This window comes from Miniopterus schreibersii (genome assembly GCF_964146895.1).
Source record: "Miniopterus schreibersii genome assembly, chromosome: 1".
Lineage (NCBI taxonomy): Eukaryota > Metazoa > Chordata > Mammalia > Chiroptera > Miniopteridae > Miniopterus > Miniopterus schreibersii.
Genome location: NC_138101.1, coordinates 128015829 through 128304186, shown reverse-complemented (window position 1 = coordinate 128304186; position 288358 = coordinate 128015829). Strand labels below are relative to the sequence as shown.

Genomic DNA, 288358 nt, shown 5'->3' with positions numbered 1-288358 from the left:
CCATAGCAGAGGGACTCAGAGGAATATTGCATGTGACAGGTTCAAGGAGAAAAATTTGAAGGAGATGCCGAGGGCAGAAGAAATAAATCACAATTACATACTACAGTATTGCAAGAGGGTCTAACACAGCTCTGCCTTCTCTGTCTGATGAAACTTCACATGTGGAATCAGCGAAATGGTGTTCAGGGCAAAAGCCGTATACGTTTCAGGTCGTAACTGATAAACCCTTGCAGCAACACTGTTATTTTTGAATTTTTACACTGAGAATATGGTACAATAGCCATTAAACGGGACAGAGGAAATTTAAAATAGGCAATAGTCAGAAGTCCTTAAGGCTGGGAAAAGAGGTTAGCATGTGCTATTTTAAAAGAGAAACGATTGAAAATATATATTTTAGAGAAAGGAAGAACCTGAAAAATTTAGTCAGACTTTTGTTTACAAACTGTTTGTTATGCCTTGTCGTCCCATGGTGCAGCACAAGAAAAATAAATAATGTATCGCATTTGAAAAACCAGACACCACGGTCGGGAGCAGTAATGCACGAGGCAGAACATGGACGTCTTCCCAAGAGCCCTGCCGAATTTAAATGCCTTTTGATTGGCCAATCATTTTCATTCCCAGCCGAAATGATTGGAAACAAGCTTCCTCCAACACCCACCCCCCCCCACCCCCCACCCCCGCTTTAGTTGTTAACTGAGCCAATCAGAAAAATGACTAGTTATGAACCTACAGAGTAAATAGGTTTCTACATTTCAAACACCATGGCTCTCTAGCTGCCCTTTGTTAGATTAAAGAAGAAATGGCTTCTTTCACTCCTCAAAGAAAAGTTATTTGTTTTGCTTTCAGAAACATAAAATGAGCTACAAACAGCTTTACAATAAATTAAAGTGTCCTGAAAATCATCCCAATAGTGAGAGAGATTTTTATTCATTAACCAGGGGGCTAGTCATTCTGTGATGGAATTGATCAATGTTAGGTTAAAAAGCGTTGTTCAGAAAGGAGCTTCAGGATTCTGGCCTTCTTTTGCTCCGTGTGTTGCATAGAATGAGAGCTTGAAATCACCTGGAAGAAATTTTTTAAAAATTCAAACAGGGCCCCTGATATCAATTTTCTCCTCACATTTATATTAAGAAGCTAATAAAATATAGATTAAATAAAGCTGAAGGATCCATATAAGCCTTCCTTGTTATGTAAGAGACCAGAACCTTATGTAATAGGCATTTTTCTTACTAATTCTTCAAATTTTGAATGCTTTGTGTGATACCAAGGAATACTGAATAATGGGCTTTTAAATGTTTTTAAAAGCTGTTCGAATTTGCAGAGCATTTGAGCTACTTTTACCAGTAGTTTGGTGACATCTAGTGGAAATAGTGATTTGCAGTTTAAAATACTGAATTAAGCTTAAATCCTATACCAACAGGGAGTTGTAAGAACATGGATAAACAACCCAAGATTCCCCTACCTTCTGTCTCTAAGTAACAAGAGTGAGCAAGTTTAGGCGACCCTTCTGAAGAAAACAAAAATTATCCGTAATCCTTCTACCCACCAATAAACACAGTTGATATTGTATGTCTTTTCTCCCAGGCTTATATATTTTTGTTGATGCTGTTTTGTACTAAATTTGGATATTCTAAATATGCAATTTCATATCCTAATTTTTTAAGTCCTGTGAGCATTTTTGCATATCAGATATAAGAATAATTTTAACTATGAGAAGCAGAGAACTATAACATTACTTATTTTCAGAGTAGGATACTATAATCTTGTGAATTACACATGAGGAACCAAGAATGATATAGACCCTGAGACCTATATAATTTTATTAACCAATGTCACCCCAATAAATTCAATTTTAAAAAAAGAATAATACAGAAACATGATTAGCACAGTTTTTAAAAAGACAATGCTATTCATGGAAATGTTAAATGTGTTTTATATCAACAAAATTTTATTAAGGACTTTTTATATTCCCAGGCCCTAAGGGTAACAAAAATAAATGAGATCCAGACTTCACCTGTGAGACACAAGTAGTCTAACAGGGAAAATGAAGTATTTTTTAAGTAATAGTATTGTGATCAATATATGTAAAACTATAACAAAGGAGGAGTTATGATCTTTAGGGGAAAAGAAAATGGGAAAATTCTCAAAGAAGACATGACAGCTGTGCAGGACTCTGAAGAATAGATGAGGGTGAAGGGTGTTTCATACAGAAAAAAGCTGGGCAAAGGCAAGAAGCACAGAAAGGCCTAGTGTAGGTCGGTTTCCCTGGAGAGATCATAACAGTGGAAGATGTGACTCAAGAGGCTAGATGGCCAAGGATATTTATTATGGAGGTTAAGGAAACCCACTGCAAGTTCTTTCTCAAGGACAGTAACATGATTACATTAGCATTTTACAAAATCATGCTGACTAAAGTGTGGAAAATGAATAGGAGAGGAAGGGACCAGCCAGTAGATCTGTCACAGAAATTCAAGAGGGAGACAGGAGGCCTGAACTACGAAAAAGCAGTGACTTTAGAAGGCTGTTTAAGAGGGGACAAACCCCAAATTTAAATATGTTGGGTGATGGTGTCGTAGGTGCCAAGAATGACCCCAAGTTTCACCTTATGTGACTGATATCTAAAACAGCATTCAGACAATTGTTAACGAGGGGGAAATGTTTGTGATTTTTAGATGGTGCACTGCAACATAGTTTAGGATTGGACAAATCCTAATTATCTTAACATTATATGATACATAGCAGCTTATGACCCCTTATAAGACTGGTTCTGGTTATTGAATAGGTTTTCTTTGGCTTATAGGTCGCTGAAAAAGACAACGTGTTCACCACCCCAGTGATTTTTTTAAATGCCTCCACTCTACGCACAGAGTGGCTAACATCTCTAATTGGCCTCAGCACAGCGCACTCTCCCTCTCAGGACCGTGCCTGGGCCTTTCCCATCCTACCCCTCTCCCCCCTCCCCCCTCCACCCTTCACCCCCCACCACGTTACTTTTACCGTTCTCTCTCCTAAGCTCCAAGGGTCCCTTCTTTAGCCTCTGTAACTTGCTTCCTCAGCCCATTTCTCCTGCAGTTCACTTGTTCTACCTCTGTGACTTTCTAAATAAACTTTCTCTTATAGTTTGAAAAAGTAACAATAATAATAGGCCTCAGCACAGGGCCAAGACTCAGGGTAAGAGGAGTGCTAAAGAGGTTAGAGACATAATCAAGGAGAGTCAAAAGAAAACTAAGTTCAGCTGTCTCAGAGATTTGTCAATATAGAGTGTCACTAGAAAGAGTAAGTGACTTGCTGAGTTCTTTGGTTTTGAGAAGATATTTTTAAAATGTAGAGATCAAAATTATATCATTCAAAGACTGTGTCTGTGTGCCTCTCTGCATATGCCTCCATACATACAAAGTAAATAGGAGAGAGAGCTTGTAGATTATGTGATTTGGAGACCTGGGTTCTCTGAAGAGTGGTCTACTAGTGATCTAATTCACTAAGTCAACAAGAGCCATGTGTTGTGCCCTTGCTATGTACTCAATTCACCTTCTGCCAGGGAGTAGACATTTTCAGCTATCACTGGTGGAATGCTCACCTGGGCTAAGTGCTTTACAATCATTATCCAGTTTAATCCTTTCAGCAGCCTATGAGTTTAACCCTGTGATGCTTAGGGAGGTTAAGCCATCTGCCCAGGGTCGTTCATCCAGTAAGTGGAGAAGCTCAGATTCAGACTCCAGTGTCTTGCAACGCCAGAGCTGAGCCTTTCACTATTAGGCTATAAGAAGTCAGCATTATTTATTCATTTTTTTTAAAATCAAATTCTCACCCTGGTCAGCTAGTCCAGTTGGTTAGAGCATCATCCCCATATGCCAAGGTTGCAGGTTCGATCCCCAGTCAGAATACATATAAGAACCAAACAACGAATGCATAACTAAGTGGAACAGCAAATAGATCTCCCTCTCTCTCTTCCTCTCTCTTTCTCTCTCTCTCTCCCTTCCTCTCTCTCTAAAATCAATAAAAAATTTTAAGTGAATCAACCACTTTCTTCTTTAAAAAAAAATCAAATTCTCTTAAGTGTTATTATTATTCAATGCTTTGGGAAATGATGAACCACACATGCCAGTAGCATAGTTTCATTCCTACTTCAGATTTGTGGCCTCACAGTTGACTTTGCATTGTGCTCCTATTTGGTTTCAAAGCATACAGAGCTGGTGTGTGAGAGACAGGTGGCGACCAGTTGCTATGGCGATTGCCTGTCATTAATGATAAAGGATATTACAGCAGCATATATCTGTTTAGCTTAAAATCTGACTTGCCCCCTTCCCTATAAGGTATATAACAACATGTTATATACCTTCTGTAGTCACAACGGCCTATCACCTTGTGCTGGCTCTGCCTGGACCACTGTGCTTTGCTGTAAAGACCTAAGTCTGACTTCTTAAAGATTTAAATCACAGAAAGAAAAACAGCTCAGAAAAATACACATCTCCCTCCTATACAGAGAGTCTAAACTTGTTTACCCTTAATTAAAATGTGAAGGAAATAACCCCAAATATTGCACATTCATGGACCAAGGTCAATGGCTGTTTGAATGTCCACGTGTGGTTAATTATTAGATGCTAAAACTGTAAGAACAAATAATATTTTTAAACTGACTTAGAGAAGAACTACAAAAAAGATGATGTCCCAGAGAAAGTGATTCTGACAAATTATGTACTCAGTATTATTTACAAATCTTTCCAAGTCAGCTAACAGTCTTTTTGATGAAGAACTATGGTTAGGCCCTAGCCAGTTAGGCTCGTGGTTAGAGAGTCGGCCAGCAGACTAAAGGGTCCTGGGTTCAATTCCTGCCAAGGGCATGTACCTCGGTTGCAAGCTCGATCCCCGGCCCCCGTGGTCAGAGTGCGGGCAGAAGGCAACCAATCGATGTGTTTTCTCACATCAATGTTTCTCTCTCTTTCCCTTTTACTCTGTCTGAAAAGCAATGGAAAAAAATCCTCAGGTGAGGATTAAAAAAATTAAAATAATAAATAATAAGTAAATTTTTAAAAAGAACTGTGTTTAGCTTGGCTGGGTGTGGCTCAGCAGTTGAGCATTGGCGTAGGATCCAGGAGATCCGGTCAGGGCACATGCCCGGGTTGCGGGCTTGATCCCCAGTCAGGGGCCTGCAGGAGGCTGCCGATCAATGACTCTCTCATCATTGATGTTGGTTTCTCTCTCTCTTCCTCACTCTGAAATCAATAAAAAGATATATTAAAAAAAGAAAAGGAAAAGAGAACTGTGTTTAGTATGTTAGGGACAATGTGAAGCAAAAAACTTCATCCGGTCTCTTTTAACTCAAGTGTTCTACATGAGTTTTAAAGGGTCAATTTCTATCCATAGTACATTACAGACTGTGGTGTGTAAATATTGTCATAAAAATAGATGCCAAAGTGAAAAGCCCGTAAACTGGGAATCAACATAAAATCAAACACCTATTTAGTCTCTTATTTCTTCCTACCCCTATACCTGGGGTCCAAATACCTCTCCCTTTGAAATACAGCCCATAACTGCTGGACACACCAATGATGAATCCACAGGAACTGTTCTCACAAACAAGCAGTCTAGTGGTGACACTCTAGGCTAAGGCCTATTTCATAATTACCTGTTTCTTTTTTAATCCAGTTCTCACAATTAATACCTAGCCTATAGACAAGTGAACAAACTTTTGATCCAAAATAATGGACCACTCTGCACAAGAATATATGCTATTCTTTGGAGACCAATGTCTGGAATCCTAGCCCCAGAGTTTGGCCTCTTAACTAGGGTTATTTCACTCTAACGCTTTCTTATGTGGCCGTAGAGTAGATGGAGCAGAGGGAGTTGGGGAAACAACCCAAGGGCTGGGTCACCCATACAGGCTGTGCAACACAGGTGGGAATGGGGGAGGGTTCGCCAGCAGTTGTAATCCTCAAAACTGAGGCTGTGTGCATCACAGAGATTCAAGCCCCCTGGAACCTATAGCATAATGACCAGGCTCTTAACCCAAGAGCAAACATCTTTTTCGATACAGACAGGATAACTCTTTTTCATTTTGAGAGCCTACAACCGACAAAAGAAGATTGAGAGTTACATAGAGAAAGTCATATTCAACTCACCTTTTGCTTTTCTGTTCCGTGGTATGGCAAATTAAGGGCAGGAGATCTGGGGGAGAAAGGAAATTGAGAGCAGAACGGATGTGAGAGAGGAAAAGGGAGTCAATCAGGTTGAGGCACAGGAGCCTGTTTTATAGCTTCCTTGTTCAACCAGGCTGCTCCTGCCTTAACAAAATTGACTAGCTGATTTCTGGGAGGAAGGAGAGTTTGCCTGTTTTGTTCCCTGATGTATCCCAAACCTCCTGAACAGTGCCTGGCACATGGTTAACTCTCAGTGAACATTTGTTCAATATATGAATAAAGCCATTGAACTTCATTTTCTGCCATTTTAATCCTTAAATCTTTCCATCTTTGTTTAAATTATAATAACCAGCAGAGCCATCAGGATATAAATTAGTACCCAGACCATAGCAGTAGTATAAGTAAGCAAATCCAAATAAAATCCCCCTAAAAATATGGCCCTGATTTCCTTACCTGCTTACAAAAGGGACTTAAGAATGACACCAGCGATTTCCCTCCTGCAATTCACTTTGCTGATTGGGACAAAAGGCACAGGTCTTATTCGACAGGCCTTTCCCTAACAGGGAAAGCTCTCTGGGACCGAGGGAGGTAGACTCAGGAGGCCCCCATCAATTGTAAGAAAATTAGTGGGAGGATCAGAGCTACAAAACATCCTCTCTCTGAACTCTGCAATTGCAGACCTCTAGAGAGGCCCCAGGAACTTAGGACAAACTGGACACAATAATTGCTTTTTGACCTTACTCCTCCCCTCCCCTCAGCTCATTGACGGAAGGCTGGCTTTGTCCTATGCAGATAATCCTGTTTCCTAACACACTTCCTCTCCCTCAATCTGGAGTAAATTCTTCTCTACCCCCCAGGAAGCATTTGGCAATGTCTGGAGGTGTTTTGGGGTTGTAAGGACTGAAGGAGGCAGGGGATGCTTCTAGCATCTAGCGGATAGAGGCCAGGCATGTTACTAAATATTATACAGTGCACCGGACAGCCCCCCACCACAAAGAATTATCTGACCCAAAATGTCAACTGTACTGACATTGAGAAACAATGAATCTCTGAACTGGATCTTATTCTTTTACTTTTACAGAGGAAGACAATAGAGGCTTATAGAGTTTAAGTAGCTTGTGCCAAGGTGACACAGACCCATGAGTGGCAAAGCCTGTCTCCACGCCCAGGGCTACTGACTCGGAAAGAACTCGCTGCTGCCTTTCATCGGCTCCACCAAGATGACTTCAAATGCCCAGCCTTCCCCGAACAGATATTACCCTAGCCATAGACACTACTCACTCCCAGAAAGTAGCTCCAACCAGGGCACGCTTAGATACTTTCATTCACATTTTAAAAGCAGTAGCCCATGTAATAAAAACGGGCACCTAGCCCTTGCTTTGCACCAGGCCCTGTTCTAAGGGCTTTGCTTCATAGGTAATAACACACTGAATCCTCCCATCACATGAGGTAGGTACTAGTATTATCCTTATACAGATGGGGAAACCAGTGTTCAGAGAGCTGAGCACACAGCCAACAAGGTACAGAGGTGCAATATGGTTGCAAGAAGTCTGATTGTACTTTCTGCAATCCTTAAGCATTATTCCCTTTTGTCTGGTACACCTACAAAACTGGAGAAGTGGCACATAAGCCACTCAGTGGACTGTAAGCCTGACCCTTGCACAGCCTGTCCCTTGAGCACCTCAGCAGGAACTAATCTTTGATTCCCCTTGCTGTTCTTTGTAGAGCTGCCAAGACCTCAGTAAATCACGATACTGAACGTAGGAAGATGACTCTCCAGTTTACGAGGCCCTAAAGGCAAACCAGCGCAGCCCTCACTTACTGCTTTGAAATTCTCCTTTATTGTTTGCATAAAATTTCCTTTTATTACGTGTGGGATTCAAAAAGGTTTTCAAATAATTACTAGAGTTAGTCTAAATGTAAAAAAGCTAAAAGGAAAACTGTTTGCAATTAGGATTTGCATAATTTCTCTAAGGCTGCCTAAGTTGTCTACATTTGCAACTAAAAGTAGGCGAGTATTTCGGATGAAACAAAATGAAGTCCATTTGCCAAGCCAATCCTGACCTTCGATATTTCTTTTAAGCACCTCAACTTGTTATGGAAACCCAAGTAATTAGATACTTAAGCACTTTTTTAGAGAACAATTTTTTTATATTCTTGGTTATTATGTCTTAAGTGAACTTTATAAATGCAGGAAGGTTAGTGTATGAGCTCTCAAACGAGTCAGTAGATCTTGTGAATAAATTTTCCTCATAAATGGTCCTTATAATCTCACAAATTCCATCAGAAAAACATTCAATTCTTCTCACTTTAAGAGATGCATGTTTTGCCCTGGCTGGTGTGATTCAGTTGGTTGGGCATGGCCCCATGCACCGAAAGGTGGTGCAGGTTCCAGTCCAGGTCAGGTACATGCCTGGGTTGTGGGATCCATCCCCAGAAGGGGGCATGCAGGAGGCAGCAAATGGATGTTTCCCTCTTTCTCCCTCTCCCTTCCTCTCTCTCTAAAAAAAAAAAAAAAAAATCAATAAAAAAAATTTTTTAAATAAAGCAACCTAGAGACTTCCTTCTTTAAAAAAATGCATGTTTTATAGGTATCTATATATAACTTTAACATAACATAAATATATACATTGCCTACTGCCAATTAGCATGCATTTATAAGTAGTGTCCAATAACCTTGATGATAAGTGAAAGTACATCAGTAATGAGACATCCCCGGAAAATCAATGGGGATCTCAGCAAGTATTTAACTTAAAAGTAGGTGGAGGAGACTCATTACTGACCTGGCTTGTTGCCTTGTTCTGTTTGAAATCTTGATTAAAGAAATAACAAACATGGAATGCTAATTAAACGGTTTGACCAATTTCAGTAAATAAGCAGGTCTAATTTAGGGAATGAAGAGAGGAGATAAAACACTAGCGCTATTCATTTTCCTACATCAGTTCTCTGGTTCCTGCTATAAAATGTCACGTCCCCAAAGGCCTCCAGATAAGCAGGGTAGCTGATTCCAGGGTAAAGAGAGAGGAAAACTTGTAAACTTGGTGAAGCTTGCTACAAGTGATTGCTTGCAGACCTCCCTGAGATCACAACCCATGACTGCAGCCTGTCCTCCTCGCTGACCTTCACCTAGTAGGCCTTGTTTTAAGTCATGAAGAACGTGTTTAACTATAAATAGTCTTGCCTGGCTTGCACAAGCAAAGCTGTTTCTTTAGTTCAGTGCGCACACAGCTTGGAGGCCAGTGTCCTGAGTGTACCAGTTGAATCTCCACATAAAATGAATGTAGGCAATACTCTGGTATATAATATTGTCTATTAGACAGTGCATAAAGCCTGCACTGTGTGTACATATCGTAGCCACACAGAAAACATTACCAAATGAGCCTGCTTTTAGCCCACTGCCTCATACAGTGGTAATTAAGGAGAACTGCTTTTTGATTTGCAACTATTTGCTGTTCTGCAGGAAAAACAGAGCTTAGACCATCTTGTTCCATTTGTTGTTGCCATGCTTAATCTCCTGATTCATGAGGAATTATTACACCCAGCACCTATGGGGAATTTAATTGTTTGGCTCCTACTCCTCTGGCAAGTGTAATTATGGAGGAGGTGGATCTATAGATTAGCATTTTTTAAAAGCTTCGTCCAAGAAAAAATAAATAAAAGGAGGTGGAATTTTCTGTAAAACCCTGTATTGAATAACACCCAGGATTGGAACAATTCCAGAACTGAGCTTGAGGAAACGTCAATGCCTAAATGGAAGGTCAAACCAGGGCCACACAGCCCAGAAGTGTGATCGCATCTCCATTAGCTTGGAGATCAGCGCACTCCATCTATCCCTTGGACATTTGTAGATAATTAGGATACATTCTGTATGTGTGGAATGCTTTTGAATGAACTGGGATAGGAATGCTTTAGGTCTGTTTCCATTGCTCTTTAATGATAAAGTCCTAGTTTTCTGCAATTATAGATGAGTAAGAGAGCTGTATTCCCCCAATAATTTGAAAGGCAGGAAAGATGTGACATCTCATATTGTGTCAATAAGCATGGAAAACTTTGGGTGCTGCTAAGTGTTAGTGTGCAGACACGAATGGGGGCTGTGGCAGACGCTGTGAGGGTCCCACCCGTATTCTTAGGAGCCTCGCATTTCAGCAGCAGACTTCTAGCTGCCAGTATCAGCCCCTCTGCTGTATACCTGAGGACTTCCTGGAGCTGTAAAAAGCCATGCTGCTTATGGTGGTAGGCCAAGGACCAGGAGTTGGTGAATAACTACCCCAGCTCCCTCGCCCCTCAGATAGGATAATTTGCAACATGTACTTATACCCTTTTCCAGAGTTTTACCACAGGATTAAGCTCCAGTTACCACAGTGGTAGCTGGCTTAACACCACATCCTTTATTGGCTGCCTTTCCTCCCTTGAATCACTTCCTACTCCTCTACCTCTGGACTCCTCATGTCAGCATCTGCTTCAGGTATTCTCTGCCTCTGGACTCCTCATGTCAGCATCTACTTCTGGAGAATCCAAATAAAGACAAAGCCCCTGCCTTCAAAGAGCACACAGTCTGATGGAGAAATGAGATTAGAAGAAAACAGGATGGGAATAGAGAGGAGAAGAGAAGAGAGAAGGGGAGGGAAGGGGAGGATAAATGTAAGTATGTGAGTCAGAGATACCTATTAGCTAAAAAATGGGGTGTTTTGTTTCTTTGTTTATGATATCTTGTTCCTAGACAAGCCATATAATTTATTCATGCCATAAATTTCTAAGAGTTTTGGAGGTTAGAAGTCCAAGATCAGGTTGCTGTCAAGGCTGGTTTCTGGTGAAGCTTCTCTTCTAGGCTTGTAGATGGCCACCTGCTCTCTGTGTCCTCACATGGCCTGTTCTCTGTGAACATGGAGAGAAAGAGCTCTGGTGCCTCTTCCTCTTCCTGCAAGGACACCAGTCCTATAGGATTAGGACCCCATTCTTAATACTTCATTTAACCTGTATTATCTTCAGATAGGCCTATCTCCAAATAAAGCCATATTAAGGTTTAGGGCATCAATACATGGATTTGGTGGAATACACAATTCAGTCCATAACACAAGGTAAAAGGGTGGATAGTAACCATGAAATTGAGCTTATACTTTTCAAACCAGTGAGGAATATAGTCCTAAATTTTATTAGGTATTGCCATGGAACAAGTATGGCAGTGTAGTAGTTGACTACTATCATCATCGTGGATTTTAATATAAAATTTATGATGAAGACTCCAAAATAATGTAGACTATATTGTACCCATATAGACTAAAAATGCTTTCTCCCCACTTATCTCTATGATTTGTCTTTACCATGATGCAGCTATGGTCTATAAAAAATAAAGTTATGTTATACAAAGTTTTCAGTTGACATCAAAAGAAGACAATTTTAAGTCTTTAAAGACGTGTTCTTAAACAGAAGGAATAAGTGAAACCATGGTGTGGAAACCCCAGGCCAACCCACAGGAGAGCAAGGGGATTTCAGAGCTGCCATACCATGTCCTGATGGGGTTCAGGGAACGCTGATCTTTCAGAAGAGGAAAAATTCCCATTTTAGCTGCTGAGCTGTTTCCAAAGGCTGCTTGCTCTCTCTAGAACATGCTTGACTCTCCTTCAAACACTGTTCAACTTGACTAAAACAGACCACACATACAAAAAATAAAATAAATAAAATTAAAAAGACAGTCATCTTCAGTATAATTATATAGTACAAATAATAGATTTTTTTGTTAACTACCAGCTCTTTTTGCAAAGCCTATCAAATATCAGAGTAGGTATAATTTATAATTGCATCTATGAACCCGTGTAACATTTAGGCAATGAATTCCAAAGGTCAAGGTACAGAATACATATCCAATATATTTCTCTGGTGAGCCTAAGAAGTGTAATATGATGTAAAAGGAATCTGAGAACAGAACATGTTTCTCTGTAAGAGATATTAACTACTTTAGCTATTATCAAATGCCAAAATATTGTTTATTTTGAAAGAGTCTTGTATTGATTGCTTATTTACAATTTTACTTATTGAGATTACAAAAGGATTTGATTCAACATGTTTGTTTACTTTCAGTCACTAATAGTTGGTTCAAAAATCCCAACTATGTTTTTACTATGATACTAAGATCAAACCTCAGTTGATCCTAATCAAACACAGATTGCTTGGTCATATCAAGAAATGTTCTCTTTAATGTTGGAGGGCCTCAGGGATCAAACCTTAGCCCTCTATTTGCAATTTGTCATCCAGTCTCTTGGCTTGAAATCCCATCTGTAGTCCAATGAATCTCAAATTTATGTCTTTAACAGCCCTCACTACTGAACTTAGGACTCGTATACCCAATTGCCAGTTGGAATCTTCACTTGGAAGTCTAACAGCCATCTCAAGATCAACAACTTCAAAACTGAGCTCCTGATTTTAGCCCACCAAACCTGAACAGCTCCAAAAGTTACCTCCTGATTTTAGCCCACCACCCAAGTTGATAACTTCATCTTTCCAGTGGTCCAAACCAAAAATCCATAAGTCATACTTCTTTTTTTGCTCACCACATTCAGTCTTCTAGAAAACCATATTGGTTCTACCTTCAAAAGATATCCAGAACCCAATTTTTTCTTACCTTCTCCACTATTACCACCATGGTCAAAACCACTAAAATCTCTCTCCTGGATTATTTCAATAGCTTTTCCATTGGTTTTCCTGTTTCTACTTTTGAACCACTTCCCTAAGTCTATTTTTACCACCACAGCCAAAGGGGTCCTTTCAAATATGGCAGATCATGTCAATCACCTGCTCATCTCACTCTGAATAAAATACAAACGCTAACATAGGGTGCAAGGTCCTAAGTGACAAGGCTTCTAACCTCCTCTCTGACTAACTCCATTCGGATCAAATTGGCCTCTTTGCTCTTCTTCAAACATCCCTAGCAAACTCCCTTCTTAGGGCTTTGGCACTGTTGTGTCTTCTGCCAAAAATGCTCTTGCCCCAGACCCCTACATGGCTGACTCTCTCATCTTCTTCAAGCCTTCACTCAAATATCACCTTTCAGTGAGGCCTAACCTAATCAACCTGTTTAAGATCACAACTCGCAACACCTCTCCTTATAACCCTGATACCCAAACTCAGCTTTGTTTTCTCTTTTATCACATCCTAAATACCATATAATATCATATACTTTAATAATTTTTTATGTTTATTGTTCTTTTCCATCTTATCCAGATAGACTATAAGGCCCGTGAAGACAGATTTCTCTGTTTTGTTTATTGCTGTATCCAAAAACCTAGAACAAGGCTCAAAATAATAAATATTTATTGAATTGATGCAATGTCTTTCTTAATTTCTTTGCCCAAGACCTATCACTTGTATTTAATCATAAGAAAAATGAATCATGGAAAGGGAGGGACCACCCATGCTGACTGCAAAACAGTAATGATACATCATCATAATAAAGTTAACCAAATGAATTTTGAATTTTAAAATGCCAACTGTTTTATTTAATATGTTTGTGGGGGGAAATGTCTAAAACTTGGAAATAAGCAAAAGAGGTAGGTGTTCTTTCAGTGCAAGACTAGGATTATCTTTATTTTGATTATTTGGGGGATTACATAAATTAAACCATTTATTATAGGCTAGCAATGTTTCAAATTGTGGAACTTCCAATGGCCTTTCAATTCCTTGTCTTCGAATGGCAGACTTTACTGTGAGGGCAGAAGTGGTGTTGTAGGTCCAGGAACTGCGGTGCCAGATCCCACAGCTCGTCTCTTCATCTTGGTTTTGCCACAGAAGGAGCAAGTGTACTTGGTGTGCTGGCTAATTTCCATTTTCTTCACCATTTTCCTGAGGGAGTCACCTTAACAGGTCCCATATTTACTGACCCGACCTTCCTGGTGCATTTTGCCATAACACTGTTAGGTCAGAACACATAGAGCTAGGTTCGACTTTAAATCACCTGGGTTAGCCCAGCCAGTGTGGTTCAGTTGGGTGAGTGTCTGCCCATGCACTAAGAGGTTGCCGGTTCGATTCCCAGCCAGGGCAGGAGGCAGAGGATGTTTCTATCACTCTCTAACCCTCCCTTCCTCTCTCTGAAATCAATTTTTTAAAAAAACATATTCAATTGCCTGGATTATTTTCAATTTTGTAGGGACAGAGGTTAACATGTAGGTATTTTGTTCAGCAAAAATGCAAATAATGTCTGTCTAGTGGAAGAGATGACCACAAAGGTTTATGGTCCTTTTGGACATTAATCTTGTATTTAACCTAACAATCTATTAAATTTCTTCTAGCTTCTCAAAACTCTTTGGACTAATGTAGCATCTTACTGATTTTCTCATTAACTTATGAGATGAATAAAATCTTTGATATGTCCTCATTCTATATATCCATGAGAGTCTTTAATAAGCCTTTTTGAAATTTCTGTTTTAACATGTTCAATGATATTTGTCTTTTTCAGTATTTAGAAACTACAGTGAAATGTCTCAAGATCTTGGAAAAGAGAAATAAGATCATCAGCTAGAATATAAAAGAAAACTATATCATGTTCATTAACACAAAGATTCAATATAATATAGTTGTCATTCTTCATAAGTTAATTTATAAATTTATCATAATCCTAACAAAGCACCAACAAGTTTTTTTCCTGTTTGTTTATTTGTTGTTTGTTTGAATTTTAAAATACTGCTAAAGTTTATTTGGAAAAAATTAACATAAATAGTCAGGAAACCAATGAAAGGGAAGAGCTATAAAGATTAGCCTTACCAAACATTAAAACATATTATAAAGCCACAACAAACCAATACCGGCACCTGAATAAGTAGATATATCAATGAGATTAATAAAAATACACCCAGATAGATAAGGGGATAAATACATAATTTAAAATATAACAAAAGTAGCACCTCCGAACTGTGGGTAAAAGATGGTTCATCCAATAAATGAAGTTGGTGTAAAGCAGGGGTGTGGGAGGTGTAGGTTATGTTGGATATATACCTCACATTCTAAACCAAATGGCTTCAAGATTTCACTGTAAAAGATGAAATCATATGTACTAAAAGAAAATTTAGGAGAATTTCTTTATATCTTTGAAGTAGGGAAAACCTTTCTAACTATGACTTAAAATCCAGAAGCCCTTCCTAAAATAATCAGTAAATTTAAAGCTCTTTTAAATGTGTATACTGTGTGTGTGTATAATTTTCTCCCACATGCAAAACACTCTACACAAAGTAAAAAGATAACCAAGAAACTTGGCAAAGTATCCACAACTCATCATAGACAAAGGGGCTAATCTCATATAGCATATTAGGGATATTCTAGCAGGTTATTTAATCCCCTGGCCCTGTTGCCAATGGAAATGGGATCCTTACATGGAGCTGCAAGAAAAGCATTTTCAGGGACCCACACATGGAAGGATAAGGTATAGGGTAAGATTTATTGGGATTGAAATAAATGACTGACCCCAGGCTCTCGATGTCTCATCTCAGTCGGTCCCACTGTGGAAGAAGTCCAGCCTCGTCTTCATTAAGCCCAGAAGTAGGGTCAGGCTCCAGAAATTCTGTGCCATTGGTTGAGTGCATGCCAAAGCTTAGTCTAGTTCAGTCTCTAGCCCGGTCCAACTAGCTTAATCTGTCCCCAGCTGCACTCTAACCGGCACTGCGTTACTCTACCTGGGTTCATGCTTGGAGCCCACGTGGCTGCAAGGCCCTCATGACTGCTGTGCAGAGAGAATGCAGGAGCACACGAACTCGCTCGTGTTACCCAGAGAGAGAGAGATGAAGAGCTCGCCTCTGTAAGGCTCTGATTCTATTATCTCAGGCTTGAGAAGGACCAGGCACTGTTCCAAAGCAACCAATCACTTTCCCAATCCTTTCTAAGCTTGTGCTAGGCCCTCCCCCTAACCAATCTAACCCTTTCCCAAGCTAGACACCTCCCTTTGTGGTCACCATCTTGGCTCCTACTGCACATGCCACAAAGTAGAACGACCTCCCCCTGTGCCATCTTGGCTTCTACTGGGCATGTGTCCAGCAGAGGAATTTCTCCCACTTGATAATTATTTCCCCCCTTTGGTAATTCTAGCTAATGACTAGTAACACCCTTCCTGACCTTGGGGGTTAGGTCCCGAGGGAGGAGGGTGCAGCAGTCCCCTGGACAGCCTATGAATGCTGCGACTTCCTATCGAAGCAGGCTTATTGTCCCACTCAGCCCCCTAGTTTATTATATATAATGTCTAATTCCCTTTGCTCCCTTCCTTTATTAATATCTAGCTACCTATTCTAGAAGTCTTACCTGGTTGCTTAATCACCGAGTGATAAAAAGGTAGAATTTTTATATTGCCAGAATTTACTCTTATATTCACCTGATTCTTTCTTAATAAAACCAAATTAATAGCACTTTCTCTCATCTTCAAGTGCAGTTCACAGGAGTCTAAAGTGTGCAACAAAATAATTATTACTGAAATACTCTATTTTCTCAGTACCATAAGTATAATAATATGGTCCAACTTTGAAAGTCCTGCTACTTTCTGTAAGGGATGTGGTTTAGGATCGGTGAGAACAGGGGAAATCACCCACATAACCCAATGAAAGAGGAGTGAAGACACCGTTCTTATAAAAACAAACAATACAGAGAAATACTTTGTCATCATTTGCTGCCCTTCCCTCCCTTTAGGTCATTTGAAGCTGTAGTTAGAAACATATGTGATTTTGAACCAGACCTTGAGATTTTTTCAGACCCAGAAGAGAAATTTGTTTAGCTGAACTGCTTGCTCAGTGTACAATGAAGAACTGATGTTCACAGTATAGCTGCTAGTGGAAATGAAATAATCTGTATTGACACATTTGGAAGTTTCACATCTTTTTCCACTTAACATGTTAACTTGATAATTGCCAGAGTGATGATTTTTCCAGTGACACATCTCCCTTTGTCAATATTTAGACCGGAGTGTAGAAAGCTTATCTAACACACCTGGCTAATTTTCACTTCATTTAAAAATAAATGAAACATGTTTAGCTTGCTGGGTTAGAACAACAATAAAAAAAAAAAAAAAAAGAGGTTCATAAGTAATTTTCTCAAAACACCTTTAATGATAATAGGAAAATAAATGTAAAGAAGTAATTTTCTTCATTAACTGTATTTGATCAGATTTAAAATCTTAGTTGGAGTATATATTAAGATCATCTTATGGACTTTGAGACTTTCTTCTTTTTTTTCAAGAAAATTCTTTGGGAACTCAAAAAAAATCATTGGGAATATTTAGTCACCTCCGATTTGGACTTTGCAGCCTTGGAAGGCCCTGCCAGCATTTGGTTTTTTTGTTATTGTTTTGGGCTGCCCCACTTGTAATCCATCTCGCTGGTGCATCATGATGACCGTACTCAGAAGGATCTTGGTCTTAATTTAGTGCCTTGGAAGGGAAGCTCCCCTAGGATAAAGTCAATGTGACCCACCCCCTCTGAAATGCCAGGTGAGTCACCTAAGAGAATGGCATAAAAGCAACTTAAACTATACTGTTTCCTGCCGAGATAGGTGGTCCACAGTTTACTTCTTTTTAGCATCTGAAGTGGAGGGTGCTTAGGACTTGAAAGTGCTTATTTTTAAAAAGCTGAGGTGAATAGGAATCTTAAGCTGTTTTCTGATTGGTGTGTTATCCCCTCTTGCTCTTGGGGATTTTGGTGTTCCTCTCTCCCTTTTCATAAAACATAATTGCTGTTTAAAAACGTTAGCCTGCCTTTCTTTTGAAAGTAAAATTGCACTGACAGTAACGGGGTTAACTGTATTGCTAGATTTTTCTGGCTTCCAAAGAATGCTTCAAGAATGTGGAAATAGAGCTCTTTTTCTTTTTCATGGCTAACAACTTCCCAGCCTTCTAATTTGCTGTCCTGTTGCATTGGAGTTCATTATCTTTGTATTACAGCTTAGTCATTCTGTTTGAGTTTCCATCCTTTCATTCTCTCCTGAATTCTTGCTGAAAATGGCAATAAAGTAGCACAGCTGAGGCTTGCACACAAACTGAAGACACAATGAGAGCAGTACTTTCAGAGGAATCTGCCCTACATCACAAGTTTCCTTTCAAACATTCAGAATGAAAAGCATACCCAAAGTCCATTGAGCTCTTTCCCCTCTCTTCTCTCACCTTCTCTCCTTCCAAATTCAGTTATACAATAAAGCACATCATCTTTACCTTCACTTGGCTTTAGAGGAAACAAGGTCATGTAAAGCCTCTGAAGAATTGGGGTAATGGCTCAAGGTAGCATTGAATAGGATCATTTTTGTTGCACCAAAGAGAAATATGTTGCAATGCCAATGTTTTAAGTTATAGAATGAAGCTGGAATTGTAAGCTAAAGCTGAGTGTCTAGACTTCTAGACTTTAGTCGTTATTCTGGACAATCAACTAGAAAAATGAGCGTTAATTTTGTATTTGCAAGCAGATGCAATAGCTAGCTACGGGCAGCCCGTAGAATGATGAAGAGCTTATAATAAATATCTCATGAGAAGAGTCCTTTAAAATAGTGACCTCATGGCAATAATACCAGGTAATTAAAAATAAGGTACACTTTAAAGCAATGGTTCCAATACCCAGTTAACTGTGTGAGCTCATAATCCTTAATAGAAATAGAAGTCCCTGGCACTTCTAATTAAAAAAGACCTCAGCCCAGCCGGGCGTGGCTCAGCGGTTGAGCATTGACCTAGGATCCAGGTGATCGGGGTTCGATTCCCGGTCAGGGCACATGCCCGGGTTGCGGGCTGCAGCCGATCAATGACTCTCTCATCATTGATGTTTCTATCTCTCTCTCTTCCTCTCCTTTCCTCTCTCTGAAATCAATAAAGATATATTAAAAAAAAAACAAAAACTAAAAAAGACCTCATTTTTTATTGACTATTTTGGCAAAATAAGGTTGGCAATAAAACTATAAATAGAAACTTTCTAGAGCTGATTTTTTATTGAAACATCACAGGTAAGGTAATTAGAGAAGAATGAAAATAAAATAAATACAAGCATTTCTAGAAATGGACAGTAAATAAAAAGAATGGCATGGTTTAAATAAACTAAATTATGTGTCAAATACTCCATTTTTCATACTTTTACAGAATATAATAAAGTTCTTTAGAAATTATCAATGTCTTCCTATAGGGAGAACCATGTGAGAACCCAAGTTACAAAGTTGCCTGGTGGGATAACTATCAAATGGAAATGGAATGAGGGAATTTAATGTTTCATGGCAGCAGGAAGACATCCTGACCATTCTTCTCATGGGAGAGTTGTATTTATCAGTGGGACCAGAATATCTGAAGTCTTTGATTATTGTTACCTGTCCTTAAAAAAAATATATATATATATTTAAATATAAAATATAAATATATAAATATATATTTATATTCTAATATATATATTAGAAAAGCTGTGCCTGGCTGCTTAATCCTGCTTTCTAGCGTTTTTTGTTTCCCAATCTAAATGTTCTAATCTTCTTTATTTAGATGAGTGGCATTATTTAATGGACATGAAAGTATCATGGCCACTCTTGTTCCTTTACACATTTATAGTTTGGTCCAGGTCCTGCTCATCTTACAGTTTAATCCTCTAGTCCCTTAACTATGTATTACAGTACCATGTGGGAACCTTTAAATGCAGATTCCTAGATCCCCAACAGATATACCTTTCCAGTGGATTAGGGGTAGGTCCAGGACAGATGACTCTGTAGCAGGAGATACTGGAATAACACTTCAATAAACATTGCTAGAGACTATTTTGAATTTAATTTTTGAATATATAATCAGTCTATATGGTTCAAAAATAACAATTCTCCAAATCTGCTTCATTCTCCCAGGTAACTATTCTCAAAAGGTAACTATGGTCCAGTAAGAAGCAAACAGCAAAATAGATTAGATGTGCAGGTCTGATATCTGTGGAAGGAAAGAGAAGGAAAGGGGATTGAGTGGGAGGAGCTTCAGACTGCAGCACAGTTCAACATTGGCTAGGCCTATGGGAGAGTTTCTTGTAAAAGGAGCCCCCTAGTTTACTGGAAGGGGCTTGCCTTAGTAAGCTAATATTTCTCTGGTCATTGTCAGTGTGTGACAAGCCAGCCTAGGTACAAACATGGTGATAGATCCAGAGGGACCACAGTCAGGGCCATATATCAATTAGGTACCGTGCAGCAGCAGGTCTCAGTGACACAGTTAATGGCTGCTACACATTGTTATTATTTACTGTGAATCCTTTCAAAGTATGTTTTTGCACATGTAACTTAATATTAAGATAGTCTTCTTTCTACACAAAAGTTAGGATTTTTAAAATTTTTTGTCACTTTTTTACTTGCTTTTTTTCATTTAAATCTTGGAGCTCTTTCTATATTAGTACATTCAGAGTGTCCTAATTTCTCTTTTACAGATGCCAAGTGTTCTATTCAATGATTATCCCATAGATTTTTCACATATTTTTTATGTACAGGGTGAGGTAAAAGTAGTTTTATAGTTGTTTGTATGGAAAATAATACAATAATTAATAAGTAATAATACAAGAATTGGGGTGGGGCAAAAGTAGGTTTACAGTTGTTCATTTAAAAAATATAATAATTAATAAATAATAATACAAAAATAAACTCTGTGTTTTGTGTATTCATAGCAGTAAGCCTACTTTTGCTCCCCCATCCCTTTTTCTATTTCTTTTCTTTTCTTTTTTTTTTACCCACATCTTTTTTCTTTCTGTGCACTCAGTGGGATTTCTATTTACTACCCACTGGTCCATTTCTTGCTTACTATTTATTTGGACCTCACCTTGCTGCTAACCACAGTCCTCTCTAGCTTCAGCAAACTCCCAGATATCAGCTTTTCAAACTCTAGAAATGGAGAGTTAGTGCTCTCTGTCCAGGAGTGGAGCATTTGGACTCCCATTGAGTTTTCAGGATTGCACTTTTTTCTCCATATTATTTTCTGAATTTCCATGTATTTTAAGTTCATATTTGGTTATGAAGACCTAATGGTTTTCACTTCGTAACCATTTGCTTGCTTCTTAAACTGTGTAATCTTGCCTCTGCCCTCCCACTATGCTGAAATTTCTTCCTTAAGTCACCAATTACCTCCCATCACAGAATCTAATGACATTGGATGGAATTCATCTTCTCTGCAGGATTGGACCATGTTGGCTCCTTTTTGACCCTTTCTCTTCCTTTCTGCACTGTGACACTGTACCTTACTGGCCACTCTAGTTTTCTGTTTCTCCCAATTCCAGAAGGTAAGAATCTCCACAATTCCATTCTTGGCTTGAGTCTTTGAGTTCCACTGCAGCCTCAATCATTTCCACAGCCTTAAACTTACTGCTATCATTATAGCTTTAGAACTTACATTTCTGACCCCAAACTCTCACAGAGAAGGAGCCACATTTCCAAATGTTTGCTGAGAATCTCTAAGTGTCTTTCTAGTGTCTCAAATTCAGTTATGTACAAAATAAAGCCATCATCAACCTACCTCTCCAAATCACATTCTACAACAACCGCTATTAATAGGACCACCAAACATCCAGGTCTGAATTTTGCCATCTTGGTGTACCAGCGTCATCCTCCATGTCCTATAAATCACTGAGACCTGTGGATTCTTCCATTCTGTTATCTTTCTATCCTATTGCCACCATTCTAGTTCAAGTGTTTATTTCCTTTGCCTGGACCAGTGGTCCTCAAAGTGAACCAGCAGCATCAGAATCACCTGGAAACTTGTTAGAAATAAAAATTTTCAGGCCCCATCCCAAATCTATTTAATCTGAAACTCTGATAGTGAGGCCAGGAATCTGTGTTTTAACAAGATCTATAGGTAATTCTGAGACGTGCTGAAATTCAAGAACCTTTCACCTGGATTATTGCAGATGACTTTTAATTGGCCTTCCTATCTCCAGTCTTTCTTTCTATTGCCCTCCCACACATTATTACTCTAAGAATTACCTTTCTAAAGAATAAATTTGATCATGCTGTAATGGGAAATGCAGGTTCAGCAGCCTGGCAAAATGAAAACCAAACTCGTGAGACAGGTACTGGTGCAAAAGGAAAGATGTTTGCCCTGACCGGGTGGCTAAGTTAGTTAGAGCATCAACCCATACACCAAAAGATTGTGGGTTCGATTCCCAGTCAGGGCACATACCTAGGTTGCAGGTTCAATCTCAGTCAGAGCTCCTACAGGAGGCAACCAAAGATGTGTCTCTCTCACATCTGTGTTTCGCTCTCATGCTCTCTTCCTTCCTCTCTCTCTGAAAACAAACAAACAAACAAACAATAAAAACATATCCTCAGATGAGGATTTAAACAAAGGAAAGAGGTTTATTCAGGTGCCCTGCAACCTGGGAAAATGGTAGACTTGGGTCTCAAAGACCATACCCCCTTCCTGCTCAAGTCTGCGGTTCTATAGGAATAGGGAGGAGAGGGATTTGTTTTTCTATCCAATTATCTTGCTAGCTTTCAGGGGTCGGGCCCTGTCCATTCATCTTTCGAGCTTTCCTGGTCCTCAGTCTTGTCCATTCATCTTTTGGCCCTGAGGTATAAGAACCTCCGCCTGTGCCATCTTGGCCAATGGAGGAGATTCCCTGGTGTTCCTTGACTATTGTATCAGGGCCAGTGAGGAGAAGGGGACTGCAGAACCCATCATCAGAAAACCTAGAGATGCCACAGCCTTCAACCCACTCCCCACACTGGACACAGTGCCTGTACATCACATCGGGGGAGTGGGTTAGAGTCCAAGGGGCACCCCTGGATCTTGGTGAACCCCTGTCCTCTGCACAGCCCCAGTGTGGCCCACCCCTCCAAAGTGCCAGCCAGGCCCACTCCTCTCGACTGGCAGCTGCCTAGGGTAACAATGCCACTTTCTTGATAAAAGACATTTGATTCTGTGGTGTCATCAAATACAGTGGTACCTCGGTTTTTGAAGGTTTCTGTTGATGAACATTTCAGTTTACCAATGCCGTAAACCCGGAAGTAAATGCTTAGGATTTGGAAGGTTCATCCGAGGTCAAACATGCCACAGGGCTTCCACTGGGCAAGATCCTGAGGCCTAGCTATTGGCTGTTGATACCTCTGTTTTGAAACGTTTCAGAACTCGAATGGTCTTCTGGAACGGATTACATTCAAAAACTGAGGTACCACTGTAAAAGCCAAATTCCTCATCATGATAATCTGAAGACTTCCAAGGTATTTAAAGGAGGTATAATCAAACCAAAATGAAGTAAACAATATGAAGTACCCATCTTAAATAGGTTCTAAAGTCAAACCTATGATGTTTCTCTACTCTTCTTTTCCACTCTTAGAATCTGCCTACCACCTGCAATGTCTTCTTTGTTAAAAAGAACAACTGAGTAAAATAAGTGGGTTGAAGGGAACAAAAACCCACCAAAATAATGTAAAAGTGAAAACATCTGAGCTACAGTAGATGCAAAAGAAATCTATCTGAACCTCCCTTATCTGCCAAAAAAAAAAAAAAGCTTTGTAGAGGTTTACAAGAGTCAGCTACCACAAACTGCCTCCCCACCTTCAGAGAGGTCTCCAGTCAGGGAGACAACTGACCTTGGGCACCAGGACATTCCCCCTCAAAATTATGTAAACAAAATTATGTAAAAAATGATGGAACCTTCCATTATTTGAAGCCCTAACTCCCATCTCCCCTTCTTGAGCTGGTATATAAACCTTTAACCCTAACTATTTAGAGAACTATTCTCTTTATAGAGTATTCCTGCATGTGTAATAAAGTTTTCTTTCACTAATCTGTCTGTTTTCAATTAATTTGTAGGCCTCAAACACTAGAACCTAAGTTGATAGAGGAAAAGTTTCTCTTCCAACAGAGTATTCATCTCATTCATTGATTTTGGTCATGAGGGAGTATTCTTATTATGGTTAGCTAATCTTAGAGCCAAGAATTTCAAAGTGATTTTTTTAAAATCTTTGTGAAAAAATTGTAGTGCTCATGAGAAGGGTTTTATAATGTCTTAAGTAACCAGGAATATGTTCACAAAATAAGTTTTAAAAATTTAAGCAAACTGTTAAAAAAGATGAGACATACAAGCCCTCATGTTCAATGCAATGGAGACTTCAGAAGTTGTTCTGAATATTCAATAACATGAGTCAGAGAATCAGAAGCACATGCCTCATTTACTCCTCATTCCACTCATATACAAATATTCATCATTGTTCAAAACATGCCAAACCTATCAAAAACACATAATGGAACTTACAACTACGGAGGAGTGAAGAGGTCAGCAAATCCTCTCCCTAGAGCAGCTATTAAACTGGACAACATCATCAGAAACAATCATTTCAGGACTTGGAAATTGTCCAAAGACTATGTGTATAATATATATATATATATATATATATATATATATATATAATATAATATATATATATATATATATGTTGAACTTTGTAAGAACCATGGGAGACAGCGGTGTTCATGCCTGAGGCTTCTTGAATCCCCTCCACCATCTTTAGCTCTGCCAATGAGGAGGTAGTTCTACCAAGGGAGGCTAGTGGTAAAAAAGCTACTTCACTACTGGCATGGGGGTGAGGGGAAAAGGTTGATTTATTTAATTTGGAACCAAGAGTGGAAGATTAATTCGCTACTGAAGCTCAAGCTCTCTTGGCCCCGGGTTGCTGCCTGGAAGGCTGCATGCATGGACAGTGGAAACCTGAGAGGGCCCATTACAAAGTAAAATCTGGGGCAGACTTGATAACCTCTTGGACACTGCCAATGCACTACCCAAACCAAACACAGATCCACAAGTAGGAGGTTGAAGCTGTAATGTCAACCAAACATTAGTTGACAACTGAGTTGTGCAGGCACAGAGGCAAACCTAGGAAACCGAACTAAAAAAATAAAAAGAATTTTTTTTGAAACTGAGTGAATATATGCCTCAGCCAGTTTGGCTCAGTGGTTAGAATGTCAGCCCTTGGACTGAAGGGTCCCGGCTTTGATTCCAGCCAAGGGCATGTACCTCAGTTGCAGGTTCGATCCCTGGCCCAGGTGAGGGCTGTGTGGGAGGCAACCAATTGATGTGTCTCTCTCACACTGATGTTTCTCTCTCTCTCTCTCTCTCTCTCTCTCTCTCTCCTTCCACTGTCTCTGAAAAGTAATGGAAAAAAATATCCTCAGGTGAGGATTAAAAAGAAAAAAAAAAAAATCTGAGTAAATATCAGCAGCCACACACCAAAGGGATGGCACATTCCACAGATAAAGTCCAGGCACAAAACAGAACAAGATCAACATTAACAAAATGCTCAGAGGAAAAATTAAAATTCAGAGTCCCTACAATTCATTTTTTTATTAAATTTATTGGGGTGACATTGGTTAATAAGATTATATAGGTTTCAAGTGTACATTTCTATGATACATGATCTGTGTATTGCATTGTGTGCTCACCACCCGAAGTCAAATAATTTCCTGTCACCATGTAGTTGGCCCCTTTACTCTCCTACCTCCCCACCCACCTTCCCTCTGGTAACCACCATACTGTTGTCTGTGTCTATGAGTTTTTGTTTGTTTTTCCTATTTATTTATTGTTGCTTTCAGTTTTCTATCCCACATATGAATGGAATCATATGGTCCTTAACTTTTTCTACCTGACTTATTTCATTTAGCATGATATTCTCAAGGTCCATCCAAGTTGTCACAGATGGCAGTATTTCATCTTTTGCAGCTGAGAGTGTTCCATTGTATACATGCGCCATATCTTCTTTATCCAATCATCAATTGAAGGACACTGGTTTTTTCCATGTCCGGGTCACCATGAATAATGCTGCAGTGAACACAGGGTTACACTTAGCTTTGCGAATAAATGTTTTCAAATTTTTGGAGCTAGATAGCCAGAAGAGGGCTTACTGAGTCATATGGTAGCTCTTCATTTTTTGAGGAACCTCCATACTGTTTCCCACAGTAGCTGTACCAATTTCCATTCCCACCAGCAGTGAATGAGGGTTCCTTTTTCTCCACAACCTCTCTAACACTTGTTACTTGTCTTGTTAAGAATAGCCATTCTAACAGGTGTAGGGTTTTTTTTCCACTTAGTTCTGATCTTTATTTGTATTTTTCTAAAAACATTAAAATCCTCATTTCTTCCTTCCAGATCTTATTTTCTTTTTTTTTAATTGATCTTTATTGTTAAAAGTATTACAGATCCTCCCCCCCTTGATCCCCTTCACCTGACATCCACCCCTCCCCCTCCCAGGCCTTCTCCACACTATTGTCTCTGTCCATAGGTCAGGCACATATGCATGTAAGTTCTGTGAGTACTCCTCCCCACCCCTCCCGCCTTCCCTCTGAAATTCGTTTTACTGTTCCATGGTTCTTTATCTCTGTATTTATTTTGTTCATCGGTTTATTTTGTTTATTAGATTCCACATATGAGTGAGATCAAGTGATACTTGTCTTTCTCTGGCTGGCTTATCTTATAGTAGTTTTGTTTTGCATTTCCCTAATAGCTAGTGAAGCTGAGCTTCTTTTCATGTATCTGTGGGTCATTTGTATGTGTTCTTGGGAGAAGTGTCTGTTCAGGTCCTCTGCCCATTTTTTTTTCCTGCAATAAATCAGTATCTTTATTTTTTTTAAAAACAAATCAGTGAAGGAAAGGACAAAATCCTTTGGTTTACTTATGCATTTGTGAATGGAAAAAAATTATAATGCAAATTCACTGATTAAAAAACTTAGGTACATAATAAACTGATGAACAGAATAGATTCAATGACATGGAAGCATAGATGAGACTGACTAATGTCAGAGGGATGGAGGAGGGCTGGTGGGTGGAGGGGGAGAGATTAACCAAAGAATTTATATGCATATATGCACAACCCAAGGACAAGGACAATGGTGGGGAAAGGGACTGGGGAGGGGGGTGGGATGAGGTGGAATGGGTCATTGGGGAGAAAAAGGAACATTTGTATAATTTTAAACAAAAAAACTTAGGTACAAATTACAACATTACAGATAGCCCTTTTTTGTTTCACATGGAAACTTCAGAGACTCGATTCATTTCAAGAAACCTAAATAAAAGTACTCCAAGAAAATATTACACAAATTGGAAGCATCCTGGATTTTTTAAAGTATATTTTAATACATAAATTTGAATGCATTCTTTAAACTAGTTATAGTTCAAGAATGAGAGGGTCTAAACAAAATGTATGACCAGCACCAGCATTTAAGTTTCTGATTTTAATATTAGCCTAACATAGCATTAGTAACCATGCTGCACTGAAACATGTAATGGCACCATTGAATCATGATTTGTTGAATATTATACCCCACAACCCCAGAACAGTTAAGCTGGTCATAAAATTTACATTGTGTAAGTAAGTATATAAGCATAATCAGTTACGGACAGCCTCTTGTATAAATTGCTGTTTAGCAATACACACACTGCCTCAAAGATTTATGCTTACAGGTAGACATTAAATTATACCAACAAAACAGCATGTCCTGAAAATACAGGCACATTTTAAGACAATTTTGTTAACCATTAATAGTCCCACAGTATGACTGAATAATAATAAGAACTACTTTAAAAGCAAAAAATTTTAATCAGTATAGTGCATGATTGATTCACCATAGTTCCCAGGGGACAGACCAGTGACTCAATTGCAGGCTCCTTCATACCAGCCATCATCATTCTTCAATCCATAAATGACTGCACCCTCCATAGATGATAGCTCAGCTTGTCTTTTGTGTAATCATATATTGCCACAACTGTCTCAATATAATTCTTGAAGGCCCAAGCAGGATCCCCATCTGCATATGGATCATTACACCAAACACCTTCGGCCTCCTCATCTTCATAATCTACTGGAGGTAGCAGTAGTGGAAGCAAAGAGGCATCAAACCTGGGAGTATCATCTGGTGGAGTCGGACTATCAGCAATGTTTTCCCATACCCTGGCCACGAAGCCTGTCCTTTGCCCATTTTTTAAATTTGATTGTTTGTTTGTTTGGTGTTGAGCTACAATATATTATCTAAAGGACCCAGTTTGAAAAAATACAAAACATTTAAAAAAATGTGGCCTATGTTTGGGAAAGGAGAGTGGGAAGCATCAAATGGAAACTCTATCTTTGATGAGACTAAGAGATTAGATTTAGCAGACAAAGACTATGATGAAGCTATTTTCAATATGTTCAAAGAACTGAAGTAAACTACATTTACAGGTCTTCACTTTAAAACACGAAAGGTCTTCACGAAAACACTTCGGCCTCCTCATCTTCATAATCAGTAGGTTTTATCTAGTGTAGTCAGGCAAGAGAAAGACAATTGCTCAACAAAGAGGGAATCTCAAGAAAGAAGTGGGATCCATTAACAAGAACCAAATGGAAATTCTAACGTTGAAAAGTACAATTAAAAAAGTGAAAAATTCCTAGATGGGCTTGACAGCAGTTATGAGATAACAGAAGTAATAATCAGTGAACTTAAAGATAAATCAATATAATCTGAAAAATAGAGGAAAACTATTAAAAATTGTCAAAGTCTGAGAGATTTGTGCACAACATAAATTGTACTAAAGCCAGACAATGACATCAAAAAAAGAAAACTACCAAGATATTATTAAACCAAATTTAGTAAAATATAAAATGGATTATACACCATGACCAACTGTATAATATAAAATGGATTATACACCATGACCATTTTATCCCAGGAATGCAAGTTTAGTTTAATATCCAAAAACCAATTAATGAATACATAATATTAATAAAGAACAAAAAGCACATGATGATCTCAATAAATGCTGGAAGAGTATTTGACAACCCAACACCCATTTACAATAAAAACTCTCAACAAGTTAGAAATAGAAAGAAACATTCTCATCTTGACAAAGGGCATCTATGAGAAATTCACAACATCATACTTAATGGTAAAAGACTGAATGCTTCTCCCCTAAGAACTGGACAAGATATCCATTCTCGCCACTTCCATATAACATCGTACAGTAGGTTTTATCTAGTGTAGTCAGGCAAGAGAAAGCAATTAGAGGAATACAGATTGAAAAGAAAAGTAAAATTGCCCTTATTCACAGATGACATAATATTATGGAATCTATAAAAAAAGAGAGAAACTGTTAGAACTAATGAATTAATTTCAACTGTACCACACTATCAATATGAAGACTAGAGATCAAATGGTGTAAAATTTATTTATAAGGAAAACCTAAACTTTTAATTATGTAAAATACATTTTGCATTATTGTGAGATCAATGAAATGATCAGGAGGGCCTACTGCCTACCCAGCCAACCAGAAGTTCCTAGAAATCTGACTGTGTATTCAAATCTACCCTGGTACTAGATGTATTTTGTCACCAATGGGTTGTGTTTTTCTGCTCCATTTTAAATTTCAGTGGAGACAATTTTGAGCTCTGTGGTAGTGATTCTAGGAATAACCTGATTGATTGTCACCCATCTCATCAGCTTGATCTAAAGAAATTAAGTAGAAAGAATACTGAGAAAATAGGGATTTACTTTTTGTCTCCACTTTCCAAGAAGAAATGTCTAGATATCTCTACCTAATCTCGCCCTTCACTGCATCTTCATCACTTCCTTCCTCCTCACAAGATAAGAATTTAACACACTCAACTTGAGAATGGGGGCTCTGGGGAGGAAAGAAGCCAATTGACAATTGTGTTATATCTAAATTCACATTATCATCAAGTATGTAATTACAGAGTTTTACCAAATCTAGCAATCAAAAGAGAATTTTTAATTCAGTACAGAAAAGTTACAGAATTTCTAATTCAAAGTTAGACAAAAAAGCATTTTCCTAAGGTGGTCATTGTGGTTGGCTTAGCAAGATGGTATGTCTAAGTCAAACATGATAACCCATTTCTCATTTTAGTTATTGATTTGGAATGGGCACATGATCGAATCCAGCTGTTAAAATATGAGAGAAGTATATTTGAAGGTTACAAAAAAGCATTCCTCATACATAAAAATAAGTCTCAATAATGAGACAGTTCCTCACTTCCCCTGGAGGTTACGAGGTCTCTATAGGAAACTTGGAATTATTGAAACCATCAGGAGACAGTAACAAAGATTATTTCTTTGACCAAATGTTAATCAGTCTCTTCTGGGCTCTCTGTTGGACAAGGCCCAACTTTGGCCTTCCATTTCCATCCTTAAAAAGACCAGTTTCAGCAAGAATCCTGCTATGTTAGTTTAACCAGAATCCACCACCCTCCATATCTCATCACCCTTGATATCTGACCAAATCCCTCTTCGCCCAGGTCATACCTAATCCCTTAGCCTGCCTTCAGCGAGAATACTATTAAGTCCGTTTAGCAAAGAATTACTCTATCCTCTTAATTTTCCACCAACTCATCCCCCAAATCTTGCCCCTTGGCTATAAATTTCTACTTTTCCGTGTTGCATTCAAAACTGATCCCAATTCTATACTGAGGTCTCTTGTTTCCTATTGCAATAGCTCTTTATTAAAATATGATTTTATTGCTTTACTCTCCAGCTCTGAGTTTCTTTGACACAAGCCCCCTCAGGAAGCCAGTGGTAAGGTCAGCAGAGTAGGGAAATAAAAGGAACTTGAGTCATAAATGAACTTTGTGAGCTGCTGGTCACACAGTAACTGAAATCAGGTTTTTTGTTTCTGGTGGTTTGGGTTTTGTTGTTGTTGTGTTGGTTTGGGTTTGGTTTAATTTAGTTTCTGTAACTTCCTGCTAGAAGTATCTTAATGTAGTGCTATTCTGTGGTTATTAAACCTGAGCATTCCATCATAGACTACGACCATTTTTATAGGTTTGATTTAATACAAGAAATAACATCTTAAAAGAAGGCGGTAGAAGGGAAGAAGAATGGGAAGAATGGTTCAAGATGGGATGATTTTTTACTTAATCATATGGCATCCTTTCTTCCCCACTTTTTTCTAGAATAAGAACTATATCGGCAGATGCTCTGAAATCAAGAGAAAACAAAGCAAAGAAATAATAAGTTAGCCTGTAGCTTTGGGGGTCTCAGGCTTCTATGGAGGCATGTGCATTTTCACATTACCTGGCCACCCCACCCAGCAATCTCTGTGGGAAGTTGCCACTGATCTTGACCCCAGCAAGGTGCCCAAGAAGACTCCCCTCCCACCTATTAGAACAGCTCAGAGCCCTTAAAGAATATGTTAAATGCCTTGCCTTTGTAGAACATTTTTAACTTGCTACCGTACTTTCAAATCCATTAGCTAATTGCAATCTTTAAAACAGTGCACTAAGGTAGACATTACCCCCATTTGACAAATGACAAGTGCAGAGTGCATGGAAAAGGTGAAAACATTTGCTTAAAATAACTCAACGAACTACGCTATGAATAGTCCATACCATACCTTGAGATTACTTGCTCAGAAAAGCAAATATTCTCTGACCCTGTTGTAAATAAGCTCGCAGGAATGTCCAAGGACCAGACGGGCTACAGTGTCTTGAGTATGCTGAGTATCCACTGAACATACATCACCTACCTTTAACCTCTGCTGCAGCCAGTTTGTATTTCAGCCTTAACCCTGTCCTATTGTTCTATCCTCTATTGCTTTTCATCCACTCACATGTCCAAATGATGCAGAAATTCTGTGTGGGGAATGTTTAACAAGGAAGCCAAAAAGGTACCTCCTGGGAAAAGTGAGGGGAAACAATGGGTCACAGATCAGCTACAATAGCAGAAAGTGCATCATTTGCATTGATCAAACCAAAGAAAAGTGATAATGACTACCTTCATTCAATTTTTAAATCGAGTTCAAAATAAGAGCAAACGTTAAAAACAAGACAACTGGCTCAGAATGGATTCATTTATGCTAAGCCCCATGCCACCAAACTGAGGCTTAATTACAGTTTTAGACTTAATTACAGTTTTGTCTTATCCAGAATGGAATCTTAAACCAGTCGATCAGGAATCACCTGATGAGCACTATTTAGGTCATCTGCCCCACAGACCCTGCCATCCCCTAAAGAAAGTAACCTTGCAGTAATGAACCTGCTTTTTTGCCTACTATAATTTCCTTTTTCCTGTTCCCTTCTGCCTATAAAAGTCATTTTGTACAGCTCCTCAGAGCTCCTTTCTATCTGCTAGATTGGATGCTGCCCAATTTATGAATCATTGAATAAAGCCAGTAAGATCTTTTAAAAGTACTCAGTTGAATTTTGTTTTTTAACAAAACCTTCATGAAAGGAAATGCACTGTTTTTCTCTACTACTCTATTCACTTATGCAATTGTAAATTTGGTTTTCCACACCAAGCAATTCTTCAATTTTCTGCAGATACCAACTGGGTGTCTTACAATTCAATTCAGTTCTGGTACTTTCAGCCTGAAGTCAGCATCAGATCCCACAAGTTAAGTGCTCAGTCCCCACTTCAGATGCCAGTCACAAGTCCCAGGTTGGTAGCTGCACTTCTGACTAGCTGATTATAAATAAGGGTTCCCACAACACCTTCCTTGGGCTTGATAATTTCCTAAAATGGTTCTCAAAACTCAGGAAAACAGTTTATTTACTAGATTACCAGTTTATTATAAAAGGATACAACTCAGGAACAGCCAGATGGAAGAGATGCACAGGGCAAGACATGTGGAAAGGGACATGGAGCTCCCAGGCCCTCCCCAGGCATGCCACCCTCCCAGTGCTTCCAAGTGTTCAGCAACCCAGAAACTCCAGAACCCCCATTCTTTAGGGACTGTCAATAAGATTTCTTCACATAGGCTTGATCAGTTATTAACTCAGTCTCTAGCCCCTTTCCCTTCCCTGAAGGATGGGAGGTGGGGCTGATCAAGGATTGGTCTTTCTGGCGAACAGTCCCCATCCAGGGGCTATCCAGGAGCCCACCAAAGTTCACCTCATTAGAAAAAAAGACATTCCTATCATCCACAAAATTCCAAGGGATTTAGGAGCTCTGTGTCAAAGACCAGGGTCAAAGACCAAATACCAGAACAAAAGATGGTCTTAACACCTTTATTGCTTAGGAAATTACAACGGTTTTAGGAACTCTGGCTAGGAACTAGGATAGAGACCTAAATATGTATTCATTATTATATCATTATATCTCACCTTAACATCACACATTTGCAAAGAAGCCAATTGTAGCCCCACAAAAATAACTAATGAAAGAAAAGGAAAATTGGTCTCTACTTTCTAGAAAGTTTAAAAATGAAGACCAAAGGACTAAATAGCCAGTGTCAAAATGTTTGTTGTTAAATTTAATTCTTTTAAAGGTGGATTCAAACTGTTAAGTTCAAGTGCTAGAAAAAAGAAAAAAAAAAAATGTGATTGCCACTACTCTAAATCTATTCTTTCTTTGATTACCATTATAGCACATACTATTTTAAAATACTTTTTGACACAGAATTTCACTGAACCAAAAAGAATAAAATTTGCACATTTTCCATATAGATTAGAGTATACTTTCCCCTTTTCGTGTGTGTAATATAAGCCACAATTAATCTGTTCATTCTTCAGAGGCAGGTATTTTTTATATTTAAAAGTACCTTTACAATATTTTATTAAAATGACTTCTATAAGAAATATTTCTTTTCATATTCAATTATATGAAGACTTATAACTGGTTTGCCCTGACCTTTTCATTAATATTATATAATGTGTTAGAAAGAGAGGTTGGCCAAGAAATTACTTTTGGAAATGAGAAAGTAAAGGAAGAACCAATTAAAATTCTCAGCACACACTTCGAACAGGAAACTTTAGAAAGAGACCTAGGAAATGAAGATTAAAAATAAAAATAAAAAACAACTTGATGGTGGGAAGAGAGCACCATGTGCAATTTACTAGAAAGCTGACTAAACAATGCAGCTTTTCTACTTCTGTAAGACTCCTGCCAAAGTGTAGAGTCCTATAAGCACTTTAAAAGTGTTATTTACATATATGGATTGTAGGAAATAAAGTAAAATGCATAATCACTGCCATTTAGTAACTTTCTTTATAAAGAAGTTTGTTGAAAACATTTCAGTAGTTAAATATTTTTCTGTAATAAGATAGAATATATGAAATGAAATCTCATAATTCTTTATTTTTAATCTTTAAAAAGCATGTTTGGAGATTTTCATGATAAAAAATGAATTTGAAGCAAATAGAGACAATGCACACAACATACAACCAAAGAAAACCTTCTGAAAATCATAGTGTTTTCAAATAAATAAGAGAAGATTGTATTCATGAAATTAGAAAGTCACAAAAAAGGGGAAATCAGAGAATAATCAGAAGGTTTCTCAGGGATCAATCCAAATTTAAAATTTTAATAGGAAGATAGGAAAATAAAATTGAGTGAATCTCCCAGAAGGTAACCCAGAGGGAACAGAGAAAACCCAGTGGAGGAGATTCTCAAAGATACAACACAAAAACCTTTTTCAGAACAGAAGAGCTTGAATCTTTGGAGAAAAGAGGCCCACATGATAGATGAAGGAAGACTCACCAAGGTTCCTCATTGTGAATTTGCAAAGCGCCAGGATAAAGGACATGGGTTCAGTAGCTGTACAAATGCTAGAGCTTAGTGCAGCTGTGCCTTCAAAATTCTTAGAGAATTATTTTCAACTAAAAATTGTATACTCAGTCGATCAATCACATGTAAGATTAAATTGAAGCCAATCAAACATGCAAGGTCTATTTATAAATGTTGCCTCCCCTTTCCTAGGAAGCCACAGAAGGATACCCTCTAGCAACATGAGGGAGAAAGAGGAAGACGTGGATTTCAGAAAGTAAGGGCTCTAACCCATGAGAACAACAAAGGGAAGTCCAGGCTGACGGCCTAGAAGGCAGATGGTCCAGAGGGAAACGAGGAAACGTGGCTTCAGGGGGGATGTCTCAGGGCAGGAGCCTCAACTGTTCTAATGTTTAGAACTGTGTTTTAATTTTTTTTAACTGATGAGCGTATGACCAAAAAAGAATATGATGACTACTTAGAAAATTAGAAAATGTTAAAGGAGAAAATTATTAACTCCAGGGAAAATGAAAAGTTGCACAAGAAAGGGATCTCCTTATTTCTGTAGTCAACAATTTTATGAAACCATGATTTTATAAATTTGATCACAAATTATAACATTGAATTAACTAAACAGTATCATATAATTATTTGGAGAGTATGAGGGAGAAGAAAAGGGATAGAGGAGAGTAAAATGATTTTGAGATATTATGTCCATTACCATTAAGACATCAGTAGATAACATCAAAGATTGAAAATTTGAGATTGGCAGGAGGTAGAGAAGGGTCAGAAACTGATAATTTTACTGTAAAATTTTGGTTCATTTTGGGGGTATTGGTGAGTGGGTAAATGCAGTATCTTAATGAAAACATAATTTAATTTTCCAAAAAGTGACTAAACCATGAAAATCCTCTAGTGTGGTGGTACAAATGGGAGACCAGAAACACAGATCTAATCCCAGCGCTGCCAACTCCAAAAGACTGTGGCCAAGTCTCTTTACTTTAGTTTCCTTATTTGAGGTCAGGGCTCCAAAAATTTCTCTTAATTTACACTTTCATGCTCAAATCTGCCCATCTTCAGTGAGACTATTTCCTGTCTCCCCCTTATAATGATTCATTGACTAATCAGAAAAAAATCCCAAGTGAACCTCTTCTTCACAAGGGTCTTAAATAGCCAAAAATAGACACATTCTTCTCTGACCCAGAGGCTCTTTATGTGCTACGAAATTACAAGAAATAAAGCATTACCAGGTAGTAAAAGGAATGCAGTGCTCTGACAAGATCTTAATTGACTCACTAAGCTATGGAGATTTAGGCAACAATTTACCCTGCTCTTAAATTTTAAAAGTAGTTGCCATAGCAACTCCTAGACACAGCATATGGTATGTCTGATACCTCCAAGATAACAGAGCAGATTCTTGATGAATTTTCCTTACAATATGTTGTGAACTTTTGTACTTTTTAGTGCTTCGTGGGCAGTGTTATAAGGTGCTAGTATTAACTGATAATATCTATCCATCTTAAAGCCAAGTTTGAAACATTCATTTGCAAAAAACAATGCTTCCCACATCCCCTAATATTTTTTCTTCATAAAAAATAATGACTACAGCCCGGCCGGGCGTGGCTCAGCGGTTGAGCGTCGACCTAGGATCCGGGCGATCGGGGTTCGATTCCTGGTCAGGGCACATGCCCGGGTTGCGGGCTCGATCAATGACTCTCTCATCATTGATGTTTCTGTCTCTCTCTCTCCCTCTCCTTTCCTCTCACTGAAATCAATAAAAGATATATTTAAAATAAAAAAAATAAATAATAAATAATGACTACAAACTAGGAGAAAAATAAGGAAATGAACAGGTGATCTTAAAAGAATAAGTGTAAATAGAGAATAAATCATATGGACAATGTTCTGTTTGCGGATAGGAGAAGGAAGGAAAATTAAAACTAGATGGTGTTTTTCTACTATCACATTTTCCACTATCCCAGGGAGAAGTTTCAGTTGGTTCCGCCGTTCTGGTAGGTAACTCGGGATTATAAATCCAAAGCCTTTAAGTTGTTCTTGCCATTTGACCCAAGAATTTCACTGTCACAGGTCTATCCTAAAAACTTGTATTTTTTAGAATACACAAAAATTTCTATGCAAAAAATTCTTTAGGAAGATTATTTATAATAGTTAAAAATCAGAAATAATCTTAATATGCAATAAGAGGAAACTTAAAATTAAAAGTTATGTAAGCATTCTTCTCTTGCTGGGCATATAGATCTGATGCAGTGTTTTTCTAGTATAAATTGTACTACTGTAAGTTATGATATATTTTATTATAAATTATAAATATTATATACTACATATGATTATATATGTACTATATATACATATAGTAAATTAAAAATAGGTTTTTAAAGAATATTGACCAAAAAAATCATTTTGCACCATACTTGTAATGTACTGTATGTATACAATCATAGAAAAAAGTACAGAAGGATATCCCCACAGAAAATAAAGTGGCTGTGGCAGAGACTAAATTGATTTCCAATGAGTCATGCTCTGTATAATCCCCTATCCTTGAGTGAGGACTTGCTTCTAACCAATAGAATATGGCAAAGGTGATGGATATAATGTCACTCCCACGATTATGTTACAAAGCAAGACATTTTAACACACTGAAGAGAGAAAGATTATCCTGCTAGCTTTATAAATTGAGGCTGCCATGTGGCAAGGAACTGCAGGCAGCCTTTAGGAACTACAGGCAACTTTTGGAATTTTAGGGCCTGAAGGAAGCCTCCAGCCAATAGTTAGTAAGAAGCCAGAGCCCTCAGTGAAACAGCTGCAAAGAAATGAATTCTACCAACAGCTTGGAAGCATATTTTCCCCTAGATAAACCTCCAGATGAAAACACACCCAGCCAATACTTTGATTGCAGCCTGGTGAGAACCTACAGCAGAGAACTCAGCTATACTGTGCGAGGACTTTTGACCTCAGAAACTGTGAGATATTAAATATGTACTGATTTTTAAGCTCTTCTGAGTTTGTGGCAATTTATCATACAGCATAGAAAACTAAATCAGTGACTGTCTCTAGAAAGTAGTATATTTGGTTCTTACAAATTTTTCTTTACAAATTTCCTTTCTTATTTGTACTTTTCTAAATTTTCTAAAATGTTATAATAAGAATTTCACTGTCTTTAAATCAAAGGATGTTATTTTCAACAATTCATCTGGAAGCAGAAAATAAGTATGCTCTGCAATTTTTTAAACTGATTTTGAATTTGGCAAACGAACATTTTTTAAAGTGTACAATGAAAATATAGCACCAAGATTACCCCAGAATTCTATTTTTTAAATGATCTTAACAAGATTTTATTTAAATCATTTGTACATAGACTGTTTCTGAAATTTTAAGCTTTCTATATTTAATAATCCCTGCTGAGAGATAAAAAAGAAATCATACTTTAAAATTTTCCTTTCCAATTTGACCATGATTTAAAATGGAAAAAGTTATGTTGATTGTGGTTAAACGTTCTCATTTTAGAGGCCATTATGCACTTTAAATTCTCTGTTGGCATTTTAAGTTCATTTTACAAAATAAATCCCAACTGACAACAGAATAAAGCAAATTCTAAGTCGACTAAGTGAAAAAGTGTCACCGCAAACAGAAAGAACTTTGCAAACTGATGCAACATTTCATATGGCTCCTGAACCTAAATTTCCAAAGTTTCAACAGGAAAAAAATGTGTGCATGTGTTGGGGGGTAAGTATTGACAAATGAAACCATCTCCGCAACTTGCTGTCTACATGATGTTACTATTCAACTGTGCGCATTAACATAAGTTTACTATTGTAGGAAGTTCTTGCCCAGGAAGATGAAAATTGCAATAAATATAGCTTGTCCCAGGAACTTGCCAAAATTCCACTAGACTACTCAACTTACTGTCATTAGAACAATACCCACTTCTCAAGACAAGGGATAGCTTAATTAAGCTCTGCAAATGACTGTTTACACCTCACAATTTGCTTTGAAACCCCTGTCTTTCTGTATCTACTAATTTGAAACTATTATATCATGAATTTTGCCCAATCCTAATAAAGCATTAAAAGATCTACCTTAAATCGAAACCATAAAACTTCATAAATATGCCACTGTTACTCTCCCCTCTCAGAGATGTTACTAAGAGTGTCAAAGTCGTGATCTTCCATACTGCAGCTAAACTCAGGTTTTGCTTAATCAACAAGCTATTTCAGTGGCATTGCAGGGAGCCAGTATCCAACCAACTTGGACGTTCCATCCAAACACAATAGAGATCTGCTTGTTGCAGTGGCCTAAGACCTTCCACAAGGAAACATAGTGCTCCTCAAAGACCCCTTGAGCCCCTTCCTCAGAAGCACTCATGACAATAGTGTAGAGGTGTTATACCCATGTTGGGTATAACATTTAATTTCTTGTTTCTTAAATTTCTTCAGATGGTGAGTTTATTTTGACTCCTTGAAATATGAACACAAATCCTAAAAGAAACTGAGTACAGGTGATCCCCAACTTAGGATTTTTCAACATTACTATGGTGCAAAAGCAATATGCATAATAAATTACATGACGTATTTAACACTTTATTGTTAAACAGGCTTTGTCTTAGATAATTTTGCCCAACTGTAGACTAATGTAAGTGTGCTGAGCATATTTAGGGTAGGCAAAGCTAAGACAAGATGTTCAGCAGATTAGGTGTCTTAAATGCCTTTTCTACTTACAATACAGGGTGGAGCAAAGTGGGTTTACAGTTGTGAGTACATGAAACAGAGTTTATTCTATTATTATTTATTAACTATCGTATTATTTTCCATATCTATAACTATAAACCTACTTTTGCCCCACCCTGTATTTTCAAACACAATACATTTATTAGGATGGAACCCCACTGTAAGTTGAGGAGCATCTGTCCTCTGTTGAAGGAGAAAAGTCAGGGGTTTTAAACACTAAGAAGAGAGGAAGGACAGATTACGATTGTTAAGCTAATTAAGGATTGAAGAGTCTTGGAATCTGTGTACAATTGGTTAAAACTAGCCCTATTGTTTATTAGTGAGGTCTAGTCATGGGGAGGAGGGTGACTTGATGCTCTTGGTGCTTTATTAGGATCAGCTGGTTAGAACCAGTTATGATGAAAGATAATAGTCAGCAATATTTCATAGACAACTGTTACATAAAAAGGAAATTTTCCTGTATAAAACTTTGAGTTCTGCCTCTGCCTCTCCTTTCCTTAATCAAGAGAATCCTTGTCTTCCCGATCAGTGCAGAAATTGGGAACAACAGCTCAGGCTGCCAGTGTCAGCAGAAAATATTATGGCAGTGTTAAAACACTTCTGGGAAGATGTTAATAAAAATAGGTGTGGGATTAAACATTGATTCCTCTTCCCCATTCCCTCCAGACCTTAGGGCTAGTGAAGGCCAGATTCTTCCTAAGAACACAAGATGCTTTCCTAACTCCAAGGATTTGCCAGGTGGTGAAACAGTATTAACGGTGGAAGTGGGGTTCTTGGGGTACTGCTAGAATAAGGATTTCCAGAGGCTCCCATGGGAGGATGAGAGATGGTAGAAAGTTTTATTTCCATGAAATTACACCCCTTTGTTTCCAATGTCCCATTTCCCTTAGTCTAGTCATAGAAGAAATGCAGCTGGGGTTTCAGTAGAGCTAAAAGCAAAGCCAGTGTCCAGAGTTTCCTTTCCACGTTGTAGCCTGGTCCAGTATATCAGGCTAACCACAGATCATTAGTCCATTGTGTGTGGGGTGCACATGGCCATGGGCCATGTGAGCAAATGCAAGGAAGCAGCAGCAGCAAAAGAGCCCTATAAGCCCAGAGTCACATGAGTCCCAAGAGAGCCAAGAGTGTAAGAGAGTGAGTTTCTTTGTTCAGGGAATTAAGTATCCCAAATCTTCACCCCCATGCAGTGGCTACACCCGTTCTAGCAAACCATCTCTGTCCCCAGGTGTGATTGACAGCAAACACCTTCCCTATGTGGTTCCCTCCTCCAGTTTTTCGCAGGGAACATGCCTATAATGTCTGACCTTCCTTTTGCTCATCTTCTGTTATTAATAACTATATAATTACAATGGTATCATTAGGAGATTTGACTTGGGGTGGTAAACACACAATACTATGTACAGATGATGTACTTTACAATTGTATACCGGAAACTTGTATAATTTTATTAACCAATATCACCCCAATAAATTCAATTTTTAAAAAAAGAAATGGTCAGCAAGGGGGCTATAGCACTGAGGGATTTCCACCATTAGGCTTAATCACCTCTCTCCCCAAAGTCTCCTGAAGGATTGCAGACTGACCTTTGACCCTTCTACAGGCAAAGTAGCCCAGTCCCCCACAAAGGCATATGAGTTCTGTATGGGAGAGAAAACAATTTTACCTCCACCCTTCTAGGTTCTTGGCTGAGGCCCACCTGTAATAAAAAGACACATTAACAGAATAAAAATATTTAAATTACATATGTACTTTTGGGAGCTCCACAAAGATATGAGACTCAAAAGGCAGTCAGGCAATTGAGCCATATATATAATATTTTATATATATATATATGTATATAATATATTATATACATATATATATTATACATATATATATATTATATATAATCTTAAGCTAAGGAAAGAGATAAGGGTCTGGGAATTTAAAAGGAAGGAAGCAATTCACAGGAAGGAGGGAAGAGGAAAGATATGATAAACAAAGATTGCTCTGCCAAGTAGATGAGTCAGACAAAAAAGTGATCTCTGATAAAGCTCTTTTCCTGTATCAGGCCCCCATTCTTATCTAAACTTCCTTACAAAAGGGTAACTTCTACTCTGTTTTCAGAGCTTCACCTGTGTCTGCAGTTTTTCAGAATAATCAGCTCAAAATGATCCATATGCCAAAGAGGAATATTTTGGAGTATTTGGCTCCTTTTCAGTGCAAAGGCTATATAGCTAGACACCTAAGGAGGTCAACAACTATAACAAAGTCAACAAAGTGGAAAGGTTGGAACACACATAAGAAGAATATAAAATAAATATAACAAATATACTTGAAGAGCTAAGGTGAAAAATAATATAAAACAACAAGAAGTTATTTTTAAAGAACTGTGCCAATACCTTAAAAGTGAACATTAGAGGTTTATAAAATATATGACCAACATTAGTTCCTTAGAGATCAATTCCATATTAAGGGGAATAACAGAGGTAAGCATGTTTTTTTACTTCTCACCTAATTACATTAGTTAAAATTTCGAAACATCTAGAATTGTGGTCCACAGAGAGCACTGAGAGATTTTAACTTTTCCCACTTCCAGTAGATATTTTTTTTTTAAAAGGTCAATCTAAAACCCTTGCTGATATCTATCTGGAAAAAAAAAAAATTCTAGAATCAAAACTTTTGTTTTTAATATTTTCTATATTGAAAGCATATTGCTTTAATAAGAAAAGAAACTTTATTTTTAGAAGAGAATCAGGGTTTCTTCTCCTCCCATGGAAATGAGAGAGACCACTTAGTTGTAACAGCCCATTGATCACAGATTTTATCTAAACCTGCTGCCGCGACAAATCAATGCTAAGTGAGCAATAGGTAATATTTCCCCATGTCCGTATTTGATTTCTACAATAACATTCACCAATGTAAGGAGAACCTTGCTTTTTTGTTTTGTTTTTGAATTGAACTCCCAATATGTGCTCCAGTCTGCATAAATGATCCATAGCAAAACCACACAACACCTTTATACATAGCTTCCTTTAAAATGGGATTTGAAATGACTGTAATTGCTATCAGTGGAAAATTCCAATAGGATTGCCTAAGGAAAATCTAGAAAGTATGTAACAAATCAAGAGTATTATGTAGGAAAAACTGTAGGTCTGATGACTCTGAAATATGATACACATACAAACATAATACTGTTCAGGATTCTTTCTTTAAAAAGCTTCTTATTCCCACACAAATAATTTGGATGATGATAAGCAAAAGCAATATTGAACTCCTAATCTTCTCTTTCTACCTTCCAATCTAGGCCTCTTTCAGGGTTTCCAACTTTAGTGACTAACACCACCATCCCTTCTGTGACTAATCCCCCTACCTCCATACCCAGTCCATTCCCATAGTCTATGGGTTTGCCTCCTGGATGTCTCTCAGATCTGCCCATTACTGTCTGTCTCCACTGCCATAATTCTAGATCACCTCTAGCATAGACTACTGCAATAATCTAACTTGTTTCCTGGAATCCACTAATTCATTCTTTAATCCATTATCCAAATTACAACCGAGAGGACTTTTTCTGATTCAGATCTGATGTGACCCATCCATTTCCCATATCTTTCTTTTAAAAAATAAAACATTTAAGCTAAAAATGGAAAGCTAAATATTTCCTAAACACATCAAGTAAAGAAATCCAATGGCGAGGTGGGAGTGGTGGGGAGGGGATCAGAAGTAGTAGAAAGGAAGAATTCCTGGTGTTCATACTAATTAAGCATTGAAAACTAGCACTCTGGATTGGATTAAATTACTCCATAGGTCTTTGCATAGCTGTTTAAAACAAGTGAGTCCCATTTATTGTTCATTAATCAGGAAAGACTCTTCAGTTAGATACAGTAAAGGTCTGATATCTTGAGAAGGAGGGGTGTCACTCAAGTTCATGGTCCTTTATGAGCTTCACCTGGTTAAGAACAGCTGTGATGAAACACAGAAGTCAGTTTTAATATCTCCCATGCAATTACTGGTATTTGAGAAAAATGTTTTTTTACATTACTCCTCATTCCCACTCCTAATATTGCAGGCTTCCCACTATTTATGACCTGATCCTTTTTACTTCTCCAGCCCTATCATGATCCTCTTTAAACCCTGCCCATACTGGCCTTATCTCTTCTCTGTTCCTTAGATACCTTGTACTTCCTCTTACTTCACTGGTAAATACTGCTTCAATCATCCCATTACCCCTTTAGCTTAGTTAAGTTGGAATTCTTAAGATCCCAGCTCAACTGTCATTTTCTTCAGAAGTTTTCCCTGGTCCTCCAGTACAGATAAGACTCTATTATTATTTACCTGCCAACAAAACTTGGGTTTTTTTCCTTCAGGTTTTTCCTTCACATACCTAGGTTGTGGGTTTGATCCCCTGTTGGGAGGCAACTGATCAATGTTTCTCTTTCAGATCAATGTTTCTCTCTCTTTCTCTCCCTTTCTCTCTCTCCTTCTTCTCTCTAAAATCAACTAAAAAAATAAAAACATATCCTCGGGTCAGGATTAAAAAAAATAGCCTGACCTCAAGACCCCAGGAATTCAGCTGATAAAAACCAGATGGCCAACTCAAGAATCCTGACCATGAAGATCCATATCAAGGCCTATGGAAAGACATCCTGCACATCCTACACAAAATCTTATACCAACCAACAAAATAATCTTCTTTATTAAATAACATATAATGGACAATACTCCTTCCCCAATCAGGAAATAGGATGTATGCCTTAAAGCAAAGGCCTAGTTAATCATGCCTGTCATAAATCGCTAACAGCCTTTTTTGAGCAGATTGCAGAAACTGGCTGTTCTGGATCCTATCTGGGCCTGGAGCAGCTGATGTGGATCACCCAACTGCAGAAATTTGGGTGATGCTGACCAATTTCAGTATGCTGACATTAAAGATCTATATAGGGACCAGCAAGAACACTGCCTGTGCATCCACAGCCCCCCTCCCCCCTGATTTCTTAGTTTTGCTTTCCCCCTCCTTCCTGATAAAAACCCCTGCCAGCACTGAGATGTGAAGATGGTTTGCAGGACAGGAGCCAGACATCTTAGGTGGCCGGCACTTGAGTAAGCCACTTTCCTTCTCACTAGCACCTGTCTCATGAGTTTGGCTTTCTTTGCTGCAGGCAGCCAAACTTGTGTTCAGTAACAGGAGGATAGCATGCAAAGACAAAGTTAACAGAAGAATTAGATGGGGGAAGGGGAATAAAATGGATGATGGTACTGATTTAGCAGACCAGAGAGCATAAAATTTAAGTATGGAGGAGGAAGCCCATAAGCAGCAAGTTGGTTCTCAGTTTCCTCTCAGAACTCCTGAAAAAGCTTGGGAATTAGAATCACGTGGAACTTTGGAAGTGGTACAGTATAAGGCTAAGAACTGGAGGATTATTAAAAGATAAATAGCAATGAGAGTCCCAGATCCCCTCCTCAAGGAGCAAAGTGAGTTCTCTCCCACCATGGTAGAAATTACTCTCTGGGGAAGTTAAACCTAATGGACTCTGGTCTTAGGTCAGCAGATACTGCTAAGAGCACAAATGTCATAATTAAAACAGAGAAATTAAAAGTCCGCATACAAAATGGTAAAACCCAGAAGTTCGTTGCCCCATTTGAATTCCAGAACATTCCCAGCCAAGTTTATAAACTCCCAGCCAAGTTTATGAGGCAAAAAAATAAAAGAAAGTGACCAGCTCAAAGAAAACATCTATAGATATTGTCACTTGAGGGCCCCTCAAAGAAAGGGTCAATGCACCCTTACCATCCTACACTAGTCAGTAAACACCAACCTCAAAATTTAGAACATCCCATCAGCATGAGAGTACATCATTCTTAAATGTGGACAACCAAGGAACACTTGTCAAAAGTCTAACCCTGTTTCAAAGCCCTTTTAAGTGTCACTTTCTCCATGAGACTTTTCCTGAGTAATCAATTTAATGTGGGATTTACTATAATTTACCTAGTCATATAGTTATTCTGTATGTTTTTTAACTTTTTATTGTTGAGAGTATTACATATATTCTCCCGTGCCCATTGGTCACCTCCACATGGATCTCACTCCTCCCCAGGCCTTCACCATCCTATTTATTGGTTGTGTCCATTGGTAATGCATGTATGCCTATAAGTTCTTTGGATAATCTTTTTCTGCCCCCTTTCCCTCTGAGATTTGTCAGTCTGTTCCATGTTTCCGTGCCTCTGGTTCTATTTTATTCATCAGTTTATTTTGTTCATTAGATTCCTTGTTCATTTATTTTGATTTCCAGATTCAATTGTTGATAGATATGTATCCATTGCCATTTCATTATTCATGTTTTTATCTTTATTTTTCTTCTTCTTCTTCTAAAAGAAGACCCTTTAACATTTCATGTAATACTGCTTTGGTGGTGATGGACTTCTTTAGCTTTTTCTTGTCTGGAAGCTCTTTATCTGACCTTCAATTCTAAATGATGCCCTAAATGATGCCTTTGCAGGGTAGAGTAATCTTAGTTGTAGGTCCTTGCTTTTCATCACTTTGAATATTTCTTGCCATTCCCTTCTGGCCTACAGTTTCTGTTGAGAAATCAGCTGACAGTCACATGGGTGCTCCCTTGTAGGTAAATAACCGCTTTTCCCTTGTTGCTTCTAAGATTCTCTCTTTGTCTTTAACATTTTAATTATGATGTGTCTTGCTGTGGGCCTCTTTGAGTTCCTCTTGTTTGGGACCCTCTGTGCTTCTCGGACTTGTAAAACTATTTTGTTCACCAGGTAAAGGCCGATTTCTGTCATTATTTTTTCAAATAGCTTTTTGAATTCCTTGCTCCCTCTCTTCTCCTTCTGTTACTACCATGATGCAAATATTGGTAACCTTGAAGGTGTCCCAGAGGCTTCGTACACTAACTTCATATTTTTGGATTCTTTTTTCTTTTTGCTGTTCTGATTGGGTGTTTTATGCTTCTTCATATTCCAGATCTCTAATATGATTCTCAGTGCCCTCTACTCTACTGCTGATTCCCTCAATTCAGTTATTCCTCAATTCAGTTAGTGTATCCTTCATTTCTGACTGGTTCTTTTTTATGTCATTGATGTTCTCACTAAGTTTCTTAAAGGTCTCACTGAGTTCCTTGAAGGTCTCATTAAGTTCCCTGAGCAACCTTAGAACCATTGTTTTGAACTCTGTATCTGGTAGTTTGCTTGCTTCCATTTTGTTTAGTTCTTTTTTTGGAGATTTCTTCTGTTCTTTCATTTACAACAAGTTTCTTTGTCTCCTCACTTTGGTTTCTTCCCTGTGTTTGTTTCTATGTACACTGGTACCTTGGTTTTCAAACATCTCAGCTGACAAACATTTTAGTTTATGAATGCTGTAAACCTGGAAGTAAATGCTACGGTTTTTTAACACGCCTCGGAAGTCGAACATGCCACATGGCTTCCGCTGAGTGCAAGATCCTAAAGCCTAGCTGTTGGTTGCTGATCCTTTTATTTTCTTTTTTGTTGTTGTTTTTATTTTCTTTTAATTTTTTAAATTTTATTTCTGTTTGAAATATTTCAGACATCCCTTTTTCTCCCCAATGACCCTTTCCACCCCATCCCATTCACCTCCCAGGCCCTCTCCCCACCATTGTCCGTGTCCTTGGGTTATGCATGTCTGCATATAAATTCTTTGGTTACTCTCTCCCCCTCCACCCACCCGCCCTCCTCCATCCTTCTAACATTCGTCAGTCTCATCTATGCTTCCATGTCATTGAATCTATTCTGTTCATCAGTTTATTAAGTTCTTTAGATTAGATGTATAAGCGAGATCATGTGATGTTTGTCTTTCGCTGCCTGGCTTATTTCACTTAGGATAATTTTCTCCAGCTCCAACCATACTGTCACAAAGGGTTTGAGATTCTTCTCCTTATAGCTGCATAGTATTTCATGCTGTAAAAGACCCACAGCTTTTTTATCCACTCATCTACTGATGGGCACGTGGGCTGTTTCCAGATCTTAACTATTGTAAACTGTCCTGCTATGAAGATCGGGGTACATATATTCTTTCCGATTAGTGTTTCAGGATTCTTAGGATACATTCCTAGAAGTGGAATTACTGGGTCAAATGGCAGCTCCATTTTTAATTTTTTGAGGAACATCCGTACTGTTTTCCATAGTGATTGTACCATTCTTCAATCCCACCAGCAGTGTACTAGGGTTCCTCTTTCTCCACATCCTCGCCAGCACATGTCGTTTGTTGATTTCTTGATGGTAGCCATTCTTACAGGTGTGAAGTGATACCTCATTGTGGTTTTAATTTGCATCTCTCTGATGATTAACTACGTTGAACATTTTCTCATATGTTTCTTGGCCACCTGTATGTCCTCTTTGGAGAAGTATCTATTCAAGTCCTTGCCCATTTCTTAATTGGGTTGTTTGTCTTCCTCTTGCTGAGTAATATGAGTTCTTTGTACACTTTGGAAATTAGCCCCTTATCATATACACCCGTGGCAAATATGTTTTCCCAGACTGTGGGGTTCCTTTGTATTTTGAGGCTGTTCTCTTTTGCTGTGCAGAAGCTTTTTAGTTTGATGTAGTCCCATATGTTTATTTTTTCTTTTGTTTCTCTTGCCCTAGGAGAGGTATCAGTGAAAAGTCCACTATGTGGGATGTCTGTGACTTTACTGCCTATGTTTTCTTCCAGGATTTTTATGGTTTCATGACTTATATTTAAGTCTTTTACCCATTCTGAGTTTATTTTTGTGTATGGTGAAAGTTGGTGGTCTAGTTTCATTCTTTTGCATGTATCTGTCCAATTTTCCCAGCACCATTTATTGAATAGACTGTCTTTACTCCATTGGATACTCTTGCCTCCTTTGTCAAATATTAACTGACCATAATGGTGTGGGTCTATTTCTGGGGACTCTGTTCTGTTCCATTGATCTATATGCCTGTTGTACCAATACCAGGCCGTTTTGATTACAGTGGCTTTGTAATACAGTTTGAAGTCTGGTAATGTGATCCCTCCCACTCTGTTCTTTTTTCTCAAGATGGCTGAAGCTATTCAGGGTCTTTTTTGGTTCCACATATATTTTTGAAATGTTTGTTCTAGATCTGTGAAATATGCTCTTGGTATTTTAATAGGAATTGCATTGAATTTATAAATTGCTTTGGGTAGTATGGACATTTTAATGATATTAATTCTTCCAATCCATGAGCATGGTATATTCTTCCACTTGTTTAAATCTTCTATTTCTTTTGTCAGCGTCATGTAGTTTTCTGAGTACAGGTCTTTTACATCCTTGGCTAAGTTTATTCCTAGGTATCTTATTTTTTTAGTTGTAATGATAAATGGTATTGCTTTTTTAGTTTCTCTCTCTGAAAGTTCATTGTTGGTGTATAAGAATGATACTGGTTTCTGGATGTTGCGTTTGTATCCAGCTACCTTGCTGAATTCGTTTATCAAATCTAGTAATACTTTGATGGAGTCTCTAGGGTTTTCTATGTACATTATCATGTGATCTGCAAATAATGACAGTTTTACTTCCTCCTTTCCAATTTGGATACCTTTTATGTTTTCTTCCTGTCTGATGGCTATGATGAAGACTTCCAGTACTATGTTGAATAAGAGTGGTGAAAATGGACATCCCTGTCTTATTCCTGTTTTTAATGGAAATGGTTTTAGTTTTTGCCCATTGAGTACGATGTTGGCCGTAGGTCTCTCATATATGGCCTTCATTATGTTCAGGTATGATCCCTCTATTCCCACTTTGCTGAAAGTTTTTATTAGAAATGGGTGCTGGATTTTGTCGAATGCTTTTTCTGTGTCTATTGATATGATCATATGATTGTTGTCCTTCATTTTGTTTATGTGATGTGTCACATTTATTGATTTGCAGATGTTGTACCAGCCTTGCATCCCCGGAATAAATCCCACTTGGTCATGATGTATGATCTTTTTAATGTATTGCTGGGTCCAGTTTGCTAGTATTTTAGTGAGGATTTTAGCATCTATGTTCATCAGGGATATTGGCCTGTAATTTTCTTTCTTTGTGGTATCTTTATCTGGTTTTGGGGTTAGGATAATGCTGGCCTCATAAAAAGAGTTGGGGAATTTTCCATCCTCTTGAATTTTCTGGAATAGTTTGAATAGAATAGCTGTTAATTCTTCTTTGAATGTTTGGTAAAACTCGCCTGTAAATCCATCTGGTCCAGGACTTTTGTTTGCTGGGAGTTTTTTTTATCACTGCTTCAGTTTCATTAGTTGTTATCAGCCTATTCAGGTTTTCTGCCTCTTCTTGATTCAGCTTTAGAAGATTGTATGCTTCTAGGAATTTGTCCACTTCACCCATGTTGTCCAATTTGTTGGCATATAGTTGCTCATAATGTTTTCTTACAGTCCTTTGTATTTCTGTTGGGTCAGTTGTTATATTGCCTCTTTCATTTCTGATTTTATTTATTTTGTTCCTCTCTCTTTGTTTCTTACTGAATCTGGCTAAAGGTGCATCAATCTTATTTACCTTTTCAAAGAACCACCTCTTGGTTTCATCGATTTTTTATATTGTTTTTTTAGTCTCTATGTCATTAATTTCTGCTCTGATTTTTATTATTTCCTTCCTTCTTCTTCCTTGGGGCTTTTCTTGCTGTTCTCGTTCTAGTTCTTTTAGTTGTTGTGTTAGATGGTTCATTAGATCTTTTTCTTGTTTCCTGAGATAGGCCTGTAATGCTATGAATTTTCCTCTCAGGACAGCTTTCGCTGTGTCGCATATATTTTCGGTTGTTGTCTGATCATTTTTGTTACTTTCCATGAAGTGTTTGATTTCTTCCTTGATCTCATTGGTATCCCATTCGTTGTTTAATAATATTGCTATTTAGCCTCCATGTGTTTCAATACTTTTGACTTTTTTTATAGTGGTTGATTTCTAGTTTCATGGCATTGTGATCCGAGAAGATGCTTGATATGATTTCAATCTTCTTATATTTGTAGAGACTTGCCTTGTGCCCTAACATGTGGTCTCTTTTTGATAATGTTCCATGTGCACTTGAGAAGAATGTGTATTCTGCTGCTTTGGGGTGAAATGTTCTATAAATGTCAATTAAATCCATTTGGTCTAGTGATTCATTTAAGGTCTGCGTTGCCCTGTTGATTTTTTTGTCTTGATGATCTGTCCAATGCTGACAGTGAGGTGTTAAAGTGCCCCACTATGATTGTGTTGCTGTCAATCTCCCCTTTAAAGTCCCCCAAGAATTTTTTAATATATTTAGGTGCTCCTATATTGGGTGCATAAATGTTTATAAGGGTTATTTCCTCCTGTTGGATTGATCCCTTTAGTAATATGTAGTAACCATCTTTGTCTCTTGTTATGGTCTTTATTTTGAAGTCTGTTTTGTCAGAAATACGAATTGCTACTCCAGCTTTCTTTTCCTTTCCATTTGCATGGAATATTTTTCTCTATCCCTTCACTTTTTGCCTGTCTCAGTCTTTTGGTCTCAGGTGGGGCTCTTGTAGACAGCATATATTAGGGTCCTGTTTTCCTAACCATTCAGTTACCCTTTGACTTTTGATTTGACCATTTATTCCATTTACATTTAAGGTTACTACTGATATCAACTTATTTAATGCCATTTTTCCCCTTTATGCTGATGTACCTTTCTCTCACTATTCCTTCTTTTTCTTAAAGCAGTCCTTTTAGCATTTCTTGCAATGCTGGTTTGAGGGTACTGAACTCCTTTAGCCTTTTTTTGTCTGGGAAGCTCTTTATTTCACCTCTAATTTTAAATGATACCCTTGCTGGATAAAGCAATCTTGGTTGCATGTTCTTGCTTTTCATTACTTGTAGAACTTCATGCCACTCCCTTCTGGTCTGAAGAGTTTCTGTTGAGAAATCAGCCGTCAGTCTTATGGGGGTTCCCTTGTAGGTCACTGCTTGTCTCTCTCTTGCAGCCCTTAATATTTTCTCTTTGTCCTTGACATTTGCCATTTTAATTATGATGTGTCTTGGAGTGGGTCTCTTTGGGTCCCTCTTGTTTGGAACCCTCTGTGCTTCCTGAACTTGTGTGGTTTTCTCCCTTGCCAGCCTAGGGAAGTTTTCTGTCATTATTTCCTCCCCCAAGTTCTCTATCCCTTGCTCTCTTTCCTCCCTCTCTGGCATTCCTATAATGTGAACGTTGTTTCGCTTCATGTTGTCCCAAAGCTCCCTTAGACTGTCCACATGCCTTTTAAGTGTTTTTTCTTTTTGCTGCTCTGATTGTGTGATTTTTTTCTACCTTGTCTTCTAAGTCACTTATTCTATCCTCTGCTTCACTGAGCCTGCTTTTAATTCCTTCCAGTGCATTCTTGATATAATATACAACATTCTTTATCTCTGTCTGAGTTTGTTTATGGTATGTATCTCTTTTTTCATGTTTTCACTAAGGTTCTCAATCTTATCATCTAGTGTCTTCTTAAGTTCTTTAACATCTTCATAATCAATACTCTGATCTCCATTTCTGATAACTTGCTTAACTCCATCTCATCAAAGTCTTTTTCTGGTGATTTTTCCTTTCCTTTAATTTGGAGGTTGTTTCTTTGTCTCCCCATTTTGGTAGGTCTTAGTGTTTGTATCTATATATTAGATATATTTGCTGTCTCCCAGTCTTGTGGGATGGGATTTTGTCTCGTGGGTCCAGTGGAGCCCAGAGGTGTGTTTTCCTTATACTTCTGAGCTCTTTGCTCTAGGCGTGTCCTTCTTGTGGGTGTCCCATTTGTGGTTTCTTTATGTTCTCCTTTTGTGTTTGGGTCTAGATTGTCTTTGATCAGTCCTTGGGAGGACCCTCTTCTCAGGTTGGCTAACTGTGTCTCAGCCCCAACCTCATGATGTAAGCTGTTGTACAGGTGCTGGCAAGGCAGGACAATACACAACTAAACTTCCAGGAAACGAGGTATCTTACAAAATATCTTGACAGTCACAATGAAAACAACCCATGTGAAAACAGAACTGGGGGAGTGAAGGGAGAACACACACACACACAAATACTTTTAAAAAAGAAAGAGAGAAAGAAAAGTAACGCTTAGAGAGAGAGTTGTATATGGTTGTTAATACTGGTGAAAATTTAGAAAATAATAATAAACTAAAATGTAAAAAATAGAGAAGCTACTGGGAGATAACAGAAGCAGAGAAAAGATTCTGAAAGAAGGGCCAGCACAAAATTAAGGGAGAGAATAAGAATAGGATAATAGTTGAAAATGAGGAAACAAAAATACAATGAAGAGAATAAGAGAAACTAACAATCAAACAAAACGACAGGAAGGCAGAAGGGAGGATTTCGAAAGAATGAAAGAAAAGTAGAAAAAGAAAGAAGAAAAAGAAAAAAAAGTTATGACAATGGATTGAGAGGAGAGAGAGAGATAAAGCCCAGGCAGGGAGGGAGTTGGTAAGAGATTTGGTGGAAACTATAGAGGAAAGCTGTAAACTTGGTTATAATGATAAAGTCCCAGTTGTTAAGCAGGGATATCAAGAAAGTCTTGATAGTAGAAGCAAGGATAACGCAAAATAAAGCAAATGACCAAAACAAAATTAAAAACAAGCTAAGCAAGACAAAATTATTTTATAAAAAAGAAAAAAATTTAGTTAAAAAAATGTTTAAAAAAAAATGGTTTTTTTTAATTATCAAATCTAAAAAAGAAGAAAAAACAAATTTTCTCCCCTTCCTCTTCCTAAGGAAAAAAGAAAATATAAACAAACACACAAACAAAAACCAAAAACAAACAAAGAAACAGAAGAAAAAAAGGTAGTCAATCAGAGGAGTTTCTTCTGGGCAACTTATGTTGTCTGAGGGTCGCTGTTTTGTATGCTGATTTTAGTTCTCCTGGGAGGTACTTGTGTATCAGCCAATGTGAGGAGCTGTCTAGATTTTGCTCTGGTGTCCTTAGGTAGATGGTTGATCTGAGGCTCACTGTGGACCACCTCCTCTTGTCAACTATTTTGCAACCTTGTAGTTCCTGGTCTTACTCCAGAGTCTTTTGTAGAGTCTTTAGGTTGCAGGGTGGCTAGTGTAGCTCAGGGTATCCCTCCTCTTAGAGGCTTCGCTGTCAGGCGCTCACTCTGCGGTAGTTAGTCTCTGTTCCACAGCCAGCTCCTCAGTCCCTACCCTGTCCTCTGATTCTAGTTCCCCAGGCTCTGACCTGCTGCAGTTTCAGATTGATTTCAGCCTGTTGCCTCTTCTGTATGGGCTGTTTCAGCAGCCTGGCCCAGTGCGTTTGATTAAAAAACATTCTGGTGGGTCCTTTGCCTGCCCAGCCCCCATCAGGGGTTTTCAGTGTTTCCTCCAGTCCCCAAACAACAGTCCTTGAGAGTCTTATTCTTGTAAATTCCTCCTGTGAGCTGCTCTCCCTTCCCCCTGGGGGGGGGTCTGGGGCCTCAGTGAGCAGGACCCGCCCCTTTCCTGCTGGGGGTGGTGCTCCCAGCAGCAGGAGAGGCCTGCAGACTCCACCCCTCCCTGCTCAGCTCTGGTTGGCTGGTCGCACCAGGCCTGCCCCTCAGACCGTCTACTGTGCAGCCCCCAATCCCAGCCTCGGCTGGTCTGTGGGCGCAGTGCATGCCGGGAAGGTGGCAGCCAGCTCCTCGATCAAACTCACAAACGCACAAAGCAACACACAGGCAGAGGGTCAGCCCTGCAATGTCCTGCCGCCCGCGCACCAAGGCCCCCAGTGGGAGGGGACCCAAAGTCAGCTCCATGCAGGTCCCCACACTGCTGGTCCCAGCAAAGCTGGGGCAGCTTCATGCGCCACCTCAGCACCCCTCAGGGCTGGTCACAGGTCCCAGCCTCTCGGCACCAGGAGCTCAGGGCGGGACGGCTCCTCCCCTCCCCCACGCCCCGCAGATTCAGCGCTTTCTGGGGCTCAACACAGTGCCCCACAGGGAGGCAGAAGGTCCCCGTGTGCAGCCGCTCAGCGCAGTCCTGTGGTCCCTTACCACTCGGGTGCCACAGCCTTTGGGACAGCCTTCCCTATGGTCGGCACCCAGAGCATTAGACGCTGGTTGCAGCTGCCACTAGCAGCTTTGTTTCCTAGGAAGGCGCCATCCGCCATCAGAGGCTTTGTTTCCCAGGAAGGAGCCGATCCCTCCAGGACTCACCGCTCCCCAGGGTCCCTTTGCTCTGTGCACGGGGCACTCCTTCCCTCTCGTTGCTCCGGGTGTGGGGTCCCCGCTTTTGGATGCCGTCCGCGCTCCCGAGGGGAGGGAGCTCTGCAGCCTCCAAGCCTCCAGGCCCAGAGCCCAGCACAGGCTTCAGGGGTCACTCCCCTTCCTGCGCCCCCTCTTACCGGACTCTGTGATGTTTCTTCTGCTCCCCACATGCACTCCGTCCACTCAGGTATGTGTCTCTGGTTTCCCAAGCTGGCTACATAGGATTTTAGGAGTAAATCGAGTCTGTGGCTGGGAGCGGGGGCGCTGCTGCTTCTCACAGCGCCGCCATCTTCCCTCTGTCGATCCCTTGGTTTTCAAACATTTCAGAACTTAAACAGTCTTCTGGAACAGATTACATTTGAAAACTGAGGTATCCCTGTATTAGGTAGGGCTGCTATGTCCCCTGGAATTGGTAGATTGGCCTTTTGTAGTAGGTGTCCTATAGGGCTCAGTGGCTCAGCCTCCCCAGTCACGGGAACTGGTCACTCTAGGTGCTCCCCTGTGTGGGCTGTGGTCCACTGTCCTGTTGTAGTTGAACCTTGATTGCTGTTGGCATCCCTGGGAGGGACTGACCCCCAGGCCAGTCAGCTGCAGGGCCCAGCTGCAAGTACAGAGGAAGAGCTGCTGTGCGGGAGCCGCCCCTCTGGTGCAGGACTTGCTCCAGTGGGGCTTTGGTGCTAGCTGGGTCTGCCCCTTGAGTGTGTCGTTCATGGGTGTGGTAGATTTGTGGTCTGAAGCTGACCACTGGTGCACTGTCTCTGGGGCCTCCCAGCAGATGCAAAGTCAGATACCGCCTGTTCCCTGCCTGGGGCCACCCAGCGTGGACTACAAAGCGATCTGCAGATGGCTGCTAGTTGTGTGGAGCTTGGAGGTGCCCAGCAGAGTCCAAGCTGTGAACCAAGGCAGGCTGCTGCTGGTGCCGAGCCTGGGACCACTTAGCCAGAGGCATGGGTCATACTGAAGCCAGCTCCTGCTTGAATGAGGAGAGATTTGGGGAAAGTCTGAAGCCTGACCTAAGACAGGCCATTCATATGTAAAAGCCACTGCAAACTATTTGGATAGGGCTGCAAATTGGGTGGGGCAGGGGATCTCAGGGAGTCAACAATGTGGGCCAAGTTGATGGAGACTCCGATATGTTGACTGCCTGTGGGCTCTGTGGCAGGGAGGTCTCAGCAAAGGCACAATGACCTCTGCCAGCACTTTTGTCTGGGAGAAAGCTTCCCCCCAGTTCTTGCTCTGATGCCAGACAATTTAGTTCCTCCCTCTATGTCCTTGGATCCTTTCAAGCTGCTGCCCCGCACTGGAGCTCAGAGGGAGTGAATCCAAGTGAGTCAGTGCACCAGCCCTTTAAGTGGAACTGCCTGGGACTCTAGCAGCCTCTTTGTCACTCAGCCACAATCCCTGCTGGTTATTTCAGCCTGAAGTTATGGGGACTTCTCTTCACAGCCCTAGAACCCTGAGTGGTCTGGTGTGGGGCTGGGACACTCTGCTCCTCATAGGGACCCTTTGTGGCCAAGGTATCCCTCCTGATTAAAAAAATTCCACAGGTGGTATCTGGCCAGCCTGTTCGAGCCTCCACCCCTCCTGCCAGTCTCAATGTGGCTTCTTCTTTAATTCTCTAGTCTCTAGTTGTAGGGCTTTCATTCAGCCAGATTTCAGGTGGTTCTGAATGATGGTTGTTCTGTGGTTTAGTTGTAATTTTGATCTGGTTGTGGGAACATGCCAGGACAGTGTTTACCTCTGTTCCACATGTTTTAACACCTGTTAGATGAGTACTCTCCTTGACAGCACATGTCCATATATCCAGTTACTTCCTAAACAGTCATTTAGTTATCTCTATTTCCCTTAAACTTACCATGTCCAAAACTGAACCCATCATCCTGTCTTCCAAACCTGTGTTCCCTGTCTCACCAAATGGCACTTCCATCTACCCAATTACCCTTGCTAGAAACCTAGCCTCTCCTCTACTTCTTCATATACAATCTTTCAGCAGATTCTGCTCAATCTACTTTCTAAAGTATCTAAAATACTTTCTAAGGTATCTAAAATACATTTCTCCACTCACCAAAAACACTTCAATGACTTCCCATCTCACTTACAATAAAATCGAAACTCCTTAAAAAGGCTGGTGATACCCTGCACAGTTTGACTTCTGCCTTCCTTTCTAGCCCTGAAGACACACTCTCTCTAGAAATGGAACCTCTGCTCTCTACTTGGAATGCGTTTCCTCCCACTCTTACTCCTAATGCCTATTCATCCCTTAGGTCTCATAGAGGACTCCCTCACCAAAATATACCAGGTACCCTTTTTAACCTTTTGCATGGCACCCCCTACTTTCCTTTCATAGCATTTGTATTTTGTACATTATAAATATATATATATATACACACATACTATAAAATAGTTTACTTAATATCTGCTTCATCTATGACCCTCTAAACTCCATGAAAGCAGGACTATGGATGTTTTGCTTGCTATTGTATACCCAGCACAGAACATAGTCTATAATAGGCATTCCAATATTTATTGAATAAGCAAGTGAATATTCTTTGACTGACTGAATGATTTTTAATTTGCTTGAAAGACCAGTGCCTAGTGGGTACAGGAATGCAAAAAAATAATTAGACAGGAGAGACATTATCAAAATAAAATCTTTAATACATGTCAACAGAATAGATGTGAAAGACAAAAGGAGTGAAAGATAGATCTTAAGTCTGCTGATAACTCTCATCTATGTGACTAGGAAAAGGACAGGGCCACTAAAATAAGTAGGGAAGTTAGAAAGGTGTTGTTTGGATTTAGACACATTGAATTAGAGGAGCCAATTTAATTTAGGTTGAAACCACAAACCTAATTAGGAATACAGGTCTAGAACTCTGAAACGACTCTGAGGTTAGAGATAAAGCCATTCTGGAGTCATTTTAGTGTTGTCAAATACTCCTTCTATGGATCTTTAAAGCAGATGTAAACTCTCATTGCATCCTGAACTTAACTTTTGTAAATCTTCTCACACTCATAATAACTGTTCAATTCCGCTCTTCTTCCCTGCCCCCCGTCAACTGTAAATTCCATGAAGACAGTATTGCTCTATCCCTAGGAAGGAAATCTCTTGACTCCCTCCAGTCTAGGGATTCTAGGAACAAGGTAGTCAGGAAAGCCAGACCTCATGTTGTTGGATGGAGAAATGTCGCTTTTCTCCATGGCAGTATCCACAGCCACACTAGAGAAAGTTCCATTGCACTGTGGCCCAGCACTCTTCCAACTCAATGAATAAATGATGCCAACTCACTTGGTTGACTAGTAGCACAGTTGTAATTAAAAGTTGTAGTTCTCAGTCCAACAGCTTCTCTCCCTGGTGTACAACTGCAACATACACTTCTACTAAATATCTATCTCAATCTACCTTAATGTGAAACAGATTATCCCGCTATTTCAAGTATATTATGAATGTAAAAGTGCTTTAAAGCTTTTGAGGTGTAATGTGATATTTAGAAGCCTAGAGAGGCTTAGACTCTGAAAATATTCACTCAAATAGAGGTCTACTGATATCTGCTCCCTTTATATTCATGCACAAAGGTTTATATGTTGTTAAGGTCATTGAAATTAGTTCTGAAGTTCAAGTTGTGGACTATTTGATTATGTTACATAGATAACAGCTCAAATAACTTCCCCAGAATTTCTAAACACCTGGAGCAACAGACAATCTTTATGATTATTACATAAAGATAATATGGTAACCTTTGACCTTATTTTCAAATAATTTAATGGAACATTATTAATGATTTTGCTCCTTGATTTCAATTAATTCACTAAAACATGTGCCTCAAGCATACAGGCACTTAACAAATATTTCCTAAAATGAACTGAGGAAATAAAGGAATATGGAGCTCACCTTTAAACAAAAATCCAAGATTTTTACCATTAACATTAATACAGTGCTGATCTACTTCTCATTCTGTTTTACATTTTGTGAATTGTGCTGTATTGTGACACGTAAAACTTAATGTTAAAATGCTAAATTACATGCCTACATTTATATAAATTATATAATTGTTCATATGGTGGATTATTACAGAATATTACCAATTCATTAGTTAGACAATAAACTTTTTTTCAAAGAGTTATATAAAACACACATGAAATTACTTTATTTTTAGTGCCCCCCCCCACCCACACACACAGTATAAATCACTTTTCTCTGCCTAAGATGTCACTATCTCTCCAGCAGGTTAATCCCAGGAGGTTTAGTAACTGCAATTACTACATTTAAATATTCCACATATCTGTCAAGACTTAAAAGAATTCTGTGGTGTCAGTTTAAATATAAATATATATAATTCTACTTAATCATCACTTAAGGTAGTTTTGAAAACCACATTACTCACTGCTGCAAATTTCAATGTTATATTGTGTATGTTGTGTAGTTTGCTATATTGCATCTCTCCCTATTGATTTATTGGTTAAGAAAATGTCCATACTGATTCTGCCAGGCATAAGTATTCCCTTTATACAGAAAATATGTAGTTTCTCACTGAGGTAAACTTGTCAAGATCATTTCATCTAATCGTTGAAGAGAAAAGAACCCCAGAAAAATCACTTGGTGCTTTACATAGAGCTCAGAGTGAGGTTGGAAATCTCATATAAATACAGTATTTCAAGAAAATCTCAGCAAAACATATTACCAGCTTTTTATTTGTTTCCTTTGCTTCTAAAGGAAACCTTTATATTTACCAGTGACCATACTAACGGTCAATAGCTTTCATTCTTCTTTTGCCTTTTAATGTAAGTGCAGATTTTGCGTGTTTTGTAATTTCATCTTATAAACGGCTTCAATAACCCTGCAATGAAAATCAGGCATTTTGATGGTATAGTAACTACAGCTACATAATTTTACACCCGGATGGGTCATAGGGTTGCTATATTTACCTTTAAGTTAGATTTGTTCATGTGTCCATATTTATTTATCCTACTTGAATAGCCCTTACAGCGAAGATAAAAGTGTAATTATTTTTACAACAATGAAAGATTCAGGGTGCCAGAACCTAATATCCTAGTGCCCAGCAACCATAACTAGCACCAGTGAATAGCTCTTCAAGGCTTTTAATCTCCATGACAACCTACCTTGCGTTCTTCAATAAAATACCACTTTGCATGCATACAAACATATTCTTTATGCACACAGTCTACTTGTTAATAAATATCACCTGCACTAAACACACACAAAAAAACCTTCCTTTTAAATAACTCTGAGTTCTCTCTAAAAAAGTAATTAATTGAACTGAGAAAGACCTTAATTTATATCTTTACATCTATAGCACACCTACACAGTAAGCCACCAAAAGCCTTTCTGAAATAGATGTTGAAACTGATACCTCCTTCTTCAAAAGGAAATGCTGTAAAGATACTACCCCCCGAGACTTCTTGGATGTTGTATCTATAATACTTTCTTGTGGTGAGTAGACAATTTCACTTTAGGCCTAGCTGTTGCGGATGTTCCATGGGGGAAAATACGCCACTTCAGGCTAAGGATTTTCTGTCAATTCTTTTAATTGTTAAAGACAGTTCTCTCATTTTTAGGGCAAGGCTGACTGGTCTGTTGACTGTTCTGGTTCCTGATATCTTTTTTGGGGACACGGCTTTTTTTCATTTTGTTTCATATTAGTTTTTACAGTCAAGAATAGATCAGAAAGAATTGGCAGAGAAACCCTGAAACTTTCAAGGGATGGTTTTTCCTGCCCATTTTAATAAAATATGCTGAGGTAGAAGATAAAAGTAGTATCTAAAGTGAAATTTGAGTGTCTGTTGCTTTGGTTTTCTGCATCTCATTTTTCAAGAGGAACAGAACTGGTTTACTGCATAGAACCATACTTTCTTTTTTAAGTTGTCAGTCTCAGATGGCCTCTGTATAGATCAGAGGGGAAGGTCTTAGAAATCAGAGAACCTGAGGCAATGTGCAGGCCATTGAAAGCTTCGACCAAGATAGATCACACTTTATTTTTAGATGATCCTTTGCTTTCTTATGAAAACGATTTCTTCTTTCATGTCCCTGGTTCCTTTTTTAAATGGTTTCTTTACTCTCTTGCCTACTTAGCAGACTAAGATGATGTTAATTACTGTGTGGATTACATAAAAGTCTTAGTAGGTCTGGAAAAATATTTTGAATATAATAACCTCTATCTAAAGAAAACAACTAAAAACAAAACAAAACAAAAATGACACTATAGTCTCATGCCCCCTAAACTAAACTAATGTGGAAGCAAAGCTCTTACCTTTACCTGCAGAGGATGGCCTGTCTATTTTGCTGTCTTCTCTGACACAGTGGCAGTATTTTCAGGACCCTGAGGTTCACTCTATTCATTTTGTCAAACAGCCAATACAGAATCAGAAAAGAAATTTGCAGATACTCTAACAAACATTTTATTAAAGTAAATCAATTCCTTGGTTTTATTTTCTTTATAATTTTTTATTTTTTCAATTACATTGGACGTACAATGTTGCATTAGTTTCAGGTGTACAACATAGTGATTGGACATTTATATCATTTACAAAGTGATCACCCCCCATAAGTCTAGTGGCCATCTGACACCGTACATAGTTATTACAATATTACTGACTATATTTCCCTATATTTTACATTGTTTTCTTTGAATTTTACAAAACAACCAATTTCAGTAACTTCTCTTTGTTGTTTAGTATAACTGGATGTTTTTCTTGAATTAACTGGTTATTTTGGCATATAAAAATACTTTCATGTGTAGTAATTATTACATGACAATGTCAGACAACCTGTTTTTTTCAGGGTTCTGAGAGTTTAGGCAAAAATAGGTATACTTTATAAAATATTAATCTAGTGTTTGGGGGTTTGGTAGGCCTTTAACAATGTTGGCTTTATTGTTTATATGACAGCCCCTCCAACTAGTCCGTGATCTCCTTAAGAGCCAACACTTTGTGTCTCCCTAATGTTCTCTGATTTCCAAAACAGTGACCATCACATAAAAAATGCCTCACAGATGTTCGTTTAATATAACCAAATTAAATTCCAAGTAAAATCACTTTCAAGCACAACATTCTAACCATTAGGATGTAGCACATTTCTTGCTTGGTATTGAATTAGAAGTCTTTTTGTTTAGAAGATTTAAAATTGGTTGCCTTAAGCAATTTCTAAATGCTTTGATTAGTGCATTAAAACTAACTATCAACATTTCTATTTTTGTGTCTTTAAATATTGCTATGAATAGTAATAATGCATCCTCAGCAGCAGTCTTTTTCCCTGACACTATCATGGTGAGAGAAGCACAATAGTAAGATTCAATAACTCTGATTGAGAAGAAAATAGCATTTCTTCCACTATTTTGAAGTGAATATAAATCTTATAAAAATATTTCCACCAAAATAAGTTTTTATAGGCACAAATGTCTGAAGGAAACCATGAAGATATCGAGTAATTTCTCTTCTGCCTTCAGGAAAAATAAAACCAAAACCCAAAACATCTGCATTCTTTTATCTGAAAAGTCACCAAAGAAGGAGACTTGAGGTGATTAACTTTGTTACACATGCTGGCAATTCACAACACTTATATAGTAGAACCAAACTGCAAATACAGCTAAAACATAAACTTCCCTTTTCTCCTTTAACCTTCAGTAAAGCTAACATTTGTTATGTAAAGAATAGAATAATTCTTTGGCCTTTTGTTTATGGTGAGCCAAAGAATTGAGAGCTGCAGTTGCTCTTCCCACACCAGAATTTGCTACCCAAACAACCAGTAGTTTAATGTTTTCATTTCCAGTGAGCCATTGACCAAGGTCGCCTGTGATTGGGATTTACCAAAGTGAGTGATGGGTAAGGGCAGCCCTACCCCAACTCTTGTATTTCTGTGGACTTCTTAGTTCTTTATAGAGTAAATTGACTACTCATTTAGCTTATATAGAGATACTAGTTGCCTGTGGTGTACTGGTAAGCACATTCTAAAACTAAAGCCCTGATTTGTAAAGCTGCCAATTTTCATGGTGTAAATGCTCCCACCATGGCAGATCTTGAGATACCAACATGAGATTAATGAACAGGGAGCTGGGAAGAGATGCACATAATCTGCTCCCCTGAGCCAATAACAGTCAGTTTCAGCGCACAGCTGGTTGCTCACTGTTTTAGGGACTTTTTGTTTCCGATTATAAAGGTAAATGGCATACAAACTGGAAATGATTAATAGTAAGAATACATGGAGAAAATAAGCTAGAGTTCTAAAAGCCAGAAATAGTCATTTTTAATATGGTATATGATACTCTTGCTTACCACCAGTAACCCTTATATGCAATTCTAGAATATCTGGGTTTATTTCACTATACCTTTCTGGAAACCATAGATATTCAATGTGTGTTCAAAGAGGAGTTACTCCTAATGGGAATATCAGAAAAAGAAGGGCTTAGAACTCAAAAGGAAAATAAAGAAGTTGGCTGAGTAGATGATTTAGCAATGAATCTTAGATAGCTAAAGCAGGAAGAAAATAACTCAAATTAAAACTATATTCCTATGTCCATGGTTTATGCATATATGCATATAAATTCTTAGGTTAATCTCTCCCCACCCACCTACCCAGCCACCTCCACCTTCCCTTTGAGATTCGTCAGTGTGGTGAAGGCCCGGGGTGGAGAGTGTGTGGGGGGTGGAAGGGGTTAATGGGGGAAAAAAGGGACATCTGTAATACTTTCAATAATAAAGATAAGTTTAAAAATAAACAAATTTTTGGAGGACTTTAAGGAAGAGATCAACTGCAATACAGTCATAGTTGGGGACTTTAACACCCCACTGACTTTACTGGGTAGATCTTCCAGGCAAAAAATCAACAAGGAAACAGTGACCCTAAATGACACACTAGGTCAGATGGATTTAACTGACATTTACAGAACATTGCACCCAAAAAAACAACAACTGTATTCCTACATCTGTTAAGCTCAAGGGAACGGAGGATGAAGGAGGAGATGAAGCCATGTGTTTGGCAAGTTATCATTAAGCCAGACATCAAGTAACCTTGTATATTGAGGAGGAGGTTTGAAAAATATGAGCCCTGTTAGGCTGAGTTAATTAAATAACGAGCACCCAAAGGTTTTTCCAACTTAGGCATCCAAATAACTGCGTATCTCTGGCAACAAAAACATAACCCTAAAAGTGGGAGTTGACAGCTCTGAGCCATATCACAAAGGCATTAAGCACAGAAAAGTGTAATGCTTTTATAAAAAATTTTCAGGGTGACATTGGTTAATAAATTTACATAGATTTCAGGTGTACGGTTCTCTAACACAGCTTCTGCATATTATATTGTGTGTTCACTATCCCAAGTCAAGTCTCCTTCTATCACCTTTTATTCCCCCTTTACCCTCTTCAACCGCGGCCCCCCCCCCCCCCCCCCCCCGCGCCTCTCTTTCCCTCTGGGAATCACCATACTGTTAACTGCGTCTATGAGTTTGTTTGTTTGTTTGGTGTTGGTTTTGCTTTGTTGTTTTGTTTTTGCTTAATCCCTTCACCTTTTTCACCCAGCACCCCAAACACCCTCCCCTCTGACAGCTGTCAGACTGTACCTGTCTCTATGAGTCTGGTTCTGTTTTGTTTGTTAGTTTACTTTGTTCATTAGATTCCACATGTAAGTGAAATCATGGGATTTCTCTTTCCCTGACTGGCTTACTTCACTTAGTGTAATATTCTCCATGCTGTTGCAAAGGGTAAGATGTTCTTTTATATCGTCGAGTAATGCTTTTTATTTTTTTAATTATATTTTATTTTTATTGTTGACATTATTACAGTGTCTCCCATTTCCCCTCACTTTGTCCCCCCTCCACCTGGACCCTCCCTTCCCCTCCCTCCGGCCCTCACCACATTGCTGTCTGTGTCCATGGGCTATGCATATATGTTCTTTGGCTATTCTCTTCACCTTCTTTCATCCTGTTCAGTTTTTTTTTAATATATCTTTATTGATTTCAGAGAGAGGAAAGAAGAGAGCGAGATAGAAACATCAATGATGAGAGTCATTGATCGGCACGCCCCTGACTGGGGATGGAGCCCGCAACCCTGGCATGTGCCCTGACAGGGAATCGAACCGCCATCTCCTGGATCCTAGGTCAGTGCTCAACCGCTGAGCCACTCCCTGCCCGGCTGGTTCACTTTTAATGTACATATGATCTGCAAAGGAGCAAACCAAATTTACAAGTATTTTGTAAAACAGTGCAAAAGGAAGGAGATCTTGAAGAGCAAGGATGGTAATAAAAACATTATTACTGGGATTCAACAGCCTGTCGCTTGCTCCCATGTCTCTGGGTCTATTTTGTTCATTAGATTCCAAATATAAGTGAGATCATGTGACATTTGTCTTTCTCTGATTGGTTTATTTTGCTTAGCATAATACTCTCCAGGTCTCTCCAAGTATCAAAGGTAAGAGATCCTTCTTTTTTATAGCTACGTAGTATTCCATTGTGTAAATGTACAACAGCTTTTTCATCCACTCGTCTGCTGATGAGCACTTGGGCTATTTCCAGGTCTTAGCTATTGTAAATTGCGCTGCTATGAACATAGGAGTGCATAGATTCTTTCTGATTAGTGTTTCAGGATTCTTAGGATATATTCCTAGAAGTGGGATCACTGGGTCAAATGGCAGGTTAATTTTTAATTTTTTGAGGAAACTCCACACTGTTTTCCATAGTGGCTGCCCCAGTCTGCATTCCCACCAGCAGTGTACTAGGGTCTCCTTTTCTCTGAGTCCTCACCAGCACTTGCTGTTTGTTTGGGAGGCGGGAAGAGATTAACCAAAGAATTTATGTGTATATATGTATAACCCAGGGACACAGATAATAACGTGGTGAAGGCCTGGGGAGGGGGTGGGACTGGAGAGGAGGGGATCAGTGGGATAAAAAAGGGGGAGGGGTGCATCTATAATACTTTCAACAACAAAGATAATAATAAAAACAGTATTACAAATTCAAGATATATAAAATGGCATTGATAATCTCCCTTTTAATGGTACTTTCTTTTCTTCTTTAATGAATTTCAGAAACATTTACAAAGGATTCTATACAGTCACCAATAATTGAGGTTCACTATCCATAGCTCTAATCTATGGAGATTTTCAAATACTAATTTTTTGTAGTTGAACATTGCTTTTATATATTTGCCTTAAAATATAATTTTTCTTTGCACTGATATGCTTTTATTAGAGAGATGACTCATTAATTGTGTAGTATCTTTCTAGATTTACAAAGCCTGATCCTAACCCATTTTTGTAAGTGAACATTTTCATTGAAGTATAACATGCATAGAAAAGGGTATACAAATCTTAACTGTCCAGTTTCATGAATTATCAAAATAAACACATTCATGTAAACAGATCAAGAAATAAGAATATTATTCAGCATTTCAAAGATTCCCTTGTGCTTTCATCCAGCCCTTACTCCCATACTCCTCCCCCAAGAGAGTCACTATGCTAACAACAAACACCATAGATTAGTTTTACTTTTTTGAACTTTACAATAATAAAACTAGTTTTCAATGTGCTTTTTTTTTTTTTTGTATGACTGACTGGCTTTTCACTCAATATTTTTTCACTTGGTATTTTCACTCATATTGTTGCATATAACAGTATTTTAATTTTCATTGTTGTATAGTATTCCATTGAACACTATTTCTGTAACTATTTTTATCCAATTGTTTGCATGGTATATATTTTTCCATCTTTTCCTTGTAATTTATTTTTGTCTCTTTTACTTCAAAAAAAGTGTATCTCTTGTAGACAGCCTGTAATTGGGTCATGCTTATTTTAACCAGTCTGACAATCTCTGCTTTTTAATTGGAGTTTAGCTCAATAATAATATTTAATGGTAGACCTAAATACAATCATATGTAGTGTAATTATTCATTGCTTGGATTTAGACCTGTTATTCTGCTATTTGTTTTCCAGCTATAACTCTTTATTTCTAATGATTGATCTAGAGATATGCATCTTTAACTTATCACATTTAACTTCAAGTCAGTATTTCACTATTTAATGTAAAATATGAGAATCTTATAATACAGTTCCATTTATCCCTCATCCTTTGTGCTACTGATGTTGTAAAAGGCACCAAAACAGAAATAATTTTTGCTTTTAATAATGTCTTTATAAAAAAAAGAAAATACTTATAGCATTTTATATTTACTCAAATATTTATTATTTCTAATGCTCTTCATCTGTTCCTATATATACAAGTTACAATTGTCATTTCCTTCAACCAAAGAACTTTCTTTAGCATTTCTTGTAGCAAATTCTCTGACTTTTGTTTATCTTGAAGTGTCTTTACCTTCATTTGTGATGGAGTTTCTTTAGTCTTAGAATTCTTGACTGAGGTGTTTTTATTTTTTCAGTACTTTTAAGATGTTGTTCCATTGTCAAGTGACTTCAGTTGTTACATGTCAGAGGTAATGGAATAAGAATGCTTATTGTTTGATGTAGTGGATTATATTAATTGATTTTTAGAAGTTAGGCCAACCTTGCAAACATGGAATAAATCCCACTTGGCCATGGTGTGTTAAAAAAAGAAAGAATGCTTATTCTTGTTTCTGTCTATGATGTAGTATATTGTTTTTCTCTGGTTACTTCGAGATTTTTTCATTAACTTTGGATTTTATCAGTTTGACTATGATGTGCCTTACTGTGGTTTTCTTTATAATAATTTTGGGGAGGGATGTTGTTCTTGATCTGCAAGACTATGTTTTTCTAAAGTTTGTAAGTTTTTAACCATCCTCTCTTCAAAGTGTTTTGTTTTGTTTTGCCCCATTGTTTCCCCTCGCCTCTGGAACTTCAATTACACATATATTAGAACTCTTGTCTCTGATACACTATTCTTTTTCCTTCAGTCTTTTTTTCCTGCCCTTCAAATCAATCATTTCTATTGCTCTATCCTCAAGTTTAACAACTCTTTTTTTCTGCCATCTCTAATCTGATTTTAATCTCATTCTGTGGATTTTTCATTTAGTTCATGTATTTTCCTATTATTTTTATTGACTTTTTTTTAGCTTCTAGTTCACTGCTACCATTTCCTATCTGTTCATTCATTTTATTTTAAACTTATAATAACAGCTTTAAAATCTTCATTTTTTTTAATTGTAACATCTGAATCATTATGGGACTAGATTTTAATAACTGTTTTTCTTCATAACTATGGATCACATTTTCCTGTATCTTTGCATATCTACTGTTTCTATCATATACTGGACAAAATGAAAGCAATATTGCAGACACTTGAATTCAGTTATATTTATCTGAAGGGTACTAATTTTTGTTCTAGAAAGTAGTTAAATTGGCTAGATTTAAAATCCAAACCATATCTCTCCTATAGTGGGCAGCAGCTAGAATTTCAGCTTAATTCTTTCATCTTCCAGCTGTTGTTTTTTCACCCGACCCTCTGGAGTCTCTCTGGGGCATGTACAGTTTAATGGTCATCAAGGGTCTGGATGGAATTTTGAGGTTCACTCTCTCTGCAGCTTCCATTCTTCCAGGATTTCCCCCCTGAATTTTCCATCTTCTATGCCAGCCTAAAACTCTGTCAATCTTTTACCTCATTCCAGTAAAATTGAAACTTTTGGTTACCAGAGCCTGATGCAGATTGCTATATCCTCAGGTTAAAAAAAAGGCTCATACTCAAATCTCATTAGTTGCAGTTCTCTCTCTCAAGGGTAGGCTCCCTCCTGTACCTGAGTGTTCTGTTCTCAGTACTTCCAAACAGTGGTGGTGGTGGGGGGGGGGGATTTAATGTACCTTGCTCATATGTATATTGTAATTGTTACCTGCAAGAAGGTTATTCTAGTTAAGTTACTCTGTTATTTGCAAAAAGTCTGAATCCAATATATATTTTCATATTCTGGGTGTTTTTTTTTCAGTTAATATTACATCATCTGGATTTTTTTGCATGCACACTTACTATGTGATGTGCTTTATGTGCTCTGACAGGTGTATTTATTGTGTCTGTTAGGTTATCCTAATTCAGAGCCTTTAATTTGATCTTCACATTTCTTTTGTGAAGGTCACACATTCAGCCCCTCAATTCCTAACATTATTCTGTGCAGTCAGCTCACTCTGTAAAACCTGGTAAAGCATTGTTAGAAGGTAAAAAATAAATTAAATAAAATAACAATCAGTCATTCTTTGTTATGAAGCCAAATTGAGTCTTTCAATGAATTCAAATTTTAATAACATAATTTAATTTAAACAATAGTATATTTATAGTCACAGTCCATATCAATACTGTTTCCTTGTTTTTCTCATTAAAAATTATTTTTTATTCCTCTAGTTAAAAAACTGATTTTTGTTCTTCTAGAACAAAATTTACGGAGAAGTGTTGTGTTTTTCACTTGATAGTCCTCTGCAAATTTTGGCATAAGAGCATTCAGTTGTGTTTTACAGTCTTTGTGGCAAAAAGTTCACTTTTCCATAGATCACACTGAACTTTATCCAAGGCTGTCATCTAAGGTTTCTTCATTGAATTACTCAGTAAATAGCTCGTGGGTATTTATTGCATACAAGGTGCTGTGCAAGACACAAGGGCTATAAGGATAAGTAAAACACCATCCAGGTCCTGCAAAGGCTCATAATCCATCAGGAAAGACAAAGAGGTGATTAAAAATGATAACAAATTAAAATGAGTGTTTGTATTGATAAGCATAAAAAATGTCAAATCCACAGGAAAGGTTTAATTTGATTGGAGAGACCTAGAAAGTCTATTTAAGGGTCAACAGTTATTCAAGACTTGAAAGGTAACTGTGTTTGCTAGAAGCAAGAAGTTGGGGAAAAACACTGTAAATCCAGGGCACTGAGTGTACTTTATCATAACGGAATACAGTAAGCAGGTGGAGAAGAAGCAGAAGTTGAGACTAGAAAACTAGGCAGGGACCAAAAAAATAATGACCTTGTGAATTATACTTGGTATACAAGTATTTGAAATTTATTCCATGGATTACGGGAAGTTGTTGCAGGATTGTAAGCAGGAGCAATGATCAGTCTTAAGTTTCTGAAGTATCACCCTGGCTGCAGAGTGGATATGGAATTATAACCAGAAGTTGGCAAACTTTGTTTAGGGAGAGTGAGATAGTGAATACTCTGAGCTTTGTGGGCCATGCAGTCTTTGTCACAACTACTCAGCCATAGACAGCAGGTAAATGAATAGGCATGGCTGTGTTCCAATAAAATTTTACTCTTTAAAAACAGGCAATAGGCTGGATTTGCCCCATGGTCTATATAGTTTGCCAATCCCTGAGTTAGAAGTTTTGTCCCAAAGCAACAAGATCCAAGTGAGTGCTAATGAGAACTTGAATTGGAGCAGTGGGCATGAAATTGCAGAGAAGACAGTTCCAGAAAAATTAAGAAGATAGAAAAAGCAGGACTTAGTAACCAATTGAAGGGGAAGAAACTTGAGAGGACTCCAAAGTTCATAGTTTAAGGCACTGGGGAGATCATGTTGCCACCAATAAAAATGAGAAAAAATAGAGTATCAGGAGGTCTGTGATACAAAGATTTCACCAGGTCATGAATTATAGTTTCTTTCAAGTGTTGCAATACATTAAGTATTTTTAAACACAGAGTATGTAACAAACACTTTTAATAGAAAACTGTATTTTTCCACTTAATCTAGTAACATATGTTTGTTATAGGAAATTAAATCTGTTCATGCAAGCTGTAAATGAACTAACTCACCAGTCCTGTATTTCTTAGGTTCCCTTGATAAGCAGAAAACTTTAAACTCTCAGTGTAGCTTTCCTTGAAGAGTGTTTGAAATAAAGAATACTTCTCGCAGTTTCAAATCTTCTGAACACAGTGTAAAAACACTCTCTCCCACACCTTGGAGGCCCTGTTTAAACAAAATGCTGAGTTGATGGACCATAAATCTCACCCAATATGGTAATTCCTGTTCCTAACTAACACACTTGGTCTCCAACACTTTAGTATAAACGAGTATCAGGCTATGTGAGAGCAGAGTGTGTATGGTGTAAAAACACAGAGGATGAAACTCAGAAAGAAGTAAGGCCCCAGAAAATTAATCGTTACACTATCTGTCCTACTTACAGTGATCGTAATTTATGGAAGTCAGTTGTCAGTAACTATTTATAAAGCCAATTGGTATCATCAATCCTCTCTTCTCTTGCCTTTTTTTCTGCTCTCTGCTAATTCCTTTCTTTTCTGATTTTTCTGCTGCCTTATCTTTCTTCTCCTTTTCAAATTCAACTATCCCTCTTGTCATCTTTTCCTCACTTTCCTTATTTCTAGTCTTATTTTTAGCTCCCTTCTTCATCCAAACACAGGTCTTTTTGAAGAACTATCATACTTTTTTAAAGTTAACTTTAATCAGCTAAGAGTTTCCTTTTAAATTGAAGAGAGGCAGAGAGAGAGAGACAGAGAGAGCAAAATTGTTTTCTGATTTTTAAACCTAAAGCATACTAGATCAGTATAACAGGAATATATAAAAGAACCTTACTTTAACTCATTTTATGATCAGTATATCAGGGATAGAGCCAGGTTTTGTGGTGCCTAAAGCTGAATAGTACAAAATTAAATATGAAAGCAAATATTTTTTCTTTTAATTTTTAAAAATTTCTTCATATATTGAATATAAATTATAAATTAAACACCCATTGATAACTTGTATATACCATTTCCTCTCATTCAAGAACTAAACAATGAATTTTGTACTTATCACTCCAATTTTTTTTAATTTATTTTTTTATTAAATTTATTGGGGTGACATTGGTTAATATGACCATATAGGTTTCAGGTGCCGGTTTCTATGTTACAAGAACTGTGTATTGCACTGTGTGCCCACCACTCAGTCATATCTTCTCCCATCATCATATATTAGGACCCCCTTCACCTCCTACCCCTTCCTTCTGGCAACCACCACACTGCTGTTTGTGTCCATGAGTTTCAGTTTTATATCCCACATATGAGTGAAATCATATGGTTCTTAGCTTTTTCTGACTGACTTATTTCACTTAGCAAAATATTCTCAAGGTCCATCCATGTTTGTTGCAAATGGCAGTGTTTCATCTCTTCTTATGGCTGAGTAGCATTCCGTAGTATACATGCACCACATCTTCTTTGTCCAGTCCTCTATTGCAGGACACTCTGGTTGTCTCCATGCCTTGGCCACCGTGAATAATGCTGCAATGAACATAGGAGTGCATGTATCTTTGCAAAAACATGTTTTTGAGTTTTTCGGGTATATACCCAGGAGAGGGATTGCTGGGTCCTATAGTAGCTCTATTCTTAATTTTTTGAAGAACTCCCAGATTGCTTTCCATAGTGGTTGCATCAGTCTACATTCCCAGCAGCAGTGAATGAGGGTTCCCTTTTCTCCACAGCCTCTCCAACACTTGTTATTACTTCTCTTGTTGATAATAGCCACTCTAACAGATGTTAGGTGGAACCTCATTGTAGTTTTGATTTGCATTTCCCTAATTGCTAGTGAGGTTGAACAAATATTTATTTTTAATGAGAGCAATCAAAGCAAACTGAAACAATTTAAAGACTGACAAATGCTATATATCTCTCTCAAATACCAGAAAAATAATAGAACATTTTTGCACATTAGCTGGCATATCTCTATAATACTTTATCCCTCACACTTTTTGGCTTCATACTCTGAATTTTTCCTCATATGGCAATGACTTCACAATATTCTCTATAGAAAAAAATAATGGTACTGGTACAAGTTTGTGCCCTACAAACAAGAACATGAAATATGTCCTATCTCATGCATTTCCTATTAATAAAAATGAGTGCTGCCTTTATAAGCATCTCTGCTCCACTATCAAATATATTCCTGACAGGAGAAAAATTTTATTTTCACTGGAATAAGAACCAGACCGTACAATTTTCCACGTATGATGACTGGAAGAATTTCCCACAGATTAGTTCTAGCTGATACATTTCCAGCATATTTCTCCACTTACCCACCCATGGCTGGTGGTAGCCTGCCATTACAATTCCTAACAGGAGGAACACCGCAGGCTTAAAGAGAAAGGGTGAGGAAAGACTCTGACCAGCGCTTACTCATCTAATTAACATTTCAAAGAAAACTGATAGCAAGAGATTGTATTGTCCCAATTATTTACAGAGAATGGCTTACTATGAGCAAACCATTTTCATTCTGATGAAGGTTTTGTTTGCAATGGTTTTTTTGATATCAGCAAAGTTGTGGAAAAACAACTACTCTTTGGAGATTCCAGGTAACAAATTTTGCCTATTCCTCCCCTTTCTTTTGAAAATCATGCTATCAGGTAACAATTAATGTACCCTGAACTCTAAATGATTGAGAAGAGCTTCTGTGTGTGTGTATGTGTGTATGTGTTGGGGGTGGAGGGGTAGGGAAACATCTATAGAACTAATAGTGTTCTATGGATCATGGTTTGGAGGAATTACTTCTCCCAAAAAAATCAAAACCAAAGCTAGAAGAATGACATTTCAGGCCTGGAATTTTAGGCATATGGAATAAGCATTCTCACAGCTGTTAAAATCGTAATGGTAGGTAGTCATTTGTTATTATTTGTTATAGAGACCCTGGTCAAGCCTATTGCTATGTCATTCATTCTAAAAGAATATGTCCAGTAATTCAGTCCATCTGATTTCTCAGGCTTTAGGAATATTTGCTTCAGTGTTGCACACAGAAAAGCTGTAGCAGATTGGGCATATTTTGAGCCACAGGCAAAATATTCTAAGTTCAAGTACCTACTGAATTTTATTTGCCAGTTTTCATGGCGTATATGATAACATTAGCTAAACAGTGATAGTCATTATGTTGCCAGAGAATCAAATTCCTCCCTCGCTCCTGGGAGTGGGGATGAGGTTCTTGGGTTACTGCTGAAATAAGAATTTTTAGAAGCCCCCACGGGAAGATGAGTTGAGGAAAAAGGCTTTACTTGAGTGGAGTTATATTCTTGGGGTGCAGCTGGGGTTCCAGCAGAGCCAGAAGCAAAGCCAGTGTCCAGGGTTCAGTTCCATATTGCAACCAGGTCTAGGTCAACATTCAAGCTAATTAAAGTCCATTAGTCCATTGTGTGTGTGCCCTGAATGGCCATGAGCCACGTCGGCACAGGGGTGCATGCCCCTGCAACAGGAGTCACAGGAGTGCAAGCAGGCAAGTAAGAGAAGAGAGCAAACTCCTCTGTCTAGAAGTTTAAATATTCAGGTTTTGTGCTCCTGCAGTGGCCACACCCATTCTGGCCACTAATTTGTTCCCAAATGAGACCAACCGACAGGCACCTTCTCAGGTCATTCAGACCTTACTGGCATGCTTCCAAACTGCCTTTGTCCAGCCCCTGCCTCCAGCGATCAGTAGGGAACAGACTTGGAGAGTGTTAAATTAGCAAAGCTATATAAATGGCATGCCTACATTACCTAGTCTTCCCTTTACTCCTTTCCTGTTAATAATAACCAGATTATGACAATGGTATCAATTAAATCCAACAATAGTGCACATTTTATATGAGAAAGGCACCAGTATATTGACAAAGATTCTCACCAAACCTTAGTCAGTCTCCTCTGAACTCTTCTCAGCTAGCCTCCACCTTTGGACTCTCGTTTATCTTCATATCACCTGATTTTAGCCAAAAACCCCATTTAGTCAGTTTAGCAAGACTCTCTACCCTCAATATCTGATCACTCTCGATATCTGATCAAATTCCTTATCCCCCACACTGATAGGTGATCACCCTGGCCTGCCTTCAGCAAGAAATCTATCAAGTCTGTTTAGCCAGAATTCCCCCCCTTACCCCTGATGTATCCTCTTAGCAACTTTCTAGCCCCTGACACCCATCCTGCTCCTTGGCTGTAAATCCACACTTGCCCATGCTGTATTTACAATTGAGCCCAGTTCTATATTGAGGTCTGTTTTCCCCTATTGCAATATTTCCTGAATAAAGTCTGTTTCTACTGCTTTAAATACTGTCTAGCTCTGTTTTTTCTTTAACAATATGGAAACTTGCAATCATTACTTTTCAGCAGGAAATAATGAACACTTGCATCAACTTGGGAAGGCCTTATGAAAAGTACTTGAGTATATTAAAAAATTAGACTGACAGCTTTGAGACACAAAGTCTTCTGTTTATCCCTAAAACATGTATATGATTGCCACCAGCAAGTCTAGGCTTCCCTTATGAGTGACCCTCTGTCCACCCCTCTAGAGAGTGAGAAGAGGGTTCAGACTGCAGGCTCATTCAGTTCTTGGCTCCTCCACTGAGACTGCCAATTAGAGCATTTTGTGATATGGACATCTGTCCCCTGGACTGAGACCAGCTCATCTCACAAAGCAGTTGTCAAATGGTAACAACTTTCGGTGACAACCTGTGTTGGATTCAGACCCATGCCTTGGAGGTGACGTGGCTTCCTCTCTTATCACTAAATCCTTTAAATACCCAGAAATTAGGTGCACTAATTTTCAAAGCAAATTAATTATAAAATCAGAAAGTCATCCTCATTTCCTTTAATTCATGGACATTTTACTGATGCTGGCTTTTATTATAGAAAAATGATCCACTAAACACATTTTTATTCTTGGAAAACTTGGCACGTTTTAAGTCATTGTAAAAAAAAAAAAAAAAAAAGTATATATTTAACATTGTTTCAATGAATGATTTCTGAGTACCTACTACCTGCTAGGCAATGTGAAGATGCTACCAGTTTCCTCCGCCCCCCCCCCCCGCCCCCCCGCCGAATATATTTGCTGAATAGCTGGAAAATTCATTTTGTCTCTTTACCGTAACTAGTTCTTTTTTTAAAAAATTCAGCATGTTCAGAGGAGCAGAAACTTTTATAAGGGGAAAGGTAATGTTTGAAGTTACATTAGTTTAAATGTAGTTTAGTTTCTCAACTATATATAATTACTTTGAAGAGGAAAAAAATCTTAAGAATAGCTTTATTGTTATATTTTTGCCAGTGGGTGTGTGAAGTGATTTAACTTACAGGTGATGATTATGTAATTGTATTGATACAGGGCATACAGCCTACCAACCTTAGTGAATCATGCAGACTGACAAGAGGAGGTGTAAAAATTCCGCCTGCTTCTCTGTTTCATAGCCCTGCCTTTACAAAGGAGAGAAGTCTTGCTCACAAGTTGGGGGGGGCAGTGCTAAGTGAGGCATCGAAGCTTCGAGATCACAAATATAAATGCATCAAGACAATGTGTCGGTTCCAGGTGGTATAATTTTAAAGTTAATTGTGTGATGGTGAAACTACCCTGCCCAAATGACTGTGCCATAAGAGATGCAATGAAATGGCTGTAAGAAGCTACCTACCATTCAGAAATGAAGCTCTAAACTTTACAAAGCTGAACTAGGATACAAATTAATCTTCTTCCAGGATGTTTGTCCCTGTTTTACCTCTTTTGGATATTTGTTGCATAAATCCAACCATTTATTTGGACAGGGAGGAACAACACAAAATATAAAGGTCTAGTGGTAGCACTGATATCCTGAGTAAATAAAATTTCCATTTTTGCAGCCATGGCACCTACAGCCATAGCTGATTAAAAGTACAAAATTTACATCTGGAGGATAATTGTGCCAAGGACAATGCTTGACCAAATGTAATTAGCCAAATTTAGATAAATTCTGAATCTGCTTTCTTTAACTTGAATAGAAAAATCACACACTTCATTGAACATGAATGGATTTGAAAATGAACATTTGAATTATATGTGAGGATACTTTTCCAAAATAATAGGCCCAAAATATTTCAATGTGCTAAGGAGAAGCTCTTTGTTGACCCAAAGACTATATCGGCCTTCTCTTTTCATTCTCTAATTTTATTTGCTGATTTTTGTTAATATTTATAATAACAGAAATAGCAGGTGAGGGAAAGCAAGAGAAGAACAGATCCATTTAAATCTTTACTCTTTGTTTTTTTAGTGCTTCTTGTTCTTTTTCTTAGGGATAATTAGAGATAAATGGTATGGTATTATATTTGCTCAGATAGCAATACAAAAATGCCTATTTCCATCATTTTCAGTAATAGACTTTCAAGCTATATTTTCCTCAAACTTGATCCTCATTATTTCAGTAATATTTAAGCTATTAATTTCTCCAGAGAGTGCTTTTTGAAAATGGTAAATTATAAGACAAATCCCAAAATTACATTTTCTTTAATTTACAGTATTGTTCAAGCTCTACTGTTCGCATAAATGAATAGTCTGAGCTGCAGTCTGGAAAAAAAAGCCTTGAGCATTAAACAGTTGGCTTGGAAACAGAAACATTAAGAATATGATTGAAATTTTTTACAGAAGATGAAATAACAGCATGTGCAAAAGCTCATTTATGATAATTCTAACATTTCTGCTAGTTATAGAAAAGTAACAACATTTACCAAAAAAAGGGGGGAGTGGGGGAGGGGAGAAAGAAAGGCGAAGGGTTTCACTTTCTAACCAATTGCAATGATATCTGCAATGAACGTGATTTTCACAGTTATATCGATTTCATTTTTTTCTAAGTTGCTAGTTTACCCTTTTGAAGGCACACAAAGGGATTTTCAAAACAAAAGTCAACTGAAGCAAAAGTTGTCATGTTTCACGTTTAAAATGAGTCATGTTATAAGCATGCAACAATAGCAATAAATAGTGAAGCAGCATGTTACTCTGAAAGACTTTGAAGTCTATAAAGGTTTAGAAACATCAGCACATTTATCATATTATAAAAAGACATTAATTACGCTAATGCGTGATGAAATCATATGAAATTTCTCTCGGAGTTTAAAGGTAAATTTTATATCACTTATTTAGCCAGTTTCATTTCACACTATTTATATCTGTTTGCTTTATTTCTGTTTTGTCTTTGTTAGGAATAGGGGTTTGAGGAAGATAGATAATACTTTTCATAAAATTATGAAGAACACTAGTCTTCTAAAAGATATTAATAATCTGATAAATTATCAATGATAACCATCTAAGGCCTAAGCAAGCATTTGTAATTCTTCAAATGAAAAACTTCAAATTCACTCACAGACTAAGAAAATCACTTCCTCCATCTAGTGGTAATTTATTGTAATTCTTCCAAATTCTAAAATAACATTTCAATTTGTTTAAAATGTCGTTTTTGTTTTTATATTTATGCTTGTGTCAGATAATTGTATTTATGTAAGAAATAAATACATTAAGCTATATTTTTTAAGTTTCTGAAAGAGTATACTACAGTCTAAAGAAATATGGCATTACTGTCTACAGTATTTCACCCTTGAGCCAAAATGAAAACAGTCTTTGTTTGCAATCTAGTCAGGGAGGCTTGACATATATGTACCAAAGGTGAACAGAGAACATGTTTTAATTATCAAATGAGTACTAAAGTCAGATACTACAAAAACTCTGAGGAAGGTGTAGTCTTTCACGGTCGCCACTGGCTTCAAGGACTACATGGAATTGAAATGGTTTTTAAAGAGATGGTAGGAATTACACAACCAGAGAAGACTGAGAAAGTTATTCCAGGAGGGAGCAACAGTTACGAACAAGACTGGAAAACAAGAATTCAAATGGCTCTGGCATTTTTGAAAGACAATGGGTAAATCCTTTCACTGCAAAAATGAGTCTATTTGTGTGGCCAGGAGGGGTGAGAGTAGGGTTATAGATCTACAAGTTATTATAGATGTGTTGTAGAGGATCTTGATGTCAATATTAAAACACTGAACTACATCTCATTAGGTTCAACCCCAGGAATTATGATGGTGGCATCCAAGGACTACAGATGGCTCATAATGGGCTTTTCATGTTCAAGAATTTCTTGAAATAGGAAGTTTTTCTGTTCATGAGCATATATGCATTTCTTTAGGAGAATATCCATAATTATCATCAGATTCTCAATGGGGTTTGTTGCTCTTTAATAGGCAAATATTAAAGACTTTGAAGAGCAAACTGGTATATTGAGCTTTGGGAAGATTCCTCTGGCATTGGTGTGCAGGATAGTTTGATATGGGCAGATAACTTATTATTCATATCTGGGCTGATATATTCCCCCAGCACAAGCAATACTGAAACATCTGTTGCCCTGATTATATGGTACTTTGTTCCTCCCCTCTCTGAGCACTTAATATTTCCTTATGAAATGTTCTAAATCTAGAATTAGTTCTATGATAATTTACAAACCCATATAAGTGATCCCTTCAAAAAATATCCATAAGCAGGCCTAAAATTTAAGTTTAGTGAGTGTATCTTTCTCAACACTGATGTCCATTCTGACTGCATTTATATTTGGGATTCAGACCTCATAATGATAGTAGTAATCATAAAATATTCCATCTTCTTAGCAGAGAAAGCCCCTTGTTCCCACATTTGCCCCAGTTGTAAAGAATGACTCACTGGTTTTCTGAACCGGACCTGCTGGTGGTGATGTGGCTTAAAAGACCTAATGTTATATAATACCCATGTGCTCATAATGCAGTCGAGAACTGCATTGCTGTTTACAGCTGAAGTCCACAGCAGAAGTCACCTGGAAAAAGAGATAGATCCAAAAACATGAAAGAGAGAAACATAAAAAAAAGCTTCATGATTTCAAACTGGAGAAATGAACATTTTTATAGTAGGGAAGCTAGAAGGAATTTATCATGGGAGTATTTTTATTTACTATTATCTGGTAATTTAATGAACAGTGCTTTGATTCTTGTTTGGTAGAAAATACAAAAAGAGCTAATGATGTCCTTAGCTGTAACAGACAGTCTTCCACCTTCCATAATTTATTTTGATACTTTATGTGTCCCACAGTATTTGCTGCTAACACTACATAATGAGAGGCAAGCTCAAAGTTACAATAAATTATGCATAATTGAGTCTCTTGGAAGGTCTATAAATACAGTGTGAAGTGTTCAGCTTGTTATTTGATACAACATCTGAAATCAGATTGCTTTGATGCAAATGTTTATCTCGATATTATAATTGTGGCATGAAGTCTTCTGAATTTATTTTGTTTGCAAAGAGCATTTCATTAATTAGTTACACCAGTCTCAAGGGTATTAGATTGTTTTAGAGACGTCAGTATCAAAACTTCTACAAATATAAAATAAATAATTTTTATTAAAAGATTTAAGCTTTATTAAATGATTTTTTAAAAATAGGATTTGGGGAGCATAAGCACTTCCAAGGGGCATATTTTCCAAATATTTCTCAGCATTGAAGAATTTGCTAATTTTATTAGTTATTGCTTCCCATTATCATCCCATGTTCTTTCTTTTGACAAAATCAGAGTGCAAGGGTCTTATCTTTGTGTTCGGTTGTTATAAACTAAAATATCTAAGAAAGTTTACCTTATGATATGCTAAAACTGTCTGTAATTCTTGCTTTCACTTTATTCATATGTGTTGTCAAACTATCGATTGTGATGAATCTTTGTATAGGACTATATTGCCTCCATTTTTCCCCATTTAGGGATATGACTTTTATTCTTGAAAGGCATATGGTTCATGTGTTTTGTGACTTTTTTTCATTGCAAACTCATGCTTATTGGAACTTTATGTATCAAACTTATTTGAGGACTGAATTCAAGGTGAGTTTCTTCATGAAGATTTGAATTCATATCTAAAAAGTGCCTATGGGAACTATCAACCTGAAACCACTTTTTTTTAAAAAAAATTTCACCTTGGATTTTGGGGAAAGGGGACACAGATAGTAGGAATTCCTGCTCCAAACCTACGTAAGGGCTAATTTGTGGTTAGTAATACTCAGGGAAATTTCTTTAAATCCCTTCACCTGTAGCTCAAGACTGAAACAAATTAATGTTATTGTCTCATTCTGCTCCTGGGGTTTTTGTTGTTGTTGTTTGTTTGCTTGTTTGTTTGTTTTTACTTAATTTACCCTTTTCTTGATGGTATCATCTTTAAGAGTCCCAGCTTTATGCAGAAGTCCATATCCAACATCTTGCCTTGCTCAGGTCCTAAGCTTTGTCTTCCATTCCCCACATATGTTGCCCAGTAAAACAAAGCCTTTAGGCCACCAAGGATTGGCATATGACCCCAGAGGTTTAACAGTTAGGGTTAATTTTTGGATTTATACTTTCATGTCATTTTTGGCCTTGAAGGAATGGCCTCATTTCCATATAAGCTCACCCATGCACCCAACAACAGATTCTCTTGAAGGATCTGAGAAACTCACCTCCATGGCCTCAACACAAGTGCCAAGGAGAGTATTTTCCTTATTTCATTGTGATGGTATCTCCTGAATTAGAATGGAAGAATCACCATGCCACCTCCAGAAATTTCATCATGATCATTGCCCCATTTTCATGGGAGCCTGAGGTCCCCATGAGGGATGTGAAAAATCAGGAGATGGAACAGGAAAAGGAGCTGTCTTTAAGTCAGTGCTCAGCCAGGGGGCCAATGCATGGTATCTACCGTAGCAGGGGGAGACAGGGAAAATGCAAGAGGGCAGAAAAGGTAGGTAATTAATACCACTTGCTAGGACACAGATCAGAAATGTCTATGAGTCTAACTAGTTCCAGCTAGTTAGATGAGATCCTACTTTAAGTCTCTTGTTTGAATATTATTTTATGACCCAGGTTATGGACCCTGGGAAAACTGGGGCTATACACATAGCTCTAATGCCAATCAGTCATCTCACTTGAGGACCTAGTATACAATACGCAGAACTGAACACATTATATCACACACCCACATAAAGCAAAACATACAAAAGGTATCCTGACCCCTATGTTTTCTGTTATTTGATGGCACAGTCATCATCTTAGTCACCCAGATAGAAAACTAAAAATATTCTCTCCTTCACTTCTACTCCCCATAGTTTAATCAAGTTAATGCATATCGGTTTCACCATCAACACTATCTCTTTTGGTCTGCTCTCTCTTCCCTATTTCTTTTTTCTTACTTGACTCGTACAGTAGCTTCCAAAACTGTTCTGACCTATCAGATTCAATATTTCCCCATCTCAATCCATTCTTCTGTTGTTGCAAGAGTTCTCTCTCTTAAGTACACCTCTAATTACAAGATTTTTCTATGTAAAAATATTATCTGGGTCCACATTGCATGTAGGATACATTCCAACATTCTTTATATGGCATGAAGAGTCACAACCCAACATAAACTTTATTTTTCTAGGCTGACCATCCAACATCCTTCCTTCCCTCATTTATTCAGCAAATGTATTTTAAGTGCCTACTCTGTGTCAAGGACATATTTAGCAAGTTTAGAGGCATCATCTGAACTTGCCAGGGTTCTCTTAATCAGTTATGTTTTTGTACATGTTGTTTCTGATGCCCATGACTTCACACTCAATCATTCAGGATCTAATTTAAATGCCACATCCCCTTCCAAGTCTTCCATGACCCCGTTATGATAGGTCTCTTCTTCCTTAAATATGTCTGTGCTTCCTTAAATATTTGCATATAATTTATACAACACTTATCACAACAGAATATTCAACTTAGCCTACATTTATTAAGTGTCTACTATGTTGCAGAAATAGTACTAGGCACTTAGGATACATGAGTGAGACATGGGTCCTTCTAATGAAGACCTCAGGACCTGTTTGTGTGTGTTTTCTTCTTCATTAGACTATGAGCTCCTCAAGGACTTGCATTGTTTTGGTTTATAAACATTCAGCTATTAGCTGTGGAAACAAATTATCAGGTTTGTTTCTGATACTCTTTTAAAATTGTGTATTTCCCATGTTTTTCTTCCAAAACTGTGTCGTGTTGAAACCAAACAAAGAAAGTTTGGCCTTTCAAGGCCTGAAGATATTACTAAGGCCACCGAGTCTGCCAATTAAATTTGCCTCATAGTGAGGTTTGACATTCTTTCTATCAAAAGGAGGCATCTAATCCTCCTCTTCTTAATTATGTGTCAGCCTTACATACCCCCTTCTAATAAATCATAGGCAGCAGGAAGGGTGCAGCCTAATTTCTGAGGTTAAATTAGAAATGGCGATATTGCTTCCACTTGGCTCACTCATGGAACCCAGCCACCATTGGGATGCTGGCACTTAGAACTAAGTCACCATGCTGTGAGGAAGCCATGGAGCAACGTGGAAAGGTCACGTGTAAATATTCTCACCTCAGCCACAGCCAAGGACCCAGCTGACAGCATCCACTGCCAGATGTGAGTGACCCAGCCCTTCAGATGATTCCAGTCCTCTCAGTGGATGCCAAGTGGAGCAGAGGGGAGCTGAACTGACGAGCCCTGCCAAAATGACAAATTTTAGGCCATTAGATTTTGGGAATATTTATTAGCTAACAACAGACAACTGGAACAACACTGAAATTAATTGCAACCCAAAACCAAAAGCTAAGAGCAATTCCTCAGAGAAGATGCCATATGGACACAAGGCCGTTTTACAGAGCTCTAAACCCAGAAAGCTCCAAAGTAGCATTGGTTCAGTTGCTCCTTAAATTTACACTTGGATAACATTATCAGCATAGAGTTGATCTAAAGCTTTTCTATGTCATGTTGTTTATCTTTGTAACAGGTCTCCCTGCTTCTCCCTTGACCCACATGAACTCTATTCTCAACACAGCAGCCAAAGTTATATACTTAAGACACCAGTCAGATAATGTCCCTTTCCTGCTCTCAATCCCTTCAGTAGCTTTCCACCCCACACAGAATAAAATCTGAATCATTATTGTTGCCTAAAGGTCTACATAATCTGGCTCTCAGCTACCTCATCTCCCCCAACTCTGTCTCATTCACTCTCTTTCAACCAGTTGACATCCTTCCTATTCCTAGAACATGCCAAGCACATTTCTGTCTCAAGGTCTCATTCCCTCACCTTATTCATACGTCTGTTTAAATAGCACTTTATCAGAGAAGACTTCAATGATCTCTCAATTTTAAATAAAACCCCCTGCCCAGGCCAGGAAGCTTAGTTGGTTAGAGTGTAGTCCCAATACGCCAAGGTTGAGGGTTTGATCACTCGTCAGGGCACATACAAGAATCAACCAATGAATGCACAAATAAGTGGAACAACAAATCCATGTTTCTCTCTGTCTCCCTCCTTTCCTCTCTCTCAAATCAATAAATAAAATAAAATAAACCTCCCTCCTCTCTGATACTTTGCTCAATTGTGTTTCTCTTCACAGCCCTTGCCGTCATCTGACATATTACCGATATATTTGTTTACTTGCTTATTTTGTGTCCTCCACTAGATTGTGGGCTCCATGAGAGTAGACACTTTGTTTACTGCTCTGCCCTCAGGACTTAAAACAGTACCTGGCACTCAATAATTATTGTTGATGAATTAATGAATATTGTTTAAAAGGAGAGCCAAGATATAAACATTTTAAACTGCGTATTATTGGATTTTGTTCAGTTGAATCCATATACTCATTCTGATTGTTACCAGGATATTAGTAAATGACATTAGCCATATGACTTATGTTTCTGTTTATAGAAACACAGGATTTATAATGTGATTTTATTAGGAAACATTAAGAATTGAATGTATGAGATGAAAAATATTATACACTTAAAAGATACAGCTTGAAAAAGCTGAGACACAGAAAAATTAATTGGCGATATTTCAGAAAATGTTTTTATTTTTATTTTTTATTATACATTTGTTCAAAGATATTTAAAACTTTATACTATAGTTAAAGGCTAGGGAGGCACAAGTAATGGACGATTCCTGGGATTAAGCCTTTATAATGCCGTGCTCATTCCTGACACTATTTTATCCAATTCTAGAAACCTTCACCTCTTTGCAAAGATCCAGATTTCCATCTAGTATCATGTATATAATCTTTCTCTCTGAAGAAGTTCCTTTAATATTTCTTATAGTGCAGGTCTGTTAGTAATGAAGATCTGAAGAAGTTTAGAAATACCTTTATTTTGCTTTTTTTATTTTTTAACTTTCATGGGTTATAGAACTCTGTTTTGGCAATTGTTTTTCTTTGAATACTTTAAAGATGTTGCTCCTCTAACTTATGGCTAGTGTGGTTTCTATGGAAAAGTAAAATGATAGAAATCGAATTATCATGCTTACGATAAACAAACAAGCAAGAGCTAAAATGGCCTTATTAATAACATATAGAGTAGACTTCAGAACAAAGGTTATCAGAGATATAGAAGGCCATTTCATAAAGATACAGGGCTCAGTCATAATGATGACATAACATTCCTAAATGTGTGCACCTAATCATAGAATTTCAAAATAAATGAAGGAAAAACTGATGGAATAGCTGGAGAAACAGATAAATTCACAATAACAGTCAGAGATTTCATATCCTAGTTTCAATATTTGATAGAAAATGTAGACAGAAAATTGGTAAAGCTATAGAAGACTTGAACAATAAATCAACTGACTTGACCTAATTGAATTTATAACAACACTACCAGAAAAACTGCAAAACACATACTCTTTAAAAGTACACATGGAACAATTACCAAGATATATCACATTCTGAGCCATGATACAAGTCTCAATAAATTTTAAATGATGCAAGTCAAACAGAGCATACCCTCTGACCAAAATGGAACTTAATTGGAAATAATAGAAAGATTTCTAGAAAATCCCCCAAAACTTGGACATTAGATAGCATAATTCCAAATAACTCATGGAAATTAAGTGGCATTACTCTAAATAACTCATTCTAAAAATTAGAAAATATTTTCAATTGAATAAAAAATGAAAACACAGCTTATCAAATTTTGTGGGAAGACTTTAAAGCAGTACATAGGAAGAAGGTTATAAAATTAACAACTATATTAGAAAAGAGGAAATGTGTCAAATAAATGGCCCAGTTTCTACCTTAAGAAACTAAAAAAAGAGATCAAAGAAACACAAAGTAAACAGAAGAAAGAAAATAATAAAGGAACTGAAATTAATGAAATAAACAGAAAAACAATAGAGAAAAACAATGAAACAAAAATAGCTTTTTAAGAAGATTAGTAAAACTAACAGATCTCTAGCAAGACTGACAAAGAAAGAAGACACATATTACCAATATCAGGATTATCTTTAGGTAACATCACTAAAGATACTACAGATATGTGAAGAAATATTATAAGCAACACTATGAAATATATTTGACAATTTAGACAAAATTCCTTAAAAAATTAAAACTACCAAAACTTATTCCAGAAGAGTTAAATAGCCCAAAATAGCCCTATATTTATTAAAGAACTTGAATTTCTTCTCAGAAGAAAATCTGAGTTGAAAATCTTCCCAGAAATAAAATTCAAAGCCCAGTTAGCATCACTGGTTAATTCTATTAAATGTTTATTGAAGGAAGGAGGGAAGCTGGCGGCCCTGTGACAAGCGGCAGAGCACTCCTGCTCCCAGCCCCGAACTCAATTTCCTCCTAAAATCCTACAGAGTCAGCTTGGAAAAACCAGAGAAACATGGAGTGTGAGTGAGTGGAGTGTGGATGGAGTGTGAGTGAGGAGCACTGAAGAAACATCACAGAGTCTGGTAAGGGGGGGCCGTAGAAAGGGGGATCCCCCTGAAGCCTGTGCTGGGCTCTGGGCCAGAGGCTTGGAGGCTGCAAAGCTCCCTCCCCTCGGGAGTGCGGACGGCATCCAAAAGCGGGGATCCCACACCCGGAGCAAAGAGACGGGAAGGAGCGCCCCATGCAGAGGGCAGAGGGACCCAGGGGAGCAGTGAGTCCCCAAGGAGGGGATGGCTTCTTCCTAGGAAACAAAGCTGCTAATGGCCGCCTCGACCATCGTCTAATGCTCAGGGTGCTGACCATAGGAAAAGCTGTCCCAAAGTGTGTGGCACCCAAAAACTATGGGACACAGTGAAAGCAGTCCTGAGAGGAAAGTTCATGGCAGTACAGGCCTACCCCAAGAAACAAGAAAAAGCTCCACTAATCCATCTAACACAACAGCTAAAAGAACTAGAACAAGAACAGTAAGAAAAGTCCCAAGGAAGTAGAAGGAAGGAAGTAAGAAAGATCAGAGCAGAAATTAATGACATAGAGACTAAAAAAAAAAATACAAAAAATCAATGAAACCAAGAGGTGGTTCTTTGAACAGATAAATAAGATTGATGCACCTTTAGGAAGACTCACCAAGAAAAAAAAAGAGACAGGACCCAAATAAGTAAAATCAGAAATGAAAGAAGCGATGTAACAACTGACCCAACAGAAATACAAAGGATCATAAGAAAATGCTATGAGCAACTATATGCGAACAAACTGGACAACATGGGTGAAATGGACAAATTCCTAGAAGCATTCAACCTTCCAAAGCTGAATCAAGAAGAGGCAGAAAAACTGAATAGGCTGATAACAACTAATGAAATTGAAGCAGTAATCAAAAAACTCACAGCAAACAATAGTATTGGACCAGATGGACTTACAGGTAACTTTTACCAAACATTCAAAGAAGAATTAACACCTATTCTACTCAAACTATTCCAAAAAATTCAAGAGGATGGAAAACTCCCAAACTCTTTTTATGAGGCCAGCATCATCCTAATCCCAAAACCAGATAAAGATACTACAAAGAAAGAAAATTATAGGCCAATATCCCCAATGAACATAAATGCTAAAATCCTCACTAAAACACTAGCAAACCAGATCCAGCAACACATTAAAAAGATTGTACACCATGACCAAGTGGGATTCATTCTGGAGATGCAAGGCTGGTATAACACCCGCAAATCAATAAATGTGATACATCACATAAACAAAATGAAGGACAAAAATCATATGATCATATCAATAGATGCAGAAAAAGCATTCAACAAAATCCAGCACCCATTTCTGATAAAAACTCTCAGCAAAGAGGGAATAGAGGGATCATACCTCAACATAATAAAGGCCATATATGACAGACCTACAGCCAACATCATACTCAATGGGCAAAAACTAAAACCATTTCCATTAAAAAACAGGAACAAGACAGGGGTGTCCACTTTCACCACTCTTATTCAACATAGTACTGGAAGTCCTCGCCATAGCCATCAGACAGGAAGAAAACATAAAAGGTATCCACATTCGAAAGGAGGAAGTAAAACTGTCATTATTTGCAGATGACATGATATTGTACATAGAAAACCCTAAAGACTCTATCAAAGTACTACTAGATTTGATAAACGAATTTGGCAAGGTAGCTGGATACAAACTCAACATCCAGAAATTGGTGGCATTCTTATACACCAACAATGAACTTTCAGAAAGAGAGACTAAAAAAAAATACCACTTACCATTGCAACTAAAAAATAAGATACCTAGGAATAAACTTAGCCTAGGATGTAAAAGACTGTACTCAAAAAATTACAGGACACTGAAAAGAGAAATAGAGGAAGATATAAACAAGTGGAAGAATATACCATGTTCATGGATGGGAAGAATATCATTAGAATGTTCATACTACCCAAAGCAATTTATAGATTCAATGCAATTCCTATTAAAATACCAACAGCATATTTCACAGATCTAGAACAAACATTTTGAAAATTTATGTGGAACCAAAAAAAACCCTGAATAGCTGCAGCCATCTTGAGATAAAAGAACAGAGTGGGAGGGATTACGTTACAGGATATCAAACTGTCCTACAAAGCCATTGTAATCAAAACAGCCTGGTATTGGTACAACAACACACATATAGACCAATGGAACAGAACAGAGACCCCAGAAATAGACCCAAACCATTATGGTCAGTTAATATTTGACAAAGGAGGCAAGAGCATACAATGGAGAAAAGACAAACTCTTCAATGAATGGTGCTGGGAAAACTGGACAGGTATATGCAAAAAAATGAAACTAGACCACCAACTTTCACCATACACAAAAATAAACTCAAAATGGATAAAAGACTTAAATGTAAGTCACGAAACTATAAAAATCCTGGAAGAAAGATAGGCAGTAAAGTCACAGACATCTCATGGGGTGAAATTTTCACTGATGCATCTCCTAGGGCAAGAGAAACAAAAGAAAAAATAAACATGTGGGACTACATCAAACTAAAAAGCTTCTGCACAGCAAAAGAAAACAGCCTCAAAATACAAAGAAATCCCACGGTCTGGGAGAACATATTTGCCAAGGATGTATCTGATAAGGGGCTAATTTCCAAAGTGTACAAAGAACTCATACTACTCAGCAAGAGGAAGACAAACAACCCAATTAAGAAATGGGCAAAGGACCTGAATAGACACTTCTCCAAAGAGGACATATACATGGCCAAGAGACATATGAGAAAATGCTCAACATCGCTAATCATTAGAGAGTTGAAAATTAAAACCACAATGAGGTATCACTTCATACCTGTGAGAATGGCTACTATCAACAAATCAACAAATGACAAGTGCTGGCAAGGATGTGGAGAAAGAGGAACCCTAGTACACTGCTGGTGGGAATGCAGACTGGTGCAGCCACTATGGAAAACAGTATGGAGGTTCCTCAAAAAATTAGAAATGGAGCTGCCTTTTGACTGGAAACAGCCCAAGCACCCATCAGTAGATAAAAAAGCTGTGGTACATTTACACCATGGAATACTACGCAGCTGTAAAGAAGAAGGACCTCATACCCTTTGGGACAGTATGGAAGGACCTGGAGAATATTATGCTGAGCGAAACAAGCCAGGCAGCGAAAGACAAACATCACATGATCTCACTCATATGTGGAATCTAAAGAACTGAATAAACTGATGAACACAAATGATTCAGTGGCATGGAAGCATGGATCAGACTGACAAATTTCAGAGGGATGGGGGGGGATGGGTGGGTGAAGAAGGAGAGAGTAACCAAAGAATTTATATGCATACATGCACAACCCAAGGACACGCACAATGATGTGGAGAGGGACTGGGGAGGGAGGTGGGACGGGGTAGAATGGGTCATTGGGTAGAAAAAGGAACATCTGTAATATTTTGAACAAAAGCTTGAAAAATTAAATAAATAAATAAAATAATTAAAACATTTACCTAAAAAAATGTTTATAAAAGAATTAATAACCAATTTTTCAAAAACATTTCCATAAAATTGAGAAAAAGGGAATATTCCAAAATCATTCTATAAGAGGCCAACATTACTCTGACACCAAAGTCTAACAAAGACATTGTATGAATAAAAACTATAGACCAATATCCCTCATTAACAGATGTAAAAATTCTAAATAAAACTTTAGTGAATCGAATTAAACAATAGATAAAAAAATTATACATCATTACCAAGTAAGTTTTTTTCCCCTAGGAATTCAAGTTTGCTTTAACATTAAAAAAAAATCAATCAATCTAATTCAGTATATTAATAAATTTAAAAAGAAAAATTATTTTGTCATCTAAAGTAATCATGAAAAGGCATTTGAGAAAATCAAACATCCATTCTTGATGAAAACCCTCAGTAAAAACACCTCCCAAAAAAAGTCATCTAACATTACATTTAATGGTGAAAGAATAAGTGCTTTACCCTTAAATTCAGGAATGGGACACTCACCACTTCTGTTCAACATGGTACTGGAAGTTTGATTCAGTGTATTAGGCAATAAATAGAAATAAAAGGCATCCCCATTGGAAGAGAGGAATAAAAACTGTCTTTATTCACATACAATATGATCATGTATATAGGGATATTAATGAAATATATACAAAAAGCTACTATAACTAATAAATGAGCTTAGTAAAGTTTGCAGTACACAAAATTGACACACAAAAAATAATTATATCTCGATACACTAAAATAAACAAACGAAAATTAAAATGCAAACAATGCCATTTATAGTAACACCAAAAAATATATATATAAGGTGAAAATATGCCAAGAGATGTTCAAAGTGTGTATACTGAAAACTATAAAACAGTTTTGAGGTATAGTAATGAAAATCTAACATACAGAGATATATACTCTGTTCTGTGTTCATCAACAGAAGACTCAATATTGTTAATGTTTCCTCTACCCAATTTGGTTTATAGATTCAATGCAATCCTTACCAAAATTCCAGCAAACTTTTCTGTAGTTATTAACAAGCTTAATCTAAAGTTCACATGGAAATGAAAGATCAAGAATAGCCAAAACAACTTTGTGAAAGAAGAACAACGTTGGAAGACCAATGCTGTCTGATTTCAAAAGTTGTTATAAAGTGAAGGTAATCAACAGAATGTGGTATTGACATTAAGACAAACACATAGATTAGTGAATGAAATAGAGAGTCCAGAATTAGACCCGCATGTGTATTAAAAACTGATTTTTGAAAAAGGTACAAAGGCAGTTCTGTGGAGAAAGGATAGCCCTTTCAGCAAAGGATGGAACAAGGGAATATCCATAGGCAAAAAAATGAACTTTAGTTCATATTTTCCTCCATATATAAAAAACTAAGTATGGATTTTGGGGGGAATATGTAAAACTTAAAAAAGTATAAAATTTCTATAAAAAATGTTAGCAACCTTGGGTTAAATAAAGATTACTTTGATACAATACCAAAATCATATTGTATTAATAATAGCACAATCTATTTTAAAAATTGATGAGGTGAACATCATCAAAATTTAAAATTCTGCTTTTCAAAAGACACACCTAAGAGAATTGAAAGACAAACTATAGACTGGGAGAAAATATATTAAAATTGTACATCTTATAAATATCTTAAGTCCAGGATATATAAAGAACTCTCAAAACTCAGTAATAAGAAAATAAACAACTCAGTAAAAATGGGTGAAAGATTTGAGCATACACTTCATCAAAGAGAGTACATACATGGAAAATGCTCAATATTATTAGTTCCTAGAGAAGTGTAATTAAAACCAAAATGAGATGCCACTCTATACCTATTAGAATGACTAAAATTTTATAAGACTTAAGTCCCTGAAACTTTTATTACTACAGACCTATTTCAATAGCTAATATTTTTTTTTTTTAATTTTTTTTAAAAATATATCTTTATTGATTTCAGAGAGAGGAAAGGAGAAGGAGAGATAGAAACATCAATGATGAGAGAGTCATTGATCAGCTAGCCCTGACCGGGAATAGAACCCTGATCGCCTGGATCCCAGGTCGATGCTCTACCACTGAGCCATGCCCAGCCAGGCTCAATAGCTAATATTTAAAAAGATTGATCATACCCAGTTTTGGCACGAATATGGGAGAACTTGCATGGCTCAGTGGTTTAGCATCAACCTAGGATCCAGGAGATCTCGGTTCGATTCCTGGTCAGGGCACATACCTGGGTTGCTGGCTCGATCCCCAGCAGGGGGCATGCAGGAGGCAGTCGATTAATGACAACTCTCTCATCATTGATGTTTCTGTCTCTCTCCCTCTTCCTTCCTCTCTCTGAAATCAATAAAGATATATTTAATAATTAAAAAAAAAAAAAGAATATGGGAAAACTAGAACCCTCATACATTGCTGATGGAATGTAAAAAGTTACAACCATTTTGGAAAACTTAATACACCTACAATATCTTATGTAGATATCCTACAGAAATGAAATCTTATGTTTATACTTATGACTTTCACATAAATGTTATAGCAGCTATATTTGTAATAGCCCTAAAGTAAAAACAATGCAAATGCCTATCAGTAAGCTAAGCAAATTAAATATCCAAACAGCAGAATTTGCAAACAAACAAACAAACAAAAAATAGATGCATCTCTAAATATTTATGCTGAGTGAAAGAAACTATACATAAAAAGAGTACATGTTCTGATTTCATTCTTATAAAATTCTTGAACATGTAAACAAATCTTCAGTAATAGGAAGCAGATCAGTGGTTGCTTCCAGATAGGTTAGGACAAAGGAACAGGGAGGAACAGAAGGGAGGGATTACAAAAGAGTATCAGAGGAAACTTTTGGGGATGATGTAAATGTTCATGCTATATTAATTTCTTGATTGTGGTAATGGTATCACAAGTATATATAATATGTACAGTTTATTATATGTTAATTAAACCTCAATAAAGCTGTTATAATAGCTTGGATAATTTGTTTTTCTTTGTTTTTATTGTTGACACTATTACTAGCTTGATAATTTTAAAAACTTTTTTTCCAGCTATATTGAACTATAATTGATATGTAATGCTTGGATATTATTTAAAGAAATATTCTTTTAGAGGCTTTTAAAGTGATTGAAGGTGGAATTTCTGAAATTAAGGTAATAAAATTCATTTTACAAAACAAAAAGATAAAAATGTAAATGATTATTATCTATTATGTTTTACTATTTATTTATTATGGAATTTATAATCATGTATTTTTTATTACATTGCCAGTCCATCTACAGAAAACCCAGTCAGGAACATTAGTAATTAAATTTCCATCTTTGATATTTTCCTTTCAGCCATATGAAAATCATAGCTTTACACATTTAAGAATTATTATTGTAATAAAGGTATATTTTTCAAGGCAGGAGGTTATAACATTTTATTTTACAGTTATCCCACAATCATAAAACATTTCAGTGGACCATATGCCAGAATCACTTGTGCTGTGTGATGTCAAGGGCCATGGCCTATATTAGTCACACCGACAAGGTAGAATGAGACTGAGAGATGGAAAGCGTCCAGGCCCCAAACACCCCACTCCTACGTCTGAGAGTTGCTTTGTGGTGTGGGAAACAGCAACCAGCCCTCTTCCACATACACACACACTGGAACTGGGTCCAGAACCATTAGGCCATGTCGGGCATCCTTTAAGTCTGCTCTTACATCCCCTTGGCTCACTTTTTGGTTCAAGAGCACTTGCCAAAACAAATTCTAGGAAGGTATAGCCTTCAGCACCATGTCTGAGCTGCAGCAAGGCTCTCAGGCTTTCTTCCTGACTTCTCTTCTTCACTACATGGGATGCTCGGCCATTCTGGTGCACCTAAAAGAACCCTTGATAAATGGGAGGACAGGAATTTGAGAATAAATAACCTCCTCTTCTATCTGTCCCACCAGTAATTCTAAGGCACATTCTACACAGTTCTTATCTGACCTGCTCCATGGGACAGAGAAAGAAAAATCTCATAGAAACTGAAGCTCAAGAAAAACTTAGGTGGAGTAAGGAATGAAGATGAGGGAGAGGAGAGAAGTCTGGCATTCTCTGTGTGCTATGCCAGCATTTTCTACATCTTCATATCCCTCTAATATTTAGCTGAGTGTAGTTATTCAATAATATTCAAAAAACAAATATATGGAATATAGTACGATAAAAATAAAGAAATCTTTTTCTGACCTGTATTTGACTATAAATTCTTATGGCAGATCTAATGTATTAGCTGTCTAGAAACATTGCTTTTAAAATCCATTTAAAATTGGGATCCTGGAAAAACACCACATGTAGTATTTGGCTTCTAATTAGATTTTTTATTGGAATAAGCCTATTATTTCTTCTACAATGAAAATTTTTATTTACGTCTCTCTGCAAACAAAATGTTAGCAAGGGCTGATTGGAGGCAAGAGAAGGATAGCAGGAGGAAACCTGAATAATGGCTGGCAAGGAACTCCCTCCTGCTGACATTACTATTTTCAAAAGGCAAATGAAGTATGGAATTTATTTAGTGGAATTTTTAATAGTTTTTAAAGAACTTAGTTTCAGTGTAAAAAAACAGGCAAGGGCTGTTGACATTAATTCGATTGACTAGATGGAAGCATAGTGAAACTTTTATTCCAGAATGTCATAAACAATAAATTTCATAAATATTTATTGCAAAATCTACCAAATTATAATTCTTTACAGTGCATTCTTCATCTAAAATTTCACTGTCAAAGTCATAGCACAGGCAGGGTCTGGAATGTCTGGTATAAATATTTACTAAATGAATTAGAATAAGAAGAGATTTTCCCACTATTCTGACTCCCTCCGATCCCACCAAGGCTTTCCTTTCTATTCTGCCACACCCAGAGATACTCTAGGAGATAATGGGTCTCATCCTCCAACGGAGGAAGGAGCTTACTAGTGTTCTGTTAATAAGAGGAAAGTGTACATATAGTGCATTAAACTGGATCCTGCATAAAGTCTTCGGACAGAAGTAGGTCTCCTGAGAAGGTGGTAAGGGCCCTCGAAAGGGATCAAGTATATCTGCAACTATTTTAGTCTCTTATCTTTGTCTTGGTACTAATTATGTGCTTTCCATCCTTTCAGGACCCTAGTATTTTATCATTTTTAAATTAAAGTTATTGGGGTGGCATTGGTTAATAAGATTATATAAGTTTCAAGTGAACAACATTATAATACATCATTTGTATATTGCATTGTGTGCTCATTACCCAAAGTTTAGTCTCCTTCCATCACCACATATTTGACCCCCTTTATGCTCTTCAACCTCCCCCTACCCCTTCTTCCCCTCATATGGCCACCGTACTGTAGTCTGTGTCAATGAGTTTTGGGTGGTTTCTGTTTGTTTTTTGTTTGTTTTGATCATTCATTTGTTGCTTCCTGTTTTATATCCCCCATATGAGTGAAATCATACAATTTTTCTCATTTTCCATCTGAATTATTTCACTTAGCGTGATACTCTCAAGATCCATCCATGTTGTTGCAAATGGCAACATTTCATCTTTTCTTATGGCCAAGTAGTATTCCATTGTGTACATGCACCTGTGTACATCTTCTTTATCCAGTCATCCCTTGAAAGACACTTGGGTTGTTTCCATGTCTTGACCACCATGAATAATGCTGCAATAAACATACGGGTACGTATATCTTCATGAATAATGTTCTCAAATTTTTCAGGTAGAAGAGGGATTGCTGAATCATATGGTAGCTCTATTCTTAATTTTTTGAGACAGCTCCATACTGTTTTTCATAGTGGCTGTACTAGTTTGCATCCCGCTAGCAGTGTATGAGGGTTCCTTTTTCTCCAGATTCTCTCCAACACTTATTTCTTATATTGTTGATAATAGTTATTTTAACAGACAAGGATGCCCACTCTCATAACTGTTATTCAACATAGTACTGGAAGTTCTATCCAAAACAATCAGGCAAGAGAAAGAAATAAAAGGCATCTAAATTGGAAATGAAAAAGTAAGGAAAGTGTCACTTTTTGCAGATGACATAATTCTATATATAAAGAAAACCCTAAAGATTGCACCAAAAAGCTATTAAAACCCATAAACAAATACAATAAAGCTGCAGGATACAAAATCAATGTATTAAAAACTATTGCATTCCAATATACTAACAATAAAATTTCAGAAAAAGAAATGGAAAAAAGAATTCCATTTGCATTGGCAACAAAAAGAACGAAACACTTAGGAATAAACAAGTATCTTCCTGACGTCACCCCACCTTTACTGAGCATGTGTCTATTCTCCTCCCAGTCCAGTCCCCTTCCCCATGACCTGTAGGGAATAGACCAGTGACTCCCTGGGGAGTGTAAAGCTGCAGCTTTCTGGCAAAGCTGCCCAAATGACATGCCTATAATTTCTGGCTTTCCCTTTGCTCCTTTCCAGTTATTAATAACTAGATTAATTACAATGGTATCAGAGCATTGTTCTGTACACCAAAAAAAGGTTGTGGGTTTGGTCCTCCATCGAGGTGTGTACTAGAGGCAACCCATCGATGTTTCTCTCTCACATTGATGTTTCTCTCTCTCTAAAACTGCTGGAGCCCGCCGGCAGTCGAACGGTCCTGAGGAAGGGGTGAGGATGGAGAAAAGACAGACACAAAAAAGATGGGATCGGGAGGACTGCAGCTCGTGACTGCCGCAGCTGCCAGCCCCGAGTTTATTTTCCCAGCTCAATATATACAGGCACTGTTGATTTTGCTGAATAGCACCCCTCCCCACATTCCTTCAAGACCGTTTGGATGCTCTTTCAGAGTAAACACCCTGCCACCTGCAGGAGCTCAGACCTTGGTAACTATCTTTATCTCGGCTTCTAATGGGAACTTTTGGGGAGGATTGAGTCCTTGGCTTGGTATGTGGCTTGACTGTCCCTTAACCCTTCAGGCCGGGGCCAGCTTCCTAATAAGCCTTTCTAGAATTTATGGCCACAAGCTAAATTAGTATCGCTGTGGTGCCTCAAGGTCTGGGTCAGGGAGCAGGAGAGCACTTCTGCAGCTCACCCAGGCAGCTCCTCTGTGCCTGGGGCCACAGCGGCTCCCCACATCAAACCAATTTTAAAAAAACATATCCTCAGGTTAGGATTAAATATATATATATATATACATATATATATTTTTTTGAAAATTGAAACCATATATACCACCATAAGTTACTGTCTACATAAATATGACTTCACTATTCTGCTGTTTCAACTAGCAAAACTTCATTACTCCTCCATTGTTATTGATGTGATTTATTAATTTTTTAAAAAATATGTTGTTTTTTATTGATTTCAGAGAGAGGAAGGGAGAGGGGGAGAGAGAGAAACATCAATGATGAGAGAGTCATTGATTGGGTGCCTCCTGCATGCCCTCCACTGGGAATCGAGCCTGCAACCTGGGCATGTGCCCTGACCGGGAATCGAACCCTGACCTCCTGGTTCATAGGTCGATGCTCAACAGCTAAGCAACACTGGCTGGGTGACATGATTTATTTTTCCAGGAAACTTTTATCCAAAAAGATAAAAGTTACAAACATTTTAAAGTAGCTTTATTGAGATATAATTCACATACTGTAAAATTCATCCATGCTAGATTTACAAGCAAATGGCAGTTATTATATTTATAGACTTGTACAAAGAATCACCATAATCTAATTTTAGGATATTTTGATACTCGAAAAAAGGAACCCTGTGCCCATTAGCAGTCAATCCTTATCTCCTCCTGCCAGCCTTAGCCAACCACTAATCACTTTCTGTCTCTACACATTAGCCTATTTTTGACATTTCACATAAATGGGATAATACAATATATGATCTTTTGTATCTTTTGCTTTTTTTAGAGAGGGGGGGGGGAAACCACATTGATTTGTTTTTCCACTTATTTATGCATTCATTGGTTCATTCTTATATGTGCCCTGCAACCTTGGTGTATTAGGACGATGCTCTAACCAACTGAGTTACCCGCGCAAGGCCTGTATCTTATTTCTTTTACTGAACATCATGTTTCTGAGACTCATCCATTTTGAAACATGTATGAGCATGTCATTCTTTTTACTTGCTAAATAGTATTCTTTGTGTGGATATATTTAATCTCGTTTATCCATTTACCAGTTGATAGACATTTGATTATAGTTTTTGGCTATTGTAAATAATACTGCAAAAGACATTTGTGTACCGTCTCTAATGTGAGAATATAACCTCATTTCTCTTATGGAAACTCCTAGGAATAGAATCACTGGGTCACCTTTTTACACTGTAAAAAACTGCCACACTGTTTTCCAAAAGGCTATATCATTTTTACATTCCCACCAGCAATGCATGAGGGTTCTGATTTTTCCACATCTTTACCAACATTCGGTTGTTGTTTTTTATTATTATCACTATTCTAGTGATTATATTTCTTTTGTGGTTTTAATTGACATTTCCCTGCTGTCTCATGATGTGGAGCATTCTTTCATGTGCTTATTGACCACTTGTGTATCTTCTTTGGAGGACTGTCGGTTCAAATCTTTTACCCATCTTTTAATTGAGTTGTCTTTTTGTTGTTGTTATAAATTCTTAATGTACTCTGAATACAAGTCCCTTACCAAATTTATGCTTTGCAAGTATTTTCTTCCACCTATGGGTTTGTCTCTTATATTTCTTAGTGGTATTCTTTGAAGTGCAAATGTTTTTTAGTAATAAGGAAGTCCAGCTCATCAAATTTTTCTTTTATCACTTGTGCTTTGGTGTTGAATCTAAGAAATCATTACCTAATTTTATAAATTGCAACTTCTAATTGTTTATTGCCAGTATACAAAAATACAATTATTCTTGTATATTGATCTTATATCCCCAAACCTTGTTAAATGTGCATATTACCTCTAGTTGCTTATTTGTAGATTCCTTCAGAATTTTGCACAGGCAATTATGTCATCTGCAAATAAAGTTTTATTTCTTCCTTTCCTATCTAAATGCCTTTTATTTATTTTTCTTTAAAGCCCTGTTCTTAATATTAGTTTTTTTGCTTTCAGTCACTTGGTATGAATCCAGCACCCAACTGCAATTTACTCATGAGTTGACTAAAACATACAATCTCACTGACTTTGGGGTTTGTATACATTTTTCTTTGAGAGACACTCAGCTTTCCTTGGCACCAGTTTCTTGTAATGAATTAGTTGGTTTCCTGGGTAATTGGACTCAATCATTAGGTGACTATTTAGATGGTAGGCCAGACAGCCGTAAATCTAAAATCCCCTATGATAGAAATGGGGTTTTCTATCTTTGCTGAAACAATAATTGAGGTGCTTTCATAAAAGCTAGCTTTTGTAACCAATTGTTTACAGAAAGAACTTCAAAGAGGTCTAGGGAGCAGATAGTGTTTACTTGGAGGCTGTCTACTGCCACAGATTTTACAAATAAAATGCACTACCTCTCTTTTGCTTTAGATTTATCTAAGCATCTCAGTACTTCAAACAGCATTGCCTGGTGCCAGACCATGAGTAATATCAAAATATTACCATACTATTTGACAACTCCTGGGGGTATTTTAGCAGAAAACAGATCAAGTGTCCTTCCATGACTGGCACTTGGTTTGTGGTACAAAAGCCTACTAGCTACTACCTGCATTTTGGGCAAGGACTGTACCTTGATAAAATGATGCCAGACATCAGTTGGGATTTTTGGGACATCAATGTCCCCTCTTGGAGAAAGAAAATTTTAGACAACTTAATTAAATGAGCAGGAAAAACTGGAGCATGATTTAAGATCCAAACCCTATCTATTCAAGGGACATTCTGGACTGCTTGCTTTTCTCCTCAATTGTCTTGAATATATGCTCTACAAAAGGCCCAGAAAGTTAGGAAGATTTTCCATGCTGTGGGTTAGTAAATAACAGAAGTGTTAGACAATGCCATCTGGGCTATTGATCTCCCTGCCTGAAAGGTTCATAAAATTGGACAGGCAATGCTTCAAAATAGAGCCACATAGATATGATGCTGGCCTCTCAAGGGAAAACACATGCTGTTTTACTGGGAAAATGTTGTGCTTACATACCTGCAGGTACGTCTGAAAGCTTTAATATTACTAAAATGATCCAGGAAGTAAACAAACACATCTGTGGTATCTTCACAGTGGGGATGAGATCTATTCTCTTGGATTAATTTTAGTATTTTTTTTTTTACACTGTTTTAAAAACTTTCTACTCCACCATTTTGACAGGAAACACCTACATGTATCCAGCTTACTGTCTACATTAATATGAGTTTATTATTCTGCCATCTTCACTAATAACTTAACTTTTCCACTGTCTTCTTCAACTTAACTTTACAATTACAGGAATCTTTAGTCCAAAAAGATAAATATTGCAAATGACTTCATTTCTGTTTCAGGAACTTACCAGAAAATCCATTAAAATGAAATCACACTCTTCAAATTTTCAATAGATAGTCTCAAATAACTATTAACTTTCCAAATCTCTTTGAAACTCTTGCTTCAAAATCTTTACCTTGTTTTGTCCATCAATCTTAAACTGTTATATTACAATCTTTACCCAGTCCTAACCAAGTCTTCCCACATCCATTGAATGACCTCCCTGTACCCAAACCCTAATACCCCTTGATCTCTCCCTTTGCAGATAGAATGAAGACTCAGTCAAGGCTGTGTTCTTTCTGACCATGGTAAGAATAATTGCAACTCTGTCTTATTAAGAAATTGTTTGGCATTATTTGGGGGAAGTCTTTCAACAGTTTGATTATAGTCTTTCTCTTCAACTATTATATATGCGCCATGAGAGCAGAGGCCTTGCCTACTTATCACTGAATCTTTGGTGCCTAGAATGGTTTCAGGAATGTGGGGAGCACACTACCATATACATTATTCATTTATACACTTAAATTACTGTAATGAGGATTTTTTAGAATAATGTTTACTACGCTTAATCTTAGCCTTCTGTGAATAAATTTAGAACCTAATTTCCTTGCAAAATGTGATTTCACCATATTGAATTTTCCCTAAAAGACAAGCATATCAAAGTATGGCCTCTTAATTAGTTTCTTTCTTTCCTTTTTGGTGGTAAAATATCTCATCTTTTGTGAAAGGGTTCTCCTGATAATGATGGAAGAGGAAGAAGTTTGGTTTTTTATTAAATCTTCTTGCTTAGTGTTATGGGTTGAATGTTGTGCCCCCCAAAAAGATACATTGGAGTCCTAAATTTCCATACCTCAGAATACAACCTTCTTTGGAACAAGGATATTTACAAAGGTAATCAAATTAAAATGAGGTCATTAGGGTGGGCTCAAATTCAACGTGGCAGGTGTCTTTATAAAAAGGGGACATTTGGACACAGGCACGCACACAGGGAGAATGCCATTGAAGATGAACGAACCAAGAAATGCCAAAGATTGCCACAGGAAGCTGAGGGAACTCACAAAACAGATTTCTCCTCACAGCCCTCAGAAGAAACCAACCCTGACAACACACTGGTTTCAGACTTCTTGCCACCAGAGCTGTGAGGCAATATTTCTGTTTTTTAAACCAGTCCTAAAAAACTAATACACTTAGCTAAACAAAGAGTGGTTGGTCTTCAATGGGGAGGACTTTCTGCTTTGTTTTTTTCTTGTGTTTACTGGCCCTTAAAAGTCAAAAGATTAGAAATCACTCTTTAGATATTATCTAATTCTGCAGTTCTAAAACTTTGCAGATTCCTTTATGCATTTACTTTATTAGAAATTAAAACTGACTGGTGTTGCTCGTTCAGTGGTTAGAGCACCAGCCCGAGCACCGAGGGGTCTCAGGTTTGAATCCCAGTCAAGGGCCATACCTGGGTTGCAGGTTCGATCCCCTGCCTTGATTGAGGTGCTTGCAGAAGGCAACCAATCAATGTGTCTCTCTCACATCAATGTTCCTCTCTCTCTCCCCGCTCCCTCCCTCCCTTTCACTTTCTCTAAAAAGCAATGGGAAAAAAATATCCTCAGGTGAGGATTAACAACAACAAAAACTAAGAAAATTTTAAAACGGATATTTAATTCATTTAAAAATAATAATGGCCCTGGCCTGTGTGACTCAGTTGGTTGGACGTCTTCCTGGGCATTGAAAGGTTGCAGGCTCCATCCCCAGTAGGGGGCATGCAGGAGGAAGCTAGTTGATGTTTCTCTCTCTCTCTTCCTCTCTCTAAAAAATCAATAAGAATAAAATCTTTAAAAAAAGCAAAACAATAATGAACCCATTACATGTTAATATACATATTTTTATTTTCCAAAACAAAAGTAATTTAGTGAGTAGCATGGCATTGTTTCACATTTATGCAAATTTCTTTAAGGTATCACTTTGAAAACAAGTAGGTTCTCGTATCAATTTCTACCTTCAGTCTGTTGCATTATCACTCCTCATGTAGCCTCCAGAAAATTCCACTGTACGCTTGTGAATGTAAGTAAAAAAAGCAAAGAATCTTACTATTATTTGCAAATGGTTTGACCTCATGGACCACATTTTAAGAAGTGCTAATCTAATTCAACATCCAACCTAGTACTAGAATCTCTGTACTAATATTAATAAAACCTCTACCTAAAACTACATGGTATCTAAGGTCCTTTATCAAATTAACATCCTAAACAGAGTTCCCATAAAAACCAAACTAAACTATTAGCTGACATTTTTAGGTTAATGTTAGGTTTCATATCTTTCATGGGGTGTGTGAATTAAAACATTGTGATGGAAAAAGAACAGGCTTTGTATCCAAATGAGTTGGAGTTAAAACCAGGTCTGCCTACTGTGGGCTTGAGAAAATTACTTAATTGTATTCAATCCTACTTTCATTACCTGTTTTATTAGTCAGAATTAAGTAAATCAACTTTTGAATAGTTTTTTCACACAGTGTTTGGACTATAGAAAGTATTGAATAAATGATAGTTCCCTTTATCTTTTCCAATCATATGTCTTTTGTTAGTTAATATCATGTATAGGAAATCTGATTACCCATAATGATCACTGTCCAGCCATTGAAGGTTAATATCTATTACAATGCAAATAACAAAAAAAGACATGAGCCACTTCTGAGATACCAGACTTGCAAACTCAAATAACTAAAGAAAGGGGAGGGAGAGTTTGATTGCAAACATAACAGCTGACCACCCCCAAATTCTCACTATCCATTTGAGCTACAGATATAGTTTGTTTGAAGCTAATTTATTAGCTCTTCATATTAACATGGATACATTTTTCAGATTAGCTGCCAAGGTGGAAAGTAGAGAGAAAGTCACTGAGGAATTTATCATAGGCTCTGACGGGGACAGGAAAAGAGCAAGAGGCTATGGTCCACCTGGGAGGGGAGTCCCAGGTCACTCTAAGCGGGCCACCAGCCTAAAGGAACTGGACATGGAAAATCACATGCCACTGTGAGGAAAAGGAAGGGGATGTTGACTGTTTTGTCCATTTTGCTAATCCTAGTTACCATTATAAATGTCCTCTTATTTATTTATTTATTTATTTATTTATTTATTTATTTATTCAAACTCTTGAGAGTATTGAAGATGTCCCCCTTTCCCCCCCTTTACCCCTCTCCACCCATCTCCCACCCCACCCCAGGCCCCTGCCTGTCCATTGTCTGTGACCATGGGCTGTTCATATATGCTTTTAAGTTCTCTGGTTAATCTCTTCCCACCATCCTTCCCGCCTTCCCTCTGAGATCTGTCAGTCTGTTCCATGCTTCCTTGTTTGTGGTCCTATCTTGGTTGTCAATCTATTCTGTTCCTTAGATTCCACATATGAGTGAGACCATGTGGTATTTGTCTTTCTCTGACTGGCTTATTTCACTTAGCATAATACTCTCCAGATCCATCCATGCTGTTCCAAAGGTAAGAGATACTTCTTTTTTACAGCTGCATAGTATTCCATGGCGTAAATGTGTCACAGCTTTTTTATCCACTCATGCACTGATGGGCGCTTGGGCTGTTTCCAGATCTTAGCAATTGTAAATAGTGCTTCTGCACAGCAAAAGAAAACATCCTCAAAATGCAAAGGGACACCACAGTATGGGAGAACATATTTGCCAAGGTTACATCTGATAAGGGGTTAATTTCCAAAATATACAAAGAACTCATACAACTCAACAAGAGGAAGACAATTCAATTTAAAAATGGGCTAAGGACCTCTTCTCCAAAGAGGACATGCAGATGGTCAGAAGACCATCTTGATGAAAAAAATGCTCAACATTGCTAATCATCAGAGAGATGCAAATTAAAACCACAATAAACTATCACCTCACACCTGTCAGAATGGCGGCCATCAGCAAATCAACAAATGACAAGTGCTGGCAAGGAGAAAGGGGAGCCCTAGTACACTGCTGGTGGGAATGCAGACTGGTGCAGCCACTATGGAAAACAGTATGGAGGTTCCTCAAAAAATTAAAAATGGAATTGCTATTTGACCCAGTGATCCCACTTCTAGGAATATATCCTAAGAAGCCTGAAACACCAATCAGAAAGAATATATGCACCCTTATGTTCAAATGTCCTCTCATTTAAATTTCACAACAAACCTGTGAGATAGTTATTATGATTTACATTTTATAAACCAATAGTAACCCTTAGAAAGTTGGGTTCATCATACAAAGCTTGTAACTTAGTGTTAGTATTTAATTTTCAGCCTTTCTAGATCTAAATTCCAGACTCTTTTTTTGGTCATGAATTGCTTACATAAATGAACCAGTTGGAAGAGCTTTCTTTTCCCCCCCACCCTCCCTCCATCTCCTTCCCCTTTGCAACCATCAGCTTGTTCTGTACATCTATGGGTTTATGTTTTGTTTTGTTTATTCATTTGTTTTGTTTTTTTAGACTCCACATGTAAGTGAAATCACACAGTAGCTGTCTTTCTCCATCTGACTTATTTCACTTAGTATAACAACCTCTAGGTCCATCCATGCTGTTGTAAATGGCAAGATTTAGTATATTTTTATTACTGAGTAATATGCCTCTGTGTGTGTGTGTGTGTGTGTGTGTGTGTGCGCGCGCGCACAATAGATGAATGGATAAAGGAGACGCGGTCTATATATCCATTCATCTATTGATGGACATCTAGGTTGTTTCCATATCTTGGCTATTACTAGAAATGCTTCAATGAACATAAGGGTGCATATGTCTTTTCAAATTAGTGTTTTTGTTTTCTTTGGATAAATAACCAGAGTGGAATTGCTGGGTTGTATAGCAGCTCTATTTTTAATTTTATAAGGAAACTTCATACTGTTTTTTATAGTGGCTGCGCCAATTTGCAACCTCACTAACAGTATACCACAGTTCCCTTTCTCCGCATCCTTGCCAGCACTTATTTGTTAATTGCTTGATGATAGCCATTCTGATAGGTGAAAGGTGATATCTCATTGTTGCTTGGATTTGCATTTTGCTAATAATTAGTGATGTTGAGCATCTTTTCATATGCCTGTTGGCCATCCGTATGTCTTCTTTAGAGAAATGTCTATGCAGGTCCTCTCTCCATTTTTAATTAGATTGTGTTTCTGGTGTTAAGTTGTATGAGCTCCTCACATATTTTGAATATTAACCCTTTATTGAATGTGAATATCTTCTCCCATTCAGCAGGTTATCTTTTTGTTTTGTTGATGTGCAACAAAACTTTTCTGTGTAAAAACTTTTTAGTTTAATGTAGTCTCATTTGTTTATTTTTTCTTGTGTTGCCCAAGGATACATCCAAAAAAGACATTGCTAAGACCAATGTCAAAGAGTTTTTGCCTCTGTTTTCTTCTAGCAGTTTTATGGTTTCAGGTCTTACATTTAAGCCTTTAATCCAGTTTGAATTTATTTTTGTATATGGTGTAAGAAGGTGGTCTAGTTTAATATTTTTTTGCATGTATCTGTAAAGTTTTCCCAACACCACATATTGAAAAGACTGTCTTTACCTCCATTGTATATCCTTATTTCCTTTGCCATAGATTAAGTGATCATATAAGTGAGGATCTATCTCTGGGTTCTCTACTGTATTCCATTGATCAATATATCTGCTTTTATGCCAGTACCATACTGTTTTTAACATTGTACTATTTGGTCTCCTTGAAGAATTTTCCCTTAAGAACAGTCATGAGGGTCTAAGCTAAGCTTTAAGCAAGTGCCTGCTTCCTTAACGGTAATTTTGTGCCCTGGACATTTGTGAGAATTTAAAGGTTTTTTTCAACCCCATCAAGACATGCAGGTGAGAATTGGCTTATTATAACTGAATTGCTTTCTCAACTCACTTGAGAAGTCATTGTCCTCGAGTATTCTGGAAGGGATTAAAAAAATAAAAATACACAAAATAAACTGAAAACAGTTTTGATTGCCAGCATTTGTATCCAAGATCTTTTAAGATTCAGTTTTGTTCAATTACCCGACTTATTCTGGGTTGCATTTCCAATGTGCATTCCTGAATTCGGAGTTACGTACTCTTAACCAGAAAGAGGCTCTGACTTCTATGTGAACACTTCCAGCCAAAAGATAGCAATTAAGAAAAGCAAACAAGACAATCTTTTGTTTGAAACACCAACCTGGAGAGGAGGAATGTTAGCATAAACATACCGTACCTCTGACCTATATTAAAACATCATGTCTCATGTTGGCTGAAAGCAAACTTTGAGCCTTTCTTGCTAAAATCATGCAGTTACCCAGTGGGAATGGTATGATTCCAAGTCACTTCTGCTGTTAAACCTACTTATTTTCCAGACAACCCTGAAACAAGAGACCTGAAATTACTGTTTTGGGTGGTGCTTCCTGCTGCCAGGAGGTGGTGTGTTTGACGAAAAAAAAAAAGAAAAGAAAAAAAAAACACTGAACCGCAGTTAGATTAACATTTTAGATCAAAACATTAAAGTCACTGAGACATCGAGAAAAATAATTCTTTTTGGTAGCAAACAACAACCACTTTTCCTGAAATGTATTTGGATTCAAGTTCAAAAACTGATGTAAAAGGACTGGTCAAGCAAACTAACGTAAGGGACATTTTAGTGTATAAGATATAAAGTTAGTTGGGAAAAAGATAGTTCTATTTTATGCCTTTAAATGTTTGTTATAATTAGTGAAATAGTATTTGGGGAATAGAATCCCATGGTAGCCTGTATTCTTAGGAGGTAACTGTGACATATTTTGAACTGTGTGCCCGGCCAATATGGTAACCACTAATCACCTGTGGCTAATGAACCCTTGAAATGTGGCTGGTACAAATTGAGATGTGCTGTAAGTGTAAAATATACATGTGTATATATATTTTAAAGACTTAGTACTGAAAAAAAGTCATTATTAATTTGATCACGTTAAAATAAAAATACTTCAGATATATTGGATTAAATAAAATATATCCTTTCAATTAATTTCATCTTTTTCTTTTGCTATTTTTTTAATGTGGCTATTAGAAAATTGAAAACTATGTATGGGGCTACCGCTTGTATTGGCAGAGCTGGTCTAAAGAATTGCTGAGGGGAGACTAAAAGGGACCTCTAGAGTTCCTGAAAGGAGAAGCATACACCTTGCCTACATTGTTTTTTCCCCTTTTAGCTGTTTTGGCACCATTGCACATAGTAGACTAGTGAGTGACAGAAGAAAAGTGGCATATAAAGGATAGGATAAGGGGTAGTAGGAGAGCCATTTGCTGCTCCTCTAGCATAACCGCCAAAAGAAGTACCTTTTTTGTAAGTCAGTGGGTTGACATTAAAGTTATGTCTATAATGATATAATTGAAGCAAGGTGTGAAAAGCAAGACTGGGAAACATAAAAATGACACTTCCCCATCTACTAACAGTCCCAGCCTCCTCCCTGCTCCCCCCTTCCCTCCTCCCCCCACCTCCTCCACCCAACACACAGACACACACACACTTATGCTCTGTTTCTAGGCCAGGAATCCTATTAGAAGAATCTGAGTTGACCTCTGATTAACCTTTTTGAATGGTCCCTTCTAGAAGTACACTTTTCATTGTATGACTGCTAGATTTCTAAATAGCATGGAACGATGTAATAAAAAGTTTTATTCCAAGATCTCAGGGATGGTCACTAATCAAAGGAGCAGATTGGTTGAGGTGATGTTGGGTACCAGGCAGAATACTGATAAGGATTGATGAGGAGTGCTTTAAGGGCAAAAACCTAGGAATTTATCTTCAAGGTAGACAGACATTCAGGGACCTATCTGGGTATAAGAGGAAGAGACCTAGACCTGCCAAAAGCATGGGTCAAGTATTTGATCAAGAAAACCTGACTCACCCAGGCCAGTGTGCTCTATGGTTAGAGCGTCGGCCTGTGCACCAAAGGGTCTTGGGTTGGATTCCTGGTCAAGCGCAAATACCTGGGATGCAGGTTCAATCCCCACCCTGGTCAGGGTGCATGAGTGAGGCAACCAATTGGTGTGTCTCTCTCGCATGGATGTTACTCCCTCCCTCCCTTCCTCCCTCCTCCCTCCCTCCCTCCCTCCCTCTCTAAAAATCAATGGAAAAAATATATTCTCCAGTGAGGATTAACCAAAAAGAAAGACAGAAAATATGACTCATGAAAGACAGAAAGAGTGACCAGAAATCCAATATGTCTAACCCAGGGAAGGAATGAGTTGCTGTAAAGGACAATTTAGTTCAACAGTGAGCACTGGTTCTAGGCGGGTGCTAATATAAGTGAGTGCTGTGCTGCAGGGCCAGGTTTATCAGCATTACTGTGTAACAGACTGTTGTTACTTCTCTAATTAAATAGTATCATTCTTAATTTTCATGTTTATTAATTTATGAATGAAACATCTTTTTCCTATTAAACTGAAATGCCACCTTTATAGTATATGAGTATTCCATGTAGTTGAGTTTTTCTGGATTCTCTATGTATTTGTCTTTTTTATGCTAAAAAACATTTTTCAGTATACTACTCTTTGATCATAGTAGCTTTGTGGTAAGTCTTGCTATCTAATAAGACAAATTATCTACTCCCAGCCTCTGATTGTCTTCTTTTTCTAAAATATCTGAATTCTTATATTTTAAAATATTGAAATCACTTATGTTCTCCAATTATACTTTTTTAACTATCAGGTCTTATATTTTCCTTAAAATTTATTTCTAGGCATTTTGTTATTGTCACTCATGTTGGTTGTGATAAGGACGTTCGTTTCAAAGGAGGTTCTAGGAGCTCTTCCGCGAAAGCACTCTGTATTGGCTCTTGTGTGTGAGCTGACAACCATTGGTTCCAAGAGAGGTTTAGATTTGTTTTCTGCTGCACATGGAGCGAATACAAGGGCAGCAGGTAAGGAGGTTATATGAGCTATAATTCAGATTTTCTATGGATTTAGTTCTCAGCTAATTCAGATTACAAAGGGATTATCAAAAACTAAAGAGCAGCACTCTTGGTCATTTTTTCTTCAGTTTTTCAGCTTTTATTAAGTGTGATACTTATCAATGTATTTCACTTAATTTTAAAATATGTATTAGCTATTAGAATGCCCAGTCTGATGACCAGATTTGTTAGGTTTAAATATGTCCTGGCCCGGCCGGGCGTGGCTCAGCGGTTGAGCGTCCACCTAGGATCCAGGCAATCGGGGTTCAATTCCCTGTCAGGGCACATGCCCGGGTTGCTGGCTTGATCAATGGCTCTCCCATCATTGATGTTTCTATCTCTCTCTCTCTCCCTCTCCTTTCCTCTCTGTGAAATCAATAAAGATATATTTAAAAATATATATATATGTCCTGTAGTGAATAATTTTAAAATTTCTTAAGTCTGTATTTACTCTGGCTTCTTGATATAGTCAGTGGGTATTTATCTTCTTTGCTCATGAAATGCTGTAGCATTCATTACTTGAATAATGGTTGTATTCAAATGCACCTATACTCACTCTGGGGGGGGGAAGAAACAACAGTTTAAATAGTGCAAGTAACCTGATATGCCACTCAATAAACAACAGCCTTAGGGAATGTATACACTTAAACCTAGCTAGTCATATGGAAAAAATATGTCAATGACTTTAAAAGGCTCTCCACTGCTGTTGAGAAATTAAGCTCATTGGTTTGACTGATGGCAGGGTTGCTGGCTGATAACTTTGCCAACATTTTGGTGGAAGAAAATAAAGAATTCACTAACGGTACTAAAGAACTACTGACTAAAGAAAAAACTCAGAGAACAAGTATTTTTTTTAAAAACTTGCCTATATCATTGCATAAAAAAGAAACAAAAATCACTATACAGGGTGGGGCAAAAGTAGGTTTACAGTAGTGAGTACATGAAACACAGGGTTTATTCTTGTATTATTATTATTTATTCATTATTGTATTATTGTCCATATGAACTACTAAACTTACTTTTGCCCCAATGCATATATGTAATAAAGGTGGAATTTCAGTTTAATAGGAAAAAGATGTTTCATTCATAAATTAATAAAAAATGGCAATAACTGGCTATATGAAAGATGCAAGCCTCTACCTTGCGCCATATGCCAAAATAAATTCTATAAGGATTATAGAATAAATATATACTATATGTAGTATTTTATTATTGTTTTGAGGGCTTATCAAGGGCAATTTGAGTGTATTTAACTTTTGCCTGCAGATTAACTTGAGAATTTAATTTCTGTGAAGAATGAAACTTAATGGTGGGCAGATGCCAAGAATTATGAAAGACATAGAAAAATATATGACAGTTTCTGCCTTCAAAAACCTTGAAGAAACAATATATTTAATAGGGCGATATTTAAAAAGTGTGACATTAAACAATGTAACATTTATGAATGACAAAATATGTGGTCAAACCATCACTATATAATTGTTGAATGAATAAATGGACACAGACTATTCAAACATTATACATTTACTAAACCTGATTTTGTATCTAGAGTATAATCAATTTCTAACAATCTTCCTTTAATAATAATTAAAATTGCAAGAGTAAAACATGCTATTATTTGAAAAATTCAACTGGTTATAATGCAAAAGGTAAAAAGTCATTCCCATTCTCATTTATCAACCTGACTCCTAGAGATAACTTTTTACAGTTTAGGTATCCATCCAGAAAGTTTGCATGCCATACACATATACATACTTTAAAAGAAGTATACTTTATATAGTCCCCCTAAAGCTGATTTTTTTTTCCATTTTTTCATTTGACTACCTACTGATCTACTTTATTATTTTTAGTGCCTGGACAGTATCAGCATATCAGATCCTAAAGTCAAAACTTATTTAATCATTTTCTTATTGATAGACATTCAGATTATTTCCTGTTTTCCACTGTTAAAAATAGTACATTAGTTAATAGCAGTATACCTCCTTGCGCCAGATTATCTCTAAAATAAATTCCCGGAAATCTAATGAATCTTTCAAACTACAGTTTGATGGAGGCAGAGTGTTCTATTGAGCACCTACAAAGTAAAAACCAAAACTAAATAGTACTGATGGATATCTCACTGGCTGGAGGATGAGGCAGTCCATTAAGCTGCTTTTTATATGATAATAGTAGATATTATAGGAGAAAATAATCCTATCCAAAAGAAAACATGGTATTCCCCAGAGGTCCGGTCCCATACTATGATTATTTGAATCTGTGGGCTTTGCAGCTTCCTCAGAATCACGAGTTCATTCTTTTTTTTTTTTTTAATCCTCACCTGAGGATATTTTTTCCATTGCTTTTCAGAGAGAGTAGAAGGGGAAGAAAGAGGGAGAGAGAAATTTATGTGAGCAGAGGGATAGAGCCTGCAACCAAGGTACATGCCCTTGGCCGGAATTGAACCTGGGACTCTTCAGTCTGTAGGCCGACCGACACTTTAACCACTGAGCCAAACGGTCCAGGGCACAAGTTTATTCTTAATTATAAGACAGCCAAACTTCAACCTTCTTACTTCTCAGTTGGACCTGCAACAAAGTCTTGAATCTCACAAATGGAGATGAATTATTTTTTAAAATGAATCTCTATAAGACCTTTTCCTCATAGGAAATCTGTCTACTCACCCTTCCTGTCAGTCATAAGTCTGTGCTCACAGCACAGAAGGACTGTGTTTACTCTGGAGATATTTAACAGGATACCCAGATGAGGGAACACGGCAGGAAATTAGTCCTAAATACTGCCCCATTCTGTTTATGCTCCCCAGCCCATCCTCCACACCGCCTCAGCAGCATCGCCTTTGGAGGCAGGGGTTGGTGTAAAGTTTGAACTTTGATGTTAAACAGACCTCATTTCAAACCCTGCCTTTGCCACTTAATTACGTAACCCTGAGCAAGTTACTTAGACTTTCTAAGCCTCTTTTCTTACCTCTATCATGAGGGTAGTAGTTGTCCACCTCAAAGAATTCTGAAAGAATCAAATGATATGTCCCATGAAATACTTAAAACAATTTCTGACACATGGCATGTGCTTTAAAATATGCTGGTCGTTATTGTCATTATTGATATTTTAAATGAAAATCTAATCCTGTTATTAGGATCTTATCTTTATAGTATATTGACGTCCAGCCCTCTGCTATTCAAACCTTTCTTATAACAAAGGCACACACGGAGACCACTGATGCCACCACCACCGATACCAGCAGCACCACCAGCGACCCCACAAGCATCATCACATTTGTGTCCACCTAATGACTCTGACAGATGGTACCCAGCTAGGCTGGCTGGGGATGCTGAGGAGCGGGGTCAGGTCAGAGGTCATAGAGCTGGCTGAGTCTCCATCTGGGCTCACAGCGATGAATCACCCAAGAAGGGTGACTTGAGCAACCGCCCCGCCCGTCTCCCCATCCCCGTGGAGTCACTCGCGCGTGTGTTTTCCTTCAAACAGTCTCACTGCCCATTCTCTCCTTTCACTCGGGTTTCTGCTCAACTGTCACCTCCACAGAGAAGTCTGCCCTGACTTACATAAAATACAAGTCAATAAAATATTCCCACCACTCTGTTTCCCCTTTCCCTAACCCTAATCCCTAAGCCTGGAGCGTCTGTGTGCAGGCTTATGGTCTTTCCAAGCACAACAAAATCTCCACGACGGCAGGGTTTTTATTTTTATTTTTGTCTTTGCTTGTTTGTTTACCATTAGGACACTATCTCACGTAGTATGTGTTCAATAAATAATTAAGTGAATGAATAAACCTAATTGCAAGCTAAAAAAAAAAATGTTTTGCGCAGTCCTTAGTAAAGGAAAATAACACCGTTGTCCCAAGAATCTCACAGGACAACTACGTAATTGTCTTGTAAAATGACCTCTTATGAGAAGAAAAAAAAAAGAAATGTCGCATACAAGGCAATGAGCACTTATCCTCAATTTTTTATTTGGGACCTGTACTGCTCCTACAACTTATTTGCAGCTTGTGGCTGAAGTAAGAGTGATGACTGCACTTGGCTTTCCTCAGACACGCGAGGGAAACAGGTTGGACGTCCTCCGTCTGCCGGGTTGGGACCCAGGGCCCAGCGACACCCCCGAGGAAGTCAGTTTGGGGACCGCTTGCCTTTTCTTCTCGCTGCTGCGGTTGTTCACGCGAGGGTAAGGGGCCGGGTGAAGACATCCGGGCTCCCTTGCTGCTTTTATTCTCCCGAACGGAACTTCAGCACGTGTCTGCCCGGCTCAGAAACAATAGGGTCCGCGGAAGAACTTCCGGGCAGAAACAGCGACCCCGCGCCGGCACCTCGCTGCGCACCCCAATCGGGAGCCAGACAAAAGACACTGCAGCGCCGTCGACGCCGGCTGGAGAGCGGCGCCGGGGTCCCGCCCTCAGGGGCGGGGCTGAGCGCCTCTTCCGGGTTGCGGGCGGAAGTGGAGATTTTGAATCTTGCAGGCCGTTGGGTGGGGATGTTGTCCTCGCTGCAGCGCGAGAACTGAAAAGTGGCGCAGCCCTTCTGGAGCTTCGGGCCCGCGCCTCCTTGGTGAGTGGCTGGGGAGCGGGAAGAAACGCTGTGTTCCAGGGAGAGAAGCGGTACCGTCGCGTGGGAGGCGGGACAGTGTAGCGGGGGCCTCGGACTGCCTTTGAGTTTTTTCGGGTGGCCGGGCCAGGTGTGGGGACTTCGAGATGTCGGGGCGCAGGGGAGCGTTTCCTGGGCCAGCGCTCCCGACGGTTGGCGCACACAAGGCCATTCTGATAGTATTGAGGATTCTGAGGCCCCCACAGCCCCGAGATTAAGCTTTGTTTCACCTCTGACATTCTAATCATTGCAGTTTAGCATTTCCGCCAATTCGATTCGAATCCCGAAGCTACCACAGTAGTTATATCTAACTGCGAAAGCGTTGCCGCAGGTCAAAGAATCTTCCTTTATCAAAGGTGGAAGGTTGGGACGGGTTTGGAATGAAGAAGTGCTCCACGTAGCTCCGAATTCCTTTTTCTATTATTCAGGACCGCAGGGAAGTGACAGTCTTTGAAATGCCTGGTAGGGATTTAAACTGAAATCTGAGTAGCCTTTGTATTTAAAACCCGGATGTTTTTCTTTCCTGCTTGACGTTTTTCAGGTACCGCAAAAATCCGAGACTTGCTTATTTAAACTGGTTATAGTAATAGCGGTGATTCACAAGGGTCTTACTAGTTTGCTAACAATAGGGATAAGATTTAGTTAGTGCCACAGATCTGCCTCTCACCCGCTTCATTCATTGGCCAGCTGGGTGACTGTAGAGTCATTTGGGAAATAGTCTACTCATAATTCCAGCATGAGTTTTTCTTTGTTTTGGTTTTTTGGTGTTTTTTTGTTTTGTTTTTTTGTTTGTTTTATTTGTGATGATGAGCTACCTAAAATATCACTCTAACCCCGTAGCAAAGGCTTGTCTTCTGGAATGGTTTAAATGTGTACCCTAAATGTAAATTATAAATGAGTGCTTTAAATGTATAGAAATTTTGTATCTTACCTTATTGAAAACTGTCAGGCTAATTTTGTCTTGCTTTATAGGAACAGATATTTTATGTTCCTTTTAAGATTTTAACACCAGGATATCATACCACGTAAGTGTATAAATATTCAGAATAGACATTCCTTCATCCAGTGCTGGCTACTCCCACTCTCCCATCCCTGCTAATATATTTTAGTTTCATCTTTAGCTTGGGGGGGGGGGGGGAGATAGGTTTAAATATTCAGTATTTACGAAAGTTGAAATTTAAACATTTTGTGTAACACTGTAGCGAAGACATTAGCTATACTTCCCTATGAGCTATTCTGATCATTTTGTGTAAGCTACCAGCAAATGGTAATTTTTTTAAACATTAGTGTCTACATTTTAATGTTTCTTTTCCTTACCTGAACTCTTTTCATTGAGTTTTTGCTCTGTTTACCTAAATCAGTGAGTTCAGTCCTTGCGGGTGTGGCTCAGTGGTTAGAGTGTCAGCCCGGCACTGGCACTGATGGCTCGTGGATTCGATTCCAGGTCCAGGGCAGTACCTGGGCACATACCTGCGTTGCGGGTTCCCTCCCTGCTGCCCGCGCCACTGCCACCGCCCCCACCCCCGTCGTGTGTGGGAGACAACCAATCGATGTGTCTCTCTCAGCTCTCAGGTCCATGTTTCTCTGTATCTCCCTCTCTCTTCTTCCCTGTCCCTTCCACTCTAGTTGAAGAGCAGTGGGGAAAATATCCTCTGGTGAGGATTAACAACAACGACAAAAAATCAGTGAGTTCCAAATTGTATTCTGTACACATTACCTTGAAGGGTTTATTAAATGTTGATTACTGTGCTTCAAATCTCAGAAGTAGGTCTGGAGGATGGGGTCAAGGAATCTGTATTTACTAATTATAAATTTAACTAGAAAGTTAGACAATTTGGCCAGAGTTTCAAAAACTCTGACTTGATCTTTCCTAAAGAGGCTTTAGAATATATTGATTAAGGGCATGGAACTGGAGCTAATTCCATCTCTACCACTTGGTAGCTTTGTGACCCTAAGAAAACTATTTAACCTTTCTGTGCTTCGATTTCCTCAACTGTGTAATGGGGATAATAACAGTATCTACCTCGTAGGAGTATTGTGAGAATCAAATGAACTAATGCATATACACATCTTAGAATAGTGTGTGGCACATAGTAAATGACACATGTATCTCCTGTTGAGTTACTAAGCATTTTGTACAAACCACATTACATACAATATCTCAGTCTTCGCAGACAACACTGCAATATGTACTGCTTTCAGATAAAACAAGCTAAGAGGGGTTCAGTAATTCTCACACAACTAATAAAATATTTGAACTGGGGTCAGAAATTAGATTTAATTAGAAAGTTTATGCCTTTTTTATTTTATTTTTTCCTTTTTATTGAATTTATTGGGGTGACACTGGTTTACAATTGTACAGGTTTCAGGGGCACAGTTCCCCAACACATCATCTGTACACTGTATAGTTTGTTTACTTGAGACTTCACCACCCCAAATCAAGTCTCCCTCTGTCACCATTTATCCCCCCATACTCTACCTTCCCTTCCCCCACCTCCCCTTGGCAATCATCACACTGTTGTATGTGTTCATGTGTATTTTTCCTTTTTTCCCCCCTCATTTTAAATTTTATTTTTTATAAAAGATCTAGGATAGTGTAAGAAATTACTGAGTTACATGTTAAAAAATCTGTCAAGTGCTACAGTAATGAAATAAGATTTTCAAAACTTCAATGTTTATAGATATACTTATCAAAAAATGGTTGAATTAAAAGACATTAAGTAATGCTGATACACACCAGGAAGGGACTGAGGCAAGGAAAGGCACATCATTTCACAAGAAATAAAGACCATAGTTGAAAGTTAACAACCATCCCGGTTGTGGTAGTTTTCCTAACTCCAGAGGGTCTTTATGGTGGAACGTTCTTTATGGTACTTAGTTAAAATAACTTTCAACCATAGTTGAAAGTTAACAACCATCCCGGTTGTGGTAGTTTTCCTAACTCCAGAGGGCCTTTATGGTGGAACGTTCTTTATGGTACTTAGTTAAAATAAAGAGATAGCAGTTGAAGAATTTTACCTTGTGACCCTGATGTAGTATTAAAAAGAAAGCAATCTTGTAATAAGCCTGGTGTGTTAAGAGGAAGGAGCAAAAATCCAAAATGGTTTGGTGGTACTGAAAATCCTACTGACATATTAAGGAGAGTTTTTTTAAAAAAAGTAAAATTAGGTTATCTTCTTGTTTGGCTGAATTGGAATTCTTGCAGTTCCAAAGTTAAGATTTCAAGTAAATACTATTATTTTTCACTTCCTTTCTTGTTGACAGACATGGTGTAGATAAACAGCCGTCATATTCCAGCCAATATTTAGGGAAAAGGTTCTTAGATAATTTCTTTACTTTATGTAGCTCAAGTTTTTGAAAATAGCACTAATACCTCTGGCTGACTGGCTAACTATAACAGCAAAGTGAACTTAAGTTTTGACAATGATGAGGTTTCCCAATGAAAATAAAATTTCCATTTCAGTGAATACAGTCACTTTACTGAAAAGTCTGACAGACATCAGCAGAACTTACTCTGGGTCACTTTCCCTCTATCACTTACCTTTCACAAATTTGTGCCAAGTATCTACCCATTTCCTTCTGTCTGGACTCTGACTCTAGATTAGTTTGTTTGAAATGAGGAATCCCTCAGAATAATGCATATAAATTTTAGTTGTATTAAAAAACAACTGTATGAATAAATAAAGCAGATTTTCAAGATAAAATAATATAGCCCCCCCAATATAGTTAAGTTAAAAACAATTGGAGGGGCAAGGGAAAATATTACTCTTTAAAAATAATAAAAATGGAAATTGTATAGCAGCTAACTTCCCACTCATGCCACACTATATGCCTTCATTAAGGTGTACTCTTTCTGGTTGGTGTGAGCTGCCCAGATGAAGAGAGCAGAAGCCATGAACTGTAAGGGAGCTGAGACACAAGCCAGGCAGAAGGGTCGTCCATTTTCACCAGACAAGTTCTCAGGCAGCTTTAGTTTTTGGTGGAGCAGTTCAATTCCAGCAGCGTAACGACTCACTGAGCCCAGTGTGCACACACCTGCAAGGAGATGGAGAATGCCAGTGGCATGGCGGGATATAAGCTTCAGCAGATGCGAGCACAAAGTCCAGTCAAAGTCCCAAAGCACATCAAACCTAGACTAACAGAAGGTAAAAGGAACCGGCAACGCCAAAGATAGGTCTGAAGCAGATCAATCCCAGTATTGTGGTTTCCAGGATCAATAAATTTCACCATGAGCCGCTCATTTAGGGTGAAACTCATGCATCTTGTAACCACATCAAATGATTTGCCCATTCTCCTGTTCCACCAGCTTCACCCTTCCATGAGTTTTTTTCTTTTTTTCTCAATCCCTCTACCTCCCCCACCTAGCCCCCCAACCCCCAGCTGTCAGCCTGCTTTCGGTCTGTCTCGGACTGTCTTTGCTTGTCAGTTCATTAGATTCCGCATATCAATGAAACCATATGGTGCTTGTCTTTCTTTGACTAGCTTATTTCACTTAGCATAATGTTCTCCACGTCCATCCATGCTGTCATGAAGGGTAAGATTTCTTTCTTTTTATTTATTTTGTTTGTTTATTAATCCTCATCCGAGGATGTTTTACCATTGATTTTTAGAGAGAAGGGGAGAAAGAGAGAGAGAGAGAGGAAACATCGATGTGAGAGAGGCACATCAATTGATTGCCTCCCCCTCACGCTCAGACCAGGGCCAGGACTTGAACCTGCAATCCAGGTATGTGCCCTTGACCAGGAATCAAACCTACAGTCCTTTAGTATGCAGGCCGATGCTCTAACCAATGAGCAACACCAGCCAGGGCACAAAGGGTAAGATTTCTCTCTTTCTTACATCCGAGTAGTATCCCATTATTTAAATGTACCACAGCTTTTTATTTTTAATATGATTTGGTGCTTTAAAACTTTTTTTAAATTGTATTTATTGATTTGTGAGAGAGAGACATTGATTTGTTGTTCCACTTATTTATGCATTCATTGGTTGCCTCTAGTATGTGCCCTGACCAGAGATCGAACCCGTAACCTTGGTGTATTAGGATAACACTCTAACCAACTGAGCTACCCAGCCAGGGCCCCACAGCTCTTTTACCCACTTATCTATTGATGAACATTTAGGCTACTTCCAAATCTTGGCTATTGTAAATAACAGTTTATGCCTTTTCCCCCCTTTATTTTATTTTTTAAATTTATCTTTATTATGGAGAAAGTATTACAAATGTCCCCTTTTCCCCCCCATTGATCCCCTCCATCCTGCACCCCTCCTCCCAGGCCTTCACCACACTAATGTCTATGTCCATGGGTTATATGTATAAGTTTTTAGGTTAATTTCTCCCCACCCACCCCTGCCTTCCCTCTGAGATTCATCAGTCTGTACTATACTTCTGTGTCTTTGGATCTATTTTGTTCATTAGTTTATTTTGTTCATTAGATTCCACATATGAGTAAGATCTTGTGATACTTGTCTTTCTCTGAATGGCTTATTGCTTAGCATAATACTCTCCAGGTCCCACCATGCTGTCCCAAAGGGGAAGGGAATCCTTCTTTTGTCACAGCTGCATAGTATACCTTGGTGTAAATGTCCGAGAAGATGCTTGATATGATTTCAGTCTTCTTGAACTTGTAGAGACTTGTTTTGTGTACTAAAGTGGTCTCTCTTTGAGAGTGTCCCATGTGTACTTGAGGAGAATGCATATTTTGCAGCTTTGGGATGAAATGTTCTGTAAATGTCAATTAAATCCATCTGCTTTAGTGTGTCATTTAGAGTCACTGTTTCCTTGTTGATTTTTTTGTCTGGAAGATGTATCCAGTAAAGTCAATGGGTGTAAAGTCCCCTTCTATGACTGTATTGCTGTTGATCTCTCCTTTAAAGTCCTCCAGAAGTTTTTTGTTTTTTGTGTTTTTTTCCAGCCTATGTGAGTCTTTTGTTCTGAGGTGGGTCTCTTGTAGACAGCAATATATTTTGGTCTTGTTTTCTTATCTACTTCTTATTACAGCAGTCCCTTTAACATTTCTTGCAATGCTAGTTTGGTGGTGATAAATTCCTTTAGCCTTTTTTTTGTCTGGGAAGCTCTTTATTTCACCATCTACTTTGAATGATAGCCTCACTGAATAGAGTAGTTTTGGTTTCAGATCCTTGTTTTGCATTACCTTGAGTACTTCATGCCATTCTTTTCTCGCCTGTGGAGTTTCTGATGAGAAGTCAGCTGACAGCCTTATGGGAGCTCTTTTGTAGGTAACAGATTGCTTTTCTCTTGCTGCCTTTAAGATTCTCTCTTTGTCTTGGATTTTTGGCATTTTAATTATGATGTGTTTGGGTGTGGGCCTCTTTGGGTTCTTCTTGCTTGGGACTCTCTGTGCTTCCTGAAGTTGTGTGACTTTTTCTTTGACCAGGTTAGGGAAGTTTTCTGCCGTTATTTCTTCAAACAGGTTCTCTAACCCTTGCTTACTTTTGACCTCTTCTGGCATTCCTATGATGTGAATATTGTTACATTTCATGTCCCACAGCTCCCTTAAACTCCTTTTTTTATTGTTTTTTCTTTTTGGATCTCTGATTGAGTAATTTTTTTCTACCCTGTCTTCTGATTTGCTGATGCGATCCTCAGCTTCCCCTAATTTGTTATTCATTCCTTCCGGTGTTTTGTTTTGTTTTTTTATGTCTACAGTCATTCTTAATTTCCTTCATAGTGTCTATATCTTTATTCATGCTGTTGAGCATCTTTACAATCAGTATTCCGAACTCTATATCTGATAGATTGCTTATCTTCATTTCATTTACCTCTTCTTCTGGAGAATTCTTTTGTTCTTCATTTGGGGCTTGTGTTTTTGTCTCCCCATTTTGGCTTCCTGTTTGGATTTGTTTTGATGTAGTAGGTACATCTGCTAGGACTCCCAGTCTTTTGAATGGTCTCTTGTGCAGATCATTGTCAGATGCTGTTTGTGACTGACCTTGAGTACCCTATTTGAAGTTTTCCACTCTTCACAGCTTCTGGTTTCCTCTGCTTGTGTTTGGACAGGACCAAGATGTGCACCAACGTCTGCTTTACCAAGCCCTGGGTCCAGAAGCAGATCAGGCAAAGACTCAAAACACCCAGAGGCTGTTACTCAGTCTCTTGATGAGCCTCAGGCCGTAGGAACTCCATGGGGTGGGGCCAGAGGTTTTCCAGCGGGGTTGGGGGGGGGGTACAATTGCTTCCCCTCCCAAGCTAAAGCTGCTTGGAAGGTAAATGTCTGCCTGAGAAAAATGTCCTTTGCTGTATGGGGGAATGACTCAGCACTAGGGTCCAGGTGGGTGCCCTCTGAGATCTATTCCCCTAGCTAGCCCCCCTGATTTCTCCTCATACTGCTCTGGTCCGCTCTGCCTTCCCTCCACCATACCCCGACGTGAGTGGCTGCACGCGGAACTTTGTGCGTTGAACCTTTAAGAGGGTGCATGCATTTCCAGCCGTCTCTCCCTGACAGAAACCCTGCTGCTTTTCATAGCCAGATGTTATGTGGGTACCTTTCTCAGTTCTGGTGCTCTAGGCTGGGGAGTCCAGCTTGGGGTTTTGACTCGAGTTCTCTGTAGGAACCCCCCACAGCTGAGGTATCCCTCCAGACCTTCAGCTGCTGCCTGTGGGAGCCCAGCCAGCCCTCTGACACCTCGGCATTTTTTACCAGTCTTTATGCAGTCTCCACTTTAGGTCCTTGGTTATGAGGGTGTCCTCCAGCTCATCTTCAGTTGCAGTCGATTATTCAGGATAGTGTTTTGTGTTTTTTTTTAAATATATCTTTATTGATTTCAGAGAGAAGAAAGGAGAGGAAGAGAGAGAGAGAGAGAGAGAAACATCAGTGATGAGAGAGTCATTGATTGGCTGCCTAGCCTGCAACCCAGGCATGTGCCCTGACCAGGAATCGAACCTTGATCAACTGGATCCTAGGTCGACGCTCAACCGTTGAGCCACGGTCGGCCAGGCAGGATAGTTTTCCTATATTTTAGTTGTAATTCCAGTTTATGAGTATCCCACAATTTGTTTTTTCCATTGTCTGGATGAGCATTTAGGTTTACAGTTTTTGGCTATTACAGATAAAGCAGCTTTGGACATTTGTGTTCAGTGGACATAAACCTTTGTTTTTCTTGGTTGCATCATATTTTATGTTTATATTTAACATTTTTATTAAAGTAAAGTTCATATTCATAAAATTAACCATTTTAAAGTGTACAATTCAGTGACAGTACACTCACAATGTTGAGTAACCATCACTTCTGTCTAGTTACGAATATTTTATCACCCCAAAAGGATATCTTACACCCACTAGGCAGTCACTCCACATTCCCCTGTTCCTAGAAACCACAAATCTGCTTTCTGTGTCTATGGATTTACCTATTCTGGATATTTCATATAAATGGGTTTAGGCAGTATGTAACCTTTTGTATCTGCTTCATTTCACTTAGCATGTTTTTGAGGTTCATCTATGTTGTGGCATAGATGTACTTCATTCCTTATTATAGCTGAATAATATTCCATTATATGAATATATCACATTTTTTAAACCTATTCATTAGTTGATAGGTGAGTTTTCTCCATTTTTTAGCTATTGTAAATAGTTGTGTTATGAACATATGTATATAAGTTTTTGATTACCTGTTCTCAATTCTTCTGGCTAAGTACTTAGTGTAATTGCTGAGTGATTTAGTAGTTCTGTGTTTGATGTATTGAGCAACTGCCAAACTATTTTCCACAGTAGCTGCACCATTTGACGTTTTCATTATTAGCACTGTATGAAGGTTCCAGTTTCTCCATATCCTTGTCAACTTGTTGTTTACCTTTTAAAAAAATTATAGTCATCTTAGTGGGCATCAGGTGGTATTCGTGGTTTTTGTTTGTGTATCCCTGATGACTAATAATGTTGAGCATTTTTTTGTATGCTCTTTTCCCATTTAATTATTTTCTTTGGAGAAATGTCTAGTCAGACTTTTGCCTGTTTTTAAATTGGATTGTCTTTTTTTTTGTTGACTTGTATGAATTTCTTATATATACTTGGTACTAGATCCTTATCCAGGTATATGATTTCCAAATATTTTTTCCCATTTTTGTGGATTGTCTTTTCACTGTCTTGATTGTGTAGTTAAATTTATTTTTTGTTTCTTTTTTTTTTGTTGCTTAAGATTTTTTTGTCATATATAAGAAATCATTGCCAAACCCAAGGTCGTGAAGATTTACATAACCCTAATTTTCTTCTATGATTTTTATAGTTTGAGCTCTTACATATCAAATCTTTGATCCATTTTGAGTTAATTTTTGTATATAGTGCAAGGCAGAGATGCTACTTCATTCTTTTGCATATGGTTACCCAGTTGTCCCAGCACTACTTGTTGAAAAGACTATTTTTTCCCCATTCAGTGGTCTTGGCACCCTTGTTAAAAATTAATTGATCATAGATATGTGAGTTTATTTCTGAACTCTTCTTTTCTGTTAATCTATATGTTTATATTTATGCCAGTACCATCCTGTTTTAATTAATATAGTTTTGTATTAAGTTTTCAAATCGAGAAGTATGAATACTTCACCTTTTCTTGTTTTGGATTGTTTTGGCTATTCAGCATCCTTTGCAATTCCATATAAATTTTAGGGTTAGGTTTTCAATTTCTACAAAAAATGGCCATTGGATTTTGACAGGGCTTGTATTGAATGTATAGTTTGCTTTGGGAAATATTTCCCTCTTAACAGTATTAAGTATTTCAGCCATGAACGTAGAATGTCTTTCCATATATTTGGGTTCTTTAGTTTCTTTTAGCAATTCTTAGTGGTTTTTAGTGCAGAAATCTTCCACCTCTTTGGTTACATTTATCCCTAAGTAGTTTGTTCTTTTGGTACTATTATAAATGGAATTGATTTCTTAATTTTCTCTATGGATTGTTCTTTGCTATTGTATGGAAATAAAAATGATTATGGGATGTTGATTTTATATCCTGCAAATGTTCTGAATTTATTTTTTAGATCTGTTTTTTTTAAATTAAATTTATTGGGGTAGCATTGATTAATAACATTATGTTTCAAGTATACCTTTCTATAATACATCATCTGTATATTGCATCCTGTGCTCACCACCCAAAGTCTAGTGTCTGTCTCACCACATATACTTGACTCCCTTTACCCTCTTTATCCTCCCTTTACCCTACCTTCCCCTCTGGTAACCACCCTTTTGTTGTCTGAGTCAATGAGTTTGTTGTTTTGTTTGTTCCCTTGTTGCTGTCTGTTTTATATCCCACATATGAGTGAAATCGTATGGTTCTGGTCTGACTTATTTTCCTTTGCGTGATACTCTCAAGATCCATCCATATTGTCACAAATGGCAGTATTTTATCCTTTCTTATGGCTGAGTAGTACCCATTGTATATACGTACTGTATCTTTATTCATTCATCCCTCAAATAACACTTAGGTTCTTTTCATGTCTCGGCTACTGTGAATAATGTTGCAATGAACACGGGTACATACATCTTTACCTATAAGTGTTTCCAAATTTTCAGGTAGATACCCAGAAGAGGTATTGCTGGATCATATGGTCTCTCTATTCCTAATTTTTTGAGGAACCTCCATACTGTTTTCCATATTGGGTGTACCAATTTACATTTCCTCCAGCACTGTATGAGTGTTTCTTTTTTTCCGCGTGCTCTCCGACACTTGTTAATTTCTTGTTTTACTAATAGTCATTCCTACAGGTATGAGATGGCATCTCATTATGGTTTTGATTTGCATTTCTCTTAAAGTTAGTGAAGTTGAGCTTGTTTTCATATATTTGTTGGTCATTTGTATGTCTTCTTGGGAAAAGTGTTCAGGTCCTCTGCCCATTTTTTAATCGATTAGACTGTTTTTGTTGTTATTGTTGAATTGTATAAGTTCTTTTTTTCTTTTAAAGACTCCTTAGCTTTTATTTTTTTCCCTTTTATCCTCACCTGAGGATATGTTTTTTATTGCTGGCATGTGTGTGTGTGGGGGGAGAGAGAGAGAGAAAGAGAGAGGGAGGGAGGGAGGGGAAAGTGCCCCGGCTGTGGATCGAACCTGTAACCTAGGTATGTGCCCTGACCAGGAATCAAACCCTCTACCTTTCAGTGTATAAGACAATGTACCAACCAACTGGGCCACCCAGCCAAGGCTGTATGAGTTCTTATGCTATATTTTGGATATTAACCCCTTCTTGAAGGTATTGCTTGCAAATATCTTCTGCCCCACAGAGATCCCTGGAAGCCCCAGTAGTACAGGTAACAGAAAATAAAAACTTGTGTTTCACTAGCACCTACTGAAAAACAAAAGAAAGACCTCTAGTATCAACTAGCTAAACAGTGAAGAGTCAAATACTTAAAATACTTCATGCCCTGGCAGGGTGGCTTAGTTGGGAGCGTCATCCCATACACCAAAAGGTTGGCAGGTTTGATTCCTGGTCAGGGCACATACCTAGGTTGCAGGTTCCATTCCCGGTCAGGGTGTGTGCAGGAGGTAGCTGATTAATGTTTCTCTTACATCAATTTCTGTCTCTCTCTCTCGCTCTCTCCCCCTCTAGCCCTTCCTCCTTCCTTCCATCCCTCTTTTCCTCCCTTTTTCTCTCTCTAAAAATCAATAAAACATAACCTCGGGTGAGGATTTAAAAATATATGTATATTTCATTCCCACAAGTGTCCAGAGATGAATCCGTCAATTGAAGGTAAGAAGGGAGTTCAGAAAGAAAAGGAAAAATCTCAAGGAGATGTGCATCCTCTTTATGACCTGGTCACCTCAGTCTCAGAGTAGCACTACCTCTGTGGTGGGAAGTGGCAGGCTATGGGGTCACCTGACCAGTGTGTTCCCTGTGCTGCCTTCCTGTAGCCAGAAGCACCTGCAGAGCCACTTTCTGTGTGAGTTGATCCAGCTGTCTCTACCATGTTCTACCTCAAGGGTTAGGGGAAAGGTAGAGGGTGGGAGGGGTTTACATATCTGCAGCTCTGTTCTTTCTAGTGGGTTTAGCTGCAATGAGAACAGACCGCTTATACTGGAAAGTTTTTTCTGCCTTTTCACGATCTTCCAAGTGAGAATTTTATTGCCAGGGGAGCCATTGAAGGATAGGATGGACAGCTCCCATGGCTGCAGATTCCTTTGTCCAGTAATGACAGGTTGTTGACTCCTGCCACCCTTTGCACTGCTTCTCTGCCACTGACCCTGGGCTCAGCCTTGATGTGTGCCAGCTTCACAGGCCTGATTGCTGTCTCTGCCCCTCTGGTTTACCCAGTGGGGGTTGCACCCCAACTGTTTACTGCTATTGCATCTTTTGGGGTAGCGGAGAACTCCAGACTGAGTCTATGGCTCTAGTCTCTGTCCTTTCCTCATCCTTTTGCCCCTGTTCACTTCCATATGCCCACCTTCAGAAGTCTCAATGCATGGGTTTCTCACACATGTTTGTGTGTTGAGCAGGAAATCCTTTATTAATTCAATAGCTGTCCAGCTTGTCGTAACTTCAAGGGGAGAGACTCGGTGGCCTTCTCATGCTGCCATGCTGCTGACATCTGTAATATCTAATAAGTATGTTTTGGGGTTTTTTTGCAAATTCATTAGGATATTTTACACATAATATCATGTGTTCTGCAAATAGAGCTATTCTTGCTTTCAATTTGGATGCCTTTTATTTCCTTCTTGCCTAATTGTTCTAGCTAGAACTTCTGGTACAAAGTTGAATAAAAGTGGTGAGAGTAGACATGGTTCTTTTGCTCCAGATTTTATGTGGAAAGCTTTCAGTCTTTCACCACTGAATATGATATTAACTATGGATTTTTCATAGATGCTGTTTATCCTGCTGAGGAAGTTCCCTTCTATTCCTAGATTGTTGAGGTTTTTTGTCATGCAAGTATGTTGGATTTTGTCAATTGTTTTTTCTGCATCAATCAAGATGAACATGTCACTTTTTTATTTTGTTAATGTGATATATCACATTGATTAATTTTCTTCATATGTTGAACTGCCCGCCCCCCCCCCCAAGCATTCCTGTGATAAACCCCACTTTATCCTGGTGTGTAGTTCTCTTAACAAAGATTCAGTTTGCAGGTGTTTGGGGTTTTTTTTGAGGATTTTTGCATTTGTATTCATAAGGGGTACTGATCTGTAGCTTTTCTGTGATGTGTCTAGCTTTGGTATCAAGGTAATGCTGCCTTTATAGATTGAATTAAGAACTTCTTCCTCCTCTTCTATTTTTTGGATCAGTCTGAAAAACAATGGTGCCAGTTCTTCTTAAATACTTGATAGAATTCACCAGTGAAGCCTTGTGGGCCTGCACTCGTCTGTGTTGGGAGAGTATTGATTTGTGAATTTTTCAGCATTCCTTCTTTCATTTGCTTGTTGGCCATGTTGAATTTCTTTTCTAAAGTCTGTGTTCAACTCCCTGATACCAAAACCAGGTAAGGACACTACAGGAAAACTACAGGCCAATATTCCTGATGAGTATGGATATAAAAATTCTCAATAAAATACTAACAAACCAAATTCAACCGCACATTAAAAGGATCATACAAGCCCTAGCCACTTTGGCTCAGTATTTAGTGTCAGCCCATGGAATGAAGGGTCCCGGGTTTGATTCTGGCCACAGGCTCGATCTCTAGCCCTGGTCAGGAGTATGCGGGGGGCAACCAATTGATATGTCTGTGTCTCTCTCACATCAATGTTTCTCTCCCTCGCCCTGCCCCCATTTTTTGAAAAGCAATGGAAAAAATATCCTTGGGTGAGGATTAAAATAAATAAATAAAATTAAAATAACAGGATCATACATCATGATCGAGTGGGATTTATCCCTGGATGCAAGGATGGTTCAACATGCAAATCAGTAAATGTGATAGAATAGAATGTGAAAGAAAAATCAGCCATCTCAATAGATTCAGGAAAAACATTTAACAAAAAACAACATCCTTTCATGATAAAAATTCTCAACAAATTGAGTGTAGAAGGAACATGCTTCAACAAAATAAAGGCCATCCATACATGACAAGCTATCATCATACTCACTGGTAAAGGTTGAAAGCTTTTCCTGTAAAATCAGGAAGAAGACAAGGGTATGCACTCTCACCACTCCTATTCAACATAGTACTGGAAGTCGTAGCAGGTCAGTCAGGCAAGAAAAACAAATAAAATGCATCCAAATCCAAAACGAATAAGTAAAATTGTGTTTGCAGATAACATAACCTAACTTGAAAATCCTAAAGATCCCATCAAAAAACTGTTAGAATAGCTACCCAGTGCAAAGAGAGGAAATTTGGCTTACTTTATTGTATTAGTTATCTATTGTTGTGTAACAAATCACCCCAAAACTTGGTGACTTGAAACAATAAACATTATCTGCCAGTTTCTTTGGGTCAGAAATTTGAAAGCAGCTTAGTGGTGTAATTCTGGCCTAGGGTTTCCCAGGAAGTTGCTCCCAGACTGTCAGCAAGTCTGCAGTCCTATGAAGGCTTGATTGGGGCTGAAGGATTCACTCCTAAAATGGCTCCCTCACAAGGCTGTGAGTAAATGCCTCAGTTCTTTGCCAAGTGGACCTCTTGAAAGAGCATCTTGAGAATCCTTTATGACATGGCAACTAGTGTAGCTTCCTCCAGTGCAGGTGACCTATGAAAGTCACAATGCCTTTTATGACATAGTCACACGTCATTTCTGCCAGGCGCTTTGGTGGAAACAAGCTCCTAAGCATAAGGAAAGGAAAATCAGGCTCCACCTGTTGAAGGGAGGAGACTCAAACTGAATATCACCAGCAGACCAAGTGGAGGTAAGCAGTGGAAGGGACAAGAATACGCCTAGACAGTGGCTTTCTGATTGCCTCATTAAGTTGTTAATGATGTTAAGTCTGTTGATAAGACTTGGGCTGTTATTGAGATACATACTTACATAACATTGTTTTCTCCCTGCTACTTAGGACATCTTAAAATTCATATACTGGAAGAAAACAAATGATAAAAATCCAACTGAAATATGTGAATAGTCCTTTTTTCCCCTGAAGTTTTGTTTTAAAAATGATTATTTGAAATAAAGCAATCATCTGTCAGTATTTAAAAACAAAGGTTTTATTTCAGATGCTGGGGATTGGAAAGAAGGCTAATTGAACTGGTCAAAAGTATGAATTATATAATGTCTTTAGAACATCCAGTTTGGGATTAACTTTTACTTTTTGATGGAATTTTAAACAGAAAAATGTTAAAAGAATAGTATAAGGAACTTTTATATACATTTTACCCAGATTAACCAGTTGTTTGTCTTGTGACATTTGCCTTATCATTCTTTTGTGCTAAATAAAATCACCAGTGATAGAGGTAATAAACCTATAGTGTGATGTGATAGTTAGGTTTTTTGACTCATTGCAATGAAAGAAATTACTGACCAGAGGAACCACAGGGCTTCTCACCAAAGGGTAAAATAGATTTCTTATAGGATTTTGGTGGCACTTAGGTGAAATTAAATGAAGTAGTATTTTCATAGGGTCAGAGCAAAGCCAGGGCTGTGTGTAAAGGGGTCAACATCAGGTCTGGACTGTGAAGTAGATGTAGAGGTGTTGTTTTCCTTGAAAACTACAAAATTGAGAAAGAGGAGGAATGTTGGGTTCAGAAAACCCTTATTTGTAGCTCTGGTATCTCTGTTGGCAATTCTTCTATCAAAGTTGCTTACTTATATCCTCCTAGCAAAAGTAGGATATTTCAGAAACTTTCCTTATATTGCTTTCCAGTCATTTCCCCACCTGAGAGACAAGCACTGTTTTGATATTTTTCATGATGGATTGATTGATCATTTTGCCTGTCCTAGAACTTTAGATGATTGGAATAATGTGTGTAGTTTCTTTCACTTACCATATCATCTGTGAGAGTCAGCTGTATTGTACAGCATTTTGCAGCACTTCTTACCTTTTCATTGCTAAGTAGTATTTGTATTTTATCAATATACTACAATTTGTTTATCCATTTTCTTGTGGATGGTTTTATGTGTTCTTTCAGTTTTGAAATATAAAGAAGAAGGCTGCTAATTAATATTTTTGTATAAAGTTTCCTGTCTTATGTTTTTATTTCTCTTGGATATATATCTAAATGAGAAATTTCTGTGTCAGAGGCTAGATGCATGGGTATATGTTTAACTTTTAAGAAACTGCCAAAACTTTTCAAAATGATTGTCCAATTTTACATTTCCATCAACAATTTATGGGAGTTCCCCAGTTGCCTCACCTCCTTTCTAATGTTTGGTGTTTGTAGTCTTTTTAGTCTTAGCCATTTTTGTGGATATCAAGTGGTCTTTCATAGTAGCTTTAATTTTATTCTAGTTTCCAGTGATGTTGAGCATCTTTTCATGTGTTTATTGGCCATTCATATATTCTCCTTTATGAAGTGTCTGTTCGTGTCTTTTGCCCCTCTCTCTGTTGGATTGTTGAGTTTTAAGAGTTCTTTGTTTTCTGAGTACAAGTCTTTCTTAGACACGTTTTTTGCAAATATTTTCTCCCAGTCTGTGGCATGCTTATCGCTTTCTTAATAGTCTTTTGATGAGTGGAAGCTTTTGATTTTGATGAAGTACAATGTATTTTAAAACTTTTATAGTTTTAGCTTTTACAGTTAGGCCTGTGATCCACTTGAAATTAATTTTTATTTATTGTGTGAAGTATGGATCCATGTTCATTTGTTTTCCATATGGATATTTAGTTTGTCCAGCACCATTTGTTGAAAAAACTTCTTTTTCCCATTGAATTGCTTCTGTACCTTTGTTGAAAATCAAATCACTGAAAAGTGTGAATCTATTTCTGGGCTTGTTCCATTGGTCCATGTGGAATAGTAGGTATTAATACACTTTGAAAAACTATATAAAATGCTTATTAGATATTAGCATACGTAGAAAAACCTTTCCATTCCTGTTTTGATGGCTTTGAAGATCTTTCTTATGAATAGCTTGTGACCAATGATATTTGGAGGCTTTTCAGCATGGTCCTTTTCCATTGTTTTATGGATTCTTTTAAGAAATACCAATCTTGATGGCACAGATGATTTTGTAAGGAAGAGCCAGAAAATATTGAAGGCTTGGAGTCAAAGTGATTCAAAAGACTTGGATTATGACTGTCTGTGAAAGCATGAAAGTGATATATGAGAAAACCAATGTTTAAACTCATTTCTTAAAATCAGTATGAAATATAAATTCTAAATTGTAGAAAGCACTGATGAAATTTGATAGTAATATTTGTGGGTTTTGTTCTTCCTTTTATATTAATATTTTGTTATTTATTATGCTCTTTCATTATTTTCATGTGAAGTAACACAGTTACTCAGTTATAGATTAGTCTATTGCCTCTTCCGAGCTGTGTGAACTCACTGAGCATTGATTTTTTGCAGCTATAAAATGAGATTATGTTTATCTAGTAGCATCATTATATTTATTCTTTTCCATTTAAATTCCAAGAGCCAGCACATTATATGTGAATCTCATAGCATTTCAGGTAGGCTGTTCATCTATCCTGGAAAAGTGAAACTTTGATGTTATTAAAATGTTCTTTCTCCATTTGATCTTTTGGCACTAGAGAATAGTGAGAAAAATTTTATTTAAGTAATATAAATAATTTTATTTTTTAACTAGTGGGGAGTGAGGAGAGAGATCAATGTCTTTGAGAACGTAAACAGTTGAGCACTGTACTATAATTGGAATGTGATGTGGCAGTCATATGCCTGCAGCTCTATATAGAACCCTTGGGAATATAACAGCCACAGATATGGCTTGATGAAGGATTGTTTTGTACGCTACTCAAATATAAATGGCATTGCTATTGATGATGTGATTTTTTTTCTCTCCTAAACAAAAAACAAATCTTGGTAAAGTTATGAACAAAAATAAAATGCAAATTTCCTTGATTTTACATAGGAGTTGTAGTTTGGAAATATTCATTTTGTCCTAAAACAGCAAGAAAAGAAAAAGATATTTATGCACAATGGAAATGCTCATTTTGTCCTAAAGTTGAAGGGGATAAAGACTATGTGTAAAATGGGCTTAGGTTCTGGCTTTTTTTGCTTGTTTTGTTTTAACATACTTGAATGTCCAGTTGAAATTTGAAAGTCTAGACTAGTGATTTTTCAACCAGTATGCTGTAGCACACCAGTGTGCCACAAGAATTTTAAAACATGCAATATTTGACTATGTAGTCAGTGCACTGACCTTTTCTCCCTTAGATTGTCAAATTAATAAATGACAACAGCCAAGACAACAATAGCTGTTGGTGTGAATGAATCAAAATTATACCTATTTTTTTGTCAGATTGACGAAAAATATATTGTTTTTTGGTGTGCCGCAGAATTTTAGTAATTAGCTTTATGTGCCATGAGATTAAAAAAGTTGAAAATCACTTGTCTAGGCTGTTCTTTGTTGTGTAGGACTGTTGGGTGCGTTGCCGGATGTCTTGAAATCCTGGCCTCTTTCCATTAAATACAAGTAGTTATCTTAATCTTCTGATGACTAAAAAACATTCCCTCCAATTTTAACAATGTCCCCAGACTTCACCTCATTAAGATCTATTGGTCTTAGTTGTATAAAAGGTGAGGAAGTCATGTGCTAGAATACAAAATAATATTCAACTTATTTGTAATTATGCATTGATTAAATTTAAAATGGGTAATTTGAGACCTTTGAAATTAAGATGGCTGTATCTTATGTTCTTATTTTTCCTAGAAAAATGAATGAAAATAAACCAGGTGACTCACAGAGTCTCGGTAAGTAACTGTACTTAAAATATTTTCAAATATAATTTAAATTATTAAGATATTTTATTTTTTTATTATAATAAGTCTATTTATAATGCTACTCAAACAGTAGAAATGAATTCCCTAATCCATGCTTGCTTCATAGATTCATACACTAAAGTACAATATTGGTTGTATTCATTTCAACAAAAACCTGCTTTAAGAACACAATTTGCCATATTTTATTTGTATTCTTTATATATATTTATCAGGTATAGTTTGTACATGAATAAAACAGTATTTATTTAATAAATAAATTTTTTCACATTTTCCTTAGAAAAGGAAAAATGTGAGCACAATTTAAACAATACATAAAAATTTAACAGGAAAAGGAAAAGTTACCTCTGAATGTTCACAACAGTGTCCTGAAATAGATGATCTTTGCTTTTAGTTGTTGTTTCCTTCATTTATATCTTGAACTTAAACGGTATTTATTGACTTCCTACCATGGAAAATGAGAAAATTAAACTTATTTTATACTCTTCTTCTACCACTCCTCCCCTTATCTACCCTTTTATAGATTTATTTTTTTATTCCCTCTCAACGTATTACACTTAAAACTCTGTGCCTTGCCTATCACTTATAGAGAGTATCTGTGGACTCTACATCATGTGGGATAAGGAAATTTGTGTTCTTAAACCTCCCTTTGCTTTCCTGATTTTATTTACAGACTTCTTTCAACTATGCTAATAGTTCTAAAACTTAGTAATTCATGGACTACCTTCATAAATTTGCCAAGTAGAAATACTACCTATTCTTTTACTACTTAATATTTTGCTAAGATTGTTTATATATATATATATATATATACACACACACATACACACACACATATGTATGTATATATATATATAAATGTGTTTGTTTCATTATTATAATGCAACCAGTATCATTTGCTATAGTAGAAGGTGATGTTAAGTATAATGAAGTCAGAACAATTTTACTGAATTTTAAACATTAAAATTAAAAAACAACAAAGTACAAATAAAAACAAATCTACTTATAAAACTACATGCTTAAAACCTAGCCTGTCCTGCATTCAGGGTCTTCATACTGGATGGAGGGAGGAGGGGAACAAGTGGAAAGCCACAGGCTCACAGTATATAGCAGATGCACCTCCATTCAAGCATACGTCATGAGGACTTCTTTTCTGTAGTCTAAGCTAATTCCTGTGTTTCTCTTTCTCTTGATAGCTGCATGCACACTTACAGTAGAAGTATAGGCACTGGGGATGAAGAAGTTAAGGTGGGAGCTGCCATTGTAAGATGTCCAATAAACAAATGGCAATTTGCTGGAGTTAATGTGGTCAGTTACTTTGTATGGGAAAGGCAGGGGAGCTAAACTCTTAAAAGATTGAAGGAAGGGGCTTTCAGTTGTGACTTATCTCATTAAACTGGCATGAGGAGGGTAAATATAGGGGAGGTATTTCACAATATTAAATTTTAGCTCATGCTGTTTGTTTCCATTTCCACAATCTATTTTGTGACTAGCCTGTTAACAAATATACAGCACCTTTTTGACATATAACAGCCATTCTTGATTAGTTAAGGTAAATAAGACTAGCTGCTGCTGTTATAGGTAAACCTTGAAGTCTTAATGGTTTAACACAGTAAAAGTTTATTAGGTGCTCATGTTACAGTCCAGTGTGGATTAGTTAGGGGAAGTGGGACAGACAGGGAGTTTCTGCTCCATGCAGTCACTTAGAGAGTCAGGCTCCTTCTATCTATTGATCTGCCACCTTAAGATCCTCAGAGTCTTTTCAGCTAGTGATTTTCTCATTGTTTTATTTGTATGTTATTAGAAATGTTCTGTACAAGTAAACATCATGAGATAGAAAAGATTGATAATTATAATACTAACATTTATTCAGTTCTATGTGCCACACCCTTTTAATTATATTACTATATACTATCTCATTTAATCCTCATTAAGACATAATTTGAGGTAGGTACTGTTGTCCTCATTTTTAAGAGGAGGAAACAGCCATAAAGTGTCTATGTTATCTGTGCAAGGTTACTCATTGAGAGTATAAATCTGAGTCTTAACTCACATCTCCCTGACTCTACAATTTGCCTTTAAAAAAAAATTTTTTTTAAACCAGTACTGTGCACTGGAAGGAATGTGGATAGTTACCTGGAGATCTTACACATTTCCTACCTTATAGTACTGAAAGTAAGTCATATACACACAATAAAGGCTAAAACCAAGCAAAACTATAAGAAATCTCATGGAGGAGAGTTTTGCTCTTAGAGTTGCTATGAATTCAAGGAGCAGTGTGAGATGTTTGGGTTAAGGTGATCTTAGAAGAATTTATCTTGAAAGTTGAAAGCCTAGGGAGGATCCAGAGACAGAAGAGAGGAAAGGGGAAGACTACTTATGCTGGGGCAGTGCCTGTTTCTTCCCACCACACCATCTTCCTCGCTAGATTTTCTCTGGTCCTACTCTTGGAGAAACATGGAAATGGCAGTGTGCATCTTTGTGTCCCAGTAATTGAGGGCTAGGGCGAATTTACACTTTGGTTATATTTGGTTATATTTCTTGTTCTGTTTTCAGTCTATTTAGGCTGAGATCTGTATTCAGAGGTAAAGGAAAGAGTTGTGCATATCTCTGACATCACTGTTGACTTATGTAAAATATTAACCTGACTTTGTAGGAAAGGAATGAAGTGGGTGAGGGACATGCTAATTGGTGAGTAAGAGGTAGAGACAGGATTTTAAGCTGGTGTGGATTCTTTCAGCCTTGGGAAAATGCAGCTGGGAGGCTCTCTGGACACTGTGGCAGTCTGTATTCTTGATGTGGGTGAATTGAAGAACCTGCAGCTTGTGTCAAGAGCTCCTCCTGAAAACAATTAGATTCACCATATGATTTCAATTCTTTGTGGACTATAAGAGACACTTCACCATTTTTTGAAAGGAATATGAGTAGGAATGTTGTTAGCTTATGCATTATTTAGAGCCTGCCATCTTGCCTCGGTCTCACGAAGGAGAATGACAGCATTGTCATGGTGGTTTCAACATATGTGATGGTGGAAATATAGATGTTGGATTTTGGACCCTCCCTGAATTGCTGAGGATATTAAACCCTCATTTTTTTCCCCCACCCATCATTGCAGATAGGTGTCTGGTATCTCATATTAAAAAGTTATATTGCATGTACATTTGAGAAATGCAGTATAATGATAACAAAATTATTAACTCTAGCTCATATTTTATCCAAAGTCATGCATATAAAAGATGACAGGACATCACATGGGCACAGATGATAGCTAGATTTGGCTCACTCTTATTTCCAATAGTGTCACGTAGAACAATTTTGCTCTGTTTTGAGACATTTTCATGAGGTACTTGGAAGTTTGGATAAGACTGTTATATCAAGACACATTAATAAAATGGCTTGACAGCAGCACCATCTTATAGTTACATAGTTCCTCTTCATTTCCTTTTTGACCATTTGTGGGTCTCTTTTATCTCAGTTCTAGATTCTTGTGGACTTTCTCCTTTGTTCAGCACATCGTTGGTCACTCCACTGCCAATTCAAAAGTCTTCATTGCGTCCTCTTTGAGCCCCAAATAAATTACAAACGCCTCAGGGTAATAATTGGGGTCATCCTGTGTAACCACCATCTAGAACAAGAAGAATAGAGACCACCCAGAAGTCCTCTTTGTTGTTGCTATCCTCATTCTCCTCCCCAGGAGTAATATGTGACCTGAAATCTTCTTTTGCCCATCCTTATGTTCATGAGATTCATCCATATTGTTGATTATAGTGGTAGTTCATGGCTGTGTAGCATTATTTGTATGCTTCATCAACAAACTTGCTGTGTATAAGGCTCTTCCTGTATGTGGCTTGGAGAGTTATGAAGTCTAGTAAAGCATAAGCTGGTCATGCAGACACGGAAGATTCGGTATGGCTCTGCTGGGACCCTCAGTTTCTGTCTAGACCTCCTCAGGAGCCAGAAAGAGTGCACACGGTAGCATGAGTGAGCACTTTAAAATTGCTCTGGTTTAGAGCTGAGCTTCTCAAACCTTTTTTCTTTTTTTTAAATATATTTTTATTGATTTCAGAGAGAGGAAAGAAGGAGAGAGAGAGACAGAAACATCAATGATGAGAGAGTCATTGATCGAGCCCGCAGCCCGGGTATGTGCCCTGACCAGGTATCGAACCCCGATCGCCCGGATCCTAGGTCGACGCTCAACCACTGAGCCACGCCCAGCTGGGGTCAAACTTTTTTTCTAAAGTTATTATTACTGTGGTAAAATGCACATAATATAAAATTCACCATTTTAACTATTTTGAAGTGTACGATTTGGTGGCATTTAGTATATGTGCCATATTGTGCAAGCATCACTATCTAGTTCCAAAAAATTGTCACCCTCAAAGGAAACTCTATTCCCATTAGGTAGTCACTTCTCATTTCCCCTGTCCTCAGCCCCTAGAAACTGCCAGACTGCTTTTTGTTTATCTGTGTGATATACCTGTTCTGGATAATGTAATCTATTATATAAATGAAATAATATATATAACTGTTTGTACTTGGCTTCTTTCACTTAGCATAATGTTTCAAGACTTATTCAAGTTGTTGTATGTATCAGTACTTCATTCCTTTTTATAGCTGAATAATCCATTGTATGGATAGACTATATTTTTCTATTCATCCATCCATTGATGAACATTTGGCTTGTTTCCTTTTTTTGGCTATTGTGAACAGTGCTGCTGTGAACATGAGTATACAAGTATTCGTTTGAATATCTATTTTTATTTCTTTGGCATGTATACCTAGGAGTGGAATTGTGTCATATAGTAACTGTGTTTAACTTTTTGAGGAACTTTCAGACTATTTTTCAAAGTAGCTGTTACTATTTTACATTTATACTAGCAGTATAAGAGGGTTCCTGTTTCTCCACAGCCTTCCAAACATTTGTTATTATCTGTTAATTGTTATTATAAATGTTACTATATTTTTATTATAACCATCCTAGTGGGTGTGGAGTGGCAACTCATTGTGGTTTTTTTAAAATATATCTTTATTGATTTCAGAGAGAGGAAAGGAGAGGGAGAGAGAGAGAGAGAAACATCAATGATGAGAGAGTCATTGATCAAGCCCACAACCCGGGCATGTGCCCTGACCGGGAATCGAACCCCGATCGCCTGGATCCTAGGTTGACTCTGAACCGCTGAGCCACACCCGGCCGGGCTCATTGTGGTTTTGATTTGCATTTCCTTAATGACTAATGATATTAAGCATCTTTTAATATGCTTATTGAGTATATAGCTTCCTTGGAGAATTGTCTATTCAGATCTTTTGCCCCATTTTAAAATTGGGGGGATTTTTTTGCTTTTTTGGGTTTTTTTTAATCCTCACCCAAGGATTTTTTTTTTCCTATTGCTTTTCAGAGAGAGGAAGGGAGAGAGAAAGAGAGAGAGAGAAACACTGATGCTCACATTGATTGGTTGCTTTCCGCTTGAGCCCCGACCTGAGGATTGAGTCTGCGACGGAGGTACATGCCCTTGACCCGAATCAAACCCGGGACCCTTCAGTCCGCAGGCAACGCTATAACCACTGAGCTAAACCAGCTAAGGCATAAAATTGGGTTATATTTTTGTTGTTGAGTTGTAAGACTCACTTATACATTCTAGACACTGGACTTAACAGGTATATGACTTCCAAATATATTTTCTTTTATTTACTCTCTTGTTACTGTCCTTTGATACACAAATATTTTAAGCTTTGGTGAAGTTCAATTTCTCTATTTTTTTATTTTATTACTTTTGCTTTTAGTGTCTTGATCTAAGAAACTATTGCCAAATTCAAGGTTATGAAGATTTACCTCTATATTTTCTTCTAAGAGTTTTATAGTTTTGGGTTTTACATTTAGGTCTTTGATCTGTTTTGGGTTAATTTTTGTATATGGTGTGAGGTAGGGCTTTGATTTTATTATCTTGCATGTGACTATCCAGTTGTCCCAGCACCATTTATTTATTTATTTATTTTCCAGCACCATTTTTTAAAAAATTTTATTGATTGATTTCTGGAGAGGGAGGGAGAGAGGAAGAGAGAGAAATGTCGATTTGTTGTTCCACTTACTTACTGTTTCATTGGTTGCTTCTTGTATGTGCCCTGACCAAGGATCGAATCTGAAACCTTGGTGTATTAGAACAATGCCCTAACCAATTGAGCTACCCAGCCAGGGCCAGCCAGCACCATTTGTTGAAGAGACTATTCTTTTCCCATGGAATGATCTTAACATCCTTGTTCAAAATTAATTGACCTTAGATATATGGGTTTATTTCTGGACTCTTCTTTTCCGTTGGTCTATATGTCTCTCCTTATGCCAATACCACAGTGTTTTCATTTCTGTATCTTTATCATAAGTTTTGAGTCTTCTCTTTTTTTTTTTTTTTTTTTTTTAGGTCAGTCTAAAGGTTTTTCTCTTTTTCTCTATGACAGTCTAAAGTTCTGTTGACCTTTTCAAAGAACCAACTTTAATTTTTTTATTCTTTCTATTGTTTTCTATTCTCTCTTCCATTTATCTCTGCTCTAATGTTTATTATTTCCTCCCTTGTGCTAGCTTTGGGTTTAGTTTACTCTTTTTTCTTTTTTTTTTTTTCTTCCTAGTTCTTTAAGGTTAAAATTAAGACTTTTTATATAGACTTTCATGAACCTCAAGATCAGCCAGAGGTGAAAGCGTATAGTTTCTGGGGTCCTTCCTGAGTATGTACCCAGCTCTGAGAATTCCTTCTAGATTCCATTATATGTGGGAATTTTTCAAAGCCGTTATTTCCCCATGTATCCCCACCCCCCTCGTTCCCAGCCTCTTCTCTCCTAAGCGTTTTAGCCTGTCACCTGCTTGCCCTGTCTGTTATCCTTTGGTTCAAGCTGCTGCAGCTAGTATATTTTTCTAACTGCTTTTGACAAATGGTCAGACTCCGGCCCTGAGAAAGTTCTGAGGTAGGCAAAACAAGAACAAGCGTCTGAGCCTGTCCCTCAGGGAGCCACCACACAGGTCAAAACAGTCACATTTCTTTGAGAATAAAGTCCATATTACCTCCTCTTGGACAATCCACACCAGGAACATGGGCCATCATACCTAAGGCCATTGCCCAGCTGGAGATTGGGAGGTGGTAGGTAGTGGGTATGTTAAAATGCCATAAAGTTCTCATCAGAATAGCAACTTGTTTCTTTTTAAAGCATTCTCCTGATTGTCAGTTTTTAAATTAGATTTCAGAGTTTCTGAAAATTTGATTCTGACAGTTTTTGGCAGCTTAAAATCGTTGCCTTAATGGAGTTTTGAAGACTCCTAATCCATTGTTTTCAGTGGTGTTACCCTGCAAGTTGCCGTTTTAACTATACATTGGAATTCATCATTAAAGATTAATGAGTAAAATATAAAGTCACATTATTTTTTAGAAGTAGGCGTTGGAAATTTTAAATTACTGATAACAATATAACATGATTTGCTCATGCAGAAAGAATTAAACACAGCAGTTGATAGAAGTGCTAATTCCATAGGGTTTTCTTTGAAAATTTACAAAATGTTTCTTGTATCTATTTACTTTTTCACTATCAGCTTGTGTTTTCTGTCGGAAAAATGATGATTGTCCTAATAAATATGGAGAAAAGAAAACTAATGAAAAATGGAATCTCACTGTACATTACTATTGTTTGGTGAGTATTTTGTAATTAAATCTTAGAAACTTGATATTTTTCTAAAGAAGAGAATTAGATCCTGATGACTGGTTTCTGAGAATTGGATAAGTCATTTAACTTCTCTAGATCTCGTTTTGCCTATATGTAAAAATAAGATTTTCATTTATCAAATTCTAAGATTCTGAAATTATTTGGCACTTATAAAGACCTGTCATTATTACCTATTTATTTTTGTCTAACCTTTTAGGGCCTAATTGAAAAAAGGAGAAAATGATTCGGTCTCTAAGGGAGTTGTTCTTTTTTACCACTTTCTTGTTTTCATTATTGCTAGTGATAAATCTCATAAAAGAGTTGTTTGTAGATTGGGGGAGTAGAAGAAAAGCATTTTATTTCACATATCTGGAAAGAAAAGTTCTGACTAGAGGTAATAAATATTTGTAGAAAAGGAAATAGGTTAATTTATGGTGGGCCACTCAAAAGGGAAAAAAGTGATTTTATACTGAAAATTAGTCTCTTATTTGTTTCCCCTTCCCTCCACCAGTTTCTCACCTCACTGAATCTGTGTCTTAAGTTCTTATTATATGGATACCTCCATAGAGCTGTTCACAGCATAGAATCTGGCTTCTCGCAGAGCAAGTGATGAAAAAGATAGGGATAGATAGATGATGATAGATGGTAGGTAGGTAGGTAGGTAGGTAGGTAGATAGATGATAGATAGATAGATAGATAGATAGATAGATAGATAGATAGATAGATAGATAGATAGATGATAGACAGACAGACAAACAGACCAAGATGGAATCATATGACGTCTTTATGGTCTCATACCACTGTCACTTTTGCTTTATGCTGTTTGTTAAAAGCCAGTCATTAAGTCTAGCTCATGGGAAAGGGAATTAGGCCCCACCTCTTAAAGGAAAAAGTATCAACCAATTTGTGGACATATTTTTTTATACCCACCATAGTATCCATGTTAAAACTCTTTAGATGCTTCCTTGAAAAAACATCTAACATATTTCTTAGTGGTTCTCTAAGACTACCGTTTTGTGTCTCAGTTACCCAGTGGTTTAAGTAGACTTGTAGACGGGTCTAAGAACCTAATTCCTTTGTACCAAGACTTAAGGAAACATGAAATTGGCATTCCAAATTTGTAAGTTGGGGTTTATTATATTTTGCTTCACACAAGGAAACTTTTTCTTTTTTCTAAGAATTTATTTCACTTTTTATGTAGAATTAGGAGAGCTATTTTATTAGTCAGTGGGATTTTTTTCATAACTAATTCTTAAGTAATGTATTTTACTTGGTTTTCTTTTGGATATATTATACTGATTAAATTAAAATAAGCCTCTTTACTCACACATTTGAAGTGTTTTTGAATTATTTAATATATTTAAGCTGATCACATTAAATTTTTTTATATTCTTTTATTAATGAGTGTAATAATTCAAGAAGATACTGACCCAAGGCTCAACACTTATAAGATTCTGTTTCAATGTGAACAGGAACGTATAGTAATGTTACAAATGGCAATGGAATGTTAGAGCTGAAAGATACTTAGAGGTAACCTAGTCCAGTGTTGTTTTTTTATGTTTAAGGTCAGAGACATTAAATTACTTGCCTAGGGGTCCAGAAAGTTTGACACAGAGCCTGGTTGCAAGCCAGAATTTCTTATTCACAGTCCCATGCTTTTTCTTGATTCATGCTCCTTTAACATACTTAAAATGAAATTAAAAATCAGATTTTTAAAAATTTAAACACGTTAATTACAATTCAATAGGTTTCTCTGTGTTATGCTTTTTATGATTCAGAATACAGCTAGATTTACAGTTAGCCTGAAATATCACTAATAATCTGTATCATCTCTGTAGTATTTACTGTTATTACTTTTACACCTTTCAGATTTACCACTTTTTCCCCCTAAAGCTTAATTATAGGTATTTTTTGTTTTTCTTCCTTCCTTTGTCTGTTATTTCCTGAAATACTTTAGAAACCAGTTTGGTTATTCAAATTATTAATATACACTGTCTTTCAAATTAAAGAATGTGAGTAGCCTCTTAACTTCAATCATGAAAAATAACTTCAATCATGAAAAATATGTAAGAGGTGCTTGAAATTTGAGTTGTTTTATGTCTATTTTAAATTAAAATATTATAGATACATATTTTTTACTCCAAACTAGTTTTTTAGAGTTTATTTTCTAATGGAGAATATATTCATAGTTGATGTCAAGTGGAATTTGGCAGAGAGGTAAAGAAGAAGAAGGAGTTTATGGTTTTCTAATAGAAGACATAAGAAAAGAAGTGAATAGAGCTTCTAAACTGGTAAGTAAATTATTTTACTCCCTACACCAAATACTGTAAATGTTGTCAATACTAGGGAAGTCTTTATCAGTTTCTCCATTAGATATTTGTAGGACTTTGATTTTGTGTTCCAGTGATTACTTTTGTCAAATATGGTGAATTTTAGAACATTTGTATTTTTGCAAATGAAAGAGAGCTTAACCGCCCCTGGATGATATAGGTGACAGTATTGATTTCACTTCCTTATCTTATTCCCACTGACTCATCATTTCGCCCACACCTACCATCAGAATTATGAACATACTTCTACTTTGCTGTTCTTTAAACTTCAGTCCAGCCACTCACTTTTCATTCTTATACCTCAGTTGCTGGGTTCGAATGATGGGTTAAAGTAAAAATTACACAACTGTGTAGACCAATAATTTATGATCTCCACACTTTTTGTGGCCCTTCTATGTGCTTGTGTTCAGTGCCTTCTGTTCTCCAAGGTAAGTATTCTAAACTTTAACTCATTCATTTCATTATAATATGTGAATCTACTGTGTGATAACTACAAGATGATGTACAAGAAAAGGACTGCAGGTCTTCATGTGGTCTGAGTAGAAATAATGAAAGTGAGAGAATGAGAAGGTTAAATATGAAGATGCAGTAGTGGCCTACAACCTGCAACAGATAATTAAAATAATGTTCTGTTTGCCCCCCTTCCTCTCCCTGTCCGTATCCCACTTATACCCCTTGGCAAATGTGGAACTTAAGGAGGATTGGGAAACAGCTTCATTCAAGACATTCTATAAGGGAAGTGTGTAGAGACCTTTATTTTAGTTAAGGAAAAGAAATGGAGGCAATTATTTTTTAAGATGTTGAGGATGCTGTGGACTTCATGGTAAAGTAGATGCTCTAGAGCACCAGGGAACACATTGAGAGAAAGGTTATCAGTGGTGTATCTATGGGCTGTGTGTGAGTATTAGTATCAAAATTCCTCAACTTCCAGATGATAGTGAACTTGTGAAAGGTGGCCTCTAAAGGTTTGGAAATACCTGTTTTCTTAAGATATCTGAATTCTCTCTTGAGTATACTGTATTTGTGAACCTTTGAGAATATCTCGGTCCTGAAGAAGTATCTCTATTTATGACCTTAAACTCAAATTCTCTATATCATTTTATGGAGAGAGCATCAGGTTGGCAAGGTATCCTCTTATCACCTGGTGGTGCTTGAGGGATCAGCATTTAACACTGTCTAATCTCTTCATAAGTGACCATTATAATGGCCATCTCAAAGATTCCAAGGTGTTTTGTACTGCTCTGTATTTTAGTAATGACTGATTCATCTAATAGTCTTTGTTTGTATACCACTGTTGTAGTTCAGTTAGTGGCAGTGGTATTCCTAGAGTTGTCATAATAAATTACCATAAACTAGATTTCTTAAAACAGAAATTTATTCTCTGACAGTTCTGGAGACCAGAAGTTCCAAATCAAGCTGTCAGAATAATTGATTCCTTCTGGAAGCTCTGAGGGAGAATCCATTCCATGCTTCTCTCTGAGCTTCTGGTGGCTGCAGGCAACCTTTGCATTTCTTACTTTGTGACAGCATAACTTCAGTCTCTGCTTCCATCTTCATATGGTCTTCCCCTATGTATGTCTGTGTCTTAAATCTCCCTCTCCTTTCACTCGCAAAGACACCAGTCATTTGATTGAGGGACCACTCTAAATCCAGGATAATCTCATCTTTAGATCTTTAACTTACTTACATCTACAAAGATGCTATTTCCAAATAAAGTTGCATTCATATTGGTACAATGGATTAAGACTTGAACATATCTTTTGGGGAATCACTATTTAACCCACTGTGGGTATCTAACACTTTTCATTTGGTTAGGATAGAGTGATCTTAGCCTTTTTTTTTTTCTTTTACAGATTGGTTTTCAGTATTGTACTACTGTTCTCCTTGGTGAATATTTCCTAATTATGTGTTTTCTATTGACATCTTTTTTAAAATTTATCTTTATTGTTGAAAGTATTACATGTATCCCTCTCCCCCCCCCCCATTGATCCCCTCTACCCTGAATCCTCCCCGCCTCCAGGCCTTCACCACACTGTTGTCTATGTCCATGGGTTATGCATATATGCATATAAGTTCTTTGATTAATCTCTCCCCACCCACTCCTCTACCCCCGCCTTCCCACTGAGATTAACCAGTCTGTTCCATGCTTCTCTGTCTCTGGATCTATTTTGTTTCTCAGTCTGTTTTGTTTATTAGATTCCACATATGAGTGAGATATGTAAAACTGAATCAGGAAGAATCAGAAAACCTGAATAGGCTAATAACAACTGATGAAATTGAAGCAATAATAATAAAAACTGCCAGCAAACAAAAGCTCTGGTCCAGATGGCTTTACAGGAGAGCTTTCTAACTCTTTAAGTTGTAGGGTTAGATAGTTTACTAAAAATTTTTCTTCCTTTTTGAGGTAGACCTGTAGTGCTATAAACTTACCTCTCAGGACTGCTTTCGTTGTGTCCCATAGATTTTGGGTTGCTTTGTGTGCATTTTCATTTGTTTCCAGGAAGTTTTTGATTTCTTTCTTGATCTTATTGGTAACCTATTCATTGTTTAATAACATGCTATTTAGCCTCCATGTGTTTGACTGTTATTGAGTGTTTTTACTGTAGTTGATTTCTAATTTCATGCCCTTGTGATATGAGATGCTTCATATGATTTCAGTTTTCTTGAACTTGTAGAGACGGTTTTGTGTCCTATCTTTGTGGCCTATCTTTGAGCATGACCCATGTGCACTTGAGAGGAATGTATATTCTCTAGCTTTGGGGTGAAATGTTCTGTAAATATCAATTAACTCAATCTGATTTAGAGTCACTGTTTCTGTGTTGATTTTTTTGTCTGGAAGATCTATCCAGTGAAGTCAATGGGGTGTTAAAGTCCACAACTATGACCGTATTGCTGTTGATCTCTCCCTTAGAGTCCTTAAGCTTATTATTTATTGCCATTTTAATTCTTTGTGCCTATGTTCCTCTCTCTATTATTATTCAAGCAGTCCCTTTAACATTTCCTGCAGTGCTGGTTTTGTGGTGATAAACTCCTTTAGCCTTTTTTTTGTCTGGGAAGCTCTTTATTTCACTATCTATTTTGAATGATAGCCTTGCTGGATAGAGTAGTTTTGGTTTCAGATCCTTGTTTTGCATTACCTTGAGTACTTCATGCCATTCCTTTCTGACCTGTAGAGTTTCTGATGAGAAGTCAGCTGACAGCCTTATGGGAGCTCCTTTGTAGGTAACAGATTGCTTTTCTCCTGCTGCCTTTAAGATTCTCTCTTTGTCTTGAATTCTTGGCATTTTAATTATGATGTGTCTGGGCGTGGGCCTCTTTGGATCCTTCTTGCTTGGGACTCTCTGTGCTTCCTGAAGTTGTGTGACTTTTTCTTTGACCAGGTTAGGGAAGTTTTCTGCCATTATTTCATCAAACAGATTCTCTGACCCTTGCTTACTTTTGACCTCCTCTGGCACTCCTGTAATACGAATATTGTTACATTTTATGCTGTCCCACAGCTCCCTTAGACTGTCTTCCTGTTTTTTAATTGTTTTTTGTTTTTGGGTCTCTGATTGTGTGATTTTTTTTTTTTTTTACCCTGTCTTCTGATTTGCTGATCCAATCCTCAGCTTCCTCTAATCTGCTGTTTATTCCTTCCAATGTATTCTTTATTTCTGCTGTCATTCGTCATTATCTTCATAATTTACATATCTTTTTTCATGCTGTTGAGCATCTTTACAATCAGTATTCTGAACTCTATATCTGATAGATTGCTTATCTCCATTTCATTTAGCTCTTTTTCAGGAGACTTCTCTTGTTCTTTCATTGAGGCTTGTTCTTTTGTCTCCCCTTTTTGGCTGCTTGCTTGGGTTTGTTTCTATGTATTAGGTAGGCCTGCTAGGACTCTGAGTCTTTTTGGAAAGTCTCTGGTGCAGGCCAATGTCAGACACTATTTGTGACTGGCCTTGAGTACCCTGTTTGGAGCTATCAACAACCCCCAGCTTGAGGTCCCCTCTGTTGATGCTGGGTGCGGTTGGACAGGACCAAGATGCACACCAAAGTCTGCTTTTCCAAGGCCTGGGTCCAGAAGCAGATCAGGCAAAGACTCAAAGCACTCTGAGGTCTGCCTCTGGCTACAGGCTGATTAATCTGATTCTCTTAATGAGCCTCAGGTTGTAGAAACTCCATAGAGTGGGGTGGCTGGTTGTTATTGGTCTTTTTATGAGCCTTGGTTATAGAAACTCTCTGGGGTGCAGGGAGAGGTTTTCCAGGAGGGTGAGGCAGTTGCTTCTCCCTCAGGCAAAAGCTGCTTGGAAAGTAAATGTCTGCCTGAGAAAGATGCCCTCTGCAGTATGGGAGAATGACTGGGCACAGGAATCCAGAGGGGTGCCCTCTGAGCTCTATCTCCAGAGCCCACAACCCTAGATTCTCCTCACACAGCTCTCGTCCACTCTACCCTCCCTCTGCTGGAGCCTAAGGTGAGTGGCTGCACACGAAACTGTGCATTGGCTTTTTAAGAGGGTGCCTGCATTTCCAGCTCTCTCTCCCTAGGCAGGCAGAAATCCTGCTGCTTTTCACAGCCAGATGTTATTTGGACACCTTTCTCAGTTCTGGTGCTCTAGACTGGGAACCTTAGCCTCGGGTTTAGGCCCCAGAGTCCTCAGTGGGAACCTCCCACAGCTGAGATGTCCCTCCAGACCTTCAGCTGCTGCCTGTGGGAGCCCAGCCAGCCCTCTCGCGCCTCTGCACATCCTACCAGTCTCTATGCTATCTCTACTTTTCATCCTTGGTTATGAGGGTGCTCTCCAGCTAGTGTTCAGTTGATTATTCAGGTTGGTTTTTCTATATTTTAACTGTAATTCCAGTTTGGTCCCAGGAGAGTGTCAATGTAGCTTCCACTCAATCAGCCACCGTCTTTAATCTTTCCTATTGATATTTGAATGAGACTTTCATGTATAGCCATTTTATTCATAAACCCTTCTGCTTTTTTAGCAAGTAGGAAGGAAAAGAAACTTCTCTTTCTCATTCACATGTTAGGTTACAGATGTTTCCTATATCAGAAATTGTTATAGGAATGAATCTTTAATGTCTTTAGGTTGTTTCTGGGTAGAACAATGTTTTCAGGAAATTTCTTTAGTATACTATCACCACAGCTGTTTGTTTTATAATGAAGATAATTTTTAGCTCTGTAGTGCTCAAATCTTCTATGTCATGGCCCCTGTTTTCATATTTTTTCTTAGAAATGCTGTGTTTGCAAGAAAACTGGTGCTTCAATTGGATGTGTTGCACCTCGGTGTAAACGAAGTTATCATTTCCCTTGTGGACTTCAGAGAGAATGTATTTTCCAATTCACTGGCAATTTTGCGTAAGTTAACTGCTGAATATGAAAGATATGGTTAAAGAAAAGTCGATAATGGATATGGATATTCCAATAATAAAAGTTTTTTGTTAAACTTTTTTCAAATTTGCACTGAGTTTATACATTTTACATATATATATGTATATACGTATATATGTATATATATAGAGAGAATATATATATACACATATATATGTATATATAGAGAGAGAATATCTATGTAGTCATTTCTATCTGCAGTCATTTCTATCTGATTTGTTTCCTTTATGGAGTCATTTCTGTCTGCAAAGTCTTGGGAATTGCCATCTCTGAAATTAGCTTATTTACCTTTAGCTTTCAGCTCTAGAATATAATATGGAACTGTTAATGTGTATTCATAGTGAAAATTTTTACCTTATATGATTCTAGATTTTTATATCACTCTTTAGATTTAATAGTCCAATTTTTTCCCCCAAAGCCATACTTATTTCGCATTGAGTAAACTGAAAGCATATAAATTTGGAGTCCAAAAAATAAATATTACACCCTGGGATGCTCCTGAAATTACTTCTTGAATGCAGCTTTAAACACCAAAATTTTATGAATTTTGATATTTGTTATCATAAGTGTTCTATTTCTTTTAGTCTTTGTGTTTTTGACCAATTTAATGGATTTTTACTATGTACAAACACTGCAGTTTAGATAATACAAATGGAAATAAATTTAGTGGGTTAGGAATAAGTTATTATTTTCATTTTGTTATGTGGTTAAATATTTAAATGTTAAATTCCTTTAATTTTGTGCTATGTTGAATACAATGGTGTGTACATTCTGTTGCTAACGATCTTATATAGGATTTTCAACATAATATTAGTTCCTGAGATTCTGTAAGGTAAGGCTTACCACCAAAAGGTTCACATTTTGAAAGTTCAGTTAGTCATGGTCATCGATTGTGAAACTGATTTATAGTGCCAAAGTTTCAGTCTGTTTTAGGTTAGTTATAAAGAGATATGAATGAAGTTTCTCTTATAAATGTAAATTGTAATGCCATCCTAGTTGTGCTTTGTAATTGGTTTTAAATAATTTATATTTTTAGGTCATTTTGTTGGAACCATCGACCTGTTCAAATAATTACACCTAATAATTATAGAGACTCCTTACCGTGCACCATTTGCTTGGAATTTATTGAGCCTATTCCAACTTACAGCATATTACGAAGTCCTTGTTGTAAGAATGCTTGGTTTCACAGAGACTGTTTACAGGTAAGATGTTTTCTGAGCCTTTTCTGATATAAAATTTGTTGGTTGCTGATTTCAACTTAAAATTGGAAAGAATTAACATGTGTATTTTAATTCACACTACTTGTAACTTTTCAAAACAACTTTATTAAAATGCCTTCTTGACAAAAAAGCCAACTTTAATCTTAAGGAAATCTGATTATCCATAGATCTGTTAATATGTAACATATTAATAGGTAATTTGCTATGTAAAATTGTTCATAAGCCTTATGTTAAAGGTTAATGCTTAATGTGCTCCATTTGCAATATAAAATGTAATATTTCTGCTATGTGGTGGGGATTTGTCATAGGTGATGAGAGACAAAGGATATTAGAAGAGCAATAATATTTTTATGAATTAACTTTTAATGACAAAATGTGAATAAAATTAAAGTATTGTTATCTGAAATAAATAAATAAATAAATAAATAAATAAATAAATAAAAACAGCTTTATTGAAGCATATTTTACATGTAAAATTCACCCTATTGAAGTATGCAATTAATATTTTAATATTTTAGATACTACTTTTTAATGTATATTTACCTAAGGATTTTGTTTGTATTTCACAATGAATAAAACACAAATTTTAATTCTCAAGTTATTTATATATTTAAGCTTAGAAAAACCAAGATATGTGAAATGATCATTTAATTGTAAGCTGATATCTTTAAATGTTAGAGGCCTTTTTTCTTGTATGTCAAACTTGTTGTCAAGTTTTCAAGTAAATGAAATAATGTAAAACCTGGCATAAAACAATTTAATATTATTTTATTCAGAAGATACTTGACAGTTAAGAAGATCTCAGTTATTAATAGCATCAAATATGTAGTATTCATGTATGAAAGTGCCAACTGATAGTTATAGTTAATAGAATGACAAATAACAAAGGGTTTACTTAAGTTTAATACTGTTTTGAAAGCTTGCCTTTTATTATTGTTTACTAAAATGGAAGGTTACTACTGATTACAGATTATCCACAGAAGTGTTCTTTAAAGTTAGGAAATATTGTAAACCCTTTTATATTTCAATGGTCTTAAAAGTACTAACAGTAGTCAAAGTAGTAAAGCTTAATTGATTACTTTCTATTTTTTGTATGAGCTTTGAACGTTTATATTTAGGACTATTCAGTGAAAAGTGGCAGGATGGAGCCTATTTTGTTGGGTAAATATTAGAAATTCTGTTAATTCTTACAAAGAAGTGTTTGTAAAAGGATCCAAAGGGTGCAAGTTCATAAACATCATAAAGTGTTATCTTTACTTACTGAAGAAGAAGGTCACATTATATGAGAATCTTAAAAAAGTAATTTATCTTAATTAAGGGTTTGTATTTGAATGAGTGTAATTGCTGCCAAATGTATATTGTTAATTTTGTAACAGTATGTTATTTTTCAAGATGAGTAAGATTTGCCTCATTTATGTGTTAATAATGAATCAGAGAGAGGTTCTCAGACTTGACCTAGTATTCATAGGGCTTTTTGTGAACATTCTGGAAATAACAAGTTTCTAATTCTGTCTTTAAAAAATAGAAAAATATTACGAACAAAATTGTACATCTACTTTATGCAAATATATAAAAATACAGCCACATGGATACCTGTCTTATGATATAAATATTAATAAGCAATTGTTACTTGATTGAAGTTAACTCATATTCTCTATAGGAGCTCCAGTGGCTTTTCCACCCTGGTACTAGAGTCTTAACTGAAATAATAAATGGAATCTACCCTGCCTAGATAGCTACAACAATGCTTGAATAATTTTTTTAAATATCTGAACTTCATTAATATAAAAGAGTCGAAGGAAGAACAAACCTATGCAATAGAATGAGAACTGTATATGGTTAAGCAAATTTCATTGTTTTTACCACTTCAAATGCTGTATACATTAGGATTTTGTGAGGAGAGACTATAGGTTAATATCCCCCCCCAAAAAAAATGATGGCAACTTTTCACTCTGGATATGTAGGGAATTGTCACTGTTCTTGTTCAGTTTGGATTTCTCCACCATTGTTCTGGTCTTGGTATCTTCCAAATGTCCTATGGTGTTTTTCCCCCCATACTAGACATTTACTTTCTTGTATCATGTCCTATAGTAACTTGTTGCTTTCCTGCCGCATGTTAGCTTGAACCTGGGCTTCTCTTGGTTCACTTCTTTGTTCATCATCCACAGATCATTCTCTAAGTCTGTCAGGTCTACCTAATAGATATTTTTTGTATATTTTTTTGTTGCTGCTCTCTGCCCTCTACGTGGTTTAACTTCAGGCACTTTTTTTTTTTTTTTAATTAGACTTTTGTAGGAGCCTACTAACTGGTCTTTCCCGCGTGCCTTATTTCCTATCATTTCTTCCCACTACTGGCTTTTATTTACCTGTTTAGCCTCATTACTTAGTTCAGTGTGACCAGCATGTAATGCCTAAGTATATTAATTTCACATGTGCTTACTGTTACCACTGAGACTTGATATCTGCTATTTTTTAGTTTTGTAATATCTTTTGTCCTGTTTTCCTGGCACACCCCTGTATCTTCTTCCAAAATCATCTTTCATCCTTGTGACATTTTTGTCAGGTTCTTTTTATCCTTTTTTTCTCTTTCCTTTTTTAATTCTCACCCAAGAATATTTTTTCCATTGCTTTTTCAGAAAGAGTCGGAGGGAGAGAGAGAGAGAGAGAAACATTGATGTGACAGAGATACATCGAGTGGTTGCTTCCTGCTCGTGCCCTGACCAGGGCTGAGCCTGCAACCGAGGTACGTGCCCTTGGCCAGAATCAAACCTGGGACCCTTTGGTCCCCGTGCCAACGCCCTAACCATTGAGCCAAAATGGCTAGCGCGTGTCAGGTTCTTATATAGACTGAGGTACTTCTTTCTCTCTCTTCCATGTATACACTTAAAAAAACTTTTGCACTGTATCATAATTGTATACTTGTATGCCTACTCACAAGAATTCCTTGAAGTAAAATCCAAGTCATCTTATGTTTCTCTTTTTGGTACATAGCATAGTGTTTGGCACCTATGTAGTAGGGGTTAAATATTTGTTAATGTGTGCTGAATGTAAAGATGAATGTGTGCTGCTCGTTTCTCTTTTACTGGGTATTGGATACCCTTTCTAATAGGCTTATACTTTTCTGTTTCCTTCTGCATACCCTCTGCATGCTGCTTCTGTATTTGTAGTTGCTGAAGAGTGAGAATAGGTTTCATACTTCTCCCCTTTTAGGAAGAAAACTAACAGATTGAGTTCAAAATAGAACCAAGGATGCTTTTTATGTAACACTTATTTAAACATCTTTCTTAGATGAAATAACTCAAGATTTTTACTATTTTATTCACAGACATGGACAACACAATATTTGGGAATAGAAATGATATTAGACACCAGAGGTTGAGAGGAATATATGGGTGAATATATAGTAAAGCTAAGAATGATCAATTCATTTAGCTTAATTTTTTTTGACCATTGGGGGAAAAGATCTCCACATTTTAGTGGGATAACTTAGTTTATCAAAGTTTGAGAACCGTTAGTGTACAAAATAAGATTTCATAATATATTAAGTGAAAAATAGCATATGTTCTGTTAGCTATAAAGTTCATAACCTAACTTGTTAAATTGTTAATAGATTTTCTATTTTTTGCTATAGGTTCAAGCAATAAATGCAGGAGTGTTTTTCTTTAGGTGCACAGTATGTAATAATAGTGACATATTTCAGAAAGAGATGTTGAGAATGGGAATTCATATTCCTGAAAAGTGAGTAACATATAGTCTTTTGACAAAGATGTTTTATAAGTGGGATTTAATAACAGTGGAAATAATTATTTAAGTCTGAGTATGTGATGATGGACAAGCAGCCATTTCAAATGGGGAAATGTAAAGCCACCCCTGCCATCTCCCCCTTCTCCTCAGATTGCTAGTTCTTGAGAGCAGGGACTGTGACTTAAATGTCTCATTAGTTGATTTATAGTCTCTTAATAAACACGTCAGCTGTATACAATATTAATTGATTTATACACAAGTATAGTAGGCTTCAAAATGGTATGTATAAATTAAGAGAATCAAGGTGTGATTTAAAATGTATGAGAATTTTGTTAGTACTTAAAGATGAATCCAGAAATAATGGTACTAAACTTGAAGTAAATGGAAGTGAAATGTTAAAAATGTAAGTTTTAGAAAATTTCTGCTTAATTTTTCTTTTAGCATTTGAAAAGTCACTGTGAGACTAAGTGTAAGATAAAATGACACTAATGGATTTATGTCTTGAAGAGAATGATTAATCCCAAAAAGAACAAGTTTAAGCCTCATTCCTGAGTATAGTTATGTGAAAAGTTTTTATTTTTAGGTTCATTATCAATCCTTTTATGTAACATTTTAGGTCAAAGTATATTTTATGTCTTGCTTCATTTATAGAGATGCATCTTGGGAATTAGAGGAAAATGCTTATCAAGAGCTTCTGCAGCACTATGAGCATTGTGATGTACGAAGATGTCGTTGCAAGGAAGGGCGAGACTATAATGCACCTAATAGGTATATCAGGAAGTTCACTTGTGCTTAATTAGTGTTCTTATTGAAACCTTCAGCTTAGAAAGCAGAATTATAGTTAGTGAAATGTGTTTGCTCTTAGGATGTTTGAAGATTTAACTTTATTAAGTGTGTATTTACATCTGTTTATAGAAAAATTACTGCACTCAGCATAATTGCAACTTGTTTCCTTGGTGTATTTTCGTAAGGCTCTATTTTTTAGTGCTGCACTGGTCTTGTATGGTAGCCACTAGGCACTTGTGGCTGTTGAACACTTGAAATGTGGCTATTCCCAATTGAGAGGTGTTGTTAAGTGTCAAATACACACAAGACTTAGTATGTGTTTTAGTTTGCTAGGGCTGCCATAACAAAATACCACAAACTGGGTGGCTTAAACAATAGAAATTTGTTTTCTCACAATCCTAGAGGCTAGAAGTCCATGATAATGGTATCCACAGATATGATATCTTCTGAAACCTCTCCTTGGCTTGCACATGTCTCCCTTCTAGCTATATCTTCAAGGATTGTCCCTCTGTCTTTGTCCAGTCATATTGGATTACAGTCCACCAATATTACTTCATTTTATCTTAATTATCTCTTTAAAGGCCCTATTTCTAAACATAGTCACATTGTGAGGTGCTGGGTGGTAGGACTCCAACATATGAGTAGATACAATTCAGCCTATAACAGTTAAGAAAAAAGAACTGAAAATATCTTAATTTAATATTGATTACATGTTGAACATAATGATAATATTTTGGAAATATTCAGATTCATTTCACCTGTTTCTTTTACCTTTTAATTATGATTACTAGAAAAGTTTAAATGACATATATGATTTGCATTGTATTTCTATTGGATGGCCCTGTTTAGAGGTTAATTTAACTAGATTAATCTAGCAGGGTTTCTTTTGGACCACTATAAAAAGGGTTTGGCATTTGAAATTTATTGGTTACTCCTTTGTTACGTCAGTAGACATTTTTAAGATGCAGAATAAAAAGTAACAAAGCCATTTTTGTTGAAATTTATGTAGGAAATTTTACTAAATTTTCCCCCCTGTTATACAGTAGTATTTGAACATGGCAAGGTGAAACTTAAAGTGCAGAGCAAAATATTGGGAGCCTTGTTCCTCATGGAAAGGGAGCTACTACTAATTTGGGAAGACTTAGTTGAGGTCTTGGCAGCTTTGGAAAGTTTCCCTTAAGCAGCTGTTACCTCTCCTGATTTCCCATTCTGAACTGAGTTTTCCCTTCATTATGCTTGTTACAATATGATTGACATTATTTAAATTTGTCTTTGTCATTAGACTAAAAATTCTTTAAGGGCAGAGATCTCTTTTAACATGTCAAGTAATGTGCAATTACATTACTTAATATGGTGACTCTGCATATTCAGTAATACACCTCTCAAGGGTTGTGCTGAGATACAGATGAGATAATGTAAACAAGAAAGTACTTTACAGTCCTAAGAAGCAATGCAATCATTAATGTTGATATTTTCTAAATTTATTTTAGACTGTTTTAAACCACTGGCCTATCAGCTACCAACTTTGTTTTTTTCCAGCAGCTACTTGAGATTACTCTCCCTTGCCTTTTCTCCTGGGACAGGGATACCTGCTATCTAAATGCTTTCTTTGTAATCTCACTCCCTCTCATCCTAGTGACAGGAAGGCAGTTTTGCTGAAAGGCAACATGGTATAATGGTTAACAGCATGGGGCTGACATCAGGTAAAGTGGGTTGGAAGCCTCACGCTGAGATTTACTAGCACAGAGTAAACTTGATTGGGCAAGTTATTTATTCCTCTATGCCTTGGTTTCCTGTCTTTAAAATGGAGGTCACAGTGGTTTTTCCTACTACTAAAATTGTGAGGATTAAACTTTTCATGTAAAGAATGAGAACTGAGCCTAGTGTATAGTAAGCACTCATGTTAGATGTCATCCTTCTTTCTCTTCATCATTAGCTGACAGAACTATCTGGAGAAGGGGAGCTGGGACACACAGACACACATCTACATACCCCATATCCACACAAAGGGAGTTTCGCCCACACCTACCAGAGAGGAGGGTATCCAGTTACTTCTCTCATCACCTACACATCTACACACTCAGGAGGTATATCCATTTTTATACAGAGTGTACTCATAACCAAACAAAGAGGAAGCCTCACACGACCCTCCCCCATACAGAAAATGTAAATGTGGACTGGCACACAGACACTACACAGTGGGTGGGGGTTGAGAGGGAAACAGATAAGAGAGAATCCAAATGTGGGCCTGGTAGTGAGTCTGGGTCTTATTGAGCTGCACAATACCTGAGATGTCTGAGCAAGCTTTTTTAAGGAAATAATCCCTCACCTTGGATGGGAAAGATAATATTTTAGGTAAGGTAATGTATTTACTGAATCCCTCTTCTGTATCAGATACACTGCCATAGTCATCTCCAAATATAAAAGAAAAAATATTTTTCCTTTAATCATATTTCTGATGTTTCTATTCTTTGTGTATGTGCACGTTCAAGTTCATGTACATGTTGATATTTAAGTTAGAAAATATTTAGAGGAGGAGATCATAAACATAAATAATGAAATAGAAAAAATGCTTTAAGAAAAGGTAATGCAGTAACAAAGCAAATAATCTTTTTTTCTCCTTTGGGTTGGTTTTGTGTGTCAGGTTGTCAGTGAGGCCTGCAGAGTGTGGGTGGCTGGAATTTGACTAAGTTAATACCAAAATGTCAACATTTGCTTCTCTTTGTCTCCTCAGCAAATGGGAAATAAAGCGTTGTCAGTCTTGTGGTTCAAGTGGAACACATTTAGCCTGTTCCTTACTACAGTCATGGGAACAAAATTGGGAGTGTTTGGAATGTAGAGGTATTACCTACAACTCAGGTAATATTTTGTAATTTTGAATAAAGATGTTCTTATTAAACTTATATTATTAAAAAGCTTCTGTCTATATTTCTGTTATGCTCACATTGGGTTTTAAATCTGCAGGGGGTTTCCAAAAAGCCAAAAAACATACATTACCCAACACTAACAATGTTGGAATAAATGATTGCTTGTTGGAAGAATCATCACCTAAATTACCCAGACAGTCACCTGGAGCCCAGCATAAAGATCTGCTGAGGTGTGTATTTTGAATTGGAGAAAAATATAAAATTCAGAAAATTAAACAAGAAGTGTCTATATACATTCAGAATATTAGCTGATCTTTACAGTAGTCTGGTAGAATGATTTTCAAACAGCAGGACCCAACATTTGATCATGAAATCATGCAACCAGCATTTAAAAAAGAAGGTGAAACAGGATAGATTATAATATAAAGTATCATATTGCATTGCAAATAGAAAGAGTGTATATAAAATAATTATAGTATTTTATTGTATACTGAGTCATGATGTAAAATACATTTTTATTATAGATCATTTTCAAGATACTTTAAAAACACGGATCTGGAAAGTGTCCTTAAACTGTTATTTGGTTCTAGAATAAGATGGGAAATTAACATGAATACCATGTTAACTTTATTTAAAAGAAGGAATTATATTTAGTACGGAGGGCTAATTATTTTTATTTTGCAATCATTTGTTTGTTTAATGTATTTACTGTCAAAGTCCGATCTAAATGTCAGCTGTATAGGAAGTTTAAGGCATACTTACAAGTATTTTATTAATGCCTAACTGTTTTCATAAGACAGAAAAATGAGTAACTTCCAAAATCATTCTTAACCATTTAAATAAGACTAGAATTACATCTTCATACTGTGTCAGGTGTTTGTCCAACTGAAGTTAGGATTTTTAAGTATATGTGGCTTTATAAAAGAAGTTCATAGAGCCTTGTTGTAGCCAATAGGGAAAAAATAGACAAAAGTAACATTAGTAGCTAAGCATGAGGAAGTACATTTTGTTAAAAATAGTATCAAGTTAAAATTTAGAAGGACAAGAGAATTTTTGTGAAAATATTTGATAACTAAATTTGCAGATAGAAGTAGAATACTATTTAAAAAGTGAAGAATTGCTATTTTAAGATACCACTGTATTAACTGAAAATTTCTTATACTTTTACACTTTTAGTATCAAAAAACTGTTCACATTAGTTTTAAATGATTTTAATGTTTAGGTTTCTAAAGATGTTATACCAGGGAAGTTTGAGTCCTTGCTCCTGCTTTAATATGTCATGTTCTAGAAGAATAGCATTAGTATTCCCATTCCAGACAGGAGCAAAGAATCAACTTGCATCAAGAAGGTATATTTCTGAAGAAATATCTTCCAAAAGTTTTTGGTTTTGCTCAACCTGGGTTAATAAATAGAGTAGAGGGTTGTGTGAAGAAAGAAAAACAAAACCTGCCCCACATTAGGACATTATAATATGTTAGGATGGGAAAAATTTATATTTGATGTAGAAAGATAATACATGACATTGCCCCAAACAGGATCATTTTGAGTACATCAAGTCCAATTATAGATAGAGAAACTGAGGCAAGGAGCAACTGAGTTAGTCTATACAATAGCCTGGAGGTCATTTTAAGCCGGATTACTGGGCCTCATGCTCAGAGGTTCTGATTCCATTTATCTCTGGGGGGCTTCAGAATTTGCATTTCTAGCAAATTTCCACATGCTGCTGCTGCTGGTGGTGGTCTGGGACCACACTGAGAATGACTGGTATAGACTAAAAAGTAGGGGTTGCAAATTCTGTGTATAATATTAGTTCTACTATTAATTAACTTTATGATTAAAAATACATTGTAATTTCTTAAAACTATAGTTCTCTCATATAGTAAGCAGAGACTATGTTTGCTTTATTTTTAAAGGATCTAGTGAACATGAAATAAGGTACAGTTAAGTAAGTGTATGTTGTAGCCATTGGCCAGAAAGGTGAGAGTTTGAGCTTCTGACTCTTATACCTAAATCTACTGAATTGCTCAAATTTAAGATAATAATCTGTCAATATTCTCATAAATCATTTATGACATTATTTTAATTTGGTAGAAGACTGGGGAGGGGGAATTAAGAATTTTGAACTAAAGTTATTAAATAACTGGTTTGGGTTCCAGTGGCAGCCATTGTCTGCCTTTGGGTGGGAGTTGGGAAGAACTTTTTTCAATCCTTTTTTGTTTCTTTTTTTACTGTATACTGCCATGTCATATAAAGTATTTTAGAGTCCTTACCTCTGTGTTTAAATTCATGTTTTATAGGCAAGGCAACAAATTTAAAAGAGACATTTCAACAATAATTATAGAGTTAGGATTTCAAATTATTAAAAAAACTAAAAGATTATATATCAACAAAGCCGATATCTGGAATAGTGCCTTAAATGGATTCAGAAATCAGAAGTTTAATCCTTCTCACACCATTGAAATTGTATATGTTAATGAAAAGGATAATTTTGGAACAGAGCATCCTGGATCAAAGCAAGAATTCCTAAGTCTTTTAATGCAACATCTTGAGAACTCACCATTGTTTGAAGGGACCTTGTCAAAGAACTTGTCCCTAAATTCTCAAGGTAATTATTTATTATTATACATACTGCATGTACCATGTGTAAAGGAAGAGATAGCTGGTTAGAATTGATATTCAATACATGTGGCTGAAATGTATAATTTACTTTGCTGATAAAATACTGATAGAATCACAGAAAAGGGGGATTGGGAATGATAGTTTTAAAAGCAAATTTTGTAGTGAAACATTTTCTTTAAGAATGTTCTTGCCCAGCCGGGCATGGCTCAGGGGTTGAGTGTCGACCTGGGATCCAGGAGATCGGGGTTCAATCCCCAGTCAGGGCACATGCCCAGGCTGCGGGCTACAGCCAATCAATGACTCTCTCATCATTGATGTTTCTCTCTCTCTCTCTCCCCGTCTCCCTTCCTCTCTCTGAAATCAATAAAGATATATTAAAAAAAAAAGTTCTTAATTTCTTTATAGCAATATCTTACTTGAAGTGATTCTGTAATTAACTGCAACATCTTAAAAATGTATTTTATATCCATTCTAATTTTATTTGAATAGAGTGGCCAAATGGGATGAATGATTATCTGAGCCCTTCTTGTTCAGATATTTAGAATTTGCAGTTGGCATCTTTCTTCATAACCTAGGATTTTTTATAACATAATTTTCTGGTCCACATGTAACAGATTTTTAAATACACTTTTGCTTTCAAGAATTTTTCTTATACAATTACATATATGATATTTTTCTGTCTTTATTTCTAGTGAGGAATTACTATGATTAAAACAGGCATCTCAAAACACTGGTTAATTCTAGCATTCATTTTTAGGAGCTTTTATACCACTTTTGCTGTAATAGGAAATTCGAAAGAGTGAGAAGACTTAATTCATTCCATTTGAATTTCTTCCTATATGTTCCCTAGAACTTTCTCACTGTTACCTGAAGCATCATTGAAATAATTGAGAAACTACCAAAGGTCATTTGTACTATTTACAGTACACACAGTTTAATTCTATACTTCCTTTAAATTAATCTGGCATTTTTATTAAAATTGAAAATGCATATATCTTTAACACAGCAATGTACACCTTTGAAAATATATTTAAGAGAGTAAAATTGCATATGAATATATATTAAATGTATATATTTGCATATAAATGCATATATTTAAGAATGTTTACTATGGCAATTTTTTATTAGCCAAAACTAGGAAAACAATTGAAGGTCTGTCTATAAGGTAGTGATTGAGTTTTTTAAGTTATAGAATTTTAGCCTATAGAATACTATGTAGTCGAGTAAAATAATGAGGTGCATTTCTACGGATTGTCTTAGACATGTATCAATACATAATAAAGAATGATATGTATATATACAAAATAATATGTATATATATTATAGTTGATAATATAAAGTATAAAGAATGATAAATATATGCACATATGCTTTCTAAATAAAGGAAGTATAGAGGGACTCATTTGAAATTGTTAGTAAGATTAACAAAGGGTCATTAATGCCCACTTGAGGCAAGATGGGAAACAACACAACTTTACTTTATAAACATCTTTATCTTTGGAAATGTTTTTGCAAGCATGTATTGCTGTTTGATTCAAAAGACTAAAGAAAAAGAAAAGCCATTACATGTGTTGGCTGGCCGAGCTCCTGGTATAAATAAATACCTGTTGAATGAATAAATAAATATCTTGGATCTATCCTCAAAAAAAAAATTCCAAGTAATCAGTAATGTTCACTCAAGGCAGTTTTGGTACAGTGGAGAGTACATGAATTTAAGTCACAAAATCTGAATTCATTTTGTACACATCACTTAAGTAGCTTTAAATCCTTAGATTAATTATGTAACCTCTCTGGATCTCAATTTCTTCATCTGTAAAATGTGACTAATACACTTAAAAGTTATTGTTAAGGAAATTTTATTATTTCAAGTATTGTTGATTACTAATAAGTTGCTTTGAACAGTTTTTAGAAAAAATAAATGAAAATTTACATGATACTCTTTTGACATAAAGTAGCTAAAACATTTTAAATGGTAAATTTAAAAAATATTAAAAACTGTGACATGGTAAGATAGCATATACTGTTGGGATTAAATTTGTGTCATTTTGGAACATAATTTGGCAACAGTAAAATGTTCATATCCTTTGAACCACTAATACTTTATCTATCCTAATTTATCCTAATCAAATAAAGATATATAAACAAAAATATGTAAATAGGTATTGATCGTATAATGTCACTTAGCAAGGGTGCCAGTAATAAAGGGATGGTTTATATTGCTGCACGTCTGTAACTTAGTCTTAATGCATTCCTTAACTAGGTTTCAATAATTTTTTTTTAATGTATATCTTTATTGATTTCAGAGAGAGGAAGCGAGAGGGAGAGAGAGATAGAAACATCAATGATAGAGTCATTGATCAGCTGCCTCCACGCCCCCACTGGGGATTGAGCTCACAACCCCTGCATGTTCCCTGACCGGGTATCGAACCTCTTATCTCCTGGATCATAGGTCGATACTCATACGCTGAGCCATGCCAACCAGGCTTAATAATTTTTAAATAATATAAAAAATTTACAATATAATAAGTTGAAAAAAGCAGAGGTCAAACTATTTTTGTATATATTTATATACACACAGGACACAAGTATACCAAAGTGTGTACACTGGTGATCATGGTGGGAGGATTATAGGTGTTTTTTTTTAAGAGTTTCTGTATATTATTTCTACAATAGGTTATTTTTATTCAGAAAAATTTTTTGTATATTTTAGGTGAAATCTATATTTTATACATGTTATAGCTTCTATGAATTGTTATTTCCCATTTATCTAATGCTTAGATTTTTTTGATTTTTAATTTATTACATATGTATTTATTATATATGATGTTATAATAATAAAAGAAGTATATTTGATGTATTTCCATCTATTTACAGCTCTGAAAGAGAATCTTTACTATGAAGCTGGCAAAATGCTTGCCATTTCTTTGGTTCATGGTGGTCCTTCACCTGGTTTCTTTTCTCAGACCTTGTTTAACTGCCTTGTTTGTGGACCAGAAAATACCTTACCAACTTTAGATGATGTTTCAGACTTTAATGTGGCACAGATTTTAATCAGGGTAAGAAATGTGTATGTTTATTAAAATGCAGACTACATTCTAAGTAGATTTGAATATAAGTGATGGATCTACAATAGAATAATAATCCTCTGTGGAGTAGTTAAGGGGTCAGTATTTCTGTTTACCAGCAGAGTTCACAACCAGTTAAAAGATAGATGTAAAGGTCAGACAGCTAGAGATAAAGTACCAGGTTTGATTTGATAAAACCAAATGGATAATGTGACTTCAGCCTGTGGTCAAAATGACTTGCTAACATTTCTCAGAACTAGATGGATTTATCTGCCCTGCTAAAGACAGTATAAGACGGGTTCCTTTTTTCTTATTAGGGAGCAGATGAAAGTATGCTTATGCTTTCCTACAGGTAATGGATCTGAAGAGAGCAAGGACTTAGTTTACCAGTCATAAAACTTATACTTCTTCCTATAGGGAGATGTGAGTGCTAGGTTGAGAGAAGGACCAGGCTGAATTATTTTCAATATGGAAACAAGTGGGGAGACTCAGTGTTCCCACCTAACAATAGTTAACATATACTGAGCCCTGTACAGCTCATGTTACATGTACAAACTTAATTTAGTTACCATATGCTGTATAAGTGTCATTGCTTACATGTTACTGATTTGGAAACTAATTGAGATAATGAAAGCCATTCAACTTTTCTTCCCTTAACCTTCTCCCTACTTATGCCTACTCTATCCAGCCACTGTCTCAGTGAATTAGCAGTATAGTTTAATGGTTAAAATGCTTACAAGTCAGATTTTAGATTGAAATAACTAGAAACTATAAGCTGTATGACTTGGGCGATGAAGTGAGGCTTAATTTTGTTGTCTCACTTCCTCTTTCCTGTGGATTTCTTAACTTCTTAGAGAGAGGCCTCTGGTTCCCACCACCACTCTCCCAAGTTAGCTAGTTCATAGCTGATACCCAGAGATCTAGATCTTCACATTCAAATGCATCTTTTAAGTCTAATTCCTTATCTCCTTTGACTTGTGCAATCCCCACTGTCTTCAAATCCCTCTCTACTGTTTTCTTTAATATTGTACTCCCTTCTACTTTTGACTACTTATGTCTTTTTTAATGCTTCTTCCTACCCCTGAAACAGGTATTTTTCAGTGTTATTTTAACAGTCCTCATTCTATAGTATTTGGAAAGTGTCTTCTCACCTGTAACCTTTCTGAATGATTCCAGACCTGTATTTTTGAGCCCCTAGACTTTTGTATTAAGATAAGATCTGGTTCTTGCTAGCACATTGAGCCCAACATGTTTAATTAAGACAGAACTAATTTTTCCCCAGAATTTTTTCAGCTCGATTTTCCTTTCCTTTTCAATATATTTTTTTGTTTCCAAGACATTCCAGAGAAGGGGTTTTCATTCTTCCACACTCCTTTTATCAGTGTGTGTCAAGTCATCTGTCTCTCAGAGTGGCTTATTTTGAGCCATTCCTTCTTGTTTTCAGTGTGCCTACTATACCAAACTCAAATTATATCTATGCGTAAGCAGTTAGGACATTATTCTAATATTCTTATTCAGTATGGTTCTTTCAAAAGTATAATTTTCACCACATTGCTTTCCTCCTCAGGAATCCTCAATGGCTTTTCATTGCCTATTGAACAAAGTTCGTGTTATCATTAGGGCATTTAAGACTTCCAACTGTTTCCACCCTGCCAACGCTCAGTTGAGCGTCAACCTGCGAACCAGGAGGTCATGGTTCGATTCCAGGTCAGGGCACGTGCCTGGGTTTCAGGCGCAATCCCCAGTAGGGGTTATGTGGGAGGCAGCCGATCAATGACTCTCATCATTGATGTTTTTATCTCTCCCTCCCTCTCCCTTCTTCTCCTTGAAATCAATAAAAACATTAAAAAAATTTTTTTAAAAAGACTTCCACCTCTCCTCATGGCTTTACCTATTCCTATTTCTGTATTCCTAGCCAATGTTTATATATTTAGTCAACAAATACTATGTACCCAGTTCTGAAGATAGAGTAGTGAACCAAACAAAGTCCCTGCCTCCTTGAAATTACCTTTTAGGGGGAAGATAGAAGATAAATAAATACATAATAGTTGACCTTGAAATATATGGTCAAAACAGTCAAAAAATCCACATATAATTTTTGATTCCCCCAAAACTTAACTACAGTTGTCCCTCTGTATCCACGGGGGATTGGTTCTAGGATCCCAACCCACACCCTGCAGATACCAAAATCTGCACATGTTCAAATCTCTTACATAAAAGGGCAGAGAACAATGCATACAGTTAGCCCTCCTCATTTGCTGATGCAAAACCCATGGATGCAGAGAGCCAATTGTATTGAGGAAAAAAAAAAAAAAATCTGCATATAAGTAGACCTGCACAGGTCAAACCTGTGTTGTTTGAGGGCCAACTATACTATCATGTACGAAAATATATTCTAAAAATAAAACTATGAGAAAGGAGATAGATAATGTTTAGGGTATAAGTTAGAGCTTAGGTTAAGCTGCTGTAACACAGAGACCCAAAGAGACAATGTCTCAAAAAAATGGCAGATACTTATTTTTCTCTAATATCTGTTGTCTAGATTTTATTTTTATTATTATTATTATTTTTAATCCTCACCCAAGGATATTTTTTCCATTGCTTTTCAGAGAGCATGGAAGGGAGAGAGAGAGAGAAACATCGATGTGGGAGAGAGACATCAATTGGTTGTCTCCTGCACAGCCCCCAGCAGGGGACAGGGATTGAGCCTGCAACTGAGGTACGTGCGTGCCCTTGGCCAGAATTGAACCCAGGACTCTCCAATTTGCAGGCCGACCCTCTAACCACTGAGCCACACCAGCTAGGTCTGTTGTCTAGATTTTAGGGGTGGGTTTGGCAAACAATGGCCGTAGATCAAGTCGGGCCTGTAAATAAAGTTTTATTGAAACACAGCACACCCATTTGTTATGTCACATAATGGTGGTGTTGACTAGTTGTGACAGACATCATAAGTTCCATAAAACAAAAAGTGCTATCTTATTTTTACAGAAATGACTCTTATTTTAGAGGTATAGTTGTGACACACCTAGTCATCCAGGGAGTTGGATTCCATCCTCTCGTGCTTATGTAATCACAGGATAGCATCTGCATCTACATGGCTGAAGGGAGAAAGTGGAAGTAGAGTGGGAGGAAGTTTGACACGTTTTCACTCACATTCTGTTGGACAGCCTAAGTCACATATAGCCACATCTAACTCCAATGAAAGTTTGTGTGCCCAGCTAAAACTCAGGGTGGTGGGTTTGTGAGGATGAGGCTACATATATTCAACTATTACTCAGAGTATGAAGGTGGTGTTTTGACCCAGGTAGTCAGGATAAACTTTGGAGATTTCAGCAGAGTTCTGAAATGAATGAGGGAATCATGTAAATCTCTGGGAGCAGAGTTTTTGCAAAGCAATAGCAAGGAAATTTTCCATTCAGTAGACTATTGACTGCTTCATATTTGTATTTTGCTCCTGACACTGTTCAAGAGCTAACCTATATGAAAGTGTCTGGCAAATAAATGGTCAAGTATTTATTTGTTTAGGTAACGCTCTTACCTAAAATACTCTTTTTATTGTATTCATCTAAGTCTTAGCTGATATTCTCTTTCATGAAATCTCAGGTCATGTCTCCTGCCTCTCTAGTGCTGTGTAACTGTCCTATGTCAATTATTGCCTTTTATGTAAGTCATTTCCTGTGTTAAGGTGGCATTATAGCCCTGGCTAGTGTTGCTCAGTGGTTAGAGCATCGACCTGTGCACCAAAGGGTCTCAGGTTCGATTCCCGGTCAAGGGCACTTACTTGGGTTGCAAGTTCAGTCCTGGCCCAGACAGGGTGTGTGCGGGAAGCAACCAATCGATGTGTGTCTCTCACATTGATGTTTCTCTGTATCTCCCTCTTTCTCCCCCTCCCTCCCTTCCACTGTCTAAAAACAATGGAAAAAATAACCTTGGGTGAGGATTAACAGCAATAAAAAAGTGGCATTATACTCAAGGTTTCTTGAAAGCAGAAATATACAATATTTATTAAACTGGATTGTCAGGTATTTATTCTAGAAAAATAATTCTTGGTATATGTTCACTCCATTCTGGTGTGCTCAAGAATTGAGTATAAAGTAATGTGTCATTTGTAATATAAAAAATCAGTCACAAGTGAAAGTGGAAACTGGGTATATTTTCTTCTTCATTACAGATAAATACTGCAACAAATGTAGCTGACTTAAATTCTGTTATGAATGAATGCTATAACTACCTAGAACTTATTGGATGTCTAAGACTTATAACATCATTAAGTGATAAGTATTTACTGGCAAAAGACATACTTGCTTACCATGTAATTAAGAGAGTCCAGGCACCTTTTGAAAGGTAAGTTATTTATATGAGATTCACTCAACTTACATGTTAATTATCTTATAATGTGAGATATATTTTATAAAAATTTTAAATGTTATTTTATTCTTTTTTAAATCTTTATTGTTGAGAGAATTACAGATGCCCTTCCTTTTTTTCCCCATTGCCTCCTTCCACCAGGATCTTGCCCCTCCCCAGGCCTTCACCACCCTATTATCTGTGTCCATGGGTAATGCATATATTCATATAAGTTCTTTGATTAATCTTTTCCCACCCTTCTTCCCCAGTACCCTCTGAGGTTTGTCAGTCTGTACCATGTTTCCATATTTATTTCATCAGTTTATTTTGTTCATTAGATTCCTTGTTCATTTATTTTGATTTTTAGATTCAGTTGTTAATAGGTATGTATTTATTGCCATTTTATTGTTCATATTTTTTATCTTTTTTTCTTCTTAAAGAAGACCCTTCAACATTTCATGTAATACTGGTTAGGCGGTGATGAACTCCTTTAGCTTTTTCTTGTCTGGGAAGCTCTTTATCTGACCTTCAGTTCTAAATGATAGCTTTGCATGGTAGAGTAATCTTGATTGTAGGTCCTTGCTTTTCATCACTTTGAATATTTCTTGCCACTCCTTTCTGGCCTGCAGTTTCTGTTGAGAAATCAGCCGACAGTCGTATGGGTGGCTCTCTTGTAGGTAACTAATTGCTTTTCTCTTGCTGCTTTTATGATTCTCTCTTTGACTTTAACCTTTGGCATTTTAATTAAGATATGTCTTGATGTGGGCCTCTTTGGGTTCATCTTGTTTGGGACTCTCTGTGCTTGGACTTGTAAGTCTATTTCACTAGGTAGAGAAAGTTTTCTGTGATTATTTTTTCAAGTAAGTTTTCAATTTCTTGCTCCCTCTTTTCTCCTTCTGGCATCCCCATGATGCAAGTGTTGGTACCCTTGAAGTTATTCAAGAGGCTCCTTATACTATCATATTTTTGGATTTTTAAAAAAATATATATATTTTTATTGATTTGAGAGAGAGGAAGGGAGAGGGAGAAACATGAATGATGAGAGAGTCCTCATTGATCAGCTGCCTCTGCACACCCCTGACTGGGAATCGAACTGGATATCCTGGATCCTAGGTTGATGCTCAACCTCTGAGCCACGCCTAGCCAGGCTGCTTTTTTCCCCCCTGTTCTAACTGGGTGTTTTTTGCTTCCTCATATTCCAAATTGCTGATTTGATTCTCGGTGTCCTCTACTCGACTGTTGATTCCTTGTAAATTATTCTTCATTTCAGTTAGTGTATCCCTTCATTACTGACTGGTCCTTTTTTATGTCATTGATGTTCACATTAAGTTCCTTGTTCTCATTGTGTTTCTGCAATATCCTTTTAAGCCACTGTTTTGAACTCTGTATCTGGTAGTTTGTTTGCTTCCATTTCATATAGTTCTTTTTCTGGAGATTTTTATGTTCTTTCATTTGTGACATGTTTCCTTGTCTCCTCATTTTGGCTGCTTCCTTGTGTTTGTTTCTATGTCTTAGGCAGAGTTTATGTATGTATTATGTCTCCTGGAATTGGTAAAGTGGCCTTGTGTAGTAGGTGTCTTGTAGGGCTCAGTGGCTCAGCTTCCCCAGTCACCCAAGCTGGGCACTCTAGGTGTGCCCCTCTGTGGGTTGTGTGCACTGTCCTGTTGTAGTTGAGCATTGATAGCTGTTGGTGTCACTGGGAGGGATTGACCCCCCAGGCCAGTCAACTGTAAGGACCAGCTGCAACTACAGCTGAAGAGCTGCTGTGCAGAAGACACCCCTGTAGTGCTGGACTTCCTTCAGTGGGGCTCTGGTGCTCACTGAGTCCACCCCTTGAGTGTGTTGCTCATGGATCTGGTAGGGTTGTAGTCTGGTGTGGTGTGAATCTGTCCATCAGGTACACTGGCTCTGGGGCCTCCCAGGAGGTGCAAAGTCAGCTATTGCCTGTGCCCTTCCTGTGGCTACCTGGCATGAGCTATAGAGAGACCTGCAGATGGCTGCTATTTATGTTGGGCTTGGAGGTGCCCAGGAGAGGCCAAGCTGTGAACCTTGGCAGGAGGCTGCTTGTTCCAGGCTTGGGGCCACTTATTGAGAGAGATGGGGCAAGCTGAGGCCAGCTGCTTCTTGTTTTAGAGATTTTAGGAAAGTCTCTTAAATGTTATTTTAAAATAATGTTTTAAACCAAACCTGTTAAGGATAATTACTGTTCTGACAATTCTATATAGAATTGCATAAATGTATGATGCTTATATAGAAAAACTAATCATTATCTCAATTTATAATTATTTTTCTAAATAAAATTATTTTAAAATTCTTAGTACTAAGCCAACTATTTTATCTCTACTCATTCATTTAATAACTACATATTGAGCACCTGTTGTCTGCTGGTTAATAGGTGCTCAGCATTCTTTGATTAACAAGGTAGACGAGATTCTTGCTCTTCAGCTTTTAACACTGCTCTTCAAACTTTTGTTTCAATAATACTTTGAAAGAAGTTTGAAAAAAATATGTCCTCATACTCTTTTTTTAAAATGAAAAACATAAAATATATATGAAAGAAGCAGAGTGGTATGCCATGTAATTATCACCCATATCTAACAATTATCAGTCAAATCGGTTGCCAGTCTTGTTCATCTATCCTACCTACCCTTGTTATTGACTCCAGTATTAGTTTTGAGCCATTATCATTCATCATGTTATCTCAGCAGTGATTAAGGTTTTTTAAAATTTTAGTATCATTAATCCATAGATTTAAATATACTTGTGTTGAAACTGGAACAGTTATTATCTTTACTGAAGTTCAAATTGTCTCATCTTTGGCCATTATAAGCCTTTTTATGTTGTTTCTTTGAGGTTTTTTGATGTTAGCCTTTAATGGTCTTTGGTAGCCATCTTGCTATATGGTATAATAATGTGTGTCTCATTTTGTCATTCTGCCCTAAGGGACCTTTGTTTCTTTGAATGGGAAATGATATTTCAAAACCACAGTCTGAATGCTAGGGATGCTCATTTTTGCCAGGTTGGTCATTGTTTCTAGGCCTTTTCAGTGGACCAAAACTAGGAAATGCAGGGTTTTTTGTTTTTGTTTTTTAAGATAAAATACATCATAAGTTCATACTGATACTTCAAATTCACTACTACAAGCTGTTTAACTTTTTCTTTGTCTCATGTTGAGAATTCTAGTTCTCAGAGTCACTGGAGAATTAGAAGATGAAATAATTTTCACTTGACTTATTCCACATTTTAGAAACAGTAATCTCAGAATAACAATACCAAATCACCAATAACAAATATTATTGAAAACAGGTTAAGATTGTTTTTCTATTTTTTATTCTAGAGCTGTACTGTCAAATTACTGTGTTTTAAAGTCATTTGTAATGGTTACTTTCTGTGTTGTTATACCACTAACTGGGTATGCTTTATTTCTTTATTTATCTTTAGTGGGTTTTTAATTAAAATTTTTTTTAAAAGTTATGTAAAATATTTACATGGTTTCAAAGTCAAATCTATAATGAAAGTACAGTAAAAGAACTCAGCTTTATGATGCAAATTGTATTCAAAGTATACCTTTTATCTTAATCATATCTACCTTCTATGCCCTTATAAAGTAATCATTTTAGTGGCTTTTATTGTTTATCCTTTCATTATTTGTATTATTTATTTACTTACTTTTTAATATATCTTTATTGATTTCAAAGAGAGGAAGGGAAAGGGAGAGAGAAAGAAACATCAATGATAAGAGAGTCCTCATTAATCGGCTGCCTCCTGTGTGCCCCGGACTGGGGATCGCACCCGGGATGCTAGGTCAATGCTCAACCACTGAGCCATGCCCAGCTGGGCATTATTTGTTTTTATAATAATAGCAGATATGTGTATATGTGTATTCATTTCTCCTATTAGGATACCTTCCACCCTTTTTTTCTGCTCATTTTTCACTGGGCAATGTATTCTGGAAGTCACTCATGGTAGAAAATAGACATAGTCCTCATTCTGTTTTAGAGCTCTACAGAACTCTGTTGTTTGAATATATCATTGTTTTTCTCAACCAGTTCCTGTTTTTCCAACCAGTTTCCTATAGATGGACATTTGAGGTGTTCCCCAGCACTCTCACAAATTAAAATATGTCATCATAAGCTTAAGTCGTTTCAAAGGATATAATTCCCAATGTATTTTTAATATTGCAATTGAAAATAACACTGTTACATAGATCTTATAAATATATCCAAATGTCCTTACTATAGGACTCTTAAGTAGTATAATTTTCTTATGAATAGAATTACCATTTATAATTATGATTAATACACAGAGTAATCCAATATAGTATAAATTTTGATGTGGTTATTTTAAAATTTATTTGAAGTGTACCTTTTTATATATGTGTGTGTGTGTGTGTATCTTTATTGATTTTAGAGAGAGGGAGAGAGAATTGAAACATCAATGATGAGAGTCATCATTGATTGGCTGCCTCCTTCATGCCCCTGGGAATGGAAACGTGATCTTCTGGATCATAGATCATTGCTTAACCACTGAGCCACCCAGCCGGGCTGAAGTGCATTTCTTAATGAGAGAAATGTATACAGTGTTTCCTTCCCCACATAGTTCATGTATCTACAGATGGATTTTTCTGATTGCTAAGTCAGAGAATTCATCATTGTTTATTTCTTCTGTTTTGTTTTTATAGATATGACTAATCTAGATGCCAGGAAGAGTTTCCCTATCTATATAACTGGTATTTAAATTAAAACTGAATGATAAATAGGAATTAGGCAGATCAAGATGAAGAAAAGGGCAACATAAAAGCTGAAGAGTAATCCTTCCTTCTATGTAAAATATTAAAATACCACATAACAACAAAAAAATCTTTTAAATATATCTCTGAGCTCATAAGAATCCTATAAATGTCAGAAATAACAAGGAAGCCAAAAGCCAAGTGCCCTAGCTGTCATATGAAATCAGAACCCTCAGTTTGCATAAAGTTGAGTTTGGCTTGAGCCCTGGCTGATTGGTTCAGTTGGAGTGTCATCCCATACCCTAAAAGGTTGCAGGTTTGATTCCTGGTCAGGACGCATCCGGAAGGCAACCAGTCAATATTTCTCTCACATCAGTGTTTTTCTCTCTCTCCAAAAATCAATAAAGACATATCCTTTGGTGACTGATTAAAAAATAAAATAAAATAGAAAATGCTGCTTCAGAAGTTCTTCAGGTTCACAGGACTTAATGAGCCAAAGTACTGTACTTTGTGATGAAACTGCTTTCTGAGTGAAAAGACAATATTGTAAAAATGAGCATCAATTATACTGAAAGCAGTTTTTTCAGTAATATCAACAATGAAAACAGATAGCTGTGGTAGTAACTTCACAAACTAGTTACATTATCATCCAAGACTGAAACAGACACAGTTTACTTTTTTCCTAAAGAGATTAATAAAATACATATTTAAGGAAGGAAGAAAGTGAACCTAGAAAGAAAAAGTAAGGTACAAGAAGCAACAGTGAGCCCAGGAATGGAAAAAACATGAATAGATAAAAACAAGCACTGGCCATTAAAAAACAACTAAATTTTGGTAAAATGGTTAAAATAATTAAAATATTAGTATGTAAGAATTAATTTGTAAGAAGAAAATGGATATTATTGGATTTATTGTTTTAAGGGACTTATATTGTTGAGGTAGTAATGGGGAAGCATCAATTAACTTTAGATTGTTAAGTCAAGTGTGTGTGTGTGTATATATATATATTTATTATTATTATTATTTTTAACTTTCACCTGAGGATAATTTTTCCATTGCTTTTCAGAGAGAGTGGGAGGGAGAGAGAGAAACATCGATGTGAGAGAGAGAGAGAGAGACTGATTGGTTGCCTCCCACACATGCCCCAACTGGGACCAGGGATCGAGCCTGCAACCCAGGTACGTGCCCTTGGCTAGAATTGAACACGGGACCCTTTGATCCTCAGGCTGATGCTCTAACCACTGACCCATACTGGCTAAGGCGAGTGTGTATCTTTAAAGTATATTCTAAAATAACAGGAAGAGAGAGTATGTGACTTCCAAACCAGTTTGGTGGGCTTAGGTGGAGAAATAAAGAAAATAATAGGCAGAATGTAGGTTAAAAACAAGCAAAGAAAAAACATGTTTAGAGAAATCACACTATAAAGTAAAAAAATAAATTTAGATTGATAATTGTAACACATGTAAATAGCTTAGACTTTTGTATTAAAATGATAGGATCTTAAATTGCATTTTAAATAAATTACATTAATACAAAATAAAAAAATAATGAGATTCTAATCTAAAAAGAAAAGCCAAAACTTTTCCTTAAATGACTGTAATAATAGTGTTAAAAAAGAACAGACTCTTTAGGAACATTAAATAGTCTCGAATCTATTTGTACCTAAAAATATAGCCTCCAAATATGTAAAGCAAAAACTGATAAAATAACACAGAAATTGGTAAAATAGTTAGATATTTTAAGCAGGTCTCTTAAAAGTTAATAAGTTTAAGCATACAAATAATGAGTAAGGGTCTAAAATAGCAGTGATTTTAAAGTATCTGTTTTGAAGAGAGTTTATAAAAGGATGCAAGGCAAGTACAACATTAAAAAAATCTTTACTGCCTGGCTGGCATGGCTCAGCTGCTGAGCATCGACCTATGATTCAGGAGATCTTGGTTCAATTCCCGTTTAGGGCACATGCCCAGGTTGCAGGCTTGTTCCCCAGTAGGGGTCATGCAAGAGGCAACCGATCAATGACTGTCTCATCATTGATGTTTCTCTCTCTCTTCCTCTCATTTCCTCCCTCTGAAATCAATAAAGACATTTAAAAAAAAAAAAAATCATTACTGTAGTGCACCCCACTAATAGATTAAAAGGGGGGAAAAAACATCTGATCATACAATTTTAGATGCAGAAAAATATTTCATACATTTAAACATAATTTTAAACTAACAATTTGAAATACCATTATAAAGAGTATCTTCTAAACATTCAGCAAACATCCCTAATGGTGAAATGTTATAAGCATTCCCCTTAAGGCCAGACAAGCCTAGTTCACACATAATTACCCTCTTCATTTCCACAATATGCTGAAGGCCCTAGCAGAGCAACAAGTTAATGAATAAGTGAATGCTATTAAGGATTGGAAGAACTAAAATTATCATTTGTAGTCTGCATGATTGTCTACCTAAAATAATCTAAGAAATTTTTCTATGAAGAGTTTAGCAAGGTTACTGGATACAAGAGGTAAAAGATTCTAGCAGGTTTACTAATGAGAAGGAATGGTAAAGACAATGGTAAACAGAGCAACTAATTGTACAAATATATTTACTTTGGGAGTTTATGATACAAGATGGGACTAAAAAGGATTTTTAAGTAGCAGAGGAAGAGTGAAAGCTATTAGAGTTTTAAGTGTTCTAAGGTCTTTGTATTGTTCAGGAAGAGGGTAAATACAGCAGTCCCTCCCCACCCCATCCACAGTTTCACTTTCTTCAATTTCAGTTACACGGTTCAGAAATATTACATGGAAAAGTCCATAAATAATTAATTTTTTAAATTGTGCAGTTTTGAGTAGCATGATGAAATCTTGCACTACCATCATATGTGTTGCATACACTACCTGCCCCTTAGTCAGTAGCCATCTTGGTTTTCAGATGGACTGTCACAGTATTGCACTGCTTGGATTCAAGTAACCCTTATTTTACTTAATAATGGCCCCAAAGTGCAAGAGTAATGATACTGGAAATTCAGATTGCCAAAGAGAAGCCATAAAGTGCTTCCTTTAAGTGAAAAGTCAAACATTCTCAGCCTTAATAAGGAATGAAAAAAATCATATGCTGAGCTTGCTAAGATCTATAATAAGAATAAATCTGTGAAACTGTGAAGAAGGAAAAAGAAATTCATGCTAGTTTTGATGTCCCACCTCAAATTGCAAAAGTTACGGACGGCCACATTGCAAGAAACATGCTTAGTTAAGATGGAAAAGGCATTAAATTGTGGGTGAGAGACATGAACAGAAAACTTGTTCTGATTGATGGCAACACATTGCTCCAGAAAGCATTGAGCTTATATGAAGACTTCAGTAAGGGATCCCTAAACAACTGACACGAAGACATATACTGCAAATAAGGAATGGTTTCACAGATTCAGGAATAGGTTTGGACTGAAAAATATAAAAATTACTGGAGAGCCTTGTTTGCCTATGAAGAACCTGCTGCCACACTTCCAGCAGAGTTGAAGAAGTTGATTACTAAGGAGAAAGGTATGTATGTATAGGAAAAAATGTAGTACTACCCACAGTTTCAGGCATCTGCCCATGGATCTTGGAACATATCTCCCATTGATAAGGTGAGGCTACTGTACATTGATTCACTTTAGATTTTAAATATGCCTATTAAAATCTTAAGAGGTAACTATTTTAAAAAAGTAGTAGTATGACTTTTAAAATAGGTAAATTGGAATTTAAAAAAATAAAATAGCTGGAAATGTTAATTCCCTGTTATAATACCAAACACGTATATGAATGTTTGCTCATTACTTTTCTTCTCTTAAGTTTTAAGCAGGGTCTGAAAACTCTTGGTGTTTTGGAGAAAATTCAGACTTATCCGGAAGCATTTTATAGCATCTTCTGTCATAAACCTGAGAATCTTTCTGCAAAAATCCTTAGTGATCTTTTTACAGTACACACATTATCTGATGCACAGTCTTTGGGATTTTGGAACAGTTACTTACAGGCTGTTGAGGGTATGTGGATGTTTTATTTTTATCTGTCTTAAAATGTTTGTTTCAGTATATTACTTTATTTCTTTGAGTTTTGCTTTTTGATAATAAGAACTTTCATCAGCTAACTCCATATTAACAAAACATTTAAAAACAAGTTTACGTGACTGAGTTGAAAGTGATGAAGAAAAGTTACAGAAATGATGAAGAAAGTGATGAAGAAAGGTTACTTTACGGAATAAAGTTATATTTTACAGTGTTTTCCTTTATATAATTTGAGATAAAAGGCATTCTTCCTAGGAATTTTAAATATATGGGTGATTGCCTCTGCATAGAATAAAAGCTAATTGTCTGCTTCATCGTTTTTGAAATTAAGTTAAAATGAATTCTTCATCCATTGGTTAGGGCTGTGAGTGTCATATTTATCATTGAGCATTTGCAATGTGAAATAATTTTGTTTAATAGAGTGGGGAATATTTTAACTTTTAATTGAATATTCTTTTAGCTAGGTTTTTTTTAAATTTTTTTACACTATTTAGTTTTTTTATGCATGTTGAACTAATTAACTGATTTTCAGTTGGTGTGCTGCAAGAATTTTAAAAACATTCAGTGCCTAGCTACATAGGGGCACTGACCTCTTTTCCCTTAGATTGTCAAGTAAAAAAAATGACAACCTCCAACACAACAATAGCCATCTGGTGTGAATGAATCAAAATTATACCTTTTTTTTTTTTCCTATGAGATCAGCAAAAAATATATTTTTTGGTGTGCTACAGAGTAGTCTATATGTGCCACGAGATGAAAAAGGTTGAAAATCACTGAACTTGTTTAGCAAATAGTGATGATCTAGAAGTCATTTAAAATTGTTTTTAGTATCATATCCCAAAAAGACAGTTTCATAACCCACTGAATCTCTTAGATTCTATAACTGTATATTAGAGAAGGCATTGAAATACACAGTGAGTAGTTAACTAAATGATTTTGTGCGCCCTACTTGAAGATTCAAAAAAAATTTATTGAATATACTGTCTTCCTATTACTACATTTGACTTGGTGATTTAGTTTGCCCAAGATAAATGTGGGAGGCTCTGCCTTTCAACATTCCCAGTCGAGTTGGGGAAGAATCTATGATGGTAGCAATATATAATAAACTTATTTTTCTTTTCCTCTTTTTGGTAAACTTTTCAGATGGTAAATCTGCAACAACATTGGAAGACATTCTTATTTTTGCAACTGGTTGCAATTCAATTCCACCAGCTGGATTTAAACCCACTCCTTCAATTGAGTGCCTTCATGTGGATTTTCCTTTTGGAAACAAGTATAACAACTATTTAGCTCTTCCAATCACCAATACATATAAAGAATTTCAAGAAAAAATGGACTTTGCCATAAGAAATACTCTAAGACTAGAAAAGGAGGAAAGCTCTCACTACATTGGACATTAAGCTGTTTTAAACAAAGAGATGCTTCTTTAAAAGCTGCTATTAATACTTTTGTTTCAGAAATATGTCCATCATCACTTTTGAACAAACTTGTCAGCTTCTTGGTCCAATAAAATTTATGATGTGAACATAAAGGAATGTTTTAGCCATGTAAGCTAAAAATTTTTTGTTAAGGTGTACCAGTCAGAGTTGATGTTTTTCTATTTTGTTAGTATACATGCTTCATAATCTTCAATATAAATATTTTTAGAATGGCTGTTCAAGATTTCTTCAAGTATAGTAGCATGGTATATATAAGAAAAAAACTTGTACTCACTGTTTTTGTAAACTTTGATTAGCTATAGGATGCCACAATGACTTTTTCCTAGCTTTATGCAATTTTCAAATTATTTTATTTTAAAGCATTAAATAGGAAAGCTAATTGATAAATCCTGTTATATAAATCAAAGGCATATATTCTTGGGTATGTGTTATATGTATCTTTTCCTAGGATAGTACTAAATCGGTTGTTAAAAGTTTTTTTTTAGGTTACTGATTTATATTAAAATAGACCCACACTGCAATTAGATTATGCCTAATGGGAAGTACTTATTACATAAAAAGCGGAATTGCACAAATATTCTATGATCTATGGACATTCCATAGTCTTAAAAACACTTCTAAGGTGGATAAAATATAGTTAAAAATACTAAGAAAGTGTCTTCTTTAAAGCCCTGGCTTTAATCATAGGATTTTTTTTCCCTCCTGTCTGATCCATAATCATTTCAGGTTATCTGAATGATCTATGTGGGTTGTTGTGTGGTAGGTTTGGCTATTTGGCAGTTATTTATTATCAAGATGGTTGTATGATAGGTAAGCTTGCACCATTGCATTACTGTTATCTTTTTTGCTCTTGAAAGGTATCCATTGTTATATACGCAATGTAGAAATATGTAAGAAAGAAATACAAATAGAATAAAAACCCACTCTAATCTCACCATGCAGAATTAACTGATGTTTCAGCGTATTCTTCTATAAACTCATTTCCTTTTTTAACTTTATTAATGTTACTAAAAGTCAAAGAACATTAACATTTATTAAATGTTACCTAAAAGTAACAAGAAACCATGTAATAACAATTTGAAGATTATGTCCCCATAGTCAATGTCCCCATAATTATATATACTTTTGCAAAAGAAGATTGGAAAAGTCTAATTTCTCTAATCTATTATCATATAAAAATGGGTTTTCCACCACAGTAAATTGTATGAGAGGTAAGTTGCTTGATTATAGCCACATTTTTCTTGATATACAAAGCAGATATCAGCTATCATCATATTCTCATTCTCCCCAAGAAACATCCCTAAGTTATTGGTATTTTTATTTTTATTTTTTTGTTAATCCTCACCCAAGGATATTTTTTCCATTTATTTTTAGAGAAAGTGAAAGGGAGGGAGAGGAAGGGAGGGAGCAGGAGAGAGAGGTGGGGGGGTGTGGAGAGAGAGAAAGAGAAACATCAATGTGAGAGAGACACATTGACTGGTTGCTTCCTGCACGCATCCTGACCAGGGGTCGGGGATGGAACCTGCAACCCAGGTTGGTGCCCTTAACCAAGAATCAAACCCCCAACCCTTTGGTGTGCTGGCTGATGCCCTAACCACTTAACCATACTGGCCACGCAGTTATTGATGTTTTTAAAGAAAATAACAGGATTGATTTGATACTGGTAATATATCTCTTAATACCAAAGGAAAACTAAAACTTGATCCTAGTGTAATTTTCTTTGTTATACTTACTAACAGACCCAGCAAATTAAAGTTTCACTTTCATTTGAAGTTTTTAAGAACATTAAACAAGGCATTTCTTTGTCTTGTGTTAAATTTAGATTATTGAAAGTAATTAAAGGAACCGATTATCAAAAAAGAGTTTGAGCCCATGGCTGGTGTGGCTAAGTGGTAGTGTGTGAACCCTTGCACTGAAGGGTCTCAGGTTCAATTCACAGTCAAGGGCACATACCTGGGTTGCAGGTTCCGTCCTGATCCCTGGCCCCAGTCATGACCAGTGCAGGAAGCAACCAATAGATGTTTCTCTCTTTCTCTCTCTCCCTCTCGCTCTCTCCCTTTCTCTCCTACTCTTTCTAAAAATCAGTGGAAAAAGTATCCTTGGGTGAGGATTAACGAAAAAAAAGAGTTTGAATATCTAATATAAACCTCAAACTTGCCATATAGCTTTTATTTCAAATGTATTGATAGATTGGCTATTTCTTAACCAACCTAGTTTTATAATATTTTAAAAGCCATTAAACCAATACAAACAAAATAATCTAATTTAAACAAATTTCTGGTTATTTGTAGTTTTAATTCATTTCTCCTACAGTGGTAATTAAGCTGATGAACACACACTCTTTTTAGGTGGGGAGGGGCGGGAGAGAGGAAGGGTGCCTGGTTTGGCTACAATTAAAAACAGTACAGTATTTTAATTCCTCATTTCACTTATTTTTTGCGTAGACAGGGCCTTAGAGATAAGGTGGTATAAATAATCATTTAGGATATTCACAGTTTAAACTGAAGCATAAGTATTCATATTGAAAAATGTTTCCTGGTTTTAAAAATGTTCCATTAGTATGATTTTTTAAGATTAATCTGTGTAATCTGCATATCAGATAAACTTGTAGGTGGTTTTCTGCAGTGTTACCGTGTCAAATGGTTGGATTATGATTGTTCTTTTCCTATTTGTTCTAGCTAGTGCACAATCCTTACTGGTATTGATTTTAAATATTTTAATCTTAATGCCATATATTTCAAGCTTGTTTTCTATTGCTCTCAATATCAAGGAAAACCAAAAATTTGCCTATTATGTATCTACCGTTAATGGTCTTTGGTTAGTTTTATATTCATTGTTTTTAAACAGTTTTTATACTTTTGGGTGTGAGAACTTCATCTGGAAGTTTTTTATACAGTTCTCTACTGTCCTTATACTTGGTTGTTTTAGTATTTAAGGTAAATATTCTTTAAAATGTCAGAAATTACCTTATGATTTTATATTTTGTAATATTTCATTCCTATAATATGAATAAGCCATTCTTTATTTGGGTCAAGTAAAAAGCCTTCATTTGATAACTAACTTGAGAAATCACTTTGGTTTCTACATTATACCAAAACTTTTTATAATTTGTTCCCCTAATTATGTGGAAGCTAATGGAACTTTTGTACTCGATGCTAAATGCTAAGGAGAATATAATAGTTAAGTTTTTCAGTGACTTTGCCTTTAGCATTCAGTCATTATAAGAACATTATTATAACAAGATTCTATTTATAAATATGTAATCTTTTTACAGTGATTATCATATGCTTCATTGTTACTTTTACAGTAAGCTATTGAACTAGTTTTTTATGCTTCAAGTAATGCAATACAAAGCATAAGAACACATTGAATGATGGATTGCTTGAATGTGTATCACATCATTTTGACTGTTTTTCAATTGCCAAACATATTCCAACACCTACTGTATGCCTGGTACTGTGCTAGGTGATGGTTTATGTGTCAGCGTGTCTCCTCCCTTTTTTGAAAACATCAGACGTAGCCAAAAAACATGACACTTAAGTGAAGTGTTTTTAAATAAATGTGTTTATACTACTAAATGTGACGTACTTATATAAACTCAATTAAATAACTTGACAGGATTTAACAAGGTTAACTTTCCAAAAATATTAAATAGAAGATTCGTTCCACATTTGAGAGACCCTGCAGTTGGCTTACACCTAGGAAACTCTTGAATGAGCTGTTCTGGGATATTCTATGTTAAAACTATCCCCTAATGAAAAATTATAGTTTGCCTGAATAAATTATGTAAGCCAAAAATCTGGTTAAGTACAATGGGTTGAGTTGGTTAAAAGGGTACAATGAATTAGGTTAACTGATACTCTGAAGCCATAGTTTATTTTGATTATTTCTGATTCTAATAACATGTAACAAACACTTGAGTCTCAGCCTCACAGAGACTATTTGTCTACTGCCACTGATCTGTGGGGCATATTTTTCTATACATTTATTTACCACATTATGTGCATTCCTTGTTCAGGACAGTTTTAATCATTTTTATGTAGATACTATATATAAATGTTAAGCATTTTAATGTGCCATATAGTCTTAGGGAGAAGTCTGATGGAGCTGAAATGGTTAGATGATAGATTTGCATTTGAGAGTAGAAGTACCCAAGTGAACAAGATTGGGTTCTCAGATGTTAGAAGGTGGGAAAGCCTGTATATTTTATGTTCCATGGACACAAAAACTGAAGTAGAACTTTTCCATAGGGCAGGAACTGTCATTTCTGTTTATTTACAACACATCTAGATCACTGGTGATTCCTTCAAAATACTGTGATGGCCCTGGCTAGGCGGCTTAGGTAGTTGGAGCATTCATTGTCCCTTACACCGAAAGGTTTCCAGTTCAATTTCCGGTTAGGGCACATAACCTAGGTGGCGTGTTAGATCCCTGATTGGGTCACGTTCGGGAGGCAACAGACCAATTTCCCTCCCCCCCCCTCTCTCTCTCTCTCTCTCTCTCTCTCTCTCTCTCTCACTCACTCTCACTCATCTATATCCTCCTCCATCCCTCCCTTCCTCTCTCTAGAATCAGTAACATCCTCCAGTGATGATTTAAAAAAAAAAAAACTTGAAAAATATTGGCTCAGTGGTTGAGCATCGACCCATGATCCAGGAGATCATCATTCGATTCCCAGTCAGGGCACATGCTGGGGTGTGCAGAAGGCAGCCGATCAATGTCTCATAATTGATGTTTCTACTCTCCCTCTCCCTTCCCCTCTCTGAAATCAATAAAAAATATATGTTTAAAAAGTACTGGTGATAGCACTGAATAAAACAGTAAATATTCCAGTTAATTTCTTAGTGACTATGCCAGTTGCCTATAAAAATGAGAGATAATGCAATTCTTAAAGGTTCAGAACTTTTACCAACCTCTCCCTATGCCCCCCAGCTCCCATAAGTCATATAAGTCATACAATTCAGTAACAAACTTTCGTCTTCAAGATGAACAAGGTCTAAGGCTCTAATATATAAGATGGTGACTATAGTTGATATCTGCATTATGTAATTGAAATTTGCTTAGAGTATAACTTAAATGTTCTCACATATATGGTGATGGATGTGATAACTAGATGGGATCCTTTCACAATGCATATGTATGTACACTTTATCTTACAAATTTCATTTGTCAATTCTTCCATAAAGCTGAAAAATAAAAATTACACAGGAAAAAGATGTAGGCTCAATTCTAGGGTGTTTCCTAATGGTGTTTAAGATCACCTGTCTTAAGTTTAATAAAAATAAACATTTATTTGTGAAATAGATAAGTTAATGTTTTAGTATAAAAATGTGCTGTTGTGTAAATTGTTAGGGTAACTTTTAACTGATTTCTCATAAATTTGAAAGTTGTTTTCAAAATAGTTTTTGAGACACAAAGTATAATTTCATTTCAGAATTTGGTGCAGCTTCAGAATGAACATGCTTAACAGCTAATGCAGTGTCATCAGTGAACTCTTGAATATATGGGAAATGAGTTGTCATTGTGTATGCATTTGACATCCAATAAAAATCTATGGATTAAATTAGGGTTATCCATATCGGATATATTTCATCATTACATGGCTTCAAGTGCACATTTAAACACCAGCACTATCCACTCCCCCACTCTCCCCCAAAGTAATGTTTTGTGATTTTGCAGTTACCAAAGGGATGGAACCACTTTGCCATTTTGTACCCTTCTGGCTCCTGTGTCCCTGTAAACAAACCACCACCATAAAACTGGAACATCGAGAAAAACATTGCTCCAAAGCCGCCTTTCCCAGTAAAGGGGAGCCAAGAGGAGACAGAAGAGGGAGCTAGCATTTAAGGGCCTACTTTGTTTCAATAACTTCACTACGTTAGCCCTGTGGTCCTTAAACCCCTGAGTATACTCACCAGTCAGTGATCTGTAAATGACCAAACAGTTCAGTATTTATGACCTTAGCACTACACGCTCCCACCGTAGGTGCTCAACTTAAAGCAGCTACCTTTTGAGTGGCGGCGGCTTGATTAGATAGAATAAAAATTCCTCCTAGTCCGCAGCTGGAAATCAGTACCTGGTTCAGGCATTAACCCGCCCTGGGTTTCCAAGTTCTGTGGAGATTCGAAGCTGTGGGAGGGTCGCCCCAGTGAACTTCCTGTGGCCCCGCCTCCCCGGGCTTTGCTTCCGGGGCGGCTGCGGCGGCCACGTCACCCTCGGCGCTGCTCGCCGGCCGGGCAGTGGATGGTGGGAGCCAAGATGGCGGCAGCTAGTATTCGCGAGAGACAAACAGGTACCGACTCATTTATTCCCTTCTCCCTGCGGTTTTGTGCCTGCCGTGGAATGTTCTCTTCCTCTGCTTGTCACCCTCCCTCGGTCGCAGCGCCTGCAGCTGGAAGACGGACCTCCAGGAGTTTAATCCTGTTCCCGGAGCATCGAGAGCCCCTCCCCTTTTGAGCTTTTAGGGAAGAGATGCCATTGACTTGAGATTTCGGCCCCTTGTTAGTGGTGCAGAAGGGGCCGCAGCACTGGGCCGGTTGCTCTGGTCTGCTGCTCTTCCCTACTGGCCATGATGACAAGATGTGGCGGGTGGCGTTTGTTTTTCTCTGTGTTGCCACCTATGAGGTCTCTGGGTTTGTTTCTGTGCGTGGTGCAGTTCTCCCAGTTTTAATGTAGAAAGTTTCGTTTCTGGAATTTCCCCCACAATTAAATTAAGTATTCTTTTCAGGGCAGCTTACGTTCTGCCATTTCACCTTTGGACTGCAATCATTGGGGTACTTGAAGAGAAATGCCTGGTGGTAAAGATTTCACCACCTTGCTGGAAAGGGGTTGAAGAATGGCAACGGGGAAAAATTAATAGCTTTACCATTTTAACTGTGACAAATTAGTGTTTTAAGACTACATATACAGTATATACAGTAAAATGTAGTGAGAAAAAGTACACATTTCTTCCCTTGAGCTTTGATATTTTTTCTCTTAGATATTCTTAGTTTTGCCTTAATTCTTTGTAAACTTATGATGACAGCTTGCATTATACCTGTTAGCTACAAAGTAGTGTTTTATACCTGTTAGCTAATTGTCTTAAAAGTTGGCAAGCTATTAATTCTGAAGAGCAAATAGAAATAAGCCGTCAAGAATGTACATACTTGGAAATTCTCTCTTGTAATTACTTAATTTTGCATATAAATCTGAATAGGAAAATAATTGGTTATGATTAATATGACCTACAGCAGGGATTTTGGCACTGCTTTGGGTTTCAAAGAAAAAATTAATTTTTAAAGAAAAAGTTAATAATGACACACAGTGCATACCGAGTTGTGTTCTGCTTTCCCCGATAGATAATTTAATATACGCTATCAGGTGAAGGCAGGCATAACAATTACATTGAAAGTCCTAATAAGATATGGGGAATACCTGCCATTCCTTTTATTTGTGTAAGCAAATAGAAGCCCCACTTGTCTTTGAGGTATGGTTTTGACAGTTTAATGAAGCTCAGTGAATTAGGTTATACTACATATTAAAGAAAATAAGATATGAAGAAACAGCCCTGGCTGGTTTGACTCAGTGGTTTGAGTGTCAGCCTGCGTACCAAAGGGTCTAGGGTTTGATTCCCAGTTAAGGGCAACTACCTGGGTTGCAGGTCCCATCCCTGACCCCTAGTTGGGGCCCATGCAGGAGGCAACCAATCAATGTGTTTCTCTCACTTTTATGTTTCTCTTTCTCTTTCTCTCTCTCTCTCTCTCTCTCTCTCTCTCTCTCTCTCTCTCTCTCTTTCTCTTTCTCTCTCTCTCTCTCCCCCCTTCCTCCCTTCCACGCTCTCTAAAAACCAATGAAAAAAATATCCTCCGGTGAGGATTAACAACAATAGTAACAAAATGCTGTAAAGGAACACTACCAATACAAAGGAGCTTTTTGAAAAATGAAAATTGTATGGTAGTAATTTTTATATGCAGAGACTTCGTAGAATTAAAAATCTAATAGCATAATTTCAGTTTCTGTGGAAATAAACTTCATTATAGCAGGATTTCACATCGTTATTAGATAGGTTATGTCAGATTAATCACTTGTCATCTTAGTACTCTAGTTGAGTTCTGTTTTATTTTCAGAGAAAGATAAACCCCTTTATATATGCTATAGTAGCAGAATTAAACATTCCCCTGATGTCTATTGAGAATGTTTTGGGAAATAGTTCACAATCAATTCTCAAATATTCTGAGTACCAGATAGAGGAGTTTGCAGTATTTAGGTAGATAATGGTTGATATGTATTGAGCATTTAGTATTGCCAGGCACTGGTTTAAGTGATTTTTATATGTATTATATCTCCATTTTGCAGATGCCTGTTTTTTGCTTTGCCTGTCTGAAGAATCTTTATTCATCTTAGAGGTCACCTTAAAAGTCATCTTGTTTGTGCAAGTGTCCTGGACCACTGCCCTCTCTGTTCTTACCTTGCAACAGGCAGAATCCTGTGTTACCATGGTCCTTCATGCATGCCTCTGTGTTGCGGTTCTTGCTCAGCTTCCTCACTTCTGAACATTGGAGAGCCACAGATCAACTGCTTTTTCTCTTGTGATCTCTTGAGCCTTTGGCAGCTCCATCCATGGAGTTGCTCAGGTCAAAAACCTTGGAGTTTCCTTGACTTCTGTCTTTCATATCCTGCATCAGGTCTGTCAGTAAATCTTGTCAGCTCTACTCTGAAAATATTTCCAGGATTTGACCGTTGTCGTTGCTATCACCCGTGTTTTAGCCACCATGAATTTTTGTAATAACCGCCTATTTGGTCTCCTTGCTTTTACATCCCTGTTCCCCTTCATTTTTCTTCACACAGTATCCAAATGTCACATATTTGCTCCAAATCCTCCAGCTGCTTCTCATTTCATTATAGTAAAAAGCCAAAGTGATCTCACAAGGCTCCAAATGACTTGATTCCTACCTAACTTTTTTACCTCACTCCCTGTTATTCCTTTTCCTTAAACACACTGGAGTTCCCACTTCAGAGCTTTTATATTTGTTTTTTCTATCTAGAATATTCTTTTAGAGATATCTGTGGTTCACTCTCTCACTTCCTTTAGTTCTTTATTCAGATGTTACCTACTCAGGAGACCTTTTCTGACTATTCAAAATTACCCCACAACTCCCTTTTCCCCCTTCCCTTCCTTGTTTTTCTCCATAGCACTTATGATCTCTCATACCACGTTTTATTTATTTTGTTGTCTTCCTTCCCCAACTAGAATGAAAGCTACTTGAGGATAGGTAACATTTATTCAGTCTGTTTTATTTAGTGCCCACAGCTAAAGCTGTGTCCAGCAAATAGTAAACACTCACTAAACATTTGTTGAATGAGTAGTAAATATAGTTGAGTATATAGTGAATGTGTGAAAAAAACATTTCAGGCAAGGGTGAAACTACATTAACCAAATCTAGGACTGAATAGTGTGTTTAGGGCCAGTAAAGAAAACTAGTTTGTCATTCAAGTTAAAAGCAATGATTTAAGCCTTTAAGGCATTACTCTGATGAAAGGAAAATTACATTCTTATACATTATTTGGGTACAGGCCTTGTACTTTATTAACAAACCCACTGTGTCAAAATCCCTGTTAACAAGTTAGCAAAGGCTCAAAGTTGGGGATACCTAGGTGGGGCTAAGAAGGCAAATACCTGCTGTTACTGGCCTCTCTCATTTAGCCTGGGCTTACCTCTGGAGAACACTGTACACCTGGGGCTCACATGCAGCTCAGGCTGTGGTTCTTCCTAGTTGTCCTGTGTCAAGATTGTGAACAGCTGTTCCTAGAAACAAGATTTTTCTCTCCATTGGGCTTTGAGTGGCAGGATGGTAGTATCTGTATTGCCTGGAGAGGGGAGGAAGAGTTCTTCTAAAGCACAGTGGGAGAGTTAATCCTGGAGCACCTTCTATGCCTCTTGTGTTAATTCAGTCTTAAGTACCAAAGTGGTTTTTGTGTTTTTATGTGTTTTTTTTATATAATACCATAACACCCATGAGCTTTCGAAGTAAGTGTAAATTAGTATTGGCAATGTGTATTATTGGCTGGGTATGAGGTACTAATATTTTACCAAAATATTATGCCTGTATGTACACACACAAATATACAAATATATCACTGAAGTGCAGTTTCTTATTTTACCTGCCTCGATAAACAGGCATTTAATAGAAGTTTTTCTAGTGAGTGAATGAATATACTATAAATTAATAATCAGGTAATTTGAGTATTATGTAATTCTCTGGTAGGAATTGGGCTTGTAGATTATTCTGTATTACTAAATAAAATCTATTCAAAATGCTTTCTAAAATCAACCAAGTAGATTTTAGTGTTGCCAATATTTTAAAAATTAAATCACCTAATGAATACTCTTCCCTGACTATTTGGCCATCTCATCTTCACACAGAAGTACATCGAGATTTTTATTTTCCTTAGAAATGAATTACATCTGTTGTCAGTCTGTTGTAACACATGAACAGACGAGCAATAAAAACCGCAAAATACTGTAACATAAAGCATAACTGCTGTGATTTTAGAAATTGTGTATTTTCTTAGCAGGAGTTCTCAGTTATCTACCATGTCTGTGAAATTCTCACTTTTTCCATGGAGCATATAATAAGCAATATAACTTTTCAGTGAATCTGACAAGATAAACTGATCCTAAAATATAGCCCAAGATAACTAAAAAATAGACCCTAATGCATGAAGATTTTTGTATATGAACCAATTAAATATACAGGTAATTTTTTTTTTTTTAGAAAAACTGATCTTAAGCTGTGCTTTCAAGTATACAGTAGACAACAGCACCAGTTATTGAAGTCACAGCAAGCTCATGATTGACAAAATTTATTTTGCATCTATATAAAATGTACTGTGGGATCGTCAGGAGAAGTGGAAATGGCTTCTTTCTGAACATTTTTCACATTTTCACCTGAAAATAGATGCCTATTGTATTTTAGAAAATCCCAAACACATACCAATTAGCTGTTGATGGAATGGTCTTATAAAATCTGACCCTACTTCTACATATCCAGTCATTTGATTAATCAGTTTTACTAGAATAATTTGTGTATTTTGTTTTGAGGTAATAAGTAATAAATGTGGGGGAAAAGTGAAATCCTAAAAAAAAATGGTAATATTTAATGAGACTATTTTCATTTCTAGTGGCTTTGAAACGTATGTTGAATTTCAATGTGCCTCATGTTAAAAACAGCACTGGAGAACCAGTATGGAAGGTAAGAGAATTTATTTTAATGGGCAACTGTTTCCTTTTTCTCAGCCCTTATTGGTGGCAATTGAAGGGAATTTCTTGTTTATACTGAACAGTAGCACATTTCATTTGCAATGCATGGCTTCTTAATGTGAATCTTTTAAATAAATATTACATGGAGTAAAACAAGCAATGATGATAACATTTCATCTAGGGAATCCTGATCTCCTGGGCAGCACCATTCTAATAGGTCTTTACTCTGGTTGATATTTTGTTCCTTAGCTTTGCAAGTCCAGAGTTTGGATCTTGCGCGCTTGCTCAGGGTTAGTCAGACTCAAGGGATTGGTCCATTTTAACCAACTCTTGAGAGAGTGATCTGTAAACCAAAATGCCACTTTAATAATTTGTGATACGTAAAACTATCAGCAAAACTGTTAATTGGACCAGAAAGCAGTCCATAATCTTTCTCCCTGAGAAATGCTGGAGAACCTTTAGACTTCCTATTCTTTCAGTCCCTTTATTCTAAACTTCATGCTCACTGTAGCTCTTTATTCAAAGAAATAATACAGTTGATTAGGTTCAATCTTACCAGTTTATAATTACTTTAAACTTCTCTCTTGCTAGCAGTTAAGAACAAGTCAACTTGGTTACAGCTCTGGGCATTTTGAAGATTCTCTATGAGTCCTTATAAGTACTTTGGTTAAAGCCATCTATATTGAATTCATAGTTTAAGCTTCAACATGACCCCTAATTTCCCCCTTCCTGCCTCTTTATTTATGGGCATCTTCTGATTGTTCCTTGCATAAACTACACTTGTTTTTTGTTTCTAAAGTCTATATTGAGCCTTTGAATTACATAACTGGAGAATTTTGGGGTATAGATCTGTGTCAAATTCTTTCCTGCCATCATTTCTATATTACAAGATATATTGAGATTTAAGGAGGGACAACTTTTGAGGAAAACAACATTCAACTTCATAACTAGAACAGGGAGATTTTTAGCTTTTCTAAAGGAAATACTGACATTCAAGAAAACCATGTTTTTATGACAGCATGTTTCATTTTCTCATCAATGTTTTTATGACAGCATGTTTCATTTTCTCACCAATTTATTAATCCATAAAGAATTATTGAGGTAGTTGTGAAGAACACTAGTGGACATGTCTCTCTTATTTTCCTTAACTCTAAAACTAATTTTGAGTTAGAATTCTTAACACTCAAAAGTGTTAGTTTTAATACTTTTAGAATGTGAGGAAATGCATGTGACAGAATAAGGCGAGCAAGTACTCTTTAGGGACTTAATTTTTTTTTTTTTTAATATATCTTTATTGATTTCAGAGAAGGGAAAGGAAAGGCGGAGAGAGATAGAAACATCAATGATGAGAGTCATTGATCAGCTGCCTCCTGCATGCCCCCGACTGGGGATCGAGCCCGCAACCCGGGCATGTGCCCTGACCAGGAATCAAACCCTGGTCACCTGGATCCCAAGTCGATGCTCAACCACTGAGCCATGCCTGGCTGGGTGGGACTTAATTTTTAAAATGAGTATCTTATTAACCTGAGATGTTTAAATTGCTAAAGTTTCTTTATACTCTTGGAACTTGTTACCCATTAGTTTTGAAGATGACTAATATTTACTTTTCTCCTTTTAGAAAGGATATATGTGAACTGAGTAAGGCAGCATATGTGAGTTTGCTGTATGTTCAAACTTTATTATAGCTTAAGATGAAGATTTTATAGTCTCTGGTATTGTTTTTTTCAATTTCAGTTTACATTCAATATTACATTAGTTTCAGGTATAAAGTATAGTAATTAGACATTTATATAACTTACGAAGTAAGTTATATAACCCACCTGGCACCATACATATTTATTAAAATATTATTGACTATTCCCTATACTGTACATCCCCATGACTGTTTTGTGTGTTTTTTAAATTGTACAACTTTTGTTGTAATTGTTGACACCATTTACAGATGTCCCACATTTTCTCCCGCTTTGCCCACCTCCACCCAGCCCCCGACACTCCTCCCCTGGCCCTCACCACACTGTTGTCTGTGTTCATGGGATATGCCCAAGACCGTTATCTAATTGTCAATCTGTACTACTTAATCCCTTCACCTTTTTTACCCAGCCCTGACCCCCCTTCCATCTGGCAACATCAGTTTGTTTTGTGTATCTGTGAGTTTGTTTCTGTTTTTATTGTTCATTTATTTTCTCTTTTAGACTTCACATGTAAGTGAAATCTTTCTCTGTCTGACTTATTTCAGTTAGCATAATGCCCTCTAGGTCCATCAGTGTTGTTGCAAATGGTAAGATTCCATTCTTTTTTATGGCCGAGTCGTCTATTGATGGACACTTAGGTTGCTTCCATATCTAGGCTATTGTATATGAAATATCCTTCTTTGTCTCTTTATGGTGTGTTTTTAAGTCTACTTTATCTAATAAAGGTATTGCTATCCCAGGTTTTTTTTCATTTCCATTTTCATGAGATACTCTTTTTCATCCCTTTCAGTCTATGTGTGTCTTTCTACCTGAAGTGGTCTCTCTTAGGCAGCAGATGTATAGTTCTGTTTTTCATTCAGCCAACCCTATGTCCTTTGATTGAAGCATTTAATCCATTTATATTTAAAGTAATTATTGATAGGTAAGTCAGTATTGCCTAAGTTTTTATTCATATTTTTTATCTTTTTTTCTTCTTTTTCTTCTTGAAGTCCCTGTAACATTTCTTACAATACTGGTTTAGTGGTGACAAACTCTATTAGCTTTTTCTTGTCTGGAAAACTCTTGTGTCTCCTTTGATTTGATTTGATTTGATTTGATTTAGAATTTTTTAAAGGAAAAGTTTATTACAAAACATTCAGGAAATAAAAGTGTAAAGGAGAAAATAAAGATAACAAAATTTTATCATTTAGATTGTTAAAGTTTTACTGGATATGTTAAAATTTTCTCTGCATACACGCAGTTAAACCAAAACCATGGACAAAAGTATATCTTGTTTTAATTTTCATGTCTGATTACCCAGGGGAAATCAACACCTTTTATTTTGTTTTAATTAATTTCTTTTTAAATTATATTTATTGAAAGTATTACAGATATCACCCTTTTTTCCCCCCATTTATCCACTCTACCTTGCATCTGCCCCCCACCCCCCAGGCCTTCACCACACTATTATTGTCTGTGTCCATGGGTTATGCATATATGCATATAAGTTCTTTGATTAATCTCTCCCCACCCACTCTCCCACCCCTGCCTTCCCACTGAGATTCATCAGTCTGTTCCATGCTTCTATGTCTCTGGATCTATTTTGTTCCTCAGTCTGTTTTGTTTATTAGATTCCACATATGAGTGAGATCATGTAAAACTGAATCAGGAAGATTTAGAAAACCTGAGTAGGCTAATAACAACTGATGAAATCGAAGCAATAATAAAAAAAACTTCCAGCAAACAAAAGCCCTGGCCTAGATGACTTCACAGGGGAGTTTTCTAATTCTTTAAGTTGTAGGGTTAAACAGTTTATTAAAAATTTTTCTTGCTTTTTGAGGTAGGCCTGCAATGCTATGAGCTTCCATCTCAGGACTGCTTTCACTGTGTCCCATAGGTTTTGGGTTGTTGTGTGTTCATTTTCACTTGTTTCCAGGAAGTGTTTGATTTCTTTCTTGATCTTATTGGTAACCCATTTATTGTTTAATAACATGTTTGTTGGCCTCCATGTGTTTGAATGTTTTTGAGTGTTTTTACTGTAGTTGATTTCTAATTCCATGCCCTTGTGATCTGAGATGCTTGATATAATTTGAATCTTCTTGAACTTGTAGAGACTGGTTTTGTGTCCTAACATGTGGCCTATCTTTAAGAATAACCCATGTGCACTTGAGAGGAATGTATATTCTGCCATTTGAGGGCGAAATGTCCTGTAAATATCAATTAAATCCATCTGATCTAGTGTGTCATTTAGAGTCACTGTTTCAGTGTTGACTTTTTGTCTGGAAGATCTATCCAGTGAAGTCAGTAGGGTGTTCAAGTCTACAACTATGACCATATTGCTGTTGATCTCTCCCTTAAAGTCCTTAAGGTTATTATTGATAGATCCTTATTTACTGCCATTTTAATTCTTTATGCCTATGTTTCTCTCTTTATTCTTCTTATTAAAGCAGTCCCTTTAACACTTCCTGCAATGCTGGTTTGCTGGTGATAAACTCCTTTAGCCTTTTTTTTTTATCTGGGAAGCTCTTTATTTCTATTTTGAATGATAGCCTTGCTGGATAAAGTAGTTTTGGTTTCACATCCTTGTTTTGCATTACCTTGAATACTTCATGCCATTCCCTTCTGGCCTGTAGAGTTTCTGATGAGAAGTCAGCTGACAACCTTATGGGAGCTCCTTTGTAGGTAACAGGTTGCTTTTCTCCTACTACCTTTAAGATTCTCTCTTTGTCTTGAATTTTTGGCATTTTAATTACGATGTGTCTGGGCATGGGCGTCTTTGGGTTCTTCTTGCTTGGGACTCTGTGCCTCCTGAACGTGTATGACTTTTTCTTTGACCGGGTTAGGGAAGTTTTCTGCTATTATTTCTTCAAACAGGTTCTCTAACCCTTGCTTATTTTCGACCTCCTCTGGCACTCCTATGATGCAAATATTGTTACATTTCATGTTGTCCCACAGCTCCCTTAGACTGTTCTCCTGTTTTTTAATTGTTTTTTTCTTTTTGGATCTCTGATTGAGTGATTTTTTTCTACCCTGTTTTCTAATTCACTGATCCGATCCTCAGCTTCCTCTAATCTGTTTATTCCTTCCAGTGTATTCTTTATTTCTGCTGTCATTCTTAATTTCCTTCATAGTTTCCATATCCTTTTTCATGCTGTTGAGCATCCTGACAATCAGTATTCTGAACTCTATATCTGATAGATTGCTTATCTCCATTTCATTTAGCTCTTTTTCTGGATACTTCTCTCATTCTTTCATTTGGGGCTTGTTTTTTGTCTCCCCATTTTGGCTGCCTATTTGGGTTTGTTTCTATGTATTAGGTAGCCTGCTAGGACTCTCAGTCTTTTTGGATGGTCTCTGGTACAAGCCAGTGTCAGACACTGTTTGTGACTGGACTTGAGTACCCTGTTTAGAGCAATCAACAACCCACAAAACAAAAATAAAATTTAAAAATATAAAATAAAAATAAAGACTTTATCAGTCAAAAAAAAAAAGAATACATTGATTTTAAAAAAATAGTCAAGTTCGACACTGATTAGTAGGTGAGTAGAAATATATTTTAAAAAATAAACCATTGGCTATGTATTAAATTTGAAAAAAACACACAAAAAAACAACCCACAGCTTGAGGTCCCCTCTGTTGGGTGTGTTTGAACAAGACCAAGATGCACACCAAGGTCTGCTTTTCCAGGGCCCAGGTCCAGAAGCAAATCAGGCAAAGACTCAAAGCACTCTGAAGTCTGCTTCTGCCTGCATGCTGATGAATCTGATTCTCTTAATTAGCCTCAGGCTGTAGAAATGCCATGAGGTAGAGGGAGAGGTTTTCCTGGAGGGAGTTGCTTCTCCCTCAGGCAAAAACTGCTTGGCAGGTAAATGTCTGCCTGAGAAAGATGCCCTCTGCAGTATGGGGGAATGACTGGGTACAGAAATCCAGAGGGGTGCCCTCTAAGCTCTGTCTTCGGAGCCCACAACCGTAGATTCTCCTCACACAGCTCCAGTCCACTCTGCCCTCTGTCTGCTGGAGCCCAAGGTGAGTGGCTGCACACGAAACTGTGAATTGGCTCTTTAAGAGGGTGCCTGCATTTCCTGCAGAAATCCTGCTGCTTTTTACAGCCAGATGTTATTTGGTCACCTTTCTTAGTTCTGGTGCTCTAGGCTGGGAAGCCTAGCCTCGGGTTTAGGCCCCAGAGTCCTCAGTGGGAACCCCCCACAACTGAGCTATCCCTCCAGACCTTCAGCTGCTGCCTGTGGGAGCCCAGCCAGCCCTCTTGTGCCTCCACACTCCCTCCCAGTCTCAATGCCGTCTCCCCTTTTCCTCCTTGGTTATGAGGGTGCTCTCCAGCTCGTCTTCAGTTGCAGTTGATTATTCAGGGTGGTTTTTCTAATATTTTAGTTGTAATTCTAGTTTGTTCCTGGGAGAGTGTCAGTGTAGCTTCCACTTAGTCTGCCACCATCTTTAATCTCTCCTCCTTTGATTCTAAATGATATCCTTGCTGGGTAGAGTAATTTTGGTTGTAGATCCTTGCTTTTCATCACTTTAATTTGTTAAAGTGATCACTCCCTTCTGGCCTGAAATGTTTCTGTTAAGAAATCAACTGACAGTCTTATGGGAACTCCATTTTAGATAATAAACTGCTTTTCTCTTGCTGCTTTTAAAATTCTATCTTTAACCTTAGTCATTTTAATTATGATGTGTCTTGGTGTGGGCCCCTTTGGATTCATTTTGTTTTTGACTCTCTGCTCTTTCTTGACTTGTCTATTTTCTTCACCAGGTTAGGAAAATTTTTAGTCATTATTCCTTCAAATAGGTTTTCATTCCCTTGTTTTCTCTCTCCTCTTTCTGGTGGTACCAAATGTTGTTATTCTTGAAGTTGTGCCAGATGTCCCTTAAACTGACCTTTTTTGTTTTCCAGATCTCTGGTTCAGTTCTCTGCTTCATCTAATCTGGTGTTGATTCCATCTAATATATTCTCCATTTCAGTTATTGTATTCTTTACTGGTTCTTTTTTATGATTTCTATATCTTTGTGTAAGGTCTCACTGATTTCATCTACTCTTCCCCTCCATTCATTGAGTATCCTTATAACCTGTGTTTTGAACTCTGTGTCTGGTAGATTGCCTGCCTCCATTTTGTTTAGTTCTTTTCCTAGAGTTTTGTCCTATTCTTTCATTTGGGACAAGTGTTTTTCCCCTCATTTTGACGGACTCCCTGTGTTTATTTCTAGGTACTAGATAGATCTGCTATGTCTCCCAGTCTTGGCAGAGTGGCCTTCTGTAGTAGGTGTCCTGTAGGAGATGTCATAGTTGGGCCCAGTGGTGCAGACTCCCTGGTCACCTGCGCTGGGTGCTCCAGGGGTATCTCTTATATGGGTTGTATGTACCCTCCTGTTGCATTTGAGCCTTGACTGCTGTTGGCATACCGGTGGGTGGGATTGACCTGCAGGCTGACTGGATGTGAAGATTGGCCATGATTATAGTGGATGAGCTATAGTGTGGGGGGTTTACCCCGTGGTCTAGGATTCACTGTGGCAGGACTCTGGTGCCTGCCAAGTCCACCCTTTGGGTGTGTCATTTGTGGAGCTAATTCAGTGGTGTTCTGGTATGATCTGAAGCTGGCCACTGGGTATACTAGTTCTGGGGCCTCTTAAGAGGGGCTCCGGTGCACATCTGGGTAAGCCAATGCCTGTGCCTGGCAGAGACCACCTCATAGGAGTTACAGTGATCTGTGGTTGTTTGCAGCCTGTACTGGACTTGGAGGTGCCTGGGAGAGGCTATGCTGCAAATCAAGGCCAACTGCCACTCGTGCCAGGGGCTGCTTAGCAAGAGGTACAGGGCATGCTGAGGCCAGCCACTGCTTGTCTGGAGTTTGTGGACTTTGAGAGATTTTAGTAAAGTCCAAGGTGTGTGCCAAGGCCAACAGCTCGTGAGGAACAACCACTAAAGGAGGTTTGTGCTGTTGTGTGGGTTGGGTAGGGCAAGTTTTCAGGGAATCACCAGGGTGAGTCCAGTTTGATGGAGATTCGGATTTGGTGCCCACCTGCACCTGCAGGCTGGATGGGGGGGTGGGCTCAGCAAAGGAACCGTGGCACCTGCCAGCAGTTGGGTCCCAGAGAAAGCTGCCCCTCTAGCCCTTGCCCTGAATCCAGATAATTCAGTTCCTCCCCCTATGTCCCTAGTGCTTTTTGCTACTCTGTGGTGGAGCCCATAGTGAGTTTGTGAGTGAATAAGTCTGTTTCACACCCTTTAAGGCTTTAGCAGCTAGGTCTATAGCAGCAGTCCCCCACCACCCTTCCCCTGAGTCCCACCCCCCTCACTCAGAAACAATCCCTGCTGGTTTTCACAGCCAGATGTTTTGGTGACTATTCTTCCCATCACTGTGCTGAGGGCTGGGATCCCTTGTTCTTCAGGGAGGACCTCCACAGCCAAGATATCCATCCCAGTTCTTAACTGCCACATGTGGGTGTGGGATCAGCCCATTACGCATCTCTGCCCCTATTACCAGTCTCAGCATGGCTTCTTTTTATTCTTAGTTATAGGAGTTCTGTTCAGCTAGTCTTCAGGTGATTCTCAAGGGTGGTTCTGTCATTTAGTTGTAATTTTTATGTGGTTTTGGGAGGAGGCAAGCACAGTGTTTACCTACTCTGTCATCTTGACCAAAAGTCCTCTAGTATATTTTTGAACCTAGAAAAAGGAGTCTGTAAAAAGAAATTTTTATAATTATTAATTTATTTTAGCTTAAGTGGTAATATTTTTAAAAATGGATTACTGCATGAATGGACATTTTGGTGAAAATGATGGAAAATATTACATTGGAGTATGTATAAGAATTGAATATACTTAATAAAATAAAATGTATTTCAACATTGTCTTAGTATGGATTCTCTATTGACTGTTCACTGATAATGACATTTAAAAAACACAATTTTTTACTAGGTGCTCATTTATGACAGATTTGGCCAGGATATCATCTCTCCTCTACTATCTGTGAAGGAGCTGAGAGACATGGGAATCACTCTGCATCTGTGAGTTTTAACCTATTTCTAATAATGGCTTTTGTTTTAAAATACTTATTAAAGCTTTCTTTGGCTACCTTAAAATCAAATTATTAAGGGACGTTTATAGAGAAAATAATGTTAAGTTACAGTGCTTGTATCTTTTTTCCTTTTATTCAACCCTTTACTGCTGAAGTTAAATAATCCTCAGTCTAAAGCTTTCTAATTTCAGAATTTAAATTTTCTCTCTTGTATCTTTTCCTACAGATTGGTTTACCCTCTTATGTGAAGGAAAAGAACTAGTTATCTTAAGCTCTCTGCGAACTCTGAAAATGTTTTATTCCATTAATTTATATATACTTTTTAAAAGATGAATACTGAAATTAATTTACCATTAACATGAAAAATTTAAGTAACTGTGAAGTAATGACTGTTAATTACCATAGGAGCTATCTATTCTGTCTTCTTAACTACTGACTTTGTTTGGTTATATTGCTTCTAATATGTTTGAGAAATTGCATGTGCCTCTTTCACTCTCTTCTTTATAAAAGGATGACTAAAATATTGTAGATAGAAGGACATATATAGATTGTACATAGAATGTTACTTATAGAAGGATGACTATAGAATATTATAGACATAGAATGTTAGTTATATTCCTTGATAGAAGCATGGTAAAATCTTACAGTGAAGAATAAAGACATTTTGTGATTTGATATTGGGTGTTTGAATGAATAGATACTTCCTGGATTGTAAAAAATAAAATTATCGAGTGATAAAAATCTTTTAGTGCTTAGATGATCTCTTATGCATTCTGTTATGAAGCAATAAATAAAAAAAATAAATTGTCTTAAAGTTTTAAGGAAGCATTTATATACCTTTCATTTAAAAAATATATTTGATTTTATATATGGTTAAATTTTTTATTGCGCCTAACGACTTTCAGCTTTCTGTTTTTCCTCTCTTGGAGAACTTCACTTTCCTTCCACTCACTTCCCCAAAATTTATTTTGAATATGCTTTAGTTCTCTTTCAAGGAGAACTTCGTTAGAAGAGGTATTAAAAGTAAGGCAATTGGGGTAGAAGAAATGAAGACTAAGAAAGAGATTAGAATCTTACTACATAAATAATAACAGAGATATAAGGAGCAAGTTGAGTTAAATGAATAATTACAGCAAGAGCTTTTAGAGTACTGGTTCCTGTTCTTCAACTAGTGAACTCCTACTTTGAGAAATATTGATTTAAACTATCTTTTTAAATAAATGACTAAGAAAAAGTGAGTTTTATGTTCTTTATGTCTTCTAGGCTTTTACACTCAGATCGAGATCCTATTCCAGATGTTCCTGCAGTGTATTTTGTAATGCCAACTGAAGAAAATATTGACAGAATGTGCCAGGTAATGTGAGTTATTATTTTCCTGACTCTTGAATGTGAAAACAGATTTTTTTCCAAAAGGAAAAAAAAGGTTTAGATGTCCAGTGTGAAAAATCAGAAATTCCCTTACTCAATTTCCCACTTTGATTTTTGAGACTATGTTTGAATTTTAAATACCAGTGTGACAGATTAAAGTTATTTTTTGGCTGAAAAAGCATTATATTGATTAAGACTGAATCTAGCTTAAAAACACACACAAACAAAAAACAGAAAACTAACTATATAGCTTTAAAAATAGGGTTTATTACATTCCCTCCAGCGTGTATAAGGGTTCCAATTTCTCCATATCCTTGCTGGTACTTTTTAACCGCCTTTTTTTTTTATATATATATCTTTATTGATTTCAGAGAGAGGAAGAGAGAGGGAGAGAGAGAGATAGAAACATCAGTGATGAGCGAGTCATCATTGATCGGCTGCCTCCTGCACACCCCCAACTGGGGATTGAGCCCGCAACCCAGGCATGTGCCCTGACCAGGAATCAAACCATGATCTCCTGGATCCTAGATCGATACTCAACTGCTAAGCCATGCCAGGCCGGGCTATTATCTGACATTTTGATTGTAGCTATCCTTATGTGTATCTCATTTTGGTTTTGATTTGCATTTCCTTGATGACTAATGATATTTAGCATTGTTTAATGTGCTTATTAGCCATTTGTATATCTTTGGAGAAATATCTATTCAGATCCTTTGTCTAATTTTTAATTGAGTTGTCTTATTTTACTTTTTAAAAATTATATGTTTTTTTCGATTTCAGAGAGAGGAGGGAGAGGAGGAGAGAGAAACATCAATGAGAGAGAAACATCGATCAGCTGCCTCCTGCATAACCCCCTATTGGGGATCAAGTGCCCAACCCTGGGCATGTTCCCTGACCGTATCAAATCTGTGACCTCCTGGTACATGGGACCACTCAGCCAACTGAGTTGTCTTTTTATTGTTGCTTTGTTAGAGTACTTTGCATGTTTTGGATACTAGATCCTTATCAAGTATATTATTTGCAAATACTTTCTCCCATTTTTGTGGGGGTTTTCACTTCTTGATGGTATCCTTTGAAGCACAAAATTTTTTAATTTTTATTTTAATCTTAATTTTAAATTTAGTTTTTCTTTAGTTGCTTATACTTTGGATGTTATATTTTAGAAACATTGCCAGCCTTGGCTGGGTAGCTCAGTTGGTTGGAGCATTGTCCCATACACCAAAAAGGTTGTGGGTTTGATTCCTGGTCAGCACACATACCTAGGTTGCAGGTTCGATCCCCAGTCAGGGTGCATATAGGAGGCAACCGATCGATGTTTCTCTCTCATTGATGTCTTTCTCTCTCTCTCTCTCTCTCTCCCTCCCTCTCTCTCTCTCAAGTCGATAAACATATTCTCAGGTGAGGATTAAAAAAAAAGAAAGAAACCATTGTCAAATCTCTGTGTTTCCTTCAAATATTTTTATATATGATATGAGGTAAGGTGTCCAACTTCATTCTTTTTCATGTGACCTTCCAGTTTTCCCAGCATCATTTGTTGAAGAGATTATTCTTTCCCCAATGAATGGTCTTGGCAGCGTTATTGAAAATTAACAGTGGGTACATTGGTTTATTTCTGGACTCTCAGTTCAATTGCAGACCTTTGTCTGCTCTTATGCCAGTACCAACCACACTATCTTGATTACTGTTTGTAACAAGTTTTGAAAGTGGGAAATTGACTTCTTCAACTTTGAATTTTGTTTTCAACATTATTTTGGCTTTTTAGGATCCCTTGAATTTCCATATTAATTTTAGGATTAGCTTATCAATTTCTATAAAGAAACCGCCTGGGGTTCTGTTAGGAATTGCCTTGAATCTGTAGATCAATTTTTAGAGTATTACCATCTTAACAATATTAAGTTTTTGGATTCATGAACATGCAGTATCTTTCCATTCATTTTGATCTTCCTTTCAGTAATGTTATATAGTGTGCAGAATGTAAGTTTTGCACTTCTTTTGCTTAAATTTATTCTTTATATTTTTAATGCTATTCTGAATGGAATTATTTTTTTAATTTCATTTTTAGGATTGCTCATTGCAAGTGTATAGATACCCAGTTCACTTTTATATATTAAGCTTGTATCCTGCAACCTTGCTCAACTTCTGTGTCCTTTTGAAATGTCTCCATCATTCTTTGACAACTTCCTTACTTTTTTGGCACAATAAGATGTTCCAGTCTCGTCTTGTACTCTCTCTGTCACAGCCCAAGATTCAACCATTTGTCTAAGGAGCCCTGGTTGCTTTTTATAGAGAATAGTATTTGGAATTTAGCGTCTGGGTATTGCTAGTAGGGTGTCCCAGTTCTTAGGCCCTCTCAATGCACAGAGCTAAGAAATATATGTATGTTCATATACACACACTTTTATATACATTTAATTCTATAAATCTTCCTACTTATCTCTCTAGATAGATAGATAACCTCCAAAACTGTTTCAGTTTAGAAATACAGGATTTATGCTAGCTTTTTCTTTTTCTCTTTACAAGTTTATAACTTCTTTCTTTGACAAGAAACATGGCTCTCAATATCCTCAACATATTAACATATTTTCTCAGTCCTCTCAATTCTCAGTCCTTTAATGAATTTCCCAACCTTTGTGGAACCACCGCCCTGCTCAGCCACCTTTTTTACATAGGCTCCAATGCCTCAGTTTTTCACATTTCAGCACCTCTGAAACAGATGCATCTTAAAATTGATGGTGTGTGATAGAATTTTATTGGCAGCATTAATTTCCTAGTGTTACATGAAATAATGGTGCCTGTTACAATTGATATCTTAGATTTGAAAAAATAATGTTATTTAGAGGTCTATTTGCCTGAAGTTTAAGAAGATAAGTAAATTTTCCCTGGCCAGTGTTGCTCAGTGGTTGGGGCATGGGCCTGAGCACTCAAGGGTCTCAGGCTTGATTTCTGGTCAAGGGCACGTGGCTGGGTTGCAGGTTCGATCCCGGCCCTGGTCAGGGTGCGTGTGGGAGGCAACCAATTAGTGTTTCTTTCTCACATTGATCTTTCTCCCTCCCTTCCACTCCCTCTAAAAATCAGTGGAAAAAATATCTTCGGGTGAGGATCAAGATAAAAAAAAAGAAGAAGATAAGTAAATTTGATTTAAGAATTTGTTGTAACTTTAAATTACACTACTTCTGGATGATTGAGAAGGAATACCTCTGGAATTGGTCATTGGAATTATGTCTGCATGGTGACAGAAGTATTTGTTGTATTATCACAGGATCAGAGCAGTAGAAAATAGTGTCTTCTGCCAGATATAATAAGCATTTCATTATATAAGATAGCTATTTCTGGGTATTTCTAAGAAAATTGCAGACATGCTATTTCAAAGCAGTTTTGTGAAATAGTGTAATTAGTAGGATTTCATTGATAATATAACTAAAATATAACTTTAATCATTATATATTAGTTATGTCTGGTAACTAAGTAACCAATACTTCTTCATAATTTTGTTCTCTTGGGATACTTTTTTTTTATTGTCATTTTTATATAATCTGTCTTTTAAATGTGTATATTATCCTTCAAAACCTTGCTCATATAGTATCTAAAAGATTTTTATTTGTGATCATCCTTTGTACTATCCTGTAAGAATGAAGTATTCACTGTATTTATAGGATCTTCGGAATCAACTCTATGAATCGTATTATTTAAATTTTATTTCTGCTATTTCAAGAAGTAAACTGGAAGATATTGCAAATGCAGCGTTAGCAGCTAATGCAGTACCACAAGTAGCCAAGGTAAGAGATTTTGGTTGGCTAATGATATTTCATTAATATAAAATATGGTAATATTCTGAAACCTGTTAATCTATATAGATGTCTAATTTACAAAGGACCAGAACCACGTAAGAGATATTCAGACTCAATACTTTTAGAAAGAGTTCTGATAATGTAAATTATCTTCAACTTGGCCTGGGCAAAATAAACCAAAGGAACCTATTTAATGCATTTTAAAGACAAAAATAAGAAGCTGGATCAGTTTTTGTTTTAGGCTGGGATTAGTATAATCTTTTTAGCTCAACTTAGAAATAGTTTGACAGTTACGTTGTCATAAATTATACTCAAAATATATTGATATTTTTTTATCTATCATCACTATATTCACCATAATATCTCTAGATCTTTTCTTAGGAGAGAGGATCTAAAAAAGCTATGTTGCATATTATAAGAAAGATGAAATTCACAGTAGGCCAGCAATTCTACATCATATTACCGGTTCAGCTTAGATATAAATAAACCTGTAAAATATTTTCTTGGTTAGAGCTCTGTTCTTCTTGAATTTAGACAAGGCATAAATGAAATTCTGGGGAATGGTTTAGAGCAAGTAAAAGACTAAACAACCCTGCATTTACTTCCCATTTTTTCTCACTGAAAGGTAATCTTCATTCATAGATTTAAACTTTTTTTTTTTTTTTTAATATATCTTTATTGATTTCAGAGAGAGGAAAGGAGAGGGGGAGAGAGAGACAGAAACATCAATGATGAGAGAGTCATTGATCGAGCCCACAACCTGGGCATGTGCCCTGACCGGGAATCGAACCCCGATTGCCTGGATCCTAGTTCGACGCTCAACCGCTGAGCCACGCCCAGCGGGGCTTCATTCATAGATTTAGATAATTCACTACTATTTCTGATTAGTTTTTGAGGCTTATGTCCTAATATTTTTGCTTTTCCAAAATATTAATTTTATATAAAATAATAGAAATGGTTTTCAATTTGTTTAACTGAATTTAACATGTTTCATGTAGTTTTCTTTTTTAATTTTATTTTCCAATTACAATTTTAGTTTTCTTAATTTGTGCCCTAATTTGCACTTCTAAGGAACTAGTATAATTTCCCCCCACTTATAAACGTTCATGGTAGAAAAACAATTGCTATGACTTTCTTAGGAAAGTGTGGTTTAAACTGACTATAAAAATTTTAATTGTGCTTTTTCCTCAAAATTTATATCCATTCCCATCCCAACCATAATTTTTTTTAAAAAATTGTCTTCATAAGTTTTGTTTTCTGAAAATGTTATTCTCCTCCTTGAAAATTTATTGCTCAGAGGCTTATTTTTTTTGTTGCTTTTTTTGTTTTGTTTTATTGAGTTGTGAGAGAAACACATCATTTGTTTTTCCATTTATTTATGCATTCATTGATTGATTATTGTATGTGCCCTGACTGGGGATCAAACCTGCAACCTTGGCATACTGGGACAACACTTTAACCAGCTGAGCTACCTGGCCAGGGCTCAAAGGCTTATTTTTATTGCTTTTTTTTTTTTTTTTTTTTATATTAACTCCATTCTTGCCCGGGTAGGCAGTCTGCATAGTGTGATTTTTAGCTGTTGAATATAATTATAATTTTTTCCCCATTTTTGCCATTGGTAGATTAAATCAAACTAAATGTGCTTTAAATACTGTAAAATTGATTGTAAACCTTTTTTTTGTTTCTAGGTTTTTGACCAGTATCTCAATTTTATTACTTTGGAAGATGATATGTTTGTTTTATGTAATCAAAATAAGGAGCTTGTTTCATATCGTGGTATGTAAAAATAGGAATATTGAATTCATTGTTAACTAAATGAATGGTGTACTGTAAAAAAAAATTGAACATGTTTAGTGCACTCCAAAACCAGTTTTGTTTAGAGCAGTAGAGCTGATAAGATTTTTTAAAGCATGCAGAGAACACAAGTGTCAGACTGTATTCTGTCACATATAAACAATTATTTAATAAACCTGTTTTGTAAGATCAGCAAAGTATCAGTTTTTTTACCTTTTAGGTGCTGCATGGTAACTTGCATGAATGGTTCATTCATGGCAAGTAAGACAGTATTTTAGCAGTAAGATTCAGTTAATCTTCTAGTACTTTAACCTTTGGACAAGAACAGGTTACTTTGCTTCTCAGTTCCTTATCTTTAAAATGGGGATAATACTATTACCTACCTCAGAGTTTTTGTGGGCATTAAATGGACTAGTGTAAAATGCCTAGAAAAGTTTCTGCACATGGTAAGCACTCAGAAGTTAGCTAATACTGTTATTTGTCAAGATCAGACAATCACAAGGAGTCAGCAGCCTCTGTAGTACTGTTGTGGAATGAAGCGCCTTTCTCAAATACAGGTTGTTAGACTCCATAGTAGTGGAATTGAGTATTGGTTTTAAAGCAAATGCTGTCTGACCACCTCTGAAATTTGTATTCCTATTTTGGTACCTGACCATTATATTGTGTATGTTTCTTTGTTGATGTTTCTTTGGTAAGAACACAACATGAGATCTACTCTCTTAGCATTTTATTTTATTTTTTAATAGTATTCAGGTTTTTGGGGGGTTTTTTGGTGTTTTTTAAAAATATATCTTTATTGATTTCAGAGAGAGGAAAGGAGAGGGAGAAAGAGAGAGAGAAACATCAATGATGAGAGAGTCATTGATCTGCTGCCTAGCCTGCAACCCGGGCATGTGTCCTGACCAGGAATTGAACCCCGATCACCTGGATCCTAGGTCGACGCTCAACCGCTGAGCCACGCCCGGCCGGGCTCTCTTAGCATTTTAAAGTGTACAGTAGAGTACTGTTGACTATAGGTACAATATTGTATAGCAGATTTCTATAACTTACTCATCTTGCTTAACTGAAATTTTATGCCCATTGATTAGTTATATCAAATATTTAAGAAAACTGCAGACTGCAGAAAATGCGATTAGCCAGTTCAATGAAATAATCATTAATTTTCTACTTAAGGGTTGAGATTGTGATGATGACTAGGATTTCAGTGGTTCTTAAGTGGAGAATATGTCCCCACTTAAGGGAACACTTGGAAATGTATAAGTGCCAATTGTCACAACTGGGTGGGCTGCTGCTAACATTTAGTGAGCAGGGACGAGGAATGCTAGATGTTCTGCAGTGTGTAAACCATGCTCACACAGAAAGTTGTTCTGCCCAAAATGTCAGTAGTGCCCTATTATGAAATGCTGGACCAAATGATAAGCTACCTAAAAGAAGAGAATATGAATCTTTTGGTTTCATTGAGCGCCTTGATATACTTTCTTGTTGAAATTAAACAACATTCCTATGGTTGATCTTAGCCAAAAGCCCAAGAAGCGATAACACTCCTAAAAGGGTGTATTTGCTGAATTGCCCATGTAAGAGATTTTTGACGGTAGTTATTTACAGAAGTCTATTTACAATTAACTGAGTTAAAAATTAATTACTTAAATTACGTGTTTAAAACCTAGTTTCCCTTAAGTCTTTAAGCTAAACTTACAAATTTTGACACATTATTTATAAATCTGGTTGCATAAAAACAAGCACCTTTACTTTTTCTTTGATCAATTCACTCATACTGAACAAAGTTCTAATCAGTCCCATTTAACAGCTTATTTAGAAAGCTTAGTTTGTTAAATTTCCTTAAACAGTTTAAATTGCATTTATAAATTCACTATATTAAATTTTGTTTTTTAAGTACTTCAGATACCAGATCTGGCAAATTTATAAATCTGACAAGCACAATCTACCCAAATATTTAAATAATTTAAAAAATAATTAAATTCATGGTCTGAGTTCATTAAACCTTCAAGTACTTGTAAATTTAATTTTCTTATACCACTTCTCAATTTTAAAAAATCACAAGTCTGAAATTAATTATTAAATTTAAAATATAAATTTAAGCATAATCACATCTTTAACTGCTCATATTCTCAATAGTATAGTTATAATACAATAATTCTAGATTGCTTTATAAGCACTTTATAATGTAAGCTCATTTATACTTTAGAATAACTTTGTGAAGTAGGTATTATTGTTTCCATTTTCCAAATGAGGACACTGAGTCTCAGATGTTAAATAAGTTAATAAGAAAATGGCAGAACCAGATTACTAAACCCAGGCACATCCTCTCACACAGTACAAGTGTTTAACCAGATTACTAAACCCAGGCACATCCTCTCACACAGTACAAGTGTTTTAACTGATCTTAAACAGATTATTCCAAACATAAATCAAATACAGTGGTACCTCAGTTTTCGAACATCTCCATTGACGAACATTTCATTTGACCAACGCAGTAAACCCGGAAGTAAATGCTTCGGTTTTCGAACCCACCTCGCAAGTCGAACAGGCCACACAGCTTCTGCTGAGGGCAAGACCCTGAGGCCCAGCTGTCGGCTGTCCCCTCAGTTTTCGAACGTTTCAGAACTCGAATGGTCTTCCAGAACAGACTACATTAAAAAACCGGGGTACCACTGTATACTAATACTATGGATTTGATTATCTACTTTCCATGGATTGAGAATTTATCCAATAAAGAAGGCAGGTTTATATCTCAGTGAGACTCAGGCTACTATCTCAGACACACCAGATTGTTATCACAGGTGAGCTGATGTTATTGATGGACAGGATTTTGACTATTCAGGTCAGTTCTCAGAGTGTGGGACTAGGGTGTAGTACCAAAGGGCCAAAAGCTTCCACATAGATTTTATCTATACCGGTGATTAACAAAATGAGCTGAGTATTTTCCTAGATTGGGGTCCCCTAAATTTACATAATCCACAGTGTACCCTTATGCCATTTCTGTCATCGATTTGGATAGATGGCAGTCTGCACCAAGTAGCAGCACATTTTTTCATACAGATTCTGTATTGCCTGACTGCATTCTTATTTTTGTGTTCTCTGCATGGACAAAGTATTTCTTTACATAATTTTGATATATCCAGTTGGATTCTGCTTCCCTCTCATGCTAGTCACAAGTCATACTGAATTTAATATTTTTTTCACATTCAAGATGTTCAGAAATTAAAAATAGTATGTAGTAAATATCTTAGTGTAATCTTTTAACAAATAGTTACTGAGCATCTCCTTGTCAGACACTGGGTCTAGGCATTGTGAGAGATCAGAAGATGAATAAGGCAGAGTCTCTGACTGTCAAGGACGGTCTTCACAGCAGTGTTTCTGAAAGTGTAGCCCCAAGAATCACCTAAGGTGCCTGTCAAAATTGCATATTTCTTATAGTTATTTCAAATCTATTGAATTGAATCTCTAGGAGGCAGGGCTAAGAATCTCTAATTTTTAATAAATTCCATAGAAATTTTTTTCTCTTTCATATTCCTAGAGTGATTCTTATACCCACTAAAGTTTGGGAACCACTTATATACCATCTAGTAGATCAGAAAAGAATTTCATATAACTCATTATAATAAGGAAATGATGTTGATCTTTTCATAATTGATTTGCATTATCCTTTTCTGGCAGTAGTTGAAGATCAATAGTTTCTTTAGGCCATCTAATGTTTGTGAATAAAACTATGGAATACAATACTCATTTTTCTATTACTCTGGCAAAAACTTTGTATGTTTTATGTGGTGGCTTTTTTTCTTATTACTGCTCTGATATTGATACTAATTATTACTGATATTGAGGAGGTATTTTTTAAGGTAGTACAATTTTATTTTTTAATATATCTTTATTGATTTCAGAGAGAGGAAGGGGGAGAGAGAGAGAGAAAGAGATAGAAACATCAATGATGACAGAGTCGTCATTAACCGGCTGCCTCCTACATTCCCCTGACTGGGGATCGAGCCCTCAACCCGGGCATGTGCCCTGACTGGAAATCGATCTGCGATCTCCTGGATCCTAGGTCGATGCTCAACCACTGAGCCACACCTAGCCAGGCAAAGGTACTATAATTTTTAATGGATACTTGTAAAGTTTAAAGCATAAAAAATTTTACTTATTTGAGTATTATATGTTATTAAACTGAGTATTGATTAGGAGTTTAGTAATAATTTTAAGAGTTTAGTAAAAATAAGGCATAAATTTTGGTCACTTTTTTTCTCCTTTACCTATGTTATTTTAGCTATTAACAGGCCAGATATCACAGACACGGAAATGGAAACTGTTATGGATACTATTGTTGACAGCCTCTTCTGCTTTTTTGTTACACTAGGTAAGTTTTCAAGTCTTTCTGGTTATTTCTTCCCAGTAAATTATTTGACAACTCATTTTAATCTGTTATACTATAATATCCTGCCTTTGTTTTTTATACACTCCACATACGCACTTATTTAGACTTTATGTAGAAAATAACCTGAAAGAATCCATATATAATTCTTAGTGGGTATTATTTTAGTATGTTGGAATCAAGAGGGTTAACATTATACATGCCTAAAATTTGAATTTTATTACATGCATGAATAACTTGCCATCAGAACAAAACAGTTTAAAATTTTGCTAATAGTCTACATTTTTACTTCTGCAGTTGACAGAGCATGCTTTGGATAGAATTTAAAATGCAACAGTTTTAGCATATAAAGAATACAGTATTCTATGCTGTATAGGTTTATAGCCTAGGAGCAATAGGCTATACCACATATGTAGCCTAGATGAGAACTAGGCTATAGCATCTAGTGTTACCCAGAGTAAAGGGGTCCATTTATCTGCATGCATCAAAGTCCAGTAAGACACGAACAGGAGCATGAAGCAAAGAAAGTAGGGGTTTCTTTTTAAAAAGTGGCCCATGCACAGAGTCACAGGTGAGCTAATGCTCCAAGACCTGGCTCCCCAATGGCTTCCCCAGGATGGGTTATATGGGGGGGAAATCATCAATCATGGTGACTAAGGGAACTAGAGTCCTAGTCAGGGTTGTAGTCTCTCCTGATTGGTTGGCACTGGGCAGGCGGGGGGGGGGAGGGGGGCTAGTTGATCAGTGCAGCTGATCCTGAGGTCATCAGCCATGCCTTGGCTTGGTCTGGTTTTGCTGCTTTTCTGGGCCTGGAGCTGGAACACATGTGAGGCCTGGGTGTTATCTCTAGTTTGACCAAAACTTTAAAAAACAATTTGCCATATGACAAGAAGAAATGAATACATCTTATACCAATATACTCAATAAAGCTTTATGGTAAAACAGAGTGAAATAGGTGATAAAAAATTAAACAAGGAAAATACCAGCAGGAATCAGCGTGAATCCAGGGGTGAGTTTAATATGCCAACCACTGGAAACCTGTACACTTGCCAGGTTTTTGACCTAAATTTGGCACTAAGCTACATCTTAAATCATCTAAAATGGGAAACATAATTAGGTAGGTGATTCATAGCATCTATAAAATTAAATAATACAAATGCTCTTCAGGAGAAACATTACTCTTGGTACTGAAACTAGAGAGAAATTCCTAACCACATGTCCTAGAGAATGATAAAAACTGGATGTATGTCTACAGTGGATGAATTGCTTCAGCTCTGTTTCATAAAAGAAGGTTCACAGGTCCTTTCAACAGCAGGCCACAGGTTCTGTGATGGATATTTAGGTAAAGGACTTTGTCTGATCTGCTGCTATTATAAGAAACATACTTTTGTACATAGTGTAGAAACCTAGTCTTACCTTTTACATATTTTCTAGCATATACAAAGTCTTTTATGGTGATTTTTCCTTCAGATTGTGATCATTAATTACCATTACCAAAGATAGGTGTCCACTCTTTCCCAAACAGAGAAATGACCTTATTGAGACCCTAAGTTAGACAGCAATCCCCATGTAACACATTTTCTCAGAGGTATTCACAAGTATTAGATTAACAGTAATTCTTTAGTAAGTTACAATTGATAAATTGTAAGTTGAACAAATAAATTTACTCACTGCTGGACTTGTCAGAACCTTTAAAATATTTATTACCAATAGACTACTCTCTAAGATGAATATGTATTATTTTGTGTTTTCCAAATATGTTTTCTAAAAGAAATCTTTCTCTTTGCAAAGAATCTCATGAGTTATTTCAAAAAAATACTCTTGAGATCTTCCAAATTCTTTTATTCTCTACTGTGCATTTGGATTAATTCCAACTTTGACTCAAAACAAATCCTATAAAGAGCAAGTTACATATATTCTGACACTGGTATGTGTGTAGCACCTTGAGTTGCTCTTTTCGCACTGACTACTGCTAAAATAACAGTGAGATGTATTAGCTTGATGGGATTTTAAAGAAATAGTTTCTGAAATCGTATTTGTTTTTTATTCTCTGAACTCAAATGTATGTCATAAATTTCTTTAAAGATCATGTTCTATCTGATCTTTGCCTTCTAAGTCATGGAAAGGACTTTGGCCAAGAGTAATAAAAAAATGAAATAAGAAAATTAAAAAAAAAAGAATACAATGTTCTGGATTTGTTTTCTGAACTTTTTAGTGCATTGTGTTTTTTTGTTTTAGGATTTTTGCCTTTGAAAAAATGAAGAATAATAAAGAAATTAAGAGGTCTAATAAGTTGATCTGATAATGAATTAAAGCCAGTTTTTAAGAGCATTTTAAATTATGTGAAGAGGTGTTTTCTATTATCTTTTTTTAAGTTATCTTTATTGTTGAAAGTATTACAGATGTCTCTCTTTTTTCCCCCATTTAATACCTCCACCCCACCACCCCACCCTGCCCAGGCCTTCACCACACTATTGTCTGTGTCCTTGGGTTATATATGCATATAAATTCTTTGGTTAATCTGTTCCCGCCCCACCCTTCTTCCATTTGAGATTTGCATGAGGCAGAGTTTTTAAACTTGACACCAAAACACAATTCATTAAAAAAAAAAGAAATGAAAATTTAAACTACATAAAAACTTTTGCTCTGTAAAACACCCTATTAAGAGGATGAAAATACAGGCTACAGACTGAGAAAAAAGATTCACAACACACACACACACACACACACACAAAGAAAGTTTTAAAAAAGTCCAACACACACACACAAAGACAGTTTTAAAAAAGTCCAACTAGAAAATGGACAAAAAATACGAAGAGTCATTTCACAGCCCAAGTACCCATCAATAGATGAGTGGATAAAAAAGCTGTGGTACATTTACACTGTGGAATACTACGCAGCTGTAAAAAAAAAAAGAAAAAAAAAAGGGATCTCTTACCCTTTGAGACAGCATGGATGGACCTGGAGAGTATTGTGCTAAGCAAAATAAGCCAGTCAGAGAAAGACAAGTACCACATGATCTCACTTACATGTGGAATTTAATAAATAAAATAAACTAATGAACAAAATAGATCCAGAGATGGGAAAGCGTGGAACAGACTGATGAATTTCTATTATCTTTTAAATTAGTATTTCAAAAAGGGACTATAAGCCTTTATGGTTAATTTGTAAAATAAACAAAAAATAACAATAACAAACTGCTAAATTAGTTAAATTCTCTTCATTCTTTTCCTTTTAAGTGAAATTAAAGTGAATCCTGCGAGGAAAGAGTTAACTTACTCTTTGAAACTGCCTGTAGGGAGTCAAAATGCTGATTTAGTGAATCCATTGAAAAAATCTGGTCATATTGATTGGCCAACACTATATAAAAATAGTCTTTCTGACTCCCTAATGTCTTCTCTATAAATGGGAAGGTCCATTTTGCTTTTACTCTTTAGGTTATAAATCCTTTTATGTTTGTAGCCCAAGATTGTATATATCTATTGTATGTTATTTTTTGATGCAGGTAAATTTTGTAAGTATCCATTTTAATTATTAAGAGTGGAAATCATTGCTAATATCTATTGTTAAAATAGGTGCTGTTCCTATAATCAGATGTTCAAGAGGAACGGCAGCAGAAATGGTAGCAGTGGTGAGTTTATGCAAATACCCATTGGGGATAAATAATACTGCATCACCTGTTTTCTATAAATACCTCAGATGGTTTTGTTAATTTTAAGTATATGATTGCTATGAGTTATATATTAATTACCAAAGGCAAATATTTTTATAACATTGGGATTCCACCAAAAGTAAAAAGTAATCATGGTGTACTTCTATGTAATGGAGTAAAATGATTTACTTTTATGTTTACTTCTATTCTAGCCCTATTTTTTTTTTTTTTTGCTTAAATATATATTCCTCATTCAGCCTTATTTTTCAAAATAGTATTTTATACCTATTTGATTCCCCCAAACTATTTAATATTTAACTTTATTTAGCAAATATTTATTAACAATCATAACCATTTTTAAAATGCTGAGGTGCATTTTGCTACTCCACTATATTGGAGTAAAATATTCAATATAAATTGAACACTCAAAAATTTGCTTTAAAGATGAAAAAGTAAATAAAGAATTAGAGAAATTAAAGAATTACTGAAAAGGAAAGAGGGTAAATGATATGGAAAGATGGAGGAAGATACACTGATGTTTTTGAGTTTTATTAGCCCAAATGAATCATTGACTGGTGGAGGGCTACTTTCTTTCACATATTTCATTTCTATTCTGGAGCCTCTTGTAGTCACTACTATGTAGTCACCTTCCTTGGTACAACAGAATTACACTTGGGCTGAGAAGGTGGATCATTACTGCAAAGTGTTTCCTGTCTTAAAGTATAAATAGTCAAGGAAATGTGATTGTTAATGAAATTAGGCCTGAGTCACAGAAGTGGCATTGATCTTTTCAGGTCCAGGTTAATGATGATATTGAATAGTGAAGAAGCTAAAATACTGTAAGATTTTAGAATTGCTATTTTGTTAAGAAATTCCAAGTTTTATGACACTAAGAATACATTATATATTACTCTATAAAAGTTCTGTGAAACTGTTCTTTAAGAGTTAATGTAGCCCGGCCAGGTGTGGTTCAGCGGTTGAGCGTCGACCTAGGATCCAGGCTGTCGGGGTTCGATTCCCGGTCAGGGCACATGCCTGGGTTGCGGGCTCGATCAATGACTCTCTCATCATTGATGTTTCTATCTCTCTCTCTCTCCCTCTCCTTTCCTCTCTCTGAAATCAATAAAGATATATTTTAAAAAAAAAAAAAAACTTAATGTAAAATTTGCTTTTTTTTTTTTTTCCTTTCAGAAACTAGATAAGAAACTTCGGGAAAATCTAAGAGATGCAAGAAACAGTCTTTTTACAGGTGATACACTTGGAGCTGGCCAATTCAGGTATTATGTTAGTTAATATACTTATAGGACTTGAAAATGAAACATTTGTAGTTTTGAGGGTTTTCTTATCTGAGAGAATACTCTTATATTTGAAATTTGTTTTTTTAAAATAAGGTAACCAGGATCAGGGTTTTGACTCAAATTGTTTTTGAAATACAAATGAAATATTTAATTTACTTTCTTTTGTTAGAAATTTTTGTTTTGCATTTTTATCATCTATTGGAGAAATTTTTCTGTTTGTATGGCTTTCTTGAAGGCTAGAAGCCATTTCCTTTAAATTCTTAGTTAGCTTGAATTCTCAATTAGTTATATTGAAATACTAATAGTTTAAACTTATAAATCATTTTTGTCTTTGTTAGCATGTCTAACATGAGTAGATGTCAGAGTTACTGGCTGCTCAATTATTATGGGATATAAATACTTTAAAAAGCTATATATTATAGTAAATTAGCATTTGATTATTAAAAATAATGGACAGTATTGGGGTGAAGAAATAAAGAAATTCACACAAATGGCTGAGAATTATTTCAAGGGAAGAGACAGTATTTTGGAAAATTAATTTTTATCCCATTTTAGGTGAATCAATAAATAAAGCCTGTGAAAAATAAATTAATATTCAGAGAATAACTACTCTCTAGAAATAATAATTTCATAGTAACCCTCCATAGACTTCAAGTCAATTTTGATGGCTTCTACAGTGTTATGCACTGTTTGTATACTTTGGAGTTAACACTAAACATTGTGTTTCAATTGTTTGTTCAACTGGCTCAACTCCCATATTATTGTAAATTCTATTTATGTTCTGTGATTTCATTGCTGATCTTACTATTTTTCACAATGTTTCTCATTAAGTGAAGCGGAAACATCAAATTCTCACTTGATTATTGCAGGAGAAGCAATCATTGTGTTGTCATACCCTACTTAATAGTTCCCTTTTTATAGTGCTAATATAAAGACACTGTTTTACTTGGACAATTTTTTAAAATTTTCATTATTATGATATAGTTGTCATATTTAATTTGCTGGATGCATTTCTAAGTTATGTTAGTTAGTGGTTAGCAGCCTTAATGGACTGTTGTTAAATACATTTGAATCCAGTTAGTTGTGGGCTAATGATTCTTAATGAGAATTTGGTAACATCTGGAGAAATGTTTGGTTGTCACAACTGGGTTAATGCTGCTAGAATCTACTGGGCTGCATTATAGGATGCTGCTAAACCCTACAGTGTATAGGACAACTCCCCCTAACGAGGAATTAGCCAGCCTTAAATGTCAGTAGTCCTGAGTTAAGAAACCCTGCCATAGGCTATCCTCCCTTGCCTTCCTTCCACCTAGCTCTGGAGTAATAAATGATTGTAGGTGGTAAGGGTGCCACTCCTAATTTTTATTGCTAGTCTTATAATCAGTGCAGTAGGGAGAGTTCACTGTTTTGTACCCAGTAGGGTGGAGTGAGTTACTAAAATGGTCAGAGGTCTCTCGCAGAACAAAATATATATAGTTAATATAATCAGATAGCAATGACTTTTGAAAATTAACATGTACTTTTGATACAGTAGTGTCTCTAAAGTAGGGGTGAGGAATGTCCAGCCCGTGGGCCATATAAGGCCTGCAAAATCATGTGGTCTGGCCCTGCCAAGGCAACCACAGGCAGGACTTGAAATTCAATAAATCTAGGAGCTTTTCTCATAGCTAATTTTTAAGTTGTTTATTTGGTATGGCCCACAGTTGATGTTATAACTATCCAAATGGCCCTTGGCAGAAAAAAGATTCCCCACCCCTACTCTAAAGCAGAGCTCTGCAACTTTTGAAGACACATGGTAACCAAATGCTTTCTTCTTCAGTTTGCTTTATGTATAGTCTATTTTACATCTAAATTGTAATAATGGAGTAAAACAATATGAAGTGTCTGGAAAGTGAATAATTATATAATTAGTTCCCGTTGTGGCATGGTGTTTTAGTTTCATACAATTATTATGAGATAGAGTTTTGTGAGACTCTTCTCTAGAGTCTGCTTTTTTGAATTTGTGTTTACAGGAAAAAAATTGTAATTTGCAGTCGATGAAACTATCAAACATTTGTGTAAATTTATAAGATTCTACCATCTTGATTCTCTCTGAAGCTAACAGTGGCTTTTCCTTTTTTAAAAAAGTGAAATATAAATCTGTTTAGAAGTGACTTATTCTTACTTTGATAACTCTAATAACTATTCTGTAAAAGCATTGTATAGATTTTTTTCCTTTAAAAAGTTACTTAAGACATAATCCAGCATTATACACAGACTCTAAGTAGTACAAAACATTACTTTACTTGACTGACTGAACTAGAAAAATATTTAAAAAGAAAAGTATTATGGAATGTCATACTTTTGTTCATATCAAAATGACATATACTGGGAAATATTAGAAAAATTTAAATGTATACACTGGTATTAAGATTTATATAACTGTTTTTAATATATTTACAGCTTTCAAAGGCCTTTATTAGTCCTTGTTGACAGAAACATAGATTTGGCAACTCCTTTACACCATACTTGGACATATCAAGCGTTGGTGCATGATGTACTGGTAAGAGGCTAAATATACCATTTTTTACTAAAATGTGACAGTTAGTGATTCCCTTCATTTAAAATTAACATCACAGCTACAGAAATGTACATGAGAATGATGGGCTAAGAAATATGGACAAAAAGAGTGATGGGCTTTGGTATCACTGGATGTGGATGCTGGAGAATAGTGAAGTTCCAAACTTATTATCTTTAAATTATAAGGTAAATCAAAGGTATTTTGGTCATAATGGGAAAAAGGGAATGGAGGAAAATGAATTACCTTTTTTTTTTTTTTTTTTTTTTTTTTTAATAATGAGTAAGTAAATATGTTCTCCTTAGGAAGAAAAGCTATAATTTCTCCCATTTTTCTGGGAATCAGTTAAGCCTCATTTTATGGTAAAAATAAACAGTATTTTCATATTACATCATGTTTTCTGAAGTATTTTCACATGTAATTTCATGCTTAAAAGAAAAATCTGTATTTTTCATTTATTTATCTAAATATTGTGTGTGGCAGGTGATAACACAGAGATAAATAAAACACAGTTGCAATCTTCAAAGGCAATGAGAAGAAAATGTAATTTCTTGCAAGACACTATGTAATAGGGCAGAACAGTTTCCATTTAAAAGAAAATTGAGACACAGAAGTTAAAGAATTTGAACCCATATCATTGCCTCTGTTAAGACTATATTTCTAATTTACTAACTCTTATCAGGCCTCTGAGGATTATAGTATATAGTTGTATCATTATTGCAAAGATTGCCTGAAATGTCATATATAAAGGAAATGAAGGACGTGCACTAAATGGTTTGGATTTAATAGTTTATTTCTTTAAAACCCAGATTTAGTTGTAAAGTATTTCTTTAAATAAATCCAAATTCAGGATTACTAATGGAAATTGACAGTTTTCTGCACAATTCTCTATCTTAGAGTCCTACGCCATTCTCAACTCTAAGATGAGTATCAGTGAAATAGCAGTTAACTCTGATTCAGTAAAGAGTTCAAGAACAATCAAAGGGACCACCGATTTAAACCCTAATAGACCATGGAAGCTAGTTTTAGGAGGTCAAGTAAAAGGCTGAAGAGGACATCAGTTCAACCACTACTGCAGTGCTTGCTCTCTGACAGAACATTCTAGACCCTGTTTTAGCAATAAATAAAACAAAGGAAAATATTCCTTTCTTCCTGGAGCTAGCATGCTAGCAGGAGAGACAGGTGATAAGTAAAATAAACAATACAGATAACATTTCAGAAGATAAGAAATACTGTGGAGGAAAATTAAGTAATGGTGAACAGGATTGCAATTATAAAATAGGGAAGACCTGCTGAAAAAGGGACACAGTTGAGGAAAGGTCTAAAGGAGGTAAGGTAGTGAGTTATGTATCTGTATGGGAGAACAGCATTTCTGGTAGAAGGATGTCCAGTCTCAGTGCAATTCTGGAGCCCAAGCAAAATAAGTCAGGAAGTGAAGTTAAGTGGGACACAGGAAGCAATATAGCATAGGACAGCGATTTTCAACCTTTTTCATCTCATGGCACACATAAACTACTAAAATTCTCCACACACCAAAAAATGTATTTTTTGCTGATCTGAGCAAAAAATACATATATATAATTTTGATTCATTCACACCAGACAGCTATTATTGTATTAGCTGTTGTCTAATTTTTATTTGACAGTCTAAGGGAAAAGAGGTCAGTGTGCCTGACTAAATAGTCAAGTATCACATGCTTTAAAAATTCTTGCAGGAAAAAGAAAAAATCCATCGTATAAGACTATAAATAAATAAAATAAAGTTGAACAACGTAACTAAAAAAAAAAAATTTGCAGCACACCCGTTTAGAATCACTGGCATAGGATATTGTAGGACATTGTAAGGATATTAACTTTTAATTTTGAGGGAAATGGAGAGTCACACACAGTTTTGAGTAAAGGACTGACATCTGATACACATTTTATGGGTATCACCCTAGCTGCTGTGTTGAAAACAAATTCCTTGGGGACATAGGGAGAGTCGAGACCAATTAGGAGGCTATTGCAGTTATCTTAGCAAGAGATGATGGTGACTTAAACCACAATGGAAATAGTGAGGTTTGTGATAATCAATTGAATGTAGAATATAAGATTTGCTAATTGGGTGTGGATCCTAAAAACAGAAAGTCAAAGATGACTTCAATGTTTTGACCTTTGCAAATGAACAGGGGTTATTTATTGAAATGGAAAAGAAATAGAGCAGTTTTGGGGGGGAAGATCAGATGTTGAGTTCTGGACATGTTAAATGTGAGCTACCTGTTAAGGTATTCAAGTGTAGATATCAGCTGGGTAACTAGATACATCAGCCTTGAGTTCAGGAGAAACATCTGGTCTATAGAAATAAATTTAGGAGTAGTCCATATATAGATGGCATTTAAAGCCAAGAGATAAGATGAGATCACCAAGGGCGTGAGTATAGATAGAAGAGAGAAGAGGTTCAAAGACTGAATTCTGAGGTATTTCAGCATTAGAAGTTGGGTGATGAATAGAAACTAGCAGACGAAGCAATCAGTGAGGTATGAGAACTAGATCTGTGTCATTTTGGAATCCAGTGAATTAAATGTTTCAAAGAGGAGGCAGGCATCAACTTGAACAAATGTGGAGGACTAAGTCACCATTGCATGTGGCAGTGTCAAACTTACTAGTGACTTTGGTAAGAGGAGCTTCCATAGTGTAGGGGGCAAGGTACTGAAGTGGGTTTAGGAAAGATTGGCAGGAGAGGTATAAGAGGGTGAATATAGACAAAGCTTAAAAGAGTTTTACTGTGTAGGAGAGTTGAGAAAAGGGTTATTTTTTGGAAGGGGATTGAAGTCAAAAAAAGATTTTTAAGTGAGAGAAATTACAGCATTGTTGTATATCAGTGGGAATGATCAAAAGAGAAAAGTTCATACAGGATATAAGACTATCCTGCAGGTCTATAGGAGACATTAGTGACCAGAATGACTATAGACCAGGATTTCTCAGCCTTGGCATTATTAACATTTTGGACAGGGTAATTCTTTGTTGTGGGGGGCTGTCCTGTGCATTGTAGGATGTTTAGCAGCATCCCTGGTGTGTACCCTCTAGATGATAGTAACATTCCCTTAGTTGTGACAACCAAAATGTCTTTACACATTGTCAAATATTCCCTGGGGGGGGGGGGGGGGGGGGGGGGCAAAATTACCTCTGATTGCTCTTATAGGCCAATGATGGGAATTTCAAAGCTGGTTGTGTTTTAGGGAACAAGACAAGTAAAGAGTCTGGGAGTAGCAAGGAAGACACCTGTGCCAATCTCAGGTCCACTGATATGAAATGTGTGGTGAGTAAAAAAACACACAAATGGTGTCTAAGAAGGCTACAGAGAATAGCCACTTAGAGTTCAGTTAGTGCAAAAAAGTACCGTGGAAGTTTAGAGTTGATGTTCGGAATAGGAGATTTTGCTGATGACTGAGTATGAGTTTCAGATGGTATGACAGAAGTGTTTTGGGAGTCAGGTAAAAATGAGATATGGGATCTGAAGGGAGGCAGTACAAAAAGAGTACAGGGATTGGTAGGCATGATGAGATTCTTTTCATAATCTCAAATTAGATTTGGTTGGTTGAGCCCTATTGGGTAGGACAGAGGGGCAAGATCTTAGAACATGCAGTTCAGGGCTCACCTCTTCTGTCCTGCTAGTGGTGTGTAGAGGCTATAAAGAGCTTTGAGATACTGAGATCCTTTCTAAACTTGCAGGAAATTAATGTACATGATGCTTTGACTACAGGAGATAAGACTTTTGTACAAGTAATTGCAATAAAAGGAATATACTCTGAGCCCCCATTGGGAAATGTAACTTAGAGCAGAGATTCCCCAAATCCAGACAAGGCTGATGCTGGTCCCTGAGGTTTTCACTGTTCCAGAATGAAATGAGAATAATAAGGATAAGGACTGTGTGTGAATTGAGTTTTTATGCCCGACCTTTATATTAATTTTTTTAGTGCTTTAGCTTTTATTATTATATCCTTGTGAAATACACTAATTTTTATTTTCTACTCTTTGAAGTTAAAACATCCTTTTACATATACAGTATGGTGGCCTGGCCAGTGTGGCACAGTGGTTGAGTGCCAGCCTATGAACCAGGAGGTCTCTGTTGGATTCCCAGGTGGGCCATGTGCCTGGGTTGCTGGATTGATCCCCAGTAGGGGTTGAGGAGACAGCCTGTCAGTGATTCACCATTGATGTTTCTATCTCCCTCTCCTCCCTTCCTTTCTCTGAAATCAATAAAAACATATATTTTTTTTAAAAAATACAGGATGGTAAAAGTAGAGGGTAGGGTTTTGGGTTTTGTTGTTGTTATTCTAAGTTTCTTCACTTCGCTTCACAGAATAAAAAGTTGTCAACCTTGTGTCTCCAAAGAATTCAGTGCAACAAGTATTTATTAAGTGCCTGCTCTGTACCAGACACTGTGGGAGTCACTGAGATAAAAGGTGAACAAAACAGATGTGATCCATGCTTGCATGTTGGATAGAATAGTGGATTCCTATGTACATTTGGGTTATTGTTATTTTAATTTTTGTTGTTATAAACAATAGAGCAATGCACATCTCTAACTTTTTAGGGGTAGATTCTTAGATATTTTATTATCTTTTAAGCAGTCTTTTCTGAGTAGCATTATTAAAATATTTAGGTGTTATGAAAATGGTCTTTTGAGGAGATTGGTTTTAGTAACTATACAACTTATATTGATTTAATCCTATTCATTAATTTTAATTTTAATGCATTTTCTAGATGTGAAAAAACTATAAGTGAGGTATCATAAATTGTAAGAACACCATTTTTTGTTGCTGCTGCTTTTGAAGTTTCTTCCAAGCTTTTAAAATTCTTAATTATACTCTTTACCTCCACAAGATGGAGTAAAAGTTCTAGATAGGTGTTCTTTTTGTGCCTTTGGCACTTTTCTACCTGACTCTTATTATTTGAAACCTTACATCAGAAGTTATACATAGGGACTTTAATAGTTTATTTGGGGCGGGGCACTCAAGAAATTAAAAGGAAATGATTTCCAAATTAATATATATATTTGAAAAGTTATTAGAAAAACATTTTAGAAGCACTCATTTTCTTAAAGATGTGTGATTCCAGTATAACAGATGCTTAAGTGTAGTTCAAAATTTGATACTTTGAAGGTTGATGCTCTATCAGTCTTCTAATGTATTAACACAAAACCTCTTGGACATCACTGTGTTGCAGTAGTTTCAGGCATTTGCCTGAAACTCAAGAGTATAATGTAAACTTCTACTCATTTAATCTAAGCACATATTGTTTATAACTGAACAAACTGTAGTTGTTCATAGGAAGTTTCTACTAAAGGCTATGTAAAAGCCCAGAAGACAGCCTTGAGTTCATTTGATATTTCAGTATTTCCATATTCACTGTTATTTCTGAACTTGGGTTAAAATTTTATTTAACCTAAGGGAAAGAAGAGTATTTTTATTTACTATTTATTAACCTAGCTTTAAGTGCTACTGGGATTTTTTTCCCTTATATCCACGTTGCTTAGTACATAAGATTTTGAGACATTTATTTTATCTGTGTTTATGATTAACTATTTTACAAGTATTTTCTTTTTCAATTAAATAATTCCTGCAAATATTCTAAGTTTGATTTTTCTTTCCCCCTTTTTTTTTTTTTTGGTCTTCTGTACATTTTTTTCCTTTCTCTCCCTTATCATCATTGATCAAAGTTCAGTGTTTCTAAATCACTGCTGTCTAATAGAAATACAAGATGCAGATGTAATGTTAGATTTTCTGGTAGCCACATTAAAAAGATATAAAGGAACAAGTGAAATTTACTTTAATAATATATTTTGTATAGCTCAATATGTCAAAAATATTGGCATTTGAACATTTAAAACATTAAATATTTTATATTCTCTTTTTATATAATAAGTCTTAAAAAATCTGTTGTATATTTTTACTTACATCACATCTCAATTCAGATTAGCCACATTCAAGGTACTCAATAGCCACATGTGACTAGTGGTCACAGTTTTATTTCTAAATCATTAAGGCCCAAATTCTTTACTGGTTTAGAGACTGAATAAATTGCTTATGAATTGAGATTATCACATGAAGACTGGTAGAAAATGTTTGCCTATTGTCAGCAGTATATCTGTGGGGGAGGTTCAGGTCATGATTCCTAGAGTCACAAGGAATTCTGCTTTAATAAGGGTGAACAAGCTTACCAAAGTCCCCCTGACGTTGCAGAATCTGGATAGAATACCTTTGGCTTCTTAATGAGAATAGGTTAGGTTGTGCTGCTTACTCTAAAACAACCCTCAAACCTCTGTGGATTAAAATAACAAATATTTATTTTTTGTTTACAGTATTTCTAGTTCATAGTCCAATGTAGATGGGCATGGGGGAGCTGTGCTCATGGATTCAGGGCACTGAGGCCCCATCTCAACACCATAACTGTGGCAAGGGGCAAAACAGTTGTGGGTTGTACTTTAATTCTTGTTTCATTGATATGAATAAAATTTTAAAACTTTTGTTAGGGAATATTTTATGTAAAAGCACAAAGTCAGAGAATACTGTAATGAACCTCCATGTACATTATTTTGCTTACCAGACAGTATGCATCTTACCCATTTTATCCCAGGTATTATATGATCTTTCGCTTAAATACTTTAGCATATATCTTCTAAAAAAGAAAAGTGCGATAATTTTATATTCCTACCCAACAAAATAAACAACTGTTCTTTGGAAACATCTAATATCATTTTTTATTCATTGTTTATTCATTGTTTCTTAATTTTCTTTTTTTAAAATTTATCTTTATTGTTGAAAGTATTACAGATGTCCCCTTTTTCCCCCCATTGACCCTGCACCCGCCCCCCCCCTAGGCCTTCACCTCGCTATTGTCTGTATCCATGGGTTTTGCCTATATGCATATAAGTTCTTTGGTTAACCTCTTAAGTTCTTTGGTTAACCTCTTCCCGCCCACCTCCACCCCCACTTTCCTCTGAAATACGTCCATCTGTTCCATGCTTCAATGTCTCTGGGTCTATTTTGTTTGTCAGTTTATTTTGTTCATTAGATCCCTCATATAAGTGAGATCATGTGATGCTTGTGTTTCTCTGACTGGCTGATTTCACTTAGCATAATACTCTCCAGGTCCCTCATGCTGTCTCAAAGGGTAAGAGATCCTTCTCTTACAGCTGCATAGTATTCCATTGTGTAAATTGTACCACAGGTTTTTTAATCCATTCATCTACTGATGGGTACTTGGGCTGTTTCCAGATCTTAGCTGTTATAAATAATGCTGCTATGAACATAGGGGTGCATGTATTCTTTCTGATTGGTGTTTCAGGCTTCTTAGGGCATATTCCTAGAAGTAGGATCACTGGGTCAAATGGCAGTTCCATTTTTTATTTTTTGAGGAAGCTCCATACTATTTTCCATAGTGGTTGTACCAGTCTGCATTCCCACCAGCAGTGTTTTTCTCCACATCCTTGCCAGTACTTGTTGTTTGTTGATTTATTGATGATAGCCATTCTGGCAGGTGTGAGGTGGTACCTCAGTGTCATTTTAATTTGCATCTCTCTGATGATTAGTGACATTGGGCATTTTTTCATGTCTCTTGGCCATTTGTATGTCCTCTTTGGAGAAGTGTCTATTCAGGTCTTCTTCCCATTTTTCAGTTGGATTGTTTGTCTTCCTTTTGTTGAGCTGTATGAGTACTTTATATATTTTGGAAATTAACCTCTTGTCAGATTTATTATTGCCAAATATGTTCTCCCATACAGTGGATTCCCTTTTCTTTTCCTTTTTTTCCCCTTAAATCCTCACCCGAGGATATTTTTTCCATTGGTTTGCAGAGAGAGTGGACACCTCAAACAAGCCTGCCAACTGAGGTACGTGCCCTTGACCAGAATTGAACCCAGGACTTCAGGCCGCAGGCCAGTGTTCTCTAACCACTGAGCCAAACCAGCCAGGGCTCCCTTTTCATTTTGATGCTGGTTTCCTTTGCTGTGCAGAAGCTTTTTAGTTTGATGTAGTCTCATTTGTTTATTTTTTCCTTTGTTTCTCTTGCCCTAGATGATATATCTGTTAAAATTGTGCTATTTGAGATGTCATATTTTTTTGCCTATGTTTTCTTCTAGGATTTTTATGGTTTCATGACTTAGATTTAAGCCTTTTATCCATTTTCAGTTTATTCTTGTGTATGGTGTAAGTTGGTGGTCTAGTTTCATTTTTTTGCATATACCTGTCCAATTTTCCCAACACCATTTGTTGGGAAAATTCTTTACTCCATTGTATGTGCACTTGCCTCCATTCTCAAATATTAATTAAGCGTAATGGCTTGGGTCAATTTTTGGGTTCTCTGTTCTGTATCACTGATCTATATGCCTGTCATTGTGCCAGTACCAGGCTATTTTGATTACAGTGACTTTGTAGAATAACTTTGTAGAATATCAAGTTATTCTACAAGTTATCTGGTATTGTAATCCCTCCAACTTTGTTCTTCTTTCTCAAGATTGCTGCAGCTATTCAGGGTCTTATTTGGTTCCATATACATTTTTGGAGTATTTGTTCTAGATTTATGAAATATGCCATTGGTATTTTAATAGGGCCTGCATTGAATCTATAGATTACTTTGGGTATTACGAACATTTTAATGATGTTAATTCTTCCAGTCCATGAACACGGTATATTCTTCCACTTGTTTATATCTCTTCTATCTCTTTTTTCCTGTAGTTTTCCGAGTACAGGTCTTTTACCTCCTTGGTTAAGTTTATTCCTAAGTATCTTAATTTTTTTGTTGCAGTGGTAAATGGGATTTTTTTTTTAGTTTCTCTTTCTGAGAGATCCTTATTGGTGTATAAAAATGGCATCAATTTCTGGGTGTTAATTTTGTATCCTGCTACATTGCCTAATTCATTTATTAAATCTAGTAGTTTTTTGGTGGAGTCCTTGGGGTTTTCTAATTACAATATTATGTCATCTACAAATAATGAGTTTTACTACCTCCTTTCCAATTTGGATACCTTTTACATTTTGTTCTTATCTGATTGCTGTGGCTAAGACTTCCAATACTATGTTGAATAAGAGTGGTGAAAGCAGAAAACCTTGTATTTTTCCTATTCTTAGGGGGAATGCTTTAGTTTTTGCCCATTGAGTATGATGTTGGCTGTAGGTATATCATATATGGCCTTTATTACGTTGAGGTATGATCCCTCTATTCCTACTTTGCTGAGAGTTTTTTATCAAAAATGGGTGTTGGATTTTGTCGAGTGCCTTTTCTGCATCTATTGATATAATCATGTGATTTTTGTCTTTCAATTTGTTTATGTGATGTATCACATTAATTGATTTGTGAATATTGTATCAGTCTTGTATCCCTGGAAGAAATCCCACTTGGACATGGTGTATGATCTTTTCAATATATTGCTAGATCCAATTTGCTAATATTTTGTTGAGGATTTTAGCATCTATGTTCATCAAGGATATTGGCCTGTAATTCTCTTTCTTTGTAGTGTCTTTATCTGGTTTTGGGATTAGGCTAATGCTAGCCTCGTAAAAAGAGCTTGGAAGTGTTCCTTCCTGTTGGATTTTTTGCAGTAGTTTGAGGAGGATAGATGTTAGTTCTTCTTTGAATGTTTGGTAAAACTCATCTTTGAAGCCGTGTGGACCAGGGCTTTTGTTTGTTGGGAGGTTTTTTATCACTGCTTCCATCTCATCAGTTGTTATTGGCCTATTCAGGTTTTCTGATTCTTCCTGATTCAGTTTTGGAAGATTGTATTTCCCTAGGAATTGTCCATTTCATCCGTTTTGTCCAGGTTGTCCAGCTTGTTGACATACAGTTGTTCATAGTACTTTTTTACAATCCTTTGTATTTCTGTGATGTAAGTTGTCACTTCATCTGTTTCTTTTCAGATTTTATTTATTTGGCTTCCTTTCTCTTTGTTTCTTGATGAGTCTGGCTAAAGGTTCATCAATCTTGTTTATGTTTTCAAAGAACCAGCTCTTGGATTCATTCATCTTTTGTATTATTTTTTTAAACTCTATGTCATTTATTTCCACTCTAATCTTTATTATTTCCTTCCTTCTACTTACTCTGGGCTTTTCTTGTTGTTCTCTTTCTAATTCTATTAGTTGTAGTGTTAGATAGTTTATTAGAGCTTTTGCTTGTTTCTTGAGGTAGGCCTGTAGTGCTATGAAATTCCTTCTCAGAACTGCTTTTGCTGTGTCTGATAGATTTGGGGTTGTGTGTTTATTTTCATTTGTTTCTAGGAAATTTTTTATTTCTTCCTTGATTTCTTTGGTAACCCATTCATTGTTTAATATCATGCCATTTAGCATCTATGTGTTTGATGTTTTTGAGTGTTCTTAATTGTTTCAAAGATGCATCTTTACAGTTAGTTTGTTCAAATAGGGTTCCAAACAATATCCATTTTTGATATATCCATTGCATTTGTTGATATTTATCTTTTAAGTTTCTCAGTTTACAACAATTCTACTCTTCCCACTCCTTTTCTGTTGCCATTTTTGGGGTAAAGAAGTTGGATTGTTTTTAAAAAGTTTTCTACATTCTGCATTTGGTTGGTTGTATTCTTCTGGGTACAATTTGACATGTTCTTTTATCCAGAGTATTTCCTGTAAACTGATAATAGATCTAGAGGCTTGATTAGATTTGGCTCAATTCTTTGCTAAAATAAAAGTTACTTTTATTTTACTTCACTTTTTTTCTCATGAGAATATTATATCTTAGCTCCACATTGGTAGATGTCACCCATATTATCCAGATGTCATTTTGTCAACATTAGCTCTGTATGGCCAGGTCTGCTTTAACTTATGAAATGAAAATAAGACTGCTGAAGACTTGCACGTTCATATGTGGTGATTTGGGGCACCACTATCCAGTCTTCTAAGTCAGGAAAGTGTGAATATCAGTGAAGACAGATTCTACCATGTTAAAACTAATCCTGTTGTCTTTTATTTGTATAAATGTTCTGTTTCTTTAACATGGTTGAGTACAGCACGGAATGTTCTAATTTCCCAGTTTTCAAGACTGAAGTTACTTTTCCTTATTTGCCTGGCTATTATGCAAACAATGGAAAAGTTTTTGTCATTATCATGTTATTTCTCAAAACTCTTAACATCTTTTATATCTTTATTATTTGTGTTTTCTTTAAGTATTTCATCAAAACTTTAGTAATAATATGCTGTCCTATTTTTTAGAGCAGTAATTTTGCTAATAAGTTTCTTTTATTTTGAATGTGCTGTGTCATCACCATGGAAATAGTACTGCACTAGAAATTATAGTTAATAAAGCTTAATTATTTTTAAATGTTTCTCTTCTTCAGTATCTTGTTTTGTTAATTTTTAAAATCAGAGGGTTCTTCTCAGAGGTAGCTGTTAATGTCCATTTATTGTTCTTTCTATATGGGTGGTTTGTTGTGCAAAGTGAGGTTAAGTAAGATATGTAGATGGGGAAGTAAGATTAATTAAATAAGGTTACTGATTATGTTTATCCTGTGATAATATGAGGAGTCTGTAGGAAAGACATAATATTAATACGTTGAAATATAGCACTATACTCTTGTTATTTATGCCACTGTGACATTTAGATATCTACATTTTGCTCTCAGTTTTTTGGATGGGGGTTTTTTCATAAGGAAAATGGCAAGGAAATAATCTATTCTAAAGGATTTATTTAAGAAAGTTACAGGGTATGATCTAAGGCTCTATATTCAGTACTGATGATCTTGTTTCAACAAGAGGAGATTAAATTGTATTCAGTACATTGAATTTGCTAAGACCTAGAAGTTAAATCATTGATTAAAACTTATATCTGAGAACTAAGATGATTGTATTAAACCATCCATTTAATTTCTTCTTGCTTGTTATTCACTTACGCACTTACTGATAGTCATGTTGTATGTCTGGCTCACTATTCGGAGTAGAGTGAATCATAAAATACTGCTGCTACCTGAAGGAGCCCACAGGTCAAATGCAAGAAGTAAGGGGAGAGGATAGAAAAAATATTTTTATTTTGTTTTTTTGTATGTTTGTTTTTTAAGAAAGGGCAAAAAACAAAATCAGGCCTCACAGGAGTAAAATTAATTCTAGGCAGAAAATTTTAACACCTACTTTCCTGATTAACTCTTAGAATTTATGTGAAAAGGGAGTACGTTATTATAGCTTCTGTTGTAATTTTTTAAAGGTATAATCCATCATCAAGTAACAGATCAAAGTGTTCAGACTCTCTATGAGTTTAAAAATCATATTTAAGATTGTTTGTATTGGCAACAACTAAGCATCAAGAGGTCTGGTCAAATAAATAGATGGAGCTTAATGTTGGACTACTATGTTGGCATGATAAAAATGAAGTAGATTACATATACAGATAGAGAAAGAGGTCTAAAATACATTATTAAATGAGAAAAGTAAGGCAAAAATAAGCATAATATAATCCCATTGTTTAAAGTAAAATTAAAAGGATATGTCTATGCTGGCATATGAAAAATACTTTTCTGGTATACACAAAAACCTTAACATGGTTTTTATACATATTTGAAATTTTAATCCTATACAACTACTACTTTAATATAAACAAACAATTAAATGTACATTTTTGTGTAACAAGACATTGGAAAGAGATCTTCTAAATTTCAGATCCTGTATTTTGTCCTTGAAAATATTAGAAAAGGCAGCAAGAATCTATTATTTTTCTTGTAGGAAATGTTATGGTTCTTAAATTCAGAAAACTATTATTTAATAGAGAATCACTTTTTCTTAGGATTTTCACTTAAACAGAGTTAATTTGGAAGAATCTTCAGGGTTGGAAAATTCTCCAGCTGGTGCTCGACCAAAGAGAAAAAGCAAGAAGTCTTATGACTTAACTCCAGTTGACAAATTTTGGCAGAAACATAAAGGAAGGTAAGTAAGAAAAACATCATCAAGTAAAAGATTTGCCCCTTAAAAAGAAATGAAGATATCATGTGACTTAATTTATTTTATAAAACAAAAAATCCAAAAGGTCATCGTGGTTCATCTACACTATGAATAGGAGCTACATATAATTAAATAGTCCTTAGATAGGTGTCTTTGTTGCCTGATTTCTTCCGGATGTCTAGGTTGGTTTTTGTTAGTTGTTTTGTAGGAGCCGCTTCCCCGTTCAAGGTCACACCATGTGATCTTGTAGATTGTACAGATAGTCTTTCTAAATTTTGTTGCTATCCCTGCTCACCTTCAATAAGACCATTTCTGCCTTTCATTAAAATGGGTTTTTGTGTTAGGGAAATCATTTAGGTCTGATTTTTTTTGGTCCCATTTGCCTTCATACAAACCAGGTTTTATATATCTGTGGAAAGAATGCCTAAGCCTGAAAACCAGATTTATTTAATGTACATTAGAAATAACAGGTGAAAAATTGTAATAGTTTGCCATGTGATTTATTGTAGGCAGATACACAGATCCTAAGATGTTGCTCTGTCCCCTGGAAGTTTAGACTACATCATGGGCTCACTAACTGTTACAAAAGTTAGCAAGTGGTCATTATGGCTAGAGAAATAATTCTAAACAAACAAAAAGTATTCCTCTGAGAGAAAAGAACATTGCTCATCAACAGTTAAGAAATAAGATTTTATTTTTAATATTTCCAGTGTTACTGATGTCCTTGATATGGCTGTTCTTTTTGGCCTCATTTATGTTGAAAGAGAAATAGGTATAAAGGTTCAACATGTTGGGTTTTTTCGTATGTTTTGTATTTTATTTATAAGTGTTTAACACTGGAAATCATATTGTTATAGCAAATAATTTTATTTTCTCTACCAAGAAAGCCACTATCTTCCTCTTTCTGGCAAATTTGAGAACTATTATGATTTACTTTATTCTAAATAATTTTCTTCTCTTCAGAGTGTACATTTCCTTCCTGAGTGGTGAAGTATAAGAAATTACATTTCCATTATTTATAGAAGATGTAGGATATTTTAAAGTTAATTTTAAAGTTTATATTCCCTAATAGAAAAAAAAGAGTAAGAAAAAAATCTCTTCACTCAAATGTGGAAATTCTAAATATTTTCTTTAGACCAGGTGTTCAGGAACAATCTAAACAGTCAAGAGAATAGTAAGAACTTTAAATTTTTGTCTGTAAGTAGGAATAGCCCTAACTAACGCTCACTCTGAATATTGTACTAAATAGTAATGTGGGCACAAAGAACACTGAGAGACAGCATGGAGTTAAACAGATGACTTAAATCTCTCATGAGTTTCAGTTTCCTCATCAGTAAAGTGTAGGGATGATAATTCTACCTGTTGCTCTATTTCAGAAGGTTGTTATGTAGATTAAGTGAGATAATATAAAGTAACTTGCCCAGAGTTATTGAGCCTTCGTTGGTAAAACCAAGGATAAAACCTAGTTCTGGCAGATCCAGAGTCTCTCATCTTAACTGTTAATAGTGTGTACTTCACAAAGACTGTGGTCAGGATTAAATGAGAAAATAGAGACAAAGTATTAGCAGAGTGTTTGGCATACAGTAAGCACTCAGTAATTGCAGATCAATTGTTACTGAAGTCTATGGAGATTACTGCTAAATTTCACTCACCTGGAAGAAGGTACCAGGTGTTCTAGGGGTGGGGAACATCTAGCCCGTAGGCCATATACGGCCCTCAAAATCATTTGGTCTGGCCTTGCCAAGGCCTCACCAAAGAGAAGCAGTTCCAGCCATCACATTAGGGGTGAGTTAAATGTTTGACCAAATACAGCAGGCTAATTTTTAAGTTGATCATTTTGTATGGCCTGCAAGTGATGTTATAAATAAATATCCATGTGGCCCTTGGCAGAAAAACAGTTCCCCACCCTAGTTAGGCCAATAAAAACTGGCCTGTGTTCTGTTTTTACCAGTGGTGTTCTAGGATACTAAGCTTACAGAATTAAAAGATTTTTTTTTCTCAATTACTGGCATGTAATACTTTTTAAATACCTCCTTTGTAGTTGCATGGACCTTTTGACACTATGAGTTAATTTGGGATGTAACATTTAATTGATGTTTGATATACCATGACTTCTCTTTGTTTTTCAGTCACTTAGGTATTTTACTTTTCTCTCTGCGTATAGAGAAAATATGATATGGTTAATGAAGAGAATAGAAATATAATTTTAATTTATTTAGATGTACAAATATTATGATATGCATTTTAAAGAAATAGTATTTGTAATATACTGGAACAGTGTAGGGTGGTTAGGGGCACCAACCTCTCCCCCGCCCCCACCCCCCACCCCACCCCCACAGTGATAAATCTGCATATAACTTTTTTTTTCAATTACAGTTCGCATTCAACATTATTTTATATTAGTTTCAGGCATGCAGCATAGCAGTTAGACAATCATATACTTTACAAAGCGATCCCCTGGTATTTTAGGTACCCACCTGGCACCATATGTAGTTTTTACAATATTGCTGACTATATTCCCTATGCTTTACTTAACCCTTGTGACTACCAATTAGCACTTCTTAATCCCTTCACCTTTTTTACTCATCCCCCAATCCCCCTCCCCTCTGGCATCCCTCAGTCTATTCTCTATATCTATAAATCTGTTTCTATTTTGTTTCTTCATTTATTTTGTTCTTTAGATTCCACATGTAAGTGAAATCATATGCTATTTGTCTTTCTCTGTCTGACATATTTCACTTAGTATAATACCCTCTAGGTCCATCCACGCTGTAACAAATGGCAAGATTTCCTTCTGTTTTATGGCCGAGTAATATTCCATTGCATGTATGTACCACAGTTTTGTTTTTTTATTCACTCACGTATTGATGGGTACTTATAGATTGCTTACATATTTTGGCTATTGTAAATAATGCTGTAGTGGACATAGGGTACATATATTCTTTCAAATTAGTTTTTTAGATTTCTTCAGATATATTCCCAGAAGTGGAATCACTGGGTCATAAGGCAATTCCTTTTTAATTTTTTGAGGAACCTCCACACTCTTCTCCATTGTGACTGCACCAATCTATAGTCCCACCAGTGGTACAGGAGGGTCCCCTTTCTCCACATTCTCACCCACACTTGTTGTTTGTTGATTTGTTGATGGCAGCCTTTCTGGCAGGTGTGAGGTGATACCTCATTGTGGTTTCAATTTGCTTTTCTCTGATGATTAGTGATGTTGAGTATCTTTTCATATGTCTATTGGCCAGTTGTATGTTCTCTTCGAAGAAGTGTCTATTCATGTCCTCTGCCCACTTTTTAATTGAATTGTTTGGTTTTTTGGAGTTGTCTTGAGTTCTCTATAAATTTTGGATATTAACCCCTTTTGTGCAATCCTGTTTCAGTCCATTCCCAGAAGTTGCGGAATCAGTTCAGCAAGAACTAGAATCTTACAGAGCACAGGAAGATGAGGTTAAACGACTTAAAAGCATTATGGTAAGATTCTGTTTACTGTTTTAGAATTATAGGGAAGCAGAAGAACATCTGGAAGGAGAAAGAAGTTAACTTTTTTTCCTCTCCTAAAAATTCAAGGTCATTCATTGCTGTAATAAAAAATAAATAAATAATACATTTTAAAACCTCAGCTTATGTAAAAGATATTTTTCAAAATGAAATCTAAATACTGAGGAGTAGAGCAAACATTTTTTAAAGAATAATGTGAATTTATGATTGAAAAAATATATAATGCAGCTTTATTGTAGAAATATATGTTTCAGTGTTACTCATTCTACTGTACTTTGATCTACCTTTAGATTTTAGCTCTATTATTTATTACTCTCTGACCTGTGAAAAGTTCCTGGGCCAATTTCAATTAAATTGAAAATACCAGCTGATCCTTTTTGTAATCATCAACCATTTATTAGGCTGTTGGTGGCTAGTACTTTTCTGTAACTATCAAAATCATCTATATGCTTGCTTCTTTAAGGAAAAGAATTGTTATTCTGGGTGACCTAAATCTTACTATTTATTAATGATCTTAGAAATACATTGATTTTTATGATTGGGCTCAGGATGTGTGATTAGTTACTGGGACTTTTTTTCTTCCCAGGGACTAGAAGGGGAAGATGAAGGAGCCATAAGTATGCTTTCTGACAATACTGCTAAGCTAACATCAGCTGTTAGGTAAGTAAGGAATACATCCTCTTTGAAGTCTTTCTGTCAATGAGATTTATTATGTGGTAAAAATTTTGTTAATATTTTTAATAATAGGAAATAATAGGTAATAGCATATACCTTTAAGTTTAAAGAACTAAATTGTGTTTTTAACATGTTCAAGGTGATTTAAATTCCCTCTTTTATATAGCAGATTATTTGCTCCTTTTACTGGTTGGAGAATTGTATAATGTGGATAATTTTACCAAGAAGCTGATGTTGATAAAGTACTGCGAGTTGTTATAAAATTTATCTTTGCTACTATTACTTTATTAACTAAAGGTTAAGCAGTTTCTTTTGGATACTTTAAATGCCATCAAGGAGAGAGGAATCTTGTTTTAGAAGTATAGATACAATCCTATTTCCATTAATCTGATCTTATTCTAAACGTCCAAATTTTGGAACCAGAAAGTGAATGGTGGAATAATGATATTTGGGAAGCAGATTATTTTAAACTAAGAAGCACTTCACCTATATTAAAGTAGTAAATATAATGTATGTGTTCAAGCCTAGAGATTAAATTCAGTTGATACTTTAATTTGTCATTTTGTTACTGTTTTACTTTTCTAAGTTTCCTCAGAGGAAACACTCAGGTATGGGTTTTATTAAGGTCTGTTTCATTTTCTTTGAAAATGTAATGGTTAATTTTCAATTTTTTGATACTTGTAGTTCTTTGCCAGAACTCCTTGAAAAAAAAAGACTTATTGATCTTCACACAAATGTTGCCACTGCTGTTTTAGAACATATAAAGGTAAGTTTAACTTTTATTCCCCCCCACAGTGTAATTTCTGTTTATGTAGGGTTTTATACTTTGTAAGATGCCTTCATATTCATTATCTCTTTAAGCTCTCACAGTAACATTATGAGGCAGCATTATTACCTTCAATTATTTTTTTCTGCAAATGAGAAAACTTAATCTAGAGAGATTAATGATTTGCCCAAGGTCACACATTCATTCAGTAAACAGAAGTTAGAATCTAACGTTTTTACTATGTCGCACTACCTTAATACTGTCTCTACATATACTATCCTGTTAACAGTAGAGCTGTATCTCACTACCAGTAATACAGATTTAGACATGTTTTATTGTAGTACTGTCAAAAATAGCCATTAACATCATTTCATTGTGTAGCTTGGTTCTGAACTTTTTAGTTTTAGATGAGTTTGTTAGCATTGCAGCTTCTATCTCCTATTGTACTGTGATTTTGAGACAAATATGTTGGATCCTAAATACATTGTTGCAGTTTTTCTTCTTTACTTCATTCATGATTACCCAATATTAGCTTGATTTAATTAGTTCTTCAGCATTGTACAGGTATTCTCTGGACATGGAACTGAATTCCAGTGACAGCTTGACCATGTGCTAGGATGGGACCCCTAATTCTCATTTAATAAATATTTGAAAAGCAATGTAAAAAAAGCTGTATATGCCTGCTGCCTGTCAAAGATGTCGATAACATCTTGGATTTGCGGAAAAGGGACTTAAATGTTTTCCTTTTTTAATGACTTAAAAAGTCAGGATTAGAAAGGAGCTAATATAGATAGATAATGAGCATTGTGCAGCATGGAATTTAAACCTGCAAATTCCTATTAAGCTGACAGCCTAATTTTTTCTTTGTTCCACATCTTGATATTGATAATTGCTGTTTTCTTGTACCTGCAGGAATAGAAATGTAATTGTTCAGTCTAAATGATTCTGCTGATATTTTTCCTTTTCTATGAAGCATCAGTGTAAAGTGGGAAAAGACTGCCCAGATCTGTTTACCTGAGATCTTTAGGAGATTTTAGGAAAGTTCATAGCATGAGCCAAGATAGGCCTTTTGCGTGGAAAAGCCAGTGAAAGCAACTTGAGTGGAGCAGGGTCTCAGGTTATCACCAGGGTTAGGAGGAACAGTGTTAGCCAGGCTGATGAAAACTCAACCTGCTGGCTCTGTGGGAAGAGGGCAAGAGGGCTCAGCAACAGAACAGTGGCCTCTGCCAGGACTTCTGTCTGGGAGAAAGCTGCCCTCCAGGCCTGGCCCCCACGCCGGACAATTCAGTTCCTCCCCCGATGTTTGGTGCCTTTTGAGCTGCTGCCCCTGGAAGTCAGCGTGAGTGAATTCCAGTAAGTCTGTGTGTGAGTCCTGCAAGAAGAATGCCTGGGACTCCAGCAGCCCTCAGTCTTCCTCAGCCTCAGTCCCCTCTGGTTTTTACAGCCAGAAGTTATAGGGACTTCTCTTCCTGGCACTGGAACCCTGGGCTAGGGGGTTGAGGGTGCCTGGCGAGGGACTGGGACACCTCGCTCCTCAGAGGGGACCTCTGCAACTGAAATATCCGTCTGATTTTTAACCGCCACCCATGGGTGTGGGACCAGCCTGTTCTGCATCTCCACCCCTCCTACCAGTCTTGATATGGCTTTTTCTTTATATTCTTAGTTATAGGACTTTGGTTCAGCTAGATTTCATGAAGTTCTCAATGATGGTTATTCCATAGTTTAGTTGTAATTCTGATGTGGGAATATGCCTGTACTGTGTTTACCTACTCTGCCATCTTGACTGGAAGCCCTGTAATTCTTTTAAACCTTTCCTTTAGCAGTTCTTTAATTTCTCATACAAGTATGACTTTCCCTACTTGGTGGTTGTTGGGGAATGGCTGCTGGGACTACTAAAATATTTTCTAGACAAATTTTGAATTTATTTTTTTATTGTTATCCAACCTATATAGTCAAATTGAGTTAAGTACCCTTTAGCATCTGACATCTAAGAAAAGGAAAAGATACTTATGTGTAAATCATAGTATATGAGAGAGAAATGGCATTATGTGCTCTTTTACCTAATGCTCCCATTTGAGAGGAAAAGCTGTAACATCAGAGTGCTCCATCCTCTTATAGCCAGCAAAGAGCAAACTGTTAATAAGCTGTTGTTGGATTGAGTATTCATTGGTGCTGAATCCTCATTTTTGTTTCGCTGCTGCTTGTGGAGAAAGTTAAGAGGTACTGAATTAGATCTAAAGACATCATCTGATCAAGCAAACATGTATAGCCTTAGGTCTGCATTCTGAGCAAGGCTTAGCCCTTGCTAGCAGTGCTAATTTTTAACCACAACCCCTCCTCCAGGGAGCTAATTTTTAGAAATTCTCTTAATTGATCTTCACTAGTCAACACACCAAATTAACTGATGCTTTTTATTCCCTCTGTAAAACATAGTGGCAACTGGCAACATTATTGACATGCTGACAACTGACAGCTAACAAGCTGAATTTTTTGCTTACCAAAAATAGCTATTTGTATTTACTTCCAATCTACTTATATCATTTTATGAAGAGGGAAAGAGGATTGTTTATATAAAACTTAAGTTTATGTCTTAGAAAGCCTCATTGAAGTGGTGATTTAATTGTTTAAATTAGTAGTGGGTAAAAAAAACCTATAAAAGATTGGAAAATTTCAAAAGTACTAAAATTGCTTTGCACATGTCTATAAATTTTTTTGTTCCACTTCAAAGAAACTGAAACTGGAACTGGAAATCATAGATGATCCCTTATAGGTGTGCTTTACACAAGAAAGAAAAAAAATGTCAGTCAGTGAACCTCTGTACTCAAAAGGTCTTGGACCCACATCAAGATTGACAAATAATTGTACATTTTAAGTCTTAAGTTAAAAGGCAGTGTTTAAAATGTATATATGCAACACAGATCTTTTTAATCATTCTTTACATTATCTGACTTTGATTAACTGCTCACCACTCCCCTGATCACAGTAGGGAAGGGATTTTACTATACTAGAAATTAGAGCAGTTCTCTGGCTGGATTTTCACCGATCTGTTTAAAATTATCTCTTCTCCAATATACATGCCAACTGAATGTTCTTATGACCTTGTTATCTTTTCTTCAAGGTGGGGGAAAATATGTTCTGTAGCAGGAAGTCCTCATGGACAAGCTATCACTATCTTCTAACTCTTCTCATCCCAAATAAGGTTAATCATTATTGGAAGTTGAATAAGTTTTTCTTTAAGTATGACCAAAGATAGCTCTTAAATTAGTAGAATACCCTTTGTTTCTCACACACTGAATTTCTGGAGACTACTTCCACATCTCCAAAAAAGGGTGAAATTACCTTTCTCTGACTCTTTGCTCTCACTTCTCTGCCATCTGCTTTTGTGAAGATGAAGTACTGTCATTTAGCAAGACCTAGTTGAATAAATTCATAAAGGCTAATTTAAAGAAATAAAGACTTCTCAAAACCTAATAATAAGAAATAAACAATTCAATGTAAAAAATGGCCAAAATATTTGAACAGACTTGACTTTAAAAATATATAGATAGCAAATGAGTTTCCACATTTAAAAAAATGCAAATTAAAATCATCTGAGATACCACTACACATCTATTAAATTGTCTAAAATTAAAAAGATTGATCATGTCAACCTTTGGCAAGGATACAGGGAAACTAAAACTCTCATAAATTGCTGATAGAAATGTAAAATGGTACATCCACTTTGGAGAATATTTTCTTAATTTCTTAAAATGTTAAACACAAATCTATCATATACTCCAGCTATTTTACTCCCAGGCATTCACCCAAGATAAATGAAAGCATATGTTCATTGTAAACAAATGTTGATAGCATTGTCTCTGTAATACCCCAAAATTGGAAACAGCCCAAATATCATCAACAGGTAAATTAGATAAACAAATTTGGTATATCTATACATGGAATACTATTCAACAATGAAAAGGAAAGTGCTGTTGATGCATGCAACAATATGGATGAATCTCAAAATAGAGTGAAAGAAGTCACATTTTAAAAAAAAAGAGTACAGTAAACCCTCGATTTTGTGGACCTTGATTTAACAGACCGGATTTAACGGACAATATTTTCCTGTCTGTATGTCATATGTGAAAATTAACACCCTGCTAATTTTAAAATGCTTTTAACCAAGATTTGCTTACTAATTCACTGTTATTTTTAACAAATTTTAGCAGATAGGCCATATTTTGGGAAAAACACCATAGTAATTTCACCAACATAAATAAATATTACTTATCTACAACCATAGTCTATGTATTTAAATCCAAGAGCCACCGCTGGTAAACAATGTTCAGCGAATGATTAGCACATGATCACACCATATCACTGGCAGTAATTAGTTCTGTTGTCAGATGGAGTGACTTTCTGTAGCAGTTTTAACACCTGTAGCCAATGTTCCTACGTGCTATAAGCCATGCCCCAGCCGTGCTTATTTGTTTACTCTCCATGACTGTTGAATGTATGCATTAACTAGACCTGTTCAGTATAAATTTAAAATTACAGTAATACATACAGAAAAATTTTTTGTGAAAATAAGCTTTTTATACATACTTAGTTTTCATTAAACAAACGTGCCAACATAAGTAAAAAACAAGTTAACTAATTTGTCAATATTTTAACATACGCATTCAGAAAACCTGCTTTATTACATAACGGACTTTCAGCTTTAACAGACACTCCCTTGCCCAAATTAGCCTGTTATGTTGAGGTTTTACTGTACCTAAGACTTGACTTTGAGTGGTAAACACATAATGCAGAATACAGGTGATGTAATATAGAATTGCACACCTGAAATTTATATAATCATATTAACCAATGTCACCCAAAAATTTAATTTAAAAAAAAGAGTACATAATCTGTGATTGAATTTACATAAATTTGCAAAAATGAAGCTAATCTATAGTAACAGAAAGGTCAGTGCTTGCGTAGGGACAGGAAGAGGATGTTGGAGAGTAAAAAGGGAGGCATTACAACAAGGAAATTTCTGGGTAATGAATGATATCTTCACTATCTAGATTGTATTCATGATTTCATGGGTACATACATATGTTAAAATTTACTAAATTCTGTGTATTGTATCTCAGTTACTCTTCAATAAAAGTGAAAAATTCAAACAAAGCTTAATTTTTAAATTAAGCTTAGTGGTTAGCTATTTTAAATCTTTTATTTTACAGATTAAAAACATATGTTTGTTTAAGTCATTGAGAAAACCAAAGATTAATTTTGGTAATGAGAATTTTTAGGTTTAAAGTGACCTAGAATAGCAAAAAAACAGAATATAGTATATAATTTGGGAATAGGTAAGCCTGGAAGATTTTTATAGATTTTGTTTCCTTAGAGGAATATGCAGTAGGATAAATGTAGAGAGTAGAAACAAATTGAAATGAAGAGTAAAAATGTTTAAAATAAAAGGAGAAGACAGATGCAGTCCTTATTTCTTAAATAAATTTTTCACAGTTTATTTATTTATACCTTGGTTTTTTCTACAGAATATGAGGTAGCTTACAATGACAGCACATAGAATAGCTGAGTAGAAAACAATGAATGAGAATCAGGGATATGTAAATTAAAGTAGAAAGTCAAAGTCAAACATAGGCCTTAAAATTTCCTCTGTTCTTTGGTCTCAATTTTCCAGAGTCCTTCATGAACGTCCCATGGAACTTAAGACTTTCGAGCTAGAAGGAGCCTAGGGACAGAGTACTAAGTAGATTCTACAAATTAGTGAGGTTGCTTCCTTGGTCAAGTAAGGTTAGAAATAAAACTTACTGTATTCTCCTCTTGGAGATTCACAATGCAATGTAATATATAAAAGAGTCTGTAAGTCATGTATTTACAAAACTTATTTAACCAGTATTCATCAAACTATTTTGACTTTGGAATACTTTTAGGGAATACTTCTTATAACCAACTCTGAAAAGCAGCATTCTGCAGAATATATTTTGTGTAATATCTTATTTAATAAATGGAGGAATTCCTCTTTTGGAGGAATTCCTTCAAACGAGGAATACCTCCAAAAGAGGTTAAATGTTTTCTAGTTAGTGGCAGGGTTGGAACTGAAATTTGGCACTTTGTATTTTGTCTTGCTATCTTTTTGCCATGCCACTTATCATTGTTACTCAGTGAGGCAAAGAATGTCTCGTTTGAAGAAATGCCTTAAACAATTTCACATCCTTTTACCTGACTCCTTCTGATAGTACCATTGTTGCTTTCTTTCCTTATTGATTATCTACAGTGTACAGATAATCAGTGGATTATCTGTGGATGATTCTTATTTTAATCTTAATGAAAATATTTACAGCCTGATTGTTATGTGAGTGCTAGAGTACCTTAAAAATAGCATCTATTTTAAGATGCTCTGTAAATAAGCTTGATTTTACTACAGTGCCTTAATGGTTTATACTTTACAAATATTTTATGATCAAACATAGCATCCTCAGATCATAATCCTTAGTGAAAAATATGAACACAGGGTGCATTTTTTTCTTTTAAAAGGAAAAACAAACTTTTTTGTGCACTTATGTGTCAGATAACTTAACGTAATAGATTATGTTCCCCCATTCTACAGAGGAATATGAATCTCAGAGGTAGTGAGTACTTGGCTTAAAGCCAGAGCCTGAAATTGAACTTTGGCTTTTTGACTTATAAGTCCTGTGCACTACCATGCTGTAGTTCCTTAAAACATTCACCAAAAATTCATTGGGCCCTGGCTCAGTTGATTGGACAGTCTCCCTTGCCCCTCGGTCAGGGGTCAGGGACGGGTAGCAGTTGCCAGTTGGATTTCCTCGTCAGGGCACATGCCCAGGTGGAGCGTGCGGGAGGCAGCTGATTGATGTTTCACTCTCATGATGTTTCTCTCTCCCTCTCCCTTCCTCTCTCTCTTTTAAAAAAAATTTTTTAAAAAATCACTTAAAAAAAACTTTTTTTAATTCAATAAAAGTAGAGCAACTGTAGAATCAGAAGTAATTTTAGCAAAAAAAAGACAGAAGTAGGGACTCCAATTGTCTTATTAAAATATTTGCCTAATGTGTTTATTCAATCATTGAAAAAATAGTCTGATCTTTTCAATTTTTTAAATTTATTTTTATTGTTGAATGTATTACAAATGTCCCCTTTCTACCCCCATTGATGCCCTCCTCCCTGCACCCCTCCCCCTAGACCTTCACCACACTATTGTCTGTGTCTGTGAGTTAGGAATATATGCATATAAGTTCTTAGATTAATCTCTCCCCACCCACTTCTGTTTTCCCTCTGAGATTCATCAGCCTGTTGCATGCTTCTGTGTCTCTGGATCTGTTTTGTTCATCGGATTATTTTGTTCATTAGATTCCACATATGAGTAAGATCATGAGATCCTTATATTTCTCTGACTGGCTTATTTCGCTTAGCATAATACTCTCCCGGTCCCACCATGCTATCTCATAGGATAAGGGATCCTTCTTTTTTACAACTGTGTAGTATTCCATGGTGTAAATGTCTGAGAAGATGCTTGATATGATTTCATTCCTCTTGAACTTGCAGAGACTAGTTTTGTGGTCTAAGAATGTCCCATGTACACTTGAGAATGCATATTCTGCAGCTTTGGGGTGAAATGTTCTGTAAATGTCAATTAAATCTATCTGCTCTAGTGTGTCATTTAGAGTCACTGTTTCCCTGTTGATTTTTTGTCTGGAAGATCTGTCCGGTAAAGTCAGTGGGATGTTAAAGTCTTCTACTATGACTGTATTGCTATTGATCTCTCCTTTAATGTCCTCCAGAAGTTTTTGTGTGTGTGTCGTCTTTTGTTCTGAGGTGGGTCTCTTGTAGACAGCATATGTTTGGGTCTAGTTTTCTTATACATTCAGTTGCCCTCTGTCTTTTGATTGGAGCATTTAATCCATTTACATTTAATGTTACTATTGATAGGTACTTATCTATTGCCATTTTATTTCCTTATGCCTATGTTTCTCATTCTATTTCAACTTCTTATTACAGCAGTCCCTTTAACATTTCTTGCAATGCTGGTTTGGTGGTGATAAAGTCTCTTAGTCTTTTTTTTTTGGTCTGGGATGCTCTTTATTTCACCATCTATTTGGAATGATAGCCTTGTTGGATAGAGTAGTCTTGGTTTCAGATCCTTGTTCTGCATTACCTTGAATACTTCATGCCATTCCCTTCTGCCTTATGGGAGCTCCTTTGTAGGTAACAGATTGCTTTTCTCCTGCTGCCTTTAAGATTCCTTGTCTTGAATTCTTGTCATTTTAATTATGATGTGTCTGGGCATGGGCCTCTTTGGATTCTTCTTGCTTGGGACTCTCTGTGCCTCCTGAACTTGTGTGACTTTTTCCTTGACCAGGTTAGGGAAGTTTTCTGCCATTATTTCTTCAAACAGGTTCTCTCACCCTTGCTTACTTTTGACCTCTTCTGGCACTCCAATGATGCAAATATTGTTACATTTCATGTTGTCCCACAGCTCCCTTAGACTTCTCCTGTTTTTTGATTGTTTTTTCTTTTTAGATCTCTGATTGAGTGATTTTTTTCTACCCTGTCTTCTAATTCACTCATCTGATCCTCAGGTTCCCCTAATCTGCTGTTTATTCCTTCCAGTGTTTTTTTTTTTATTTCTACTATGTCATTCTTAATTTCCTTCATAGCTTCCATTTCTTTTCTCATGCTGTTGAGCATCCTTACAATCATTGTTCTGAACTCTAAATCTGATAGATTGCTTATCTCCATTTCATTTAGCTCTTCTTGTGGAGAATTATTTTGTTCTTTCCTTTGGGGTTTGGTTTTTTTGTCTCCCCATTTTGGCTGCTTGTTTGTATTTGTTTCTATGTAATAGGTAGATCTGCTAGGACTCCCAGTCTTTTGGATGGTCTCTGGGTGCAAGCCAATGTCATAGCTGTAAGTAAAGTTCCTTGCACATAATCGATGCTGAAAGATACTAGTTCTTTTATGCAGGTTAGAAAATTTCCAGTCTGCTCCCTCCTTCATGGGATTCCCCCCAGTAAGTGTATTGAAATGCCAAGTTACATTTGTTTGACTGCTTTATTGAGGTACAATTCATATACTATATAATCCACCTATTTAAAATGTACAGTTCAATGTCTTTTAGTATATTTACAGAGTTTTGCAGCCACACCCATAGTGTAATTTTAGAGCATTTCATCACCTCTAAAAGGTACTCCCTACCCATTAGCTAAGTTGCTTTTGGATTTTGTTTTTATTGCTTATTAGAAGTTAAAGTGTGAGTTAGTGATACATCAAGAACAAAATGAATCTAATGTTTCATTGCTCATTTATGTAGGTGCATGCATTAGATTCTATTATGTCATTTAGCATACTTAATTTTATATATCGAATCACTAAAGACTTGATTGTTTATACTTTTCACTTCTAGAAGTTTATTAATCTACTTTCATGACCTTTAAAGATGACTACTTCTCAGGCCCTGGCTCAATAGCTCAGTTAGTTAGAGCGTGGTCCTGATATACCACGGTTGCAGGTTCAATCCCAGTTAGGGCACATACAAGAATCAACCAGTGAATCCATACATAAGTAGTACAACAAATAGATGTTTCTCTCTTTCCCTCTCCCCCTTCCTCTCTCTCTCTAAAATAAATTTTAAAATCTTTAAAAAAAAGAAAAAGGTGACTGCTTATCTGTATATGTCCTGGTCTTAGCTTAGAAATTCAACAGTTGTTTTGTGAAGAACTTGTTATGAGCCATATGCTTCATTAGACTGTTAGGGTTAAATGATTGATTAGACACACTCTAGGGAGTTTACTCTTTTAGAAGAGTAGTATGTAAACAAAGGAGAACAATATAGTGTGACCATTGTTACTATGGAAGGTATGGAAAGTACTGTTGGTACATTTAAAGGAGTAATAAATCCCGCCGAGAAAGGAACTGGGGGAGGGGCAGGAAGGGGAAAGAACAGAGATTGAAGAAAGAGTTGCAAAGAAACTGGTCCTTGAAGAACGAGTAGAATTCATCAGGCAGGTGATGGAGGAGGAATATGTTCTTGGAAAGCTAAGAGAATAATCTAAGCCTAAGCCTAGATATACCGTGTTTAATGAAAAGTCAGTGAGTTATTTGATTTGACTACAGGGAACTGATACTAGTGTATAATAGTTAAAAAGAAAAGGTTGGCTGGAGCAGATTGTGAGGGTCTGCAAGTCAGCTTGACACCTTATTTTATCACATTCCCCCTTCCATTTCTGGCTTCAGTCTACAGATAATAGACTTTCCCCAATTTAATATTCCCATTAACATAATTCCTACTACTATCATCCTAGTTCCTCAGGAGTTATCTTTGACTTTTTTCACTATTTGCTTTAAATATCCATTCTCATGTTAATTATTAAATATCTGTCTCTTCCCTTCCATTTCCACAGCCACTACCATGGTCTCTTTCCTAGGATCTCTTTTCTATTTCTTTCATCCATTTTTAATATTATATTTTTCCATTCCTAGGACTTCACCTCATCTATTTTGGTATTCAAAATAGCTTTGTACAGTAGCTAAAGTAGCTCCTATATAAGGGAGTCTGAAAAAGATGAAGAGCCAAAGAGTTTATAAAAAGGAAAACTCTCGGAAAGTTTATTATACTCTTCTCAGGAGCTCATTAATAAGGATATTCTCCATGTACTGATGTAGAATATATTGTGTAAAAGCAAGGGACAGAAGAATATTGTATATTACCTTTTGTGTCAGTAAATGGAGGAATATTAGGATATAGACCCTATTTGCTTACATTTGCAAAAACCTGAAAAACTATACAAGAAATAAATAACTATAGGAATAGGTGTAAATGGGGTGGAAGAGGACAAGGGTGAGGACAGATCTCAACGTATACCTTTTTATGTTGTTTGGAATTTTAAACTGAATATTTCATCTATTTAAAACTCTGGTCAGTGGGCCACTGTGGGGTAGTGGGATTGAGGGCTCTGGCTATTCTCCTTTTGCATCATATATGTAAAATCACTTCTTAGTCTACCATTCAGATATTTCCAATCTGATTATGCCTTGGTATGAGCCCTCTCACTGAAATGAATTCTATCCATGTCTCCAAATCACTTTCAAAATTCAACTCAAATTTTGTTACTTCCTTCTGCACAATTGGTTAACTGTTTCATTCTGTCATCGTAGTTTAATATATTTATGTCCTAGATTTATATATTGGTTCTTTGTTGGTATCTGTAAATATTCTAATTTATTTCATAAATGGTTTCTTTTCCCCTTAGATCAGTGATTTTCAACGGGTGTGCCACAAGAATTTTTAAAACATGCAGTACCTGACTGTTTAGTCAGGGATACTGACCTCTTTTCGCTTAGACTGTCAAATAATAAAAGGACAACATCCAACACAACATAGCCATCCAGTGTGAATGAATCAAAATTATACCTTTTTTTTTTTTTTTTGGCAGATTGGCAAAAAATATATTTTTTCGGTGTGCCGCATAATTTTAGTAATTAGTTTGTATGCCATGAGATGAAAAAAGGTGAAAATCACTGTCTTAGATTGTTAATATCTTCAATAGAAAACATGACATGTTCTTTTCTCTCTCTTGTATTATCTGACACATAATTTAATCAATACTTGGTAATAACTTTTATTTCCTTTTGGAGGATCCTAACATTAATTTCATTTGGATAATTTTAGTCAACAAATTTTAAATTTGGGAAAAGGTGTGATACTGAAAAGCTAAGCTTGACTACTTTTCTATTATCTAAAACTTTAAAGTATTAAGTGGGACTATTAATGAGGAAAAATGGTTTTATTTAAAAACCACTGAAAATAATTTAATTAGGATAACTTTCTGTTCAGTTAAGGTGAAAATATGTGCATTTGTTCACTAAAAAAGATAACCATAACATGACCACTAATTTGCATGGAAGACAATATTATTTGTATGCTAGTTACTGATTCATACAGTAATTGAGATTTGTGTGGTTTTTATCTTTGCTAATATAAGTATGACAATTAAATTTAAATTTATAAGTTGAATATAGTAAACAAAGTAGTCTGTTGTTATTTACATAAAGTGTATGATCAGAAGTAAGAGACTTTAAATTCTGTTAAGAAATGAACATTTGCTTTTAAAATTGATCATAGAAAATAAAAACTTGTAAGCTGAGAAGCCTTTATTACTTGAGATATTCTAATCTAATATTTATTTTGAAACAGGCAAGAAAACTAGATGTATATTTTGAATATGAAGAAAAAATAATGAGCAAAACTACTCTGGATAAATCTCTTCTAGATATAATATCAGACCCTGATGGTATGTACCATAAATTTGAGGTTAATGTAAGTTTCACATCTGATGAATCCAGCATTTTCAATTTTAGTAAAATCTGAATAGAATTATTGTCTTTCTGACAATCTATGCTAATAATGAGATAATTAAATGAACTATTTTCTATTGAGAAGTTTGTAGCCTAGCAGTTCATAAAGTGAAAAGATGATTTGTATTTTATTTCATTGAGCTTTTCTTTGATGGTATTTAAGCACTTTTTATATTCATTTATTTAAAGTGCTACATCCAAAGCTCAGTTTCTGCTGGTTCCAGGAATATTTGAAAGTATAAAATTCAAAGCAGGTATTTCTAAGTGACACACTTTCTAATTACTTTGGTTTGACCCTAAAGAATTTTCTAAAAAGATATATCTAAAACTGAATTCCATTTTAAATATTTAGGGAATTCACTTTTAAAGAAACTCTTTAGTCAATATCTTTATATTTTATATTCATCTAAATATTTGTAACATTTTCTTAAAAAAAGATACAAGTATTTGTATTTGGAAAATGTAATTATTGCATTCAATTATAATGATCATGGGATCTACATAGTGTTTTAACCTATAAAAATCTCTAAACTTTAGAGACTTATTGATCATTTCAGAATAGTTTTCAGTTCAAATCTCAGCTCTTTTCCAAAATGAGTAAAAAGGATATAAGCTCTATTCATGTTATATTTTGCACAAAAGCTATTCACCTAATGATGGTGGTTTTTGAGTTAGGGTTTTGGTATGAGCTTTAGACTTTATTTCAAAGTGAAAGTAATTTTAAAAAGTTAAAATTGTTCGTAATTAAAGGCTCTATTCATAAAACTTCTGAGAAGCCATAAGTATTGCTCACACTTTTAAAAAGCTAGATTTGTAGTGAGAGAATAGCATTTTAAGTATTTGCACTTTACAATGAAAAAATGCAAAATATATATAAGTCCATTACTTCAGTTTTTTACAGTAACTTTTGAGTAAAGTTAAAGCAATAGTGTGTTAATAAAAAGGCAAACAGAACCTTTTCCTTTCCCCTTTCTTTCTCAAACAATTTATTTTTAAAGACATCAAGTAAGGCCCAGCAGTGTAGGCATTTATATGAACAAGATGTTGCAACCCGAGCAGAATGAGGAGGGCATCTATGTGTAGGGTAATGAGAGGGTTGATAATCTAGCATAAGGTTGTTGAAGTCCAAGTGAAGTGAGCAGTGTCCACAGGTGGAAACAATCCAGCACAGGGTGTAAAAGCTTGAACAGATCACTGCACAGGAGCAACCTGTCTTCAGGCCAGATGGGGTGAGAAGTATGGCCATTGTAGGGAATCAGAGTCCAAGTAGAGTGAGAAAGCTTCCATGCAGGCAAGGGATGGCAGCAAAGATAAGATATTTGTTACTTACAGGGGACTGGTTAAATAAGTAAATATATCAGATAATATAAAGGGAGCCAGGTTTCTTGTCAGAGAAGGAAGTTATAAATAGGAAAGGGAGAAAATTAGAATGACTCCTGTAATGTTGGATTGGAATTGGAAGTGAGAGTGTGAACTTAGTGTTTTCACTATATATTTGTCAGATAGGGAAATAAATATAGATGTGTGTGCGTGTGTGTCTGCCTACTTAGCAGGGCTAGAAGCAACACTACCCCAATAGTAAAGATTTTAGCTTATAAATACCATTTACGCTAAGACTCATTGAAGAAGTCGATGATTCCAGGGCTGAAGTAGGGGAAGAAAGTATATAATGAGCTAGAAATAAACTGTGACTTTAAAATAGAGCACAGTTGCAGTAGAAACGTGTGACGAGGATCCAGGCTGTAGCTACAGGCTCTAGAGTACTTGCCTTTGTAAAGGATACATTTTTACAATTTCCATTTGGCTCCCTTGTGATTCTTGTTCATTTTGGATTTCATTGTAGAGCATTGGATGCTCTACAGTCCTTACTCTTATGACTTAAAAACCTTAGCAGACGTTTGGGGGCATTTATTAACACTGTAGCAACTATAAAATGTTTCTCCTTGAAGAGTGGGAACTGTACCTTCTGTAAACAGAATGTGTGCCTTCTATGAGAAGAGGCTATGCTAGATGCTGAGGATAGTAAAGCAACAGCAGGACCCACAGGCCTCTAAAACTCTGAGGGAGGGGACCATTTTTCTCCTATCTTAGGAGCCATGGTTCCCAAGAGACTAGAGCAAGCCCCATTGCTCTTTTTTTCTCTTTTTCCTCTAGCTGCTTAGTCACCATTGCAGGAAATGCACAATGGAGCAGGGTAACTGAAGCCAAAGTTGTTTGGCTGAATCATCAAAAAGGGAGGGCCAGGTGAACTGGGAAGTACAAGGAAGATTGCAGAGAGGAAAGAGCTCAGGAAAGCAACCCCATCAAGTTGTTTATGAATTCCTGGGCTCACCTCTGAACTGCCTATATGGGAATCTGATCCTAAACAACATTCCAAAGACTAAGAGGTAAAGAGCTAGATCACCTCCCAGTTCCCATATTGTCTACTGGGCAGTGAGACAGATCCCAGTAGCACTGCAAAAGGTTTTGAAAATAGAATCAGTGATGGAACCACAACCCACAGTAAGGTGGTAGGAACTTTGGCTTGAACCAGCAGGCTAATTACCTACGAAAACAAAAATATCAGCTTTTCCTTGGATTTAAACAAGACCATAAATCTCAAAACCTAGTATTTTCAAAGTTTCCAAGATACTATATTTATTTGCAAACATGAAAATTTGGAAAAAGATCTCTATCACCATTCTCTTCATATATGGGGAGTAAGGGTAATTTGAGAATGGGTATCTGGATTCTAACCAGATTTTTAAAAAATTGATGATTCATCAGTCATGTTTTGAAAAAAAATTCCTAGTTTTTATTTTGAAATAAAGTATAACAATTCTGATTTCTTGAGTATTAGGACACAGTTTGAAGTGAGAGTGCATATTGTTATTTGTTGAGTAGTGAAACTGAGTTACCTATGACTTTTATCACTTTGCACCCAAGTAAACCCAGTAGCAGAGGGGAGAATAAATTAGTTTCTCTGGACAGTTTTGGGCTTCGGATAACAGGAGTAGTAGCCCAAGACACCCACTGCAAGCAAGAAATTTCTTTAAAATCTTATGTTTTGTCTTAAAATTTCAGGCAAATATGTTATGCATAATACATCAGTGTTTAATATAAATGTATTATTTTCCCAAATTTTATATACGTGATATAATGCCTTCAGAAAGAGGGGACATGTATATTTAGTGACCCCAACTTGAGTTTTATGACCTTTAGCTGAGTTATAAGATTTTAGCCAGCAGGATTTCATAACCTAATACCTAGGGTGACCATGCAACTGGTGCCCCAGGACAGTCCCATTTTTATGCCGTTTGTTCTTACATAATTATTAGTAACACCTCCTTTGCATCTCAATAGTATCCTGTTTTAGAATTGTATGATTACCGTACCTATATTTTTAGTTCTTTTTGAGTTTATATCTAAAAGGTAAATCTCAATCTCAGTATTATGCACAGTTTGGAAGACAGAATGGAGATATTTCCATATCCCATCTCTTTAATCCCAGAGCATTTAATCTTTGTCCATATCTGTTTTTTATCTGGTTGTAATTATACTGTTTATAACCTTAAATCAGCTGAATCAAGAACCATATTTTATTGAGTCACATTTAGATATGCCTTGAATTTTTATATACTTATAAGTATTGACTAAATACTTAACCAGAATTATGAAGGGTTTTTAAAATTCTGTTTTCCCCTATGTAGCAGGAACTCCAGAAGATAAAATGAGGCTGTTTCTTATCTATTATATAAGCACACAGCAGGCACCTTCTGAGGTATGTCCTCTGTATTCATTTATTGGACAAAAGGAGAAATAACTTACTTGTTTCAAAAATAGAAGTAAAAATCACTATGGCCAAATATATTGTCACCAAGAGAACTATCCTCTCATTAAATATCTGACTACTTTAAGTTGTTGGAATATGAACTGAATTCAAGTAGCCAAAATTCTTATTTCTGGAAAATAGCTATTCTAAACTAAGTTAATCAAGTTTGCTATGCTTTTTGAAAGGTTGGTCTTATCATTTCTCATTATGTGAAAAATTTGGTACTGTTTTAAGATTGTTTTAAAGCTAATGTCCATTATAGAAGAGAAGTGACTTGAAGAAAAATATCCCATGTTCCAAAAAGTTCTGTAAAGACTGTAATTTAATAAGATTGAACTTCAGATTTATGTTATACAATTCATCTAAAAATAAAGTTGAGATACTTTGTACTGAAATAAAATAACTACTTTTATATAAGAAAAAATTCCTAAGAATGATTGGAAAATGTCAAATGTTCTTGCTAGAAGATTTAGCAGGTGATAGCCACGCACAACCAATTTCACGCTCCCCTGTAGATTTTTCTGAAAATGTAAACTTCCACAAGAGGAACGGGACACATAACTACGCACATTTATATCTATGATTTGCAAATTGACATTTCGTCACAGCAGCCGGCTTCACAGATGTACTATATAGATTGTATACAGAACCGAGACTGAGTCTGTACACATCAGAACAATTGCTATGGTCTCAATTTTGAGAAGTTTTTCTGTGCTATTTGCACTAAACACGTTTATTTATGACTGGTAAATCCTATCCTATTTAAGTTCCACTGCTGTTCCTCTCCTATCAGTTAAACACTTAGGCGTGCAATTGTAGCTAGTTTTGATATTTTATAAAATGACTTCACTTAAATTTGTATTTTTAATTTGAAATGCCTCATTTCTTGATCAAAAATGGTCAGTTTAGATTTTACTCCTCTCAACCTTTTATGTAAAGTTACTATTTTCAACTGTAGAAAGACTCTTAATTTTCTTCTTTCTTTCTGGATAATCAAACTTTCAAAACAATATATTTTTGCCCTAGCCAGTTTGGCTCATGGATTGTGGGTAATTTTATTGTTTCGAATTTTTTCTGTAATGAGCCATCAACGGATTTTGCGGGGGGAAAAAATTTAAGTATGTAGGTCATTAACCTACTGTGAAGGAAAACAGAAATTTTGGTATCAGTCTTGTTGCTGGGTTAGTGACTTGTTAAATCTTTCTAATGTTAACTCAGTATAATTTTACTGGATAAGCAGCAAGCATAAGAGCTCTCAGGTGACACTGAGAATGATACAGCTCTTGTGAACTCTTTTCCTTTGTTAGCACTGATTTTTTAATGCCTGGTATATTGCAAGGCTTTTGGTCAAAATGTTGCCCTGGCCAGTGTGCTCAGTGGCTAGAGCTTCAGCCTGTGCACTGGAGGGTCTCAAGTGGGATTCCCAGTTAAGGGCACGTACTTGGGTTGCAGGTTCGATCCCCACCCCCCGTCAGGACACGTGTGGGAGGCAACCAGTTGATGTTTCTCTCCCACATCGATGTTTCTCTTTTTCTCTCCCTTCCACTCTCTCTGAAAAGCAATGGAAAAAATACCATGGGGTGAGGATTTAACAAAAAAATCTGTGGCATGCTAAAACAGCAAACTAGACCCATCATTTGTTTTCGGCCAATTTTACTTTATCCTATGAATACATCTATTGACCTTTATTTTAATTCAGAAAGAATCATTTTCTTTTTAGAAATATCTCTCTCATTAATGGGAGTATACCTGTATCTTAGGGGATTTTCATAGCCTATTCATAATATTTTTTTAAGAACATACGATTTTTAAAACTTAATTCAAGATTTTTACAGTTTGACATTTTTAAAAATTTTTATAAGGATTATGTCTTTTCATAAGTTTAAGTGACTATTAAGAGGCTTGAAGCAAATTATGACTACTGATATCAGATTAATAGCCTCAAAAATGCAAAGTAGTAAGCATCACTGGTTGAAGGTGAGCTTAAAGGTTTCTGTCTTATAAAATTTTTATAATGGAGTCACTATGATGATAAGCTCCTATAAATTACACAGTTTCAACTAGACTTACTCATCGAGAAATAAAAAGCAAGAGAAAGAAAATATTGATTTTAAAGGTGTAAGACACCTACTATTCAGTTAATGAATTTGGACTTCTACAAGTGACTATGAGGTGGGAAACCCTGGATCTGCAGTTCCCCTCAGTCACTGTCATTCCTCTGTGTTTCTCATTTTGAAATAGTCTTGTTCAGGCCAAATCTTTCATTTAATGCTTATCCAGTTTCAACAGTGGAGAAAAAACTGACTCTGTTGGACTTACTGAGGGATGACAAAATAGTGTGCTTTTTATAGGTGATTTGTGAGCTCCTCAAAGTTAATATTCATTATATGTGATTTTTGTCTCAGGTGCTCAATTGGATACTCACTTTGATACAGCTCCACTCCACTTGGGTTCCTCAAATTCAAACTCATGCCTTTGGTCTAACTTTTTGAATAACCAAATGACAACAAACAAAATGGTCTTCTCTTTCATGAAAGTAAAATTTTTTGTCATATCATTCTTTGCTTATTTCAGGCTGACTTGGAGCAATACAAAAAAGCTTTAACTGATGCAGGATGCAACCTTAATCCCTTACAGTATATCAAACAGTGGAAGTAAGTTTTATTTTCTTTTTAAATTTTCGTCATTTCAGAGAGCACAGTGGAAGTTGAATTCTCAAGAAAATGGCAATGTTACTAAGAAAATTGAACAATGCCTTAGTATTTTTTTATTCAACGGTATGAATATTTTCTTATCTATCACTCCCTATTCACAACTTAAAATTATATCAAATAATGATGTCTTTCTTTCCTAGACATGTTTATATTTTCTTCACTGATAACATGAGAAAGTCAATGTATGAAGTTTTGGGTCAAGTGTCTCAAAAACATTAAAAGAAAGTTTTAATTTCACTAGTAATCAGAGAAATGCAGATTAGCATAATGCAGAGATTTACAAAATATTGTGCCAAGGATACAAGCAAATTAATTGGTGCATTTATACTCTGCTCTTAGAAATATAGGTTGTCATAATTTTGCTGGATGGTATAAAAAGTTGTGGGTTTTTTTAAGTTTTATTTTTAATTTTTAAATAGAATGCCTTTGATCTAGAACGTCTACTCTTGAGGATTTATACCAAAGAGTATTTATTGGAGTTCTAAAACCTTAGAAGCAATTTTAATAATGAAATTTTGAAAACCAACCTAAATGTCCAACAATAAGATTAGTAAATGAATTGTGGTATTTCCATAAGATAAAATACAAGTCATTAAAAAATCATGTTTTAGAAGACTTATTTAGTGACATTGGGAAATGTCCATGTTGTATTGAAAGTGGAGAAGTAATTTACCCCAGTATTTCTTGATTTGTTTGATAAATATTTATTTCCTTTGTCTGTGTGCCTAGGGACTCTTAAAATCAGGAATACAACAGTGAACATGCTAAGTAGGGCCCCTACTCTCATTGGATTTGTGTTGAGGGAAAAATAAATCAACAAATGAACAAAATGTTGAACCATATAAAGTGATATAAAGCAAACAAAATCCAGTGATAAGATCTTAATTTGTTGCGGGTGATAGTTAAATTTGTTGAGGGGATATGAAAAGACTCTGGAAGGTGATATTTGAACCAAAACTTAGATGACATTTTTTACAGTATAATCCCTAATACCCATTTATCCATCCCTGTGTGTGTGTATATGAACATAAAAATATATACATATAATTAGCTGAAGTGATGTACACCTAAACGTCATTAGTGACTAACTTCGAGTGGTAGAATTTTTTTTTCTTTCGGGTGCTTATCTTTATTTTCCAAACTTTCTAAAACAAACATTACCTTCAAAATATTTCTTAAAATAATTGTTTTAAGACTACAAGGTTGAATATGCTTTCTGTTCTCTGCTTTATCAAAAAATGTGCATAGCTAGACTAAACAACCATCATTCAGAACTCCTGAAGTTTAGCTGAGCAGAAGTTCTTTAACTAAGGATATAAAGAAGAAGCTACATCAAGACTGATAGTACTGGCAGAGGCCATTGTTCCTTTTCTGGGACCTCCCCCCACAGAGCCGGCAGGCATGCACCATACCTGAGTCTCTATCAACCTGGCTAACACTATTTGTCCTGCTTTGGTGATTCCCTGGGACCCCACCCCACCCAACTTGTAGGCCACCCAAGCTGTTTCCAGTAGCTTTTCCATACAAACAGCCTCTCTTGACTCATGCTTTGGACTTTTCTAAAATCTCTCAAACAAGCATCATCTGGCCTCCATGTGGCCCTTACCTCTTGCTAAATGGCCCCAGAACCGACACTAGCATCAGCCAGCCTCGGTTTTCAGCTTGGCCTCTCCCATGCACCTCCAAGCCAGCACAAGTAGTAGCCTTTGCAGATCGCTCTGTAGCTCATGTTGGGTAGCCCCGGGCAGGGCACAGGTAGTGGCTGACCCTGCATTTCCTGGGAGGCCCCAGAAAGAATGCACCCAGTAGACAGCTTCAGACTATACTGGATTACAACTTAACCACATCCACAAGTGACACACTTAAGGGGCAGACTCAGCTGGCACCAAAGCCACATTGGTCCTGTTCCACAGCAAGTCCTGTTCCATAGGGTTGGCCCCTGCACAGCAGGAACTCCTCCACTCTGTCACAGTTGGTCCTCACAGCTGATCATCCTTAGGGTCAGTTCCCCCCAGTGACATGCCAACATCAATCATGGCTCAACTGCAACAGGACACTGGACACAGTGCACACAAGGGGGCACACCTAGAGTGCTCAACTCAGGTGACTGGGGAGATTTGTCACTGGGCCCTATAGGACACCTACTACATAAAGCCATTCTACCAAGTCTGGGAGATGTAGCAGCTCTACTTAATACATAGAAACAAACATAGGGAAGCAGCCAAAATACGGAGACAAAGAAACAGATCCCAAATGAAAGAGCAGGAAAAATCTCAATAAAAAGAACTAAGTGAAATGGAGGCAAGCAAACTACCAGATAAAGAGTTCAAAACACTGGTTATAAGAATGCTCAAGGAACTTAGAACAGCATAAAAAAGGACCAGTCAGAAATGAAGGATACACTGACTGAAATGCAGAATAAATTGTAAGGAATCAACAACCGTAGAGTAGATGAATCAGAAAATCAGTCAGCCATTTGGAATATATAAAAGCAGAAAACACCCAACCAGAACAGCAAAAAGAAAAAAGAATCCAAAACATGAGTCTGGCACAACTTCAGGCATACTAACATTCACATCATGCAGATGCTAGAAGAAGAAAGAGGGCAAGAAATTGAACACCTAGTTGAAAAAAGAATGACAGAAAACTTTCTTAAATTGATAAAGTAAATAGACTTATAAGTTCAGGAAGCACAGAGAGTCCCAAGTAAGATGAATTCAAAGAGGCTCACACCAAGACACATAGTTAAAGTGCCAAAGATTAAAGACAGAGAATCTTAAAAGCAGCAAAAGAATGTCTGTTAGTTTCCTACAAGGGAGCTTCCATAAGACTATTGGCTGATTCAGAAAGGATTGGCATGAAATATTCAAAGTGATGAAAAGGAAGGACCTACAACCAAGATTACTCTACCCAGCAAAGCTGTCATTTAGAATTGAACAGATGAAGAGTTTCCAGACAAGAAAAAGTTAAAGGAGTTCAACCACGAAACCAGTATTACAAGAAGTGTTGAAAGATCTTCTTGAAGAAGAAGCAGGGGGAGGGGAAAGAAAGGGGGAAGAAATATGAATAATAAAATTGCAATAAATACATATCTATCAATAATTACTTTAAATGCAAGTGGATTAAATGCTCCAATCAAAGACATGTGGTGACTGAATGGATAACAAAACAAAACTCTTACGTACAAAACCCTGCAAGAGACTCACTTCAGATTGAAAGATGCACACAGGCTAAAACTAAAGAGGATATTTCATGAAAATAGAAACAGAACAAAACAAAAAGCTGTAGTAGCAATACTTATATTAGATGAAATAGACTTTAAAACAAAGGCTGTAACAAGAGATAAAGATCCAGCAACTCTACTTCTGGATAATTAACCGAAGAAAACCAAAACACTAAATTGAAAAGACATATACATCCATGTTTATTGCAGCATTATTTACAATAGCCAAGATATGGAAGCAACCTAAGTGTTCATCGATAGGTGAAGTGGTGCATATATACAATGGAATATAAGTCACCTATAAAAAAGAAATATCTTGCCATCTGCAACAACATGTATGAACCTATAGGGTATTGTGCTGATTGAAATAAGTCAAAAAAAGACAAATGCTAGATGATTTCACTTACATGTGGAATCTAAAAAACAAGAACAGAGACTCATAGGTACAGAGAACAGACGGGAGAGGGGTTGGGGGGATGGGTGAAAAAGGTGAAGGGATTAAGAAGTACAGATTGGTAGTTACAGAATAGTCAAAGGGATGTAAAGTACAGCATCGAGAATATAGTCAATCATATTGTAATAACTGTGGTGTCAGATGGGTACTAGATTTATCAGGTGATCACTTCATAAGTTACATAAATGTCTAATCACAGGTTGTACACCTGAAGCTAATATAATATTGTGTCTACTGTAATTTAAAATTTTTTTAATTTTTAAATGCATAGCTAGAGAAATATGCCAAGTCGTTAACATTGATTATCGCTGAGTTGTGAGTTTGAGAGTGCTTTTATTATCTGTACTTCTGTTTTCTCACATTTTCTTTTATTTGTGCTCTTGTAAGAAAAGCTGAAAACCATCACACATTTGACTATGTGGCATATGTCATTGTTTTTTAATTATGACTGTGTGGGAATTTTTTATTTTTTATTTTTTAAATTTATCTTTATTGTTGAGAATATTACAGGTATCCCATTTTTCCCCCCAATTGATCCTCTCCACTTCCCTCCCACCCCCTTCCCAGGCCTTCACCCCGTTACTGACTGTGTCCATGGGTTATGCATATAACTTCTTTGGTTAATCTCTTCCCACCCTCCACCCCCCTTCCCTCTTCCCTCTGAAATATGATCGTCTGTTGCATGTCAATGTCTCTGGATTTATTTAGTTCGTCAGATTCTTTTGTTCATTAGCTTCTTCTTAAAGAAGACCCTTCAACTTTTCCTGTAGTGCTGGTCTGGTGGTGATGAACTCCTTTAGCTTTTCCCTGAGAAGCTCTTTATCTGAGCTTCAATTGTAAATGATAGCTTTGCTGGGTAGAGCAATCTTGGTTGTAGTTCCATGTTTTTCATCACTTTGAATATTTCTTGCCACTCCCTTCTGGCCTGCAAAGTTTCTTTTGAGAAATCAGCTGACAGTCGTATGGGTGCTCCCTTGTAGGTAACTACTTGCTTTTCTCTTGCTGCTTTTAAGATTCTCTCTTTGTCTTTAACCTTTGGCATTTTAATTATGATGTGCCTTGCAGTGGGCCTCTTTGGGTTCTTCTTCTTTGGGACCCTCTGTGCTTCCTGGACTTGTAAGTCTATTTCTTTCCCCAGGTAGATGAAGTTTTCTGTAATTATTTTTTCAAATAGGTTTTCAATTTCTTGGTCTCTTTCTTCCCCTTCTGGCTCCCCAATAATATGAATGTCGGACCTCTTGAAGTTGTCCCAGAGGCTCCTTATACTATTTTCATATTTCTGGATTCTTTTTTCTTTTTGCTCTTCTGGTTGGGTGTTTTTTGTTTCCTCATGTTCCAAATTGCTGATTTGATTCTCAGTGTCCTCTACTGTTGATTCCATGTAAATTATTCTTCCTTTCAGTTCGTATAGCCTTCATTTCAAATTGGTACTTTATTATGTTATCGATTTTCTCAGTTATTTCCCTAACAGTCTGCTTAAACATCCTTATAACCATTATTCCGAACTCTCTGTTAGCTTGCTTGGATCTGTTTCATTTAGTTCCTCTTCTAGAGATTTCTTCTCTTCTTTCCTTTGTGACATGTTTCTTTGCCTCCACATTTTGGCTGCTTCCTGGTGTTTGTTTCTATGTATTAGGTAGAGCTGCTGTGTCTTCTGGAATTTGTAGAGTGGCTTTGTGTAGTAGGTGTCCTGTAGGGTCCAGTGGCTCAGCCTCCCCAGTCACCTGAGCTGGGCCTTCTAGGTGCTCCCCTGTGTGGGCTGTGTGCACTGTCCTGTTGTAGTTAAGCCTTGATTGCTGTTGGCGTCCCATGGACGAACTGACCCCCAGGCCAATCAGCTGTGAGGACCAGCTGCAGCTACAGCCAAAGAGCTGCTGTACTGGAGACACCCTTATGGATCAGGATTTACTTCAGTGGAGCTTTGGTGTTCACCAAGTGTGCCCCTTGAGTGTCACTCGTGGATGTGGTAGGGTTGTAATCCAGCGTGGTCGAGTCTGACCACCAGGTGCACTGTCTCTGGGGCCTCCTGGGAGGTGCAAAGTCAGCCTGTGCCAGTGCCTTGCTCAGGGCCACCCAGCATGAGCTACACAGCAAACCATAGTTCGCTGCTACTTGTGCTGGGCTTGGAGGTGCCCAGGAGAGACCAAGCTATGAACCAGTGCAGGCTACCGCTAGTGCCAGGCCTGGGGCCACTTATCAAGCTGTATGGGGCACAATGCTGCTTGTTTGAGAGATTTTAGGAAAGTCCTAAGCATGAGGCTGGAGAGGTCACTTGCACAGAAAAGCCACTGGAAATGGCCTGTATGAGCTTGCAGGTGGGGAGGGGTGGGGCCAAAGGTGTGAGTCGGGTGCTGGTGATTCAAATATGGCACCTGCCTGCCGGCTGTGTGCGGGGAGGACTCCCCAAAGGAGAAGTGGCCTCCGTTAGCCCTTCTGCCTGGGAGAAAGCTGCTCCTCCACCTCTCGCCCCGATTTCAGGCAGGTTAGTTCCTCCCCGAGTGTCCCAGGTCCTTTCAGGCTGCTGCCCGGCGCTGGGCTCAGAGGGAGTGTCTGAGTGAGTCCATGCGCGGGGCCCTTTGAGAGGAGCTGCTGGGGCTCCCGCAGCGTCCGCGACCTTCAGGGACAGTCCCCACTGGTTTCACAGCCCAGAGTTGTGGGGACGTCTCTTCCCGGCCTGGAGCCCTGCGCTGAGGGCCTCCTGTGGGGCTGGGACCCCACCCTCCTCCAGGAAACCTCCGCTGCCGAGATTCCCTCCCGGGTTTCAACCGCAGCACCAGGTGTGGGCCCGCAGCCACGTCTCCTCAATTCAGCCCCGATCCGCCTGCATCTCCGCCCCTCCTACCGGTCTCGATGCTCCTTCAGCTCCCTGGTTGTGGGGCTTCTGTTCAGCCACATCTCAGGAGGCTCTGAGTGATGGTGGTTCTGTATTTTAGTTGTAATTTTGATGTGGTTGTGGGAGGCGGCGGGTGCAGCTGTTACCTACGCCGCCAGCTTGTTTCTCCTTGTGTGGGAATTTCTTAATCAAACATTTGTTGTTATAAGAGGAAAGGCAGTCTGGGGCATCATTTTATGTGGTTACAAAAATTTTAATTTCTAATTTGTAACTTTCTGTTTTTAATAATAAGAGTTATACCAGTTTATTCCAGAAAATTTTAGAAAATTCAAGTATAAAAAAAGTAAAAATTTACCTGTAATCTCAACATCCAGAATGTATAAGTAAACATTAGTGTTTGTCCTTTCATATGCATATTAACATGGTTTTTTAAACTGGGAATCATTATTATAGTTTTGTATTCTAGTCTTCCAGTACCTTTCATCATACCAGTTTTTCATTGTCTTAGTTTTCAATGGTAGTATTTAGTGTTTGCATAATATTCACATATAAATGTGTTATTTATTTATCCCTTTATTGTTTAGATATAGTTGTTTCTAGAGATAATTTATGTTAAAGGTAAAAATTCCAGTCTGCTGCTGAAAACAGTTGATTCACAGTCTCCTTTCTGAACAAAATTGTGATTTTTGTGTTTGAGATTTCTCTAATGGTATTATCAGTGGATTCTGTCTAGACTGAAATAGATTTTTAACATGTAGCATTTCAATTATCATGTTAGTGATTTTTTTTTTTTTACTGTCATAAGTTTTTCTTGCATTTAGGTCAATTTTTTTTACTAAAGCATTTGAAATAATTAAGAATCATAAAAGAATTAAGATTCACATAAAATGTTTATAGTATGCTACTTAAATATGTTATAGAACAGCATGTACAATATGGTATTAACTTTGTTATTAAAAGTATATGTTAGCCCTGGCCAGTGTGTTCAGTGGTTAGAGCACTGAGGGTTCGATTCTTGTTCAAGGGCAATTACCTGGGTTGCAGGTTTGATCCTCGGCCCTGGTCAGGGCACGTGTGGGAGGCAACCAGTCAGTGTGTGTGTGTGTGTGTGTGTGTGTGTGTGTGTGTGTCTCTTTCTCTCTCTCTCTCTCTCTCTCCCTCTCCCTCCCCCCCTTCCTCTTTCCCTCCTTTCCCCCCTTTCCACTCTCTAAAAAATATCAATGGAAAAAATAGCCTCAGTGAGGATTAACAAAATTATATATATATGTGTGTGTGTATATATATATATATATGTATATGTATATGTGTGTGTGTATATATATATATGTTACAGATACGTATGTCCAAAGTTTAGAAGAATATACACATAACAGAGGTTACCTCAAAGTGGGAGGTTTTCCTGGAAGTATTCTGTTTTCTGGACTTTACAATGAGTGTGTTCCCAGAAGGAAAATATTTTAAGACACATCTAAGTGCCATCTTTTTGCCCACCTTTCGCAAATTCTATAATTTAGTTAAAAATTCTGGGCATTTAGAAACACTTGAAAATAAATGACTATAAGATTTAAGTATAAAAGTGTGTGGTATAGGATATAACTAAAAAAAATCATTGGATAGTAGAATTAGAATCATGTTAATGAAGAAAACGGTTTTGAGCTGAGTCTTCAAGGGAAATGTACAATTTCTACTGAAGAAGAAGCAATAAGGTTATACCTCTCAAAGGACAGCATGAACAAAGGCATGTGTCTGGGAAGGAGGCCATATTGGGATGTGGGGAACAGTAAGAGACTAAACTTGATCAGTACATAATGGTTCTTTTAAGATAGCAAATCTGTTTCATGTTAATGATTTGGATAGAAAGTAAAAGAAGAAAAATTGTGAAGTTTAGAATATTAATGCATTGTTTTCTAAAGAATCTCAGTGTTTCCGTACTAATTGTACTATACTTGAGTATTATTTTACATAGTTACAAATTTATATAATCTCGGTTTACATAATTGTTTTGTTGCTAATTATACTGAAATATTGTATAATATTAGTTAAAAATTTCTTTTTAGAAAATGTCTGCATAGTAAAAGTTAAAATTAGTCAATATTTTATTTTTTATTGAATTTATTGGTGTTACATTGGTTAATAAAATTGTACAGGTTTCAGGTATACCATTCTACAGTAAATCATTTGTATATTGTATTGTGTATTTACCACCCCAAGTCAGGTCTCCTTCCATCACCATTTATCTCCCCTTTACCTCCTTCTACCTCTCCCCACCCCACCCTTCCCTGTCAATAGATATTTTAATACCATGATACTGAATGTTAGCTCTAATAATCAGCTTTTACATATAACTATCTTATTTCTTAGGGCTTTTGCCAAAATGGCCTCAGCTCCTGCCAGCTATGGCAACACTACCACGAAACCAATGGGGTAAGTATTTTAATAATTCTGATTGGATAAGTCTGGTACTCCAGACCATAATTAGACTTTCACACCTTAAAAACACACTGACACTTTGAATGCAGAATATTTTTATTGTGATAGAGAATAAATATCAACATGCTTTTGGCTTCTTAGTTTAAATTTTCATTTTAAAATGTAAGTTAATATATCTTACATGGTATGAGCTATTGGCTTCTCTCGCTTCCTTGTTCTTAAAACATTACATTTTTCATTTCCAAAAGATACAAGAAGGTTAAAGCTGTTTTTTTACATCAGTGTTGATAACTAATAAAGACTTGAAGCTAGGCACTTAACACCTAGCTTCAAGGTAGACCTGGGCATCCTGCTAAATAATAGGGAGGAAATCACCAGGGCTGTTTATAGGATACTCTGGAGTCGGAAGTCATAGAGTCTGTGTGATTTTCAAAGTAGCTAAACAATGTAATTCTAACTGCCTTTTTCTGTACCCTACTAGTTTCAAAATCTTAGCTTATTTTTTATAGTTTAGAGCAAAAACATGAAGCCCAGAGGAAAACAGGTTTATTCTAGCCCCACCCTGAGCTCCTAGTTTTTTAAAATATGTTTTTATTGATTTTAGAGAGAGAGAGAGATAGAGAGAAACATTGATGAGAGAGAAACATCAATCGCCTGCCTCCTGCATGGCCCCTACGAGAGATGAGCCAAAACCCAGGCATGTGCCCTGACTGGGAGTCACACCGGCGACCTCTCGATGCATGGGACGATGCTCAACCAACTGAGCCACATCAGCCAGGGCCTGAGCTACCACTTTTAATGAAACTATTTCCAAAAACAAAATTACTTGTTGTAATGCAGATCTCAGAGGGGAAGGGATGGGGGGGGGGGAGGGAAGAGATTAACCAAAGAATATGTGCATAGCCCATGGACACAGACAATAGTGTGATGAAGGCCTGGGGTGGGGCAGGGGCTGGGTGGAAGGGGGTAAAGGGGGGAGGGAATGGGGAACATCTGTAATACTGTCAACAATTATTAAATATAGCTAAGGCTAAGCAATTAAAATGTTTATTTTGAAGGCAGTTCTTCATTTTTACATTTTATTAGTGAATACTGACTAGTCAGTATTTTATTACTTTTTTATTGTTAAATAAAATTGCAGCAGTAATACTGGAATTCTCAGGTCACTTCTGTTTAGTGAAAACAAATATGGTAGATACAAAGGGTATCAGCATGTGGTATGTAATTAGGCAGCTGTTTTATCTATGACATTCTGGAGAGATAATTTATGCTTACTGTGATCTTCGTTTGGTCCTAGTCTTTTATCTCGAGTCATGAATACTGGATCACAATTTGTGATGGAAGGAGTGAAGAACCTGGTACTGAAACAGCAAGTAAGTACACTTGTTAGAAAACATACTGGTAACTTTTAAGCATAAGCTGACATGTTGACAAATTGATTGCTCAGCTAAAGCAACTTCTAGATATATTCAAGTTATAACTATTAGGAATAAAATAAAATCAAGGGTCTATTTTTGATATATTTAAGAATTTTTACATCTGTTATTCAGAGGTCTGTCATTGCTTTTTTTTTCCTTTAATTTGCTCTTGGACTTTACTGACATTTTTCTTTTTATTTGACTACCATCAGGTTTGTGAAAGTACCTTAACTGAAAAAAAATGAAACCTATTTAGAATAACAAACTGTTACATAATGCATATTATTTAAGTTTTAACATATTAAGGAATAGACTAATGAACTTAATAGCCTAAAGGCCTGTGTAAATTTGAATAAATAAAATATTTTAAGTATAATTTATGTTTTGGGGTAATAAAACTAATTTGATTTCACATTTCCTTTTAGAGTAACTGTCTTAGTTTTACACATAGGACATTTTTAAAGAATTTTTGCATTTGTATTGTTTTTCTGTTACTCTAATATATAGATATTGTGCTTTACAGAGTCATTAATTACTTGGGTTCTTTTCAAGCAGAATTTGTTTTTTACTTTCTGTTATGGAAATTTTCAGATATACATTAGTATATCAAACTCTCCTTGAACCATTTGCCAAGCTTCAACTCAGGATCCTTTCATTTTTGTTTTATCTTCCCTACCCAATTTTTTTTTTTTTTTTAAATATATCTTTATTGATTTCAGAGAGAGGAAGGGAGAGGGAGAGAGAGGGATAGAAACATCAATGATGAGAGAGTCATTGATCGGCTGTGAGCCCGCAACCTGAGCATGAGCCCTGACCAGGAATCAAACCCCGATCGCCTGGATCCTAGGTCGATGCTCAACCGCTGAACCACACCCGGCCAGGCCCTACCTAAATTTTTTTTTAATTTACTTTTACTGGGATATTTTAAAGCAAATCTGAGGCATAATATTCACACATAAATATTTCGATTTATAACGAGAAGGTTTTTAAAGGCTAAATTAAGAAAAGAGATGGAGTTAATTATCAGTTATTCATATGTGAATATTGTTTGCTTACCTGTTTTCAGAAAAAAGGTAGATCTTTTCTTTCTCTGAGTTCCTTCTTACGTCTATCTTTCTTATGATGTTTACATGTGGTACTCTGTATTGACATTATTCATTTTTGTTTTGCTTTTTAACCAGTTTTATTGAGATATAATTGGCATACAGTGTTTTACTTCTTGATGAGTTCCTGGAGGGCAAGGAATTTCTTCCCCATCTTTGAATTTTACATAGTACTTTGCATAAGTAGGTATTTAATTTTTATTTGAAATAAGTGAAAACATTTTATTATAAAAACCATGTAGTATTACTAAAGAATGGTGAAAAATCCTAATTTGCTTATTTAATTAAATAGCTGATTAGTTTTCAAACTTTTCTCCAGATATATTCCAGATTGCATTATTTCCTAAATACTTGGGAATATTTTTAGATTCCTCTCAGGAATTATTTTCAGTCTCTCCCATTCTACCTCTCTCCTAGTAAGAAACTACTGCTAATTTCTTACTGTACTTCTTTTTACTGGTTCACAGTACTTCCCTGAGTCAGTTTATCTTCACTCTCTAAAGGTACAAAAATAGGAAGTTGGGCACATTAGAGATTCCACTATACTGTACTTTACAGTTTAACTAAATATTGCTCATGACACTTATTAAAGAACAGTAAGGCAGACTTTATTCAGGGAACCATCACAAAGGTTATTAGGACCACTGCAAAGGGAGAGGGGGAGGCTTCAGTTGGAGGGAGAAATTGGGCCCAGCTCCAAATACATAAAGTTAATGTGAGAATTTATAGCCAAGGAGCAGGGTAGCGCCTGTGGATGGAAAATTACTAAAAGTAAACATCAGAGATAGAGGGGGATTCTTGCTGAAGACAAACCAGTGTCATCAGACATCTCCTAGGAGATGGTAGAGGATGAGTAACCTGATCAGATACCAAGGATGGTTAGATATCGAGGGTGGAGGATTCTGGCTAAACTGACTTAGCAGGATTCTTTCTAAAGATGGAAAAAGCAAAGACAGTCAAAGTTCAGAAGTCGAGGCCCAGGTGAAACAGAGCTCAGAAGAGCCTGAGTAGAGTTTTGTCAGGGAGGGAATCTTCGTCACACCACTCTATTTATCACCGCCTGTGGACAGGGTGATTTTGTGAGACAAAGGGGAACCACCAATTCCTAAGATAATGGCTGCCTTTTGCTAGATAGACTTCTATAAGCATATGTCATTAAATTTATTTTTAAAGAGAATTACATATTTTTCTTAACATGTCATTTTTAGAAGGAAATCTCAGATTCTCTGAACAAAGTATTTCTTATCACAAATAACTCTATCATTTCAGACTTACATCTTTGGAATAATCATATTTATATTTTGAACTTATTACCTTATAGTCACATGATATATGTCCTCTAATGATATCAGTAAGATGCATCTAATCAACCTAAACATTTTATTGAGCTAACACAAAATTTTGTTTTATTTAAAGTTCTTAAAATATAAAAATTAATTATCCTTTTTGACCTCAATTCCCTTTGTTTTCTTAAGATTGCAAATAACAAACAACTTTGATATAGGAAGTTTCTCACTTATAAAAGTAAAATTTGGTTATCTCTGTATGACATTACTGCCACCACTACTAGAAGAGCCATGCCATTTTTTTTAAGTGGATGTTAATAAGACTTTTAAGTTCAGATTAGAGGAAATATGTATGATTTGGGGGCAGAGAATATATTGTAAAGTAAAAATAAAAGTCATATTACAAAACAGTAAGTCCAGGATGATCTGTTGTTGTTTCAAAAAAGAAAAAAAAAAGAGGGTACTGAAAGGGTATACACCTAAGTGGGGTTTTTTTGTGTTTTTTCTTTTTTTTATTAAATTTATTGGGATGACAATGGTTAATATGAACATACAGATTCAGGTGTGGGTTCCTATGTTACAAGATCTGTATATTGCATTGTCCACCTTAAGTTTTAAATGTTAGTTTTTTTCTGGGTGAGTATTCATCTCTGATTTTCATGACAAATTCCTAGAATTCAGTTATAGAATCAAAGGAGTCAGCATTTCTAATTGTTCTTAATAAATATTGCCAAACCGCCCCCCAGAAAGTTGTACCAGTTTGCCGTGATTTATAGTGTGTTTCTCTACATCCTTTTCAAACTGCAAAATCTGTGTTTGTGATCTTCCCCATCCAGTACTTAAAAAGAGTCTCTTGTTCTAAAACTATTTAAGCTAATACAAATCCATTTTTTTTTAAGTTACATTGTCCTAGTGTTCTAAAATTTAGAGGTACTGCGATGGGAGACCTGGGGCAGTTGGGAAACTAAGGAAAGAGATGTCAGAGAAGAGGCTGCTAGAGATGAGTTCTGTTTCACATTTATAAAATTCTGAGTATTTTATGCCTCATATCTCTAAATATTGTTTTGGATTTTATCTGATTGAACATTGGAAGCTATAAGTGAAATAGAAAAAAAATAGGGTGTCTTGCCTTGTCCAATTTTCTAGGTCACTTATAAGAGCTTTTTATGCTTTGCTTGTTTCTTGGGCAGCAAGCATAAGTTTTATACATCACATGTATCAGCTATCACATAAAACCATTTGAGTGATATTTGTAGATTTGGAATATATTTGTGAGAATAGTTGTACAAGAGATGATGAATAATGTTGCACAGAGCTGCATAATTTAAAAGTTTTCTATTTCACTTTCTTTTGCTTGTTTGCTAAAGTAATCCCTCTTAAATATGAATTAACAGCCCAGGTTGTGGGCTCAATCCCCAGTGGGGGGCGTGCAGGAGGCAGCCGATCAATTACTCTCTCTCATCATTGATGTTTCTGTCTCTCTCCCTCTCCCTTCCTCTCTCTGAAATTAATAAAAACATATTTTAAAAAATAATGAATTAACAAATAAATTGCAAGCAGTGGAATTCAGTAGATTAAAAAAGACTTAAAAGGTCTATCATCCAATTGCAATGTATGGCCCTTATTAAGATTATGATTTGAACAAGAAAACTGAAAAATAAGTTGGTGCAACAGAAAAATTTTAACACTAACTGGATTTTGAGCAATATTAAGAAACTATTAATTATTTTAGGTGTGGTTATAGAGTTTCATTTAAAGACATATCTTGGAGATATGTACTGAAATATTCATGGCTAAAATGGTTTGATATTGGGAGTTTGTTTTGAAACAGCCTAGGAATGTAGGTAGTAGGTGAATATAAATGAAATAAGATTTGCCATGAGCTGATAATTATTGAAGCTGGACTGATGGAGGATTGAATGGATTTTGTTGGGTTGACATAATCCTGTTTATTGCCATTAATATGCTATGATTTGGGGTGGGGGAGCACTTTATGTGTTTGTTTCCTCATCTGTGGATGTTGACATGGATGTTGGATTCACCTGTAGATTCCTTCCTGAATTATAATTTTAACTTTTTGGATACAGGAGTAGGGGAAATAAGATGGATCATCTATCTTTACTTCATTGACAATATTCCACCCCTTCCATTGTTGATAATCCCTCATTCCCAGTATATTTCCAGTGTTAACACCTCATCTTATTCTTTACTGGCTAATACAGTCTTCAAGATAAACACTCTCTTCAAGGAAGTCCACATACTGCTTTTCATTCTCCAGGGCTCTGATAATCGGGACAACAGCAACTCTTGTCCCAACCTCACTGCTGACTTCAGTACCAGGGCATCATCCCAAGCCCAAGGCTGCAAGGGGAGAATTGGAAATAACCACCATAGACTAGATGGCAGTAAGGGCAACAAGTGGCTAATTTTAGGAGAACTAGAGGGGAGAAGTAATTTTTAATTGTTTGGGGTATAGGGCTGTGTTGTTTTCTTAGATGTCTGGTTTTTAATTAATATGCATATTTTATTTCAAATTTGTTTTTAATCAACTATACCATGAGAAGTAAAATTAACATTGTTTTTCTTTAACCTTTTACGGAGACTAAAATCATAAAACATGACTGTGGTCATAATACCAGAAAGGGTTTTTAGAAATAGATTTCTCACTTTTTTTTCTCCAGGTAAAATTTCCAATTTATGTATTTGAAATTTGAACATTTTAGAAATAGTGATCCTTAATTTAGGATATTCATTGTGTATGGGAAGTTGTCTCTCAAATTTATATTTATAGAGACTTTCTGCTAATAAAAATTTAGTTATTAACCTATACAATAATATATTTCACTTTATTTCTAAAAAAAGTAGTTCCCAAAAATAATGAAAAATATGCTTGGCAATTTTTAAAACAGTAGTTTTTTATTAGATTAAGTTTTATTTATACCTCTTACATTGAGGCACACAAATTTTTTATGTTTCTAAAGATGAACAAGGTAAATCTATTGAGTGAAGAAAATTATATGGTTTTGTTGTTTTCTGTTTGCTGCTGTCTTGCCTCCCACAGTTCAGTCTTTCGATCAGTAAAAGTTGATTAATCTTATATAAATTAATATAAAACTGATTTTAAAAACAACTCATTTCAAGCCTCTATTTAGGCAAAGAATAAAAACTAGGTAGAGCATTAGTTGATGAAAGAGAGGCCTCAGAAGTTGTTTCCTGAAGTACTTTCTTATGCGTTTAAAGACATTATATATTTCCTTTATCATTCTCTACACTTGAAGTTTTCCTTCATCTGTGAAAAAGTGTGAATATTGAATGGTGCAGCAGGGATCAGGGATTCTTTTGGTGTTAACTTGTTTTAAAGACCAGACAAAAATAAAGAATTGTCATGAGACATTGGTATAAATATTTAAATTTTCAATTATTTTCACTAATATAATAAAAGTAGTATGACTCATGGCTTTATTATTACAAAATCTTTTCAGAATTTTTTTCCATTGCATAGATCAAATAGTACAATTCAGGGAACTAAAGAGAATTATATGTAAATTAAAAAATATGTGAAGTTAATTTTAGTAAAATCTTATTTATAATGCTCACTTGATCCAGATTTTTAAAAATTATTTCTCCCTGTTATGTTGCAAAGTACTCCATCATCTTCTGTTAGTATTGCTTGGAACAAATTTATAACTGTAGTTTTCCTTTTAGAGAAAGCATTTTTATAGATTTAAATCTGCACCATTATTCCTTAGAGGAAGTCGTGGTTTAGACTTACTTTTACATGAACAAGCTCAATTTTACTTGAAATAAAATTTAAAAGGTAAAATTTTGTGCTACCTTTTTTAAAAATTCTAAATAATAGAATTCAGGAAGCACATTTAGTCAGCTTGAGCATTTGGTGCTGTTTATATAAAAAGTCCCTGGCCAACACAAATATCAGAGAATAATGAAATAGCTTTAATTTTAAAAGGCTTTTACTTGCCAATACAGAGAAAGTAAAAGAAAAATGCGTATTTTCTGTTTGCGAAGAGCAGTCTTTTCCTTAGTGATGGTCCATTTTAGTAACAATAAAATGCTTTATTGCCTAAGGAAAATAAAACTCCTTGTAAAATAGTAACATGCTATCTACAGTTACTTAAATAATCAGATTTAATATTGCCTTTGTTGTAGGAAGTCTCTAAGATTCAAAACTTTTTTCCAGAACATCCTGTACAGTTCACAAAGGAAGTATCAGTTCAAAGTGGGCAGAATACCATCCCAGTAGGAATGCACTTTGAATAGGCATAATAGTCACGTAGTAAATTTTCTATACTCCATGTGTTGTTGTTTTCAAAATAATGATAAAAACCATCAGGCTGAAATGTAACAATAGTATTTCTTATCCCAAGGCATGAAAGCATGTCAAAAGGCAGTCTTCTGCCAACACCAGAGTTACACATTTCATGTTCACAGGTGGAATTTGTTCTGTAAGAAGACATTGCAGAATGTCTTCTGAAAATTTGGAATTTTTCCAGGCAAAATAAAAATGGTCAGTGAAGTTTGTATATATTCATTTCCCCATTTTTTAAAGAGCACAAGTGTCTTTTGGCTTAGAAGAATATAAAGTAGACATGAAAGAACCGTTAGGTCATTTAATCTCACACTTTTTCACAAAGTTTAAGTTACTCTTTTTTTTATAGAAACTTACAATTTACCAAAAAGGAAATGAAAAAAATAACAATGGGAATCTTATGTGGTCAAAACAAAAGCTTGCAGTTGCTAGTATTAAAAAGCAAACATCTAGCAAACAAAGTAAAAAGCCCAAACAAGTATTTGTACTAAAGTCTGGATACATCTCTACATTAAAAGGACCTTTTAATTTAGAATTATATTTGCCTGGAAACTTGAGCAGTGCCCAGGGCATTCACGTCTGTGAAACCATTCACAAAATACTTAATGTTTGAGTGTGCTGAACTGGAAGGTAGGTGTGCTGAACCGTAGAACGATCGGCCTGCTTTGATTATAGAGAAGAACTTTGATTTGTTATTCTCAGGAAAATACTAATCTCTTCCACAGAATCTGCCTGTCACTCGTATTTTAGACAACCTCATGGAGATGAAGTCAAACCCTGTGAGTAGCTTGTAACGTTGTACTTGTAAAATTCTCAAACCGACTATATGAAGATGATAATATCTGAATTTGTTGTGACCTTAATCACAAGAGACTACATGAGGGAAAGAAAAGAGTCCATGTTGTTCTTTAGCCTTTATCACAGATAATGGGAATTGGTTTCTCAGTTACTACAACCATTATGACCAGTTCTCATCCAAATTAAATGTATACTCTATGTATAATTAAATGTAAAATATATCCTAAGGAGCAAGTCTCTGTAAATGAAAAAGACTAGTAAGTATCAGCTGGTATAGTATAAAGCTTACCAGACCAATGTAATTTTCTGAAAATGAAATTAGGAGAGGAATGCATAGTGAAAATTTTAAGTGCATGTGGTTAGGTGATACTAAATTCTTTGGGGCTGAAAAATAAATTGAGAGATAAATTGTAGGGTGAATAGACAAATGCAAGAATAGGTTCCTAAACTATCTGTTTACAATTCAAGAAAGGAATATAAAAATTACTACAATCTGTTTGACAAAACATCCCAGATTGTTAGTGTGGTTATCATCACAAGAGTCTGAAATTGAGAAAGGCAGCACAATCCTATTCCCAGCAATACCTTAGTTTGGGATGATCTGGATCATTATAGACTTGACAGCGAGGCTTAAGATCCAAGCTAAGAAAGAGAGTGAGAACAGTGTCTTCAGATTAATGTGTAATTGTTTCGTAATTATTAAAACATGATTATAATAGTGTTAAAGGAAATTTGTTTTTGTTGATTTTAAAATTTGCCCATGTGAAAACAAAGATACAGTGTAATAAAACATTCCCCAAAGGGGCAATTACAATTGTGAAAGGAGTAAGAGCATTTTCTATTATAATAAGCTAAAAAGAATTGGGTTTTTCCATTTGAGAATCGATATAGAGAAAATGGTATTAATGTAGTGATAATAGACTTCTTTACTACATCCTAGCTGTCTGTTAGGATATATGAAGAAGGAGCTCTCTTGAAAAGCCTGTGAGAAGTTAACATTTATAACTAATTATCGTAGAAAATATTACTTCATTATAGGCAGTAAATATCTGGAAGATCTTCCAAACAATAATAAAGAAGTATAAATAAATGCAAAGTTATAGACGGATGCCAAATCTGCAAGGGATCAAGGAAGTTTGTTTATTACTGTCCCTAATCTTGAAGTTGAGATGATGGCTAATGACAGTGATAATGGTAATGGCTAATATTTATTGCACACTTAGGTGCCTAATAAGAGTTAAATGAGATAATATGTAAAAATGTTGTGAATGGTTCCTGAACCCTCTCCTATTTGCATATAGATAAGTTGATTTAGAGGCATTGAAGAGTTCAATTGGCAAAGAGTACTAAGTTAGACCTAGCCAGTAATCTTGAATGTATCTTATTTAAAATGCCATAATTCAAGGTGCATTCTTATCACTTACATCTGTTAAGTGTTCTTTCTTGATTTGTCTTGATTAAATAAATTGAAAGAAAAGGATTGAGGCTGTATCAGTTGAGTTTTATCTTGCCTTGTAAATCTAGCTGGTAGTGGTTTCCTGGAACAAAGTATTAATGGATTCTGACACTGTATTTGGGTTCACTGAGAGTTCTGCAGTTGATTAGCACTGTTCACCAGTGAGTACAGGACCTGATAGTGGCAATACATGCATAGTTTGTCATCGATCAGGTTTGGGTAGCGCCATCCACACTCCAGAAAAGAATGAGTTCCTTTGGCTGATTGGACCATGGAAGGAGAGGGAGGCAGAGATTAGGAAGTGATTACATCGTAAGCAGTAAAGCAGTATGTTCCAACTCCTTTAATATCAAGAAGCTAGTTTTCAATTTAGAGGAGGTCCACAACCCTTAGCCACCACTTCTGAAATCCAAAATGTTCTGAAAACTAAAAGATTTTGTAGAACTCATTTGGTGGCAAACCTAACCTTAATTCAAGTAGAGGCTCTTCATAGTTTTTATTTATCCTACTTTATGCTAATATTCATTTATTTAGCTGCAGAAATGTTAATGTGTTAGATGATGCGGTGCTGCCCACTGGGAGAGTAACATGTACAGTTTATACATGATACCTATCTAAAATTCTTTTAAAATTCAAAATTCCAAAATACATGTAACTCCAGATGTTTCAAGTAAGAGATTGTGAACCTGTATTAGGTATTCTGTACCTTCAATAAAATCATGGACATATAAATAAAATTCTAAAAACAAAAATACATAGCTTATAAAACTGATACATTTTCAAGAAGCAGTATAGCATAGTGGTTAAGAGCTTGGGCATTAGTAGTACACTACCTGGGCTCAGATCCTGGAGTTAACATAATTGCTAATCATGTGACCTTAGCAAAGTTACCTACTCTCTACTCCAGCTTGCCCACCTAAAAAATAGGGATAATAATAACTACCTCATAGATCTTATTGGAATTAAGTAATTTCATCGAATGTATTAGAATAGTGGTTGGTAAATGGTGGTGGTGGTGGTGGTGGTTACACATTCTACCAAACTAATAGATTCATTAAATTAAGTCAAACTGTACCTTTCTGAAAAGAGATTCCACAGTCATGGTAAAATTCTATTTTTTTAATAGGAAACTGATGACTTTAGATATTTTGATCCCAAAATGCTACGGGGCAATGACAGGTAAGCAGCTCTTGTGTGTGTGTGGTAGGTTTCCCCACCCTTGCCAAGAATGGAAATAACAATTTTTCGTTATAAATTAATAACTGCTTAACATTAAAAACTCAAACTACATAGAAAACTGGTAAGTAAACAGTATATATAATATCATTACCCAGAGATAATCACTGGTAATTATACTTAAAACATTTTCGTGCTTGCCCGGCTGTCATCGCTCAGCAGTTGAGCATCGACCTATGATCCAGAAGATCAGGGTTCGATTCCCGGTCAGGGCACATGCCCGGGTTGCAAGCTTGATCCCCAGTAGGGGGTGTGCAGGGGGCAGCCAGTCAATGACTCATCATTGATGTTTTTCTCTCTCTCTCCCTCTCTCCCTTCCTCTCCCTGAAAATCAATAAAAATATATTTTAAAAAACAAAACAAAAAAAAATGTTTTGGTGCTTTTCCTTCCAAAATATACACATACAAAAATACCCTTAGATGTGTTTAGTGAAATGATCGTGGTATTACAAGGGGGGGGGGAGGGGAGACTTGGATAATAGGTGTGTCTTTAAATATTCTTATTGGACCAAATGAAAAAGTTTAGCTTTATGTTAGATACCAGTTGTTTTGTTGTTTTTATATTTTATTTAACTGCTCTATATAATCTAAGCCACCTGTAGATTGCTGTAAATACTTCTTTATGGCAACAAAACATTCTACAGATAATTTCTACATTTTATGACAAAATGGTATAGTCAGGTATTTGTTTATTATGGATATTATTTTTCAAGATTTAATTAATGGTGGTATGAAAAATAGCCTACAGGATTCAGAGAAAGAATAGGCAGATTTAGGAGGGAGAAAGACCTTGGAATCATTGTCTCTTAGCAACAGAACTTGGGTGAAGCTGCTTTCTTGCTTATACCTTATGTTTGGGATCCTTAGAACTTTGCTTCACCCCAAGCTTTCACATCTTTGTTGATAGTCAGGATAGATGATCTAATTATCAGACAGTTGATTATTTGGTTGTTTTGGTAACTTAAAAGATTATTCTCATTTCGGAGCTTATCAGAAATACTGCCAACATTGCAAAAGGTGCTGATAGCAGCTGCAGCTGGCAAGAAGAAATTTGACAAAAATAAATTATAGGAGAGAATGAAGAGTGACAACTAATGGGTGTGGGGCTTCTTTGGGGGATGATTTTTAGAAGTTCTGAATTTAGGCACTGGTGAGTTTCACAACTCTGTAAATATCCTGAAAACCACTGAGTGTACACTTTAAACAGTAGATTTTACAACTTTTCCTATCTTGACATTCTCCAGGTTCTATTTTTTACTTCCTTGCATTTGCATTATACTAACAAGTAAATATATTTTTCTTCTTGGAAACTTACTGAGAAACTCTCTTCATCCAACTTATACTTTATATATGATAATGAGGAGGAATATTGGCATTGATGAGACAGAGGAGCTCAGGCTTTCATTTCTAATAGATTCATCCTTCTCTGAGCTATATCACAACTAGATCTTGGTTTTTAGTAACTAGTAATGCTGTGCTACTTAAGTCTCACCTCTCCTCATTCCACGTCTCCTCTTAGAGAAACTTGAAGCACTCTAGAAGGACATTAAATACTGATGAGGTGTTTCAGTCAGGCGGGCTTCTGATCTTTTCTGTGGAATATTCAGATGGGCCATAGAAATGAGGAAAAGACGATAGAACTGTGGGATCAGCCTCTGAATAACTAAGAGAAGTTATAATAACTCTCTTTTGGTTGGGATTTTCAAAAATTGCTTCTGAGGAAAAACTGAGTTGTCTTTGTGCAGCCTATTTTAGCACTCAAAACAATTATATATCTGACTCACAAAAGCTTTGAAAAACCTCTTGGACACCAAGGAAGTATTTTTAAGCTGTATTATAAATATAAAAGTATGTAACTTATCTGTAATATTAATATGTAAAGATATATAAACAAGCTACAGTAAAATGCAGATTCCTCTTCCCTTCCCCATTTCCTAAGTTGTTGCCATCCTTCACATACATGTGTTTACATAATTTTTTCACAAATGTAGATACCCATGCTGTAATTCTGTGTTGAGTATGGTAAAAATTTTACTTAGTTTACCACTAAAATATATACTTTATCAATTCATCTTATACCCAGATTTCCACTCCTTATGGGAGCTGCTGCTCAGTCTTTCCTTCTCCTGCTTAATCTTCTAGAATTTTATTTTAAAATCAACAGGTTGCCCCATTTCCTTTTAGACACTGAGCCATGTGCCTCGTCCCTCTTCTCTATTCTTACTCTGCATCCCATTTCATTACCTGGCCACCCAAAACTAAAGGATTCACCCTCCAAGAAGGTGAAGGAGGAAGACTTGTAAATATATATCTAATTGTTTTGTGTGTGTGTGTGTGTGTGTTTTTCCCATGCCTATTTTATCCACCAGAAAAGCCGTGGCGGAAATTTCAGTATGGTTTTTCTTTGTTACAGCTCAGTTCCGAGGAACAAAAATCCATTCCAAGAGGTAAGTTCCATATAAAAATAATCTGCCCCTGAAAAGGAAAGAGGAAAAGGTGACCAAGCAGCCAAAACTATCTTCATCCTAAGCATGGTTATGATAATGGCTGCATGGCAATTCAATAAGTCCAATTCTGTGTGCCCATGATTCTTTTTAAAAAAAAATTCTTAGCAACTATATTTTTCTGGTTTATAAAGCTGCTTTTACACTGAGAATCATTTAAGCTTAAAACAACTGGCACAAAATTAAGTAATTCTCAAAAAGAAGTCTAAGAAAGTTTTGTATGTTTGGAACTTCTAAAATTGGATTCCAAACTTTTGTGAAGATATAACTATGTTTGCATCTGAATTACAATGAAGATTCTTAATAAAAATACAGTAAAGAGCATACGGAGTGGACAAAAGTAGGTTTACAGTTGTGAGTATGCAAAAGTTTATTCTTGTATTAATTATTGTATTTTCCGTATGAACAACTGTGAACCTACTTTTGCCCCACCCTGTATATAGGAAATTATATAGATACTAAGTTTTCTGGTTTTTCTACTTACAGTAAATAACCTCAAATTCAAAAATGCCTTTGGAGAAAGCCCTTTGGATTTGCAATTACTTAAGAATGAGGTTTATTTTCCTCTAAATTGTTTCTGAAAAATCTCTACCTCACTTACTACTCAACAGACATTATAAATTCGTAGACTTTTAGGAACAAATTTCTTTATAATTGGAGTTAAATCAGGCATGCAGGATATGACCTTTGCTAGCTAGTGTTTTGTTTTTTTTTACCTAAGTTGTGGAATATGTTCCAGCCTAAACACCATGATGCTTGAAAGTTAAAATACTGTTTTAACTATTTCTTTTAACTTACCTATTTTGTTTCTGTTTGCATGTTTAGGCGATCGTTTTTGTGGTGGGAGGAGGCAACTACATTGAATATCAAAATCTTATTGACTACATAAAGGTACACGCTGGCCTTTTATCATTTGATGTTTCACAGCTCTTCTGTCTTTAGAATACTAGCATTCTCTATCTAGGGCACTCTCCTAGAGGTAGTTTAAAAATCCTGCATACAGGGGGAAATACCCACATGTTCATTGTTTTTTTTCATTCCTATCACATTCATTTCTGGCTGAAAATTGTACTTGAGGTGGAAAATAATATCTTTTTGCTGTAATGTATTTTGCAGCTATCTATCTTAATTTGACTTTACATGTTTAGAGACCTCAGGTGGCCTCTGTTCCAAAGAGTCGCCCTCGGTGAAATGATTGACAAACACTTTTACCTGAACCATAGCACTTTTCTCCCATTCCATTGACTTAAATCAGCAACATAATTCTCACAAATTTAAAATGTCTGCTTTTTCAGCAAACAAGAGCTTTAAAGGTAGCAAATTAGCAGTGGAGAACTATTCAGAGCTTACAGCAGCAAGGAGTGATGGACAGCTCAGCAGAAGGATATGAAGGGAATGGTGTGACTTGAAGAGCTAAATAAATTAAATGCAGGGACGGTGGAATTAGTGATTGTTAAATGACATTTTGTAGTCATTTATTCACTTAACATTAAATAGTGATCATTCCTTATGTCCTATGTTATGTAAGGCTTTCATAAAGATAGCTTTTGGTATAGCAAGATAAACAAAAACATAGGCGGATGCCACAAAGCTTTAGACTACTTGCTCAACTGCCAGGATACTATTTCACTTGCACAGGACATACTTCACCTTCAGAATGTAAACCACCAAGATCTGTGTAAGATACCCTGGTCTCAGGGGTCTTTTATAGCCTCTGTGACCATAGAGCCAGAATCAAAAAGCAGAAACCAAGATAACATAACAGAAACCAGGTGCAAACGGTACAAGTTCTGTAAACAGTGCTGACAAGCTGGTGCAAGTTGTCTCCTGGTCTGTCCATGACCCTTGCACAGGACTATATTAATCACTAGGTGGTCTATTTTGTTCAGGTTTGATCAAGGGCCAACCACATGACTGGCTCCATGTGTTCCCAAGGAAAAACTCAGCGTTGCCACAGACCAGCTGAAATTAATCCTCTACTTACACATTCCACACACTGCCATTCTTGGTTAAGCTTTCTTAATTACACTTGACAGCATTCATCTGTCTGCGTCCTTTTTTGTTTTTAATTTATAGAACAGAAAAATCAAGAGGGATAAGTACCAAAATACTAATTATTTGTGGAGTGGAGTGACTGAAGTGCAGGTATAACTTTAAAGAAACTCTGCAGTTTAACAAAGTGCAAACTATGACTAGCCAGGCATATAGATATTTTAATGTCCCTATATCCAGGCACCTTTCTAAACAGATCACCACTTAGGTTTATAGAAATGGTACACAGTGGTCTTTGGCTCTGTTTTTGAGCAACATCTTTTGCATGCATTTGAGTGGCAATAGTATCCTAATTTTTCTGTCAAAAGGGATCCTTTAAAATATATAAAACCTATAAAATGAGAACCTGTAAAAGCAAATGAAACGTTAAAATTATTCTAAGTGTTTATTCCCTAGATGTTTTTAGCATCATCAAGATGTATCAGATGGCCCTGGCCAGTGTAGCTCACTTGGTTGGAGCATCATCCCATTTACCAAAAGGTTGCCGGTTCGACCCCTGGTGAGGGCACCTACGGAAGGCAGCTGCTCAATGTTTCTTTCACATCGATGTTTCTTTCTCTCTCCCCCTTCCTTCCCCTCTCTCTAAAATCAATAAGCATATCCTCAGGTGAGAATTTTTTTTAAAAGATATGTCACATGAATAACTGCAGAATAAATCTTCCTTAAACTTCCCAAGACCTATCTTGGACCTTCAGCTTCAGATAAAGGAGGCAATTTCTGCAGGCCTTAAAGGCATCTGTAAATATAGCTAAGAGTAGTATTCTCTTGCTCTCAGCCTCTTACAAGGTACCAAGATAATGTTAGCTTTCCCTTTTAGTATTCAGTTATTGGCTCCCTTTCTGAGAGCCAAGACTTTCCCTTCTTGCATTTGTCAGTTTTTACCAGAACTTGGCCCCTAGTTTAGAAGACCACCCTCAGATTCAGCAAGATGCCAGATTTATAGAGTTGGCAGCACTATGAGACTGGCCAGCGCTTTCCCCTTTGCCCATTCCCAGTCCTTTGAAGAAGGTGTGAATTTGTAGGACTGTCTTGTATTGTCCACTGGCTATTAGGAAGGATGCAGAAACCATTAATCCCATTTAAGATAACTGAAAAGAAGAAACAGCCCATCCCTTTTCCTCAGATTTAGAGGTGGTGTCTTGGTGTCATGTTTTCATTTGATCCTTTCCTCAGAAGTTGTAAATATAATGTCCCTATATTACAGGATTAAGCAAAGCAGAAAAATTTTTAGAAATTTTTGTTAGTTCCTGTGTTATTACTCCACTTCCTCCCTCATTTTTGCAGCAGTATCCAAATACTCTATCGTTGATTCCCCTCTTTAATCACATGCCTATTATGTTTTAACACACACTCCGTCATGCAAGCCACTGTTTTTGTCTCTGTCTCTTACTCCTAAGGGATGTGCCCAATTTAGAAAGTAGGTAATTCAGTTCAGTTTTCAGTCAGTCCACTACTTTGTGTTTGGTAAGGTATAAGTCCATTTATTATATATGATGCTTCTTAGCACACTATTGAACTGCACCTGCAGCAAAATCAGTTTATCAAGTCAGATGTAAAAAGGAAGTCCAAATTGAAATAGTTTCTGTATGGTGGCCTCTAATGGTGTTAAAGGTGTTTGCTTCAGTCACCAAGTATACAAATCCAAATTCAAACTCTATAAAACCTGTCCTGGCCAGTGTTTCTCAGTGGTTAGAGCATAGGCCCTTGCACCAAAGAGTCTCAGGTTCAATTCCCAGTCAAGGGCACGTATGTTGGTTTTAGGGGTGATCCCTGGCCCCAATCAGGGCTCTTGCAAGAGGCAATCAGTTGATGTGTCCCTATCTCCTTCCTTCCCTTCCACTCTCTCTAAAAAGCAATGGAAATAAAGATCCTTGGGTGAGGATTAAAAAATAAGTATAAAATCTGTTGCTGTCCACCTGGAACCATAGGTAATAAGCCAGTATAATTCTGTGTGAATGCTTTCAGTGCTCTCAGGTATATACTGTAAACCTAGGAGTGGAGTTGCTGGGTAATTAAAACTTTGCTTAACCTATTGAGGAACTTTCAGACCGTTTTCCAAAGCGACTACACCATTTTACATTCCTACCAGCAGTGTATGAGGGTTCTGATTCTCCACATCAGGGCAACACCTGATATCTGGCTTTTTGATTCTGGCTGTCCTAGTGGATGTGAAGTGGTATTTCATCATGGGTTTGAGTTGCATTTCCCTAATGACTTATATCTTCTTTGGAGAAATGTCTATTCATATCCTTTGCTCATTTTTTTAATTGGGTAATTTTGCCTTTTTATTATTGCATTGTAAGAGTTCTTTATGTAATCTAGGTACATGTCCCTTATCAGATACATGATTTGCAAATAAATTCTCCCATTCTGTGGGTTGTCTTTTAACTTTCTAAGTGGTGTCTTTTAAGTACCAGTGTTTTGTTTTGTTTTAATTTTTGTGAAGTCTATCATTTTGTTGTTGTTGTTCATGCTTTTGGTTTTGTATCTAAGAATCCTTTACCATATCTAAGGTCATGAAGATTTAACCCTATGTTTTTTCTACTTTTACAGTTTTTTCTATTACATGTAGGTCTTTGATCAATTTTGAATTAATTTTTGTATAGTATGAAGTAAGGTTCACTCTTTTGCATATGGCTGTCCAGGTTGTCCCAGGATAAATGTCCCATTTATTGAAAAGACTAGTTTTTTCTCTATTGAATGGTGTTTGCAGCCTTGTTGAAAATCAGTTGACTGTACATGTATGGGTTTATTTCTGGGCTTAATTCTTTTGATCCATAGATCTATCCTTGAGCCTGTACTACACTGTATTCATTACCATTGTTTTGTAGTAAGCTTTGAAATCAGGATATGAGCCTCCTCCTACTTTATCCTTCAAGACTTTGGATTTCTGGGTCCTTTGCAATTCCATATGAATTTTAGAATCAGCTTGTCAATGTCAGTTAGGATTCTGGGTGATTGCATTGAACCTGTAGATCAGTTTGGGGAGTATTTTCATTTAACAGCATTAAGTCTTCTGATCCGTGACATAGGATGTTTTTCCATTTATTTAGATATTCTTTAATTTCAACAATTTTTTGCTTTGTAGTTTCTGTTGTTTTTGTTGTTTTCAGAGTATAAGCCATACGTTCATTAAATTTATTCCTATGTGTTTATACTATTGGGAATGGAACTGCTTTCTTAATTTCATTTTTAGTGTGTAGAAATCCAATTAATTTTTGTATTTTCATCTTGTATCCTGTATACATTTTTGGGGGGACAGGACAGTCTCTTCAATAAATAGTGTTAGGAAAACTGGACAGCCACATGCAAAAGAATGAAACTGAATCACTATCTTACACCATACAGAAATATTAATTCAAAATGGATTAAAGACTTGAATGTAAGACCTGAAACCATAAAACTCCTAGAAGAAAACATGGGCATTAAGCTCCCTGACATAAACCTTGATGATGATTTTTTGAAATCTGACACCAAAATCAAAAATAAGCAAGTGGGATTACATCATACTAAAAACCTTTTCTACAGAAAAGGAAACCATCAACAAAATGAGTGGGAGAATATTTGCAAATTATGTATCCGATAAGGGGCTAAAATCTAAAATATATAAAGAAGAACTCATAAAATAACAAAAAATTCCAATTAAAAAGCAGGCAGAAGATCACCCTGAGTGGCTGCATTGATTGGAGCATTGCCCCGTACACCAAAAGGTTGCGGGTTCGATCCCCAATCAGGTCATGTACAAGAGGCAACCAAAGCATGTTTCTCTCAAAAAAAAAATTCAATAAATATATCCTTGGGTGAGAATTAAAGGGGGGTAGATGGGGGCAGAAGATCTGAATGGACATTTTTCCAGAGAAGACATACAGATGGCCAACAGGCACATGAAAAGCTGCTCAACGTCATTAATCATCAGGGAAATGCAAATTAAAACCACAATGAGGTATCACCTCACCTTTTAGAATGGCTATTGTAAAAAAGACAAGAAAATAGCAGTGTTAGCAAGGAATAGAGGGAACCCTTCTATACCATTGGTGGGAATGTAAATTAGTCCAAACACTATGGGAAACAGTATGGAGTTTCTCAAAAAATTATATATAACTACCATATGAACCAGTAATTCCACTTCTGGGCATTTATCTGAAGAAAACTAAAACACTAACTTGAAAAGATACTTGCATCCCCATGTTCATTACAACATTATTTATAGTAGCCAAGATATGGAAACAACCTAAGGTGCCCACCATTGGGTGATTGGATAAAGAAATTTTGTCAATGCTGAATAAATGTACTAACTAGTGATTGATTTGGTCCTGTGCTAGTGTCCAGGATAGACCAGGGGGCAACTTGCACTAGCTTGTCAGTATTGTTTAATAGAAAATGTAAAGATTGATGGTTTGCACCTGGTTTTTATTGTGTAGTCTTGTTTCTGCTATTGAGCCTGGTCATGATTTGGCTGTGTGGTCAGAGAGGTCTAAAAGATCCCTCCTTGAGCAACACCGGAGTTCCCCTGCAACCAAGGTAGCTCCACTGTGTCTTGGTGGTTCACAAATAAAAATGAAATGTGTCCTGTGCTACTGAGATGGTATCCTGGGAGCTGTGCCTAGAAGTTATGGACCCCGTCTAATGTTTCCCTATGCTTTCTTTATCCTTATATGCTATAACCTCTGCCTTTGTTAATGTCTTATGTAAGTATATCCGGTGTAGCATCAAGAATCCCAGTTTCATGACCCTGTGTAAATGTGGCACATACCTTCTCCTTTTGAAAATAATTGAGTGAGGTATGACCATTGTCTTCCTTGTTCTCATAGATGGCCCGCTCTAGGACAATTATTCAGCCAACAATGTTTATTCAGCTTATACATCACAAAGAAATGTCCTTCTCGTGGATTACAAAGCCATAATTCTTCTTTTCCTTGGTGAATTATACTTGCTTGGTTATGGAATAAACTTTTTACATTACAAAAGAAGTCTTATGAATTTACCTTCAAGTTCACAATACTTGTAAGAATTTTAGCATTAAGGACTTACCAGAATTCTTAGTAGAAAAGTTTTGACTGCTGTAATTGGGTTCCAAAATTTCTTCAAAATTAGGAATGAAATTCATTGATACAAAATGGAATGGGGTATATTAACATGTAAATACAGTATTGCACAAATGTGATTAAAATGACAGTCAATGCTACTTGCACCATCTCTGACTTTCCACATAACAAAAGTCTAAGAATGTTTTCTTCAAGTAGTACACATCCTACATTGCAAGTGTTAGCCTAAGATTTTATAGATAATTATGAAATGTGGCAGTCATCAGATTCCTTATATTTCTAGTAGAAAAGGCACCAGTAGTGTATACCATAATGCATATTTTAAAATATCCACTTTATTCCATGCAATTTTAAGATAAAATCCAACACAAATACCCCAAAAATCTTTAAGAATAACAAAAAGTCTTACTGGCTTTAATCCCGCTTCTTGGGAATACTTGTTACTTACTTATATCTGATTTCTGTCTTGATTTTTTACAGGGGAAACAAGGCAAACACATTTTATATGGCTGTAGTGAACTTTTTAATGCGACACAGTTCATAAAACAGGTAAAGTATGCCTCTTTAGTTTGTTTGTGTTAACATTCCTTGAGTTGCTGTTAGTATTTTTCAAAAGAGAACGAGAGAATCACATTCATCTGAACCAGCTAGAGCTGTGAGAAAATATAAGGTTTTGCCATGGACAACTATAAAGAAAACTCATAAATAACACTATTTCCAGTATCCCAAATCTGTAAAAAGGTAAATTCAGAAAATTTAAAATTTGAACAGTTAGGTAAAATTTAATTCAACATTTCCCTACTGTCCACATTTCTTACTTTGCCAAGCATATCACAAATTGGGCTCTTACTACACCAAATGTGCTCAGGTTATACAGTGGAATTACATTCACCATGAAAGTAAATGACAGCAGTAGCTGAGGTGTACAGGGTCTATACATTGTTTAGTCTTGTTCCCCCTAATGCTCTCTGTAATTATATTAACCTTCACTCTTTTAAGCTTGAACTACCTGAATGGCTCAATAGACTGACCAATGTTGTTCACTCATCTTTGCCTTGACTCCCACAAAAATAATAACTGTATCCTGTACTAATTTTTAGCACCTGTTCCTAGTATCATTTTCTAGCACAACTTTCTTACCCTACTATGTAGTTCTTATATTTTTAACCTCAATATAGTGGTCCAATGATATTATGAGATTGCCATATATTTTATATCTACATATATCATTAACATCACAAGACAATGTTATCATTCGTACTTCAGATATAAAGAAATTTGTTGCATTTACACAGATATGCATCCCTTAGAATAATTCTGACTTTTATCTGTTGACTGAAAAACTTTTTTCTAGCATTCAGTGTAGCTTAGGTATGCTAGCAGTGAGTTCTCTTTAATTTTTTTATATGAAAATGTCCTTATCACACCTTTATTCTTTAATGATATTTTTGCTAGATATAGAATTCTGAATTGAGTTTTTCAACACTTTAAAGATTATTCCATAATCTTCCATTGTTTCTTATAGAAGTCAGCAGTCATTCAGATTTATGTAACTTTATATATAATACGTAATTTTTCTCTGGCTGCTTTCAAGATTTTTTTCATTATCTTTGCTTTTCAGCAACTTAATTATGTATCTTTTGTGACTTTTTTTGTATCTTGTTTCAGGATCACTGAATTTTTTAAATCTATAAATTCATACATTCCCCCAAATTAGGGGATTTTCAGCTGTTATTTCTTCAAATCTTTTTATGCCCAATTTTTTCTCTCCTCTCCTTTTGGGACTCAATCTTCATATATATTCAACTTTTTATTGTCTCTCAGAACCGTGAGGACTCTTGTTCATTAGTATGTACAGTTTAAGTTGCTCTGTCCTCAGATTCACTAAGTCTTTACCCTGTTATCCCCATTCTACTGTTTGAATAATGTTGTATTTACCAGTTCAAGAATTTTCATTTGGGGTTTTTTTTTTTAATATACTTTGTATTTCTCTGCTAAGATTTCTTATCTTTTCATTGTTAATATATTTTCCGTAATTTCATTGAGGATAGTTGTCATAGCTGCTTTTATTTATTTATTTTTTTTGAGAAAAAAAGATCTTTATTGTTGAAAGTATTATAGATCAGATACCCTCTTATTCCCCCCACTGATCCCCTCCACCCCTCACTCACCCCACCCCAGGCCTTCCCATACCAATGTCTTTGTCCGTGGGTTATGCTTATAAACATACAAGTTCTTTGATTAACCTCTCCCCACCCACTCCCCCACCCCTATCTTCCCCCTGAGATCCCTCAATCTGTTCCATGCTTCTGTGTCTCTGGATCTATTTTGTTATTTTGTTTATTACATTCCACATATGAGTGAGATCATGTGGTACTTATCTTTCTCTGACTGGCTCATTTTGCTAAGCATAATACTCTCCAGTTCCCTCCATGCTGTCCCAGTATGGAATACAGCTGCACAGTATTCCATAGTGTAAATGTACCACAGCTTTTTTATCCACTCATCTACTGATGTGCACTTGAGAAGAATGTATATTCTGCAGCTTTTGGGTGGAATGTTCTGTAAATGTCAATTAAATCCATCTGACCTAGTGTGTCATTTAGGGTCACTGTTTCCTTGTTGATTTTTTGTCTGGAAGACCTAGCCAGTAAAGTCAGTAGGGTGTTAAAGTCTCCTCATATGACTGTATTGTTGTCGATCTCTCCCTTAAAGTCCTCTAGAAGTTTTCTTTGTAAATTTAGGTGTTCCTATATTGGGTGCATGCATGTTTATCAGGGTTATAGCCTCTTGTTGGAACAATCCTTTAGTATTATGTAGTGACCTTTCTTGTCTCTCATTATGGTCTTCATTTTGAAATCTATTTTGTCAGATATAAGTATTGCTACCCAGCTGTGTTTTTTTTCATTTCCATTTGCATGGAAAAAATTTTTCCATCCTTTCACTCTCATCCTGTGTGAGTCTTTTGTTTTGAGTGGGTTTCTTGTGGACTTGGGTCATGTTTTCTTATCCATTCAGCCACCCTATGGCATTTTATTGGAGCATTTAATCCATTTACATTTAAGGTTATTATTAATAGATACTTATCTATTGCCATTTTAATTCTTTGTGCCCATGTTTCTCTTTCTACTTCTAATTACAGCAGTTCCTTTAACATTTCTTGCAATGCTGGTTTGGTGGTGATAAATTCCTTTAGCCTTTTTTTCTCTAGGATGTTCTTTATTTCACCATTTATCTTAAATGATAGTCTTGCCGGATAGAGTAGTCTTGGTTTCAGACCCTTGTTTTGCATTACCTTGAATACTTCATGCCATTCCCTTCTGGCCTGTAGAGTTTCTGATGAGAAGTCAGCTGACAGCCTTATGGGAGCTCTTTTGTAGGTAACAGATTGCTTTTCTCTAGCTGCCTTTAAGATTTTCTTTTTGTCTTGAATTCTTGTCATTTTAATTATGATGTGTCTGGGCATGGGCCTCTTTGGATTCTTCTTGCTTGGGACTCTCTGTGCCTCCTGAACTTGTGTGACTTTTTCCTTGACCAGGTTAGGGAAGTTTTCTGCCATTATTTCTTCAAACAGGTTCTCTAATCCTTGCTTACTTTTGCCCTCCTCTAGCACTCCAGTAATGCTAACATTGTTACATTTCATGTTGTCCCACAGCTCCCTTAGACTGTCCTCCTAATTTTTGTTTTTTCTTTCTGGATCTCTGAGTGATTTTTTTCTACCTTGTCTTCTAATTCGCTGATCCAATCCTCAGCTTCCTCTAATCTGCTTTTTATTCCTACCAATGTATTCTTTATTTCTACTATGCCATTTTTAATTTCATTCATAGTTTCCATATCTTTTCACATGCTGTTGAGCATCCTTACAATCAGTATTCTGAACTCTGTATCTGATAGATTATCTCCATTTCATTTAGCTCTTCTTCTGGAGACTTCTCTTGTTCTTTTATTTGGGGCTTGTTTTTTTGTCTCCCCATTTTGGCTACCTGTTAGGGTTTGTTTCTATTTATTAGGTGGATCTGTTAGTACTCCGTCTTTTGGGAGGGTCTCTGGTGCAGGCTGATGTCAGACACAGTTTGTGACTGGCTCTGAGTACCCCGTTTGGAGCTATCAACAACCCTCGGCTTGAGGTCCCCTCTGCTGGGACTGGGTTCATTTGGACAGGACCAAGATGCATACCAAAGTCTGCTTTTCCAAGGCCCAAGTCCAGAAATAGATTAGGCAAAGACTCAAAGGCACTCCGAGGTCCGCCTCTGGCTGCTGGCTAATTAATCTGCATCTCGTAATGAGCCTCAGGCTGTAGAAACTCCTCTGGGCAGGGCAAGAGGTTTTCCAGCAGGGTGGGGCAATTGCTTCCCCCCCCCCCCCCCACCCCCCGCCAAAGTAGCAAAATGTCTGCCTAAGATGCCCTCTGCAGTATGGGGGAATGACTGGGCACAAGAGTTCCGAGGGGTGCCCTCTGAGCTCTATCTCCAGTGCCCATAACCCTAGATTCTCCTCACACAGCTCCAGTCCACTCTACCCTCCCTCTGCTGGAGCCCAGGATCAGTGGCTGCACACAAAACTTTGGGCATTGGCTCCTTAAGAGGGTGCCTGCATTTCTAGCCATCTCTCCCTGGCACACAGAAACCCTGATGCTTTTCACAGCCAGATGTTATGTGGGCACCATTCTCAGTTCTGGTCCTCTTGATGAGAAGCCCAGCCTGGGGTTTAGGCCCCAGAGTCCTCAACTCCCCACAGCTGAGATATCCCCCCAGACCTTCAGATGCTGCCTGTGGGAGCCCAGCCAGCCCTCTTGTGCCTCCACAGTTCCCACCAGTCTCTATGCAGTCTCCACTTTATATCCGTGGTTTTGAGGGTGCTCTCCAGCTAGTGTTCAGTTGATTATTCAGGATAGTTTTTCTATATTTTAGTTGTAATTCCAGTTTGGTCCTGGGAGAGTGTCAGTGTAGCTTCCATTCAGTCTGCCTCCATCTTTATTTGTCCATGATAGCTGCTTTTAAAACTTTACCAATTACAACACAAGGATCATCTTGCTGTCAGTCTCCATTGTCTTTCCCCCTAGAGAATGGGTCATATTTTCCTGTTTCTTCATATATTGACTCATTTTAGATTATATCTGTAATACTATGAATTCATTTTGGAGACTGAATTCTTTTTCTCTAATGACTGTTGATTTGTGGTTTTAGCAGGCAGTTAACTTAGATTCAGATTTCAAACTCTGTCTCTTGGGCAGCAGTTCAACTCTCACTTTTTAGTTTTTTTCATTCATTAGTGGTTCAGGGTTTTACCATATATTTAGGAAAAGTCTATACACAGAATTTAGGACTCCTTCACTCTAGCTGTCTCCTTTCCAGGATTTCCTCCTCCCTTTCCCCAAACTCCTCTACTTCTTCAGGCCAGAAAGACTGCAGCCTTTCTATCAGAATTTTAGCTGTCATTGTAGCACCAACTATGGCCAGGCTAAGAATCACAGAAGCAGGGAACTCAGCCAGTGCTTTTCCTTCTTTCCAAGTGTCAGTTGTCTTCCAGAACCTGCCTGCTTTCACTTCTCCATTGCCTTCAGGTAGTTGGTTTTGTATTTTATTTAAAGCTTATAATTGCTATCTCTGAGAGAATTTGTCCAATAGAGATCTCAGCCTTTCCAAATTGAAAGCCTTGTCCTTTTAATGGCCTCTTAGAAATATAAAATTAAAATATATGCAAAAGTGATCTGTCATCATTGAAGTCCCACATGACATTTTTTCTTTACATTTTCATATTGAGTTAATAATTTTTTCATTCTCAGGGTTTTTGTTTTTCTTGGTTGAATTTGCAATTATAAATGTTTTCCACATTTTTTGCCATGACTGTTTATTTCTATTTAGTTTTAAAATATCTATAAATCTTAACATTAGAGTTATTAGTGACAATTATTAGTATTCTAGAAATGCAGTGAAGGAAATAGGAACCCTAAGTTTTACCATGATGAAAGTTTACATTTTTAAGGAATTTTAAAATGTTTCAATGTATGTATCTTTTGTGATTAATAAAAAGTTATTTTTATGATTTGTTTTAGCTGTCACAACTTGGACAAAAATAGCACAGAAGAACCTTAATATGAGAGTCTCCTTGGACTTGGATAAATGTAAAAAGAAAAGTCAAAAGAGCCAGATGTTTCTTTCTCTATATCAGTGTCCTAACAGTGAAACTTAGCATTATTTGTTAATTTTTAAGGAAATTCTATACTTAATATAATGTGTACTGATTAAAAGAATAAAGCATTTCAGAAATAAATTTTTAACATTGTACATTCTCTCTCCTGTTATGTTTCCCAAATGAGAGCGTACTTGGAAGGAAAGAAAGTTGTCTGAATGTAATGTTGAAATATTAATAACTAATATGTTATTGAAGCCACTGAAAGTTTAAGAATATAATATACAAATGTTACTTTATTGGTTCATGACTCTCCTACTTGCATGCATTTTAATTATAAAATCATCTTCCCATGGTTTTTGGTTTCCCATGTTCCCTCTAGATTTTAAGTGGAGATTTTAAAACCACTTTAATGTCTCTTTTCCCTGTAGCACACCTAT

General features: G+C 36.5%; 2 protein-coding genes, 1 long non-coding RNA gene and 2 pseudogenes across 10 annotated transcripts; 2 read left to right on the top strand and 3 right to left on the bottom strand.

Moving 5' to 3' along the window:
* Window positions 1-13765: 13765 nt before the first annotated feature.
* On the bottom strand, window positions 13766-14037 carry LOC308548374 (large ribosomal subunit protein eL43 pseudogene; annotated as a pseudogene). The gene has a single exon. The product of its transcript is annotated as a large ribosomal subunit protein eL43 pseudogene (transcript).
* A 64442-nt stretch (window positions 14038-78479) lies between these two features.
* Window positions 78480-111530, bottom strand: LOC308553264. The gene is made up of 3 exons (XR_013998220.1): window positions 111492-111530; window positions 82434-82559; window positions 78480-78865 (listed from the first exon to the last, which is right to left on the bottom strand). It is a non-coding gene; the product is annotated as an uncharacterized lncRNA (long non-coding RNA).
* On the top strand, window positions 111498-177042 carry G2E3 (G2/M-phase specific E3 ubiquitin protein ligase). 4 transcript variants are annotated; one of them, XM_081129040.1, is made up of 15 exons: window positions 111498-113086; window positions 131798-131838; window positions 139436-139533; window positions 141735-141836; window positions 147095-147219; window positions 148289-148454; window positions 152104-152210; window positions 152868-152984; window positions 155737-155861; window positions 155967-156099; window positions 158167-158474; window positions 161363-161544; window positions 165725-165897; window positions 174444-174634; window positions 175799-177042. In XM_081129040.1, exons 2-15 carry the CDS (start codon window positions 131802-131804, stop codon window positions 176053-176055), a joined length of 2121 nt encoding a protein of 706 aa, XP_080985166.1. In that variant the 5' UTR covers window positions 111498-113086; window positions 131798-131801; the 3' UTR covers window positions 176056-177042. The 4 variants fall into 4 exon arrangements, with proteins under 4 accessions (XP_080985166.1, XP_080985168.1, XP_080985169.1 ...); XM_081129042.1 differs by lacking the exons at window positions 174444-174634; window positions 175799-177042 and adding an exon at window positions 171696-174378 and having other exon boundaries at window positions 112969-113086; XM_081129043.1 differs by lacking the exons at window positions 174444-174634; window positions 175799-177042 and adding an exon at window positions 166063-171778 and having other exon boundaries at window positions 112969-113086.
* On the bottom strand, window positions 116937-117412 carry LOC308557144 (claudin domain-containing protein 1 pseudogene; annotated as a pseudogene). The gene has a single exon. The product of its transcript is annotated as a claudin domain-containing protein 1 pseudogene (transcript).
* Window positions 177043-182282: 5240 nt separating the features above from the next.
* Window positions 182283-288073, top strand: SCFD1 (sec1 family domain containing 1). 3 transcript variants are annotated; one of them, XM_081151946.1, is made up of 25 exons: window positions 182283-182386; window positions 187255-187325; window positions 195932-196020; window positions 197295-197385; window positions 201053-201175; window positions 202876-202963; window positions 207264-207353; window positions 210944-210999; window positions 212212-212297; window positions 214761-214860; window positions 227637-227776; window positions 231178-231268; window positions 231882-231955; window positions 232655-232736; window positions 244936-245032; window positions 248786-248856; window positions 251482-251561; window positions 260493-260555; window positions 261859-261934; window positions 269421-269474; window positions 272076-272128; window positions 274599-274632; window positions 275515-275580; window positions 282267-282335; window positions 287842-288073. In XM_081151946.1, exons 1-25 carry the CDS (start codon window positions 182338-182340, stop codon window positions 287863-287865), a joined length of 1917 nt encoding a protein of 638 aa, XP_081008072.1. In that variant the 5' UTR covers window positions 182283-182337; the 3' UTR covers window positions 287866-288073. The 3 variants fall into 3 exon arrangements, with proteins under 3 accessions (XP_081008072.1, XP_081008074.1, XP_081008073.1); XM_081151947.1 differs by having other exon boundaries at window positions 182325-182386; window positions 195949-196020; XM_081151948.1 differs by lacking the exon at window positions 187255-187325 and having other exon boundaries at window positions 182305-182386.
* Window positions 288074-288358: the final 285 nt, after the last annotated feature.

Excerpts from the sequence above, each read along its gene's own strand:
- G2E3 (XM_081129040.1), top strand. The coding sequence starts at position 131,802 with ATGAATGAAAATAAACCAGGTGACTCACAGAGTCTCG. Across the intron at positions 148,455-152,103 it reads TTCACAGAGACTGTTTACAG|GTTCAAGCAATAAATGCAGG; the intron begins GTAAGATGTTTT and ends TTTTTGCTATAG. Across the intron at positions 158,475-161,362 it reads CTTGTCCCTAAATTCTCAAG|CTCTGAAAGAGAATCTTTAC; the intron begins GTAATTATTTAT and ends ATCTATTTACAG.
- SCFD1 (XM_081151946.1), top strand. The coding sequence starts at position 182,338 with ATGGTGGGAGCCAAGATGGCGGCAGCTAGTATTCGCGAGAGACAAACA. Across the intron at positions 245,033-248,785 it reads TATAATATCAGACCCTGATG|CAGGAACTCCAGAAGATAAA; the intron begins GTATGTACCATA and ends TCCCCTATGTAG. Across the intron at positions 274,633-275,514 it reads ACAAAAATCCATTCCAAGAG|GCGATCGTTTTTGTGGTGGG; the intron begins GTAAGTTCCATA and ends TTGCATGTTTAG.